This window comes from Anthonomus grandis, chromosome 9 (assembly GCF_022605725.1).
Source record: "Anthonomus grandis grandis chromosome 9, icAntGran1.3, whole genome shotgun sequence".
NCBI lineage: Eukaryota > Metazoa > Arthropoda > Insecta > Coleoptera > Curculionidae > Anthonomus > Anthonomus grandis.
In genome coordinates this window covers 6841681-7130038 of record NC_065554.1, presented here as the reverse complement: position 1 = coordinate 7130038, position 288358 = coordinate 6841681, and the positions used below count along the sequence as shown (strand labels likewise).

At 32.1% G+C, this 288358-nt stretch overlaps 3 long non-coding RNA genes across 6 annotated transcripts; 1 reads left to right on the top strand and 2 right to left on the bottom strand.

The window, feature by feature from the left end:
* Positions 1–96859: 96859 nt before the first annotated feature.
* On the top strand, positions 96860–241040 carry LOC126740365 (uncharacterized). 4 transcript variants are annotated; one of them, XR_007661884.1, is made up of 3 exons: positions 96860–96945; positions 133993–134225; positions 240766–241040. It is a non-coding gene; the product is annotated as an uncharacterized LOC126740365 (long non-coding RNA). The 4 variants fall into 4 exon arrangements; XR_007661881.1 differs by lacking the exon at positions 240766–241040 and adding an exon at positions 202785–202985; XR_007661882.1 differs by lacking the exon at positions 240766–241040 and adding an exon at positions 165941–166674.
* LOC126740366 (uncharacterized) lies at positions 131037–132440 on the bottom strand. The gene is made up of 2 exons (XR_007661885.1): positions 132068–132440; positions 131037–132010 (listed from the first exon to the last, which is right to left on the bottom strand). It is a non-coding gene; the product is annotated as an uncharacterized LOC126740366 (long non-coding RNA).
* Positions 213557–214324, bottom strand: LOC126740367 (uncharacterized). Its single transcript, XR_007661886.1, has 3 exons — positions 214197–214324; positions 213942–214062; positions 213557–213867 (listed from the first exon to the last, which is right to left on the bottom strand). It is a non-coding gene; the product is annotated as an uncharacterized LOC126740367 (long non-coding RNA).
* Positions 241041–288358: the final 47318 nt, after the last annotated feature.

Genomic DNA, 288358 nt, shown 5'->3' with positions numbered 1-288358 from the left:
ATAATTATAAAATTTTGATCAGTTTAGGAAATAACCAATTTATTGCAAATGTATTTAAATGGCAAATATATGCATAAATATATCAGAACAGAATGTAGACATTAATGGACAGATATATATTTTGTTTTATAGCAGTAACTACTTATTAGAAATCAAATTCATATTAAAGCATAGTCTTGACTAGGTTGATATTGTTGGTACCTTGATCTTGCATTGTGAGGTTGTACAGGTGTCTGATTTCTTTCGGTTGCCTTGGCCAATGTCGATCTGAAAATTAGAATGAGACTTTATTATGTGTGATGTCTGCAATAGTCAGTTGAGCAGAATTTGCTGCTCTTTCTTTTCACATAATTTATTGTAGGAAAAGTATAGTGAATCTTCATTTCAATAAAATAGTAAACAAAGTAACTGTCAAACCCAAATATTGATTTTCTTCTTAAGACCTCTTTAAGTTTTATTGTCGCTGGTACATACTTACAGTACTACTTATTTTATGCAGGAATTGTCTATATTTTCAGTAAGATTCCAAGGTTGACAGATGACTTAAACATGGTAAAATCTGGAGGGGATCCATTTCGACAGGTTTGGGTTAATGGGTCATTTTTCAGCTGAGAGTTAAAGACTTCAGCTGGTTTCAGTTTGAGCGGATTTACAAAGGAAATACCTTATCTAGGTGTGATTTTTTTTTGTGAGTTAAATTTAAGTTTTGCCAAGGGCAGTTTTAAAGAAACAGACTAGAGAGTTTTTTGTGTTATTTTGACATAAAAATTCCAAAGAAAGGCCACATTCTAACCTAGGTAATGGTCAACTTATTCTTATAATTTTTCTTATAACCCATTAAAAATTCGCATTTATTTTTATTTTAATTTAGAGTTTATAAAGACATCCAACTTTTTAAAGCAAAATTTTAATTAAAAAAAATAATTTTGCTCATCTCAGAATATCCTCAGTTCAGTTTCTCACATGTAGTTTTGTTTTCAGGCCTTTTTCTCTTCTTTCTTTTCTTTTCCTTTTTTTTCTCTTTCTTCTTCTTTTCCTATTTGTCCTCTTATGGCTACCACTTGGACTTCTACTTCCTCATCTATTTGTTCAACTCATCACTGATATTGTGAAGGATTTGATGGAATTTGATGGTCTGAGCCCCATCAAACACACCTGAGCTTCTTCTAGATATCCTGAAATCCATCACATAGTGTAGTACCGGCTGAATCACTTTGTCCAACTACCTCAGAAGACAATGTCCTTCCTGAGACACACCAGATGAGCCCCATGGCCGTCTTATTATCAACAAGGCGAGAATAAGGACCACAGGTATCATCGAATAATATAACCATTTAGAAGTGTAAAACAAAGGCTACACATATTACTTTTGCCATAGTTAGTACTATTTGAGTAATTTATCGCATATATATTTACTAGTTTACTTTAATTTTTGAGGCACCTTGTTGGGAACTGAGTATATACGTATATGCGAGGTATAGTATAAGTTGTATCATATTTATTTAACCATAAAGCGCCGGTTGTTATTGTTTGATTTGTCTTTTATAAATTGCTTTTATAAACTCTAGACCAAAGTCCTATCAACATTTATTAGCTTTACTGTAGTATATTATACTAAATACTAACCTAACTAAAGCTTTTCTTTTATGTTTATTTTGATTTTTGAAAGATAACCTAACTTTTTAAGTTAGATAAGGGACTCTTAGTGTGAGTCCATGAGTTTTAAGGTGCTTTCACACTAAAGCTGTAGTTTAATAGCATATAATTTAATAGCCAAAGTAAAGGGTTAATTATTATTTTATGGTTGATTTATTAAATACACCATAACACTTGTACATAATATTAAGGGTCAATATAATTAATTGTATTTATAAATCTCCCTGTCTGTTCTTCCTTGTGAGATTTTCTTTCAGGTTTATAGGTATAGTGCTTTTAGTAATTTTCTGTTTTCTTGGTCATCGGGCTTTTTTTTATCCATCTAGGATAAAACAGGTGGCGCTTATATTTTATTGAACTCTTGTGGAATCCACGCCACTCTACCAAAGTGGTTAGTGCTAGTCGGCTCCCCTTTGAGAAGATCCCCTGAGCTGTCTCTATAGTCTATAGTAAGTATCACTCCTTCCATTGGTTCCCTTGTACCCATTTTCTAACCCTCACTTCCCATACCTTTACTTTCCCTTTTTCCTTCCTGTTATTACCCATCCATCCATTCAAATTTCATTTAATCCAGGTAAATAAGATAAAGTATTAAATTGTTATTAATCATAATTATTAATTATTATTATTTTTTTTTCTATTTAACATCACTTTAATATGTCAAATGGAAACCCCCATCGTGTGATACATCATAGTAAGCAGCGTAAAATTCTCTATTCCCGGTACCAAAAAAAATTAAATTGGTAAATGTGTAAGCAAATAGTTAGCGAAAATGTCTAGATATATTGAATATTTTATTTACGCCAAACTTTTATATTTTAAATGAATACTTTTAGTGTGCTACCTACATCATTTTAAAATTCTTACATTTTTTATAATATATCATCAAAAAAAATATAAGCAATTAGATAATAAGCAAATATAGAAGTTAAAATGTGTGGTAACAAACAGTACATTTAGTTCAAGCAAATTATTTATTTTTTTAAGTAAAGAATGTGTACCGTTATTTGCGAGAAAAAAAGAGTGTTTTCAAATTTTTTGCAAAAATCTTTGCAGTTTTATAACTTTGTATGTGTATTTATTTCACTTATATTTTTGCGAAACCTACCTAATAGGTACAAAAAAACACTGCAATACCTTAAATTTTTAAGACATTTTTAGTTAAAACAGTGAGTTAATAAAATGGTTTATAAGCTAGCCGAAAGAATAGAAATAATTTTCCTTTATGGAGCTCAAGATCGGTGTGCTCGCAGAACCGCGAGAATTTAAAGTTACAAAACTAAATAAGTTTTGTAAATTTAAAATATAGGAAAATAATTTCGATACAAAAAAATTTGCCATAGGAATTGCTAATTTGCTTAGAATCGGTAGTCTTTAAAAAGCCATTACTTACATTACTTTAAAAAGCTACCAGTGGCAATCTCAAAGCATCAGATGATCAATATTTCAATAATTGTCTGTTGTATGAAAAAAAATGTTATACTCGATATAAACGTCAAGTTTAATCCTTAATAAAAAACAAATTTCCATCATTATTTCCTTTATTAATAGCTTCAATGTTAGTCTCTAAGTGTAACTAATCAATAAGCATCAATAGCTAATTTGCTAAAGACTAAAACTTTTATTTGAATGTTTAAGACACTAAAGCATTATTTACGATAAAAATTAAAATTCTATATAGAATCGAGTCCCTTATAGAAAAATTTAAATTTATAAAAAACTCCCAAAATGACTAATTTTTTTATGATTTAATAACGCAACTTTTTTTGCACGCTTTAAAATTTTACATAGTTTAATAATAGCCCTTTAAATCTAATTAAGTCATTAGATCTAATTTTTTAGGATTTACACGCTAATAAAACCAGCTAGGGGTATTCCTACACCCGATAGGTTGGAACTCTATCAATGAACTTCAGTAGTTCAACCCAACCCAATTTAAGTTCTAAGGACTTGTCAAACCAACGAATTTCAACCTTCTTCTTTCTGACTTCTCGCTACTTGCTACTATGAAAGTAAAGGTAGAGAACAAATGTTTATAACTATTAACACCAAAATAAGGCATTTATTAACACCAATCAGGCATAGACTGTCGTAGAAGTTTACCAAAATGATACCTACAGAAGCCACGTTCTCTTAATACCCTAGGCATTATGAGCATATATCCTTTTAACTTAATGAATTAACATGGACGAACTTAATGTAAACCTATTTAAATTGGTCTAATATTTCTGACAACTGTATCAAATAGTGACTGAAGCAATTTTCAATTGACATATATTTTGATATATCCTAATTGTAATCATAATCCTAATTAATATGAATTTATTAATAAATATTGGAGAAAACGACTACTGATCCCAACCATTTCCTAAGCTGCCAAGATCTACAAGTCGGTGATAAAAAAGAATCTAAATCAAATTGTCTTCTGATCTTCTCTATAACACTAAAAGCGTTTTTAGGATGTTTTTAATGTTTTGCTTTTTTTAAGCTTAAGTGTCCCGTAAAATATATTTTAAGTGAATAATTTGGTAGAATATTGGGTTTTACGATAAAAGTACGATAAAGAAATGCCAAATTTTATTAACAAACATTAAAATGAAAAAAATGAAAAATCAATTGCAAGAGGATGGAAAAGTGAATTTATGCTTCTACCTATAGGTCCTAAGGAAATACTTAGTTTAAGTATTTTTTGATGAACCAAAAATATACCGTATTCTGCTTTTATATAAAATTCTACTAATTGCAGAAAAGTGTTTTTTAAGGATGTTTTATTCAATAAATTATGTGAAGGTTTCCCCCATATAATCCGCCATCCAGTTAACTGGAGATATATTTTTTTACAAAAGAAAGACAGTAACAATTTGGTCAGGTGGTTTAATCAAAATTTAAAAACACACATGGTATTTTAATAAATGTAAATATAAGTTTAAGTAGATTTGCCCTCATGCCAATCTTTAAAGCAAGGATGCACACAAAGGCCTGGTTTTTCAGGACAGACGGGACAAAAATATCTTGTTTTTCTCGAAACTTTTACGACTGTACACTGGCGACATCTTCTCATTGTGTTTTTTTCTTTTTCAGTTGGAGGATTTGGCTCCAAAAAGTTAAATTTGCCTCTAATATCTGCCTCATTATCCATCACTTGCAAATTACTTCCTTTGATAAGGCGCATAATAATTGTTAGAATTATTAACTGGTTGGCTCTTATTTGGTGTAGAAATGAAAACACTTTTTACTAAACTACATTTGAATTGAATTAAATAAAATAAAACGTTAACAAAACGAAACAAATCGGCTACATTATTTTATCTAATCTCTGCCGCAATCAACCTTTCTTAACTTATACTCGTGATCTTCTGTCTATTATTTCACGATGATTTTTAGAAGTTAAACAAAACAAGCGGACTCCCCTTTTTTGTCAAACATGGGGTCCAGCGTCACTACGTCCATCTCTCTCGCTTCTCAATAGCCAGCATCTATCGGCACCGTCCACGTTGGAAGAAAAGAAGGCCATAAACGAATGCAAGCTAGAGCACTACAAACACTTTTAATATAGGCTTTCGCACTTATTTTTTTAACGGGCATATTTAAACGCAAACAATAATCTTTTCTCTAAGGTTTAAAAGTCTTATATTTTCCTTTTGGTGAAGATTGTATATATAACATGCATTCCATATACATAAATCGATTAAATGGAAAAATATTTTGCGATACCATCTAACTGTTTTACGAGGCGTAGAGTAGTACGCCATAATCTGGTCGGATCGGTCAATTCCCGACATATGTTTGTTATAGTCGATTACACATGCAAGTTTAATCTTTTTATTGTTAGCCCTTCTACCTTGAACTTCAACCATAACATGCTTGTGGATAGTACTTATCATTCTAACATAACATTTATCCTTCCAATTTGTAAGTAAAACTGGTCCTTTTCTTTTCCAAACTGCCTCACCCTTTTTTTGGCTTTGCTTTCATAGTGTCCTTATGGGTTCCCTTTCTGCCTTCACGAAGAGTTCCCACCATTTCCGTTTTTTTCTTAAATAAAAATTCATCCAAAGAAACACTTGTGTAAAAATTGTCAAGGTAAATTGTGTGGCCTCTATTTTAATAATCTTTTAATAGTTCTTTTACCACACTTTCTACGTGTGTAGAACCTTCCAAGAGTAACGCTCCCTTTCCCGTATAAATAATAACGTTTAGAACAAACCCAATGTTAGCTCATATAATTTTATACCATATTTGTGGTATACTCTTATTTGATATATATTGTCGAAATGACAATCTACCCTTCCAACCAATCATGGCTTTAACAATGGATAAATGCTTTCCAGGACTTAAAACTTTTTTTATATTTTCTAGTTTTTTTTCTAAAATAGGCCGAATCTTAAACAACTTGTCATTTTCATCAATCATAGCGTGATTTACAAATGTAAGATTTTTAAAATAGTTTGAAACCGATTTCTAGATATAGTCTTTCCAAATACAGGATGAAAGTATAAAATATCTCGACTCCACTGCTTAGCTAAAAGAGGAAACTTTACAGTTCCAGATAAACAGCATAATCCTATAATTTTTTTCATTTCATCGATAGAAATATTTTTCCACTTTGTATCTCTACTTGATCTCGTTTTCTTAGAAGCCAATACTAAATTTGCTCTTCTATTAGTCTCGGTGGTAATTATTTTAAAAAATATCTTCATCAAAAAAAAGACTAAAGTAATCTAATGGATCTGAATTGGGCGGAAGATCACTAACCCTAATTTTCTTTGCACCAGCAAAAGAAAACTCCGTTGGATCTTCTACAATATCCGTCCACTTTTCTTCAATGTTCTCTGCCTCTGTAGTGGTTGGCACTTCCGGTGTCCTCACGTTTCTAGATATATCATCTAGGCTACTATATTCTACATTTTCTTCAGACTCTGAACTACTTTGATCTCTATCCGGATTAAACGAACGGTCCTTATCATCATCGCTGGAAAACTCAAAATCACTTTCCTCTGAGTCATTCAAACACGCCTCCAATTCAGCACTGGTCAGCGGCCTTTTATTCTCATCAACATCCCTTTTTCGTTTTCGGAGACCACTGCAACTAAAGAAAAAATTAACTCAATTTTACGAAATCACAAACACTTGGCAACAGCGCATTTTAGATGGTAACCCGCTTTTAATATAACTAACCTAAACAGAACATTGCTAAAAAAACCACGCCATAAATAAAAAATAGTTGATACATAGTTGTGCACATATTTGTTGTAAACACATTTAAAATATCTTTTCTTCTACCGCGATGCTGCAATACCAAAAATATAGAATTCCGATACCCAAAATGTATCGGCGACAATAAAAAACAATGAGAGTTATAAACAACACCACTTATAAACCTCTTGACTAAACTATTACACTTGTATAAAACCCGCCAAAACCAAAATATTTTTTTCAAAAACACTTTCTTCAAAAAACCACAACAAACTAGGTTTAAAAACATGCCCGGCAGCGATACGCACGAAATAACTTCGTTCGTACTCGATGTTGCCATATTGTGCCTGATTATTGTAATATGAATATTATGATGTGCTATATTGTAATATGAATTTGACAAGTAAAATCGTAAAATATTTACGTAAATCATATACTATAGCCCACACTACTTGACAATTCTAATCCACCTCTACATAGCCCGAAAACAAATCGGTATACATTAGAGCGCGATTGTAAAATGTCCAGTAAACTGGACGGTGGCACTCAACGTGTTAAAAAGAAAACGTTAGATAGGATATTGAAACTATTCTATCAACAAAAAGTATCGTTAAAAGTTTTAGTGCATATTTTTTATAAATACGTGAACTCTTTATTTTCATTCTTTTTAATTAATTGAGTATGTGAGAAGAAATTCTAATTTAATATTTATTTAAATATTGAGGTAATACTCATCAAAATAAGTAACTAATGATATTTTTATGTTTAGATGGATATACAAATTATGTTTTTTTAATATTTAAATACCTCTATAGCAACTGATGTTGCTGATTTTTGAAGCAAGTGAATTAACGCGACTTTCTAAACTAGTCTAGCTTCTTTATTTCTAATATAGTCTATTTAAGTTTGGGTACAATTAATAATTACAAATAGTACTAGTAATGGGTCTAAGAAAGTGCCTTAGGAACGTCATAGATTTAGTCTACTTAAAGGATATTTTCTTTTATGTACAACGCCGGTCCTTGTATTAAGTAATACTAATAATATATTTATATTATAATACAATCCTGTAATCCCAATAAGTATCAATATAAAATTAATTTAAAATATATAAACATAAGTATACGTATACAGTCCATAAAATACAATATGCAGATAAATTATAATAAAACATAGTTATTATATTGCTATATAGAAATACCTTTAGTTTAAAAAAGGTTTATTTTCTTATTAGTTTAAATTGGCATACAGGGTCAAATGCTTTTGCCACAGCATAAGGAAGATTATTTAAGGAAGGATTATTAATTAATTATTAATTTTTAAGGAAGAATTATTTAAGCTGTGCTTTTGCCATACTAACGAAAACAATATATTATTGGTATTATTAGTTGATCTGCTGGTTTAATTATGATATAAAGCTGGTATAATAATTTCTTACTTATTAATATCTTTCTAGTTTTAAGAATCAATTATAGTTTTCTCTAGAAGTTTGTTTAAATGTAGTATTTAATTTAAACATATTCTCAGAGTTGAAAATAATGGGTATTAAAAGCATTTGAAATCTTATCTTACTTTATATAACTACAATTTTTAACGTAATTAACGATGAGTTTATGTTGCATTTATTTGCATTATGCATTTTACAATACTTCAGTAAGCTTTTATATTTCCAAAAAACTTCTTCGTTATATAGATTTTACAAGTTTGATATAATGATTTTTTTATTAGATCATGTGTCATTCAGCTTACATTAAACATTTTAATTAACTTAACTTTTAATCCTATATTTAACATATAAAAACCCAGCGATAAACTTACTACATCTAAAGATTAGATTTTTTATCAGCCTATTTAATAAACCCCGCCATTCAATTCCCTTTATTGACTCCCATTGCCTCATGACAACTTTCCCAACTCAAATCTGATTCAATCGACTTTAAGGCCATTTCACTGCCCTACTTTTTAGAAACTCAAAAATATGGGGCGATTGCCTTTTATGTTTTTTTCCCAATTTTCATACCAAAGAGGCTAGCAATATTTTTATGAAAAAACCCAATAAAAGATATACAAATAATATGTAATATATAATATTAAGAAATGTTGATTTTTAAAAAAAGATGACTGCTTAAAACAAGTTTGGCTTGTTTTTTTTTTGTTATTTATTAATATAAGACGATATCTTAAGTTCAGGTTTAATTTGTTTAAATAATATAAGAGTGGTAAATTACATCAATGAAAAAATTAATTTAAATGTTATAATTACAGACAGGATTTTAAAAAGTTTAAATGCAAATATTTTTAAAAAAGTTGAGTAATATTGAAGTTAACATAAGACATTGATATTCTTTGGATATCTCCATGAATTAAATTTTGTAAATGGAGCACTTCTTATAGTACCGCAACTTATATAAAAAAACATATACCGGATCTATCTACGATATTTTAAGATACTACTATTTATTAATGTTATTTTCTAGATGTTGACTTAAGTTACTCCTAAAATTTGCATATTTACGTTATTTAGCGTATTAGTTTCGACAACTGTTGGAGATACAGCTCGGATTAAATTAAAAAAAAATTGCCGAGAGTTTTAAATTGTCTACGAAGCGCATAAATACACCGTTAGTAAAACTGCGTTTAACCTCCCTTCCACAAATTAAAAAATTACTAAGGTACCCGTCCCACTATTGTAAGGAAGCTACCATATAAGAAAGGAAGTATTTATATTCAGATTTAAATTTAAAGATGATATATGAACTACTTAAATTAGGAAATCCCAGCTTTACAGTTTTTTTTATCACAGTATAAAAGAATATTTTATAATAAGTTTAACGTCCATTGCCTCTTAAGAAGGATATATTTGTAACTATACAAGGTAACTTTTGTAGACGAGAAAAATGCAAAATAAAAGAATGTAGTAGTAACGAAGATAAAATGTTGGACTTAAAGATGTAACGAAGATAAAAACTAGATTAAGATCTAATATGAAAGTGTCCAAAAAAGAGCAGAGTATTGAATGTCTTACAAAAGACCCTTCTATTGCCTAGACTTGCGATAAATATAATATATTATAGAGGTCAGCTCTGAGTCTACAATTTAGGTACCAAGAGAAAACAGGGATTTTGTATGATCTTGCTCATAGGAGAAATTGGAAGAGGGGCTCAGGAAGTTGGATCATGTTTGTATAAATACATTTTTAATAATGTTGGTGCAGAAGTCGAAGAATTACGCTTATGGTCAGGTTTATGTAGAAGACAAAAACGCAATATTAAACTGGTAAGAAAATAATTATCATGATTTAACTTGCTTTATATTATTCATGCGTAATTTTTTTTAGGTTCTTCTGCTTTAGGAGATTTTAAAAGTACATCCTTTTCTTAAAAGGATATTTTCATCTAATGACGCAGACTTTGCTAACATAGAGAAAGCTTTACCAAATACCAGTAGTGCATCTATACACCCGATTCAAATTCAAATTTATTTCAAAAATTAAGTAACAGAAAACTGTTTTTATATAGGAATTTATATAAACATACCATAAAAGAAACAGTTAATTTCTAGCAATATCCTAGTAAAAAAAATATAGAAGAGGAATCGGCCTAAGCTAAAATAGCTTATGCGCTCCAATAGATGGCACATACATTACTATGTATTATAAAAATAAAAATAATAATAATAATAATAATAATAATAATAATAATAATAATAATAATAATAATAAGAACTGGATCATGGTAGGTTATAAATCTCTGAGTAACGTTAACCCTGGAATGCTAATTGCGGTACAGCTGTACCTCCGTCAAGATTCGCAGTACGACCAATCGACAATAGATAGGGCTGCAGGCGTCGCCTTCCGAGTAGTTTCATTCCATACAGACTTAGTTTAAGTATGATATTGGTATCGTGCGAAGCTTTTGTAAATCTTGAGATATTGGGTAGCAGGGGTATACCAGTGTAGTAGAATAGAATAGTATTGTGCTTGCATGTAAGTATTAAATAATTAAACGATTACTACAATTATTAATTTAATTATGACTTAAGAGCGGATCCCGAAATAGACGAAACTTCAGAGAATATTAATGTCATAAAGACATGTCACAGAGGTCGAATCTGATGACGATGTACCATTAGTACAGTTACACCGTACATATCAAACCAATGCTAAAATTTTATTAGTTCCGATAAAACTAAAAGGCAAGAATATGGTCAGGAGTAAAAGGAGTTTCAATTCGTCGTACACCAAAGCGAAATATCGCTTTACATTTACCTCGAAACAAGAATAAGTGAAGATATCTACAGTGGAACCTATGTTTTACAATGGAGAACTTGGATCAAAATACAGAATATACCAACAAAGAAATACAAGTTGAATGCCTTAATTATGGAACAAAGAAAGGAAATAATATTGCCGAAGATACACCAACTAATCTAAATATGTTTCATACCATAAATTCACCGATAATATTGAAATCGAGGCACTCTTTGGCTTATTTCATTATGCTGGTGTGATGAAAATGATTAGAGTATATACCTGCGAACTTTTTAATAATGGTATACCAATATTTCGAGGAACAATGCCACAAGCTGGTTTTAGATTTTTAGTAAACTGCCTACGATTTGAAATTAAAGATAGCAGAGCCCAAGCAAAGAGCAAAGAAGAGAAACTGACAAAATAGCAAAATTCCGAGAGATATTTGAAAGATCCATAAACAAAATGAAGAACTTATATGTACCGAATATACCACAATTGATGTGCAATTAGTAGGATTCCGTGATCGATGCTCCTTCAAAATATACATTCCTTTAAAACCTGATAAATACAGCAACAAACTTGTGATGTGCTGTAATGCTAAAACGACTTTTGCGCTTAATTCTGAAGTTAATATTGGTAAGGACTCCATACCCAATGATGTTCCTGCTTCCCAGTATTATCGCGACAAACTTACCTCTTTCTTTCATGTAAGGAATAGAAATTTGACTACGTACAATTGGTTTACATCTATAAGCATGGCAAAAATGATTTTAGATAAACAAACTACGGTTGTAGGTACTTTAAGGCAGAATAACAAAGAATTTCTTTTATTATTTTTGGATGATAAGGGAAATAAAATACTGCTATGTTTTGCTATATTGGAGAACTAACACTTTTACCCTAATGCCCATCGAAAAATAGAAAAAAAAAGTGTTTTTTATCTCTCTAAAAAAAGTGGTTTTTCTCGATCTCTACAATACATGAAAAAGGCGACGAGTTATTCAATATCGTATATTTTTGGCACAATATAAAAAAACTTTTTTGATATTTTCCGAGATTTACATTTTGTGTTACTGCTTTTTTAATACGGTTTGCCTTAGTGTTCAGTGTTTTGAGTAGTTAATATTTTTTTAATAGTTGTGTTATAAGCACATCCCCATATGATAATGCAATATCTCAAGTCGGGTTTCATCAGGGAACTGTACTATATCTTACAACTTCCGATTTAAAATATCACGTACCTAGTTGATTTAATTTGTAAAATATATTCCTTATATTTTTATTTAACCAATATGTTTTTTTACTTTAAATATTGATCCAACATAACACTTTGATATTTTATTTATTCAACCTTCTTCATCTTTATATAATTACAAGTAACTTTATTTAAGCAGTTATTGCTATCAATATTGATTTTATTAATATCGGGTTGATCTGTCAGGATTGCAAAAAAGTCATAATTTTTTTTTTATAATTTAGTCATAAAAGGCAATTGTTAAGCTATTCATAGATCTTGGTGAGCCTACCTCAGCTTAATTAAAAACTTCAGCCCAGGAATCATCTAAATATAATAATGCAGTTTTATCTGCATAGAATATAAAACTGCAGTCTTCTAATATATCTCCTATGCCATTAATGTATATGAGAAAAAGGATGGAACCCAATACAGTACCTTGGGGGTCTTTGGCATTAGTGTATTAAAAGAAATTTATTGTGTTGTTATTGTGCCTATTTTCACAAATTGTTTTCTCCCTGACAAAAAAATTCTCAACAAATACAATGTCGAAGGCTTTTGAAAGATCTGATTGATGAATACCTACATGTAATGAAAAGTTGTGAAGGAAAGAAGTTGCAAACTCACAGGATGCAAAAAATCATTTCTTAGGTACTGTATATTTAGAGAAGAATATAATAAAGGAAATCGGATATGCAATCGGTTAACGCGCATAAAAAAATATATTTTAATTTATTTTTCTAATTTTTACCTTTCTTATTTTTAAGAAAAGGAAATAAACTGGCTAAAAATAAAATAAATAAAATTAGAGAAGGATGAACCATTTTTTTTATTTATATAAAAAAATTTATGAAGAGAATAGTGATTTTATGAAGGTGAACATTTCAAAAAAAAAACAGAAACAAACAAGGTTAACTACTGTTTTAATACTGGAATGTGTAAATACCTTTATGGCCGAATTAAAAGAACCAAAACTAGCAGACCTAAAGTCAATCTACCACTTTATTTCCAGTGATGCTTTACTTTTTTATCCAAGTCTTAAAGCAGATGCCAGTATTAAAGACGATTTGGAAAGCTTTAATGGTTCTCTAGATATTTAAATAGAAAAAGACTGGGTTAGGATTTTCAATTTTTTTTAATTAGTTTTTTAACTTCCAATGTTTTTCACTATTTTTTTATTAATTAAAAAAATGTTGACAAAAAAATATGTGTGTTTTTTTTTAAGGAACTAATTCATTTTTCTAGCCTAAACCACAAAATGTTTAATGAAAAAAAAATATTTTTTTTTTGAAATTACTAAATGTTATAAACTATATCATATTTATGAAAAAAAAACACAAAACATAAAAAAAGAATATTATTCATAACATAGTACTAGCGGAATCACTCATAATTTCTAGCCTATACAGTGCATCCCAAAAGTTATGTCTAAGTTCATTTAAAATTCAGAGGTGTGTTCGAAAAAAAAACGCTCGGACCCGTCGATTTTTATTTTAAGTTGCGCATTTTTGTACATGAAGTTTGTATATACAGGTTGCTCAAAAATAAATTACGACAATCAACTTAATTATTTCAAATAAAAGCACCTTTTTTTTATTGAATTTTTGAATTTTGCGTGAAATTCTACGTATGTTTCATGCATCATGTCCTATACCTAAAGTCAACAGTTATCGAAAAAAAAGACGACCAAACATTATTATTGAAGTTCACCTTACGAGTCACCTTATCTCTGAGAATTTTTATAGAGAGCAAAATTCCATTCATTCGAGTTTTTTTATTATTGGCTGGTGATCGTGTATTTTCATAGAAACTGTATGACAGTTCTACGCTAAACAGATATTGTCAAGTGTGAAGTGTACGAGCAAAGTTGCGGTTTTCACAATGGTAAAGTTAATGGAACGAGAAAAAATAGAAATTCTATGCATGGTTGGGTTTGGTGATAGAACACGTACGCAAAGAGAAGCTGCTCAATTATTCAATGAAATCCATCCTGATCATCCTCCAATATATCAAAAGGTGGTGAATAGAATAGAGGCTAAATTTAGAGAATTCGGTCATGTTAGAGATCTCCCGAAATCTGGTCGTCCTGCTCGAGATGAAAATAAACAACTTGACGTTTTGCTTTCTTTAGAAGAAAATTCATGCACTCCTCTGTCGCAGATTGGGGCAAATTTACACATGGCGAAATCTATAGTTCACCGAATAGTTAAAAAGCATAAATAATCACCCCTTCAAAGTTATTCTTGTGCATGAGTTATTTGATGACGATTTCGATAAGCGAAATAAGTTTTGTGAACGCTTACAAAACATGTGCAATCTAAATAAAAATTCAAAGATGAAATAAAAAAAAGGCGCTTTCATTTGATAAAATGAAGTTGATGGTCGTAATTTATTTTTGAGCAACCCTGTATATACAAACATCACGTACAAAAATGCGCAACTTGAAATAGAAATCGACGGGTCCGAGCGTTTTTTTTTTTCGAACACACAGCTGAATTTTAAATGAATTTAGACGTAACTTTTGGGATGCACTGTATATCTCAATTCCATGTCACTGATAGTTGATTCATTGTTGCATAACACCAGTCACCTTACCCAAATAGGTGTTTTTTCGATAAGATTAAGTAGGATATATAATTTAAAAAAAAAGTTATTTTCTATGTCTATTTGAAGATTTCGAGATTTTTGGTTAAAAACAGGAAATTATAAATTAACATTTAAATTTAAAATTTCCTGTTTTACACATTTCTGGGCATTTTTATGGATAATGTGTTTTTCAGCGTATTTTTTTGTTATAATACAGTATGTATGTTAACTTATGGCTAAAATATTTATACTATAATTTTATAAGACTATGGTACAAAATACTTAAAACTAAAGCCAAAAATAGAAAACCTATAAAAACAAACGTTTTTCATTGTATTCCATAAAATATGTACGACAGATATTAAATGGAACAGACGTCTTAAGACATCTTCATATTTAAAAGAAAGAGTCAAAGAATACATATCTGTTTTTCCTATTAAAATCCAACACCATTGGTCTTATACAACCAGACAAATTTAGTAAATATTTATATAAAATTTTTTTTTCATCCCTTAAAAATGTTAAAACAATAAATACACGATGCGATAATTTTCACAAGCTCAATAATAAATAAGAATATTCTAAATTCTAATTAGTTTATTGGATTTATTTTTATTGTTGTTTTAGATCATGCATTTTTACATTACAACATATTTTATTAGTTGCCTCAATTAAATTTAAAATTAAAAATAATTCTTTTAATTAGTAATTTTTTTCTTTCCCAAATATATTTTTTTTTGTATATTTAACCTATTTTTAATTTATTGTTTATATTTATTAATTATACATTTTTTAAGGAATAACCTTATAATTTAGAGCCATGAAAAAGTCAAAATATTTGGTAAACTATTGGTCCATTTAAATACATTTAATTTTTTTTAACAATTCGTATTCTTCAAAAATTAACCTCTTGTAATTTATTTATTAAATATTCTTATAAAAATGTAGTTTGTACCTCTCTTCAAACATTGATATCCTAAAACTATTTTTCGACGTCGAATAAGATCTTCAATGATAAGGGTCACTTCTTAAGTACATCAAGAAGGGTTCTCTAGAGTATTTGCTAATGTTTTTATGAAGACTCAATTCAATTACTAAATGAAGGGGATTTAATAGAAGCTAATCTATTTTAGTTGTAAGTTGATTAAGGATAGGAATACTACTTATAGTGTTACATGGGTCGCCTGTCTTTTAAGGTTCATTATGGATATCTGCATTATACGCTCAAGAATTCATTGCCTAAATAGAAGCTGAAGGAGAAAATTTTATACCTTCTGAATAGCTCCAAAGATATGTATTTAGCAAAAAAAAAATCTTTTTCCTAAAGTAGTTTTTATATTACCTCTATAATATATGATATGCCTTTTTCATTATTAAGCAAAATAAATATTTTATATTATTTTTTAGTTCAAAAGCATTGTATATGGCACATACACTAAAAAAATATTTTTTTACAATGAAATATTTTACTAATCTACAATATTAGTTTAACAGAGACCATAGAGTCACTTTAAAATCATAAGTTGGGCCTGTAAAATAAGTGAGAAATAAGAGATATATCTAGAATAATAATACAACATATGTATGTTACCCTAATATGGTAACATGCCCTGTTATGTTAATAATTTTTTTAATTTTTTGTATAACCAAGCCAATATTAATGTGACAAGTATGACATCCTGAAGAATTTTAGATAATACATAGGAAGGGACTATCTAATATGACAGTCTATTAATTATTAATCGCTAGTTTGGGATAATTTATTTTTCAGTGTTTTCAAAAAATGTAATTTAAATGCTTAATAAATATTGAATATCAACAAGGAAGGTGTGATACTAAACCTAACCTAAGGCAAGTACGATAGTAGTTTTAATTTACTCATATTATTACAAAAGAATGTTACACCAATAATAATTATGCGCATAATTATCAACAGAGCTAAAATTCTTTTTACTAGCAATGAGAATGAGTAATTTATTTTATTATATCTATTCAAATAGAGTCGTAAATAAAAATAAAAATTAAATCGCGGATATTCGTTTTTTTTTCAAATATCTTCGGAACCATTTGGAATTTTTAAAATTTCAAAAGGATGTTTTATTGAGCACTAAATTGCGCAACATTGCCTCAATTTAACCGACCTCGTATCTTTTCTAGTTTACGAGATCCCAATGGTGAGGCTCGAATTTGGGACACCCTGTACAAGCAGAGGGCCTCGCAAAATGTTTCTTGTCCACATACAATTATAATCTTGCGCCGCCACTGCTTATATATTATACATCTATTAATATTTTTAACATAAGTTCACACTTAATAAAATCAATAAAATATGTCATGCTGCCTCAGGATTAATGCAAATAATATCTAACAACTAATATTTAAGACTGACATAGCAATAAGTGTATATATATAAGTAATCGTAACCAATTAAACGGTAACATTAATATAGTGTAAAAGCCTAGTTGCTATTCATATTAATTGTTCTATAGATTTAAGTACGTTTTTGTAACAATAAAGTTTTTTAAAAGGAACTTCGTCCAGCTGTGCTCTTATTTGGCGCTGCGAACAGGATAGTGTGATTCTGCCCTTTATCGATCCTTCGTTGTGGAGAAGTGGTTTTTAAATCGTAGTACACTATCTGAATCTAAGGACCTTCGTGATCGATTGGAACCTCCGTCAAAATCTAGTAAGAGTCCCATTCAAAGAGTAAGAAGAAGCAAAAAGTGAGTAACAGTGCGTTTAGTAATCGTTAGTGATCCTGTGGTATTGGTGCCAGTGAGTGAATCGAGCGATCCCGTAGTATATCTACCACCAGCACATACGGCCACATCAAAGAAAACGACGTCATTTGCCGCCCTTCTTCCTCTAGCAGTTGGCGTTCCAGAAAACTATACAGCGATTCCAGCTTTCCAGTCACACTCTATAGGAAGCCCTTTATTCGTGAGCTATTCTTCAATTTAGCCTCTATGGATTCATCCTTGTCTATACTGTAAGTAGATTGATGAATTACCTTTTAATGTCCAGTCCCTCTAACCATTTCCAACAAATTTTGTTAAGGAATAGAGCCTTTTTAGGATTAAATTCAATTCCTAATTTAAATCTTAGCGAAAGTTCTTCAGATTCACAAGAACAATTAGCAAAACTTTTATAAAATTTAAGTTTAGATTCAGAAAATAATTCTTTAGTAGATAAGACCATTAGACCTGTAATGTATTCAGACATGGAAAACTTAAGATTTCATTCCTCACTTTTACCAACTTTTTCGAGAGAACAAACTCAGTTAGAGAGTTATCTTCGTAAACGAATTTTTTTCTCTATAAACTCTAAGTTTACTGATAGCGCAAGAGATTTTTTTACTCTCTAGACCCGACTTAACATCTTGGCCCTTAATTAAGGATTTATTAAGACTAAAATTCGGTGATCCAATAACTTAACAAATCTTAATGCAACAACTCCAATATATTAAAATTTATAGGAACGGAAGCATCTTACAATTTGTCGATAGGCTAAAAACTTTTGTACCAAGAATGATGGCAAAAATTAATTGTGAAATAGATAATAATAGTGCAAAATTAACCCTGTTAAGCCAAATTGAAAAAACATCTGTATTAATTTTAACTGCTAATTCACCACACACCCTTAAAACTTTGCTTATGTTACAGCAGCCCAACACACTTGACGATGCCTATACGCATGAACTTTATTACAATATGATTGAATCTTAAGTAAATTTCACTAATACCAATTCAACTTTGCGTCGCAACTTTAACCAATTTGCAACATATCCAAACTCTAATAATCAAGTTTTACAAAATCAAAACTATAGATCTACTTATCAGCCTTAACAATTAAACCCACATTTAAGACCAATATTATTCCCATCAGATCATAAATTCCCTAGCCAACCCGTTCCAATACAATCTAGACCCATTCAGAGACATTATCCCACTAATGCCCAAGTCTTTGGAAGACCAAAGAATGTATTTGCTCCTATACACAAGCCCGTCTCAGAATCCCAAACATTAATGTCGATCTCTACAGCAGGACCATCCAGAATGTCCTATCAAAGGCAACATCAACCTCAATGGCGAAACGATAATATTTTCCAACCCTCAGGCCCTAAAAACTTCATAGCCGAAGAACTAACCAATGTAGAAATATATCCCGACCACAACAATGCTGATCCATATATTCTCGAACAACTCCCTGATATTAATCAAGCCTCCAACCTCCAAAACTCCGATTATCATTACCATAATCAGGATTTCGACGACCAAAACTACACCCTCCAATCAATGTTCTACTGATTTTTCAGAAAATTTTTAGGACAAAGCCTATATCCAACCATTAACTTAAATAATATAGCTCAAAAAATAGAGCTGCCCTACTTTCATCTTCCAAAAAAACAAATTACCATCCTTATTTACTCTGGCGCTTCCGACTCCATCATTACCCAAAAATTGCAAATCTATATCCAAACAAAATACTCATCGAACCTTTTGGAGTTACAGCATGTAATAAAGTTTATAAGGGAACCCAAAACTTAAGAACAAAATTTATTAGAAGAATTAGGCATTCCCGAAACATTTAACATGCGCGTTTTAAACTGGCATAATGAATTTGACGCCCTAATAGGCACAAAAGACCTGAAACGACTTCAAGCTTTTATTAACTATGAAAACAAAACTCTAACCCTTCATAACATACAAATTTCATTCTCTCTAGCCTACAACAAGCTCTTACCACACGCTGTCCGGAATTTTAATGTGAATTCCCTAACCATTCCCGTTCTTCCCAATTCGACTTAGTCGATCCCTCTAGTACTCTAGTACAAATTCAAAAAAAGTATTGACCCCGAAAAGATGCTAAGATTCGATCACTTAACCCCACTTGAAAAATCCAAAAATCATTCCCCTTTGCCATGAATTTAAACAGATAATGTATTACGAAAATTGTAACCTCTCATTTACCAGTCAAACGAAACACTGTATCCGAATAAAAACTGAAAGACCCATCTACGTCAAATCTTTTAGACATCCTCCTGCTATGAACTCCGAAATTCAGTCTTACTATTGGATAATAAAATAATCCGACCGTCAATCTCTCTTTAATCAGCTCCCGTCTCGATAGTGCTAAAGAAGCCAGATTCCTCTGGAAAAAAGAGACCTTTTATTGATTATCGTCGTCTAAATGATGACACCCTAGAAGAAATTTGGCCTCTTCCTAGAATCGATGAAATCTTGGACAATTTAGGAAAATGCACGTATTTTACAATATTAGATCTTACTCAAGGGTTCCATCAGATCAAAATGGACCCAAAATCCATCGAAAAAACAGCTTTCACTGTAAATAACGGACACTATGAATATTTACGTATGCCGTTCGGCCTTAAAAACGCTCCAGCAACATTACAACGCCTGATGGACAAAATTTTTCGAGAATAGTAGCACAAGTTTTGTTTTATTTACATGGACGATATAGTTATCTTTTCAAAATCCTTTTCAGAACATATCGACCATATAAGAAAAATTTTTTAAAAATTAAAAGAAGTAAACCTTAAAGTCCAACCCAATAAGTCAGAATTTGTATGCAAAGAACTAGCATTTCTAGGCCACATTATCACTTCTGAAGGAATAAAATCTTACTCTTAAAAAATTGATGCCATTCAGCGTTACCCCATACCGCAGAACCAAAAGAAAATCAAAGCATTCCTTGAACTCGTTGGATATTACCGGTGATTTATCAAAATTTTTTTTTAAATAACGGTCCCTCTCACAAAATGCTTGCGTAAAGGTTCTACAAATAATCCCCACAATGACGAATACAAACACGCATTTCAGAAATGCAAAGAACTCATCTCCAACTCCTCAGTTTTATAGTTCCCCGATATTAGTAAACCCTTCAAGCTCACAACAGATGCCTCTAACATCGCTATTGGCAGTGTACTCTCTCCAAATGACCACCCTATAGGTTATTGCTCTCGTACCCTCAATTCAGCTGAGAGGAATTACTCCATAATTGAAAAAGAGTTAGTTGCAGTTACAGATTCTACAAAGCATTTTGGCCCTTACCTCTATGGTCAACACTTTCTTATAGAGACTGATCATATCCCTTTAGTATGGCTGTCAAAAATCAAAGAACCAAACTCTCGTTTAATCCGTTGCCGACTAAAACTTGAGGAATTCAATTTTGATATCAAATATAAACAAGGAAAAGAAAATCATGTTGCTGACGCTCTTTCAAGGATCGAGCTTAATACCCACGAAAACTAATGAAACCCGAGATACCGAATCAACTGCCTCTAATGCTATATATATTATTTGATAGCCTTGACCGATGCACGCATCTTGGGGTTATTTTTTTGAGTCTTTTTTTGCCTCGTCTGTCCTCTCTCCTTGCGCTCGTCCGTTTTCGCACTGCCGCTGCCTGTCTTAAAATCTTAGGTTAATTAATTGTATATCTTACTTTGCATTCGTATATAAAAACGTTATTATTGTTTTTGTAAAGGATGAAAAAGCATCCCTTCTTTGCTTGTGATTACTAGGGAAAACGGTTCTATAATCGAGAGAATAGTCCTATTTGTCAATGTATTTTTTTTCCTTATAATTTTTATTGACCTCTAAAACTGTAAATTTTGACAAATAAACCATTTTGATTTGATTTGATTTTGATAATGCTGATATATCAGTTGCAAACCTCTGCGATTTCGACCTCGCTGATTTTGTGCGTAATGAACGATACAATGGATCAACAAATAATAATAATGTAGATCAACTCAATCCCGACCCTCTCAACCCCACAGAACTTGATTTAAATGATGATAATTCTGACATTACGGTTCACTCTAATAATAACACAACAGGAAAGCATATCCCAATTTCCGAGTATCCCGAGATGTTCCTATATGAATGATGGATAATATGATATGATATGAATATCCCGAGAATTTCCTACCACTTAACTATACAAGTAATCGAGTTGTCATTGATTATGGAAACGAATACAAGCACGTATATACAAAACCATTTAAGAAAAACCACCATTTCATCAGAATCCCCAAAATAAATGCTGAAACATATATTTTAAAAATAATCAAACCAGACATATCGTATACCATATACATTCCCAATCAAGAATTAAAAGTGGAATTTCAAAAACTAGTAAATGCAAATTTAAATCCATCAGCAAAACTCTTGTTTTCGAATATCTATTTAAACGACGTCATCGACGTAAACCGATAAAAAAATATTATTAGCAACTATCACCGAAACAACCACAACGGAATAACTGTAACCTACAACCATATAAACAAAATATTACTGGCCCAAACTAAAAGAATCGGTAACATACATTAATAATAACTGCAAAATATGCCTGCAAAATAAGTACGAAAGACACCCTTATAAAATTGCTTATGAAGGCTCCTTATTAGCTAAAAAGCCATTTAAAACTATACATATGTGTTCCGTCAAATCGGAAGACTCATTTCTTTATTTATTTTTATTCTTTTTTTATTGTCAATATTCATATAATTATATTTAACATGAGCTTTGCTTCGTCGTGATACTGATTGTTGTTAATATCTAAAGTTGTATTCTACATTTTCTTTAGTTTTTTTTTGCTAAATCATTATTCGCGGCTTTTTATCGCGTCATATGTAAGACAACCTTAATTTTGACCGAGAAGAGTCGCACGCACCTCTAGTCCAGTACTGCATCGATCCTGATTGATGGGAACTGGCAGCATTAGCATTGGTATATAAACTACTGACCAAATAAGTCGTTCTCCATATATAAAGACACGCGAGTGAATTCCAAAAATTATAAGTGCCGGCACACCGTCAAACCCAGCAAATATTTGGAGGTGAACCTGGAGGAGCAGTCCTGAACAGAAGCGACAGCAAGGTGAGCCACAAATTATTTTGGGGTTGTCTTGGCCGTCGTCTTAATTTTTTATGCATTAATTAATTAAAGATACAGTCCACTATTTTTATATTTCTCCAACATTTTTGGTCACTTCGATCGCGGATTTGGATTTAGGATTTTGATTGCATACCTACATTTCAGCAAAAAATTACATCCAAAACGTGTAAGAGCATACAAAATTATTATTCGGTATTGCTATATTGGTAAACCTCATGTTAAAATTGTTTAAAATTTTGGTTAATTATAGAAATTCCATTCTCGAGTCAATCGGACAGTACCGTCTATCTCTCTCCTTACATTTAGCGTCTCAACGCGTCGATAATTGCGTCTCGCGTCAGTTGCAGCGCCGCTGGTCCCTGGTTCGTCTCTTATATTTTTACAGAGTGGAATAGTAAATCAACTCGGTTTCGGTGGCTTTACTTAATATTATTTCCTCTCTACGCCCGGACTTATAATTTGGTTTTCGTTGTTGGCTTGTCTAGTAATATTACTTTACAATAATATTGCTAATAAAATAATAAAATTTTTTATTGACTTTTTGGTAAAAGATTTGGTAATTAATCTTATTACCCCCAAATATTAAACCCCCTGGTTTGCCAAATCTTCTCTCTCTCTTTCTCTCTTTGTGATACTCATAGGCGATATTTGCCTCTCTCCTCTTATATATGTTATTATTTATAATATTACTCATAATATCTCGCATAACTCCCTCAATTGTTTTGATTATATATTGTGACAGTTTCTCTCTATTTGCTATACCTTTTCAGAAATTTGTTGCAATTTAGTGTATCAAAACAATTTCCTTTATATGGTCTCATCCATCTCTCCTTCTCTTTAATGCTCTTAATATCTCTTGATCTCACTATATCTCTGCTCTTGCGTGAACAATTTTATAACTAATTTAATCAACTATACCCTTCACGCTTAACGTATAAAATAAATATACAAGAATAAATCCATTTTTTTGAATCTCTGAGTTTATAGCTTTATATCAATAGGTATAAGTAGCTTGGTTAATTTCACCTTATTAAGCAATTTTTACTGTTTAATCAAAATAAGAAATATAATAAACCCCCTTTCTCATTTTGTCTAAAACTTTGTTTTTTGCTCAGTATTGCTTTATCTCGGATTAAAATATTTAAATCCAAATTTAATTTTTCTTCTTTCGCTCACGTTAATATGGCTGATAAAAAGCTAAGAGGCCTTATTGCTCAACGCGATAGTGCTGTTAGCCGCTTAGAAGAAATCAAAGTAGTTGCTGATAATGCCATTAATAATGTACGCCTTCATACACAGTTAAAAATTCGGGTTAAACACCTTGAAGGGATCGTTACTGAATTCAATAATCATCACGCCTCCATTTTAAATATTGTCGCTCAGGGTGATGATGATGATTTGGCGAATCAACAGGCTATTCGAAAACATTTTGATGAAAATTTTTATTCAATCCAAGCAACTTGCGCTGAATTATTTGATAATACTGAGCAAGGGGCAGAAAGGGCAACCCCCAGTCATGTTAAATTACCTAAGCTGGAACTTAAAAAATTTAATGGCACTATAAAAAATTGGAAGACGTTTATTGACCTCTATGATTCTATTATTCACAATAATTCAAGTCTTTCCAATGTAGAAAAATTTACATATCTTTTAAATTCCTTAGAAGGACCCCCACTAAGCATTGTTCAGTGTACTCCTTTAACTGATAATAATTATAACATAGCTTATAATACATTGAAGGGTAGATATGAAAATAATCGATTAATTTCGGTTAGTCACTGGCGTGAGATTGAAAAGACTGTGAAGCTTTCTGATGAGCATGATGCAAAATCTCTTCAAACTCTATTAGATACATTTACTGAACACTTAACTGCAATTGAAAATATGGGTCACCCTGTCTCACAATGGGATTTCGTTTTATTTTACATGCTATTTGATCGCCTTGATTCAAGCACAGCCACGAGGTTCGAACTTGAGTGTGGTAAATCTCTAGACGAAATTCAAAATAAACACAAGCATTTTGAAATTTTATTAGACTTTCTTAAGAAGCAGTGTATCGCATTAGATACCGTCTCAAGCTCTTTTAAAGATGTAAAGCCTAGTACTTCTAAATATATAAAACAAACAGCAATGCCAAAGAGAACTTTTGTTGTTAGTGCTGCGTCATGTTACTTTTGCCACAAAAATAATCACTCAATTTATAAATGTTCAGAGTTCTTAAATAAAAATTCCCACGAAAGATATAAAATTGCAAAAACTAATAAATGGTGCACCAATTGCTTAGGTTTAAAACATAACTCGTTTAATTGCTCATCTCGTCGCCGCTGCGAAAAATGCTCCAAGCCTCATCATACCCTTTTGCACCATGACTCCTTTGAAGCTTCTCAGCCACCTGCCGTTGAGCAGGAATCTTCTACAAACTGTGAAAACAGATCTCAACCTATTGCCTTGACCAATATCAAACCATACAAAAATACTGAAAGCTCTGTTTTATTGGCCACGGCACAGATTCGGGTTCTGGATTCCCAGGGTCAATTTATCAATGCGCGAATCTTATTGGACAGCGCAAGTCAAGTGAATTTTATTACAAACAAATTATGTAAACGTTTGGGCTTAGTCAAACGACCTCTTTCCCTGTTTGTTAAAGGTTTAGGTGACACTGTCTCAAATGTCTCTCATGAAGTCACATGCACCTTCACGCCTAAATGTTTTACAAATCCCAAATTTTCTCTAGATTTTGCCATAATTCCAAAAATATGCGAAAACCTTCCCTCTTCAGATTTACCCACAGATTGCTTCACTCAGTTTTCTCATCTCGAGCTGGCAGATGAAAGTTTTAATGTTTCGGGTCCTATTGACATGTTGGTTGGAGGTGATGTTTTTGGTTTTCTTGTTAAAGAAGGTCAAATATCGCAATCGATTAATAAACCTGTTGCTCTAAATACTCAACTAGGGTGGATAATTATGGGTCGTGTGTCTTACCAGGACTCTATTTCTCGTTCAACCCCTAATAGCCTTTGCGCTACTGTCAGCTCCACTCTTCTAGATATTGTTAAAAGGTTTTGGCAGCTGGAACAAGTCCCTAATTACCATGTTCATTCCCCTGATGAAGTTGCTGCAGAGGAGTTTTTTCAGAGGACTCATACTCGAAATTTCTCAGGGAGATATGTTCTTCAACTTCCTTTCAAACATTTAGAACTCCCAGTTTTTGAAAACACTCGAGATATCGCTTTGCGTAGGTTTTATTCTCTTGAACATCGTTTAGAATCCAATCCCGAGCTTCATGATGAATATCGCGCTTTTATGCAGGATTTTATTGACACTGGACATATGGAAATCCTACCCTCAAACATAGATATAAAAAACTGTTATTATATACCCCATCACTGTATTCTTCGTCCGGAAAGTTCAACCACAAAACTTCGTGTTGTTTTTGACGCCTCCGCGAAGGCCGCAAATAATATTTCTCTCAATGACACTTTGTTAGTCGGCCCCAAGCTTCAACAGGATATATTTCACTTGCTGTTAAAATTTCGCATCCATGCTGTTGCATTCACTGCTGATATTAAGCAGATGTTTCGACAAATTCTCATAGATCAACCCTGTAGAAATTTTCAAAGAATTTTATGGAGGTTTTCAAAGTCTGATCCTGTGAGAGACTATCAACTGAATACCGTAACCTACGGTGTAGCTTCTTCACCATACCAAGCTATTAGAACTCTCACTCAACTTGCTAGGGATTATAAGTTTAAATTTCCTAGGGCATCTGAAATCTTAGAGAATGAAATATTCGTGGATGACGTAGTTAGCGGTACTGATTCTATCGAATCAGCTCTTGCCCTTCAGAAAGAACTAATTTCGTTGCTTTCTCTTGGTGGCTTTGAATTGCGAAAATGGGCGAGTAATACGCCTTTATTAATATCTCATTTAGACACCTCTTTGACACAGTTGAACCCCCTTTCCTTTGATAAAGAGACTGATTCCATAGTCAAGATTTTAGGCTTGCAATGGAATCCTCTTAGTGATTCTTTTGTCTTTAAAATAGAATCTATAGTAAAACCATGTACAAAAAGAAATATCTTATCTGATTTGGCTCGTATTTTTGACCCTTTAGGATTTCTTTCCCCTGTTACTGTCTCTTTGAAAATAATTATTCAACAATTATGGTCATCTGGACTAGACTGGGACCAACCTGCTCCTAACTCTATTAAAGAATACTGGTCTTTATTTAAAGAAGGTATTTCTACCCTATCGAGCCTTTTATTACCTCGAAAGATTATCCCTTCCCAGATGAAATTGTGTGAGATGCACGGCTTCTGCGATAGCTCGGAAAAGGCGTATGCAGCTGTGGTCTATTTTCGCATAATTACTTATGATGATAACGTTCAGACGTATTTGCTATGTTCTAAGAGTAGAGTAGCTCCTCTTAAGACAATCTCGATTCCAAGGCTAGAGTTGTGCTCGGCTGTCTTATTGGCAGATTTAATGTCATCAGTTAAAGAAGCGCTTGCTGATTCTATAAATATTTCGTCATTGTTTGCATGGACTGATTCCACTGTAGCTTTAAGCTGGATAAAGTCTTCTCCCCATAAATGGACTACTTTTGTAAGTAACCGCGTATCGTATATTCAGGAAAAATTATCTGCGGATTGCTGGGCTCATGTTAAGTCGGAAAATAATCCCGCTGACTGTGCAACCAGAGGTCTTCTTCCCTCCGAGTTACTTCACCTCAAAAAATGGTGGGCTGGACCAGAATTCCTTACGTCTCATCTTACTGAATGGGTTAATGATCCCTGTATACTTGACGATAGTATAGACCTTGAAAAAAGAAGGATTGTTTTATTAACCTCGACTCCAGTAGTTAGCTTCTGGGATAATTTGATATCCAGATTCTCCTCTTTATCAAAGATTATTCGTATTGTTGCATATGTTTTACGTTTCTGTGCATATGTAACGGCTCCAAAACTCGTTGACAATAAAGGTCATGTAACATTGGCAGAATTGGATAGAGCTCTCTTACTTTTAATCCGAGAAGTTCAGAAAGTTTCATTTGCTCAAGAAATGGCAGAACTTTCGAAATCCAATCCTAATCTAACAATATTACCGAAATATATTCGGAAGCTCTCTCCTTTTTTAGACAAGGATGGTGTTCTCAGGGTGGGCGGACGATTGAAGCACGCTTCTCTTTCTTATAATCATAAACACCCCTGTCTATTACCCCGTGATCATCGAATTACCTTTCTAATTATTGAACAAACTCACATTAAATATATGCACCCTGGTTTACAAACTACCCAATTCCTACTCAGTCAACGCTTTTGGATTCCTTCTTCAAGAAGAATTATTAAAAAGGTTTTGTCTTCCTGCATGCGTTGCTTTAGGTGTAACCCTTCATCACAAATTCCTCTTATGGGTGATTTACCGTCCTTCAGAGTAAATCAAGTAAAATGTTTCACCAAAAGTGGTGTGGATTTTGGAGGGCCATACTTAATCACTATGGGCAAGCATCGTGGCAGCAAAACTTGTAAGGCTTATATTTGCCTTTTTGTCTGCTTGTGCACAAAGGCTCTTCACCTGGAACTGGTTACAGAGCTATCAAGCGATGCCTTTCTCGCCGCATTAAGGCGCTTTGTTTCTCGCCGAGGTCGTGTCACAGACATGTTTAGCGATTGTGGGACGAATTTTGTGGGTGCGTCAAAAGAGTTGATGCAAAATATGCGTAATGCATCGATCCACGAAGGCATAGTGTGGCATTTCAACCCCCCTTCAGCCCCAAATTTTGGTGGAATTTGGGAAGCTGGAATTAAGGCCGTAAAGGGCCATCTACATCGCGTAGTTGGTTCGCACATCCTCACCTATGAGGAGTTTAATACTGTCTTGACCTCAATAGAGGCAATCCTAAATTCTCGTCCTCTCTGTTCATTAAGTAGCGACCCTAATGACTTAAACCCTCTGACCCCAAGTCATTTTTTGAATTTGGAACCTTTAAATACCTTCGTTGAATCCGACCTAACAGAGATTAAATTGGGTCGTCTTTCGCGCTGGCAACTTATTCAACGTATCCACCAGGATTTTTGGAAGAGGTGGCATAATGAATATTTACACACCCTTAATCAGAGGTCGAAGTGGTATGATACAGGTAAAGCCATTGAAATTGATTCGTTGGTATTATTAAAGGAGGATAATGCTCCACCCCTTTCGTGGTTGTTGGGTCGTGTAATAGAATGTTTTCCAGGCAGGGATGGCATTACGCGTGTTGTAGCGGTAAAGACGCATAAGGGGATACTGCGCCGTCCTGTCTCGAAGTTATGTTCATTACCGAACAATTAGTCTTTCCTGCGGAAAATTTATATTTCGCGTTAGAATTCATGCTTTTTTTATTATTTTTGCTCTTTTTTTTTTTTTTTTCTTAAAATGTGGGACATTTTAGGTGGGCGGTATGTTCCGTCAAATCGGAAGACTCATTTCTTTATTTATTTTTATTCTTTTTTTATTGTCAATATTCATATAATTATATTTAACATGAGCTTTGCTTCGTCGTGATACTGATTGTTGTTAATATCTAAAGTTGTATTCTACATTTTCTTTAGTTTTTTTTTGCTAAATCATTATTCGCGGCTTTTTATCGCGTCATATGTAAGACAACCTTAATTTTGACCGAGAAGAGTCGCACGCACCTCTAGTCCAGTACTGCATCGATCCTGATTGATGGGAACTGGCAGCATTAGCATTGGTATATAAACTACTGACCAAATAAGTCGTTCTCCATATATAAAGACACGCGAGTGAATTCCAAAAATTATAAGTGCCGGCACACCGTCAAACCCAGCAAATATTTGGAGGTGAACCTGGGGGAGCAGTCCTGAACAGAAGCGACAGCAAGGTGAGCCACAAATTATTTTGGGGTTGTCTTGGCCGTCGTCTTAATTTTTTATGCATTAATTAATTAAAGATACAGTCCACTATTTTTATATTTCTCCAACAATATGGATATCTTTCAATTTTCAAATAGCCTTTTTCTAATTATTTTCAAAATACGCTCAAGCATATTTCATCCCGGACAAAAACTCTGTCACTATAATTGGCAAATTGAGACATTATTTTTCGCACCATAACACACCTCTAAAAATAGTTGCACACCAAGGCACAGAATTTAAAAATAACCTTTTCAAAGAGTTTTGTCAATTATTCTGTATAGAAGTGCATTATACCACCCCTGACAATTCCACATCAAACAGCCCCGTAGAACGACTATATTCGACTCTACTAGAAAAATTAAGAATCCTTAAAATGCAGAACCCAGAGGAAACACCCCAAGAATTAATGACTTCCACTGTGCTAATCTATAACAAAAGCATACATTCTACCACTGGCTACTCTCCATTCTCCATCTTATATGGCCCTTATCTTAATGAACCCAACCTTGACAATGATCTTACGGTATTCGAACAATACAGCGAAAAAAGGAAACAAGAACTCGCTCCCTTTCATGACGCAGTATACAAAAAGGCGTATCAAAAACAAACCAAAAATACTCAGCGTTTAAACAAAAGCGTAGAACAAATCCCCCGACTAACGCTAAATCAAACTGTATACATGAAAACCACCCATAGAAATAAGATAAATCCTCAATTCATACCTACAAAAGTCACTAAAATAACTGGAAACAAAACAACAGCTATTTCAAAGAAAAAACCAACAACGACGCATATCCGAAAGATAAAAAGAATAAGAAAAAATCCAATTACTTTCCAGCCTCCTGATCCTGATCCTTCGGAGCCAGATCAACCCTTGCCAGGCACTTCAAACCCAAAAACTCCGTAACAACGGATATTACCTAGAACATATCTCCCCCGCTCTAGTTGTAAGCTATTACCATACAACATATGAGCCGTTCAGCGGAAAAGTGGTCTAACTCCCTTAAAGTAGAAATTTAGAAAATTGATATTTTGCATCTGGATGAATTAAAAAATCACAGTAACATATTCTTTACTTTTTTGTACATATTTATAATCCTGTACTAAAATTTCATATGGTAAACATTTTTACTAATTGCGACTATTAATTACATTTTTGCCGCCCAATGTCATTCTTCCAGTAAGTTCTTTTCAAAAACATAGCGGAAAAGTGGTATAACTTGGAGAGTTATATCACTTTTCCTCGTAAAAGTTAACCAAATTTCACAAAACTGATGAACCAAAGAAAAATAATAGAGTAAAATGATGTAGTATGTTTACTATGATATCTATTACTGATAAAAGTGTTCAAAAAATATAGAGCTTGAAGAGCAAAACATTACTACTACTTATCTTACATACTAAACTTACAGTAAGGAGAGTAAGAATAAGTTATTAAACAAATTAATCTTCATCAGAATCGGATAATAGACCACTGTCAACAGCATCTTCTTTTGTCAGTAAGTCCAGGAAGAACTGACGCTGAATCGGGGGAATTCACTGAAGAAGTTCTATCATATCTTTTTTCTTAGCTACAGTACCTGATCTATACACTACGTACCATAACACTAAAAAAACCTGACTAAACAAGAAAAAGCGAGTTTAATAGGACCTGGCGCGACATCGGAACAACGTGGTGCCTTGACTTATACCACTATTCCAGCGAACGAATCCATTATGTTGAGAGGAATAATGTTAGGAAGCTCTTATCTTAGCTAAGTTAAAATTTTGACTTTTACCAGTTTTCGACTGAATATATTAGACCAGTAGAAACATTGTTAATGGTATAACTCAAAAATTAAAAAATACTGACATATACCACTTTTCCTCTGAACGGCTCATATGTCCCTTTTAACATAAGTAATATTAAGTCGACCCTGTATCAATTATCTAAAAACCTACGTAGCACATACTCTTTGATTAATGAGCATAGTAATATATCACATTCCCTACTGTATCATATATCAAAAGCTTTACAAGATACCTATGACACCTTGGCAAATTTAAATTTGTATAAAAACAACTCAATACCTAAAAATCGAAATAAACGCGGTTTAATGAACTTCCTGGGAAGCGGTATCAAATTCATAATCTAGACAATAATGTCCCTGGAGACTATTTCGCAAAATTTGCACATTTTAGAATAACATCAAATTGAAACTATGCAGAAAATCAATGTCCTTAGTTCTCTTGGAAACATAGTAAATCATTTCGAGAAATTTTTTTTAGTTATTAATGAAAACGCAGAAAAATTTAAAACCGAAATACAAAACCTTTATGGCGAAATTAATTTGCTATTATTAGTGCAAAACGAATAAACATAGATTGTAAGGGTTAAGCAATTCTTAGAAAAATTATTACGAATAATTTCTTTTGCTCATGTCGAAATATTGAGTTTTATAGAAGTTGAAGAAATTTGGCAATATCTTGAAAAATACTATCCCGAAAATGCTCTATGGCCCCTAAAACATTTATCTGAATTAATACTAGTATGTAAGACTTGCTTCCTAGTTTTAAGCGATTTGGCAATTCTAGCAATTAAAATACCTATTTTCCCCTATATACCCTATATACCCTATATACCCTATACCAAATAATGAAACAAAAATACTTGTTAGTCCTAGTAAATTTTACTGTAATAAATTGTGGTATAGCCAATGTTTAGAAATCAGTTCCAATTGGACGTGCTCTGATCCCATTGCTAATAGCTGTTCAACACCAACAAACTGCCGTTACGCTAAATCACAAAACAACTACTAAATACATACAGTGACTCATAACAAATCCTTACTTTTCGGTACAAAATCCCCAGAAATTGTATACGAGAATTGTTTTAACTTCCAAAAAGTAACCCTACAGGACTGTACTCTCATTTTTAGCCAATGTGATGATTATCATAAATCAACAAAAATACTTCTTATCCTCAAATAATATTTTCTTTACTATACCCAAAATTGAAAAACTCCAACCGACAAATCTGTCCGTCAACTTGCAAATTAGATATGAGGCAGCAACCCCAGACGTTTAATACCCTATGGAATACCGCCCACACTGTACTCGTAATTACTTGTATTATATTTGTATGCATCTTCGGTTTAGTAATTTACTTTTGGCAAAAGCAAAAACACCTTAAGGCCATTCCAACAAAGGTTTTAGAAAAATTGATCAACGAGGACGTTGAATGTTCTAAGGGTGGAGGAGTAATATCTAATAACTAATATTTAACGCTGACATAGCAATAAGTGTATATATAAGTAACCATAACCAATTAAACGGTAACATTATTATAGTGTAAAAGCCTAGTTACTGTTCATATTAATTGTTCAATAGATTTAAGTACGTTTTTGTAACAATAAAGTTTTTTAAAAGGAACTTTGCCCAGCTGTGTTCTTATTTTGCAAGTAAAATGTTTTAATGAATGTTTAAACTAAACAAAATTTTTACGTGAGACAAAAAATTCTATACCTACTATTTTATTATTTTAAGCAACTGCCTAAATACATGATCGTAATCGGTCTCCGATAATCCATTTGTTATTCCGAGAACAGCCCTGAATTTCCCCAAAAAGTCTATATTCGTTATTTTAGTATTCTCTTCCGTGCGATACGTGACAAAGATGGCAAATACACTACTTTTCAATTAAGTTGTCTTTTGAAGTACTTTTTTCCATCTCTTCGACGACCCATTTCGCCATGCTTCGTAATATAGAGCCTCTTCCTCTGTTATCGTATAAAATATTAATGAAATGTTTTTACAAAGGAAAAAAAATGGTTCCCCTTCTCGGTCGTTGGAATCGTTTCCTGCTACATCAATGCGCTTAAATCATTGATTGTATTCCGGGAGCTGGTTAGCATTCGTTCCGTTTTTTTATTGCCCCATTTTGTTAATTTAGGGAAAGGACAGTTTTATATTTATTGTCAAAGATTTATCCGGGGGTTTTTCGGGAAGAAGAGAAACCAGTAAAAGGTAAATACAAATCATTTATAAGCAGTAGGAACGGAAATGTTCAGGATATTTAATTCTTTACATGAATGGTAAATAAGGGTGTTTACTATTAAGTTTACATTAAAACTTTTGTATTATGATTTTATTTACTTTTTTAATAATTTATCTTCGCTTTGCCAGTAAACAACTTTTTTCTGACTGTGAAAGATCTCATGAGACTAAGCAACACGCAACTAATCATTTTTATTCTCCCTAGAGACACGCGTTGGAAGTAATTAAAAATAATGGATGCTACGGCAACAAACAAGATAAACAAAAATTACTCTGTAATATTGCTCCTAATTTTCTAACAGATCTAGATTTTGTTTTTTTTCTTATTTTTACAAATTATATGAAATATATTATTATAATTAAATATTGTATAAACAAAACACGGATGATCATATATTTAAAAAGTATTTAGTTAAAATGAGGATATTCTAAATTTATTATTAAAAAAAAAATCACCGAATAGAGCTAAGAAGCTTACGTGAGAACAATAAAATTTGTCAGCACCCTAGTGAAAATATATTTAAACTAGAGACGGTCTTACTTAATTAATAACTGAAAAAAAAAATGTTAAAGGTATATTGTATATACAGATCGTGTTATCGTGAGTTACCTACTACCCAAAATAATGGCAACACCGCTTGCGGCTTGCAGGCGGCGGAATTTTTCGTTTAATTTAAATTAAAAAATTATTGATTTTTTTAATTAAGGAAAAATTATTCAAATATTTGAGTTTTAGTATTTCTTGTAATTTCACCTTTTTTTTTTAATATACAGGGTTTAATACAAAAACAATATATACATAATTATAATACAATAAAAGTCTCAAAAGTACACTCAAGAATACATTCAGTCACTGTCACTTTCTGAATCTGTTTTTTCTTCCTTTCTTTCTTCTTCTACTTCCTTTATCGGCAAGTGGGGCTCTTTAAAAAATATAATTACCTCCTGGGGAAAAGTTGTGAGTTTCTTTGTTTTGTTTTTTCTAAAACTGCTAATGTACGGATCAGATAAAATAATTAAATTATGGAAAACATCTTCCTCGTTTTCGACTTTCAAAAAACCTTATCCAGTCATGAAGTGACGACAATCCGAAACGCAATTTAGATTTGTCAATATCTTTAGTTGAAGCCAGATCAATGTTATTAAAATTCTTAGAGGATCAACCACATAAATAACATTTTCGCGTGGAAGAATTTTCACTTACTGCATTACAAATTTTGCCGTCAATCATTGTAAAAAGCATTTTATGTTTGACACAAACTTCATTTTCATTTACTTCGATTTTACTTGCAGCTAGTGAAGCAATTTGATTTTCAATATGGGAAACTTCCTGCTTGGTAAGTTCAGTAGTCTCTTTAACAAATTTATTTATTAATATATCATTATAACTACTTTATCATCACTGTCTGGATTTCCTGATATTAGCTGAATGGGCACCAACGATAAAAGAAAAATACTTGCATCGGATACCGTAGGATCGGTAAATCTTTGCTTGTATTCACTTAGACCTGAGCTTTCATCACAACCCCATTGAAATGAAATAAAGATTATCCAAAAGGTTGCATGCTTGCAACACTTCTTTTCACTCAAACGAGTGATTTTGTAGTCAAGCAAATTCTGCAACGGAACTTCAGCCAAACTTTCAGTAATATTTAAATCCGAAGGATAACACCGCTTTATTGCTTGGGTTACTGCTTCATAATTTGGGTAGATATTAGCACTATGCTGTTTTGACGAGTTTCTAATTGTATTATACTGAAACCTAGTTAATTTTGCTTCAACCACAAGTGACAATGCCTCATCAAAAGAAAGCGGAATAGGTTTTTCTTTAAAAAAATAGGCTTTCTTTCTTATATTTTTTAGCATAAGCCGGTGTTTAAAAAACCACTTCTTTAATGACGTTTGAGACATCCAATTCTCCTTTTGCTCGATGTTGCATTTAAGCAGCAAAACTCAACTCTTGTGCCGTAAAGGTGCTTCGTAAAGTTTCGGTCTTTCTTCTTTTTGAGCGGTCACTTGAGGCTGCAAAGTCAACGTTTTTTCTTCCACTAGTACTAGGTGTCGCTGCTGTCGATATTTCTGCCTTGGAAGAAAAATTGATGCTTCCTGTTAGCCACTTTTCATTCTGTTTCTCAAATCTGGACATATATCGGTGCGCATTTTCCTATTTTACTTTATAGACTTTAATAAAATTATCTATCGTGTCTACATCCTCTGCTGATAATGACTCACATCCAATTGCCATTTTCACTTGCTGACGTAAAGAGTCATATCTTATCTTAATATCGCGCGAGGGACCACTTTGAATGAAGTCAACCAGTTGCCTCCTTGTTAAAGATTTAACTTTTTTCTGAGACCCTGCAACGAAAAAAATTGATAAATAAAAAAATATTGTTATTTTATTTATTCTATTTGCTTTTGCAATGTTTTAAAATTATTTTTTCATTTTTTTGTGACACTCTGTATACAATATACGTGAAAAAATCATTCCTAACAAATCTCTAATTATTCCCAGTTGTTTTTGTAAGTGTCTTTGTCCTCTATCTTACACAAAAATTAGAAATATTAATTAACAAAAGAGTAGTGTAAAAAATAGCACACCCGACAATATGTGGTTTTATTAATTTTTAAGAGTCTCATAAAATATAAAAAAAATATTTTTTCAAAAAGGGGCAAAAAGTGGCAATTGTTTGTTAACTGAGCAAGAATCTACACACTTTGATCTATAATAATTTACCATTGTTTTTAGGTGCGAAGACATTCCGTCCTAATTTTCCTCTTAGTGAAATAAATATTTATATTTATTTAGTAGTTTTTTGGGGTTCACCTGGAATAAAATTACCTACTTACCACTAGTAGTTGCCTCCATATTTCACTAAAAAAATTTAACACTTCAATTGTCTGTAAATAGGGCACAAAAATACTGGAATTTTAAATAGCACTATATAAAAATACCAACTGCTCACAACAAACATTAAATTCAAACTAATTTTTCCAGGTATTTGTCAAAACTACCTACACTAAAATTGGTATTAGGACTTCCGACATTCCTTAAAAGTTGATTAATGACAACATTTCTAAGAAAAACCCAACTTGGTATTTTTGTATTTTGGCCAGGATTTTCCTAGAATTCGCCTGTGTGCACCTGTTGAAGTGGTCCAGGATATAGAACGGCGAGAAGAAATGGTTTGCAGTACCCTAGAAGTTGATTCGACACGGTCTACTAGAAGTGTTGGAGAGGAACTGGGAATGAGCAATAAAATTGTTGCTCGTATCTGAAAAAAATATGGGTACAAATGTTTTAAGTATTCAAAAACTCAGGAAATATTTCCTGAAGACCACTGGGGAAGAATGGAATTTTGTGAAACCATGATGGAAAAGGTAAATGAAAACGAATATTTTTTAAAAAATATTTTGTTTTCTGATGAATCTTTGTTTCCATTACATGGCAAACACAATCCTTCCATTGTTCGTTATTGGTCTCAGGAAAACTAGCACAGAAGTTTTCAGTTTCGTACCCAGTATCCTTAGAAATTGAATGTTTGGGCAGGTATTTTGGGCGACAATGTTATAGGGCCATTTTTTATTGATGAAACTTGAAACGCCTAAAAGTACCTTGAGTTTCTGCAAAATCAAGTTCTTCTTGCCATTCAAATCCTACCTGATGTAGACATGGGATCGGTTTATTTTGAGCAAGATGGCTGTCCTGCTCATAACGCGGCTAGGGTAAAAGAATTTTTAACAAATACTTTTCCTAACCGCCTTATTAGTCGGACTGGCGATATTAAATGGCCTCCTAGATCTCAAGATTTGTCTCCAAATGACTTTTATCTGAGGGGCTACCTTAAGCAGACCATTTACAAGCATGAATTTAGTAGGCCAACAAATTTAGAGGAGTTGCGAAATAAAATTGTCGAAGGTGCCAATTCCATTTAGCTGAAACTCTTTTGGAGGTGCGAAATAGCTTTTACGATAGGTTAAGTTTTTGTTTAGCGAAAGAAGGCGGTTTATTTAAGCCTTTTATTTAAAAAATGATATGTTGTTAAGTTTGTTTATTAGAGTTTTATTTCTGATTTTTTATTTTATTTTTATCAGAGTTGATATTTTATTTTTTATTAGAATAACGCTTTAATTTTCATTATGCAAAACACAGCATATTAAACATTTTAAGATTACAATTCTATGCGGGTTTTACACATTGTTATGTCTGTAAAACCCGCATTAGAATAGATATTTAAAAAATGCCTGGATTTTCGTGTAGTATTTTGGGACATTTTGTCGCTGTGCAATCTCATGGAAAACACACTGAAGTTCAATTCGCTATTTCTCCTACTTACATCTTATTTTCATTTGAGGCCCAAATAAAACCCCAAATGCTAATTTTGTACATTTATTACACCACTTATTTGTACCTCCACTTATTCACATTTATTTTCATACTTAGAAACCCCATTTAAATGCAATTTTATTTGCTATTGAGCCCTAGAAAAGATGTGGAATCGACTAACATGTAGATTCCACCACCTTTAAAAAATGAACTGAAAAAACATCAGGGTTGCCGCTTATACAAAGACGATAGGTGGTCCGGTGGGGTGGGGGACAGTTCCTAAAATCTTAATTCGGCAGTTTTGTCTAAAGAGGTCGAATTATATTATCTGTTCGCCACAGACGAGCAGGGGCGTACCAAAATATATTATTATATTAATTTTTTTAAATAATTAAGTAAAATTACGGAACAGTCGCTAAACGACGCAACTCCCACGAAAGTCAAATGTTTACTAATCCTGTCCTCGAGCCGGCCGGGGCGGTGCTCTGTCGCAGGCACTCGTACACGCGCGACGTTGCAAAATTTCGCCTCTATGCGGTTTCCTATAAGTAACGACCGAAAACACAATCTCTATGTCGCAGTATTATTGTAACATTAGTGTTATTACGATACGCCTAATTTTTTTCAATACAACTAGACATATTGTAAAGCAAACAATAATCAAACAAGATAATTATGTTCGGGGTAAACTGTTATTATTGGCTTAGCAGAGCACTTTTGGCGTATGAGCCATCCATCAGTGCTAACTGAAAGCGAGTTGAATGTGATTTTTTTATTTTAAATACAGGGTTTCCATCTATAACCTGACACATTTTAACTGCTTATAAGTCGAGAACGAAAAATGCCAACAATGTGCGGTTTTCACAGAACTTCATCAATATTTTTAAGGTTTTTTTTGACAGTGTCACCAAGTTTCAAAATTTACCTGAAATAGAAGGAAAAAAATTGATGATTTTCAAAGGCCGATTTCTCAAAAAATTTAAATGTAACACCCTGTACTTTTTAATTTCACAGGAAAGCCTGTTAAATCCCCTTTCTGACAATTTATAAATTGTCTTAAATTTATTATTTTTTTTACAGAGCCAATTTTAGTAAATGACACCTTTTTGAAAATTTTCCTGCAATAAATACCGATTAAATAACATTCTCGGTATCAAGTGACAACAATAACAATTATAGCTTGTCAAGGAGGCTGTGAGTTGCACAATTTGTTTTGTGGGCTTCAACTACTGTCAAATATTTTTAACGTCATTCGTTGGGCAGTCTTGTTATTATTTAGTGAATGCAAATCAGTTACGCAGACGAGAAGAAGATTTAGGCTGATTTTTGAAAGGGCTCCACCTTCACGCAATTCTATACTTCATTGGGTACGCCAATTTTCCCAGGAAGGAACAGTTAAAAGAAAAGTTAGAACAAACCTAAATGCACAAGAGTTTATCTTGTTGGAAGATATTTTGCTGGTAAAAGAAGTGTTGTCCTTAAACAATAACCAAATATCTATTAGGAAGATAGCTCAAACGACAAATATGTCAAAAAGTAAAGTACATCAAATTCTAAAAATAATTAAGTTTAAACCCTACAAAATTCAAACTTTCCAAAAAATAGAAAATAGCGCCCTTGAAAAAAGATATTTAATGTGCGAAACACTACTAGATCTTGTTAGAACTAAGCCGGATACCAATTTAATAATGTCTGATGAGGCAACATTTCACATCAGTGGTCGAGTAAACAAGCATAACTGCCGAATTTGGGGAGATCGAAATCTAAAATTTATAAGCCATTTTTTTTTTCAAGAAGCAACAGTGAATGGAAACAATTACACCGATATGTTGGAAACATTTTTTTATCCTCAACTTCAGCGGAATGGAATTTTAGACACGGTCTACTTCCAGCAAGACTGTGCACTACCACACTTCTCCAGGGTCGCAAGGGATTCCTTAGATATTACTTTTGGAAACAGATGGATAGGGCGAGCAGGTCCAGTCGAGTGGGCACCTTATTCTCCCGATCTAACCATTCCAGATATTTGCATATGGGGATATGTAAAAGACCGTTGCTACAACCCAACCCCAAGAAATTTGGATAAACTGCGCAACAACATAGTAAACGTTTTCAACCAAATTTCACTGCGAATGCTACAAAACACCTTCGGCAACTTATTTCTTCGTCTACATTTGTGTTCCGAGCAAAATGGAGGTCATATTCAGCAGCTAATTTATTAGTTATAAATTAAAATTAATTTCTTTAATTGTTTGTTGTTAAAATTGTAAAATTTAATACATAGAATAACTACTTTTTATAGACATGGCAATAACGCAAATTATTTAATTATTATCATGCTAAAGCGATACATAGGTAATTACCAGAAAATGTTCATCAATAACCAAATATGTATTCTAGGAAAATTTTCAAAAAAGTGTCATTTTCTAAAATTGGCTTTGTAAAAAAAAATAACGATATTAAGACAATTTATACATTTTTGGAAAGGGGATTTAACAGGCTTTCATGTGAAATTAAAAAGTACAGGCTGTTACATTTAAAATTTTTGAGAAATCGGCCTTTGAAAATCATTAATTTTTTTTCTCCTATTTCAGGTAAATTTTGAAACTTGGCGACACTATCAAAAAAAAACTTTAAAAATATTGAGTTCTGTAAAAAACGCACATTGTTGTCATTTTTCGTTCTCGACTTATAAGCAGTTAAAATGTGCTAGTTTATAAATGGAAACCCTGTATAGTAAACATAAACTTAAAGGTAGAGGGATAACATGTACTCACTTGTCAGCTAAGCACAGGAGTTCCATGTAGAGAGAAAAACATTGTCACAAATTAAAATATTTTTAAAAACATTTAAGATTAGATATACCACATACCAAATACAGGAGAACATATAAGTAAACTGACAGTAATAATTCAAAATTACAACTTGGCTAATAATTTTAGGCGTATTTTGATACATCTGCCTCTTGTTGGACTTATTGTAAGAATCACTATGAACACTGTTATTTTTGCACCCTACTGTAAGAAATCTATTGTGTTACATATACAGAATGTTTCATAAATAATGGCAAAGAATTTATCAGCAGATCCCTTGTTAAAAAAAAGAGGTTAAGGTAAGTAAACGAAAATTAGACCATCAGTACGATTAATTCTAGAATAATAAATTGGAAACTCATTATTTTAATTTTTAACTTATCTTCTGTATTTTATTAATCATTCAAAGTGTAATAAAGCAATGTTATTTTCTTTGAGTTCATTAAAAACTTGAATCTAAATATCTCGAAAAGGGATCTTTTTTAAGCAAAACTATTTATATCAATGGATATTTTAAGTAAAAAATTTATTTTATGTTAAGCCTAAGAAAGTTACAGAGTTTGAAAAAAAAATTGCTAATTAATTTTAAGATTTGTTATAAAAAAATATCATTGTCCAAATTTTATTAAAAACCAAGAATAAATGCTAAATGTATGAGCAAAATTCAACAAAATTACATTAAGTAGTGTATATTGCTTCTCTAAACCTAATTTTTTGAAAGAAATTTGCTGTTACCATTATTAAATTGTTTACCATTATTAAAGTCATGTTAAATTTATAGAAATAAAATATTAGCAATGTAATTTTTCTTTTTGTTTTTACATTTTTCTCCTTCTTCCTTTTCCAATTTAAAATATTTTAATCTGTGTATCCCGTCTGGCCGTTATAATTCAAATGTAATAACGCTTCTGTCCAAACATTTTAATAGCGAAAAGCTTTGTATTTATAGATGTGCCATTCGACATGGTGAATGACGGGCACCTTTTACACTGTAAAAACTGCGATTAGGGGAATACTCTGAATCTGCTAAAGAGGTACTTTATTAGAACTTTATCATAATACCTTTAACTCACCTAATTATTAGTTCAGTGGCGAGATACCTCAGGGAACCTTTCTGGGTTAAATAGTGTTTTGTTGCAATAATTTTTTTAAAGAGGGGTCAAATTTAAATATACAAGTAGGTTTTTATTTCTATTGGTCACCAACACCAAAAAAAAGTAATAAGAAAAATAGCTTTACAAATAAAGTTCATCTATTAAAAACTTAAACAAAATAAATCATAAATCAATTATTTTGGCAAAAAAATATTAAGTAAAGAAAAATTTAAGTAGTATTGGTATTATAGCGTATAACTAGTGAATTTAATTAATTCGTAAGGCATTTACAATCATAAATGTTAGGGATGTTTGCGTAAATTTTAATCGGCAAAGAAAAGTTTTAAAAAGTCAGAATATTAATCAGGCTATTTATACATAATAGTAAAATTAAAGATCCTTAGTTAGAACCCCGGGGAACTTATATAACTCTAAATCCCAGACCAATCAACATTGTGAGCTTGAAGATTTTGATCAGTATGATAAACGTAGTACTAAAATTTGGGAAAAGTTCTGAGCTGTCCATATTAGCTTTTAAAGGTTTCCGTTAGGGCCAAAATAAGATAAAAACAATCAGCCATTTCAAATTTACAATTTTATAAATAGCATCAGTTTTTGTATTACAGCCTTTAACATTTTGATAATATCCTAAAAGTTTCTTTTTATAGCAAAAGAATATATTATAAACAATAATATCTACTATTTTACTATTTTCCAAATAGCTTGCATATTTAATTTTTAGATTCCCTTTCTTTCATCTTTCTTACTCCAAAAGTGTCACTTGCTGATAAAAGCTGCATTACTTAAATGGTTTATGAATTGCAATTGAATATTATTCCGCTTGTTCTAAGGTAAAAAATATGTTTAAACCCTTATTTTTTTTAAATTTGTTTGGGCTTTTAATTAATTTAAGATCATATTCTCATTCTGGAATATTAAGTGATTGGCCTGGTTATATCATCACTTGCATTAAATTTGCCTGTTCTAGGATCTAATAATTCTCATTTAAATTTAAACGTACATGTACAGAGTATCAATTTGAAAACTTCCCACCCTTAATATCTCGAAACGGGTTAGGTTTTCATCAAATCGCACGTCAATTTTATTATCGAGGAAGAATAATTTTTATAGTAAAATGACTTTGCCTCTTTTAACCCCTACCCCCAGAATCTCCCTCTCAAAATCTTAAAACGCATAAGGGGTTCAGTGTTACCTCATTTGAAAGAACTTTTTGATCTTTATATTTTGGCACCTTATTTTTTTAAATTTGAGTGCTGCATTGCCAAGTTTAGCTTATTTAAACGATGTAATTTACTTATTATTAGACATTATTCCCGTAGGTATTTTAATTACATTAAAGCTAATATTATTTATTTAAACATGTCTTTTTGGTTAATATTATTTTTATTAAAATTTTGCATGAACGTTACAATGATGACTGATTAAGTTGTTTTGATAATGGTCTTCTAAAAAGCACGCTTAAAATTTATTTTAACACGTTGTAGCGTTTCATTTTTCTAGTCCTTATGTTCACTAACGCTCCAGTGATATTTCATTAATTTCAATAATTACATTCATAATTTCAGTCAACTTCTTTTATTCATATTTATCTAAATTGACCCTGTCAATGACACATTACTACTGTAACGCATCACTTGCCTGGTTTAATTATCCATGCTTTCTGTTGACGGTCCGTCACTTTTCTGATTGGTCTTAATTATCGTTTTCTCTGATTGGTTGATATTGACAGCTTAGGCGAGAGGTGGGGTCGTTACTGATTTAGTCAGTACTGCGTCCATTTTTCGACGACTTGTTCCCGTGTTGCAGGTAGGAGCGCACGTAAAAGACAAGTTTTTTATTTCCGAAGTTTGTGAAGCAGGAAGTGGCCAATATGGTTTGTAATTTATAGTCCTTGTTCCTTTAGGGATCCGCTTAATTCATATTTGTGGTGCAGTATGCCCAAGATTTTGATAGATAGAGAATGAAATTTAGCAAGGTAGTGTGTCATATTTTGAACGCCATTCATTTTTTATGGACAGTGAATACAATGGCAACCGTTGTTTTAGGGTTTTACTTTTCCGTTTTCCTCTTTATCCTTCTTTACTTGTTGATGGCTGCAGGTTGTTGACTTCCCTGGGGAATTGCTGAAAGCGGTGGAGCTGGAACCATAGTTAGAGCCAATATTCGAGATTGCCAGTCCAGATAGCTGAGCTACAAATGGCATACATTCACAGCCTTGATTTTGAAGGCTAGCCGTTCATTTCTTGGAGGAATATACAGGCTAGTTTATTTCATTTATTTAAATATTACTAACTATAGATTTGTCTCACTTATTTGAATTTTTATTAATATACCTTTAATTTCAATTTATTGCTACAAATATTTAATCAATATCATGATTTAATACGTCAATTTCTTATCTATAATTTTAGTTATTTTTTGTTCAGTATTTTTTAGTACCTTTTTTGGTACAACTCGGTTAAGGCTGATATGCCTTAGGTAAAAAGATTCATAAACTTTCCCCTGCGTAATACAAATATATACTAAAAAATTTAATAATTGAAATTTATTTTTCAAGTGCTGAAATCTACCTAGTAGTAAAATCATAATGTAAATATTACTTTTGTCAAATTTATTTTAATCATATCAACATTATTCATATTTTAATTCGTAGCAAATTATTAACATTTATCAGATTAGAACATAAGGTGTATACATATCTTTGATATAAATATAATTTGGTTGTATTGTTATTGATTTTTTTGCCTCTTTAAATTTACCTTATTCAGGGTGATTTAATTGTTAATTAAAACCTATATACCAAGTCTTTTTCTTAGTTTTCTTTAATTTATTAAAAAAATAACTAAGTCAAGTTATTTAATAGTTATAATCAAGTTTAGATCCCTTAATAGCCGGTCATAAGTGAACCTTTGAACAATCCCAAGCCTCCAATAATTCTGAGCTACCGTCTGCAAACTCTTGGCAAAATAGTAACACTGTAAAGTTAACGCCACAACGTTTAGCTTATGAGGTGTTCAAAGAGTTCTCCATTGTTCCTCAAACAAAAATGAAGTCTATTTTCAAATTCTCGAACATTTTCAAATACCACTTTTGGAAGAGTCACTGTATGTCACTGTAATTCTTCTTTTTAAATCATCGCTATTATCAGGCAGGAGTTTTGTTACTGAGTCTGGTGATCTAGAAAAGCCATTCTATCGGTCCCCTTCTACCAATCCATTGGTTATAAAATTTGTTATGCAACCACTTTTGCACTGGAGGAAAATAATGCGGCGGCACTCCATTTTGCCAAAAATTTAGTTCCACCAACTTTTCCAATTTAGTGGTTATTAAAGGATCAATTACGTCTTCAAATAGGTGTAAGTAGAGCTCTATAGTAAAGTTTTCTTTAATCAAGAATTCCCAGAATAGCATTTCCGGTCAATGTGTAGCACCTTCTCTAAGAATGTGGGGATTGTCGTCACTCTATTATCAACAATTCTGTTTAGTGACATGACCATTAAAGAAAAAGGTACATTTATTATGGAAGCAAATATTGGTTATCAAAATTTCACGTATTCACGTGTTCAATCACAATTGCGAGTGTTTATTAAGTTGGACATGGTTTCGTAAAACTCTATTCTTCTATCAAAATCGTCCTTATCAAGTTCCTGTAAAATTTGCATCTTGTACGGATGAGCTATGTAACTTTAATGATTTTCGTTTTAAAATTGTATGTGATATTCCAGTCAGAAGTGATTTATGGAGTGAATTGATGAGTTAATGAATCTAAGATCTCTACTTAAGCCATTTACTGTACTGGAACCCATTACAGTAAATTTTGCTACTTAGTCCAAAATGTATCTGTGACTTACATAAAAATTAGGATCTTTGTTATTAAAAACTTCTGCCATTCTTCTTGCGCATCATTCTTGCTTGCGATTAACATTATTTTAATTCTTTGCCTAAGCGTATATAAAATAGTTACTAATAATAATACACAAATTATCGCAATAAATTTTAGCTGATTTAATTACGCAGTGACATGGACTGATAGAAAAGTTCACAAAATATTTTAAATTTCGGATAATATCATATAAATGATTATATATCATAATTTCTTTCAATAAAAAAATTAATTTTCCATACATACTGCTTAAAGTTTTGTATAATAATATTTTTTTGTTACCCTTCTTTTTACTCATAATTGGATTGTATTTACATATTACAATATCGAACCAGTACGTTAATTTAAAATTCGATTAACAAAAATTATGATCGCCAATTCACTGAAAGTACAGCTGTTGCCTGTGACACAAATTTATACGAAAAAGTTTTTAGGAATCGCATGAGTCGACAGTTACGTGGGATTTGTATCATTGGTACATACCATACGAATACGATTCACCCTTAATAATATCTAAAAAGCACTTAGATATAAAACTTTAAAATGTTTTAAGCTACCTTATTGCTTTACATTAGTTATAATTATTACTATTAAACATAACCAATAATAACACCGTCATAACACATAACAAATTATATAATAATTAAAATTGAACTTATCATTCAACTAATGTTGGTCAATTTGCAAACACTTACTAATGCGATTTTCAAAAATCGCAGTATTAAAAACTTTTATTCGATTTCAAAAGCACATAATTTTCTCTAACCTAAATGGCCTCTCGTTAGGATTCGCAAACATTCCACGTTCTACCAAAACTTTTAAATTGACAAAATCCTGTAGGAAAACTTCCTTAAAGATACACAAAGAGGGCTCCTTCTTTAATCCGAAGCTTGTCGATTTCGAAACGGTTAGGTTTAAGTTTTGAAAATTTAGTAGCTATACTTCTTTATTGATTTTACCTAATTCTTCTTTAGAGTCTATTGAATTTTTTAGTATTTTTTAGAGGTAACCGATGATGTTAGGCTGAAACTAACCTACTAATAAAGCTACCTTACTAAGTATGCTTTTAACATTGTTTACCGAGGGCATTAAAAATTTACCCCGATTAATGCCATTAAGATGTCGAACGGAAAGCACTTAAGTTGTGCGGAACTTAGATATTTTATAAATTACGATATATATTTTCAAAATATTATCTATACCGTATATGAAGAAAATTTTTCTCGATTCATTCCGTGCATCTGTGGAGTATAGTGTTTTGTACATGTGATTGTTGTGGTTTCGGCTAAGGTCTATATCTTTTATTGTTCATAGTTTTAAAGTATATACTTAATATTGTCTTTTTTTATCATCAAATTAAATAAACAGGGGTTGATATTTTGCTTGTTATATACATTGTATGATCAAGCAATGATTTCAACTGAAGTACAAAAATCAAAGCTCAGGTCCTTAACAAGCGACCTGATATATGAGATCAATAAAAGTACCGTATCTGATAAGGAATTTTTAAATACTCTAGTAGAAAAAAAATTCCTAGAACATCTCGCAGAAAACTAACGATACATTAAGCCAATTATCGTTAAAAACAAATGAGTTAAAGACTCGTGTCGTTGCATTTAAGAAAGAAAATGAGTCTTTGAAAACACGCATCGATGACTGGAATAACAAGGAAAAGAACATTGGCTTCGAATTAAACTTGAGACAACAATTAAATGATCTACAGCATAAAAATTACATCCTGGAGCTAGAAATTGTTTCAAAGTCTAAAATAATTTATGAAGTGTTTGATTTGTTTTAGATTAATTTTTCACTTGAGTTCGAAAAACAAAAAGGAAGGCAGCAATATGTGTACAAACTGCACAGCCAGTATAGACATTAAAGTTAAAAAAATTAACAGATTCACAAAAAGGAATGATCCTTTTTTAACCCTCCGGCGGTGACGTAAGAAATTAATACATTACTGGTGACGTCGGTCTCCTAGACCGATATAGAGATATGCTCTTATCCGCCCCTTTAAATAGTGAATTATTATTTCTTAAATGTTTTAATAATAAAACAAAATGAAAAACCAAAATAAGTGTTTATTCCAAAACTCTAAACAAAAAAAGAACGTAACAAAATAATCTTTTCTGGGCGTAAATATATATCTCCATTAATTATTAGTCTAATATTAATAATACATAATATTAACCTAATAATAATAATATATGTATATTTTCTTTTAACCCCTATCTTCCAAGCATTGATGACAAATAATTTTCGCATGTTCTAAACATAGGAACTTTTTGCACACTTTGCAATAATATTTTGTTTTTCTATTTTTTTTTATGTGCATATTTCACAACGTCCTGAACGTGTTGGTGAGGCATCTTTTATTTGATTTTCATTTGGAAGCTTATGGATTTGCTCTATTCTTTCTCGGATTTGACGAGGTATATGCTGATCATATTGTCTCTTTATCATTTGATTTTTTGTTAGCTCAAAGGAAAGTTGAGTGAGAAATGTTCTTCTAATAAACGTTTTATCCTATTTCTGGTTGCATTTTTAGATCACAAATGAATTAATTCCTGTTACATTGAGCAAAGCGTAGAACACAACCATAGGCCATTTTCTGGTATTACGTGCTACATTATAATTGGAAGATAATTGGTCGACCATATCAACTCCTATTTTCGTTTTATTATAATCTATGATCATCATGGGTTTTTAAGTTGTTTCATGAATTTCATCATCACCATGCATGGAAGACAACAATAAGACATTTTTCTTTGGTTTTGGCAGATGGGACACCAAAGTACAATTTTTTCTAAATGCAAACATGCTTGATGGAATAGGACGATCTTGACCTAACTGAAATTGAATTGGTAGTTGTCTCTTGTTTTTACGGATTGTCCCCAAAAAAGTTAATTTGTGTTTTTCCAGTAATTTTTCACATAGTTCAACACTGGTGAACCAGTTATTAGTTGTAAGGTTCCTACGAGTACCGCTATAATTAATTGTTTGACGAAAGAGTTCGGATCAGGGGATGACGGAGTGAGCGGGCTTAGCCTATAAAATTACATCCATCACGAAACAAATACCAAGTTACATACCTCTACCAAATTCTTATTTCAGTAATAACTCGAAAAATAAAAAAGTTATTCAACTGTGGTTTTTAATTTTTTTTAAGAAACATTAATCTATTTTTTAATTTTGCTAATAGACTGTACCACTTAAATTTTTGGTGGGCAAATCAAAGTAACAGTTTTTAGTTCAAATGACGCTTCCTATCAATTTTACAAAAAACTTTTTCGCGTTACTGGACATAATATGAGGCTATGAGTGCAATATCGAACTAACCCACAAAAATTCAAAATCGGCTTTATTGTAGAATATTATCCGTCAAGTTAAAATCTATTTACTGCACAGTGGATCAAACGACCTATTCCTTTTCGTTACGAGATAGAGGCAGCACTAAGAAGTTGAAAAGGAACTTCACCAAAGGAAGGCTCAATGTGCTAGAGACACCCTAAGAAAAGACACTGAACTGGTAAAAAGTGGAAACGCAGCAGTCATATGTATTGATCTAATGGAGACTCTTCCTACACCTGTACTTACTACAGGCATTTGTTACTATAAAAGGCAGTTATGGACCCACTGCTTTAATATATATGAAATGGGAACCAATAATTCGTTCGTGTTTGTATGGGATGAAAATATTGCTTCCAGAAGGCCGCAAGAGGTGGAATCTTGTATACAAAACAAATTGTAATATAAAAATGTCATTGATATGTAACTATATTACTGCATCTCCATTATTTATGTTATTCCTATTTACAATGCAACCAAGATTTCGGAATCATAGAAAAAGAAAAGAAATTTCATCCCCATATCTTTATACCTCAAGACTGGCATACAGTCATAAGATATGCTAGAAAAAAGAAATCCTTTACCATAATAGAAATGGATAAGTCAAGAGCTTTTTCTACTAAGGAACTTGAAAGTTGTTACTTTAATAAACAGAAAAGTATCTTAAACAAAAACAAAGGTGGAGTGGCTCAAAATCCAATGGTTAAGGTTTAGATTTTCCCAATACTATTCAGTATAAGTACTCGGAATAATGAAGAGGTTTATTTTAACACAGTAGAACTTAATAAAAGGAAATCTGTTTCCAAGGAAATTAAGGATCTGCCCCTTTTTTACCAAAATAGTAATGCCATAAATGAAGCTAAAAAGAAAGATCTCTTTAAGTTAATGAAATTCATCCCTCCTATATACCAAGATTTTTATGATAATCTGAGGTCATCCGCTCAAGCAGTGAAGGTGAAGTAATTGGCCCAATTGAGGAAGAAGAAACTTTACCTATTTAATAACTACCTACTTAATAAAAAAAATAAAGTTTCTATTTTTTTTAAATTTATTCTCGTGACAATACGAGTAATAGGTTAGATAAGTTATAGTAACCCATTAAAAAACCCAATCTATTTTAAATGCAGAGTGCACTAACCCACATAGAAAAATCTAATATAAGCCATATCCAATAATTTCCAAACAAACAAATTCCGCAAATTTAAGTAACACTCAAGAACATTCAATTAAGTCGAACTTCAAAAATGTCCTTTTAAAAGAGTTTTGCGCACTTACATTTTCGTATTTTTTTCAAATCTATTTTTTAGCACTTAATAATATTGGGGTTGGTCCGTTTTTGCACTCATAGCCTCATATATAAGAGCAAAATTACAATTTCACTACTTTTCCCTACTTTATGAAGGTCGGTATGCCAATGAGTCTTTAACCAAAATAATAGAAATTATTTAAAGGTTTCTAATTATGTTAAAAAAATCTACCTTAAACTGACCTTTTCTGGAGAAAATTAAAATTGAATTATTGCCCTTTAAATTATGCTGACTAATGGCCAAATTTTAAACTAAAAAATAATTTTCAGCATTTTCATCTTTGACCACTTTTGTATTGTCAAAAAAATCCAATAGTATTAAGTTGACAGTTCCCGAGATATGACCGTGATCCACGCTTACTGAAGCACCCTGTTTTTAAATGTATTTCAATATAGATGAAAGGTATTCTTAGTTAAATTATGATTAAAAATTCCCACAGATATTCTAGAGGTTTTCCTAAACTAACATCTGTTTTTATTTGCAAGTAACACGACAAAAGGACCACCTTTCCTTTTTCCGGCTATTCGTTAAATTATTAGCAAGACAAATGGCGCCATGAATCTTTAAAAAATAAATCGCGTCCCGTAAAAACAAGCTTACAAGAAGTCTTTCACGATTATTTCTTCCTTTTCGCTCATTCTTGTTACCTTTGTGTCGTCCCTACTAGGCACTTTTCTTTCAGCCCTAACTGCTATTTATTGCTACGGCGATGTTTATTTCTTCATAGGACAGACCTTTGTCTCCCTCCTGGGAATGAAGTAAGACAGGATTATTAGCATTTTAAGAGTCCTTCTATCTTGGCTTGTGAGGGGGGCAAATTTATTAAAACGGATAGTTTATATTACACGCTAAATGGATTTGATCAGATATTTTAGGATCGGTTATTTGATTTTGGGAAATTGACTTTTGTTTTTTAATGAATTTTAAATTAAGTTCACCTAATTATAATTTTATACGAACAGATCGTAATGCTCGGGGTGGCGGGGTACGCGTTTATGCAAAGAAAAACATTAAGTTTATCTTAGTAAAATGTACTCATATAACTTAAGAAGTTGGGTATATACGGAGTTTATTGCACAAAAAATATTTTGTTAGTAAACGTGTATAGGTCGCCAACTTTAAATTCATCCATATTTTTTGAGCTTGTAAAACAAATTCTCAGTATATCTGTTATGATAGAATTATTTTCATTGATTTAAAGACATATTTGCTAAGTACTACTATAGCCACATAACCTTTTAACTATCTTTAAGTTTTTGGTCTTCGGCAACTTATTAAACATCCTACTAGAATAAACAACTGGTCAAATATCTGGGAGCAAATTATATCCGAAAATATATTAAAATATCGGAATCAATATAATGAATAAATAATAAATCATTTTTATTTTAAGCTCTACGAAGCACAGGTAAGGCTGTTACCTTAATAGAGCATGTATAAATGATATCAGTACAAATAGAGCGCTAACGTAATACTAAAAAATTTAAAAAAGTACAATATTTTAAAAACCAAGATTGTCAATATACTATGTATATTGATAATCGTAAAAATAATCTATATAAATATGTAAAGAAAGAAAAGAATATGTGTATAAAAAAAGTAGAACTGACAGTAATAGAATCCCATAATTAAAACTATGAATATTGGCCAAGCAAAACAACCCTAAGCAATGCGAAAAACCCAAAGTGCCGTTGGTGCTAGGAAGAGGAAAATACTGAAAAGTACTCTCACGCCAGCTGAGTTTAAATACCTGGCAAGACTTTTAGTTTGCACAAATACATCGAAGCCGCTTAATAGATTATACAGGTCTACCGGACTTAGATAACCTTCCAAGCCGTATGATGGGTTCATCAGGAGGCCTAAGTACGCCCACTGCTTTAATTCAATACAATTTAAATCAAATTACCATTATATTCTTTATAGAAAAATATAGCATCGTTTAAAAATGTTACGATAAACGTCATTAAAAAATACATGGCCGCACATTTTTTAGGAGCTTATATTCTAGTCGTCTAAGACGAGTATACGGCGGACGTAGTCATTTAGATACTTTACCCTGAAAAGTCTAAGATAAAGTAAAAATATGAAGAGTGTATGACCTGTGTGCTTATACGTAATCTGAAAAAGAGATAAGTGGGTTGATCATTTATACTACTTTATGGAAAAGATTCTTACAGGAAATCGCAATGAGGGTGCCTCAAGAGGATTTTTATATTCTTTACTTTTAGCACTAGCAGCGCTTCCTTTTTCAAGATTAATACTGATTTTAAAAAATGCGAGCAAATATTGTGTAAAAAGTTAGCCTATCTATAGGACGTGAAAGAATTTTTTGTTACTATATATCTGATACAATTTATGAATAAGCACTTGACCTCAAGCTAATCCTTATTAAAAAGTCACATTTACGATAGACTATTGTAGCAGATGTTACTTAAGAAGATATAAAAACGAGGACAAAGCGTGCGTTATGTTAAAATAAAATCAACTTTAATGAATATAACACTAATAAAATAATAATTGCACTAATAATTCGACAAGATTCCCCAAAATATATTCGTTGCTTTTATAACCATTTGTTGAATACTAACTATTGTAAAACATTTTTTATGACTTTATACCCACTCTAGTGGTCTACCTAACTTCAATACACTTAGTTGTTCTAATTCTTTCCCAGAAATGAAAATAAGTTCATGCACAAAATTTAAATATTTGTAAATTTTTATTAATAAATCTTAAATGGTGTCGTGATATAGACGTACGTAAATGGAAAGCTTAGATCTTTATTACCCTTATAGCGGCCACTCAAAAATGGCTCGTAAAGATCATTTTAAGAAAGTTTACAAAATGATGTACTCCTCAGACTTGAGCAGCAATTAACATTGCTGAGATGGATGTTTTTGATGTAGGTTGTTATTTTTTACAACAAAAACTATACGAATTAAAAAAAAAATCTCTCTTATGAGATATAAGTCATCAATTACCAAAATACTAAATAAAGACAAAATGTAGTTTTAAACCCGAGTTAAAAAAACAATTGGACAAAACTACCTGGAATATAATTGCTAATGTTTATCAAAAAATTTCTCATACAATTAAAACTGCATTGTTAATTCTTACTTTTTAAAGACAAATTAATTCTTCCTAAAAAGTGAAATCACTAAGAATGAAGTATATTCTCTATAAGATGAAAAGAATACCTCAAAATATTCAGAACTATGAACTCCAAATGTATTCATCCTGGTTTTAATAAGTTTTTTGGGGTTGGTTGGGTTTATTTTTTAGAGTTAGTTTATTAGTGTTCTAGTATAGTGTGTTTAATAGTAGATACATGGTGTTTGTTTATCCTTCCACGCTCGAGTTTTCTCTTATGGCTATGCTTTTTGTTTATTGTAATATTAAAAAATATATTAAGAAAATTATTTGTATGTTTACCATATTGCAATAAATGCCAGATAGTAATAATTAAAAAAAATAACCCAAGATTTATAAAATACATTATAGATACTCAATCTATACGGCGTCTATGAAAGTTCTTTACGAAAATCTAACACGTATTTTGCAGAACAAAATTAGCCGACTTTATTACGACTAATTAGTTTAGTACAAATTTCCTTAGTTTAGAAACTATTCGGTGGTGGTGCTGAAATCTGCTTATACTATGAATAGTGCTTATACTATTTTGCCAAAATGTAATACACTAAAATAACTTTATGATTTAAAAAAAACCAATGTTACAATTATGGTTAATATCAGTCAATGGACGTAGAATCTGAATTGCTTCTTTCAAATTTCTACGACATTGAAACAAAACGAGCATGGGTATAAAATTTAAACAAAAAAGTTATTCTTGATTCGACTCGATTCTTCGAATGGTTTTAAAGAATGAATATAATAATAAAGTATTAATTTATATGTAGATAAATAGAAATAATTGTAATAAAAAATTTAAGAATTGTGATTTGCAGTTTTATCGGAAATTAAAGTAAAATGATATGTCTTAATAGTTTTTTAAAATATCTCATTAAATATTAATAGACCACAGTTGATATATTGGCAAAATTTTATCGGATATAAAATAAATATTAAAAACATTAATAAAATCAATATTAATTGGGCGTAGTTTTGAGGTTTTTTTAGTTTATCATTCCTATGCAAATAAAAGAGGAGTAAATCATTCCTATGCAATTATTATATTTTTTAAAATATAATTTATTCACTGCAAAGTATAGTTTTTTTCTGTCAATGATGATCTACTTTCTATGATTGCAAACCGCAATATCATTGCGCAATTAGGTGCCGTAATTCGAAAACATATGGTTTTTTATTGAAAAATATATGCCAAGGTTTTCTGTCTAACCCCGTCGAATATATTTAAAATAAATAAAATAAAACTAATATAAGTATATAAGTGAAAATAGAGCTTTTAAAATATTTAACAAGTAAAAATCAGCACATAAGCTCTGGAATAAATAAGAGGTAAATCCTGACCCTTTTTAGATACAGGCAGCAGGTTGCTTTGCATCTCTTTTATAAGCAACAGATTAAAAAATTGGTGTATTTTAATCCCATCCCCTACCTAAAATTATATATTCGTTATTTTTTTTTATTACCTATTTTATAACACTCGCAAACAGACCAATTAAATATTGTCAAAAATTAGCTACATCACCGGTGGCGTTTGGTTATTAACATTTTGAGGTTAAGTGAACTTAGTTTGTTAGTGTAGTTATTTGACCTAAACTTTATAACGTTCGACCGTGGATGGAAAAAAAGCTGGTAAGGTTTACAGTGATCTGGAAAGTGAGTCAAACGAATGTTCTTAGTCCAAAAGAATCAAATGAGAAATGAAAATTTAACGAACACAGGTACCTTTAAGTTACTTAGTACTATATTAAAGAAATACAAAGCTAATAAGGTTATAAATACATATTTAAAGAAACTTGAGTTAAACTTGAGTTTTGAAGCAAATTAAAAGACAGCTGTGATGGAAAAATGCAGATTGTCATGTAAATGACTACTTAGAATAAAATACAAAAATTTCCACCACTTATGGGCAGTTTGCTTATTACAATTTTGTATATAATATGTTCTCTTTAATATATAACTCTGAAGAAAATATATAAATATTTGAAAAAAAGGTAGTCTTGACTGGCTAAAAAAATAGTAAAAAACAGTATTTCACATTAGTAGGGATGCAGTTGAACGAACTTGCCCCTTCCGAATAATACTATCCAAATCACACTTAAATAAAATTTTAGAAAAACATAAAGAAGTGAGAAAAAGTATTCTCATGAGACTAATAATATACCTAACTTTCTAACCTATATCATTGATATATGCTACATAATTTCTAAATTGAAGGACCAATAGTGGTATATTTATTAAACTATATTTCAGATGTAAAAAACAGCTTTTATAAAAAAGCTTTTAATGAACCAATCAAACGTTAATTTACTACATATAATCAGTAAATAAAAATCATAATGCAATTTAAAATGATATGTCCTAAAATGTCTAAATAATATAAAGATATACTAACAAAAAGAAAAATAGAATTAATTTCACATTGGCAACGTTGTACTAGATTCGATAAGTTTGTTTATAAAGTGTTCTCGTTAAAATTTTGTAAATTAAGCCTTTAGTGTACTAAAAAACATCATTTTTCTGTTGAGAGCTGTCGAGTGCATCGAGTATTATGGATTTTGATGGTAAATAGTCCCTGAATACTATTTTTTTATTGTATTGTATTGCCGTTATTATAAGCCGTAATCCGCCAACCGGACTCTAAACGATTAAGCTCCGTGCAGTAGTACGTGGTACTTGCACACAGGCTCAAAGCGGGGTTGCCGTTGTCTGTTAATTTTCCCGCGACTGAATAAAGATGACGCTTCCAAGAAGTTGCCGCCATTGTGGGAAAGGAATAGGCAAGAAAATAAAATTGCAATGTGGCATATGTAAAGGTCTTTACCACTTAATATGTGGGAATGTATCGGAGGTTGAGGCACGAATTATGCAGGAGGATAGGACACCCTGGAACTGCAGTACTTGTGTTCGTAGATCATCGAGTCATTTTTCACAGCCAACTACTTCAATTCGAGACAAGGACGCGTCATTTATGGATCAAAACAGAAGGAGTTCGTCCCTCTTTGTTCCACAGTCTGAGACTCTTACATCGCGTGATACTGAATTAAAAGTTTTAATTCAGGAGCTACAGAGTGAGGTCAGAGAAATGAGAAAATCTATGGATTTTTTAAATGAGAAGTACGAGGATGAATTAAAACGCACCAAAGTTCTGTCGGAGATGGTTTCTGAGATCGCAAGAGATAACCAAGAATTAAAAAAGGAGGTACAAAAACTGAAATCAGCCATAAATATGAACGAGACTGCTAAAATAAAAAATAATGTTTGTGTTACTGGACTTCTAGCTTCTGTTAAAGTGGAAAATAAAGATACTTGTGTATTAAAATTGCTACATAGGGTGTGTCCAGACGTCAAAGAAAGTGATGTGGACAAGATGCAACACATACCGGTTAAAAATGGGGTTAAAACCATAATTACCTTGAAATCTGAGAATTTAAAGCAGCGCCTCCTACGATCCAGGGCCACCAAGGGGAAAATCACTGCAAGCAATTCAGGTATGGGAGATTCAGCAACACCGATTTATATAGAAGGGGAGCTCACAAAAGAAACTTATCTACTTCTTAAGAGGACCAAGCAGCATTTAAAGGACTCGTATAAATATATTTGGCACAGAAATGGCAACATTTTAGTTCGAAAAGCTGATGGTGAAAGGTACTTAGTAATTAGGAATGATATGGACTTAGATGAAATTACTGCTTAATACTTCTTGTTATCATATTTTGAGTATATACTTTTTTGTTTATTTATTTTTAATTTACCTATTATAAAATTATTTAAAGAATATGACGGACAAACTAAAAATAGGTCAAATTAATATTCGTTCCTTGTTGCCAATGTTTATTAATTTTAAATCTTATGTATTAGATAATAATGTAGATATAGTAGGGTTATCTGAAACCTGGTTAACTAATTACACGACGGATGAGTTTCTTCGAATTCCAGGCTTCATTTAGTTAGGCAAGATCGCTCTACTGGTCGAGGAGGGGGGGTAATGTTTTATGTAAAGAGTTTTATTAATTTTCAAATAATTAATTGTTTAACTGGGAATTATGCAGAACAATTATGGTTAAAAATCAAAATTGAAAACAAGATATTTATAGTAGGATGTTATTATAGGCCGCCCAATAGTAATATTAATAATTTTTATGATGAATTTGAGGTAAATGTTTCCACTTTACTAACAGAATATGACCTTTTCTTGTGTATGGGCGACTTTAATGTAAATATGTCTAATCTGCAATCTAATGTTGTTGAACTCTTCTTATCCATTCTAGAGTCTTTAAGTTTAAAGCAAATGGTGGATGAACCTACTCATCAAGGACTCTCAGGTGAAACACTTTTGGATTTATTTATTTGCTCGCATGAAGAATTTATTAGTTCGGTAAATATAGATTTAAATTCTAACTTTTCAGATCACTATTTTCTAACATGTGACTTAATCTTAAAAGTAGCAAAGCCGGAGGCTTTTTTTCATACTTATAGAGATTTTAAAAATTTTAACAAGGAGGATTTCACTAGGCAACTAGAGACCATTCCATTTGATGTAATTTTTTATTTGACAAATTTAAACGCTAAGATCGATGCATTTACCAACTGTTTAATAGAACTTTTTGATATTTACGCTCCAAAAAGAACTGTACGCATTACTAAAAAAAAAATTCCTTGGATAACACCTAATTTAAAATATTTAATGTCACTTAGAAATAAAGCTCTAACTAAGTATAAGAGGAGTAAGTTGCGTGATGACTGGGAATCTCATAAAGAGTTAAGAAATTATGTAAGTGCAACTTTTAAGAGGGAACAGAGGGGGTATTTTGAAAATCAAATCAGAATTAACGGATCTAGAGAAAATTGGAAATTGATGCGTGACTTAGATATTTATGGGTCATCAAAAAATAGTGCGATTCCGGAGCGTTGGTCTGCAGAGGATATTAACAACTATTTTGTTAATATACCACAAGTTAATCCTGATGCGGATTTGTTAAATTTTTACCTTAATAATACATTATCAAAGGCCAATGTTTTTCATTTCAGATTAGCTACGGATCAAGAAGTTAAAGATGCTCTTTTTCAAATTAAATCAAAAGCCATTGGAGATGATGATATTGGTATTGATATGTTGCTACTTTGCTGTCCTATAATTCTCCCTGTAATAACACATTTAGTAAACTATAGTATAGAAAGATCATCTTTTCCTGATAAATGGAAATGCTCTTTGGTAACACCTCTTCCTAAAGTAAATAATCCTGTAGAATTGAAGGACTTACGCCCGGTTAGTATACTTCCTACTCTTTCTAAGGTCTTAGAAAGAATTCTTAATATCCAGATATGGGAATATGTACAAAAATATAATTTACTACCGGAAGTACAGTCTGGATTTCGACCAGGATACAGTTGCTCGACGGCGCTTTTGAAGGTCACAGATGATATTATTCAAGCTATCGAAAATGACGAACTAACTGTCTTTATTCTTCTAGACTATTCAAAAGCGTTTGACAGGATAAATCACACTCTTCTTTTGGCAATTTTAAAATATCTGGGTTTTAATATACATTCATGCACCTTAATTGCTAGTTATTTGCAAGGTAGAAGTCAAAGGGTAAAATTGAATAGTAAATTGTCCAATGCAAAACAGCTTTTATTTGGTGTTCCACAGGGATCCATTTTGGGACCTCTTCTGTTTACATTGTATACTTCACAGATGGCCAAATACATTACATTTGCACTTCTTCATTTTTACGCAGATGATACACAAATGTATAAATCCTGTAAGTTACACCAATTGCTACAAACCATAAATCAATTAAATGAAGATTTAAGTACGCTTCTATCAATCTCACAGAAACATTGTTTAGAGCTCAATCCTTCTAAATCTCAAGTCTTACTTTTTGGTAGAAACAGGGCACAAAATTCACAATTACCTAATATTAAATTAACGTTAAATGACGAAAGTCTTATTGTCACCGATTTTGCTAAGAATTTGGGCCTAATTTTAGATAGCAGTTTAAGGTTCACTCAACACATTAATATGTGTATAAAGAAAGCCTTTATCAATTTAAAACTTATATTTAAGCAAAGACACTTATTAACAACTGCAATGAAAAGGATGCTCTGTGACTCTTTAGTGCTTTCTTATTTTAATTTTGCAGATGTAGTATATGGACCATGTTTGCTAGAAAGAGATAAATACCGTATCCAACTAATACAGAATCATTGCGTAAGGTTAATTGGGGGTCTGCGGGGCAGGGAACAGGGAGTATCGGCTAAATTAAGAGAGTTGAACTGGCTTAGAATGGATGAGAGGCGTATTTATCACTCAATAGTTTTAGTTTATAAAATAATAGCAAGGAAATGTCCAGAATATTTACACAAAAAAATTAAGTTTCGCACTGAAATACATAACTTAGATCTTCGCGACAAAGGCTCTATAACCATACCACGTCTATCTTTGAGAGATCTTTTATTTATAATATAGCGAAGCTTTACAACAGGATTCCAAATAATTTGAAACATTTGCCGGAAGTATCTTTTAAAAGAAAAATTAGGTCTTACATTAAATATTTGATGTAGTATATTATGATGTTTTATAGTGGCTAATCTGATTGCAATAATGTTTAGGGTGTAGTACTTATTGATATGAAATACTAAACTCACGAATTTACATATAACTTGCTTTTTTTTATATAAATTATAGTACCTATGTAAATTGTTACGTAGTTAGTTTTAGCTTAAGGTATAGGGTTCAGTAGAGTAGCTATAAGCTAGACTGCGCCGTAATAGACCTTAGCAATAAGTTTATATCTTTGTATTATATGGGAAAATAAAAGTCATTATTATTATTATTATTATTATTATTATATATATTTAATAAATTGTTATTAAAAATAATTATGATTTTAATCTGGTATAATGCATTTTTTTTGATTAGCAAATAAAGTTTAGCTTTTTTATTATCATAATAATGTGTATATGTATTTTATACGTAATTGTTCGGGATCTATTCAAACGGTTTAAAAAATTATATTTTAGGGTTAATTTTTTTAAATACTATTTTTTTAATACTGAACCTTAAAAGAGTTTATAAATTTTCAATAGAATTGTCAACTTATCTTCTTCCAGTCTTTTTCTGCACCAGTTTCTATTTCATCTCAAAGTTGTCACCTTTGGCGTTATCGAACGGTTTATAAAAATTTAAAACTAATAATAATATATGTATGCAATACCAATATTTACTTATATGTAGTCAATAGAGGTCAAAGTAAATCTGAAAAATAGCTACACAAAAAAAAATCTTATTTAAATAATCATAAAGTTTTTTAAAATCGCTATACATACCGGGTTATTTTCAACTTATGCGCATAAATTTGGGAAATGTCTAATGGATTAAGGTCAGGCGAGCGAGAGGGCCACCCAACTGGACCATCACGGCCTATCCATCGTCCGGGAAACACACGACCTAAATGTTGTCGTACTGATCGTGAAAAATATGGTGGAGCACCATCAGAAAGAAACCACATGTTCTACCTAACGTTGAGATTTACATTTTCAAGAAGCACTGGTAAATTGTTGCGCAAAAATTCTAAATACCGAGCCCCAGTTAAACAATTTTCCAGAATAAAAGGTCCGATGCGCATCCCGTTCAGAATTCCAGCCCACACATTTACAGAAAAACGTTGTTGAAAGTATGTTCTCCCTGTAATATGCGAATTTTCCAAAGCCCAGTAATGAGTGTTATGAAAGTTGAAAATTCCATTGCGTGTAAAATTTGCCTCATCTGTAACTAAAATGTTCATGGTAAAGTTTGGGCTTAACTGCTGGTGATGTAACAACCACTCACAAAAGTGTACTCGAAGTGGCAAATCTCTTGGAAGTAGGGCTTGTACCCTCTGCACATGAAACGGGTACAGCAACTTGTAGCCAACTTGTATATTGCGATATTCCAAATCGCGCTGCAATTGTCCTAGTGCTAATTCCAGGTTGTTTTTCGATAACTTCTAAAATATCCTCCTCCAGATTTAGAATGTGCCTAGATCTAATATCTCCTCCATCTTGTCCAGGCCGCGGCCGCAAATTGCCAGTTTCTCTACCCCGCTGAATAACACGTAAGAAAGCCCTACTAAATATGCACCCTATCTCGGGTGCATATTTTTCATCAATAGTGTATATTAATTAATGTCATTGTGTCAATTATTTTTTTACAAAAGACTTCTGTGGGAAACAGATGTGCGTTTGAACTACTGAAAAACTTCCTTAGACAATAATAAAATATATATACAATAATAAAACTGGTATTTTATTTAATTTGTTACATTAGAGGAAGAAAGTAACAACAATAGTTAGAAATCTAAATAAACAAAAGGATAATGAGTTTTGATATCTTTGAGAATGAGAAAAGATTCGACAAAACGTACATAAGCATGTATGTATATTTTTCCAGTACAAATTATAAAAAGATCATTACTTCTTAATAATTAAAATATCAGATATTTGTAAATATTGACTGCAACATTACCGAAAAAAGATTAGACGTAAAGTTGACAATTTCGACACAGGTTCAAGAGCTAATTCTAAGTCTCAAGCTAAGAGCTGCCGATCCAGTCAGTTTGATTTTAAAGCCCATCATTGATGGGCTTTTTAAATCTTCTTCTGTACGTCAGTAAATATACCTTAATATTTTTTTAGAAAATTAGTCTTTCTTTTCTTATTATAAGCTTAACCACGCGTTTATAAAAAAGCCTAATTATGAAATAAACATTAATAAAAACCTAGTTATGAAATAAACATCTTGAATTTGTCCAGAATATCGTTTATGTTAGGAATGGGTCATCTATAATTAATAGTTTTTCATTGATTTTTCTATAATCATTTACTAGTCTCCATTTTTGTTGATTATAGAAGCATCTAGTTTTTTAGGTACTATCTAGGGAATCTCCAAGGGCTGGATGATAAACATATAATTGCTTTTTCTAGCACCTCATTGATTTGTTTTTGTAACCATCTATTTATCAACCCATTTTTTAAATAAATAGTATAGCAAAAGTTAGTTGTTTACCTACCTTAAGAATACGACTTGATATCAAACAAAAAAAAATGATTTTTGTGAGGGCATTAGTACCCAAGACGCAATAGGCAATTTAACTAAAAAACTCTAAAAAAAGTTTCTCGATGGTTGTAATCTGGCTAAGGCATTCGATAGAGTTGACCACCAAAACCTATTAGAGGATTTGGATAATATTGGAATACGGGGAATACCGCATAAATTATTTAAAAATTATTTATCTAGTCGCACTCAAAGAAAATATCGTTAGAGAAACAAGTATTATAAAGTGCAGTATACCTCAGGGCACTTTACTAGGACCTTTTTTTTATAATTTACTAAAATCAATTATTGGAGATACATTTTGCAGCAGATATTATTCGACACAGTTTTATTTTTTACCGAAAAAAAAATGGGAAATTCTAGAAAGTATTCTGTAAGATGTTTTGAACAATTAGCACAGGAAACATAATTAGCTTACAATGGGTGATGTAGCACAAATTAGAGACAAGCTAGTTTTTGTGTATATGAATTCATACAAACGTGTACTATAACAAAAATATTACAAAATTGCCTTGTTCCAGTAAAAGACAAGATTTTGTTTTTGCATGTAGTTTAGGGATGCGACACAACATCTTTTATGTTTAACAAAAGCAAGAAAACATGCTTGTCTATTTTAAGGAAGAATCCTCAATTGTATGAAGAGCTTTCTTCGTTTTATACCAAAGGCACTTTAAAATCAGACCTTTTCAAAACAGGCTTCGAGTTTCTATTGAAATTATATAATGCCAAAAAAGCCAAAAGTTTAAACGAACTTCGGTACTACATGTACCATATCTTCAAGGCAGGGCCTGTCAGGTCATTTTAATCTAGCAGTGTTGCTTTTCCACTAAAAAATCTGCTAAACAACATTTACTAAGAATATATTATCAGGTAAATTAATTAAATCCATTTAAAAATTATTAAGATTAATAATTTTATTCTTGGATTTTTTAGGTTCAAGAATGGCTCAGTAATAACATGGGCCCTACCAATTGGGGTTGGATAAAAACGCATAATGGTGACCTCATTCCGGACAAAACAAAACGAGATGTTGCACCCTCAGATCTGCTCAAGCAAGTTTTTTGCAATTGCAAACAAAGTACTTGTGAACGGAATTGTTCTTGCAAAAAGTTAGGGATTAAGTGTTCCCCAAAATGTGGCCAATGTTGTGGAATAAATTGTACTAATGCTATTTTGAACTGGAGGATTAAGACATTACAGAGTTTTTATAATCAGCAAGTAAAATCTTTATATAGCTTACTTTTCATTCAAAATTTTCATTTTTTTGTTCGTACCATTATTTAGAAAATCTGTAACTTTTTAATTTTTTGAGCTAAAATATACTTTATTACATTAAAAGATGCGTCTCTTTAAGTACTAAAAATTAGGTATCTGCGTAACTTTCGATAATAACATAAATAAAAAAGTTATTCTATAAAAATGAAAAAAAAACAAGATGGCGGACGTTTTTATAACATTTGTCATAGTTGGATCGAATGGGACTTTTAGTATGTTATTCTAGAGGCTTTTACCTACACATTAAAAAAAAATTAGCGTGTCTCTAATTTGTTCTACCTCGACACCTATATTGCCTGTACTAAATGTTTTTAATTGGTTTTCGTACAAAAGATATAGTGTAAGTTATAAAACATCTAAATTTCTGCATTCTTCATTACATAGAGATGCTCTTCCAAATCATAATAGGTTAAAAATTCAATTAAATGATAAAATAACTTATATTTCAGCAGTACCTAGCATAAAATATTTAGGAATTTCAATAGATGAACAAATTAAGTGGTATATTTATGTACAAATATTGTAAATACCTTAAAATCTCTATTAGGTAGATTTAAGCTTTTAGCTGGAATTATAAGAATTTCATATGTAAAGATAATGTATTAGGGTAGGGTAGAATCTTCTTCACAATACGGAATTTTAGGATGGGGAGAGGCTAAAGACGTATTTTTAAAACCTAAAAAACGTTCAGAAAAGTATCTTAAAAATAATTTATAAAAAGCTTAGACTATATTCCACAGATCTATTGTACAGTGAAACAAACATTCTTGACATTCGTCAAATATTTTTTTATAATATTTTAACATATTTACACAAATATAAGTCAAGCATTTCATTAATTATATATCAGTATAATCTAAAAATCTCATCCATTATTCTCTAAGAGACCAACATACAAACTTGACAAAAAACAAAGAAAAACACAAAGTCACGGTCTCACAACATGTAATAAAACGGACTACACGTGTTTCAACAGTACACCCAATACTTCTTCTATCAGCTAATAAATCTATGTCAAGTTTGGGTTCACTAGCCTCAGAATAATATTCATGACGTCCCGAATAACGTGCCGTTAATTGTAACGTAAAAAAAATGGCATGCCGTTATCCCTGCCGTTTTTGGCATAAAATTAATAATTATGCGTCGACGTAGTCAATGAATATAAAAAAAGAAACAACGCTACCAAATGCATTGTGTAACAATTTCGCAGACAAAAGGGAACAGGACATCACGTTCCGCTCTAGTTACAGCATCATCAGACCTTTAGAAGCCATCCACACACTTCACAGTACATCATTATATATATCATTATGTACTGTGAAGTGTGTGGATGATGACTTCTAAAGGCCTGATGATGCTTAACTAGAGCGAAACACCTGTAGCCCATTTTATTTCATGTTGTGAGACCGTGACTTTGTGTTTTTCTTTGTTTTTCGTCAACATTAGTATAATACAACAAATCGTCAACAGAAATCCTCACAAACCGCTACAGCTAAGAAGACAATAGACCAACACTGTTTTACTTATCTTCTTACCAGGTGATTTGATTTCCTACTAGTAGAAATGAGACGTGTTATTATTCTAGGTAGCAACTCATTGAGATTGGTTAAAAGTAGGATCAAAACATTTATTGTTTTTCAAAAAAGACAGCTTATTAGCAATCAGCAAATGGTTTGGTAAATATTAAAAATTAACATGTCCACTTATATGGTCCATTAATCTTAATCTGGGCCTTGCTTTGGTGCAGTAAACAAAGAAAGATAAAAACTAAATTTTTTAAAAGAAATACAAAATACAGTAGGTCTTTAGTTTAGTAATTCCGTTATAAAACTGTTTTGTTAAATTGTTTATTGATTGCTTTTTTTTGGTTTAAATTAATTTTTGTGCATTTGCATAGAAAATAAAAATAGCTACATTTTCTTTTTTCCTAAATTATGCAATGAGTTCATAACTTATTTGTTTTATTTTGAATTCTATTAAGGCTGTAGTAAAAATACCAGCAAGACCTCGCACCTCTTATTTATTGCCAAACCAATGTTTATTAAATTTACTTTGTATTTTTTTGTTATATTGTATTTGAAAATAAACGTAGTCATTATTATTATTATCTCATCTGTTGTATTTATGTCATATTTATCATGAGATGTAAATGCTAATTTATCTCCTGATTATAGAAAATAACGGAAAATTCTTGACATAATTTCAAAATTTCTTTTTTTTCTTCCGAGTTCATATAATAAGTTCGAATAAGATCCTTTATATTACATTATTTATCTTTATTAATAAATTTAGAATTGCTGATGTTGTTAAATACATTGTTTAATGAAAACATGTCACAGTATTAGTCAAAGGTTTTACAGTCAATGAATTGGTAAACAAAATGCTTATTGTTTTATCTGTTGCGTCTTCCAGTTCAACTGGGGTAAAACCATTGTTAAAAAAAGACAATGTATATGAAATAAAGAGTCCATTTATTTTTATTGGTTGTATTAATTTTTCACCTTCAAAAATGCTAACAGAGATGTTCTTTATAAGCTGTTCGTGTGGGTTTATTGATAAGAAAATGTTAACATCTTCTGGCTGATGATAATAAAATGAAGTAATAGGATATAGGATAATAAAAGTCCAGTAATACTATCATAAAAATCGAATAGAATAAAATCTAATTAATTTTGAATACTATATTCTTTAAAAAGTGGTAACGTAGCTTGGAATTGGGTTTGTTGGCTACCTAAAGCTATTCTAATAGTATTTTTACTAATATATATACAATTAGAAAATAAAGTTTGAGCAATTGACGCTTTTAAAATTGATTTATTACTGCCTGTGTCAATGAGAGGCTTTAAACGATTAATTAAGATATTTAAACGATAAACTATTACATATGGCACGCGGTATTTGATGAAATATTAATTTCTATCAGCTGGGTTGATTTTGAGGAAACTCTTGTATAAAACTGAACTTTGAATAGTTGTTTTTTTTAATATTGTTGACATAGGTATAGATTTTGATCATTGATGAATTGGTATTTGATTAGGTCTGAATACATTTTTAGGCTTACCAAAAACTTGTTCATTGTCAGGTAGTCTTCGATGTAGTAGACTTCTAGGTCTTATATCAACAAATTAACCGGACCATTGTGGATTAGTTAAAAATTGTCTATTTTGATTAAAATGATTAATAGCAAATTTTTTTATTATTATTTGAATAATTATTCTGATTATTATAAAATGATTGATTATTATTATTATAATAAGATCTATCACTAATAAAATTTCTGGATTTCTTAGATTGATTATTAATAATATTTAAGTATATATTACCATATAATCTTTCAAAATTTTCATGACTTACGTTACGAATGCCATTGAATCTTCTAATGAATCTAGCTTTCTTAAATGCACGTTATTTCTTGATATTATAATAGGTTCTTTTTTTAAGCAGATATTGTTAATTCGTTACTAATTCTTTCAGCAACACTGCTTCTTAAAAGTTGTAAGCGATTTCCAAAATTTAAGAGATTTTTCCTTTAAAGGCTTTGGCTCTAGTTCCTGAATTAAACAATCAAGTTTTTAAATCTTCTGTTCTATTGCCTACTAAAATTTCTGCTTTTTCAATTAATTTTTCTCAAAAAGACTCGAATATATCTTTTAGTAAATCACAATCATTTAAAGGAGAATAACTATTATAAACACTATCACATCTGGAATAAAATTGTTTAGGGTATTAATATAACGATCATATGGTTTATTGTTATCTAGTCTTGACTTAAATAAATCTCAGTCTATTTTGGGTTTATTTATTTAAGGCTACTTAAGTTGTCAGATTACATTTTTTTTAATAAATTGACTATATCTTGTATTTCTAAATCTGAGCCAGTATCTGACATAAATAAATTAAAATATTATTCTAAGATTAATTGTGTTTAATTCACTTGATTTTTTTTGCTTAAAATTCATGCGATCTATTCGCAGTAAAATATTTATGATGATACAAATGATCCTTATTAAAACATTAATCAAAGGATAAAATAGGAGCAGAAAGGAAGTGGCATTCACCTTTCGCAACTCTATTGTTTTCTGCGTCTGTGTACCACGTTGTTTTTTTGGACTACGTCTGAAGGGGTTAAAACTCCCACGTTGAAAGGTCTACTCTACGATGGAAAGCACTATTCAATGGACACAATCCTACCGACTGCGCCAATGATATTTTAGAGTGAAATACTCGTTTATAAAAATTATATTTAATTTTAAAATACTGAATAATATGGTAACTAGATAACAGGTATACAAAGAATTAACTTAAATCTAGCTGGCGAAATATTTTTTTTTCTTATATGAGAATTTAACAAATAAGATAACCTCAGGATAGAACATTATTGCTTCGAGGGTTTTTAAAATGAGTATTTATATTATAAGGTAAGGATTTGCTGTTATGTTTTTAAATATTTAAAATGCAAATAATTCTTAAATTATTAATTTAAAATGCCTTATGTACGTGTCATTATAAAAACATCAATATTTCTCATTTTTAATTTCAGGAGTTGTTCATATCTTCGGAATCTGTCTACATCCATTCATATTATTTATTTCAGTTTAAAAAAAATCATTAATAAAAATGTATAAAACTCTGCGGAAAAAAATAGTGCTATACGAGTATTAATATGAATCCATCGAAGTTTAATGTATATACGCAGGTAAATATAAATAAAAGCTTTCCTTCTTTTAAAAGCGACCCTAATATTAAAGCAGAGTATAAAAGGAGACTAGTATATGGCAATCAAAGTTAAGTGCCTACTTTAATATAAAAGACAGAGATAAGCATTATAGCAACCTTTTGTTATAAGGGTATACTTAACCAAAACAAAAGCAGCTATAAATCAATGGGTGTGAGTAATTTACTAAGAAATAAAATTAAATTTTAAAGTTTAAACATGCATTCACAAAAAAAACATAATATATCTTGAAAGAATGTAAATTGTAAAAAAAAAATAAAAAAGCTGCTACGAACGGAAATGGACCAATTGAAAATCGATTGTAACTCTTCGGGCTGCTATCGTTCATTTATTTTACAGAAATAGCCAATTTAAAGGCCTCTTCGCACTCAAGATTTTATCTCTGAATATGTTAAATCGAGCGAGTATAAGCGTTAAATTTTTATCTGAATGGCTTAAAGTTACATAAGTGAGGGTTCAAATAAATCTTGTAGGGATTTATTTGTATACGATTTTTCTATAGATTACCCTTTTAGGTTTATTTTTATTGTTATATAAATTTTCCTACCTATTTATTTGATAGTCAATAATTATTGGCTTCTATAGACATACATTATTACCCATTAGGATTTATTCATGTTTTTTCTGCTTAAAGTAATTTAGTACCCTTATGATTTCTTTGTTGTTTTTATTTTATGTTTATGATTTTTTGTTGTTTATGATGTTTTTATCGTATATATATTACACTGTTGATAGTAAAACTTTATATTTCCCCTACTTCTTAAAGCTTTTATTGGAGCATAAGCATAAGCATTTATTGGACTTACCTCTTGAAAAATATAATCAGCCAATCTAGTGTTTGCAACTTATTTCCATTAGATAAGTTCTTTAAAAGATTTACTTTATAATTTTTTTGTAACTGAGCCCAATTTCCATGTTTATCCAGACTTTAAATTTGATAAAATCTCAAATGCTTAGATTGGTTGAAAAACCAGGGATCAATGCGTTCATGAGAATTTGTTTTTTTGTTATTACAATTTTTGATCTAATACAACTTTTGTTTATCACTTAATATGTTTTTCATCTCCGAACTTTTTATCTCTTAGGATTCATGTTAATAAAGGCACAAATCCGATTCAGTTCGGTCACTTTTAGTCATATAATAACCTGCAGATAGTTACAAAACACCAAAATAAAATGCTGTTACATACTCCTTATATCGTAGTCAAAACCTATCTACTATCACTCACTATCCAATGAAATAAAAATATTCAAAATATAATGAGATATAGATAGGCAGTGAAGACTGACGCTCTTAAATTTTTAGGATGATTTTTAAATTTATTAACTTTTGTTTTATTTTTGAAAATATATTATGTTAAAATACGTGGAAAGTATAATAATTTGTATATATTACACTCCCAGATATCATACATTCATCCCAGGATTTCAAGATATTAGAGGGATTAGGCACTGTGCGGACCAAACTTTGCAGACGATATCTGATCTGGATAGCAGTGTTAATGTTTAAATCAGTGTCTATATATATGTTCGTTTTCTGGGAACTAAGTTAGATCCCAAACTCTCCTGGTACGATCATGCAGACACCAGAATGAAGAAGGCCACCTGCGCGCTATGGGCCTGCAGGCGGGCTTTCGACAATACCTGGGGTCTATCTCCTAAGATTTTCTAAGATGTACTCCGTACATGTGAGATCCATGGGATGATCCATGAGATCCATCGAGTCCATGTACGGAGAAAGCGAAAATTCGTGCTCAACTGGACAGAGTCCAACGTCTTGCATGTCTCAACATAACGGTAGGTGAATTTGGTCACGGGCCATACAGGAATGTCCTCTCCTTCTGATGGGCAGTGACTGCATGGCTCCAGTGACTATGGACTGCGAAAGATTCGTGACGCACATTACAGGTAGAGAGGAGTGGCAGCATTCCAACAGACCTGCATTGCTAAATAGGGGGACTATCTGGTACACAGATGGCTCCAAATGAATAACAGAGCTGGATCAGGGCTTTGTGATGGGATCCCATATACCAGTAGGGCATACTCCACTGTCACGAGCACGCCACTGTCTTCCAGGCCGAAGTATTTGCTGTATTAAAATGCGGACAGAAAATCCTAAGCTGCGGACACCGCAATACAGTCGTATCAATATGCTCGGACAGCAGAGCTGCCATTAAGGCTATTACAGCCGCAAAGGTAAGCTCCAAGCTTGTACTAGAGTGCATAAACGTCCTGAAAAAACTGGTGCAGGTTGGCTGCAGGGTCCAGCTCGTCTGGATACCTGGCCACGCAGGCCATACAGGTAATGAGGAAGTGGACTCTCTTGCCAGACTGGGATCCGCGAATGTGCCGATGGGGCTGGAACCCATAGTTGGTATGGCCAAATGCGTTGCGGTCGCGTCAATGAAGGGTCTGCTGGATAAGTGGACCCACCTAAGATGGACTAAGTCGCCTGGTATGAGACAGGCCAAAGCGCACATAGTTGGGCCCTCTGCCTGTCTCACCAAAAATCTACTACGCCTAAAAAGAGGCAAAATTCGGCTAGTGGCAGGTCTTTTAACCGGTCACTGGCACTTAAGAAGCCATCTCCATACTATCGGTATTGCGGACAACCCGGAATGCCGATGGTGCTGTGAGGAGGATGAAACCGTTGACCATGTAGTCGGGGAGTGCCCAGCACTCACGCGCGCCAGGTTCAAATACTTTTGTAACACATTCAGTGTACCGAGTGACTTTAAGTCCTTAAGACCAAAGAGCCTTATCGGTTTATCTAAGGCCATTGGGCTCTGGTAACCCCCGGTGGGGCATGACGGGTCCATTAGAAGACCTATATGCATAACTGCCTCGGCAGCCCACTGTTTCGACAATTCAATTCAATTTAATTCAATTCAGTCTGTATATATTTTTTTTTTAATTGCAGTCGCTTATTGGTCTCGATCAAATTAATGGGAATAACTCCTGTTATTAATAAATATAATGATTGGAACAGTCTGCACTTTTTAATATATTTTGTTCTTAAGTTATTGTTAACTGAAGTTATTTTCTTAGAACCTTTATCTATTAGGATTAAGGCAGGTTTATCACGACTTTCCCCTTGATCTAAATACAGCCCCGTCCTAATACAACTTAGGTTTATCATTAAGTATCGCTACCGAGGCACACTTACACTATAATACCTTACCTGTAGCAAAAGAATTTTTCCTGCTGGCTTCTGATGGACCATTCTCGCTACTAGAGCATATCGCTCTTTATATTCTATTAAAGCAAGGGTCTGACAATCTCTCATAACATAATATGTTATATATACTTCAACGTTTTAGATCCGTACCTACATGTGTCAGACTGTATTGCTTCTCCACCTGTAACAAATTTCAGATAGTTCCTCGTTGAAATTACTTGACTTTGTATAGTCTTTCAGTGAAAAGCTAGCCCTCAAGTGACGTAGTCCTGTCAAATCTTATTAACGTGACTCTCATGTAGTGGTTTGACAGCTTAACTTATCCTGCTGAGTACTATGATATCTTTCGACCTATAGCGCTTGAAGTTTTAATCGTGTATGTGAGTCATTCGCCTCACATACTTGTTGACGTATTTCGGATTTTTCAGCATTTCTAAAGAAGAATAATTGCAAGCTTAAAATTTGGTGATCTTGTTATCTAGATCTGTTAATCTTCCTCCACCCAAATTTCCACGTTTGGTTCAGATCAGCCGTTAACAATTTAAAATCATTTATACAGATTGTCCGCAAAGTCAACGATAACACTGAAGGGGCTGATGGAGCAACTCAAAAGCACCCAGAAAAATATAAAATGGCCTTTGTAAAAAATCGATGGTTTCGAGATATTGGCAGTTAATGCAAGTCACTAAAATCTTATTCTTGGATCAGATTTTCGATTGTCACGCCTTAAAAATAGATATTTTTTACAATTTAGCTTGCAACGCTGAATAGTCATTTTACTAATCAAAGACAAACAATAAACTAATGAACCAAAACATTTAATAGGGCATTTATTCTAAAATGAAAGTATTATTTTGTAAAAAACGGTTTACTATTATTGTGATAGAGTGAAAGACAAACCTAAACATTTTTTTTTTTAATGTTTAAAAAGTTTTTATTTAAAATTTTAAGTTCATTTTTCTGTGGACTGTATTTTTTAACTGTTTTTTTTATTGGTTAATCATTTATTACATCCTTGCTGCATACCGCCTAAGAATATGCAAACATGCAACTAATTTTTGGTAAATGCAGAGAAAATGCTCTAGCAGCATCTAATCTATATCAAGAAAGATATTCAAATTTGGCTCGATATCCTGACTATCGTGAATTTATTAATGCTCATCGCTTTTATTCCAAAGGCACAATGCCTCATGCTCCTGTTCGAGAGGAAAGATCTTCTATTGATTATGTTGACCAAGTTTAAGAGGAAATTAAAAATGATCCGACTACATCAGCAAGAGCAATCAAACGAAGAACAGGGATACCGAAATCGATAGTAAACGACATCACGAGGTGATTTCAATATCATCCTTATCATGTTCAACGAGTGCAAAGCTTATGTTCATTCAAAAAGGATGGCTTTCAGAACATGCATAATTTACACACTTATGCGTTGAAAAACACACTCTATTCGAGAAAAAAGGTCGCAGTAACGATTTAAAGTAAACTTGTGGACCGGTATCTTGAATGGACGTTTAATTGGCCCATTCGAATTACTAGAAAATTTGAACTAGTAGGTTAATTTAGGTTTTTGTCAAAATTATCTAAAAGTTCTTTTAGTTGTTCCTTTGGCCTGTAATGTGGTTTCAAAATGATGGTTGTCCAGCACATTATGCCCATGAAGTTCGTCGATATTCAAACCACACGGGGTGTGTGTGCAGATGAATCGGCCGACTTGGTCCAATTTTATGGCCTTCCAGGTCTCCAGACCTTAACCTCCTCGATTTTTTTTAAATAATTTAATTATAAATTTGTTTTATTTTTTCATAAGGTAGATTAAATTAATCTTTCACTCTATCACAATAACAGTAAGATAAAATAAAAGTAGATTACATGAACCAACTTTATAAGGTATGTATTAGCCAGGTTGCCGTACAATTTTTTGGTCCTATATGAGGGGTCAAAATTGAGGTATTAACAATAAAAATCAAAAATACATTTTAAAATAGATTTCTTATTAAATGTTTTGGCTGTTTAGTTTAAGGGAGAGTGGGGTAATTGGGTGCAGCGGGCAATTGTGCGCATTGCAATCCTCGCTTAAATATTGAATATTACGGAATCTTACAAGTGCTGCCACCTAGCGATCGATGTATTAAGTACAGCATATACTCGTAGTTAGTACGAGACCGTCAAGGACAAACATGCATGGACAAAATATTGGAAACAAAAACAAATTCTCCATCCCGTTACATAAAACATTTATGTATAAAAGATCCTTTTCATATAATACAATCACCTTATATAATTACATACCTGATTATTTTTAAATATTTAATATTAATAAATTTTAATACAAAATGCGTTTGTTTTTATTTAATCAACAAACTCACCATGAATAGGAAATCATTTTTTTCTTATTGAAGACAAATGAGCATGTTGAGGTAATACTTAATGAAAAAAATGGGAAAATAACCAAGAAAAGCATATCTAACTTGTGTAATAAACCAACCTTAAAATATATTTGACGAATTTATAAATAGGTGTTGGCATTGTCGGAACTATCTACTTTTTAAAGAAAATCTTTACCTACTACTGGATAAAGTTATTATATCTCACGTTTATTCCGAAGATATATTTAACTAGGTAGTACGCCGCTGGTGTACTTCATGCCACACAAGTTTAAAGAAGCTAGAAAATTCCCCATCCCCACTACATCCCAGGGTCATCCGTCTATACCGCTCATTCGTTGTTTTGTGTGTGCGGTGTGCTACACGCGTTCTTAAAAGATCGCTGAAATTTGCGTTTTATTTTGCTGTTACCTTTATCCAAAGGTTTGTAAGCTTTAATAGCGCATGTAAGTATCATTTCCATCTACTTGTTTTAATAATTATTGCAGATGGGAAAGCACAAAGGGTCTTAAAGTAGATCTAGGGATCGTAAATCTCGTAAACATAAGAAAAACGATGACGCAACTGAACGTCGCTCGTCTCGCCACGAGGAAAGGCGAGCCGCGCATGTGCATTCTCGTCATCGTCGTCCCTCCCCCTCGCATAGCCACGTTTCTCGCTCCCACAATCGAAACTCTCACATCTACGATTCTCGGTCTCGCTCTTATTCTTCTTCCTCGTCCTCAGCTCGCTCCGATCCCGGGCGTTCGGCGGAACGGCGGGGAAAAGATGTGCGGTCATAAAATCCCTAAGAACTGTTCTATTCTATCCCCTCCAAAAATAAATCCTGAAATAAATCCTATTCTATCACAGCCGTATACAAAACGTGACGAATGTCACACTAACTATCAAAATTTAGCGAGCAAAGGAGCATCAGCGCTGGGAAAATGTTTAACTTACGTCTTGGATGAGATTAAGAAAAATCCTGAATCGCCATTAAGCTCTATTCTTTTCCCAGATCTAGTAGATGCCGGAAATTTTTTCACAGAGATATTTCACGAAGCTACTTCTACACGTCATAGCTATATTTTTCAAATTTTGTCAAAAACCGTTAAAGAGGCGGTAAAAGACACAGTTCCGGGCGAATATCTCTTTGGTCCGGATCTAGGCGAGAAAATTAAAGCGTTAAAAAATTTCGAAAAATCTGGGAATGAAATGAGAGAATTTGCCTCTCTAACAACAAATCAACTGCTTCAGGTATAAAAAGGGGAGGGGGGCAGTCAATGCGGCAACCAAACAGATTTCAACATTCTGCTGGGTATCAGCGTTCACAGAGTTTTCCGAACACTCGTAAGCCGGAAAACCGAGTACGCCCCTCTCATGTGACAAGAAGGGACATGAGATTGAAAAGGGGACAGCCTTCTGCTCGACGGGACTATCGCCCGAAATTTCAATAGAGGTAAGTAGAGAAAAATTGGCTGGGAGGCCCTCTTATTTTATTAGTTCTTGGTCAAAAATTACAAGGAATAAAACAATCCTATCCTGGATTAAAGGTTACCAGATTCCACTTGTAAGCGAGCCTTATCAAGGATCTGTCAATAACAAAATATATTCCAGGCAAATGTCACATAAAGTTCTTTTATTAATGAAGCATGCAGTCAAGGAGCTTTTAAATCTTGGGACTATCACACCTTGTTACAAGGACAATCAATAATTTCTTTCACCAATCTTCTTAGCAGAGAAATCCAATGGCAAGCAACGTTTTATCCTAAATTTAAAGAAACTAAACAATTTTGTAGTTTGTCCTCACTTTAAGATGGAGGATTTTAGAACAGCGCTTAAACTGGTGCAGAAAAATTTTTGGATTTCTACAGTTGACTTGAAAGATGCATACTTTTGTATTTCAATTGATAGTTCCTGTAAAAATTTTTTAAGATTTTATTTTTAAGAAAAATTATATGAGTTTACATGCTTGCCATTTGGACTCTCATCAGCACCACACTGTTTCTCTAAAATAATGAGAACTGTATTAGAATTCTTTCGATCTAGGAAATTTTGTGTGTTGGATATTTAGATGATTTTTTTATAACAAATGACTCATATGAAGGCTGCATGAAAGATATACAATTTGTTGTAACTACTTTACAAAACTTAGGCTTTGTTATAAATTTCGACAAGAGTTCACTAATACCTCAACATCGTAAGAAATATTTAGGTTTTATTTATAACACGAGTAATATGACAATTGAACTTCCTTTGGAGAAAAAGAAAATCATAAAAAAACTAGCCAAAAATGTTAAAAGTAAAGATTTTTGTACTATTTGCTATCTTGCCAAATTTATAGGAATTTTAACGTCGGCTTGCCCTGCAGTAAAATATGGCTGGCTGTATACTAAACGCCTAGAAAGATTTAAATGCTTAGCTTTATCAAGAAACAATTTCAACTATGATATTTCGATAAAATTAAGAAATTCTGATTTAACGGAAGACTTGTGTTGGTGGGAACAAAACATATTAGAGGCCAATAATGAAATTTCTCAAAGGTGTTTTGCCATGAAAATTTACACAGACGCTTCTCTCACAGGTTGGGGGGCATGCTGCGTGCATGAAAAAACTCATGGTTTTTGGAGTGACCTAGAAAAATTAAATCACATAAATTTTCTTGAGCTGAAAGCAATTTTTTATGGCTTAAGATGTTTTGCTCCCAACTTACATCATTGTCCGGTGGTAATTAGATCAGATAATACCACTGCAATTTCTTGTATAAATCGTATGGGTAGTATACAGTCAGAAAAATTGTGTAATTTAACAAGGGCCATATGGCAATGGTGCGAACAGCGCAATATCATTATTTTCGCATCATACATCAACTCTAAAGATAATCGGCAGGCTGATGCAGAGTCTAGAGTTATATCTACGGAAACAGAGTGGTCTTTATCTATATCAGCGTTTAAAACCTTGGCTAAATCTTTTGGCACCCCCGATATAGACTTGTTTGCCTCTAACATTAATAAAAAGTGCAAAAAATGTTGTTCCTATAAAAGAGATCCTGAGGCCATGGCGGTGGATGCTTTTACTATTAACTGGTCTACCTTTCATTTTTATGCCTTTCCGCCATTCTGCTTAATCCTTAAAGTACTTCAAAAAGTAATCCAAGATAGGGCTACAGGTATAGTGGTGGTCCCAGACTGGCCAGCACAGCCCTGGTTTCCATTATTACAAAAACTAAAGATCCTATTATTTTCAAACCAGACTTAAACCTGCTTTCTTTTCCTTTCAGCCTGGTTCACCCTCTAGCCAACAATCTTTCATTGGTAGCCATGAAACTATCAGAAGAGCATTTATTGCCAAAGGACTGTCAGAATCTGTAGCTGACACAATAATGTTTTCTCTCTCTGACGCCACTATAAAGCAATATGGCGGCACATACCAAAAATAGTGGAAGTATTGTCAGGAGAAGCACGTTTCTTTATACAATGCATCAGTTTTTCAAATAATGAATTTTTTACAAACTCTCATAGACAATTCAGACTGTAACTACAGTAGTTTTAACACCCATCGCTTGGCTATTTCCTTAATTTCCCTGGATAGTATAGGTTCAAACCCTTTACTTAAAAGATTTTTGAAAGGTATTTCCAGAAAACGACCCCAAGCCCCACGCTATAACTACACATGGGATCCACAACCAGTTTTGAAATACCTTGGGAATTTAGAAGAAAATAGACTTAGAAATGTAAGCAAAAAACTAGCGACGCTTTTAGCCCTTATAACGGGAGGACGCCTTCAAACTCTATCTGTAATTCGATTGTCAAATATACAAATTAAAGAAGAGAAGATTCAAATCTTCATTTCAGATTTTATAAAAACTTCTTTGTCTCTAAAAAATCAACCCCTATTAAACATACCGTTTTATAGAGATAATACTAAAATTTGTCCTGCAACAACTTTAATAAAATATATAGAAATGACAAAACCTTTACGAAACCCAGAGGATTTCCTCTTTATTACTAATAAAAAACCACATAAGAGGGCCACTAAGCAATCAATCTCTAGATAGGTAAAACAAGCCCTTACGGACTCAGGTATAGACACCAACATTTTTAAACCTCATTCAACAAGGCACTCTGCTACTTCGGCAGCCTTTAGGGCAGGTATTTCAATGGAATCGATTTGCAAAACAGCAGGATGGTCTACTGCAACTTCAACTTTTGCAAAATTATATAACAGGCCGATAATAAACTCGGAGGAATTCGCTGTTAAAGTGCTAGATAATTATTCTAAAGGGAAATAATCTTTCTTTGTTAAATTACCTATATACAAAACAAAAACTGTATTTTAGTTAATGAAACTATCTTTAATATTCATTTAATATATAGGACTGAAGTATATGTTTGGTTCTTTTCCTTAATTGGATTGTATCTGAAAACCGACATTCTTTAAACATCTACCTAGTTAAATATATCTTCGGAATGGACGTGAGATATAATTAAACGATTAAACGATATTACCTGAAGTTCGATCGTAATTATATCGATCGTCCATTCCGAAGATATACAAACCCACCCTACCCAAAAATCGACTTCCAGGAAACCTTATATACATACTAAAGAACTGTCCATCAATTTTTATGCCCTTCTTTTCAGATACAATATTTTATACTTTAAATAAATGAGCGGTATAGACGGATGACCCTGGGATGTAGTGGGGATGGGGAATTTTCTAGCTTCTTTAAACTTGTGTGGCATGAAGTACACCAGCGGCGTACTACCTAGTTAAATATATCTTCGGAATGGACGATCGATATAATTACGATCGAACTTCAGGTAAGTTCGTTTAATCGTTTAATTATATTACGATCTTTTGTATCGCACAGTTTGTCGTTGTGTATAATAATTATTCAAGTAACTTTCTTTTTCTACAATGTGTGCGTACATTTAAAGAGCTATTCGCTAATAAGTTGCATGATATTGTTTTATTTTCACTTTAAAGGGATTAGGTAGGTTAAGTAAGAGTAGCCACACGGCTAGACTTCGCCTCTCTTATATCCCTGTAGAAATGTATGTATGATACTCACAACTGTAAATAATTTATTTGTTAAATAAAATACGTAATAATATTATTATTTTTATTATTATATTTTGTAAATTTATTATTGAATATCCAAGAAACTTTTAAAAGTTACTTGGATGCTTGGTTTAACTTCCTGTAATTATAAAACAAACAAAAATTTAATGAAGATCTATAACTGGCATATGTAACTAAATATCTTATTGCTTGCTTTAAGTTATGGTTATTGTTCTATCACACTCTAGTATGCAATTTAAAATACAGTTTCCTCTAAGATTAAAAAAAAATTACAATTTTTCTGGATAAAACTTTGATGGATATAATAGTAACTTTTTTTTCTATCTTACTATCATTTTTAATGCGATTACTGATACTGATATTAGGAATGATTGATTTATGTTAGAATAATTTATTTCTTTTTACCTAATGATTTCATTAATTAACATCAAGTTTAGTGTACATCAAATCTACGATCTTTTTAAATTAATATTTGCCGATTAGTTAAGTAAAGAAAATACCTAATATAAGTTTAGTTGTTAAATATTCTAAAAGTTTAAGTTTATTTATTGACCATATATACAATTTATTTTTTACTTTATTTTAATATTTTGTCCTAACCAATAAAAGGGATCTATATTACTAATAAATCTTGAGGTAAATATAAAGCAAATTTCCAGTTTAGTCAATATTCCAGAGCTTAATGAACTTTGGCTCTGAGAGATTTCGAAGCAATCATGATTTTACTGCTGTCTTGGCTTACAAGGTAGTAGTAGATCAAATTATTCGCTTACTAAATTCGTAATTTGGAATGTCAAACAGTGTGTCGGGGAGCGGGTCCATTTGGTTATATTGCACAAAGGTGGTTTCGTCTCTGTTTCTATGCCTTACTTTGGCTTGTTTGTGGTTTATCTTAGATTTAGTTTATTAAGTAACTTTATTATAAGATTTTTAATAATCTTTTTTTGCAATATTTTATTTGTAATTTTTAAACTATAGGTAACTTCTGAAAATATTTTGCTTTTTTTAAAAAACATAACTTTATTGAATTGATAATATGAAATTTCAATAAATTAATACTGGTGTTTAAATAGCTAATATATGCCCTTTTCTTGACTTAAAAAAAAACAATACTGATTCTCTTTCGGTATAAAGTAAAAATTGGAAGATCGTAAAGGGACGATTTCAACTACGAATGAGTAAATTTCCAATATTTACATTTCACAAACAACCTTGTCTTTATTTTCCTTTACGAGTCAATAAAGGAGGTAGTTTAGAGTCTCTTTCAAAATACCCCTTTTTATTGGCCTATCTGGTGTGCTTTGCCTCAAATTGATGGCAAAAGATGCAGCTTAAGCAATGTAGAGTAAAGTAGTAATATTTTTATAGGGAGATAATAATATAAGTAGAAGTAGTTGTGATTGTCGATAAACTAGTCGGGAGTAGAAATTTATACTTTATTTAATTTATGCACATTTTCTATTTTTTGTTTACTGAAGTTTGAAATATCAATATCTTCTAGGGTACGTTACGTGTGAGGTTTTTCTTATGTTATTTGATCTACAGGCTCTGCAAGTAAAAATTATCAGCTTAGATTTTTCATGTTGTAGACTACTTCCATCTAGCTCTTTTAAATTTTCAAACAAAACCACAATTGGCATAAACATATTTATAAACAAATATAAAATTAATCATTGTATCATTAGATACCTCCAAACGAGTGAATTATTTACAAAGTGAAACTATATAATATATGAAATATCCTCATATAAATAAACGCTAATAATAATTTTAATTTTCCCTATATTTGCCATAGTCAGTATTGTCTATTACTTCTTCAGTGTCTACCGCCTCAGTATATGTCAATACCTATTTCTCATATCCTATGCAAGAATATTATTGGCTAATGCTAAATAAAAAAGTATAAAAATTCAATTTGTATTTTCTGTAATTAGGTGACTTCCCTGTTGAAAATATATGACTATTTATTATTAATACAAACTTTTGTTTATAAGAAGGATAGTATATTAGTTTAAAATTTATTTTCCTAGAAATATACTATTAGGGTATAACTATTCCGTCTTGTTTTTTGACATAATTATTTGAATATTAGTACTAACATTAAGACACCAGAACAACATAAAGTTTCTTTATTCAGAGATACTCTAAAAGATACAAAACTTATCTTATTTAAGACTAACTAAACTTACTTAAATAAAAATTCGCCTAGCAACTTTGGAAGTCCTATTTCCCTTTCTGTTCGGATATTTAATTTTATGATAAACCAGTCATTTAAAATTTTAATTTTTTGTCTGGCAGTCTGTATTTTCTCCTCAGATTTAGCCCCCTAATCCCTCCCTATAATATTAACCTCGTTCTTAATAAGCTCCTTACCTTACTGTCAAATTTTGAACTTTTGTTGCTTCTTCTTATATTTATTATCAGTCATCCCCTAGTCAATATAGTAGGGTTAATCCTATAATAACAACGGCCATTATCTTGCAACCGTATTATCATATAACTATATTTAGCAATTTTGTCTATCGTATAATGCTTTCTCTACAGTTTACTATGACTTCTATTAGACCTTTTCTGGTGTTCATGTTTTAATTTTTTCGTTATTAAATTTTGATAGGTAATTCCTAATTTGTTTTCCATACTAAGAAATTTATATATATAATCTATAACTCTAAATATAATGATAATAATACTTATAATAAATGTCTTGTATTTGATACAAATACAAGACACGGTAGATACTCTATTGAACCCTACATATCTGACTACTGGTAACAAAAAAAAAATAACAACAAAGTAACAAAGAAAATAAATATTCTACAATTCATATCACAGGTTTAATAGACTTAAACTTCAGTTTAATTTTTTTTAAGTGTTGTTAATTCAACAGGCAATGAATTGTATAGCTTAATGGCAGTGAAAGTTAATTTTTATCCTACTAAAGCATCTGATATGTTTGGATATGTCTGTTATAAATGTGGATTTAGAGGCTAGTAGAAATGATGGGTTTATTATAACAGACAGTTATTATTATTTGGAATTAATTTAAAGATAAACAATTATTAAAGTAGTATATTTTTGTCAAAAAAAAGATACTTAATATCGCTTAATAAATATTTAATCAGAAGGTTTTATTGTTTCCACTTAATTCATTTATCTTACAAGACGGCAAAATAATAATGTCTTCCGAATAATTTCTTTTCTAATAAGCGTCAAACACTAACAATGGAGCGCCTACCACTATCATCAATATGTTAGTGTTTTAAAGTTATAGAATTATAAATAAAATAGCTAAACTATATTTATTTGGAATCAAAAGACTTGGCTCTTATTAACTATGAGGTCATATATATAAAGGTATTCGATACGAAAAAACTAACCTTCTGTCAAAATTTGACATTTCTAAAAGAAGAAAAACAAATTTTGACATCGGATTCAAAAATTTAAAGTTAACCCCAAAAGTTTTGTATTTTGTTCTTTACTTTTTACCTAACTTCTGTAAAGGGAGGTCAATATGTGGGGAAAGACCATGTAAACTTTGTCAAAAGCTCTAAATGCCTTAATCTACTTCTCAAGCAACACACAATAGTTAAATAAACGTCTATTTTTGCTTCACACCAGATGTACATTTTTGGTTAAACTTTAACTATAAATATCGGATAAAATGGCCCCGTGATATACGTTGAGGAATTTAATATTATCTTTATGGTTTATTCACGTTTAAATAGAAGGTTTAATGTTATTTCCTAAAAGTTACACGTTTAATTGAATACTATTTAAAGACGTTTATAAAATGCATTTAATGGAATGAGATTTTTTTTCTAAATAACTTAATACGAACGTAGATATTTTTTTAAAATTTGCAGATGCGTTTTATGCATCATTTCCCGACGTATAAAGAAAAAACATTACTTTTAAAAATGGTGTCCCCAAGGGATTTATCGTAAATATTATTTAATAAAAAAAGTACACCACCGCATTTTTCTAAAATAAATTTTATTTTTTAAATCCTTGTTACGTTTTAAGAAAAAAAAAGTGAGTTTTTTTTATTTGTATATTTTATTGTGTATATTTATTATTTCATACACGTTAATGTATTTCCTATTTTCTCTAGATTTCTTTGTGCATAATATCTTATTATACCACTTTAAGATATATACGTGTATGAAAAGTATATCGTGTCCTACATCATGGCATATTTGTGATATTGGGGTCATTTTATCACATATTTGAGGTATAGTGATGAAGTATAAAGACCAGCTATATAAATCCTATATTATAACTATCTATATAAATCAATTGTCTTGAATGCCAAAATATTCTCCCTTATGTAAATAGAATCGTATATGATACAAGTATATTCTACAGTTTAATAAATATACTATGACCATATACGGTTATCAAACATAACAATAGTTTTAATTTAACTCTAAGTATTCATGGTCGAAAATTTAAACAACCCTGACTAATGGTTTAAGGCCTCGGTGGTTAAAAAAATAGTCCATATTTTGATGTTGCTTTGCAATGCACTGCCCAAGCACAAAATTTAAACAACCTATTGGAGCTCGCTCGGTGGACATTTTAACGTTTTTTTTTTTTTACTTTGGCAGTTAGATTTCTTATTCGGTGGATAGCAGCATTGATGAAACACCTGTTACGAATTGAATTTTAGGTTAAAATAAACAAAACTTAGTTATCTGTGTCTAAATTGATAAATACTATTAGATCCTGCAAAAAGTGATAGTTTACATCATTCCAGTAAATATAGATATTTAATTTACATATATTTATTAGTATGTTGTAAAAAAACATTGTTTTTATGTGGTCCTTTTTTACTACCACCGCTCTACTTAGAATATTGAGTTTCACTAATTATAAAATACCTATACAATATTTTCTTGCAGGTATGGAGCCATTGCTATTTAAGACAGAAGGAGGTTTGACTTACGATAAAGTCAACACACAAATCGACACATTTTATGTCGATACACTGCCTTCGGGGTCTGAGTCAGAAATTGATATGAACTCCTCCGATATAGAGGACGAAACTTTAGTTCCTATAGTTATTACATATATGGAAGAAGATCTGGCGGTTTCTGAAGATTTTGGAAGATCCAAGTGATAATATCCCTCTTTCCGAACTACAACAACAGTGGTCAAAAGGTAAAATTCCTGTTTGATCTAATGTTCATAGACCTGATCCTCTTCCTCAATTTACCGAACCTTCTGGAATTCCTCAGTTTATCAAAGGCATCAATGATCCAACACCGTATATGATTTTTGAACTGTTTATTACTAAGGAACTTATTGATACTTTAGTGTTTCAAACAAATCTTTATACCAAGCAGGAAAAACTTTCAACTAAGAAAAGCTATGTCCCTACAAATCAGTGTGAAATTAATGCTTTTCTGGGCATAAATTTGTTAATGGGTATCAAACGTAGTCCCAGCTATAAGGATTATTGGTCAACTGCTCCCGAATTGCATGATGCTTTTATCAGCTTAGTAATGACCCAAAAAAAAATGTGTGCAATTTGTGCAACCTATGGATCTCCTAAGTTATTAATTACTGATCGAGGAAGTTATTTTACTGCTTATCATTTCAAAAATTTCTGCTTATAAAATAATATAAAACTTGTACTCAATGCTGTTGCAACTCCACGTGCCAACGGACAAGTGGAAAGGCTAAATAGAACCATATTAGGGGCTCTTCTTTCTTCCACCTTAGAAGAAAATACTTGGAATGATAACGTTAAGAAAATTCAATTTGCAATAAAAAATGTAGTAAATAAATTAACAGGAAAAACAGCCAGTCAACTTTTATTTGGATATTCACCAAAAGGATCTAGTGACAGTATTTTACTTGATGAAGTTCAACAAATTCCGGATGTTATTAATAATTTGTTAGAAATAAGAAGAGAAGCTGCTGAAAAGATAGCCTCATCTCAAGAACAACGAAAGAAATATTTTGATAAGAAAAGAAAGCGTCCGAAGAGATTTAGAGTTGGTGACTTAGTCCTGATTATGAAAAATCAACCTGCCACAGGGACGAGCAAGAAACTATCTGCACCATATGACGGTCCAATGGTCATAAAAAAAGTACTACCAAATGATCGCTACATAGTAGTTGATATGATGGGGTCACGTCGTCTCACTCGAAAAGCGACATATGAAAATGTTATTGCGGTTGATCGTATGCGACCCTGGGTACCAGCTGGTGGAGTTTCATCTGGTGAGTCGGATCTGAGCAGTGATGAAGAAGGGGAGGTGTAGTTCTGTCCGATCCTGATGCTAAGGATGCTGATCAACTCGAGACGAGTTGATAGCAGGATGGCCGAATGTAAGACCCTGTTTATTTTCTAAAGAATTGAAATATTTTTCTTAGTCATTAAGATAAAATTTATCGGTCTGATCGAAAAGAGGTCCAGGATATTTACAAAACTAAAGCTAGCTCAGCGGTACCGTACGTAACCAAATACGGTTTACACTTAGCGTTTCCCCGCGGGAATTATTTTTATGGGTTTCGATAAAAGAGTCTGAGATAAATATTTGGTTTATAAAATTCATTGGAGTTTTGGTCACTAAAGAGTGAAGTTATTTAATAAATACAATAAAGGGTGTTGCGACGTGAAATAAGCTGTGTTGGTTTGGTGTAGTGTTTTACTACAAGAAAGGGTGAGTGTTATCACAGAGTATGCTTATTTCTATCTTATTGATTACACCGATATTTTACCTTTTTAATTAAAAATGTGATTAATGAAATATTTTAATGACCGATTGTTGTTTGTCTTGCTTGTGTTGTTGTGACGATTGTTTATTATTTCTTGTTAAGATACTGAGCTGGTCTGGGACCATTGCACAGCTCGTTGTATTTAATAAGGCTTTGTATTTGGAGAGGACCCTCGCGTTTTGGTGTCCATTGCACCCCTCAGTACAAAGTGTGTTATCGTCAAGTGGTCTAGATCGGAGATTGCTGTCTCAATCTCATGTTTTATGACTAATGTTTTTGGTAGCATTTTGGCTACGGTTTGTGAGTAATGTAGTGCTCACGTTTTGGCATATTGAACGATTGTATATCATTCAATATCAGTACGTTGTCGTTACTGGAACATTTAACAATCGGATAAAAGTAATAAATTATTCATCGCATCTTCGTCCTTCTATGATAGTGTTGGTAGGTCCCATTTTATGGCCTATCGACGCACAGATATTTCGAAGAATTCCTAAATTAATAAACCCGCGACCGGGTCTCTCTACCTGCTTAGCCTCAGTTCATTTTATTGTGCCGGCGCGTGCAGATATTCGATTGTAAAAAGTTTGTGTTTGGTTTTTTGCGTTTTTAGTATCATAAGCAATGCCTAAGGTTCATAAGAAAAGGAAATTATCAGAATTAACCAGAGATGTGGACGATATCAAAATGACTTTAGCCCGTTTAGAGAAGAGGCTTTTACCGCAAACAAGTTCATCTTATTCTGGTAGGTTAATGTTTTTAATTTATCATTTTAGATTACATAAATCGTTTGGACGGTATTCTTCAGTAATAATATAAGGTTGGGGTTGTTTTGACCCCATACCTTCTTATACAAAAATCTTCTGTTATCGTCTTGATTAACAGGAGATAAACAGGTCGTATTGACCGTTAGGTAGAGGTCCTTTTTTTTGTTATTACTATATTATAGGACATTTTACAGATAATTTGCCGTTAGTTGTATTGACTAAAAATATTCAGCAAATTTGTGCATGTACACCTACCTACCTATAAGAGCAAGAATTGTTTTTTGACTTGCTTTGCCACCCAACAACATAATTTTATTGTTGTTTTGATTTACTTTTAATTGCACATTTATGAGTTTTTCATTATTTTGTGTAAAAGAGGGCAAATGCCTGGTTTCTTATTTAGACCTTTTCTATTGTTGCCAGATTCCGAAAGCAGTAGTTCTACCAGTGATATGGATACTGGTAGACACGCTAATGGGACTCCTCCTGTTGACAACAGTAACTTACCTAATAGAGAAGCTCCTTTAGAAGTTGAGGTGCCAGAAGATTCTACCAAAAATGTAAAATTCTTTAAGGACCACCCTATGGACCAGAAAATATTTGGCTCTAATATTCATGAGGAATTGGCTGTAAGATGGAGTTGCTACGTACGGGAAGGTTTACCTGTAGATTTAAGGAAAGAGTTGCTTCAAAAGCATTTAATTCCCGAAAATTGCAAGACTTTAAGTGCCCCTATTTTAAACGAAGAACTTAAACCCATACTTTCATCTCAGACCTTGAAAAATGATAATTTTCTATCAGGCATACAGTCTCAAGTAGGCATTGGGCTGTCGATACTGGGTACAGTAATTTCAAAGAAAATAGAAAAACCTGATCAAGAGTGTGCCACAAATATGATTGAACAGTTAATAGAGGTCGGTCAGTTATTCGCAAATGTACATCATGCCATGTCCTTAAAAAGAAGGTTCGAAATCAACCCCTTCATCAATGAAGAGGGAAGATTAGCAGCCAGCCAAATGGCGATAGATGAATATCTTTTCGGAAAAGAATATATTTCTAAGGTAAAATCTTGCCAGGAAATGAAAAAAACTGGTAAAGATCTTTCAATCTCCAAGAAAGTGGATTTATCAAGACCTGGAACTTCGAAGGCATCATCAACTAATTTAAACTACCAGCGCACCTATCCCAAGACCAAGATGAGAGAAGAGAGGAGGGGGAAGAGAAGGATAGACCGTCAATGGAGGGGATACCAAGGACCGAGCCAGGGACAAAGGAGGGAATACAGGAAAGCGGAAAAGAACACACGCCCATACACCAGCAAAGCAGATCGCGATCGTTAGAGGTAAAAACAAATTTAAAACGTACACGGGGTATTAAAGATAGGTTAGATGAATGGACAAAAATAACAATCAATAATCAAATTTTAGAGTGGGTTAAGGGAATCAGAATAACTTTTAATTCTAAACCAAAACAGTCTAAAATACCAGTTCCTTTTATCTCCAGAAAGAACTTAAAAATATATAAAGAAGTAATTCAACAATTATTAAAAATGAACGTTATATCTAAATGTCACGCAAAAAAGGGGCAATTCTTATCATCATATTTTTTTATAAGAAAACCAAATGGTTCTCATAGATTTATTCTCAATCTGAAAAAATTAAATTCTTTTGTTTTTAATCGCCATTTTAAAATGGAGGATTACCGTAATGCTTTAAGAATCATTTCGAAAGGATGTTACATGGCTAGGATAGATCTCAAAGATGCCTATTACCTCCTATCTATCGACAAGAGAGATAGGAAATACCTACGTTTTTGTTTTGAAAACGAGTTGTATCAATTCAACAGCTTACCTTTTGGATTAAGTATAGCTCCTCTTGTGTTTACGAAGTTATTAAAAACAGTGACTAAACATTTAAGAGAGAGTGGTTGTAAGATAATAAATTTTTTGGATGATATTCTCATTCTTGGCAATGATTTTTTGCTATGTTATGAGGCGGTAGTCAAACTAAAAAGGAAAATAAATTACAGATTCGAAATTTTGCTTCATTAACAGGAAAACTAGTCGCAGTTTCACCTACTTTAGATTATAGTTGGTTGCACTTAAAACCACTCGAGATTGCGAAGCAGAAAGCTCTTAAGTTAAATCATTACAACTTTAATAAATTTATGTACATTCCAGAAAACATAATCCCGGAAATCGATTGGTGGCTGGCAAAAATTTCTAGAGCTATAAAACCAATAAAACCACCAGCTTTTCGTTTTGAAATTTATTCTGATGCATCAGAAACAGGTTGGGGCGCATGGTGTGGTGATATAGAAGCAAAAGGTTTTTGGGGAAAGGACGAAGTAGGGAGACATATAAACTGGCTGGAATTATGCGCTGCATATTACGGTCTTAAATCTTTGGCAAGAGAATACTTAAATTGCAGAATTTTGCTTCGAATTGACAACATTACGGCAATTGCATGTATAAATCGGATGGGTAGTATTCGACATCCTCATTTAAACAAAATAACACGCCTTATCTGGGAATGGTTTGAATCAAAGAATATTATTATATCGGCTTCATATATTAATACTTCTCGAAATACTAAAGCGGATATTTTATCTCGAAATAAAACCTACAATACCGAATTTGAGTTAAATGATGTTGTATTTTCAAAAATTATAAAAACATTCGGGCAACCAGAAGTTGATTTATTTGCATCAAAGCAAAATGCAAAATGTGAGAATTATATTTCTTGGGGCCCCGATCCAGACTGCCTTTATGTGGATGCATTTACTATAAGTTGGCATCCATATTATTTTTATGCATTTCCCCCTTTTTTATTAATTGACAGAGTTATACAAAAAATTATTTATGAAAAAGCCACTGGTATTTTAATTGTTCCAAATTGGCCTACGCAACCATGGTATCCCGTATTTTTAGAACTTCTAATTAAAGAACCTATACATATTGCTTCCGATAAATATTTAGTATTTTCTCCTTTCAGAGGAACTCACCCCCTTCATCAGAACCTTTCCCTGGTAGCAGGGAAGTTGTCAGGGAATCGTTAAAAAGAAAAGGGATTACGGATACTGCTCTTCCAATTATGTTAGCTTCAGTAGCAGACAATACCTTAAAACAATACAACATTTGTTACAAAAGATGGTGGAACTTTTGCGCAGAAAAACAATTCGATCCTTATAACTTTAATATTAATTTGATTTTGGATTATCTCCTTGAGAATTTCAATAAAGGGCTCTCTTATTCATCATTAAATACTTATAGAGCTGCTTTTTCTTTAATATTTCCATTAAAAAGTGAGGAGGAAAGTGTTTTAAAACGGTTTTTTAAAGGAATTTACAATAAAAAGCCCAGTTCTCCTCGTTATTCGACTACATGGGATTCTAGCCCCGTTTTAGGATACTTGGCCTCGTTAATTCCTTTACAAGAATTAACAATAAAAGATTTAACATTAAAACTGGTTACACTACTATTATTAACATCTGGTCAAAGAGTGCAAACAATATCAAAAATTGAAATAGGTAATATTTTCCAGAGTTCTGAAAAAATTGAGATCAGAATACCCGCTAAATTAAAAACTTCAGGTATTGGCAAAAAACAACCATATTTGGTTTACTCATTCTTTAACGATAAACCAGAACTTTGTGTAGCTACCACCTTAAAACATTATTTAGAAATTACTTCTCAGTATCGCCTTCAAGAGGAGGCACTTATATTGACTTTTAAAAAACCTTTTCATCCTGCCTCTACACAATCTATAAGTAGGTGGGTAAAAGAAGTTCTTGGGAAGAGTAATATTGACACCAAAATATTTAAAGGGTATAGCATAAGGCATGCCTCGACTTCTGCAGCCGCAAGAGCAGGCTTAGATATTGATCTAATTCGAAATACAGCAGGATGGACTGAGAAGTCGATGGTATTTAATAGGTTTTATAACCTACCTTTAGTAAAAGACCCCAGCAGTTTTACAAATTGTATTATAAATAGCTTAAAATAAAATGTTTATAGACATATATGCATATATATATATATTTCTAAATATATATATATATATATATATATATATATATTTAGAAAAGAATACTTAATGTATTTCAAATATTTTGTTGTTTTGTATAGTACTAGTTAAGGTTTGTAGTTAAAATTGTTGAAGTTACAATTTGACAGAGTTATTTAGTATTTAATAATTTGATGTTTTCTCTGTTTAGATTTCAGTGCGAGTAGGATTAGTAGATATTATTATTTTGTTAATGCGTTTACGAAAATTTTTAGTAATATATGATTATTAATTTCTGCACAAAAATCGCAGTAATTTCATTACCTACAAACATCTACCAACACTATCATAGAAGGACGAAGATGCGATGAATAATTATAAGATTGGTTGACTTACCTGTAAGGAAGATCAATCTTAATTATTCGAGCATCGAAGTCCTTCTATGATAGGGCCCACCCTCCCAAAAATATTTAAATAGGCGCCCTAGGATGATGCGATTTTTCGCGTCACAATAATGAACTGAGGCTAAGCAGGTAGAGAGACCCGGTCGCGGGTTTATTAATTTAGGAATTCTTCGAAATATCTGTGCGTCGATAGGCCATAAAATGGGACCTACCAACACTATCATAGAAGGACTTCGATGCTCGAATAATTAAGATTGATCTTCCTTACAGGTAAGTCAACCAATCTTATAATTGGTGAATAATGAATTTTGGTATATTAAAGTAAAGTGGTTAAATATTGGTGAACATGAATTAAATGGTTATCGTAAAAGTAAAATCACTGAGCAAGTTTAAAACATATTAATTCAAATTTTTCATATTAATGAGTTTTGATTAATTTTTTTATTTAATTAATTTTACGGGAATAAGTTTGCTTAGGTTACTTTTATTATTTCAGATCTACACGTCACCATCTCTACTTTGGAGTCGCCCAAGCGCCCAGTTGTTTTACAAGGTGTTTATTCTATTTTTATGATTTATTTTGATTATTTTGGACTATTTTGAATTTATTTAACGTATTAAAAATTATAAAATTATTTAAATGATGCTCACAGGTTTTAATTAATATATATATGTTGATAATTTTTTTACTAGCGTCGATCTATTTCAACAATTGAAAGAAAGAAAAATCCATGCTGTTTGAATCGTAAATATTAATCGTCGTCATATGCCAAAATTTAAACCAGACAAGAATTTGAAACGCGGTGATGTGCAATGGTTTACGAGAAGTACCGGATTGTTAGCTGCAAAATGAAAAGACCGTCGATGTGTTCACATGTTATCAAATTTTCATCAGCCAAAAGATGTAGGAACAGTAAAAAGAAAAGAAAGAAGTGGACAAATTACTGAAATTCCATGTGTTCAATCTATAATCGATTACAATTGTAATATGAATGGAGTCGACATATTTGACCAAAGACTTTCTAACTACAAGATTGACCGTCGCAGTAAAAAGTGGTGGCATCGAATATTTTTTTACTTATTAGATGCATCAATTGTAAATTCCAATATTATTTATAATAAGTTGGAGTTACCAAAAATGTCTGCTAAAGATTTTAGACGAAGTGTCATAAACGCTTGTAAATCGAAAGAGAAAGTTGGTTGCATCATCCGATGTTAAAATAAAAAAAATACAAACCTTACGTACCCTTAGAGATAAGATAGCAGTCATCTGCTTATCAACCTCCAAGATGCGCGCTTTGTAGCACTAAGGTTAACCCAGTAAGGACGGATTGGGTATGTTCCATATGTAAAGTCCCTTTGTGCTTAGAAAAACGTAAAGAGTATTTCCAAAGTTATCATGCAACGTAATTTTTAGTACCTAAGTTTGTATGAGTTTTTAAATAAATTTGTTATCTTACTCTTAGTTTTTTTATTTTGTGTCGCGGTGGTCCACAATATGATCCACCGAATTATGAACGAATTATAAACACCGAAAAGACTGATTGGCAGATTTTAATTTTTTAATTTTTTTATTATTACTATGTATTAAATTACTACAATTTTACAAAAAATCATAAAAAAAAATATTTTGGCTCTACTAGGTATTTTTTTACTAACTAAATTAGGCCCGCTAAGAGTTAAAAATCGTATTTTTGAACCTAGATAATGAAAAGTTCTCTAGAACCAAAAAAAAACTTTTTCAAAATGACTTATCTGTTTATTAGGATAAAGGTTTTGTTACGTTTTACTCAAAAACCTTAAGGTTGTGTTAGAAAAGTATAGATACAAGAATTATTTCTTTTGATCACCTATAATTTTCTTAAAAAGTAATTTTTTTCCCGCGCAATTATTTTTTGCGAAAAAAAACATTTTTCATTGTTTTCCAAAATAATATGTATGAATAACAGCTGCTTTCGTCATTAATATGTAATCTAATAATACAGTTTGTTAATTTAAATTTAATATAATTATATAAAATATGTATATTAATAAATATTTAATACAAAAACAGTGCTATTAGATTGGATATTATGAACAAAAAAAGGTCATTTTTTAAAAGAATTTCTTACTAGGCAAATGTTTGAAGTGAGTGGGGGGGGGGGGGTTAAGGGTTGTGTTGATAAAAACTATATTTTTGCAGAAAATATATATTCAATATTTAATTTAGTAACACTTTATTTAAATTTGATATAATTTTATATATAAATATTTAGTATAAAAACAACGTTATTAGATTGGATAATATGAATGAAAAGCAGTGATTTTTCAGAATAGAAATCCCGTGTCAGTTTTTTTAAATGTTGAAGTTTTCTCCCTTTTGTAAATTTTGTCAACAGGATCGTTTATAATATACGTATATTTTACAGTTTATTGAATACACCTTAACCTTATACGGTTGATAAATATACCAAAACCAATAATTAACTAAAAAATATTGAATAAATATATATTTAACGATATTAATTTATGGTGAAGAAACACTTGGGTATAAACTTTTGAAAAGGATACTGTTTTATATAATACTATCTATTGTAAATTTTTAAAATTTTATAATTAGTAATTATTATAGTGAAAAGTATTTTTTCAATTTTATCCCGTTAAAGTAAGTTCTTCTTAGCTTGATTCAGACAAACATATAGTTTTTTTATATATTTAATAATATACTTAAAAGATCGTAAGAATGACTTACTTTACTTACTATAATTTTTTATTACAATTTAATTTATTTGATAACTACAATATTCTGCTTACTTCATTTACATATTGCTCTTTTTAACTGTTGAAACTCTATTAGTTCTGATTGCATCCTAAAGCTTCGATTAAAGTGTACGAGTAAAGCAACATGTCATTTTGTTATTATATCACATTCTACAGGTGCCTAAAGCTCAACTGCCTTTAGGTGTATAAACAGATTTTCCGACGGAAAATTCGCGTCGACATTGTACCGGCGACTTACTAATGATGTAAATATTGTGCGGAGAACAAGCATTTGTGACGGGTATTTATTGTGTTTGGATAAGCAGATTTAGGTGATGTTTACCAAGAGATTTATAGCTATATACATGAGAATTCCCGGTGTCTCATCAGCGGCGTATTAATGAGTCTATGTATTATATTGAGGCAATGATTAATTTGTAAGAGATTAAACGTAGTAATAAGAAAAAAATTTAAGTAGTTTGTTTTTAAAATAATTGCAATTTTATCTATTTTTTTTCTAGCGTAAATGCGTAAGCTTTTTGCAACAAAGAAATTATTGCAATGCAAATATTTAACTACACCGTTCACAAATATTATTGGACACATACGAAAATCAATCTCGGATGCCTATCTTGGAGGCACTATCTTGACATATGGTATTAAGTCGTTGGAAAGTCATAAGAAAAATTTTTATTTAGTTCTTTTATAACGATTATTAAAAATGCAATACTGTATCACACTCCTACTGTCTGGAAAATTTACATGTAAACGGTTATCCTTATGTTTTGCTTAATAAATCAACCTTTAGCATCTTAGGATATTCTTTAAACTATTTGTCCAACTCTTCTTTGTTTAAATACGCTCGTAGTTTTAATAAATTTCAACAAAAACAATGTCATTTAAATGCCATTTAAGAGATTCTACGTAATTTTACAAGGAAAGGTACTGTCCTCATTTTCCTATTTGTTGGTATATTCATTAGGTTTAGTATAATAATTGGCAAAATACTTACGTTTGATGATGTTAAAGCATCTAAAACAAAATATAAAAAATATATGTATATATATATATATGTATTATCGTTTTCTCGACCGTAGTGCGACACAAATATTTTGGGCATTCCTTCTGGGTATTCCTTTTTGGGTTTTTGATATCAATTTAATAAAATTCTGTTATCGTTAGAACGAATAACAAACGTATCTAAAAATGGAACTCCGTGTTTGTTATTTTTTGTTTCCATCGTAAATTGTATATGTTTATCTATGAAGTTAAATATATTTAAGGTATTTATAAGTTCATTCTTTGGCACTGCCGTTATTAAATTATCAACACACTTATAAAAAATGGCAATTGAAAACAGAGCTTTTTGCAAATTTCACTTAAAATGTAATCCATTACAATTTGAGCTGAAATAGGGCTCATTGGCGATCCCATTGGAGTTCCAAATATCTGTTTACTCATCAATATTTGCTTTTCAAGAGAATATAACTTTTGTTTCTTATATCCCGAAAAAAATGTTCTTCTATTCTCTAGCATGCACCATGATTCAGCCATTGATGTTACAACTGGTAAAAATAAAAAACCTGATATCGTAACTTTCTACAATGAGACAAAATCTGGTATTGAGGTTGTAGATAAACTTTGTGCCACTTATTCGGTGTCTAGAAACACTAACCGCTGGCCGATGACAGTTTTTTATTCAATTTTAAATGTAGGGGCCATAAATGCATATGTAATTTACAAAGGTAATCGAAATCCTATAATAGCTCACAGAAGACATTTTATAAAAACACTAGCTTTAGAACTGACAAAAGATCATATAAAAAACAGATCACAAATTGCAAGTTTACCAGATCTAAAGAAAAGAATTTGTGAAATTGCTACCGAGGCGGAACCGGTTGGAGGGGAAGGGACGAGTAAGAAGTCCAGAATGGAGGCTTCTGGTACCCGGAAAAGGTGTTACATTTGCGGTCGGCAAAAAATCATATGACTAAATATACCTGTATAAAGTGTGAAAATTTAATTTGCCTAGAACATGCAAACTACACCTGCCACTCCTGCAATTAAAAAAATTATTGATTAAATTTTTTTAAATTTTATATTATTTTATTATGTTACTCATCGATTACTTTGCAATTTTAATTATTATCTTGAGTTAAAAACGGTTTATTTTTAACTCAAGATAATCAATTTTATGTCTCTGTTAGCTTGACATTTTATATTATTTGATTTTGTGTTCAATATTGAAATACATTTATATAAATTAAACCCGGTTTAGTTCGTGAATATTTCATTATATATCTTTAATATCATATAATATGTATCATAATATTTCATATTTAATATCTTTGTTTAATGTAAAATAAATATTTACAGTAATTTTGGACTTTTTTTTCGATAATAGAAGAGGCAATAACATGTTAGTTACACAACACACACGCAAAAAGAAGTAAGTGAACTGTTTAATGCCAAATACCCAAACCATTCTATTTCTCAGTCAACAATTAGTAGAATAGAGCACAAATTCATAACTTCAGGTCATGCTAGGTATTTGCCAAGATCTCTGATTGATTTCAAGATTTCTGAAACAGTATACCTTTTATAACTAACCTCGTATCTAATATTCTTATTGTGAAATTTATTATCAGCGAAAAAAATACAGTCCTATTGTTTAGGAAATGTTATGATAAGAAGTAATATCTTGTACAGGCTAGGAACTGTGTAGTTTCATTTTATCTTATTATAATTGTAACCGTTAAGATGTAACGTTAACTACTAATAGTCCTTTTTTTAAATGTATATGTCTCTTAATGTAAAATTTTAATTTCCACATTGTAAGTACTTTATGACTTTAATTTATTTTCGTTTTAATAATGATGTTATTTTAATTCTTAGACCATTTGGACATTTTTAAAGCGTGTATTATTTTCCTTTGTCTTTTAGTTAGTCGGTCAAGGTATATCGGTCTATTTAAATTTATAAATAATTTTTTTCTATTTTAATTAAGGAAGCTCTACCTATATATTATATATTTAATATATATATTAAAGTAATCAATTGTATTGAAAAAATTGCATGTATTTTTCAATCAGGTATTCATTATATACCGTTATGACAAATCCTGCATATTAAACACTGATAATACTGGAGGTATGTAGTTTAAAGTACAATGAAGTACAAAATATAATTTTATACCTACCATACTTTTGTAACTTATTTTTTTCAATTTTTGTAGATAAGAACGAACATATTTATGTTTTTGTAGTCATTGTTATTTTAAGAAGAAAACCAAAAATTGTAGTTTTTTAAATCTTAGAGGTATTTTATAAATGTAAATACCATTGGTAAAATATTCATAACAAATGTGTCAAAGAGAAATCTATTCTTCTAAATTCCAGCTGTATAAAAAAGATAAACGCCTCTTCTGCAATAAATTACCAATCCCATATAACAGATTTACACACAGACCCTTTCACACCAATAGGATCAAAATCAATAATCAGACTTTAGCGGCTATTGTGTATCATTCTATCATACTTAGGGGCAGCATGTTTCCACAGTGGCCTAACGTAGCCCTGCTGAGTCTAGACATCTCCGAAGCTATCTCCAACGGCTTAAATAAATAGCTCGTGTTGAGATGAATCTCTTCCGCCTTGTCGGGCGTTAGCTGCTTTTAACGTACAGCTATTGTTTGCTCTGCTGCTCTCGTTCGTTCGACTGCATCTAGAGATACTACTTCTGGACAGCAGAGCTTAACTGGACATTTATATGTTACGCTTTTAAATTTTCTTTTTTAATCTTATAAGGTAATTTTTTTGCTTTTTTTAACTTTTAGAATATAGTATGGAATATTTATACATAGAAAAATTAAATGATCACGTTAGTTTATATACATGTAAGTAAATTAAAAAAAAAATAGTTTGTAATTTTTTTTTGTGGCAGAAGGTCAATTTAATCATATAGCCAGTTGCATTCTTGTATGTTATATTAAAAATATTAATAATATCCTATTTTATTACTTCAGTTTAATCCAAAAACCTTTATTCATCTTTTAAATAGTTGTCTCATAAAACATTTTAATTTGCTTCAATCTACAATCACCGTGCAATTAAATATTGATACAGTTTTATCTATTTTAAATATTTTAACATAAATGAGACAAGGGCACACTCTTCACGCCACTAGGGTCTATCAAGGCAACTTTTTAATAACAAGACAACAAGACAAGGAAGTAGGCCACGGATAGATATACAATGAGGACGCGCAAGTTCGAACATATTCATTTAAAGTTCAGGGGTGTCTTTGAAAAAAAAAACACTCGGATAGGTCGATGCGATTTTTTTGATAATGAAATCATGTATACAGGGTGAACCAACAATAAGAAACGACCAACAACTTTTTTAAATGGAAACGCCTATTTTTTATTCGATTTTTGAATTTTGCATAGAATTTTAGGTTTATTTTGTATGCCATGTCTTATACCTAATACAGTGAAAGTTAGTTATAGCGACGGTGAAGGGACCACGAAAATTACGTCGCTATATCCGACCTTTGTTATATACGACCTGCGTTTTTTTCTAGCAAATTAATAAAAGATAGACTTTATGATAGCCATAAGAAATAAAATTCGCTATCCAATTTGTTTAAAACAATTTATTAACCACTAATTTACAAATTCACAACATTTAACAGATACATATGTATGTATGTAGTACCTACACCTTCTTCAGTTTTAAGACTTGAAATAATCTGTGATTTTACTCTGTTTCTTTGTTCGAGTATCATAATAGATGAATTCAGTTTTTTTTCTCTAAATTATTAAAATGGTTTACCAATATTTTTTCCGATGAATAGTTATGCAAAACAAACTTTTTAATAGTATTAGTGGCTTGAAGAGCTTCTGCTGCAAATGGAGGATGAAATTCTGCTCCTTCTGAACCCTTATCTTCGCTTTCCTCTTTGTTCTGAGAAAAGGATAAGATCGAAGTCGTCTACAATTTGTTCTTCACGTAGATTGTCGCATACTTCCAAACTATTTTCTGCATGTAAGAACTCGGTCCATTAATCATCTGACAATGCAGCAGACTTTTCTATTACAGCCAGCGGAACCTCATCTTCCTCTTCAAAATTAACATTAATTAATTTAGCCAGTAGAATGTCATCTTCTTCATCAAAGCTATCATTTCAAACATCCTCACTTTCTATGAAGCCTCCATGTCTAAAACAGTTGGTAATTGTTTTTGATGAAACTCTATCCCATGCTTTAGCGATCATTGATACTGCATCTAAAAGACTAATACAACACTCTTTGCCTTGTTCAGCATTTTCTATGATTTTCATTAAGTGAAACTTTTTAAAATGCACTTTTAATAAGCGAATAATCCCTTGGTCGATTGGCTGCAGAACAGAGGTAGTGTTTGCTGGCAAAAACTCGAGTTTTATGTTTTTTAAATTATCAATTTTCGGATGAGCGGAACAGTTGTCTACTAAAAGTAAAATTTTTTTCTTGGTCTTCACCAACTTTGCATGCCATTCACGAACAATACTGACAAATAAATTAGAAGTCATCCAGGCCTTTTTGTTGGACTTGTACACGACAGGTAATGTCTTGATATGTTTGAAACATCGTAGATTTCTCGACGTGCCGTTCACAATATGTTTAGGTTTATCCGATCCTGTCATATTGGTAGCAACTAAGACTGTAATTCGTTCCTTTGATAATTTTCCGCTGGTACAAGTTTCACCCTTGACTTTTAATATCTTATCTGGGGTCAGTTTATAAAAATGTCTTGTCTCGTCGGCATTATATATTTTGTCATCCTTATATCCTTTTCGTATTTCAGGCCAGACAGTTGTTAACTAGTTTTCACGTACTCCTTGAGGCACACTGGCAGCTTCGCCACTTATTTTCCCAAACACTATTTTATGTCTTTGACGAAAACGCTTAATCCAATTTTCAGAACATTTAAAGTCCACTTTACCCATAATTCTTCCAAAATCATTTGCTTTTGCCTGTAATATTGGACCGCTTATAAGAGTTCCACGACTTCGCTGACTTTTAAACCACTTTAGTAAGGCTTGATCGATATTTGGGTGTTGAGATAATTTGCGTTTTTTCTTGCCCAATAAATTTTTGTTGAACGCTTCTTTAATTTTATCCTTGTTCTTCAAAATTGTGGATACACTTGAGTGAGATAAATCAAATTCAGTAGCTACAGTAGCATTACTTTCACCAGATTCAAGTCTTGCGATAATAAGACCTTTTTCTTCAATTGAAAGAACTTTTCTTTTCTTTGACACCGAAGCCATTGTACAATGTTTGTAATTACAAAAACACAATCAAAACAAGGTAAAACAACAATAAAAAGCAACATCAACCCTTTGTAGGAACTGTTAATCCACGCTGGACTGGAATAAACTACGCACAATACGCTTACGTCTATCATGCAGATGTTCAGAAATAGGGTATTCCCCGAAAACAACTCCTGTATTTTACCGCGGCGAGTCGTTGCTCGTCGGTTGTCGCAGTAACTGGACTAAAAAATCCAAATTCAGCGAAATGAAGTCGTTAAAAGCGACTTCGTCACTATAACCGACGACGCTATAGCCGGACTTCTTTACTATTGAAAATATAGAAATCCAACCAAGATACGGGCGTTTGGTCGTTATATGCGACATTTCGTTATAAGCGACGTCGTTATTGGCGACTTTCACTGTACTAACATTATTAATAAATTTGCAACTGTTTGGGTCATTTGAGCATATTCAAACATGTTTTTTTATAGTTTTTTAACAGGTATATTTGATTGTTGACACCTTGTCACTATTTAATCTCCTGAACCGTCCCACGCTTCCAGAAAACAAACAATTAGACATTTTGCTCGATTTGCAAAAAAATCCACATAAATCCCACAGATCAGTCGGTTAGTAAATTATGTGTTCTAAAATATTTGCATAGGAATAAATGGCATCCATATAAAATTTAATTAATTCTTATTGAAAATGATCATATCCGCAGAATAGAGTTTTGCAAAATAATAATGATGAGATTTTTATGATGATGGTGAGAGACATTTTTAGGTAAGATTGTTTTTTCCGACAAGGCAAGTGTTTTTTTAAATGGTTTTGTAAATAGGCAAAATTTTCGTTATTGGGCACCAGAAAATCCACACTGGAGTATGGAAAGTCACACACAATTTCCCAAGAACTTAAACGTATGGGCAGGAATTGTGGACATGTCGTTTATGGGTCCCTTTTTTATTGAGGGCGTACTAACCTCTGAAAAATATTAAGAGTTCCTTCAAAATCAGATAGTACCTAGTTTATTTACACTTTATCCAAATGGTGAAAACCCATTTATACCGGCAGATTCGATATGGTTCCAACAGGATGGCGCCTCCTCCCACACTATTCGCGAACAGTACGAGATGATACCTTTCCAAAATTTTTCCAAATAGATGGATTGGAAGGGGGGGTTTTATGGAATAGCCAGCAAGCTTGCCAGACTTAATCCCATTGGATTTTTAAAAGAAAAAGTTTGTTTTGATAAACCTGAAAATTTAGAAGAATTAAAAAATAGAATTAGAGCCGAAATACAACAAATCCGACCTCAAACAATAAGTAAAGTATTACAAGAATTTGAATATCGCCTTGGTTACTGTCAGGGAGTTAATGTTCAACAATTTGAACATTTATTTTAGTTTTTTGGTTTTGTTTTTTTTTCATAACCTGTTCCAAAAATTCATGGTTATTTATAAAAAATTTTTATCGCAAATTTCTTTATAAATATTGAGATTAGGTATAGGATATGGTATGCAAAATATACTTAAAATTTTATACGGAAAATAAATAAAGTCGTGACAAAATATAAAAATTAACGTATCCGAGCATTTTTTTTCGAACAGACCCCTAAATTTTAAAAGAATATGTTCCAAATTGCGCGTTGTCACTGTATACAATAACATATATGAATAAAAAGGAAGGTTATTAGAGTTCAAAATATAATTTAACCTAAAACTAAATACTAAGATTTATACTTTTTAAATCATTATATAAACACGTACATTTTCTTGCATTATTAAAAAAGTAAATGTATGATATCAAAAGGACATTTTATACCTTTGCGATAATTTGTACGATTCATAAATAATACCTGGATTGCTTGTATATATTTTTTATATTTAAAAAATATTTAATTCAGGTTAAGCATTAATTCATTATTAACTGAGAGATAAGCTGAATAACCGGCATGTCTAAATTTCATTCTAATTATAGTAGTTATAAATCGCCTGGACACATTTGGGTATTTATACGAACCGACCGACAAGTACCAACCGACAATAATTTATAAAAGATTGCCTACGAACAGTTTTCTAAATATCATTCCATTTAGTAAATAATATATGTTTTATTATTGCTGTCACATCACTAGATCCAAGTGAGTTTAATATAAGGACTTCACAACTAATACTATCTTTTACTAGGTGATCAGCAACTTTATTTTCTGTGATGCCGGTATGAACCTTCACCCAAAAAAATGTAATGCTTTATTCCACCATATTAATACGACGAGTAAGTTTTAAAAATGTTTTATATGATTGGATCAACTCAACGATTATGAGCACTATCTTTTCTTAATAGATTGTAGCACAGACTTTAAATCTGACAAAATAACAAAACTCTTTTTGTCATTATATCACAGTATAAAATTAAGTGCTTCTCTAATCGTGAAGCCATTGTCACCTGAAATAATACTGAAATTTGTATATAATTTATATTGACATTTTATGTTTAAAGAAGAAATGTCAAATGCCGCTCCATTGCCTTCTGCCTTTATAAGTAATGATTTGTGAGTTAAGATTGTTTGTTTTATTGTATGTTTAGTTTTCTATGAAGTCAGGATATTTGAGTGAAATTTTTTGTAGAGATGCAAAATAGTCAAAAGATGAAAAATCAAATGGAGTTAGAGTATCTAATATAGGATAAATGTCTCGATAGACCGCGCTTAATGTAGGAGAGTTTTTTTTTTAAATTCAAAAATACCTAGCATATTAAAGTAGAAGAAAAGTTATTCAGATACAAATTTCTTTATTAACTTCAATAATTTTATAAATTTACAATAGTAAAAATCCTTAAATAGTTTGGAATAAATTCAGTAGTTAATATACCTTTTTTTTTCAAAACAATCCTTTGTATATTATATAGTATTATATATATATTATATAGTAATATATTATGTTATATAGTATATCCGAAAAATAAGATATGACGCCATCGACGATTTTTTTAAATAGTAACCCTAATTTTTTATTGCGTATTTTAAAAGGGTATCAAATTATACAAAGCTGCAGTTTTTCAAGTTTATACAGTTAACTATTTTCAGGATAATTAAAATAAAAAAAAATATATTTAATATAAATTATAAAATCTGTTTTACTCAATTTTTTTTTTAACAAATGGTTTAAAGGTATTTGAAAATCGTTTTAACTGTTTTTAACGATTCATGTAGAAATAGATATACAGTGTCTCTTAGAATTAAAATACATAGTATATATAGGGTTAACAATGTTTTTTTTAATGGCTCTCATTACTTACTGCTAAAGAGTATATCGAGTTATATAAAACTGCCAAATGTTAGGTTTTTTATGATCTCTATGATAATTGAAACACCTTATTTTTAAGAAAAACATAAATTTACTTAACTTTTTTTCCTTTAATAAGTGTTTACAATGTAGTTCATTTATTATTTGGCAATTCCCTAAACGTACTTGAAATTCGTTTTGAACCTTTTTTATAACTTTTGAAGAAATTATTCTACACTCATGCCTTATTCTGTTTTTCAATTAGGCAAGATTTGCGGGATTGGACACAAACTTTGGATTTCAAATATCCCCATAGGAAAAAAACTAAAGATCATGAAGTCATGGTGGCCATTCAAAAACTCTTTTTCTACCAATCCATCTGCCTGGAAATATTGTATCAAGATGATATTCGAACAGGACGTGTATTAGATTTTATTAGTCACTTTAAACATATATTGACTCCGTTTAATTATAAGTAATTTTTTCAGCATTAAGACATTTAACCTCCTTTATAGCTTCATAGTGCGTGTACGCCAATGACTTTTAAATAATACTTTTAAAATCCTATTTTGCAATATCTGCTTTTATTTAAATCAATCTAAACCCTACAAAGGGAAAAGATATCTGAAATTTGACGGGAAAAATGAATTATAAATATACTTCTTGCTCTTAAATGCTAAATAGTCTCGAACTCTCTATATTGCACCTAGCATTGGAAGAATTTTTCAAGTTTCCATCTATAATAAGTTCCAAATATTTAGTGTGTATTTTTATGGACCTTAAGAAAATTTATTTTTTTGTTTAAAAAATAAAAAAAAAATTATCGACCTCGATTAGTTATTTATTGTGAAATTTGGATCAAGCAGTATTTTCTGAATTTCTTAAGATTCATGAAATAATTTCTTGTATTTTGTCAATGGCTTTTGTAAGCATTTTCAATATAGTCTACTTAAAAAAATTAATACGTCAATGGTTGACTTTAAAAAAATATTTTTGAAAACTTCATTACTTTCAAAGTGAGTTGTGCAACGTCAATAATGGCAGGAAGTAATAACAAAAAATGTCGGTCCTATAAAAGAATACAATCCAACAATCAGTTGGATTATTTAAAAAAAAAGAATTGAAAATTAGTTTGACCCAAATTGGGAGATCTTGCAGACCATTTAATATTGCCAGTATTACAATTAAGGCGGTTAGGAAAAGTATTTGTTATATTTTTTTTAATCTAATCGCATTATGAGCAGAACAGCCATCTTGTTGACTGAATAGACTGATCCCAGGTCAATATCAGGGAGGAGTTGAACGGTGAGAAGAACTTGATGTTGTAGCAACTCAAGGTATTTTTCGGCGTTTAAAGTACTATCAATGAAAATGGCTCAATAATATGCTCGCCCAAAATCCGAGCCCAAACATTCAATTTTTGAAGTTACTGAGGTCGGATCAGACAATCGGAATCCGCCGTGCCGCTTATCCACCAGAAAGTAAGCGAGAAGCGGTATTGCCATTTATGATATCTCTGTGTAGTCTCTAATCGCCAATCTGTATATAAGTAATTTTTTATTTATGTCATCCTCTTTTTCTTCTTTTCGTTTTTTTTTTTTTTTTTAATATAAAAATATTACTGGCTGCTTATATAAATTGATAAGATTTTTTCAACAGAGCAATAGAAACTAGCAACATTTGTTACAAATATTATTTCTAAAATTTAACCAATATTACTTAACTTTACTAAAAAATAGATCTTATTTTTTTTTTAAAACCGTGCCCCATAGAAAAAAAGCGAAAGCAAATTTTCTAGATAAAGAACTAGGAGAAAGCCTGTTACTTTTTTGTGTAATAATATCCAATTTAAATAGCTTACGTAACCCACTGACAGGATTTTAAAAATTTGATATACAAGAGAACTTGCTCAGGATATAATACCATAAGATATTTTTTCTTATTTTAATTTAAAGTACATGCTTCTTAATTTTTCTGCAAAATTAAAAAAGATACCCTGTGTATATAGTAAATGCTATTTGTATAAATTATTAGTCTTTCTATTGAGATATTTTCCATAATAATAAAATACAGTTATCCCTTTAAGGATGTGGGCTACTTGAAGTAAACATACAGCGTCGTTTACGTCATTTCGCTAATTTTCCTGGATACACCCCGCATACAAACTTGTTACAAACATGTCTGCGTTTGCGAATAACGATGTACAAAATTACAACGTCAAGCATTATAAATTGCAATCAGAAGTGTCTACGCTTACGAACGTTATTTACATACATCGTTAGTATGTTACTGAAACTCCTAACTACGATTCCTTTGAAATATTTGTGTACGGCTGGGATTTAACTGAATTTAGTCGTAAATTTTAAAAGTTTGGGGTTATATTATTGTTATTTTAAACTTTAATTAAAGCTTTTTTAATACTTTAAAAAGCTAGCTTTTTTAGATATATAGAATATCGTAATTAAAAATATAGCATTTACTTAAAATAAGGAAAATCTATGGGTATCGATTGTATATTCGCAAAAAGTCTTATTTTTTTCATATGTTGTTATTGTCATCTAAAGTGTTATGTATTATATTACGTTTATGTTGACTACTAGGAATTGCCAACGAAGTACTGGATATACAATGCGATGTAACTGATATTGAGTGCGTATATCATATTTGAAAATAATCCGATTCCAAAGACCGTGCAGTAATGGTTCGCTTTTTTTAAACATCAAAGTCCTTGGCTATAAAAAAATGCAGGAACTCATTCATACATAACCTATGAAGACTTAACTAGCAATAGGTTCCAGTTTTTAGTAACAGGAAAGCAAAAAATATGAGCCAATAAGGTCTGGTTCTCAAGTAGAAAGATCTATTTGCAGGAGCAAAATAGTAAGCGAGAGCTGAAATCTCTGGCGGGTGTTTAATTTAATGTAGTATACTAGTCTGTACATTTATCGACTCGGTAAATACCTCATGGAAACATCTGTCTTGTCGAGATAAGAAATACCAATTTATTGTTCGCCTTTTTTTGTTTTATTTCACATGTCTGTTAATTATTTAGGAAAAATGTTGGTATTAATTTGGTTTAGTTTTTAGACTTTGTATACATTAACTTTTTTTCACTTTGATGATTATTTTCAACTTGTATGTACATACTACTCAACCATATCCAAGTGGCTGATGAAATTTCGATGCGCAGTGGCAAAACCCTTTGATGAACACCGTAGCTCATTTAAAGAAATCTAGTTGTGGAGGCCTGTTGGTTTACATCGTAGTGTTATAACCGAGTGCTATAATCGAGATCAGTGAGGTGACTACTCATAGTGATTTTCATACTATTATGCTTAAAACAACCGCTGAGTTTCCCCATGAAATACTTGATTAGTTTTATTTAACTTAAGTTATTTGTTTAATGGTGCGACACTGTATAATAGCTAAATTTGATTTATTATTTCTGCTTTACTCAATCTTTTATTGCCTAATGCGAGAAACAAGGAAACGAGACAATCTATACTCTACTTTTGCGTCACGTGACCGGGCAGGCCAATCGAAGCTCTCCGTTTTAACCTGCGCGATCGCGACGAGTCGTAGAGAAGAGGCTGTGAAGAAGTATTTTTTAGTTCGTTCAATTTAAGAATATAACAAACATGTAACTCAAACCATTAAAGGCAAGCTGTAAAATTGAGTAGCCTTTTTTATTAAACCGATATTGGGAATATCTTAGCCCAACCAGGGACAACACGAGAATCCCGAAACATACATTGGTACTTTGTAGACGGCTATAACCAAGAAATAACGCCGGAAGCCGCCATGTAAACCAGTGATCTAGTTGCAAACGGGAAACATGGCCGCCATAAAAACCCGAAAATGCAAAGCAATGCATTGTGAAATATGTTGTAACAATTGAAGCTGACGAATTCAGAGCCAGGAAAAATAAGGTGAGTCCATTTTCCATCATCCCACTTATCCTTAATGCAATATTAATGCCATTTGAACCACCTCTTTTAATTTATACATATTTATTTTATTTTTATCCAGTACTTAATAATAAATCTACCGAGTGAGGTATGTTACTAGTTTAGTTTTTAGGTATGTGTTATGTTATTTAATTCAAACAATTATAAAGCATACCTGCCTATAACCCGCCTTAAACAGGCCTTTAGTGTATCCAATTAACTGATTTACTAATTTAATTTAATACTTACATTTTTCTTCTTTGGTTTATTAGCCTTTATCTTTCTGATTAACTTTATTAAGCCTACCATAAATAATAAAAATGACAAATAAAACGCAAAGAAGTAATGTCGGTCTAAATGACTCATCCCAGGAGCGGTGTAAAGCTCAGGTAAAGGAATATAATATTCTTGTAGCTCAACGCGATGCACTAACAAATGAAATAAATAGATTTTTCAAACATTTTTAGAAAATAAATGTATAGATTTAGACAATCCTCGAGACAACCCTATATTAAAAGTAGATTTGAGCACCCGTTTAACGGTATATATATATAGTAATATTGAGCCCATTCTTAGTGAATTTAAAATTATTCAGCTAAAAATTGACCAATTCTGCTTGGCTAATGATTTCGAAGAATCAGATAGCCAAGAGCAAGAGCGTACTGAATTTGAAAATTTATTTTATTAAACTGTATCCAATGCCAAAGCAACTCTAGAAAGAATTCATTAACTTGTTAATGCAAGTGTGCAGCCAGACTTAAGCTCAATTCCACATTTACCCACCTTTCAATCAATATATTCATATGGTCCTTGTTTGCCCTCTATACTCCTACCTAAATGTAATGGCTCTTATGAGGCATCGACCAACTTAAAAGATATATTTCTATCTTTAATAGATAAAAGGACACAAATTAACAATGTGGAAAATTTTTATTATTTACAATCTACCCTGCAGAGAGAGGCAGCTCAAATCATTAGCTCATTGGCAACTACCGAGCATAGTTATGCTACAGCATGGTCTTTGTTGCAAGAGAGATATAAAAATAAAAAGGCAATTATACATTCCCACATTAAATGCATTTTTGAATTGCCTGTTATCAAAGACGAATCCCACATTCGGCTACGAAAATTCTTAGACCTATTCCAAACCCACTTTAAATCTTTTCAAAACCTCGGGGAACCAGTAAAACAATGGTGCACGCCTGTCATATATCTGTTGAACTCAAAACTAGATTTTTCAACCCGAAAGAAATGGAAAACTTTCACTAAAGATATTGAAATGCCAACAATCCAGGATTTTTTAACATTCTTATCTCAGCGCTATTGCTTTTTAGAATCTTTGGATGTTAAACTAAATAATAAAAAGTTTCCTAGTAAGTTTGAAAAATCCTATGAACGTAAAACTTTAATAACCCAAAATGCTCCACGCTCATGCCCTAATGTAATGTGTCCCATGTGTAAAGATACACATTTTATCTATTCATGCAGAAGGTTTTTAGAGTTGTCTGTATTAAGTAGGTTTTTTGAGGCAAGGAAAGCAAATCTTAAGCCCAAACTGCTTGCGTGCAGGCCAAAGACATGGAGAATGTCATTCAACAGCTGTAGAAGATGTCAAGCGAGGCATCATACCCTCCTACATAGAGAACCTAATCTGGATTCTAATATCCACTCAACTGGTAAACCTCATCAATCCCAATCAAGATATATGCAACCTAACTTTTTACAGCCTAAACGAGAAACAAACTCAAATTATACAAGTATTTTCAATTCTGGACATCCTATGATGCAAGGCAATAACGCCAACCATCAATCTCATTTAACCGCATCGAAGCATGCACCCTTTAGTCCTGGTAGCCAACAACAAAATACAATCTATCATAGTCTTATGTGTGAAACCCCAAATGCACCCCTATCCCATAATTCGGGGTATTCAGATTTACCCAGTACAAGCCAAGCAAATAAGGTCCATGATCAATAATTTTTCAGCCAAAAACCCAGCCTTGGTGATTAATAAAATCACAGAGCTCACACCTCAAATTCCCATTGACATTTCTTGCATAAAACTACACGGTGACATCATTCTTGCTGATCCAAGCTTTCACACCCCTTAGGAAGTTGATCTTCTGATAGAAGCTGGTTTATTTTATAATATACTTTGCTCGAGGCAAATAAAAACTGGCAATGACAATTCCATTCTACAGGAGACCCAGCTTGGATGGGTAGTAAGCGGACCAGTTTTTTTACTGGCAAATGTTTCCTATGCTTCATCGTATAAAACCCATAGCCAATCGTTGTTTTGCACCAATGACCTCCAAGGCTGTCTTGAAAAGTTTTAGTTGACAGAAGAAACCACTCAGCAAGTACACCAAGTCCTCTCTAAGGAAGAGTCGAATGTGAAGATCATTTTCAAGAAACCACTCATCAGGATTTAACAGGCCGCTTCATAGTGAAACTACCTACTAAACCCAATGTTTTTAATCTAGGTGACTCTCTGCAGCCTGCTTTAAAGAGATTCTATTCTCTGGAGCAGAAATTTAACAAGCACCCAGAAATTAAAAAAATTATACATAGATTTTATTAAAAAATATATCTTGTTCAGCCACATGCCTGAAATACAAGCTAATCAATCAATTGATTCTAAGTATCCATGCTATTATCTTCCCGACCACTGTGTCGAAAAAGTTGATAGCACCACAACCCGTTTAAGAGTAGTCTTTGGTGCCTCTTGCGTCTCAAGTACGGGCCTATCCCTGAACGACACCCTTAAAATAGGTCCTAATATTCAAAATAATTTGTTCTCCATCATTGTGAAATTCCGTAAACACAATTATGTTCTTATCGGTGACATCGACAATATGTATCGCCAGGTTTTACTAGAGCCATGTCAATGCAGCCTTCAGCGAATAATATGGCGGGACAACCCCAACGAAAATATTTGATATTTTACCTTAAATACTGTCACTTATGGTATGGCAAGTTCCTTCTATTTAGCTACTCGCTGTCTCAAGGAAATTGCTGATTGTTCTAAAAACAACTACCCCCATGAAAGTCAAGTGTTACATATGAACTGCTACGTTGACGATATCGCGTAACCATCAAAAATGCAATTTTCTTAGAGGTCCATGGATTTTGTGACATAAATGCCTTTGAAGCATCTATCTATGTACGTTCAATCAACCCACTTGGCAACATTGCAGTCAACCACTTATGTGCTAAAAGTCGAATAGCGCCCCTAAAGGCTGCAACCTTGCCCCATGTCGAGCTTTGCGGAGCTCTAGTTTTATCACGATTGATGAAGAAGGCCCTAAATGCCCTAGATTGCAACCCAGACAAAAGAGATTTTTATACCAACTTTACCATAGTTCTCTATTGGATTTCTTTGGAACCTCGCTAGTTAAAGACTTATGTGTGCAATCGAGTTTCTCAAAAATCCAGCAACTTACTATTATAAACAGTTGGCACCACATATCTTCAACAGAAAATCTAGCAGACATAATATCTAGGAGCACCAATCCTCAAGATCTGAAATCTTGCTCCTTATGGTGGTATGGACCTTCATTTATTTCAAAGCCTACAGAATTTTGGCCAAAGAATACCAATATTTCGAATTTTAAACGTAAACCACCCGATCCTGGCATCCTAGAATTGAACCCAAAATCCATAATCTTTACTTCAGCTCATATTGAAAGAAATTCTTTGTTTGACAAATTTTCAGACTACAACAAGCAAGTCAACGTAACCGCCTATTGCCTTAGATTTGTTCAGAATATAAAATCACCCAAGACCATTCGTCAAATTGGACATTTGGAGCCCACAGAGCGTCGGAATTCATTAAATACTCTAGTCGTCATGGCCCAAGTTAAATGTTTTTCTGACGACATTCGAAACCTTAAAGTTAAGGGAAATGTAAAACCTCAAAGTAAACTAAAATCCTTGAACCCATTTATAGATAGTCAAAGTATTCTGCGTGTCGGTGGACTATGAAAAAATTCTTTCCTCGATTACCAAACCAAACATCCTATGTTGTTACCACAATATCACCCTTTGACCCGTTTGATTATCACTCATGAGCATAAAAGAAACCTTCACTCAGGAGTACAATCAACTCTATTGTTTATCAGGCAATCCTTTTGGCCTCTCCATGAAAAATCAGCCGTAAAATCTATTTTTTGAAAATGCGTAGTTTCCTGCAAAATAAATCTCAAGCCCTTAGCTACCCTCATGGGAGACTTACCTGAACTCAGAGTTACCGCTTATAGACCATTCCTCCACACCGGCGTAGATTATGCTGGATTTTTTCTTATGAAGGAATCGAAGTTAAGAAACCGCAGAATTATAAAGGCCTACTTATGCGACTTTGTCTGTCTAGCTACCAAGGCTGTACACTTAGAGGTAGTCAGCGATCTAACCTCTCAAGGATTTAAAGCTATGCTTAAACGGTTTGCGTCAAGACGAGGATTGTGTAAATATTTGTACTCTGACAAGGGAACGAATTTCATTGGAGCACGGAGCGAATTACATGAAATATTCAAATTCTATGATACACTGAGCTTCAGGCTTATCTTAAAAACAATATGATTAATTTTCACTTTAACCCTGCTAAATCACCACATTTTGGGGGTTTATGGGAGAGTGTAGTGAAATCATTCAAACACCATTTGCGGCGTATTTTATCTGAGGATAACCCTTTAACCTATGAAGAGTTTTATACCCTTGTGGTTCAGGTAGAGGCAATATTGAACTCTCGTTCTATTCTCCTATTTCCTCAGCAACGATCCTTTAGAACTTGAATCCTTAACTCCCGGGCATTTCCTTTTTGGACATGCGCTCAATATGGTTCCCGATGCTGATTTCAAGCAGACCCCAATAAATCGGCTTACCAGATATCAAATGCTCCAGTCTATGGTTCAACATTTCCGGCGGAGATGGTCAGAGCAGTACCTCTACACCCTTCATGAGAGACACAAGTGGCGCTTCAAAAGGGAAAGTCCCAACCTTTTTGGCGCATTGGTTTTGCTCAAGGATGACAGCAACCCCAAGTGGACCGCTGGTCGAATCACTGATGTTCACCCCGGAAAGGATGGAGTGATGCGTGTGGTGAGTGTGCGGATTTCTAATGGAAACATTTTAAAACGAAGTATCGTTAAGGTATGCTCTCTTCCAATTTCCGATTAAAATCTTTGTCAGTATTAGCTTAGCTTGCTTCTAACTGAACTTGTGAATCTAATAACTTTAAGTCTTATATTTTAGTTTAATTTGTTAAATTTAACTTATAATTATTCATTTTTTCAATTACTTAATTTTAGAGCTTTAGCTTATTGAAAGATAGTCCGGGTACTTTCAAGGGTGGCGGTATGATTAGTTTTATTTAACTTAAGTTATTTGTTTAATAGTGCGACACTGTATAATAGCTTAATTTGATTTATCATTCCTGCGTTACTCGATCCTTTATTGCCTAATGTGAGAAACAAGGAAACGAGACAATCTGTACTCTACTTTTGCGTCACGTGACCCGGCAGGCCAATCGACGGCTCTCCGCTTTAACCTGCGCGATCCCGACGAGTCGACGGGGGAGAATCGTGTAGAGAAGAGGCTGTGAAGAAGTATTTTTTAGTTCGTTCAGTTTAAGAATATACCAAACATGTAACTCAAACCATTAAAGGCAAGCTGTAAAATTGAGTAGCCTGTTTTATTAAACCGATATTGAGAATATCTTAGCCCAGCCAGGGGAAACACAAGAATCCCGAAACATACAATACTTTTAAAGTTAAGCAACCTTAAGATAAAAGAAAATTAATACAACAATAAAATGACAACAACTGCATTTCAGCAAATAGAAAGTACAAATTAAAACACAATATTGACATCATACAGCCTTATATACCAATTGTCCATTAACAAAACATTTTCTTGAAACCACGAAAAAAAAGATTGACTACGGGGAGTAATGGTTGTAATTATTCATTATCTTTTTGAGTCCAATTAGCTATAATGAGCTAATAAAACACAACAATCTTAAAAAACAAAAGTTTTCTAGGTTTTGATAGTATATCGGCTAATCTGATTAAAAAGGCACATGCGGAAATCCTAGAGCCATTTCTTCACATAATAAATCAAATTTATAAAACTGCAATTTATAAATCAGGATCCAAAAATTTCATAAGTAATTAAAAAAAGTCTTAAAGACAGATTAATTAACTTCTTTGTCACTAATAACATTTTGACGGAAAATCAAAACGGGTTCTTGCCGGGTTGTAGTACTTCAGATGCCCTCCACAAATATACTTAAGAGGTTACAAATCATCTTAACCATAGCAGAAAGTGCCTTTCATGGATCGCGCTGGAAGGATGGAAGGCATTCGACACAGTCCCACATCATAAAATTTTTGAAGTTTTGAAACATATAGAGTGAGAGGAACTGCGATTACACTGGTGATAAATTACTAAAAAAACAGATGCCAAGTTGTTACAATAAATAATATTTTAAGCAAAGAATGAAAAATACAAATAGGAGTTCCAAAAGGCACAGTACTGGGCCCTGTTCTGTTTATAATTTATTCATGTACTTTACCTAAAACAGAAATAAATAATGGGTCATTATTTCCAATGCCTGGAAACATTTAAATTGAGCCTAAATGTTACAAAGACGAACTACATTGCGTTTTCGCTAACCACAACAAATAGACCCTACTTTTCGCAATTTCCTATGGATAAATATCATCAGATCGAGGAAACAGCATATACAAAGTTTTTGGACCAAAATCTTAAATCGCATGTACATACCGAATATCTGGGGCAAACAGACTTAAAAAAATTATTTATAAATTTTATATACAGAGAACTTTCCTAAATTTAAAGGAACTCATGATAATCTATAACTCATTAACTGCGTCAATCTTAAGATACGGTATTTTAATACAAGGAGGATTGTATAACAATGCTTTACACAAACTAAATATTGTACATAAATATATCTTAAAGACCATTTATAACCAACCAAGAGTTTTCCCAACTGATCAACTATTTAAAGAGCAAACAACGAATTTAAGGGAACTTTACATTACAACAATCTGTTCATTTATTCATTTCAAACCTCATATAAAAATCAGTATAAATCATATCCATAATGCAAGATCAAGCATTATTAAGGCCAGAGGTGACTTAAGCATTATTAATAGTTTAAAAAATATAAATTTGAATTTTCTATATACTTAGCACCAAAAACTTACAATCTTCTGCCTTTTACAGTAAAGGCAATAAAGAATGAATCTAAATTTAGCAAAGAATGTAATAAGTATGTTCACAATCATTACCAAAATTTTTCCACAGTTTTCTGATAACAAACTTATATCTTGTATGCAGATACAAATTTTAAAAAAATACATGTTGCACAGCTGTTAGAGGACAGGTTTTTGTTTTTTTTCTTTTTCTTTTTTTATTGTTATGCAGTCTGGGTCTTTAACATGGTTTTTCGGTAAAGGACAAAGGTGAGGTCATAATTCCATCTGGTTTGGAATTATACAGTTTTATACCATTATATAAAAAGCTCTTTTTAAAGAATGCAGTTTTATGATTGGGGATAACAGTTTTTAGTATTTTTAAAGTAAACAGCAAAATTAGTTTTGATTTTTCTTTTGAATGTAGAGGAGATATTTTTTTCTGAATTTATTATTTTATAAAAAAAGGCCAGCATGGTCTATTTGACATGTTTAACCCGTCAATTTCATTTATTTTATGTCATATATTATCAAATTTTCTTAAATTAAAAATTAATCGATAACACATATTTTGAATTTTTTGTATTCTATAGCTGTCACTCTATCTAAGACAAGGTGCGTAGATAAAGCCTGCATAATAATGGGACAGAACATGAGTCTCACATATTTTTTTTTAAGTCGACATGTAGAATATGGCGGCTATTATATAATTGTATTAAAGAAATGTAAGCTTTCTGTATAAGATTTTTTACATGCGATTCTAAGTTATGATCAGTGTCAACTAAAATACCGAAATTACGAGCAGAATTGAAAATTGAAAGTGCCTCTTGCAGAGGTACTTTTAAGAAACGGTTTTTATAATCGAGATGCATTCCTATTTGCTAACTTCACTTACATCATAAGTACAACTGTTTTGTAATTTTTGATATTGGCAAATAAACGTTTTGAATTTGAAAATCTCAAGTCCGGCACCGTATATGTTTGTATTGCCAAAAAACATAAGCTTAGATTCTGCAGAATTTATTTTTAAAGAATGCTGATCATAAATTTTTGTTACTAATTCTTATTAAGTCCCTATTTATATTATTTAATGTACCAATACAATTATTTATATTAAAATGGCAATATAGCTGTTTGTCATCAGCGAAGGCTTGTACTTTGCAAAATTGTGTTTTTAATACATCAGCTGTATACACTATAAAAGAAGAGGGCCCAAAATTAACCCCTGCGGAACCCCAGAGAGCACCCCACACTCTTTACCCGAAAATTCTTAACCCAATTTATTTCTTTGTGTTCTATTCTCTATATAAGTTTTTAAGTGTGTCAACGAATTTAAATTAAATCCATAAAATTTTAATTTTGCTATTAACATCTCGTGATTGATCGTATCAGAGGCTTTCGAATAATCCAGGATTATAAGGACACTCTCCAGGCCCTCATCATATGCTTCGATATCACTTGTGACCACTGATAAAGCACTTGTTGTTGACTGCGTCCTCTGGAAGCCATTTTGAACATCAGGAATTATTTTATTCAGATTTAAATAGTTGTACATTTGCATATATAAAATGTTCTCTAGTACTTTTAACATTGCAGGCAATATAGATATTATTCGTAGGTCGCTGAATGAGGTGAGTTTGCTATGTGTTTATAATGTTTGTTAGATAGGCATCAACAAAGGGACTACACTGTTTAATCATTGTCGCTGTAATACCGTTCACACCGCAGCATTCGTTTTTATGCTATGGAGAGCTTTGTCCACCTCTTTAATTGTGCACAACTCAAAAGAAAATCCATTAGCATTAAATGTATTATTATTAATATAAAAATTTATTTTTGTACTGCAATCTGAGACATTTTGAATAAATTGTGAAAAATATTGATTTATTAATTCAGGTTGAGAAAGATTTTGCGACAAATCTATACTTTTGAACTTACTTGTGCATACATTTAAACTATTTAATGTATTCCACAGCTGTTTAGGTGATTATCTTGCAAATATAAAACTAATATAGGTTTCTTTTTTCGATCTAACCATAGATAGCGTAAAATTGCGCAGTTCCTTGTACCCTGTCCAGTCTTGAATCATTTTTGATTTTTTAAATTCTTGTAGGGCCTTGGCTTTGTAACCCTTACAGTTCTGATTGGTGCATGAAAGTTAAATACAAAAAGAAGATCGTTATTGAAAATTTCAATTTTTTTTCAATTTTATTTTCGTATGAAATGTTATTCCAGGGCAATGACTGTAGGTCTCTTAGGAATGAGTTGTGTTCAAAATTCTTATAGCATCGGTAAGTTACAAATTTTGGTTGCATTTTTTTTTCACAAAGATGTTTAGATCTACAGTCTGGCTATTCTTTATGCGGCTGCGAAAGGAATGCAGTGTGGCACGTTGCAATTGGTTAACGTTTCGTTGCTATGGAGACGTTCCGATTAGGATTGAGCAAAGAGTCGCGCGCTGCCACGTGCTTTTTTGTCTGTCTCGATTTTTATGGATTTATTCAGTGGCAAAGCTTCTTTCTTTTCTTGCCTTTAGTGATAGCTTAGCAGTGTGTTGAATTACGTTTCGTTTAAGTTGTATTATTCGTTGTTTTGTTATTTGTGATCTTAATATTTGTTGTATGGTACTTTTGTTAATAGTTTTGTGCTTATTTTATCGTTGACATTGAGATTTTTGTTAAAATGAACAAATTTACACGTGGAAAGACACTAAATAGCCAAGCAAGAGAGGTTGTGGCAAATGTTTATAGGTAAGAAATTTTCATTTAAGCTATGTATCTGTTTCATTTTAATAAAATATGCATTCAACCATCATTCCAGTCGCGAAAAAATTAAATTACTGTTATAGGTCGCGAAAACGTTTTTTTTTTATTAATTTTACTTAAAAATAATAATAATAATAATTAGTTTTTTTAAATAGCTAACCCTTTTTTGGGTTTATAGGATTTGCGATGAAAAAGCAACAAATAACTGTTATAAATTGCCAGTAAAGCGAAAATTGGAAAGAGTGTCGCTATACACTGGTGTCGGCATTTCCAGTGTCAAAAAAATTCACAAAGAAGATGTTGAAAGGATGGAAAAGGACCCCAATAAAATGCTTTTGACTCCAGGAAAAAAAGATTCAGCTAGACCTTAGTGGAAAAGGACAAAAATTTCGACTTAATAATAAGACATCTTATTAATAGGTTTTATTTAGAGTTTAAGGTTGTGCCAAGAACAAGAAAATTACTTCAAAAATTGCAGGAAGATGGCAACTTTCCTTATTGCCAAGAAACACTAAGGAGATTACTAAAATCCAATGGATTTTATTGGCGTAAATGCCAAAATAAAAGAAAAATTTTGATGCAGCGGCTTAATATCTTAACTCTGAGATATAAGTACCTTCGGGAAATTCGAAAACATCGGCAAGAGAGACAAAATATTATTTATTTGGACGAAACATGGATAGACAATGACCTGACTTTTAAGAAATGTTGGAAGAGGCATACCGTTTCCGGAGTCATTAGTAATAAATCATCTACAGGTAAGGAATAATCTAATTAATTAAAGTAAATATTTTGCTATATTATGTGGTCGTGGAATATAATTTGTAATATTTATAATAATGTTTTATATCACTGAATTTGAAACAAAATTTTAGGTCGACTCATAGTTGTACTTGAAGGTTCTGAAAATGGCTTTATTAAAAATGCCTGTCTAATATTCAAAGCTGGACTTGCTACGGGTGATATCGTGGACAGATGAATTGGGAAAATTTTACTCGATGGCTTACTGAAAAACTTCTTCCTAACATTCCTGCCAATTCGGTTATTGTCTTGGATAATTGGATCCATATCATTCTGTTCAGGGAGATAAGACTCCAACCAAATCAGCTCTAAAACAAGATATAGTGAATTGGCTTACAAAGAAAGGTTATTAATTAAATTGATATTTTGATATATGCAGCATGTTTTCTACAAAATATAATCAAATAAGTCTTAATTTGTAGTCAAAATAGTCTAACTTTAATTTAAATATTGAAGTATGGGTCCTGAGAAAAAAATACTATATTTTAGACATTTTAAGTAACAACTTTACGATTTAAATATTTCTTACAGGCATAAATCATGACCCAAAAGCCAGGAAAGTCGATCTCTTTGATCTTGTTGTCTTCCATAGACCCCCCACTGATCAAAAAAATTATGTGATTGATAGGATTATCAAGTCACATGGACATACCCCACTTAGGACACCACCTTATATGTGTGAACTAAGTCCTATAAAATTGGCATGGACAAAGATTAAATATATCATAAGAAGCAGAAATATCACGGGAAATTTATCCATAACAACCTTAAAACAAATTACTGAGGAAGCAATTTTATTAATTTCCAGGGAAGATTGGCAAAAATTTTCTCAATACGTTAGAGGTGTTGAAGATAAATTTTGGGAAACAGATGAGATCATGGAGGAAATTGAACCCATTATAATTACTTTATCCGCTAGTGATGGCGATACCGACGACAGTGCCGATGATTTTGATTTTAATGATTAAAATTGAATACATAAACAGTGTATTTTTTCTTAGTTTTTTTTTTCATGAGTTGAAACGAAAAAAAAACTTAAGAAAAAAAAGTTGAGGGGTTGATAATATCAAATTAATTTGCTCCCTAGACAGCATTAGCGAAAAAAACGGGGGTGACTATTTCGCATTGGATCACCCTGTATATCATGATCTCAAAATACCTATATGTATTCTAAAATGCATACATAAACTACAAAAAAAATATTAAAATTTTACGAAATAATTTTTTTAACTTTCAATACTTTATAAAATTTCGCACGCCACTGGGCATTTGATGAATGAAATCAGCCATGTTTTATTTACGGCGGCGTTCCCCTTACCAATGCCCCGTAGCCGCAGAAAAAATAGCCAGACAATACGTAGACTAGTCTATGATCAGAGATTTCATCAGTTGACTGCGTGCCAGAAGTAGCAACAAAATCTGTATACGAAACGAATATTGGGTCTCTATAATTTATTGCTATGACTAGTAATATGTGTAGGCTCACTCAAAATTTGGTAGAGATTATATGACTCAAAGCAATGTTGAACTGGATTATCTAAATTTTAAAAATCCAAATTGAAATCACCGACAAAAACTACGCTTTCATACTTCATTGTTAATTCTGACAAAATATTATCAAAATCCTGTAGATGCAAATTTACATTTAGATATCGAGGTCTATAAAAATTGGCAATGGCAACTGTTTTAGATCCTAAATTTATTTTAAAATATTTGAAACATTAAAATTAAAATTGCTTTGATCAACATTTAAATTATTCTTGAAGTAAGCTCCTACTCCCCCTCCTCTACCATGTTCTATATTACATTTAAAAAGTGTATATCTCGGTATCTCAAAAATCGAAGTATCTTGAAAATTATTAATCCATGTTTCAGTTAATAAAACTGCATCAAATTTTTCAGTATCAATAACTAGAGTTTTAAATTTGTTAAATCCTGTATTTATAGAACGTAGGTTCATATACGCAATTTTCATAATAAAGGAATAAAAATTAACAGATAATTAATTTAGAATAAAACTTAACAGAGTAATCACGTTCACGCCAATCAATCGCCATATTCAATTAATTTAACAGGTTTATCTATATATATATAAAAGCTATGATGAAAAAGATAAATGGTATGTATATGTAGAATATTCTATTTAAGACCAAGATGACCCAAGGGTAAAAGACCATGAATCAGAGAAATATACACAGATACGACTCTAATCTTAAAAGACAAATCTCAATCACAGCTTATAACTTTAGTTCAGTAGCTGCATTTAACTTATTATTTTATTAAATTTAATAAAAAACAAAATATATATAAACAAATTTTTTTTTAGTTACCTAACCATTATATCAGTACTAAAAATAATACATGTAAACAAAAAAAGTAATAGGCAAAAATAAACAATAAAAATTAAGTTCGTTAGTTACAGTCTGATTGCATACAAATAAGTAGAATAAATGAAATTAAGAGTCACCTGTAAGAAGCCAATCTGGAAAGCCTTATAATTTATTCAGTTCCTTCATGGTTTTTATGTAATTAATATTATTTCCCTTTTTAATACACACCACACTGTTTTGTACGAATACTTTTGTACCGCAGCCGCTAAAAGTGCACGACGAGACTGTATTAGGTCCTCCTTAATTTGAATGTTTTTTGATTTCAGCCTTTTTTTATGTTTTAACACAGATAATCGTACCGCGTCGCTTGTAAATTTTATGAGGATAGCGGGCGGCCTATCGTTGATAATTTTGGAGGCAACTCTGTGACAACTTATAATTTATTGATTTGCTACCGGAACCTCGATTTTTCTAAATAAATCCATAATTTTGGAGCGCAGATTCTCTTTTTCGATTTTAGACATACTAAACACTCTGATGTTAAGGCTTCTGGACGATTGTTCATAATCTTCTAGCGTTTGTTTACATTTTTGATTTTGCACTTTTAAGTCGTTTATTTCTATACGCAAAGTATTAATGATTTCCTGTTGTTTATTCAGTTTGTCAGTAAATTTATTTTCGAGCAGAGCAGCTAACTTTTGAGCGAGTGAATTCAAAAATGACTCCTCTACAAACATTGATTTTATGCTATCTTGACAAAACCATTTTTCGCGCACTTATTATAACCTCACTTACAGTAAAATTAAAATTTTCACGGCACAGGATGTTTTTCTCCAAGAAATTTTATCATGCACTTTTTTTGAGGTAGTAAATAATTAAATAAAGTCAAATTTAACTAGCAGCTACTGAATAAGCGTGCTCACGCTACCAGCGCGATCTCTCAATCAGTCGTAAAATTTTTGTAATAAAAACAAAAACATTTTTGATTCTTTAATATACAATATAATATTTGGATATGTAACTTTAAACAATTAAATTCACTTACCAAACTTTAAAATCAAAAAAAGTTTAATAGATAAGTCTTCCTAACTCGCTTGACTCGATTGATTTTTCCACCAATCTTTTTAAGCCGTCAGCAAAAAAATTCTGGCAAAAATCTTCCCAGGAGAATTGACGCGACGCGGAGATTTATGGTTTTTGGCCCAGCAGGATGCGAGATTGATAAGTGCCAGAAAGTAAAGACCAGAAGTTTGCTCCCCTTTTAACTTTTCAAAGCTTTTGTCATCGCGTTTAACATTTTCCTTTGCCCGGGGCCAATATTACCACCACCTTCGATCCCCACAAGGGTTTCATATTATAACGTTTTCTATTTACACAGATTCCCAGGGCGTTGTGTGAGATACAGAGACGTCATTCCTTATACATTGGCCTTACTTTTAATGTCTTAGTTTTAAGTATTTGTGTTTAGAGTTTCCTGCTGGTGGAGTGGCTAAAAATATTTCATTGAATTTCTTTTGATTACCGTGGTATAGGAGATATACAAAGTGTCTCATAAATAATGGTTAATAGTAACAGATGATTACAACAAAAAAATATTTTATGTTAAATTCTTTTACTTTGAATGTCAGAGGCAACCCAGATATAGCGTAATAAACTTTTTTTTGAATTTTGACTATAAATTTAGTATTTGTTCTTTGTTTTTATTCAAATTTGGAGTATGGTTTTTATTTATAAAGCAAATCTTTAATTAGCCTTTTTTAAGTTATACAGCGCCAACAACAACATGTGTATTTTTTTTAATTCCGTAACCTATTTAGGTTTGACGCAATTTAATTCTTTATTTAAAATACCCATTGTGCAAACAGTTTTGCTCAAAAAAGCCATACTTTAATCTTGCTATAATTAATCCTTTTCGAGTTATTTACATTTAATAAAATACATATTTTTATTAAATAAAACTATGTACTTATTGTTTACAACAAGAATTTGTAATAGCTATTTTACTGAACCACTGATGCACAACGTAAATAAATTAATATCAATTCTGGCATGTATAAACAAGAAATGTAAATAGGCTAATTTCCATAACTTTACAAAAAAAATCAAAATTAATAGCAATTATTACTTTTCAAAACCAAATTTGTAATAATATTAGTTAAACAAAAACAAAAAGTTAAGTAGCAAAAATGTATAGTACTGGTAGAACGTAAAAGGTACAAGTAGCATTATTAATTTAAAATAAACCACTTCAAATCTTTTTTAAATTGGCTTAAGGCTAAAGACTTAAAGCTATCAGATAATCCGTTGTATAATTTTAAAGGCATTATAAACAAAACTTTTTTTAAATAAAGCTATCTGGTGATGTGGTATAGTAAATGAATTCACAATACGAAAGCTTCGTGTATGTCTCATGTCTAAGTCGGGTCCATATATAAATTCACAGTAGTTGAAATGAGATAATAGCCTTAATAAGATTCATAGAGATTTTTTCGAAGTTAAATGCTCAAAATATCTTTATTAGCGTATAAAAGTTTTAATAAACGGTACGCTTTCTGAGTAATTTTCGTTACATGTTTCAAATCTGAAATCAGAGTCTTACCAAAAACCCAATTTTTTTACAATCTCAATGACAGGAATGATAATACCATTAATATGTATATTTAAATAAATAAAAAAATCAATTTGGCCTTTATTAAGTAAAACTAAAGAAAAAATTAATATGGCGTCTAAAGGTCTAGCAAATTTTGCTATTCTACTTAACCATGACATTACATGAGAAAATTGATTTCGTTTAACAAAACACTATTATAGTACAATAAAAGCCTTAGCAATTATAATAATTCACGAGACAAACAAACTAACTTTTAAAATTCCAACACCAAATTTAGCCTTAAGATTGACAAAGAGATACATATTAAGAGTTACAGTGCGGTGATAACAGAATGGCACACATTAAATTACAAATATTTAAGTATATAAAAAAAAATACTTTAATTGCTCCCTTATTATGTTCACCCTGGCCTTCGACCAATTATTAGCACAAAAGATTTTGCCGTAATTAGGTTTTAAATCATGTTGGATAGATAACTCACTCACAATACCAAGATTTTTATTTATCAAATTATTGAGATGTAACAAAATTGTCCGATCTATAACTCAAATATAATTGAGTGTAGTCAGCATAAGCCTGAATTTTACAATGTTTAACTGAGTGCAAAATACTTGAGGTTTAAATTAATAATAAAACACGGCCCAGTACACTAACCTGAGGAGCACTAGATAAAATGGATATTGAATAGATATTTTATTATTGCACGAGACACATTGCGATTTGTCTTTTAGGTAGGAATCTATGAAATTAACTAATTTAGAGATCATAAATCTATGATCAATAGTATCAAATACTGTTGAAAAATTTAGAAGAGTTATTATTGCATTTTCGCTTCTATCGCATGCCTCAATTAAATCTCCAGTAACTATAGCCAAAGCCATTGCTGTTGAATAGGTTTTTTTAAATCCGCAGTTCGTATTGGGTGTTATATTTTTGTCACATACATACTGATAGATCTGTTTTTATAAAAACTCCTCGAAAATTTTTGAAAGCGTTGATAGGATACTTACTATTCTTAGATCAGACAAATCTTTAAGATTAGATATTTTTGGGAGAGGCTTACCAACTACAATTTACCAAAGACTCGGAATTTTCTTTTCGATACAAACATTTGTAAGTTAAGTAACATATTTATCAATAAACGGACGTGTTGATATGTTTTGTTAGTGTTTGATAATTTTTGCAGAAATAAGATCCACCCTAAATACATTTAAACGTAATTCTGTACTAATTATTATATTACTTATTTGATCTATAGTTGCAAGTTCACATTTTAGAGATTTATTACCACTATAAATATTATTATTAAAAAATTCTTTGATCCTGACATTCAAGGGCTACAGTTTGCAAAAATTTACAAAAGTAGTCATTAATTTTTTGTGGATCAGAAAGTTCTACAAGTAAGATTTTTGAGATTAAACATTTAAGTTACTTAGTGAACGCCAAAGCAATTCAGGCTTTTTCATTATTTTTAACTAGATTATCGAGATAGGATTTTTCTCTCTTCGAACACACGTTAAGGCAAAATTGGTCTATTTATACTCATTTCAATTAGTCTGTAATCGACTTTGTTTAAATTTTTGCAATGCAATATCCCTCTGCTTCATAATCAGTTTTATATTTTCTGTGAGCCATGGCGGTTTACACTTAGATACTTTGATGATTTTAATGGCCGCATGCTGATCAAAAGTGGTAAGAATATATTGGTTTAACAAAGCTACCTTCCTATCAATATCATTTTTCCTTAAAAACCCATGCCAATCATTTAAGTCTTTTTTAAATTTTAATATTTCAAAATGTTTAAAATCTCCAATTTTTAATTTGGATTTTACTTTCGGTTTGCGATATTTAAAACACAGTACGTTTGATAATGATCTGAAATACGGGTAAAAGGCCAAAATACCACAGGAGGTACCTAGATCCAAATAGCTTATAAAAAAAGTCTAAATTAAAATAAATTACCTAGACACATAACCTCATCAAAACATAGACAAATGTAGGAAAACACATTATCGCAATCTGCTATAAAACTATTCATATTTCTATCTCTAGGTCTATACATTAGCAGCAACTACCAGACTTTTTTGAGCCTATAATAGCTTTTAAAAACAGATATTCTAGTTCCCCTTCTAATTCAAAAGGAAAAGACATTGTCGGATATTGAAAATTCCTCTTAACATACCACCAGTCTAAATACTCTATGACGAATAAAAATATTACCCTTAATTTTAGGCGCTTCAGAACTATTACCTTCAGACAGTCTTAAAGTTCAATAAAAGCATAATATCAAAAACAGATCTAATATTTAAGGGGACAATTGTTATGTTATACATATCTAACGTAATTCCTATAGATTTTTGACACAGCAAAAAAGCGTATTTCTACTACCTACAGAAAACTTACAAAAATGCCATAAATAATAAATAAATAATACTTAATACATATTTAAGAAGACTAATTTATATTAGTCAGTTACCTACAGTACCTAAACAAACAAGAAGATAAACAAAATTAGCTTAAACACTTTTGTACGGAAACACTTAACCGCACTTTCGAATAGTCGAAGTCGATCTTTTGTAATATGTTCTTTTATTTAAAGACTAGTCGATTTCAGGACTTTTAAAACTTCCTCGGTTGAGAATTACACTAGTATTGCCGATGGTTTATCAAGGATTTGTAGTTTCGCGATGATCCTAAAGCATTTTTTATGGAGGTATTTGAAATATTTGCGTTCATCTTGTTATTAAACACACGAAAAATCTTATTTTATATGTTTTCGGTTTCGTCGGATTTCATGCCAAAAAAAAACATTTTCATTACGCAGTGACTGTTCTTGGTTATCCAATCGTCAGCGCAATAGTGCATTTTCCTTCTGCAGCACAGAGATTTCCACTTTAATGTCACCGTCCTGCTGCTGAGTTTGACTTCCTTTGCTTAAAGGCGAAATTAATCTTCAAACTTTTCTCCATCCACTATTGCAACCTTTGTAGCTACATCCTCAAAAAATTTATCGTTAAATACGTCTAAAATAACAGATTGTATTTCTTTGACGTTAGCAGTTGTTAAAACCACTATGGCTGCAGATGTTGGCGAATCACTAAATAAAACTGCAAAAACATATACCTACAGTAGATAAGAAGTTCCTACTTCCTTCAAAGTACAACAACAATAGTAAAACTCAATTATTTATGAAAATACAATAAATACAAAAAAGCAAATATTAGCAAAAATATTAATTGCTGCTGAGTCATTTTGAAAGGAGCCATTATTTTTTGGAGATTCGGCGATATTTTAGTAAAAGGATTTTAAAAAGTATTGATACAAATGTAGGTCAAGTATGTAATTTTTATTTTTAATATATCTTTCGTATTTTAACATTTATTCGAAGTGTAATAAAGCAATTTGAATAGTTCGAGAATGTCGTTTTTTTAAAGTGCAAAACATGAAATGTAAATATCTAAAAAAGGGTTAATCGTACGGAAATTTTTGAATTACCGGACACGCGACTGGTTTTTCGTGTTTTTTGGCAGCCTCGAATTTAAGGACCCGTATTAATGCATTTACTAGCTTAGGTGGAGTCTATCCATCTGTGCCATTGCGAAGTCTACTCAAGAATATTTGGACTGTCAAAGGTTTCATAGTCCTCTTCGGGATATCTGGATATGCCAGTCAAACCAAACGTGCAATATCGATGCCCCGACTTTAAGCATCGATTTTTCATTTTTGATTGGCCATAATGCATCTTAAAATGCCTCACTAGGTAGTCGTTGACTTCTACGAAGGACATTTTTTGTAGGATGGCAGCAGCATCCTTGCTCAAGGCTAATGACCTTCTCCCTGGATGACCGACCATTTGCTTTTGCAGCCACTTCAAACTGACGCTAATAAATATTTCATGATGTACAATTATTAAATTAAGGCATTTTGAAGCACATCAGCCCAGCAGATTCTGTATTGCCATAAGCTTTGTTCCTATTGTTCACCGCTGAAGGACTACAGGGCAGCTCATCGATATTGTTGATGTTCAATGTTTTAATTTTATTTTAAACTTCCTGGATGCTGTTTTTCTGCAATAAAAGAATCCGCTTTTCCAGTCAAAAATATATTTCAGAATTTCTTCTTTTATTCATTCTTAGTTTTCAACCTGGCAGAATTCTCTCTTAGCTTTTCCCTAAGCTCAGTTATTAAATTGGTGAGTGTGGCACGATTTTTTCCTCTTTTTCATCATTTTCGAGCCATTTAGCTTCTAAGTTAGCAGAATTTTCTTGTAACTATTTTTTAAGGTTAGCGGACTTTTCAAGTAATTTTTTTTTAAGCCTGTTTTAATGTTTGCAAAATTTTTCATCAATTTAAAAATTAACTGAGGTCTATTCACATCCCACACCTGACACCAATGTAGCGTTTTTACCGTCGATACATGAAAATACTCAACTGATTTATTTATACATTTACATTACTTAACACGATCACTTACGACTACTAGAAATATTTATTTTCACTTTATTTATTTACTATTATTTATGCTTTATTTTAATAATGCGCCAATAATCCGAACTGAACTATCAACTGAGCCCCAGCGACGACGCGGCTTTATATACAGTGACTGCCTAAAGTTCCGCATAAATTCGATAAAAATTAGAGACTTTTTTTGAAATTTTTAATTTAAGTTGTGCATTATTTCACATAAATTTTTGTATACAGGATAGAACAAAAAAAAGATATGACGTCATCGGTCATTTTTTTAAATGGAATGCTATATTTTTATTGCATTTATGAAATATAGGCGAAATTCCAAGCAAGTTTTGTATAACACACCCTATCTCAAAAGTCAACTGTTTCCGAAATATTTACATTTAAATAACAAGAAAACAAATAAGTACGTCTATTTACAAATTAAGGTAAAATCGAGGATAAAAACAATGTTATAAACACTGCCAATTGGTTCTATTTCCATGGTTGCACTTGTAAAGAATCTCCATTTTCGAATGTTATTGTCAGTTTAAAAATTAATAGTTTTTATCAGAATAAATTATGGCTAATTTAACGGAAACCTAACGAATTGAAATTTTGATGATGCTAGGGTACAAAGATCGAGTGCGCACGCAAAAAGAAGTAAGTGAACTGTTTAATGCCAAATACCCAAACCATCCTATTTCAGAATCAACAGTTAGTAGAATAAATCACAAATTCATAACTTCAGGTCATGTTAGGGATTTGCCAAGATCAGGTCGTCCAAAAGTTTCTGAAGAAACTAAATTAAACATTCTGCTCTCCATCGAAGAAAATTCAAACAATACAACTTTTAAATTTCAGTTGATAATAATATAGCCGGAACGTCAGTAAGACACATCTTAAAAACAAATGAATACCACTCTTATAAAATTAGACTAATACACGAATTAAATGAGGACGATCCTGATTTTGTCAGTTTGTCAGTTGTGTTACGAGTTTCGGATGAAGCAACTTTTTGTTTAAACGGTGTCGTAAATTGGCAAAATTGTCGGTACTGTTCAGTATCAAATCCACACTGAGCAACTAAGGCTCATACACAGTACCGTAAATCTATTAATGTTTGGGCTGGTATCATGGAAAATAAAGTAATGAACAAGACCCTGCTGTCCCGACAGATAATTTCTGGTGTCAACAAGATGGCGCATCGCCACATTTCTTTCGAGATGTCCGTAATTACTTGGATACAGTGTTCCCAGGAAGATGGATAGGATGAAGAGGGCCAATAGAGTGGCCGGCCAGGTCACCAGACCTAAATCCCTGAGACTATTTTCTATGGAGGTACCTGAAAAGTAAAATTTATATTGAGAAGCCAAACAACGTAGAAGATTTGAAAAATAGAATTAGATATGAAATTAGACGTATATCACCCGAAATAGTTAATAGTGTTTTACATGGGTTTGTAAACCGTCTTACTTTCTGCCAAGAAGTAAATGGGGATCAGTGTGAACACTCGATACATTAATAAGAGTTTTCACAGTTTATAATATTTTATCCTCCATTTTATCTTAATTTGTAAATAGACGTACTTACTTGCTTTCTTGTTAGTTAAATGTAAATATTTCTGAAAGAGTTGAGTTTTGAAGTAAGTCATGTTATACGAAACTTGCTTGGAATTTTGCCTTTATTTCATAAATGCAATAAAAAATATAGCATTCCATTTAAAAAAATGACCGATGACGTTATTTTTTTTTGTTCCACCCTGTATACAAAAATGTATGTGAAATAATGCGCAACTTAAAATAAAAATCGACGGGTCCGAGCGTTTTCTCAAAAAATCATGTCTCTAATTTTTATCGAATTTATGCGGAACTAGGCGGTCACTGTATACTCGGCTAATCATGAGTTCGGAAGATTCGCTGATCTTCCAGCATACGTCAAAATACAAATATTACTAAAACTAAAAACTAGACTTGTTGGAGACAATGGAGATTAGTAAAGCTTTTAAAAGCCCAGATCTGTCCTGTGTTAATGAAAGGTTTGATTTTGATGGCCACCTAGTTTTTAATAACCTCAAGTAGTTCCAGACTCCTAAATGATGCTTAGATTTCTGAAATGTATAAAGGATTTGATTGTTTAGTTGAGTTCTTTGTACATAGATAGTGCCACTTTATTGTAATTTTTGTTTACTTAAATATTAGGTGTTTTGTGTATATTATGGTAAGTTTTTGTTGAATTCTCCTTTTTTCGGGTTACATAATTTTAATTATTGTTTAGGTCTGATGATGCTCTAGTCGAGCGAAACATGTAACCTTCGTTATTTTATTAAATGTATTTGTGATGCTGTAGATTTCGTGTTTTTTACCTTTTATAAAAGTGTATGACCAGCATCTTTGGGATAATGGATGAGTTTTTCAAGTTAAAATACAAATATGCCTAGCCAATGAGAGCGCTTCGGCATCCGCGAGGGCCTGGTATGCGAACCGCCAAATTCAAAATAGGAAATTTTCAATGTATGTAGAGTTTTTCTATTCATATTTATATTTAATTAGGTTTTTATGATGCGTATATATTTTAGATGAAGAAAACTGCAATATGCATTAAAAACATTTAATAAGAAGATATTTTAGCTATTATTAGTAAATGGATTATTGATTTTTTTAAATATTTACAGCGTGTGATCAATTATCATTTTTAAAATATTTTATAAATACTTGGTTTTTATAGCAAATTATCTCTTTTATTGATTAAATTTGTTAATCATTTGGTATAGCGGTACGTGTAAGCACAATGTATGAATTATTTAATTATTATTGTTAGTTAAATATTAAAAAAGGGGTGATACGAAATTGAATTGGTGTGTAGAGCTGATAAATTAATAGGTGGATGAGTGGATAAATAAAAAAGTTAGAAAATAAAAATAAATGGCAATTAAATTTTTTAACAATATATGGTGAACATTTAAATGTTCGCATTTTTACATACCTCTATGTCATAATTCTAATATGCACCTTAGTAATATAATAATTGTCAATAGTTATTTGAAAGTCTAATATTATTTTAATTATTTTAAATTGTCCATTACCCTACCACTATACATATTCTATACATTATACTTTAGTGGTTGATATAAAGTATATATATGGTTGGAAAAGCTGGATAACGGGGTAAATATGACTAAAAAGTCAAAGTATAAGAACAGAAAACAAAAAAAAACCTTGAAATTATATTTTAACTTTGTTTATTTCAAATAATAAAAAATCTATAAATTTATTTGTTATTTAAATATAATAATTTATGGTATTTTTAATATCACAATTAATATTTTAATAAAACAACCATAAAATTAAATGCAAAGAGGCTAAATGTATTAATCTGGTATATAGTATGTAGACTCGCAGTTCTTTAGCTTATTTGTCATCTCTGCTGCTCATGTATATACAGCTTAAACCATTCAAACTTCCATTCAATAGTAACATGAAAAAAAATTACTGCTCTGTATACATTTTAATTAATAAATATATACTCACACAGGATCTTCCCCCTCGTTCCATGTCAATTTCAAGTTAATCCAATTAGCTTTTCTGCACCCTAAAAAATATTAAAAACATAGCAAACAAAATGTAATAGAAAATGATTAGTTGAATATTAACATACTATAAGCTAATATTTTAGTCTTAAAATAAAAGATATAAAAAAAGTTATACAGAAACCAACACCATTATTTAAACCATTATGACGTCTTAAAATTTGTTTTTACAATTTCAAACCTACACCAAATTAAGCCTTACAAAAACTATACCTAGTTATGTATATGACCTCTTACATAAAATTTGTATTTACAATTTGAAACCTGCACCAAAACCTTACAAAAAATATACTTAGTTATATTATACTGATTATAACACAAAATACCATATAAAATACCACATCCTATTTTTGTTAACTTCACAGCTATACAAACATAAAAAAATAGCTACAATTCAAATATTATCTAGCCATTAAATACACAAAGAAATCTAACTTATTTTTTATTTGGATAGTACATTTGTTTTTCAATTTTTCTTTTCTTTTCAATGCCCTGAGTATTTTCTTCCTCCACTTCTTTATTTTTAAATTTGTTGATTACAGCCATACATCTGGCAAATGCATTTTTATCTAAACTTCTACCATAACTACAAATTTCTTGCAATGCAATCTTCAAATAAGTATAAACGAGGTAATAAAAATGTAACTTATATTTTACTCAAACTACTTCTCGATTTTCTTCAAAGTCCATTGCAGAACTATTGACTTTCATTTTTGAACTCTCGTAAATAAAATGGTTTACATCCTCTTGATAATTGATTTGTCTAGTTGTGGGTTGATCAACAAACAAAACTTTATCCTCTTCCTCTTCACTCACAGTTGGGGAACCTACAACAAACTCGCTCCTCTGCTCAAAAATGGCTATAGCCTACAGCATGTATATGTTTACAAAGTACTGTTTTGACAGAATTTTCTGGATACTCACATCTGTATTTATGAAAACATATTTTACAGATGTTACAGTATCCAGTGCGACATTGCTCACCACATAGTTCATGACTAGACACAACATAGAACTTACCACTTACCAAAACACTTTGAATTTTCCAAATTCTAAAAATTCTACCTTACCATTCATTTTTTCGGCTTTGTTATGGGCTTCTGTTACAATTTTATGCTGATAGCTATTTGAGTTTGGTCTTGTTGACATGTTCCTTGAATGCGAATGCTTCCCCCAGACTTCTCACTTTGCACTCGCTATTAACTCCTAAAAGTAAACACAACAAAACACACTTATGTATGTTTGATAATGATAACTAAGATTTTGTACAACCTCTGATCACTCCTGTTGCAATTGTAAAATATATGTTCTTCGCAATTCTTAAACTTGTTTCGGGTCTGACAAGCATAATCTACTTCCCTATTTTCTTGTGCCCTCCAAGATGTGAATTCTTCAAAATTCCTAAAATTTAAAATTGATTCTTTGACAGTTATATGGTGAATATCAAGCAAATGTTTGTTCAGTTAAAATATGAAAATGTCTGGATATCATTAGTACACGTTGGACATATAATGTGTTTTAATTATTCCTTTCCAACAAATTCAGGGTGAAACTTTTTCCAATGTTTGTTTCTGGTAGATATGCTGGAAAATTCCTTATCACAAACTTCACAGATTGCATTTTGTTGACTGCAAAATAAATAATTATTCAAATTAGAACTAAAAAAATTATATGTATCTTACCTTAGTGATGCCATAATTGTCTAACAGACAGAAACAGATAAGTGCAAATATTGGTTTAAGTGGAAGGAAATTATGCACTAAGAAACACTGGCAAGTTTATTGAAAGGTAATGAAACTCAAACACTAAATTGTTTGTTTTTGAGCCCAAAACCAACACAGATATAGATTGTATAGATAATGGAGTAAAAACTCAACACTCTACACTATGAATTTTCACTCAAATAGTTGCAAAGTTGATATAATTGTTGATAATTAAATCAATTATTAGGAAGCAAGTAAAGCAAATAAAATCTGCAATATAGGTTAAGTTAAACAAAACCAATGCCTTGATTTTCAATTTCCGTAGCTAATCGGCAACGAAATTTGACGTACGAACTTTCACCAAAGGATCAGCAGTGCTGCTCCACTCTCAATTTCTCTGATTGGCTGGGCATATTTGTATTTTAACGTATGCTTGATCTTCCACGCGTCTCCAGAGACATCGTGCAATGTGCCACTTGTGTCACTCCGGAATGACTGAAAATTAGCTGGTATTCTCGGCGTTGCCAATATCGATACAGTAAAATGTTATTAACTTGTTAAATTATTTTCTAAAAATAAAAATTTTCAATTGTTATTATACACATAATATGTTTTCTAAATTAATTCATATTTTACCAATAAATTTAATTTGTACTACATATAATTTATGTATTTTGTTAGGAAACAATAATTATAATATATTCTATTAGTGCAGTCGTTAAATACAACTTCTTAAAAATTAATTTATTTTTTTTATATTATTTATACGTCAGACTCAGAAAACACTGTGTATAATTTATTTTAACAGAATTAATATGACTTAGTATTATGCAATATTTTTAAAACTTTTTTAAGAAATTTGTGTGTAAATAAGAGTCCTTATTTTAGTCAAAACAAAATGAAAAACTAGGCCACCCTCCATACACCCTAATTCACGAACACAAAGATGTAAAGTTCACCGGGCCGTATCCATATTATCTCGCTCAGCTATGGATCACTACAGAAATTTATATACTATAGTTGCGTTGGATGCCTTATTCCTTATCGTATACCTATGCGCCCTCCATACTAATCGCTTAATGGATTTTCTGCTTCCATGGAAGTTATTATCAATCAAACAGGTAATAATAATTAAATTATTTAATTTTCGGGTCTTGATTGGTTCACAGGAACAATGACGATACTATGCAGAGCGTAAATTAGATATTGAGTAATTGAATTTACATCGACCTACTGAACCATATATAATATTATACCTACAATACATACTTAATATACAAGATTCTTAGTTAATAAAATAAGGTTTGTATGATAATGAAATATTAGTAAAAACAAGTTGTTTTCCTAGTAATTGCTAAATATTAGTATTATATCTTCTTTTTAAATGTGAATATTATTTTATAGATTCTTTGGTATCATCCCTTTAAATTGAATTAATATTTTTCTTCTAAGTATAACAAAAAAATTACTAAAAAATTAAGTTTAAAGTCAATATAGAAGAAAAAAAAAACAATCATTAGGGGACAAAAGAATAAATGACAATATCACTATTAAATAGTTAACAAATATACAAAAGTATCCGATTAAGGAAGTGGAGGTGTGAAGCCGCAATTCATATATTCTGCTATATTATAAAAGAAATTCCATAATAGAATTTTTATAAATAAAGCTTTAAAAGCATAAACACTTTTAATTCTTTTTAATTCAGTTTAGTTCAGAATTAATAAAATAAATAGGCTGTTTACAATTGGCTGAGAGTGAGTGTCTCTAGATACGGAATAATCCGGCAAGTTAGATCTTACAGATATAATTAACTTAGAAATGAACAAAGAAACAAAAATGCATAATTTGCAAATCTTGAAACCGTATTCTACAATAAATACCATAAGGTTTCAACATTACTCCTTATTATTTTCTTCTGAGCTCTGAAAAACTAAAAATCCTCTAGAGCAATTATCTCAACACATAATAAATACCATATAATAAACATGACTACATATAACTGTAATAGTAAAGAAGTAATAGAACAGTACCTATTATAAACTGATATCTTCAAGACTGTATATAAACGGTAAGACTAACTAATATGCTTATCGATTATTATACCCAGATACTTAACAAATTTTTTTTTGTTTTGTTATCGTTTAAACAAGTGAACTCTTATCTATTTCAGTGAGGCTAAAAAAATCATCTCGGTTTTTGACTTATTAAGGACTAGGCTGTTTTTGTTACAAAGACTGATCATCTGATAATAACCGCGCAGATTGATAATATTTTTCAGACTTCTCACTTTAAAAATTCTACATCAAACGCCTCTTTTTAAATAAAAAATATGCTGACAGATTTATTAATTAGTTTAAAATTTGATAAAATATATGAATATGGGGACAAAACTGCATCCTGTGTGGAGCGTTCCGTCCTGAATCCAAATTGGTATATATTAAAAAAATGTTCTTTGTGGAAAAAAAAGACTCCAAAAGCTGTTTAAATAAATACTTTTTAAAAATTTGTGATAATACGGATAAAAGTGATATTTCTCGATAATTGGATATTAAAGGCTTATCACCCCTTTTATGTAGGGAAACCACAAGCGAGCTATTCAACGCAGTTGGAAATGATCCCTCCTAAAACGACAAATTAACAAGATCTGTAATTGGAGTTATTAATAATTTAACAATATGGGATCTCTAAGGGATTTTTACAAAATTTTCTTACATAGTTATACTATTACATACTATTACTACAAAGTTAATGGTATAAGTAAAATAGCACTAGTAAGATAAAAATAAAAGCACCATAGACTACTGAGAGTAAACTTACATATTTGTTTGAAACGTTTTGTCTTACACGACGACAGCATCTAAAAAAAAAATTTCAATTTCAGCTGTACATACAGCTCTGATTAAAAACCTTCCCATACCGGGTTCTATGCCAAAATCTGAAATGCTTTTTTAGAAGAATTTAAGATTTCCCAACCATTTGCAAACACTCTGTATAAAAATGGAAAAAGGGTATGTGTTTGTATTTAACTTATTAAAGAACTATTTATTTAATTACCAGTAATTATTCTAGTTAATAATTTATCGATAAAATTATAACTAATAATTAATATGCCACGATAGTGTGAACGAGAAACGACGCCCGAGGATATTATAATAATATATTCAAATGTCTTTTAATTAAACATTAATACCTGTATAGTTAAGGGCTTCATTTTTATATTTTTTATTGTGTTTGCTAATATCTTTAGTTTTAACAAATTTATTAGGATGCGGTATTTGTTTACTTTTTGCTAAAGTTACACATAGTCATACTTAGTAAAACACCCGGTATATCACCTGCTTGATTACTGCTAAAATATTGTTATGAAAATGTAAATATATTAATTATTCTTAGTTTAATATTTCTTACTTACATGGTCTAATTTTGTATAGTTTATCTTATTTAAGGGCTTCAATTCAAGTTATTCATTATTCTCAGGCATTTTTGGTCACTATTCGCTCGTACGTCAACTGATTAAATTTTTTTTTGGCTGAGAAGGTGATTAAGAGAATTTTGTCAAATATGAAATTAAGCCCCCTCTGTATCCAGATTGACAGATTGGCGTGTTTTTTTTTTAATTTATAAGGGTGCTTTGTTTTAAAATGAAAGCACAGTGTAATAATATGCACTTTTCCTCATAAACATGCAAATAAATGACAATTTTCTTAAATAAGATGTATAATTTAATAGGTCATGATTAGTTAGCCATCAATTATAAAATTATATATATTATATTTATATAATTATGTATTATTACATATTACCTACGCAGAACTGAATATCTTGTAAATAGGTATCTCTTTATGAAATCATAACATTTTCAAAATACTCAAAAAGCTTTTTTATAACTTTAATTTTCTAACAGTTTTGTAGTATAAATTAACAATATAAGAAATACAAGAAAATAATTTTAATAAGAAAAAAAATTAACTTTTAAAGGTGATGCACAAAATAACAACTGATGCTAAATCGGCACTTTTTTGTAATTTTTTAAAAAGCATTAAAGATGAACCATAGGCCTTCTTCGCAGATTTTGTAAAATTTCATGATTCTCCTTTAAAAGTGCTCCTAAGCCTGAAAAGTTCTTACCAAGAAATGCCCCTCGGAAGTCCTGATTTGGAGCACCATCTTGCTGTAGTAGGTAAACTAAGCATTGTATTGAGCTAATGGAATATTTTAGAGCAGTTCTGGAATAATTTCCTTCATGAATTTTCATCAAGGTACTTACATCTGTAAGAGCTCTTTTACAAATCCTATAAACTATTTGCTTGTCCTAAATAAAACATAAAACCCTAGCTCCAAAGCGTCTTTATTGTGTCAAACATTAAATGCTGATTTTCTGTATGCAGTTCAGTGCATGCATTCAGTTTTTGGTTCTATGATAATTAAAAATCGCCGAATTTAAAAAAAAAAAACATTCTTCTAATCAGATAACCAGTTTGCCAAATGAATCCTTAGCATCTATTTGCTGCAAATACTACGAGCAAATTATTGTCTGGCGCTCAACGTCGTCAGGATGCAAATATTACACTATACGAAATATGTCGTATGTAGTACCATTATACTTATATTTCTTCAAAGTCCTTTAAGCATCAGTTTTTAGCGTACCAATTTCTTTCTTAATCTCGCTACATAAGGACAAAGGTTTTATTTCTAAATATCCGAAATTTATCTCTTTTCGTTCTATGTTCTCATTGATGCATGTTTTACAATGCGGCTGAACAAAGGATTTATGCTTAAGTAACATGGTTGCTTTTTTTTCTGGATATCTAACGAGCACACACTATAATGATAAAAGATTTTCATAGCCATATTAGCTTACTCACCTTTAGAAATATAGTACCAAAGCTTGTTCAGAAATTTCTTTGTAAAAGATACCATCACATTTTTTGTAATTTTTATCTGCTACCGTTGAAAAACTTAATAAATAACAATTAAATAAAAGCACTAAAAGAAGGATAATAAACTGGTTCTGGAAAATATTATTATTATGAAAACAATGAATAAAGTATTATTGTATGTTATTTATACTGCAGATATGTTTTCTATCGTATCAACGCACTTGCAAACATATGCGGATGATACACAATTATTATTTCAGTCTAATCTAGACTATCCTGATCAGGTTGCTGAGATTTTAAATACAGATTTATCTAATATTTTACAATAATCGACAGAACATAATCTGACAATTAATCCTGCAAAAACAAACAATACAATGTTACTGTTTTGTTTTGAAAAGAAACGGGGCATATTTATGAATTAACTAAATATTCTGATTGAAAATACTCGGTTAACTTTTGCTAACTGCGGTAGAAATTTAGGTCGGTGTATAGATGTACAGCCTAATTTTGAACAACATTTAAAATCTTTACTAAAAAGAAGTTATGCGAGAATGAAGCTTTTATATGCAAGCACACACCTTATAAAATTAAAAACCAGAAAAAAATTGTGTAAGTCACTTATAATGTCTGTTTATTCGCATTGTTTCATAGTATATTATCCATTCTTACATGTTGTAAATAAAAAACGGATACAAAACGTTGAGAATGCATGCTGTAGGTTTATTTATAAATTAAGAAAATTTGATAGTGTTTTAGAAAATATAAAAAAGTTGAGTTTTCTTAAGTATCATAAATGGTATAATTTTAACTTTACCCTAGAAAACTAAAAATTATGTCAACAACCAGTACCTATATTTGTTTAAAAAACTAATCTATATGGAGGCTGTGCATAATTGCTTTTTATGAGATAAAATTTTTTCAACAATGCCACAACATAGAACTTCTTTTTTTTAAAAAGAGCTTCAGTTATAATTATGTTAACTTATATAATTATTAAACAAATAGTGAAAATAAGAGACACTTTCAGTGGGCCAATAAGCATAAAAATTGGTGTTCCTCAAGGAACAGTTCTTGGTCCCATATTATTTATCTTTTATCTAAATTCCTTGACAGATCTGGATGTTGTTGCTGTTACAATATCCTATTCTGATGATACTGTTGTGCTTTTCTCAGGAGAGACTTGGGAGAATGTGAAAGAAAAGGATCAGCTGGATTATTTTAATTAACACTTAATTTAAACAAATCTAATTACATAGCTTTCTCTGCCTCTGCAGCAAATCGCCCTAGATATTCGTGTATTTCGGTACCAAATTTTGAAACAGATAATAAGAAGGTAAATAAGACAGAATATTTGGGTATAATAATTAATAAAAACTTGAGGTGGGAAAGTCATAAAATCAAACTACAAAATAACATCAGGAAATTAATATATAAATTTTACATTTTAAGAGAAATATTATCTAAAAAGGTATTGATAGTAATATATAGGGCATTAATTGAGTCACTTATACGGTACGTCATGTTGGTATGGGGAGGTCTCTATAACACCACTTTAAACCAACTGAACGTCATACAGAAATATATCTTAAAAATAATTTATAAAAAAAACAAACGTTATCCAACCCATTTATTATTTACAGCGGATGTTCTAAGTGTGAGATCAATATATATTCTAACTTCATGTTGCTATACCTATAAACAAAATAATAAAAACTATATTGACCATCAGCAAAATACCAGATCAAAATCTCATAAAAATCTGAAGATTCCACAAAATCACAAAAATGTCAATAAACCATTTTTAACATATGTTGGACCTAAAATATATAACTTGTTACCAGTAGATATTAAAAGAATACAGAAATTACAATTTATTTAAAAAAATTTAAATCTTATATAGTCACCAACTACACAATTTTTAAAAATCTCTGTTGAAGGGAAAAAGAATAAGAAATTTGATGTATAGGTATAGAATACGTGTAGGTTTAGTTTTAGTTCATAATGATACAATTAAAAATTTAATAAAATTGGTATTATTTAAATACACTCTGATAAGTTTTAATAGATTTATGTAAATTTATATCGGCACATACAGCTGTTTATTCAGCTAGGCGCTTTAGAAAAAATATAGATTTATAGATATATGTTACTATGATTGTAATGCCATTTATTGCTAATAAATTTATTATTATTATTATTACATAATTTAGTACATAATTTAAGTTATGCAATAATGGTTATTTAAGGTCTGTCTTCGCCAGTTGCGCTATTTCTGTGCATATGATGTGAGTGTACATTTTATATGTTTTTGCATTGTATGTACAAAGAAATACTTGAATAAAGGCGCTATTTATTTATTTATTGTTTATTTAATTAGAATAAACCAAAAGTCAATCAAAAAACCAATAAATTACACTAATATTTGACATTAATTCTTGTTTCTTTTCATAAGCAATAAGCATCGTCTACTGTTAAATTATGCATTAATTAAAAAAAAAATTTCATTTATTTTCGTATTTATAAGAAAAAGTACATAATATTATATATTTTTACAACAATAAAAAAAGACAAATTTTATAGTCCCTAAATATACAAGTTATTTTAATAAAAAAAACATAAATTAAGTATGTTTATAATTAAAAAATACTAACTACGTAACATATATATAAGAATATAATTTTACCCCGATAGGTTGAAGGATAACGGAGATACAAAAAGGGTCCCAAAATACAGTATTTTCAATAATGCCCTGTATCTTAATATTAACCTGTATGTTAAACTAAAAGGGCTATCAAAATCTTATTTTTAGCTTTAGCTTTAACAAAAAGTAGCACACTATGGCGAAAATCACAGATCTTTGATGTTAAAATTAACGGAAACACTCCGCAGAAGTACCCAAAATGGAACATTCTATACATGCACACACTTAACTATTTTCTTTTAGGAGTATTAAAAACTTACGCTTGATTACCTGTTAAGCTAAATTTCACATGAAATGAAAAAGTTACTTTTAAAAGAACAGCTTTTAATTGAAACTTGCCTAAGCTTTTAAAAATAAGAATAACAAAAATATATTTTTTTTAAGTTGCATTTCTTTAAATGTAGACAAGCATATTAACCTAAAAAGTATCCATACTTTATTCTGCAAAACATTTTTCTTGTATCATCTTGCCAGCAAACTTAATTTTTAAATAAGAAATATTGTGTAACGATATCTAAGCCTAATTATGTATTTATAAATATTAACATCACAGAGAAGAATGTGAGTTAATAAAAAAAACTATTAAAAGAGGACTAGTACAAAAATAAGAAGAACAAAGAAGAGTCCCTTAAGATAAAATTTCACCAAAAAGAAAAAAGTTTCTTCGTTGCTCGTTCTGTATTGCCAACTTACCCTTTAAGGAAGATCTCATCAACCAGAGTTTCAACCATAATTAATAATGTTAATACCTTATGATTTGCAGAAATTCCTATCTTATATATTCGCCTACAAAAGTATATTTTTATATAAATTGTAAAAGAACTCAAAAACTTAAACTCAGACATACGATTTTACACATAAAATATATAAACTAATGTAGAATGTAATTAATGTAAAATATCATACACACGGTGTTCGATTTAAAATGACAAAAATTTGTTAGCCGTTTAATATAGAGGCACTAACATCATATTACTGAACATTTCTTAGAGATATTTTGTTACTCCTAATATACCTTATCAAATTATAAAAAAATCTAAAGCCTACTATTTGAGAAATTGATTGCCATCACTACATAAGAAATAAATATATTAATAGTTATATTAAGATTCGTCTATTCATTAATTTTCAAAAATGAGCTCAATCGATTTTCCATCTTGTTAGAAAAAATTAGTCATAAATTTATTTTGGGGGAGTGGCGAAAAACGTCTGGCCCGAAAAAGATTTTAGCAAGTCAGTCAACTCACCTACGTATAAAATTAAACTTTCCATCAAAACCTATCTGAAGATTTATAATCATGATAAATTATGGACCATAGTCATCAATCAATGCTTTTAATAATTTTCGGAAACCTTCTAACTTTAAATAGAGTTTGTTGGGATTTATAGTTGGATAGTAGAGATTCATTTGATAACGATGTTTATACTTACTCTCGCTATATAGCCAATGCATTATTGTGCTTGAAATATTTAATAGTAATACACCTGTTTATCTTTAAAAATTATAAAATATTTTCCACCTCGCATCAGCCGGAAATTAAACCTTATATCTCCTTTTTTAAATTTGAATTGAACGTATTCAAATATTTTGCAATTTAAACTTAGATTCCACAATGCATGCAGAAATGGAGAAAATGCAATGTTGCCTACCATAAAATCCTAACTTGCTTAGCGTAGCTTACGTATTTACATATTACAACGTTATTTGCATTTCTATATCCTACGCTGATATTTTATGCATTATTACGCAGCAGTATTCGGATACAAGAAAACGGAATCGATATAATTGTTGTTTTCTGTTATGTGTTTCTCTTTAGTTTGAATTTCCTTAAATACGTTTGTTGTTTATATGAGTTGTAAGAATATAATATTTCCTGCTTTTAAATTGATACTTTTAAATATCCGTTTTAAGATGGATATGATAGATCCGTAAAAATTTTTAGTCTCAAAGTCATTCAATAATAAGTCATCACAAACTAGTTCAAATTACTTCTGGGCACTAAAACTCAAATTTAATACTTTTAAGCGACTTAAAATTTTTAGAACCAAGGGGGCCAAGGGAGTTTAAGAAGTTTTTACTTTTGGACATGATTGATTTATAGAATGGGTTATTATAAGCAAACAAAAGTTAGAGCCAAACGGCATTTTGAAGAAGAAAAGTCCCTTGATATAAACACCATTTTACTAAAAAACTCATATATTTGCATTTAAGAAAAAACTAGCGAGTTCATTTTTGAAAATTCATTTAGGCTTTTTATACTTATACGATAAATGGCACTTATTAAAAAAAAATGAGAAAAATTATTTACAAAATATTAACCAAAAAAGTAAATGTAAATTCCCATAGATTAATTATGCAAATTAAACTTGTCTTACAGAAGTAATTTATGGTTTACTAAAACAACTATATCGTTTACTGTATTTACACACGATGCAAGAGCTGAGTCATTGATTTGAATAATCTAGGATTTCTAATTTTTCATGCTTGTCTGGGCCTTAAACTTCTTAAAACAAATTTTTATTTTAATTTCTTTGATGGCAAAGATAAAGCTAGGCAACACTAAAGTGTGTCTCTGTTGCTTCCTATACAGTAAGTAAGAGAGCAACTTAGAATAGAGTACGTAGGATTAAGTAAGATTCAGAGTCATGAAATTTGTGTCTCTCTCGGTATACTGAGTAAAATAGATGTAGAGAACTGCCGGTTTCATGTTGTAGGGTGGCAGAATTATAAAGTATATCATATTTTATCTAACTGATTTTCTGTGGATAAAATTAACAATAAAAGACATGAAATCGAAATATTATTCAAGTATAACTTTTAATTTTATAATGCAAGCCTTGTTACTTGTTCTGCCAAGAAAAAAAATATATGGTTTTATGGGATTTGTCTCAGAGCTTGTTTCTTTACATTTCTATTTTTAAGTAATTTAGGAAAGATATCGTGGTGTAGAGTTTGGTAAATTTATTGTATTTATGTAATATATATTCTTCAGTTTCTTCAAAGTCATCTGCAGCATTTTCTTCTGTAGACCTATCATTTTCATTATATGTAAAATCTTTTCTTTGGATCGTATCCTTGCACATTCTTCAAAATTAATTAATTTTTATTCTTCAGCAATCTTATTTATTTTTCCGGGTTTGTGCTCGATACAGTATGTGTATTTTTTAAGTTTTCAATGCTACCTAGCTAATCTGCTACCTAATCTTTATCATTAAAATACATTTTCGACCGAAGAGATAGGGGAGGAAGTATTTGATAGTTCACACCCTAGTAAATAATTCTCTCTTGATGACAAATTTTACAAATGCACTTGCCTCTGTAGTAAATAAGAAAGGTTCTTCGAAATTAGGGTTATATTAAGTTGGGGTCCGAAATTAAGGCTTTTAGTTCGTTAAAGGTTTCGATATCTTTGCAAAGTTGAGTATAAAGTAAAAATCATAGCATGCAAGACCTAAGGAAGACTTTATATCTTTTTGTGTTTTAAGATCCAGGAAATTTTGAATACAGTCGATTTTAGAACAGTTTAATGCTTTATTTAGTGACTAGGTATCATAAATATTCCCAGAAGGAATTCTAGGTTTGCTCATCAAAAACGTACTTCTTCAAGATGTTCATGAATCATAAGGAAAAAGATAATAATATCGTTCATGTAGACTAGGCAACGTTCAGTTTGGATGTCTAAAAGAATGTTTTCGATGACACGCTGGAATGTGCACATGGCATTTATTAAGCTAAATGGCATGCGAATGAATTTTTGTTCATCATTGTCTACTAAGAAAGACAATTGTCTATTAAAATATATCCGATCTTCTGAATCTATTTCGATCTGATCGAAAGTAGAAGCAAGATCAACGGTAAAAAAATATTGGCGTTTTCCTGGTTGATGCAATAGGTCAGATATGTTACTTGAAGAAAATTTGTCATTTTCGGTTAATTCATTTAATTTCCTGTTATGGATGACGATACTCAATTTTTGTGTTCCTGACGATCCGATTTCTTAGGTACAACCCAAACAGGTGAAAGCTAGGATGATGTAGAAGGTCGAATGATGACTTGGTCTAACATTTTTCCTAATTGTGGTTTACTTCTTTTTGGTAGATTATATGTCTTCTTCGAGGTAGCAAATATTTTCAAATTACAAGGAGACTTCTAATATATTTTTTTCTTTTTCTTCTTCTCCTCCTTTTAATTGATCTATTATAATATGCTTTTTTGTCTATTGGTTCGGCTATAACTTCGTCCTGTGCAATAAGCTTTATTATTAGGTTTGACAAATCTAATTATTTAGAAATAAGAGAGGTACTGAAAAGATGACATTTTAATTCAAAAATTTGCTCGGGGCGTGCGTCAATTAAAATTGTGTTTGAAGGAGGCTTAGTTTCAGGTAGAAATGTATTGTCAATCCCTTTATGCAACCATATTATTTTAAATTTTATTAGTTGCTATTTTTTGATAAAATCAATTATGCATAAGTAAAACTCTAGAAAATGAAGACCTAAAATGCCATCGAATTCTGTCTAGATAAAAAATTAATATTTTATGTGGGCCTTTTATATTAAAAGAACCTAGTGTAGACGCAGATATTTGCAATTTTTGGTTAGTTATGCTTCTAGCGGTAACATCATCTATCGAGGATCTTCCTTATATACTTTTTATTTTTCGTAGAAATTGATATTCCTACTTGCATGTCTACTAAAAGTTTAAACGCATTAAAAGCAGCTTTAATATAATATAAATTTTTTGAATTGACGGTAAGAAGTGTATCTTGGGAAAGTTTTATTTGGGAAACTTTAGGTGTGGGTTTAGGTCTAGGTTTAAAGTTTTATATAATGGGTTGACATGAGGGGGGCGGTTTTCTGCCAGAAAATATTGGTCTTGACGGCAAGATACTTATTATTGTATTTCTGATCCTCTTCTAAGTAGGATTCTTGGATATTAATATCATACTGCTCGGAGTCTGGTGTATTAGAATTATTAAAACTAATATGATGGACACTATTTGATTGATTGCTGATGATTTGATTGATTTGTTGATTGTTGTTTACATAGTTCGGAAAGCGTTCAGCTTGTGGTTGATGTATATTTGGTCTTATATTTGGTGCTGAATATACTTCTTACGATACTTATTATTGTAATTTGAATAACCAGGTCGTTGTGCTTGTAAAAATCGACAATCATTAATATAGTGTCGAGTACGGCATACAATTTAAACATTTAGGTGATTAAAGTAAAACTTTTCTTATAGGTGGCTTTTGAGGCTTTGGAGGTACCACCGTCCTAGAGGGTTCCTGTATTTCAAAATGAGAGTGTTGCAGTTTCCTACGAATTTTCGGATAAGCATCTAAAATTTTGGCCTAACCGGGATTTCAAATCAGTAAGAAAGGCATTAAGGGTCTTAGTATCTCTTAAATTACATTGAGCAAGCTTTGGTCGACATTTAAAAAAGTTTTTGTATAGAAGCATACATTTTTGAGTTTAAAATCTCCAAGCAATTGATAAATGTAAAAAACGACTAGGCCATTGTACGTCTTGTATAAGAGATGATAAATCCCTTAAATCTCCAAAGTAAAGATTAAGAAAATGCTTGTATATGGCTGTAGATTTCCTAAATTCCAAATTTACAGATGATGGTAATTTTTCTATTAATCTTGAATGGTAGCTGGCATTATCCATAACAATAATTGAATTTTCGGGAATTGACTTGATCATTTCGGAAAAATAATCTTCAAAAACATCAGCGTTCATTTCTTCGTGGTAATCCTTAGTTGACTTCGATTCGAATTCAAACAGACCGGCATTTAAAAATCCTTTATAGCTCCCAATATGTGTAATTATGAATCTGTGGCCCTTACCAGAAGGAGACTTCAAGCCAGTCGATAAACCTTCTAAAAAAGCCTGACGGGAGCTTCCAAGATTTTTATCCTGCCACCACTTGCTCACGGTGTGTATTTCGTTAAGCCAGGTTGCATCCAAATAATAAATGTTTCTTCCTTCCTTTCGATACTGCTTAATTTGCCTTAAATACTTTGTTCTCTAACAGGCTATTTCTTCTTTATCTATTAAAATAGATTTTCTATTTTGCTTTTGCCAAGAAAAATGTAATTCGTGTAAAATTTTCCATAATTTTTTTCTTCCCATTTCTGGTACATTTTCGTCTTCTTTTATAAGTGTCAAAATTTTGTCGATAGTTGGGATTTCATTCTTAAAATAAAATGAATGTACTGTCCTCTTGATGATATGCTTTGCTGTCTCATCAACTGCTATCGGCTTCCTACCGGCAGTTTTCTTTACACTGTTTTTAGGCAAGTTCTCACGGTTTTCACTTTTTCTTTCACTAAAAAGTTTGTAAATTGTTGCTTTACTTATGCCTGTCATATTGGCACATGTAGAAACTACATTTCTAATAGTACTTAGAGGCATTTGATGCACAAGTGCATCATGTACGTTTAGTACTATAGTCCTTGCTTTAAAATCTAAAACACCATTACACACTACGGGGCTAAACTTTGACATTCTTACAACAAATGCGCAACAATACTGAAAAATAAATTAAGTTTTTAGGATATATTTACATTATATACCATAAAATATAACTACCTGTTTGCATTTAAGATTGCACAATTTAGGTACCTATAATACTTATACCTCCATATTTACCTACCTAGACAATATCTACTTATAAGGGTTAAAAAGAACTTGTTCATTAGGTACTTAAGTAATTCAAAGAATTATATGGCTAAAATTATCCTATTTTTTGCACTATTAAATAAACCCAACAAATGAAAACATTCAGGTCTTAATGTACTTGAAAAGTGGGACGCCAATGGTTTACGACCGTTTTATGGCTATCGACCCTTTCGTGTGCTCCTACGGATCAAGAAATGGACTATAGTCCGATTTGGTTGTAATTTAACATTTAAAGTTTATTTAGAATATAATATATGAATTTTAACAAACTTTTGAAGTATTGTGTTTTATGGTTAATATAATCAAGTTACTATCATTACTTTTTGCTTTTGGCCGAAACTGATTGAAGTATTGCATATTGTTTTGAAGGGTATTACTGCAAATCTCTTTTGCTACCTAACATACTTCAGGCAACTATTTAACACATTGTGGTTCTTTAAGTCATTAACCATTAATCTTTGGTTCTCTTACTGGATCTAACCTCTTTTGATAATCATTAGGTTTATTTTCTTAGCACATTGAAAAAACATCATAAAAATTTGTCACCTTTTTTGGCAAGCACAAAACAATACTACTGTTCCTCTTTAATAAAATATGAAGCATTTTTTTAAATAAAATATAATAAGATTCTCTATAAAGAAGTCAATATTTAAAGTTTAATTGAATGCTGTTAATGTATATTAGAGAAAAAGGCAACAACATCGCAACGCCGATCGCATTCTTGATTCCACCGACCAAGAAATCTCAACCAGTGACGTCGTCAAAAAATATTTACATGACTACTATTTAATAATAAATTATGCTTTAAATTATAACCAATATAACCTGTCTTATAAAAAGCATTTTTAGGAAAATTAAATATTTTATAAATATTGTAGATTTCTTAATAAGTTTTTATTATTCTACGTTTATGATGATAGTTTTCCCTTAACATGATTTTATGATAGTATTGGTATGTACTTGGGAAAAGATTGGCTTGAGTCGCGTTTTTTCCATACTTTAGTACAAACGGCAGAAGTTTTTACAAATGTAACAGTTCACAAAACCACGTAAATGAGACCGTTTTCGTTTTTTAATAAAAAACTAAAAAAAAAAATACAGAAATTCACAAATGCCAAATGTAAACATAAAGCCGTTTAACAAAATGAAATTTTGCAAGATGACATCAGGTTTTGCGTGCGGTGTTGCGTGCCATTACAAATTTGTTAGAAGCGGTTTTAGGTATAAAAATGTTAATAATTTTTTTTTGCTTTAAGGACATTATTTTTGCGCTTTAAATAAAGATATAGCTATTTCTACTTTTTATCTTTTATCCAAAATTTAATACCAATAAGTTACATTAACATTAATATATAGGTTGGTATTTAGCTGAAAACTTCCTTTTCTTGAAGATGTGTGTAAACTTGACAACAAATCGATGAATATATTTACAAAAAATCGATGAATATATTTACAAAACACCCCCTTTGCTATCTTGCTACAAAACAACCCTGTGTGCATGTTGAACTTAAGCAGAGTTGTTGTTTACTACTTCTTCAATGTTTTATGTTTCCTTATTTATTTATTTAACTTTTTTAACTGACAAGACTTATCTCCACGGACTAGAAGTATAGTAGGAAAGCGACTATACTTGTTTCTTGACTAGTATAATTATGTTTTATTTAAAAATATAAGAGTATATAATACTATAGTATTAATGCATAGGTATATGATATATATTTCTTTGTAGAGAAATATACATACAGATCATGTTATCGTGAGCTACGTATTACCCAAAATATGGCAATGGCAACACCGCTTGGTTGCGGCTTGCAGGCGGCGGAATTTTTCGTTTTTATTTTTTGAACCGGGAGTTAGCAGACCTCACTTTGCTGTGTTACCCCACGTTGCATTAATAATTTTTGAGCGTTATTTTAGTGTTTTTTTTACTATGGCTGCTTATGCCCCTTCCGAAAGAGTTCAACTAATTAAATGTTTTTATGAAGGCAATTCGGCAGTACAATGTAGAGATTTGTTTTCAGTGAGATTTGAGAATAGACCGATTCCTTATGTAAAAACGGTTTTAAATGTGGCTACAAATTTTGAGACATCCTTTTGTCTTCAAGATTGTAAAAAATGCCACACAAAACGCCAAGAACCACCTGTTGAAGTGGTCCAGGATATAGAACGGCGGGAAGAAATGGTTTGCAGTACCCTAGAACTTGATTCGACACGGTCCACTTGAAGTGTTGGAGAGGAACTGGGAATGAGCAATAAAACTGTTGCTCGTATCTTGCTCGTAAATATGGGTACAATTAATGTTTCAAGTATTCAAAAACTCAAGAAATATTTCCTGAAGACCAGTGGCGAACAATGGAATTTTGTGAAACCATGATGGAAAAAGCAAATGAAAATGAATATTTTTTAAAAAATATTTTGTTTTCTGATGAATCTTCTTTTTCATTACATGGCAAACACAATCCTTCCATTGTTCGTTATTGGTCTTAGGAAAACGAGCACAGAAGTTTTCAGTTTCGTACCCAGTATCCTCAAAAATTGAATGTTTGGGCAGGTATTTTGGGCGACAATGTTATAGGGCCATTTTTTATTAATGGCACTTTAAACGCTTAAAAATACCTTGAGTTGCTGCAAAACCAAATTCTTCCTGCCATTTAAATCCTACCTAATGTAGACCTGGGATCGGTTTATTTTCAGCAAGATGGCTGTCCTGCTCATAACGCGGCTAGGGTAAAAGAATTTTTAACAAATACTTTTGCTAACCGCCTTATTAGTGAGACTGGCGATATTAAATGGCCTCCTAGATCTCCAGATTTGTCTCCAAATGAATTTAATTTGTGGGGTTACCTTAAGCAGACCATTTACAAGCATGAATTTAGTAGACCAACAAATTTAGAGGAGTTGCGAAATAAAATTGTCGAAGGTGCCAATTCCATTTTACCTGAAACTCTTTTGGAGGTGCAAAATAGCTTTTACGATAGGTTAAGTTTTTGTTTAGCGAAAGAAGGCGGTTTATCTGAACCTTTTATTTAAAAAATGATATGTTGGTAAATTTGTTTATTAGAGTTTTATTTCTGATTTTTTATTATATTTTTATCAGATTTGATATTTTATTTTTTATTAGAATAACACTTTAATTTTCATTATGCAAAACACAGCATATTAATCATTTTAAGATTACAATTATATGCGGGTTTTACACATTGTCATGTCTGTAAAACCCGCATTAGAATAAATATTTAAAAAATGCCTGGATTTTTGCGTAACATTTTGGGACATTTTGTCGCCAAACGACGCAATTCCCACGAAAATCATATGTTTACTAATCCCGTCCTCGGGCCGGCAAGGGCAGTGCTCTGTCGCAGGCACTCGTACACGCGCGATGTTGCAAAATTTCGCCTCTATGCGGTTTCCTATAAGTAACGAACAAAAACACGATCTGTATATTAATCTAGTAAAGAACGATGTTTCAGCTCTTTAAATTGGCACCCTGTATCGGTATCGAAAGTAGATATGTGAACTGAATTAAGTAAACAAACTCGTAATGTTACTAAGAAAGTTGAAAGGAATGTTACTGGATTATCTAAGACCAAATTGTGTAAGAATATTTGAGGTGTTAAAGTGGTGAAATCAAGTCAATAGTTGAAATTGGTCTATTAGACGTCATTGTAAGCAATTGTAACCTACTTATAGATAAACTTATACAATTTTAAAAAAGTATTTACTCTTTTATTCATAGAAAATTGAACTATATATATTATAGCCCAAAAACTAAAACCCAATGATCATCGTTCCTGACATGTGTAATGGTGCTGCCTGTCATGCCGCTAAGAAAACTGTCATGTAAGAGTAGTCTGGCGATAAATAAAGTTATTTAAAAAATTATTCTGTAAATTATTTAGCAGGTCTGGTAATTTAATTTTGTCCTTCGGGCTTATATAAAATCGAAGATCTTTATTAACTCTCTAGAAGAAATTAAAGATTTAAAACTCAACATGATAAACTAAATTAAGTACGAGTACTGTTGTCGGTGTAAAAGCTTTAGCGCGAACATAGGAATTTAAAATACCGGCATTGTTGTATACGTAGAAGGTGTAATAATATATCGTATTATTGGTGCATTTGTTAGTATTCGTATTTTTTGTTATAAAATTTGATCAAGTTTTGGTTTTTATTTTATAGATGTTTCAGTCATGCTTTAAATTTGATACGGAAAAAACCTTAATATTTTCAAAACATATTCTGTTTAAATGGTAAATATATAATTATCACGAGAAAAATTCTTTGATGAAAGTTCGATGAATCCTAATACTTACGAGAGCTTTGACAAGAAGGTGAACACCCCAGTGCTGCTATCGCGTGCTCGGTATAGCTTTCAAGACTCATTTTCAAACTATACCACATACTTAACCCAACAAAATATACCACATCTATTTCTACCTAACATCCCTTATTCATATTAGTTATTGTACCTTTCAGACCAGAATCAATAATAAGCTCTTTATAACTAAAGTTCTAAGAGCAGGCGTTCCTCAAACATACACAGGTATCATTTACCAAACTAGCCCTGTTTGCTGACTACACTGCTCCTTATAATTGTATTAGGATAGGATAATTTAGAAATTTTAAAAGCAGTGATTTTATAAATAATCTTGCATAATTAAAAGTACCCTGTTTTGCTAATAAATTTTCAAAAGCTTAACCAAATGTCTTTCACTTTTGTATCCGTGCTATGCCCAAAACCGTAAATCTTTAAACACAGTCAATTCTCCATGCGATATTTTCACATCGAGTTTTCTCCGAGCTTTAGCGCTTTCGGTCTCTTGATAAATTTGCGTTTTTTATGCAAATATTTTTTTTAAACGGATGTTTTAACTCTAAAGGTTTGATACAAGGCGCAAGTTTTAAAGTCAGTAAAAAAAAATTTCTTTGTGTTTTTCATTTTTAATGATTCTACTGTAAACTTAAATACTGACTTTTGAACAGTCATAAACTATTTTAATATCACACTTATAACAACTTTATGCCGCCACTTTAGTTTGTAATTAACTTCTTGTTTATCACACTTGAGTTCATAACCTGTTTGAAGTATATTAATAATTACACCTTGCTCCTGACAGCAAAAAATAATCTACCAGACAAAGAACCAATAATTAAAGTTAGTTACATGAAATAAAGTGGGAAGGTAATGAAATTCAATAATAAGCATTTTATATTACCAATTTAGTTATATTTTTAAATACGCGTATGTTGGGCCAATTTGCGCGTTTGCAATACAAACATGTAAAATATTTTAAATATGCCAGATGTGAACATCAAAACAATAAATCTCTAAATTCAACTGAATTCGTGCATAATTCTACCGGTGAATAAATTTTCATTTAGTTTAAAATATTATCCTATTAGCCCTGATAATATCGTATATTAAAATTTGACAACTGATTCTGGTTTATCAAATATCGGAAAATCCAATTATGATTTTAGGGATTAATTGAACCAATTACGTATTTATATGTTAATTAAAATATATATGGGACAGCTATATAATATAAAATATGAAAAAAAAATAAAATGTTGTAAAGTCAATTACGCAAATTAAACTAGAAATTCATTTTTAAGATTACTAGGAAAAAACTGGCTTTAGAGCACTCTTAAGAATTGCAAAGCCACTGATCTGTATTAAAATTTTAGCTGAAATTATGAAGGTGCTGAATGGAGGCGCTAATTAAACTATGCAATGCCATCTACAGTTCGGTCACTTTCCAAACGAACGACTAGTATCAACGTATGTAGCGCTACGGAGAACCCACCTGCGAGGACTGCCGGACTATCCGCCTTATGAGTCAGACACTTTTTAAAAATTATACTAGTGATGAACAAATCGACACTTTTGTATGTATCGATTCATTCGACACCATACATCTTAATGTATCGAAACGAGTGTATCGACAGAAAGACACAGGAGATGGGTACTATAAAAAGATACTCTACCTTTGTACGCTTCTGTGTCGGAAAATTTTATGATTTGCCTCTTGGTTTACCTATACATACTCAAATAAAAATCACAATAATAATAATGATATTAAGCTGCATCGTTTACGGTATGTTTTTTGTTCTTTGTGGTGTCTTTTTATAGAATTTACAATATATTATTTCATAGATTTGGATTTAATTAAATTCCAAAATTTTCAAACACCAAAACATCGTTTAATAATGCAAAATGTTATATAAATAAAAATGGGCAACTTTTAAAAACCAAATTTAAAAAACGACAAAATAAAAAAAATATTTTTAAAAGTAACAAATATGAACCCTAAAAAAAACTAATGAAAAAGAAATATAAGAAATAAGGCAGATAAGAAATTAAAATATTAAAATCTTTGAGAATTGAGGCGATTTCTTCTATCAGTTATTATTTGCCCTGTTTTTCGAAAATGTTCTTTCGCACGGGACAAATGTCGCTGGGATAAAAAATTTATCTTTTCATTAGCCCAGAAAGGCTAGTAAACAATTTTTTATTTTTTTCCACCATGAAAGAGGGTCGATATTTCTGGGTAACAGTGCCATTTGAAAATACTTGTCAAGTTCAATGATACTGGCTTTAGAATTTTCACTCTTCTCAACTAGTTTGTCGACTGTTAAATGAAAGTCAGACCAGATGCTGCTTGACTTTTGTATCTGCGTCTGCGTGGATGTTGATGCCACAGATCATTTCGATTTTCGGGATCAATGCTTTTGTTGTTGTCATTATTATTAGCATTTCAAATTATTATGCATTTTTTTAATTATACTTTCCTTGGTTTGTCTCATAACATGGTCATCGTGAAAACCATATTCCCTGAATCTGGAGTCTAAAAATCTCGCTTCCCAAATAATATTTAAATTTCGATATCGTTTTTTGAACCTATTTATAATTTCTTCGTTTAGTTTCCCAACAAAATTCTCTACCTGTAAGCTTTCGAAAGTAGCTTTCCTGTTATGTTTACTTCAACTGTTATTCCATTAAAAATTGCAATAATATTGCAACACAACAACTTCACCGGTGAGGAGCGGCAGGCTTGTATTATTTAATATGCCCAACGCACTTTGTAGGGATTCTTTTGTTCTATTGAACCTATTGAGCATGTCGAATGTCAAATTATACCGAGTGGGGCAATCCTGCTTTAATTTCTCAATTAATCCCATTCTCTTCTGGACATTTTTTAATTTTTCTGTTGCTGAAGAACTTCATTTGAAAAACTCTACAATTGTCTTTACTTTTTGTAAAGTTGTACTAATTTAGCTTAAACTTGCTTGCACCACCAAGTTGAGGGAATGAGCAAAAAATGGAAAATTCCACCACTTTCCTAACTGTACAGCAATTACCATATTGGCTGCATTGTCTGTAATGCATGCTACCAATTAATTTTCCACAATCCACCTTGACAATATTAATGTTAATTGCTGAATAATATTTTCGGATGTATGCTGTCCCAAAAACTTAAAAGTTGATAGAAGTCGAGATTTTATGATACAGTTACCATCAGTAGTACTGGCTATATATTCAGCTTTCTCAGTTTCTATCTTAACTTGCGTGAGGCACTTTTCATAGGCATCTATATAGCAAACTATTTAAGAGATCTGCTGGGTAAATGATAATTGGGATTTAACCGACCAACAAATTCTTGAAAGATATTTTGTTGCTTTGAAATACCAAGAGTTTTCTAAAAAATGTAGTAATATTTATCTGATCCTGTATTGTTTTAAAAACTTGGGGTGGAGCAGCATCACAAGAACTTTTTCTATTATTATCAGTTTTATTATTAGTAGGCGAAAATTTACCTTTATTGCTATATTCTTCCTCATTTTCCTATTGAAAACCACATTTACGACTCTCTTTCTACCAGGTTTATTTTAGGATATTTTAGTTTGAGATGTCGTGCTAAACAAGACGTTGAGGAGTGTGTTTATTAATTTTTAAAACAGATGAGCACAATTTGCATTTAGCTTTACTTCCATCTTTAACATCTTGTGTAAAATAATCCCAAACAACACTTCTTTTTATCGACATTATTTAGCATTGAAACTGAGAAAATCAAAGTTGTATTTTTATAACTAATAGAGCTCAGATTTAAAATTATATTTACTAATCTTAATGTTCGGGAAAATACTTATATTTTTTATAAAAATACGACTTACACTTTACACTAAACTTGCACTACTTTACACAAACCAGCAATAGGCGACGCACAACACAAAACAAAGAATCACTATCAAAATTACCTTGAGCAAACCCGCCAAACAGTCAAAAGCAATAACCACCGATACCGACAAAAAATAATAAAACAAAAACAAAACAAAACATAACCTCTAATTTAATCTTCCGGAGCTCGCGCTAAGTATTTTGGAAAGGACGCTCGCATGCGGACTCAGAGTCCGCAGCCTTTAAATGTTCATATTTCTAAAAATTATTGGCAATAAAAGTTAATTTTTATTTATTTTAAGATTTTATTCATCCAACATTTCACACAAAACTTATAGCTACAAGAAAATTAAAATAAACATTTAACAACACATAAAAACTTTCTAGAAATTAAAAATAAAAATGTTTTTCATTCTGAGCAGCATTCATGAAAAATAACAAGTGAATGCTCTAAACAAACACATTTGCGGCATTCAACACAAAAAAAACGAGGTCATTTTTTTTTTCTATAGCAGTATGAGCAACGTCCACGTTGTCCTGCTGGTAGGGGCTCAGATGTAGGTGTTTCCAGTCCGAAAAGTTCTTTTATTCTCAACTGCGTAGCCTTAGGAATAGTTTGCGTTATTCGATGGTGAATATAGCCCTCCACTAATTGAAATGACAAAGATCGCAAAAACTTTCTTCGTCGTATACTTTCATTATTATTCATTGAATGAACAACAAAAGAGTTTATTCCCGATACATTGAGTAACGAATAGAACACAACCATGGGCCATCTTCTTGTATTACGTGCACAGTTATAAGACGCACATAACTTGTCCACGCAGTCAACCCCTCCTTTAGATGAGTTGTAATCCAATATCATATCTGGTTTTCCAGTAGAAGCATCTATTTTATCGTCAAAATGCATACTTGATAAAAGCAGCACGTTTTTTTTCTTTTTTGGTGTATATGATACTAAAGTACAGTTATGACGAAAGGCGAACATGGACGATAAAAGTGGACGACTCAAAGGATTCGAAAATTCAGGTGGCAATTCCCTTTTGTTTTTTCTAACTGTACCTAATAAAGTTAGCTTGAAATCGGACTGAAGGGAATTGAGTAGCTCCATACTGGTAAACCAGTTGTCAACTGTAATATTACGACAGGTTCCTTTTATTGATTGGCACAATCTCTGCACCACTGCAGTGGGAGAATTACTCGCATGGAATGGACCCTCAGGCTGATTTCCTACGTAAACCTCCATGTTCCAGGTGTAGAAAGTCTTAGCGTCTACCATAGCAAATATTTTTAGCCCATATTTATTGGGTTTGCTAGGTATAAACTGCCTAAAGTTGCAACGCCCCCGAAATGCTTCTAGCTTCTCTTCTATTGTTAGCCATTCAAAAGGTGTATAGGCTGAATCAAAGTTACCAACAACTGTATCAAACACTGCCCGGATGGCAGCTAGCTTGTCAGTCTGTTTTCGTTCGTCTCTAGTTGCCAAATCATCAAAACGTAAATGATCTAGCAGAAATCGAAATCGACATTGGGACATCGTTAGTCGAAAAACCTCGACTCCAGTACCATTCTGTGTCCATATTTCCTCAATATTAAGTCGATTAGATTTCAATAGCCCAGATAAATAAAGCAATCCAATCAGTGCTTGTATTTCTAATATATCCGTGTCTTTTGCATCTCTTTCACGTTGGTAATTGCCTCTACTCATGGCAATATGTCTGTTTGTATTTTCGACTATCGAATTCAGTACTTCGTCTGTAAAAAAAAGCTTCCAAATGTCAATTTCTCTTTTTAGGTCTTTCGCAGGTCTTTTTACCCCTAGAAGATGCTTTATCAAGTTCTCCGCCCTGGTTTTCACATTTCTTTTCATCATATGTTTGGCCCACTCAGTTCCATCTTTGCCAATAAACACAAGGTAATTTCCCCTAGCCACTTCATCAGTGGCTTCCGTCTCCGAAGTTTCTTGTTCGGTATCACTATCCAAATCTTGCCTTTCTAAATTGTCTTCTTCTCCATCATCTTTTTGGTCCTCAAAATCACTCTTTGGCTCCTCATCATCTTCCAAACATTCTTGCATGAGCTTTTGCAAACGAGCCTCCTCTCGACTCCAGGAGCACGCCATCTATAAAAGTGTACAAATAATAATAATCTATCTTAAATTTTAATAATAAAAGCTAACACTCACCATTGCAGAACAAGTTTAACAAAAAAAAACGCATAAAAATATTTAAATTAAACGCTCGCGCGCGGACTCACAGTCCGCAGTGGCTATAATTTGGCAATAAACGCACACACCAACGCACAAATGAGCACTGACTGTAGGAGAACCCGGGATAGACAGATACTAATTATTACAGCGCTGCGGGTTGTCGATTGTCTAAATTAACGACAAAATAAAATAGTTGCAGAGTGAGAGTCCGCGCGCGAGCTCCGGAAAGTTAAACGCACGTATCGGCTAGCAGAACACTTCAAAACTAGGTTCAGACAGATGTCTAAATCAAGCTTTATTGGCCAATTCAGTTTGGCTATGGAAATCCCAAACGGTAGACTAATGGACAAATGTTGTATTTATAAAGAGTTACATTTTCCTTCTGTGCTTGCTGCTAGAATTTATGTCTAAAATGTACCATTAACACTAACGGTTTTTTGTATTAAGTTTTGTTTATGTCATTTAAAATCACTGCGTCGGAGTGTCACTGTGTTGAAATTATCGATAAGACGTGTATCGATACCGTGACATAGTATTAATGTGTCGACACACTGCGTCGAAACACCGACTGAGAAGCCATCACTAAATTATACATCGGAAAAATGAAGTTTGGATTCCGCAATGCCCTATGTACACCTGCAGCCTTTTTCACTCTGCAAGTTCTGATGTAGAGATGCCGTGATGTCACTTGTCACGTCTACATGTATTTCCTTCCTTCCGCCCTGCAAAGAATAGATATAGACGATTAAGATGAGAATTTATGACGATCAGCACCAATTTGGACCCAGGGAAGCTACAAGCAGAAAGTAAGGAGATCTCGAGAGTCGCTAGATTTGTGTACTTTAGAACCATCCTAAACTCGCTGAGGAGATCAGTTCCCGAATCGAAATTGCATAGTCCATATTTACCAGGATGAGACTCTTACTGTACTGCGATGAGCTGAGTTTAGACACCAAGATGTGAATAGTGAGATGCTGTGTTCTCAGGGAGGTGCGATACGGGGTCGAGGCCTAGACCTTGACATAGACTACTAAAAAAAAGATCAAAGCTTTTGATATGTGGATTTACATGAGATGGAATTACGAGAGAATATTACGGATATCTTGAGTGGAACATGCCGCCAATGGCAAAGTCCTGCGGCGCATGAAAAAAAAAACAAAAAGGCTTAATATAGTGAAGCGGCTTAAGCTTGAGTACCTCGGTTATGTAATTCGTAATTAAGAAAAATATTGAGTTCTTTAACTCGCTATTCAAGGCAAAATATTTGACAGAAGAGGACCTCGAAAACGCAATAATTAATTTTTTTTTAAAGTTTTAATCGGCAGAAAGAAGCCTACTAATTTGCTACTTTACCCAAATCTGCATCTTAAATATTAACAAATACCAATAGTGTCGACTTAATCGGAGGTACCCTGTATAGTTAAAACTAAAACAAACAATGTTATGGCTTCACTCTAACTAAAAAACAATACAATAAAAACTGGTATTTCTGATAATCTGGCTACGCAGTTTATCCAGTCCATTTAATTCGCTATCGTTAGTGTGTGCGCTAAGTGTAGGTATGGACAGGGTAGTCTTCTTTTAAATCAGGGAATATAATCGGCTAATAATTAAGTACAATTGATTGTCGATTGGAAAAAACGACTTTTTGTTTATGTGTGATTTGACAATTGATAGATACCATAAAAATTAAAGAACCAATAAACTTACTCTTGATTTTGATATTCTAAAAGCAGAGTTTTTTTATTGGGTATGATGACTGCATATCTGCTTGCAGATTCCAGCTGATTAAATATTAGTTTAGAGATGCTCTACTTCTTGGCAGACACTTTGATTTGTATTTTCTAGTAGTTGGATGGAACAAGGGCTGTCTAGTGATATTTATTGCAGGTTTATTTTAAAGCAGAAGAAGACCTTTCTATAAATCTCTTGGCACTCATTTTCGCGATAAGATAAGTGTAATAACTAATTTTTAATTAAAAATTTGTTTTTCCGTATTATGACCTTAAACATGCTCTGCTATTGGATAAAAATTAAAATAGTTAAATTCTTTTCCACATTTCAACCTGGCATTGCTGCTGTCAATGAAAACGTTATCTTGGTATTTAATATAAAACTCTCTTATTTAATTATTTGCTCATGGAGCAAAGTGTTTTCTAAAGTAAACTTTAAAGTAGTAATATTTTTTCAATGGGTTTCGCTGGTTAATGCTTAACACTCTGTATAAATTCAATTAATATTATTTATTGCTGATTCTTTAATTGGTACGTAGTTTACTGCTGATTTTATAATTGGTATCTAAACCTACTGCAAGATTTTGTTCAATATTTGTATGAACTGTTACATCATCTTGAATTATGTCACGTTTATTACCTGATTCAACAATAAGTTAAATTTTATTCAGATTAGTTTCATTGGGTCGTTCCAAGTTTGATTCTCCAACGTTAGAGTTTAGATAAAGGATCTTTTAATAAAAATAGCCATTAAAGGCGCTTGGGATCAGTTATTATATTCAATATTTAAACGAAAAGGCCCATTTTAGGAAGATTTTTTTATATTCTTCTAAAATACTTGGTTGATCAAACTAGGCATAAACAATATTTTTCTGTAATGGAATAATTTTGTTCAAAGCCATTGAGAGTATTGAGAGGTCTTGCTTAATTGATCCTTAAGATAAAATGGCACCAATAGCTATATTGGATAGCTTGAATCTGTAGTTTTTGAAAAAAAAATCGAAATATTGTAAGATCGGTTCCTTAATGAAAGGGTTCTGCAAATTTCAAAGGAATTTTTAAATTCCTCATTGTGTTTTATTTTCGCACCTTTTTTGAGATATTTAGTTGACGGTTTGAATAATTTGGCATAATTTCTGAACAAAATGACAAAATTATTTAGGAAGTCCTAAGAATCCTCTAATTTGTGCAGTTTTTTTACTCACGATAATCTTATCATGATTCTTAGGTTTTAGTTCACTAGGTGTTTTATTATTACAAATTTTATTTAACTTCAACTGTCAAATAATTCTGGCTATTAAGAATTCATTTGTTTATCAGTGCATACTAGTTTTCATGTAACAACAATTAAATTTGCATTGTTATTGTATTTAAAAAAGAAAAAAAAATCATATAGGGTAAACTACCCAATGATTGGCACTTTAAGGTAGTGTTATTAATAAATGCGTTCCTAAAATTATAAATTTAATTTTAAGCCAATAATAGTCATTTTTATTAAATATCTAATAATTTAATACCTGTAATTTATTCATTTTGTTATTCGTTTATATTCTTTGACCCAAATTTTGTTTAATTCGTTTCAATTGAGAAAATTTCCAATTATTGGCACCCATACGCCATTTATTGGCATCCCATATCTTCCAATTATTGGCACCAAATATTTTTAGCAAAATAGCAAGGTACCTAGGTATTACTCAATGGATATTCCCAACAAAAAGATCATTTTAGGTATAGTAACAATTATATTTCTTTTGTTTTCATTCAATAAAGCAAAAATGTTGATTTTTTTTAGTCCATTTATTTTATTTAAAACAAAAAATCCAACACTTTTTAATAAAATAAAACAGAAGTTCTTTTGATGACATTTTAAAGTAAAACAAAAATTATGAAAATACAACAAAAATGTTGAAACTTAGTACAATACATAAAAAAAAATTCTAGTCATCATTGGGATTTTGTTTGCTTACCTATGCAGGTTTTACAAATAAAACTTTCTGTATAAATTTAATTTTTAGTTAAGCAACTAACATGATAAGTTCTGGTGCAGTTCTTGCATCTTATTCCTATGTTAGTCCTATATATATATTATTTGTGCAAATAAAACATATTCCGCGGGGAACAACAATGTTGTTTTCTGGTAAAAATGTAATTGACGAACGATCGGGACTTTCAGGGAAAAGATTTTTTATGTGAGAGAGATTGGTTTTTAAACTCTATAACTTATTATTATCATCAGTCTTATTTATGTCAGTCTTTTCATTATTGGAACTTGTCATTTTGTGATACTGCTTACCTAAACATTTGCCATAGTCGATTGAATCTGGATTCCAGGGATATAAGCCACAAGCTTTAAATCCGCTACGGGCAACTTCAGGTTTTAAAAAAAGTACAGCTTCTTTCAGGATTTTCGCAAAGTGATCCTTACCAAACTTACAAAAAGGACTTTTTCGACGCCAATCCAAAAGCGACTTCTTCCACATTGCCTTAAGTGGTCTAAAGTTGGAGACATCTGCTGGCTGTAATATTCTTGTCGAGTTTGGGTAAAGGGCTATTAGAACAATACCAAGTTCGGTGCAAAGCGTACTAAGCTGATAGCTAAGGTGAGTTGCATGTCCGTCTAAGAATAAAATAACTGGGAATTCTATGTTTTTGGTTTTTGAATATGGATGGAGTATATTTTTGATATAATCTATAAAAAGTTCGGTTTTCATCCAGCCGTTATCGCTTAATCCAATTCCCCATGAGTCTGGAACACTATTAACGACTGCTTTTGATAAACGCTTATTGGAGTAGATTATTAAGGGTAGAGTGGTAACGCCTTGTGCCGAAAAGGTAAACATAACTATTAGATTCTTCTTGGCCTCCCTTTGATCAACCTTGTACACATTACGGGAACCTTTTGGTGCTAGTATTTTTCCCATTTTGGAACAGAACTGAAAACAAATTTCATCCCCGTTATAGATCCTGCTTGGGTCACTTAAAACGGAAAAAAGGTCTTTTTCTTTAAGGTAAGTTTCTATTTCAGAAAACCAGTAACCTCGTATGTTTTGCTCAGACATATTTGCTGAAGCCGCAGTTACTCCTTCGGGTGTTCGCTCTGTCAGAATTAGATGCCTCTTTAAAAATAGATTATACCAATGGTCACCAGGAATATTATTTTTAAATGGGGTGGTTCTGTTATCTGCATCCAAGAAGTTCTTTACAGATGCCTCAACATCTACTTTTTTTCGTGGAGAACCTTTTCTATGGCTATCTAGAATCCATTGAACCAGTTTATTTTCTTCGTCTTTTGTTAGATATGTATTTCGTCCAAGTTCTAGTTTTGAAAATTTGGGGCCTAAATGGTATTGTAGCATTTGCCTTGGTATGCCGTATTTTACAGCAACGGTTTTTTTTTGCTACACCATCCCTTACTTCAGCCAATGACTTCTGAAGCAGTTCTTCGGTGTATGATTTTGAATATTTTGTGTGTTTCTTTACTTTTGGCATCTGCGAGTAGAAATAAAAAACAAGTTACATTAAACAGAATATAATTTTGAAGATACTTAAAAATATACAGATATTATAACATACTTCTGATAATAAATTTTAAATATGTGAATATTTAATTACCCCTTAGTGCAAAAGGATCATATTAATTTAAATTTGTCTTTTATTTACTTAAATTTAACATAGTACAATTTAAAAACGTATACCTACCTACCTAACTTATTTATTAAGCAAAAAGTCTTAAAAATACACTTGGGTAGGAATTATTTTTAACGGGTACCAATATTAGGAACAATAAAATTACCGCCAAATCTATATTTTGGCACCCATGCCAATAATTAGATTTTGTCAAGTTATGGTTTCCAAATGTTGGCACCCTATAAACCGGTGTAAAATAATAGTTTTCATAGCTGAAAACATGGTAACAACAAACGTACAGGTTCTATAAAAGTGTATAACAATTTGTACAATATATATGAAGAGCCGAAATAGCTTACAGAGGATTAAAAAAAGTAATTTTCTTACGAAAAAGCTGAAAACCTAACTTGTTTGGTAACAGCGTCACTTCTAACACACAAAACATCCGCTATACTAGTTTTAAGATGCACGCGCAGTTATCTAGTAGTAAGAGAAACGTTGCCAAATGTAAAAAGAAAAACGAGAATTTAGATATTTTGCATCGATTTCTTATTATTATAACTTTAATTTTAGAGGGCCAATCGATGGTCTGGTGCCAACATTTGGGTGGTTTACCCTATTTCGATCTAATTGCATATTTGAACGTATTTTTTAGTTTTTATCAACTTGTTTTAATAACAATTTTCGACATTTTCACAAATAAAGGTCCTTTATTCCTAAGCAAAATTCATATTTTCTAATATACCTCGTATACGACTCGTATGCATTTTAGATTGTAGACCAAGTTCAACTTTACATAAAAAAGAACTTTTTGTCATAAACACAAAAAAGTTTTCCATACAATGCGAAGTTAAGTGGACACACTGTATAAGTGGTAGATAACTCATGTTTTTTTTTGTTGGTGTTTTGCTTTATAATTATAATTTTTACAGAATTACATTTATATACTGAATCAAATACACACGAACAATCATGCCACATGTGAAATTCGAGTACGATAAAATACCACCTGAGCCCTAGAAATCTCCCCTTCCTAATCCATCCAATCCATGGAATAGCAAATTCAGTTCTTTTAGATTTCTTTAAACGCCTTAGTTAAAGAGCCAAAAACCAAAAACAACTTTTTATTCATAAAACTTACTTCTTATTATTATTCCAACATAGAAAAATAATGTTTATGTCTAGTTAAATCAACCAAGTAATAATAATCTAGTTAAATTATTCATAAAAAGTAGTTTTTACTTGTTACAAACTTTCCAAGATACATAGTTTTATTAAAAAAGTACTGTATGAATCAGCATTACCCCATTATATTTATACCATGTGGGGCTTGTGCAACCGGATTATGTATATAATTTACCTTTTAAATAAGGTTATTTTTACCACCTACATAGAAAGCAAAAACCTTTTTCGCAAAAGGTCTGTTTCGATTTGCAATACATAAAACTAAAGCTATAGATTTTTGAATATGCCACCTAAAAATAAATATGGAGTTTGGCTATTTATGAGGGTTTGAGAGCTTAATAAGGGGGCTTTGGTTATTTATTTATTGAAAAAAAAATTATTAAACTCGATAAGTCCTGGGATGTCTCGAGACTTGAGTTAATTTTTGAGTTCTATATCCATAAATATATTTGTATCAGATGCCGTCTCATATTAAAAATTCAGCCAATTTAACTGATTCCTTGTTTCCTTAGGGTTAATACGGTGTTCTTTATTTACATTTCCTTTATTCATATTCATTTAATATATTATGTTTTTTTTTCATATTTTCAAATTTTAATATAAATATTTCCTTTCATGCTTAGATAAATAATTAAAGACTTAAAATCGTTATCTTCTTATAATAAGTAAAATTTAAGTAATTAAAAGGCTTCACGTTTGGGAACTTAATAAATAAATAAATATGTCTTTATTTCGTATCAAATGCAAATTACATTACATTTGCCCAAAAAGGCGAAGATTAGCGAAAGGTACTTTTATCTCTTAACCCTAATAATAATAATTACAAATGTTTTGACAAGCAAGCAGTAATAGTAATATAAAAATTAACCAAAGAACAAATTCAGAGAAAAAAATTAATTAAATACATTTGTAAATCCACAGAGAAGAAAAAGCTAATTGTGCAATTGTTCCTCCAAGAACAAAGTTTTATAATAATTTTTAAAGCGAGATATTGAAATTGAAAAAATAGGTCTATATCGATTATAAATTGTTACGGCAACGTATAACTATCATGAATCGCATTTCTTGGAATTAATTTCTCTAACAGGTATTTTAGCTTTTGGTTTTTATAGAGCCGTTACATAAATGTAAGAAAATGAAACTTAAAAAGAAATGACATTTTTAGCTACTGCAATCGATAGATATATATATGGACACATGATCAAATTTTCTTAAATTACACACGAATCGACAACACGTATTTTGTACACGTTGCGGTTTCTGCTGGGTTATTTTATCAGGACAAGGATAGTAAACGATAAAACAGTTATTTAAAATAGATAACACTAACGATACTGAGGGTTTGTTTTTGTTAGCATAGAGCAAACGCATACGCAAATAGCACCTCTGCAAGACAGCACTATGTCCTTGGAATCTTAAAGAAGAATCAATAGTTAAACCTAGAATCTTGACGCTCTTAGCAAAAGCCAAGAGGTTGTTATCATATTGAATGTATATATTTTTTTCAACCTTAGCACGACGATTTTTATTGTCAAAAAGTAAAACGTTAGTCTTATTGGCATTAATATTAACATTGTGTTCTTTCGAGTAGCGTAAGATTAAGCTTAAGTCTCTATTTGTACTTTCAGAAGCCCGTTCTATGTCATCTAGATCGAAATAATGAATTAACTGAGTATCGTCACCGTACTGGTACACCTCAGAGCTCTTTACGACTAAAGGAAGATCCGAAGTATATAGCAAGAATAAAAGAGGTTCTAGAATTGATCCTTGAGTAACTCCAGAAATTATGTGTTTCGAATTGGAGTAATTGTTATTGACACGTACCCGTTGAGTACGATTCTAGAGATAGGACTTAAAAAAAGAAAGAACAACTTTATTGCAACCATAAAACTTTAACTTGGCGACTAACAAGTCATGATCGATTACATCGAAAGCCTTCGAATAATCTAAGGCAACTAAATTTACGGCCAGTTTTTTATCGAGAGCCCTTATTATCTTGTCTATCATGTTCAAGAGAGTAGTAGCTGTACTGAATCCTTCTCTAAAGCCAGACTGTTTAGTTGGAAGTATGTTATTATAAGATAAAGTTAATTAATTATTTAAGATAATTGTAAGATAAAATGACAACTATGCATAGACAACTCTTTCTAAAATTTGGTACGGCATTTTGATACGTAATGGCATTTGTAACGAAATGCCATCGCAACCTGAGGTCTTTGACCGAATATTTCGAATTATTTCATAGACGGTATCTTGATTAGCTAAGACAAAACTAAATGTTTAATTGGAAAATTTGTTGCTAGAGTATTAATTAATTCTATTTTGACAGTTGTTAGACTCATTAAAAATATTTATAAAGTGATTATTTATTGCATTGGCATCACATAAGGTGGAAGGAAGCTTCTATAAACTTCTATAAATATTTTTTATACAATACAGTTTTCGATACATCAAATTATATTGGTAAGGGTCTTTTTATCTAAAGGCACAACGAGAATGATAAGACATAAGTTTTTCTGTTTGTCCTTGATTATGTTGTTCGTTTTATTGACTTTTATGCCATCTACCTTATTTTAGTATAGATCAGCTGCTAATATATTATCTCTCTTTAAGTGTTGTTTCTATCTAACTTGTAAGGATAAGGGATTCTTTAACTATGTGATGCATTAGTTTATTATAGATTTGTTAAAGTCTAGACTTTAATTTAATACTAACATGCATTTTTATCCATTTTATTTATGGCTATTCCTTGTTCTTGGCATGTTGTTTTAAGGGCTGCAGTTTTAGATGTTTTCTTAGATGTATAATAAAGATACCTATCAGCCTATTCAGATAGTTATAAGGTCTTTATAATAATAAATATACTTCGTTATATAAAAGAGCAAAAGATTAAGAAATTTAGAGGTGGTATTTTTACTATACATCATGAAAAGACCAATATATTTTCCTCCGCTAATTTGTTGATACTGTCAGTCGGTAAACATCATATAAAATTAATTATTGTTAATGGCTATTTTTATTAACTTCGCCCTTTGCAATTGTCTTTTTTAAAATAAAAATAATAAATACCCGAAAGTTATATTTACTCATATCATCAAATGAGATTTCAATATATTGGTGAACTTAAATTTAATTTAAAGCAGAAATACAGCTAACGAAATAATAAGCATAAATGAATACTAGCTTAGATACCGATTGTTTAAACAGCACTAAACAAACTAAAATATTCATGTACACATTACAAATCCACTAAAGCAAATTCTTATCATCAGTATTCACGGCAGCATAACTGACACAAATGTGAACCTCAACCGCATCGTATTGAATTTAAAAGCATTGACATTTATCCAATGCGTCTGAAATTATTCAGTGCATTGTCACCTCTGCGACATTAATTTCCAAATCCGAGTCTAAAGTTGCAAGTCCAGTTTAAACCGTTGAACCATGGCTCGTCCGATTGCACTTTGTCAGTTTATTGAATGCTATAAATTTCTAATTGACAGTGTTAATTTAAAGGATATTAATTGAATCTGGTCAGTGCGGTAGTTCGGACCTGGTTGAGCTTTATTGCTGTTAGATTTTGGTCTTTGTCTGGAATTTCAATAAATTATTCACTTAGTTATATTTAAGCATTTTCTAAATAGAAACAATATTAACTATAAATACAAAAAAATTAATAAAATTAGCATAATAAATAATAATCATTAAATTATTACTATAGTAAGATTCAGCGCAACAAGATAGAATCTTGCTGTCTGTTCTGCCATCTAACATACTTAACCGCAACAATATTAAATTAAAGATATTGTATGAAAATGATTTCATAAAAAGTTAATATAGATACTTAAGTCTACCAAACAAGTACCTATTTTACTCCTTCATATATCCAACTACCTATTAACAAAACTACATTTACATTCAAAGTTATATAAAAGTCATTTGAACGAAAAAACCACTCACTTCCTTTCAGATATTAACCTTGTAATAATTTTTTTATACAGTGCGGCTGGTATTTTCCCCTCCCCCTCTTATCTTATGAATTCGTTTTTATAAAAATTTGAAATCTGGCACACATCATTATAAAACTAAATACTACTTTTTGGTTCCTAGCTCACTTTGCAAAACTTCATTAAAAAAAATTAATAGAATGTGGGAGTCATGCGATACATAGTTTAAAAGCTCCTACTAAATATAACAAAATCGCAGCCTTTCAAAATATTATTTTATGCATTTTTATTTTCATTTAAAATAATTAAAATACAGAAATGTAACTATTTCACTACAAAAGATGTTAAAAATGTACACCATTAGATCGAAGATAGATTCTGGCTGGGTGACGTCGACTTTTTGTTTCAAGTAGCCCCATAAAAAAAGTCCAGAGGTATAAGATCGGGCGACCTGGCTGGCCACTCGGTAGGCCCCTGGACGACCAATCCACCGATCAGGGCAAGTATTAGTCAAATATTCTCTAACATTTCTAATTAAGTGAGGCGGTGCTCGATCTCGTTAAAAAACTTTTTCCAACTCAAATTCATAAGGATTGTCTTCAATAATCTCAGGGATCAGTGGTTCTACTGCATTTTCCAACATGTTTAAGTAAAGGTCCCTTGTCAAAGTTTGGTCTAAAAAGAGATACCCAACAATGTGATTTACTAATATGCCAGCGCACACATTAATTTTTCCGGGTGTTGTATGTGTTTCACGAAATATGTGGGGATTTACGTCGCTCCAATAACGGACATTTTGTCTATGAACATTACCATTCAAAAAAAAATTACATTAATCACTGAAACAAATGTTCTTCACATAAGTTAAGCAGGCAGCGTATTCTTTCGGTCATTACTCCGCAGATTTCCATACGTCGATCAGGATCATTTTCTGTCAATTGATGAACAATTTGAATTTTATACAGATAAAATTTATGTTTTTTAAGTATTCTTTTGAAGGGTGGTTGAGTAATTTAAGATTCACCGATTTTTAGTTTTTTATGTTTAAGAAGCTTACCTTAAATCTATTAAACTAAAATAAAAAAATTTGTGAATAAATCATTTTTTAACAAAAAAAACAGAAACTTATGTTGTTTATGGACCACGATTTGCCTATTTTTTTATTTACTTATTAACACAAATATTAAAAGTATACTAGAGTAGTCTCGCGGAAAAATCACTTTTATATTGATCTAAAATATTTTTACTTTAGTCTTATATTAAATAAAAAAATATAACGATTAAAAACACAATACTTTTTTTAAAGTTGTTTATCAAATTGCCGCCCTTAAAATACAAATGCTGACGTTTATAAATAACTGTCAAATTATTAACATTTGTCACACAACCTATTCAGGAGAATCAAACTAATTACTTCACCGTTTCTGGATTTTGAAGCTAATTTCTTAACTTTCAATCCTTATATATTATTTTATTACATAAAGGTGTCAGGCCAATTTCGTTTACTTGGTTTAAAGTTTTATTTCCATGTCGATTTTTTATACAAGGACTTTATAATTACTTGTGTCACCGTCTTACACGTTGTTGTATGAGCCGCAGGTGAATGCGACAAATGAATTGAAATTATTTTATAATGAGATTGGTTGGGATGGGATTGGATGGGAATATGACATTGACAAAAAATACGAACAACAATACACCTACAAGTAAATTACACTTGAATAGGTGTAGTAAAGAAACCAAAAATAAATAGATATGCGAAAAATAAGATTTTAAACGGCTAGAATTATTTTGCCATGGGTAAAAGTAATGACTTATTATTTTGGTACCATTAAGTATTTAGTGGGAGGTTTCAAACGCTGTATCGCATGACATCTCTTTCTATTTAATTTTATTTTTCAAAAAGAAGTTAAAAGTTTTGCAAATTCAGCTAGAAAACAAAGAGTAGTATATAGGTTGCTAATGACGTTTGCCAGATTTCAAATTTTTATAAAAACGCATTCAAAAGATAAAAGGGGGTGGGACAACTAAGAGCCGCATTGTATATATACGCTTTAAATGAATTTATGATACTAGTTCTAAGTTCTTTGTTTTACCATAAAGGCTATTTCTAATTTCAGCTATTTGGTATAAATAAGAACGTATAAATAGTTCAGTAACTTAGGTTCGGTAGTAATAGTTCATTTGCATAAAAGAGTTTATAGGAGAGGCGCTGATGTTATCAATATCTGAATGGTATCATCTTTTATTGCATAAATAGGGTGGAGATATAGACTGACTTATAATAGAAAATAAGAAAGAAATACGATAGAGTTTTCTTCTGCAGGAAGTAGGTTAGTTAAATATATAAAATAGCTAACCTACTTCGTTGAGTTTGTGCATTATAGGGTTGCGTTTTCGTATACCATTAGTCTAAAGCATGCGTTTTGAAGTTTTTATATCCTATTGGCCTCAAGCATAGGCCATACACTACATCTCAGTGATTTAACTGGGAAAGAACCAGCGAATTACAAAACAACATTTGATAAATAAAATTTAGTGATTTATAAAGCCTTTTTGGATGGTAGCATATGTAAGTACATGCTGTGTAATACGCAGGTCCTGATCTATCAGTAGTACCAAATTGTTTTGTTTATCGCTAAACATTTTTCTTGATTGCAAAGACCATAAATGTAGATTTCTTAGCATTAAGATGTAAGCAATATTCTTAGAAAACCTATACATTAGGAGGATCATAATTAATAACTGCTTAAGAACTTTTAGAGATTTCAAATGAAAAAGATATTTGTGTATCGTCGACATAATAGTGTTGTTTAGATAATAAGAACATTAAGAAGTTTGCTAAATACTAGCTCTATATGTAAACCTTTAGTGTACATTTGGGCTGTTTGTTAAGGAGCCGTTTTTTAGTAAAGTAGTAGTATAATCTTTTAATAGAAACATATAAAATGTTACAAAAAGTGTATTAAGTTTTATTATTTGTGTGAGCCGTAAAAATTAACAAAAATAGTAAAAAGTGACATTTGAGCTTTTCTTGGGCCGAAATGAAATATTATGTAAATGCGAGAAATAATAATAATATATAATAATAATATTCTTGATTTACCACTTGGCTAATACATTCAATTTGCTAAATTTAGTAGTATAAAAAATAAGTAAAACCTATAGTAATACATAAACTGTACATCACATAACGCTATTTCTAAATAAATGTTTTTTAACATTCTTATTAAATAACCTTAAATTACTTGAGTTCTTGATTTCTAATGGAAGAGAGTTAAAAGCTTGCAACCCTTCAAAAAACAATGATTTTTGCAATAAAGTTGATCTAACTCTTGATATATGATAATCATTTCTTGACCTTATATTATATTGTTGAAAGTTGGATCTTTTTTCTAAAAAATGTTGTAGATATGATGGCATAAATCCATGCTCTATTTTATAAATTAAAATTAAATTTGCCTTAAGAATATTTTGCTTCACAGGAAGCCATTTTAATATTTGAAGCATCTGATTGATAGGTGTATATTTATTACCGTTAAGAATAATTCGCATTACTTTATTTTGTTGAAGTTGTAACTGATCTATATATTCCTGAGAGCATGATATAAGTAACGAGGAACAGTAATTAAAGTGCGGCAAAATAATTGTATTGTATACTAACATTTTAGTCCATTGAGACAAGCAATTAGAAATTCTCCTAAAAAACCCAACTTTCTTGGCAATCTTTTTAGAAATATAATTTACATGACCATGAAAATTTAATTGTTGATCTAAGAGTACTCCTAAATATTTTATTTCACTGACAAATTGAATTTTTGACTTATTCATTTCAATATTTAAACCTTGATCTAAAAATTTTTTACAATTTGCTTTGGTACCTATTAGCATACACTTTGTTTTTGATTCGTTTAGTTTTAATTTATTTTTACAAAGCCATTGATACAAAATATTCAATTCTGAATTTAAAATATTTGTAGCTTCCTTGTAATTTTTACCTGACACACAAATTACTGTATCATCTGCAAATAAATTTACGAAAGAGTTTTGTAAAACAGTATAGATATCGTTTATATATATAACGAACAACAGCGGTCCAAGGACACTACCCTGTGGTACACCTACGATACTTTCTATTTTATTTGAAAACTTTTGTCCTATAGATACTCTATTATACCTCTTATCCAAGTAATTTTTAATCCAGTCCAAAGCTCTATTACATACACCATAATATAACAGTTTTTTAAGAAGAATATTACGGTCTAATGTCTCAAAAGCACGTTGAAGATCCACAAATACACTAATAACTAATTTGTCTTCGTTAATGTCTTTTCGCCATGTCCCACACACATACTGAAGAGCAGATTCACAAGAGTGATTATTCCTAAACCCTGACTGTCCAATATATAACAGTTTATGTTGTTCAAAGTATTGTCTCAACTGCTGGCATACAATTGTCTCTATAATTTTATCAATGACAGGCAATAAATTTATTGGTCGAAAATCTGCAGGAATCTTTGGAGTGGTTACCTTTGGTATTGGAATCATTACACTAGTTTTTAAATCACTTGGAATTATGCTAGTTGATAGGCATGAATTAACTAAATGCAATAAAGGGTATCCAATGACACTAAATAAATCTTTTACCAATTTCACACTAAGCACATTATCACTAGTTTTTTTATTTTTTATTCCAAAAACTGTCTTTTTCAATTGTGACAGATTGACATTTTTAAAATGTGAAATTTGTATATTCGGAGAATTAGTTGTATTACAAGTCCATTCTATTGTTTCAATACTTGCAGCAATATCTTGTAAGCTATCTGAATAAAATTGATTAAAGTTTTCCTCTATACTACCTGTATATGTCCCAAAATCAACATCCATATAATCAACAGATTGTTTGTTATTTCCCAGTAAACCTTTTAAGGTCCTCCACATATTGCGACTATCACCTTTACATTGATCAATTTTATTATCATAATATTTGGTTTTTTCAGTACGCATTACCGTGTAATAGCAATTGATAAAAGTGCAGTTTTGATTAAATCTTGCCCACAGTCTGATATCCATCCTTCAGATAATTCTAGACCAATGCGCATGCTCCACGCAGAATTTACAGCTGATATAATATAACCAACAAATTCAATAATCACGTGAATAGCACGCGACAATTTAAATGAAATTCGTGTTCGAATGCAGGTGGATCTGGAAAGACGGAACTTTTCTTTTTATTGGTTTCAGTCGTTATTTATTTTTTGTAAAATTTGGTTAACGCACCTGTCATTAATATTTAAAATAAAACATCCAGATTAAAATAAGACATAAAAAGTAGCTTTTACAGCTGATGCAGTAGGTATAAATTATGATACATACATTTCAGTTCAAAATATAAATATTTTTATTTAACAAAAAAAAAACTTTTTAATTAGAATTTTTTTAAATTGACAAGATAAAGGACAAGACCGAATGTTACTTTTTTTTCTAAATTTACTTTTAATATAAAATCTTACCTAAGGGCTTACCATTTTTCAACAAAATTTCAACCAGTTCAAAAAATATAATAATTTAAACATATTTAAAGTAAATATAAAACGTCGTATATTTTCCATCCCAACAAGTGATTCAGAAATTAAAGTTTTATTGTTAATATTTAAGTTTGTCCTTTATATTGCATAATATGTTCCATACGGGTAGCACCATAGTAAATTTATATATTATTACTAATAGTTTTTAATTGGTTGTAATTTAAAAAGGTGGTAAGGACACATTTTTGGTCTTGCTGTGTTATTGATTTTAGCTTAGGCCTCTGCGGCCCAGTTTTTCTTAGACTGAGGCATTGCAGTGGACCAAAACACTGTAGTATCTAGAGATGTCTTACTTAGTAAATAGATCAGCTATCATAATTTAACCTGGAAATACAGGTGTCATAATTATTATGTACCGTTTATGTAAAATTTTGTAGTTTTAGATATATCAATAATTATTTTGTTTTAATATGTTACATGTATTGCAAAGTAAGCGGTATTCTTGCTAACGTAAATGTGTCATCGGAAAGTAATGGAGTAAAAATTGTTATACAGGGTATTATAATTATTTATTCTGTAATTTTTTTTTAGTTTTTGGGTCATGTATTAATATTATTATATAATATATATTATTATACAAAGTTCATACAAGTGTTTACTAAATATAGGTCAAAACGGAAAGACCGCAAGATCAGTGCTACACTGGGAGACTGTCGTATCGAGGCCAAGGTGAAAGGCGGCTTGTCAAAGACCTTTAGTGCCTCGTGATAGACAGTCTCCTCAGAAAGCTAGAACTTGAAGGATTCTATGCACCGGCATACGCGGACGACGGACTAGTGATGGTCACGGGTAGATTCGTGATCACAGTCTGAGAGCGAATGCAAGTCGTGTGCGGGATAGTGGAACAGTGGTGTCGGGAGACAGGGAGTCAACCCCGAAAAGACCGAGCTCTTTACTAAGAGGCGGAATTTGACAGGCTTTCAACCTCACATTATGTATCAGACTCGCCTAACTTTGAGGTAGCAGGTCAAATACTTGAGAGTCATTTTAGACAGCAAGCTCACGTTTAAAACTCACGTAGAGCAGGCAGTAAATAAGGCAACGGCCCTAAAATGGCAATTACGGCGAACAATAGGTACAAGATGGGGTCTTAAACCCCACGTTCTCCAATGGCTTTATACCGCCATACGATCGAGGATCTCGTACGGATCCGTGGTATGGTGGCCAGCCGTATTAATGGTCACCAACGCCCAAAAGCTGGTCTGCTTGGGAATTACTGGAGCTATGAAAACAACACCTGCGGCACAACTAAATATTTTTCTTGGGCTACCGGACCTCCCACTCTGGATTGAGAGGGAGGTTATGGCGGCGTATAAGAGGATGAGAGATAGCGGAGGGTGGCGCATTGTTTACTTAGGACAAGGCCATATGACGACTGTTCTCAGGATGTGTAAGAACATACCAATTCTGACATCCAGATGCACTACAGAAAGTGGCAAACTAAGGTTAAAGAAGGGGTTTCAACTCGAAATCCCGACAAGAGAAGAATGGTCGGCGAATCAAATTAAAGAGCCAAGTGGTTTCCAGGCCTGGTACACAGACGGATCATAGATGAAAAGCACCAATTCAGCCGGAGCCGGAGTGTACAGGATGGAAACGAACACAGGGGAATCCTTCCCGCTAGGGAAACACACATTGGAAGGTAACGGGGGGGATTTGCATCTACTCCCATATTCAAGCTGCCCTTAAGGCGATTCAGAAACCCAGGGCCAGCTCAGCGCTAGTTCAGGAATGCAGAGACGCATTTGAAAGGCTTGCAGCACACAAGAAAGTGAGACTGAGGTGGGTCCCAAGACACCAAGGTGTTGAGGGCAATGAGCGGGCCGACGAACTGGCAAGACAAGGTTTCGGTAACCCCTTCGTAGGCCCCGAACCTTGTCTCGGTCTTAACAAAAAACAAATCTTGCAGGCACTTAATAATTGGGCCTGGGACAAAACAAGGAAAAAATTGGGAAGGACAGAAGGATGTAGACAGGCCATGAAAATGATACCAGACATGGCTCTAAAGCAAGCCGACTGCTAACAAAGACCCGACAAAGTATTAATGACTTGGTGGGAATCCTGACCGGGCACAACAGTCTAAACAGGCATCTACACCTTCTTAGTATAAGAGAAAGCCCACTCTGTCCGAATTGCGGTACAGATAAGGAAACTTCATACCACATACTAGGTATCTGTGATAGGTGGAGTCGCCTGAGAAGAAAAATTTTCGGAGCAACGACACTTCAGCGGGAAGATGTTAAATTCTGGACTGGGACAACGTGCAAGCCTTTATTAAAAAGACGGGCCGACTCAGTGGAGACCGCGCATTGGGAGTGGAGGCGTAGGGATGGGTGATTCTGGGGTTGGTGAAAAGGGAATGTTCAAGCCTACTTGCCGAGCTCTAGCTCCACCACCCTTACTACTACTACTACTAGGTCAAAAATTTAAAGGATTGTTTCTTGGAATATTATTTTTGACAATAACATTAATTTATTACCAAAAATTACATGTGTAATGATGTGTAATGGATGTCTTTTAATCTATAAGAACTGCTTAAAAATGATTACCCTCGCTCGGATGCAAGAATCCAATCTTTTTTTCGTCGACTCCCCACCTCTTTCAAAAACACCGGGATCGTTTCTGATTGTATTACAGCCAGCAATTATCCGATTTTTAAAATCTTTTACATCTTCCACTGTAGAAGTTTAAACTAATCACTTTAGGTATCCCCATAGGAATTAATCCAGGGGGTTTAAATACGGGGATCGAGCAGACCATACATGAGGACCACCTCGACCAATTCAGAGATCTCCGTATGTTACTTTCAAAGACTGTCAGGCCAAAGTGCTAAAATGCGCTGGTACATTATCGTGCATAAATCACATTGCATTTCTTGTAGCCAGTATTACATCCTCTAGAAACTGAGGTAGCGTTTATTCCAAAAAGTTGCGGTATATCTGGCCGGTAAGTCTTTCTGGCAGAAATACCGGTCTAATAAGGATGCCACTTATAATTACCAAACAAACGTTTAACGAGATCTTTGTTGGATAACGATGTTGGAAGCAATTTGTAAGCACTCATGTGGATTTTCTTTTACCTAAGCATGATTATTGTGAACATTTCTTATTGCATTTCCTGAGAAACTGGCTTCATCGGTAAAGACAATAAGAGTCAGTAGTTGAGGGATTTAAACCAATGTATGCAAAATCAATATGAAACAAGGTGTATGTGGTATGGGTACAACAAATATACTCTAAGAATCTTCCAAATTGCCCCGTTACTTACATTTAAAGTATTTGCAATTTTTTGTTTTTTTTTTCTACCATGGCCAGTACATTCTCTTTAAGTTCCACCGTTTTTACTGGCATTGGCCTTCCTGGTCCTGCAGTATTTAACACAGGAAGTACACGTCTACATTTTTCTAAAATTTTGACATTGATAACTGTGGGAAATATTAATTAAAAGACGAGAAATAAAATATATATTTACCGCCCTCCCTGTCCTAAAATTTCCTGGAATCAATCACCCGATCGACCGATCTGTTGCCGCCGCCAGGAGAAAAGAAAACCACCGGCAGCAGTGCGAGAATAATTACAAAAGACGACAAACTCAAATTTTTTCAGCTACGTTACTTGAAATGTTTTTAAAATATACCAACTGAATTAAAAACTAAAAATGTACTACTTGGCAGATCCAGTTTTGTAGGCTATTCTTTTAATTCGTATACGTTAATAATTTTAAAACTATCAAAACTGGATGATTGAAATTCTTTATCGCCCCGTATTTTCAAAACTATATCTTCCAAACTATAAAAGGATAAAATATTTTTACAATCGCCCAGGGTATAATTCTTATTATACCTATACTATATAATTCTAATTTTATTATTCTTATTTGTATGTAGCTAATATGCTAATAATAAAAGGGTTAATAATATTACTAAAAGCAAATATAATTTAAGGAGATTCAATAACTGAGCTTTTTAAAACAAAAGAGTGGTCGAGTGTCTGGTCCTTTTTTTGTAAATAATTATAAAAAAATATCTTTGTATAAAATTGAGAATATTTAGTGTATTATATGCTCCTTCTCATATCGATATACCATAACTCAAAATAAAGTCTGCAAATAAAATTTACAGGAGTTTCAGAACATTAATAGGCATGCAGTTTCTAATTGCAAAAGTTTAACCTTTGTGCTTTCTATATGCTTATCCCTTTTAATATTCTGATCGATTCCGATCGACATCAAACCATTTATGTTTAACTTTTTTCTAACTTCAATATACCGACATGGTGTCTTTCTGTTTAAACAATTAAGAGTATAAATGTTTATATTATTACTTTAATAATTATGTGAGTCAAATACGCTGAAATACATAAACATTGTTTTTTTCTATGTTAGTCGTTAAACGATTTGCACTCAACAATTTACAAACCTTTGCAAACTTAATTTTAGCTAGCTCTACTGTTACATCCCAGGTATCTTCCCATAGGAGAAAAACTGTGTCATCAGCATCAAGTTGCTTGATCTATTTTTATTTTTATGTTTATATTTTTATAGTGAAAACAGAAGCGGCTCAATAATAGTTTCTTGAGGAACACCACGTTATTAATATTTATTTTTTACTTATTTTTTAATTTTCACGCACTATTGCCGATCATAAAAACCTATTTTCAAGATTATTTATTAAATTTTGGCAAACCAACCTTATTCCTTAGAGGCTTAACTAGGCTTTTTATTTTTAATCATAGTACTAAAAAAAGCTTTGTTACTTCATAAAGTACATCATTTGTCGATCTTCTTAATGTCAACAACTAAACTACTTGGGTCAAAGAGTCTTACATTTTTCTACGTGACTTGTAACTTTGTCTTTTATGCAAGTTTGCAGCAATTTAGCTATGTTGTTAATTAGAAACATGTGATAATAACTTCCAGGCAAATATGTTTCTTTTTAGTCGATTTTTCAAATTCTTATCAACTTTTTAATTCGCATAAAACATTTTCAGTTATAATGGAGCAATTAAAAATATGAGTTAGAGGTTTTGCAATTGAGTATTTTATATATTTTAGGGTATTGCTAGATATCTCATCCCGCAGATGAATTATTTTTTAATCCACTCATCTTTTTGATAAATTCTGCCTCTTTTACAGGTGTCTTAAATAAAGAAACAAATTTTTTTAGTTTATTTTTTGGTTCATGTTAGTTTGTCCGCCATTGATTTGCCAATATTTATAAAATAATAATTAGATATATCTGCAATTTTAATTTTATCTGGTTCTAAAATATTATTTTTGTCCTTCAGTAGAATATTGTTTATGCGTTTATTATTTTTGTGACATTGAAGTTCCTCCTGTAAAACTCTTCACAAATTCTTTATTTTTTTTTATTTTACTAAATTTTGTTTTAAAATACTGTTATGTTTTAAAATTTCAAAAACTAAAGGTTATATGTATTATAAAAATAATTGCATACTATTAGACGTTAAAATGTAAAGATTCAATAAAAATTACTATTACTACTAGTAACGCCCTCTCGAGTAACCGAGATAGTTAAGATGAAATCCAGTTCTTGTCTGTTCCTTGTTAAGTTTTCTTCTTCTGGTGTCAAATTCTGAATATTGTACTACATCTTTCCTTGTTTTAGTATAACCACCATGCTTTGGCCATGCGGTTTATTGACAGTTCTGAAGTAGTATTGATTGTGGAATTTTTAATTACCAACCTGGTTAAGATTATAGTTTTTTATATACAATTTTGTTGCTATTGAGAAAAACTAGAGTGTAATTTTGGATTGATAGTTCGTCTTTTGGTGTGAAGCCATAAATATGAGTCGCACTTCTAAATCTTCCCTTTTAGTGCTAGAACCATACAGTGAACAAGTGCATTAGTCAAACAGTTTTCTTTTCAAATTATCCCGTATAGGGGCTCTATCTGACTAAATGAGGGTAAAGTAAAATCAATTAAAGCTTAGTGCTAGTTATTTAGTATTTGATTTTACTGGATTTATGATGGCTATTTAAAACCCTAAAAACTTTTTACATGCCCTTATTACATTGGCAAAAATTATGGCATTACTAATTGGCAACGTGGTTTTTAAGGAAAACTATTTAATATAGGGAGTTTTTCTGGTATGGGACAATTTTGGAGAAACTAATTTGTATGTGAAACTTGGTTCTATGGGGTCTCACTTAAATTTTGCATTATAATGTGGATTTGGCTGTAGCAGACATCTACTCTGGCTTGCTACTAGAGAGTGGGTCTACTGAGGTCGAAGAGGTGAAGCTCGGAAACCTGCAGTTATTTCCTTGTTAGTGTTTTAGTATCTTTGGAGTCTGGAACTTTGGCTGCTGTGTGCTGAGCGCTAAGTACCTTGATATGAACACCTGTTTTTCTTACAATTTGAAAAACATATAGGGGAGAGTGGTACACATTGACACATAGTACACAATGAAACACTTCTATTAACTCGTTTAAATTTGCTGCCACAATGTCACTAGTGCTGTCGCGAACGACCCACGATACAATAAATAAATGATAGGATGTTGCGCATGGTGGGTGGGGCGCTATCCGCGGCGGTGACGTCACTCGTTGAGTGATTCGTTTATCTATCGTATACCGGGATTCTTCTGTATTTATTGTATCGTGGGGTTTTAGGTTATTACTGTTATTGTTATTTATTTTATTACAAAACTTCTGGCAATTGCCGAGTAGCAGTTAGCAGTGCCATCAAACCAGCAAGCAAGCAGCAGTATTACAAAACTTGAACTTTTAATTAATAATTTTTCTGTGTTTGGTGGATATTTTTATAATGCGGTGTGCTGTAGGGGGATGTAATTCAGACAAGCAGTCTAAGAAAACACCTTTAGATAAAAATGTCAAATTTCATCGCTTCCAAAAAACTCTGATTTGTGCAAACAATGGTTACATGCTACAAAAAGAAAAGACAAATTTAATGTTAAGTCGGCTGCTGTGTGCTCCAAATATTTTTTACTACAAGATTAATTTAAAACACAAGCTCTTAAACTACACTCCAAAATGCTACCGTGGCCTAAAAGATAATGCTGTGCCAACCCAAAATTTATGTCAATTTAAAATAGCTTCAGTGCCTTTAAAAAGTCAGTTTAATCGTCAAATTTTAAATGAAAAAAGGCTAAAAGCTCAGTTTATTAACAATATCCTTGCAGAACCAGGAAATATGTAAGTCTTTTGTAGGTTTGTAGATTTTTTTTCTAAAGTAAATTTAATATAATCAGGGTCGAAACACCAACTGAAATTGCTGGTGGATTTAATGGTGATGGTTCAGGTGATGGAGGTACTAATAATGAAAATAAATTGGTGAAAGCTAATAGTTTGTCTCACAAAGGGTAATATTTTAAATGTTTATATCGAGTATAATATAGTATGTCAGACCAAAAGAAAAATTAATATGGCTATTTAAATAAACTGCTCGTCAGAATGGGGAGACCTACTTTTTTGGAGTGTTCCCCTCATTTCCACCAGCAGTTTATATACATAACTTGTATTTTAGAGTTTAAACCGAGGTTCAAACTGACCAGGAAAGAAATTTCATAGAACAATTGCAAAAAGAAATTGAAAGCCAGAGAAAGGAAATTCGAAAGCTGGAGAGTCAATTAGCTCAGACCTCTAGAGCAAATCAGATAAATAAACTCAGTCAGGAAAAAAGGATAAAATGGTCAGTTAGTGAAATTTCAAATGCCATTGCAGTGTATTCTGCAGGTGCTTGAGCATATCGACTCAGCCTAAAGAATAGCTACCCATATCCGGCTGTCTCTACTCTAAAAGAATGGGTACGAAAGATAAAGTTGGAGCCTGGTATTTTAAAAAATATTTTTAAAATTGCTGCATAAGCTGATATGTCTGAACGTGATCGCATATGCATTCTAATCTTTGATGAAATGAAAATTCGTACGGAATATGTTTATGACCAATCCAGAGATTATCTAATGCCTGCATTTAGTTACGTCCAAGTTGTCATGATCTCTGATCTGTTTAAGGTATGGAAGCAGCCTATTTTCTTTGATTTGTATTGCAGAATGGTGCCATCTCTATTGATCGAAATCATCAAATTTGTCGAAGACTATGGTAAATACTGAATAATTATTTGCTTAAAAACAGATTAATTATTAAATGTGTTTTAGGATTTCTTGTCGTTGCAATGGTATCAGATTTAGGTGGCGCAAATAGGGAATTACATAGAGATCTACATATATCAGCATCAAAGCCCTATTTTGAAAATCCTTCAACTAAAGAAAAATTTTTTGTTTTGGCAGATGTTCCACATCTGCTAAAACTAATCCGGAATAATTTTGTGGACTCGGGATTTTTAGTTAATGGAAAGTTCATTAACAAAGATATTGTGGAAAAAGTCATAAATGTTACAAACCTGTCAGATTTGAAAATCACACATAAAATTACACTAGAAAATTTAAACTGTGTGGGACCTAAAAGAGAAAAAGTGAAGCATGCCGCAAAACTATTTTCTCATACCATATCCTGTGCTATTTCAAGATGTGGGACACTAGGATATTTGTCAGAGAAAAATTGTGTAGAATGTTCCGAGTTTTTAAACTGGTAAGATGTTCTTTAAGTCATTGCTGATGTGTATGATTTTTATAAATATTTATTGTTTACCAGGTTAATGACTGGTTTAATATTTTTAATACGAGCATGATAGTCAGTGAACGTGAGTCAGTACTCACGTTCAAGAAATAAAGCATTTGGGTTAGCTCTGGACGTTCAAATGCCCATTTTAACAAAGATGAACAAAGTGATTTCCGAGATGAAGGTAGTTAACAGTAAATGCCAACTGCCATTTCAAAAAGGTAAAGTACATTTTTCAACCCTGTATAATTTATATTAATTTGTTTTTAAAAATTCAGGTATTCTCATCAGTAATTCAGCATTGCCACAGTTGCACGCTGACATACACCGTCGTTTTGGCATTAATTACCTGTTAACTAGGCGACTAAATCAAGATGTTTTGGAAAATTTCTTTGGGGTCATAAGATTAAAATATATACGACCATCCTACCTCATTAGAATTTAAATATAGGTTAAGGTCGTATATTTTGAGTAGGAATGAGGGGGCACATTCGGACTATTTAAATGTTGAAGTTGACGATACCCCGGATATTCCTCTCAATGGATCACTTACTTAGAAACTGAAGCCTTCACTTGATCGTCCACCAAGCAATGTAGAGGATAATCTTGAAGAATTAAATGAATTGGCCTACGATGAGTTAGAGAATTTAGCAGGATTTATATGCCATAGATTAAAGGATCCATCTCTGCAAAGCACTTCAACGCAGTCATTTTCATGGGTCAACCATTTGGATGAAGGTTATTTATCGAAACCTTCTTCCCTATTTATGAATTCTATTGAGGAACTAAACAGAGTATTTACTGAAATAAATAGCGATGGAGATATAAAGACTGGCCCCAATTTTATTAAAACCCTTATAACGAGGAGCCAGTCAATTGAATGTCCTGAGAAAGCCAAACGTCTTTTTTTTAGAGGTCGGATGTTTTTTCGCATCAGATAACTTATGTTATATCTATATTAGACACCCTGTATAAAAATAAATCACTCAGGTTATACAGAGAAGTATTGTCAGAAATCAATAATTATATTATCTTTTTAATAGCAAAATATTTTTTGACTACTAGAATTCCAACCATTGATTCCTATTTAAATAATATTAATTAATTCTGCATCCATCAGGACTAACATCAACTTTAAATATCCCAATATTTATTTATTAAATTTCAACGGCAAAGCCAATTTTACGATATAAATCAAAAGCAACATGACTAAATTACCAATTTCACTACTCAACGAGTGACGTAATGCGCAGTGCTAAAGCAAACTTGTTCACGGGAGCATATGGCCCTGCGAACGACCCATACAGTATTGCGTCAGCCACCATTAGTTAGTTTTCGTATGCCGACCAACAAAGATTTTACGGAGCGTTTTCTGTTTTCTTGTGGATAAATTTTGAAAAGAGGATCGAACGTAGAAAGGTATGTTACCCTCAAATAAATAGATTTAGTTTTTATTAATATGTCATTTTACTTCTTGTGATGTGTAAGTTTTAACCTATAAATATTGGGGCCAAAATTTTTCAGGCTTCGCATTTACATTGAATTGAAATTTAAAACATCCGGTAGTACACATTGAAACATATGCAGGTAGTACACAATGATACGTGTTTCATTGTGTACCATTATAATCATGCTATTCTGTCGTTTTTTTTTTTTATTGCAGGTATGCCATGGTAAGAAAGAAGAAAGAACGAACAAGAGCCAAATTTACAAGCGAACAAATGACGGCAGCCGTCCAATAGGTGTAAAGAAATGGAACTTCACTTCGCGTTGCTGCAGAGATGTTTGACATAAACTTTAGCACATTAAGGCGATATGTGATGAAAGAGAAAAATGACCCTAAAGCCAAGATAGAGCCAAATTATGCTGTTCGATTAGTATTTTCCTCAGAGCAGGAAAAGATTATGTGTGATTACATTAAGACCTGCAGCAAAATGATATACGGATTAAATACCCTAAAAGTTAGACAATTGGCGCACGAAATGGCTGCTATGCCAGAATCAATTACTATGCCAGAATCTTGGAAAACTAATAAGTGCGCAAGCAAAGATTGGTTACGGGCTTTTATAAGGAGAAATTAGAGCATTAGAAGGCCCGAAGCTTGCTCTCTATCGAGGCTTAGTTCTTTTACGAAACCTAATGTTGAACGATTTTTTTCACATTTAGAGCAAATATATAAAAAACACCAATCAGTTGTTCAAGATATCCGAATATATAATTTGGATGAAACGGCTACAACAACTGTCCAGCGGCCTCATAAAATAGTAGCACAAAATGGGGTTAAGCAGTTAAACCCGTGCACAAGTGCCAAAAGAGGATTACTAGCTACTACTTGTGCAATAATTCAAGCAGATGGAACATATTTACCGCCAGCAATTATTATCCCACGTAAGAAATTTAATAATCTCATGTTAAATGGAGCACAGCCAGGAACGTTGGGACTAACCAATCCAAGTGGCTGGATGACTGCAGACATTTTCACCCAAGTAATAGATCATTTTATTAACTATACTTCTCCTATGAAAGAAATTCCATGTCTATTAATATATGACAATCACGAAACACATATGTCTTTGGAGATAGCAGAAAAAGCAAAATCGAATGGCATAATAATTTTAACCCTGCCTCCACACACAAGCAACAAGATGCAGCCTCTAGATAAGTCAGTATTTTTTTCTTTCAAAAATTTTTACAACAGTGCAATTGATTCGTGGCTTCTTAACCATCCTGAAGTTCCTATGACATTATACCAAATTGCAGAATGTATCGGTATAGCTTACTCAAAATCTATGAGTCCTGAAAATATTATAAACGGTTTCAAATCTACAGGAATCTAGCCGTTTAACAAAAATTTTTTTATGGAAGCTGATTTTCTTTCATCCTTAATTACTGACAGACAAAAAGATGATTAAGAAAATGACGACACACAAAAAGAAATGGTGGTAATACAAGCTACCATTATTAATTATATATCGTCAATAAGCATTGCAGCTACATCCAGCGCTGATTTATCTAGTGCAACGAAAAATAGGGAATGTGGACTAGATGAGGAAAACTAATCGTTTGAAATAGCGTCGACATCAGAGAGTTCCTTTACTACGCCATTTGAGTTTCGAGGATTCCCAAAGGCTGCGCCCAGGAAAAATTCAAATCGAACACGAAAATAGAAAAGTGTTATTTTAACCAGCACGCCGGAACTGAAAGAGCTTTCTTACAAAACAGAAAAAAATAAAATCCCAAATATTAAGACAGTGAAAAAAGTAAAGCGAAATATATCAAAAGTTTTAGACAAGAAACAGTATAAAAAGGACGAACAAAGTAAAAAGAAAAAGACAAGTGAGAGTGAATCAGAAACGGAATCTGAAAGTTCAGAGTTACAGTTAGCGGACTCGTCGGATGATGAATTAACCTTAGCTGATCTCCAATATCATATGATGAAGGAACAGAAATATGATATGATTACTGCAATTTTAGAAGACTCATTTTATTAGTGAAATTTGAAAATAACATCCACTATGTCGCTACAATTTTGGAAGTCATAAATTCTAATGAGTTTAAAATTTCATATTTAAGAAGAAGTGCTAAGGTGTCCAATTCATTTTACTTTCTGGATGTTCCTGATATTCATACGGGACTGAAATCAGATTTCGTTATGTTATTGCCGAAACCTATAAATACAAAGAACAAAATGCTTTCTTCTTATTATAAATTTGGATTAGAGTTTAACAATATGATTGTACGTTGATATAAACGTAAAAACATAAAGATTTTTTGTATTAATATATTTATCCCAATGTGTTTCATTGTAAACTACCTAATGTTTCAAACTGTACCATTAGCGGTACACATTGATACAAATGCAGAAATAAATATTTTCAAATATTTCTATGTAATTAATTGTGTTTTTTTATTCAGTAACTGTTAAATTTTATAGGAATATATATACGCATAACGACATCTTAAATGCAGATTTTTGAAACGCTAAAATCGCACACTAGAGTGGATTTACTAAAAATTGTGTCAATGGGTACCACTCTCCCCTATTTAACGAGTCATTGGCGAGTTAAACTTTGTAGCGTATTGTATTGCTTTTATTTCCTTTTTTTTAGTATCACACTACTTTAATAGTTTTCATATTAAGCACAGTTTCCTTATTTTTTTTTTTAATTTTCCTTTTTTAAGTATTGTTTAAGGTTGATAAGTATTTTTTAAGTATTTAAGTTAAGTAAGTATTGTAAAGTAGGTTATTAAAACACACCGTTTAGTTTGGTTGTCATCTATTAATTAATTCGTGTTTGATTATAATAATCGTTATATGTATTCAATAGTAGCAATGTTCCACTTAAGCTATTGTCTAAACATTCAACAAATATTAGAATAACTAATAATGTACAGTGTGTTCCCTACACCTACCCTTTCTTAGAGAATGGACTTCAGTATGGCCACTAGTGAAGGAAATTCTGATTATAAAATCTAAAAACTGATAAGTAAAAGGTGAGAATACAACATATTTATACAATCTTAAATAATTACACAATTAAAATAAAACCAAACCATTTTTAAAGTAAATAAATCCCCATATTTTAAAACGAATGGAACGTTCCCAATTGTAAAATAAATAAAATATTTATTGACCTACATTTCTATGGTATGCTAAATTAATTACCCAAATATAAAATTATAAACAATAGAAATAGCTAAACATAATTGTTTACATTAACCATTAACCAATAAGTATAACAATATTTTGTTGAGTTGCACTTTGGTGTCTATTGCACTTTGTGTCCCTAATTCTACACTGAAACTTAAACTAAACAAAATTTACACCTACAATAAGCTGAAATAAACATTTTTACAGCGTGTTATTATATAGTTTTAGATAATTTTTATGTACCGTCATTTGCTTGTTTTTATAATTTTTAATATCGCAATTAACACCATTTATCTTGACAATAGTATAAGGTCCTTTGAACCACGGATCTAATTTTTGTCGTCCTTCGTTCGAAAGTAATACAAGATCACCTGATTTAAGAAATAATTCTTTTGAATTTTTAGTGTGGCAAATAGCTTTGCGATTTTCCTTTGCCTTTTCCAAATACTCTTTAGCTTTTTTATGCGCAACTTACAACCTATACCTAACTTCTTGAAAGGTGTATAGTAATGAGAAAAATTGCGTCCATATATCCCAGTCTGTACACGCATCATTAACATACATCCTCACGAACTGATTAAGAACACGATGATTTCTTTCACATCCGCCTATAGATTGACTATGATAAGCGGTGGACATGTTATGCGTAATGTTGAGTAGTTTAGAAAGGCTTTGAAATAGTTTATTCTTATATTCTGTCCCCAGATCTGTCCTGATGATTTTCATGGGTCCATATACAAGAATAAACTTTTCAAAAATTGCTTTGGCAACTGTGGACGCTTCTTTATTGGGTATTGGTTGTATAATGACGTATTTAGTTAGTTATAGCATAAGCATTTCCTAAATTCGACTTTTGGAATGGACCTATAGTATCAACACAAACTATGTCAAATGCTTTTTGAGGCGTTGGTGTTAATACTAGAGGCTCCATATGTCTCGCGGTTGCTTTATTTATTTGACATTTGTGACAATTTTTACAAAAATTCGCGATTTCATGAGACATTTTTCTCCATTTAAAAGAAGACTAACTTTTTAAGTAAACGTTTTTGTCCACAGTGACCTCCGAACAATGGGTCGTCATGAATTTTTTTAATTTCTTTGCTTGTGACCAATTCCTAAGAAGCACAATTGTAATATTTTGTATTATTTTATTAACTTTTTCTTTAAAATCATTTATAGTGCACTTTGTAAATATATTATTATTCATATATAATTTAATTTTTGAAAACTTGCAATCACCAGCCATTTTTTCTAGCTGAGACAATATTTGCTCTAATGCAAAATTGTCGTTAATGATTTTCAGTTTACCTTGAGCGCTCATTTTTCCTTTATAACTTATTAATATCTTTATACAGGGTGGTCCGGTTTCGATGGCGGAAAATTAAATGGCCGACGGAGAACGAAAAAATAATAAGTTTGCTATTATAAATAATATTCGAAAAATGATTCGTTAAAAAATTACAGGGTGTCAAAATTCTATTTAAAAAAATCATTTTTTTTTATTTTTCTTAAACCACTTTAGATATTTTAATGAAATTTGGCACGTTTAGACAGTTAATCAAGACGCATCTTTTTGTGCAAAAATTATTAATATTATTTACCAGTGGCGTGTGTGCGAGCCGATCTTCATCCAATTTTAATTAAAAAAATTATGCGCCGCTGTTTTTTTTTTAAATTTCTTTTTTTTATGAAATCCTTGTTTAATTTAAAATAAAAAACATCTCTTTACTTTTTGTCGTACGACACACCGTTTACGAGTAAAAATGCTGATTTATAAAAACACATAAAAGGATAACACATTTAATTCGTTTAAAAACAATAACAAAATAAAATCGATTAATAATTAAAGAAGTTGTTCAAAATGCAGCCCACCGACCTCAATACATTTTCTATACCGAGTTATTAAGGAGTTTATTGCAGCCAGTACCACAAAATTTTGATTTTCATGTCATTACATGCTTCCTGAATTCTTAAGATTAATTCCTCTCTGTTAAATACGGGATTAGCGTAAACTTTATCCTTAATGTCTCCCCAAACGTAAAAATCTAGTGGATTAAGATCCGGTGACCTGGGTGGTCGGGGTATTGGTCCAATACCATTTTGATCATTAATATCATTCCTCCCTAGCCGGCCAATCCACCATCGAGGGTAATTATTATTAAGTAAATATGGGGGGGGCTCCATCCAGTTGTATCCAACTTTCATGTCTTAAATTAATGGGTAAATCCTCAATGTAGTCCGGCAGACTATTATTTAAAAACTCCAGAAATAGTTGTCAGTTTAGCCTTGGAGGTAGGAAATGCGGACCACAAACATTATCACGAATAACGCCCAACCAAACATTAACGGAAACATTTTGAAACGATCTTGGCCGAATTGCATGAGGATTTTGTTGTGCCCAAACATGAATTTTATGAAAATTTATCACTCCGCGTCTTGTTAAACAAGACTCAAAGTATCTTGTGTAAAAAGTCGGGATTTTCCTCTGTTGAGTTTAAAAGCCACTGACAAAATCTTACTCTCTTTTCAGCATCACCAGGGTGTAAACCCTGAACAGGCTGTAGGTGATATGCATGCCTGTGGTCAGCGTGTAAGGTTCGCAATATTTGAGATTTAGGAATTTGTAGTTGTTGAGCTGCCTTGCGAGAGCTCAGCCTTGGATTATTATCAAAAGTACGCAGTACACGATTTTCATTATTATTTCTCTGGTTTCGGTATTGTTCATTATTACCACGTAGACCAAAGTTCCTAAAATTTTGATGTGTTCTAATGAACACGCGAGCATCTGGAATTCTTCTATTTGGATACCGTCTTCGATATTCACAAACTGCCGCTTCCGCATTTCCATCACAAAATCCATAACAAAAATGAATATCAGCGTATTCATTACTTGAAAAATGGATTTTTTACAATATTTTTAACAACACTGTTAACAATAGTAAAATTAATAAGTTAACCAACGCAATAATTTGACTTACTTAAATAATTAACTGTCATAACCGGCATATTATATTCATTATTTATTTGAATTTCTATTATGCACTTGCCGGCATTATTATATTCATTATTTATTTGAATTTCGAAATCAGATTCTTGTGTCTTTTTAAAAACCCAACAGAATAATTTAGTCTTTAATTAAATTTAGTATTTTCATATTTTTTGTTTAATAAAAAAAATCAGCATTTATAAAAAATTATTTTTTTACTCGCAAACAGTGTGTCGTACGACTAAAAGTAAAGAGATGTTTTTTATTTTAAATTAAACAAGGATTTCATAAAAAAAGAAATTTAAAAAAAAACATCATTTTTTTAATTAAAATTAATTAAAATTGTATGAAGATCGGCCCGCACACACGCCACTGGTAAATAAAATTAATAATTTTTGCCCAAGAAGATGCGTCTTGATTAACTGTCTAAACGTACCAAATTTCATTAAAATATCTAAAATGGTTTAAGAAAAATAAAAAAAATTGATTGTCTTAATTAGAATTTTGACACCCTGTAATTTTTTAACGAATCATTTTTCGAATATTATTTATAATAGCAAACTTATTATTTTTTCGTTCTCCGTCGGCCATTTAATTTTCCGCCATCGAAATCGGACCACCCTGTATAATTTTCATAAATTTTAAATTTCAGTAATGGTAATTTAATGACGTCAACGTTATTTAAGGTCTCAAAAATTTTAGGTTTAAAAATATTCTCATTGCATGGTTGCTTTTTTGTATTATTGTCCTCATTAAGTTTTTTATTCATTGACCTTGTTATAGCAAAAACAGAACTCTTACAATAAATTTCTTTAAGACTATTGATGCTTATTCTTGACAATGCGTCCGCACTGACATTATCCGTACCTTTAATATATTCAATATCGAAATTAAACTCTTTTAAATCTAAATACATTCGTGTTAATTTAAAGTTAGGATCCTTCATAGAGAACAAATAAACTAATGGTCTGTGGTCAGATTTGACTATGAATTTTTGACCATATAAATAGCACCTGAAATACTTAATAGCCCAATGAATTGCTGTTAATTCTTTTAAAATGGTTGGTTTATGGGATTCTCCTTTCGTGAACTTTCGGAAGCATATGCAACAGGGAGCTCAATTTCATTATTATTTTGAAATAGCACGGCACCGTATGCAATGTTTGATGCATCGGTCACCAATATGAATTCTTTAAAAAAATCTGGGTATTGAAGTACTGGATGACTAATTAAGGAATTTTTTAGAAGATTGAATGAATTGTCGCATTCATCTGACCATTCGAACTCAGCATTTTTCTTTGTCAGCTTGTTTAGTGGATATGTAATAGTTGCAAAATTAGGAATAAAGCGGCGATAATAGTTGCAAAATGCGACGAATCGTTTAACCTCGTCCGATGAAAGTGGAGTTGGGTATTTGCTGACTATATCATATTTTGATTCGTCGGGCAAAATACCTTTGTCTGTTATTTTATGTCCCAAAAAAGTTACTTCCTTTCTGAAAAAATTACATTTTTGTGGATTTAGTTTTAAATAATATTTCCTGCAAGTGCTAAAAACATCCCTTAAATTTTCTTAATGATGATCCTCAGAACAGCCAATTACAATTAGATCATCCATGTACAAAAAAGCCTTTTCTGGAGTGATACCTGCAAAAGCTAAAGACATCATTCTGTGAAAACTGCTTGGACTAACGGATAATCCAAACGGAAGTCTTGTGAATCTAAAAGAACCTGCATCGCTGCTAAAGGAAGTAACGTCCCTTGATGTTTTATTAAGAGGAATTTGATGAAATCCAGACATAAGATCTACAACCGAAAACCACTTAGCTCTGCCAAGCTGATCCAAAATATCGCCAATACAAGGAAAAGGAAATTTATCTGCCACAAGGGCCTTATTAACACAACAAAAGTCTATACATAATCTCCAAGCTTTTTTACCGTCTGCGCTTTTTTTAGGTACTAATCATACCGGACTATTATATTCCGACACCGATGGCTCGATAATGTCATTACGTAGCATTTTCTGAACTTGCATATTTATTTAATCTTTTAAAACTTGTGGTTGTCTATAATTTTTTATATACACGGGTTTATTACTACATACTTTTAAATCTTGCTTATAAAAATTATTTACCGTTAACTTATCCGTTTTTAAATCAGATATATCTGAATATTCCTTGCACAACTCGAATAGATCAGTCCTAACAAAATTTGGTACATCCTAATTAATTTCAGACATAAGTTGACTATGTCGGTTTTTAGTTTCCAATTCAATTTTATAAATATTAAATTCGTGTAAGCTAATTATTTCCAGCTGTGGTAATTCAATATGTAAACTACTTCGATACAATTGTTCTTGCGATAAACACACCTGACACAATTTCCTTATTAATCACCACGGCATCCGATTTCAAACTTATTAATTGATCAACATGTCTAATTACTTCGCACCTTGGTGGAATATAAAGAATATTATTTTCTAAACTATCAAAAATAGAAATAATTTTTATTGTACCATTTTTTAATTTTAAAGTCGTGGTCCACTGCGAATAATCTATGACAGCATGATATTTAACCAAAAAATCTCTCCCCAATAATCCATCACTGGGTATTGGAAAGTCATCATTAACTATGTGAAATTGATGATTAAGTGCAAATTGTTCATTAAAAATATTTGTCTTGGTAGTTCCTAAAGCATTTGTTATTCCATTAGTTACCCCTTTTATTTTACTTGGATTGGAACAATTTAACCGTTGATCAAGTCGTACCTTTGTTTTCTTAAAGATCGATATATCTGCGCCTGTATCTACTAAATGAGAATTTTTTATTCCTGTCATTTCAATATCCAAAAAAACAAAATTTGACAAGGACAAGTTAAAGGAATATACGTTTTTTACTGATTCATCATGTCCCCCAACACACGGTTCTGCTAGGGGTCCATTTGGTTTCCCGAATCGTTTTTCTTGGTCATAACGCGCACGTTATTTCTGGACGAGTTATTGTTATCATTGGAATAGTTATTTCTGTTATAGTTATTATTTCCCCGATTATTATTGAAATTATTACCTCCACGGGTATGGTTATTAAAATATCCACGATTATTATGGTCGTTGTTACCATTTCCACAATTGCTATTGTTGTTAAAATTTCCACGATCGTTATAATAATTATTGTAAAAATATCCACGGTTATTACCCCTATATCTTCCCCGATTTTGATAATAGTTATTATTATCCTGTTGGTTTTCAAAATAATTTCTCGGGCTGTAATTTCTTGGTTGGTTAAAACGCGTAGAATATCTGTCCGTCCTGAGATGAAAGATACCATTGCTATTGCTTGCGGCCGTTGAGGAATTAACAAATTTGATCATGACCTCCTGAGTTATCGAAAAAGTCCCGGCTTCCATGATGAGTTTAGCTCTTTTATTATTTGCATTTTGAGTAAGTGCACGAATTATAGTTTCAACCGTGTAATTTTCAGCCACTTCAGAAGGTACTCCTTCATTTATATATGCTTGCTTTAATTTACCTGCCAACTCCTCAATTTCCGAAGCGTAGGTTACTCCATCTTTATTGTTTTGTTTACAATTTGATAGTTTTGCTGCTAATAAACGAGTACTTTCTTTCTTTATTCCCGTCCTAAGTTTAAGTATTATTTTGTCTAGAGTTCCCTCATTAGTTATTAAATCTCTAGCTTTACCTGTCAGACGTGTTTTTACTAACGCTACCGCATTATCACGAAAGTCATTTGAGTTTTGTTTTAGCAACTCTACCGCATCTAAAAATGATCTAAGGTTATCAGGTGAACCATCAAATTAGCTCGGAAGAAGCTTGCTAGCAAAGTTTTAAAATTCAATTGGCGTTAAAGGCATTGTTTCCGTTTCAGTGTTTACCTCAAGATTTACTTTTTCTTCTTCGTCTGTATCGTTTGATTGTTCCTCCTCAACAAATTCCTCAACTAAGACCGATGGATCTGTTTTTCCAGATATATTGACGGGTACTTTATAATTTACTTTTAAAACCGTAAACGCTCTAATTACCTTATTCCTAACTTTATTAAATTGTTTTTTGCAAAGGCTCTGCTCTAAGAGATCGAAAGAGTCCCAATGGTTGGTAAGAAAAACGCTGAATTCATTAAATAACTTAACTAACTGATCGCGAACATCATCAAGTATAACTTTATTTTTAGGTGTATCTTTTTTTAAAACTCGCTTCGCTTGATTTACGATCTGACTCCAAGTCTGATTAATTTTTGTTAATTCTAAAGTTATCCAAGGTATTAACTTTTTAGATTTAGCTGTTATATTAATTTTTTCATTTGCAAATTTAATAGCATTTTTAGGGTTATTCCTGAAACATCTTTAATAAATAGATTCATCTTTAATTAAATGGATGTTTAATTATAAACATCATTCCATTGAATTAATTTTAAGTTTGTATTTAATTTATTATAGTAAATATAAAAAGTAAGCTGGTTATTAGTGAACATTTTAATGTAAGGTTTAAAAAAAATTATTTATAATTTTATGCGAAATATAAAGAAATAAGTAATGAATTCGAAGTAAGTAAAGATTAAGAGTTTAGTATACTGTTGGTCCCTTAATACAGCTTATAAGCGCATGTTTTGACAAAATATTTTGTTACATAGATAAACTAATAGTTAATAAATCTATTCATGTGTGTGACTTTCTAAAGATATTTCATCATCTACCTTATATCTAATATTGAATTAATTTTTAAATCAGAAATATTCAATTAATTTGTAATTTTATAAGTACTTATTATTTTGAGATTAACGAGTTTGTTATCTTTTAAAAGAAATCTTATGTAAGGTCTACTGAGTCTCATAAGAGGTTAGTTAAAAATATATTTTCTACTAAATACATTTTCTACTCTTGAAAATTACATCGTGTACTCTAAACAATTTTTAAGGAATCCAGTATATTCAAATCAAATATCTAAAAAACAGTACTCATAGGCATAAAATTTACCTTTAGCTTTATATAATATATTACTTTCTCCAATCTCTATAGATTCCTATTATCCGTTTCCGCTATCCAGCGCTCAACTGAAATCCAATCAAACTTTTACTTTTAATTTGCTACACGTGAAATCGAGTCCAAGCATGTCGTACTTTTGAGAGGAAAGTTAAGGCGGGTCCAAAAGTTTGTTTCTGGCACCGAAATTACTTCTATCAGGCTTACCAGTTCGTTGTTACCTGAACCATGTTAAACTTTATCCCGCACATCCAACTTTTCTGCTATTAGGCACGAATTAATTTTCATCCGACCACGATGCAATATAAAACAAGCTTATTTTAATTAGAATGTTTTGGTTTTGTAGCAAAATTATAACTATTAGAAAAATAAAAAATATATAAATTAGTTATTAAATATTTCTAGGTTAGAAGCATTAAATAAGTCAAATAAATTAAGTGGGATTAGACTTGACAAGTTAAAAATATCTTATATTTTTTCACAAAGTTTGTTGTTTTAAGATTTATTGAATTTTATATATTTGTATACATATAATACTATTGCAATAAATAGATGGCTAAATCTGGTCCTAAGTAATATAGCATTTTTGGTTCTTTAAACATGATGTGATATTATATTATATAGGGTATTAATCTGAAAAGTTTTAATGCAAACATACATATCTGAAACTAAAAAAGTTTGCAATTTGATACAATTGTTATACAGGTAGATGGAACTACAACTACCATATTTTGGTTATAGGATGAGACACAATGCACCCAACCCAACTCTAAAATTTTAAATGGCATAACCCCTTTTAAAATACCTTAAAATAAAGGTCCTTTGGAATGGTATTCATCTGCATAAAACATTTTTCTATATTTTATGCAGAATCAAAGAAAGGTATAAGTTAAATAAAATAAACTCTCTTTTTATTTAACTGGATATTTGAAATGCGTTTTATTTTAGGCTAAACAAAAGTATAATATCTAATACTTTATTTATAAAGTATTAGATCCACTACGACATGAAAATATGGTATGTCTTATATTAATGATATTTAAGTTCCCTCTATTTCGATTAAAGAAGGTCTGACAAGACTTGAAAACCTTCTAAAACTCCTGAGACAATAAAAAATGACTCTACCATTAAGTAAATATCATTTCCTGCAATGCCAAATTTCTAGCGAAGGAATTAACCCAGGAAAAATTAGAGCTGTAGCTGAATTTCCTATTCCTAAAAGTGTCCATGCAGTTAGGCAATTTTTAAGACTAATTAGGTACTTTCGAAAATTTAAACTCATATCAAAAAATAAAAAATAAAAAATTTAAACTCATATCTCTTCTTACTCGAAAAGATTCAATATTGACATGTGGTGCAGAGCAAAATGAAGCATTTAAAACCCTAAAAAAAAGCTTGTTGAAAAACCGGTGTTAGCAATATATGATCGAAAGGCTAGAATTAAAGTACACTGTGATGCAAGCAAAGTACGTTTAGGAGGTATTCTTTTAGAGCAAAATGATGGTATTATTAAACCAGTACAATATTTTAGCAGAGCTACGACAAACGAGAAACAAAAATATCATTCCTTCGAACTTGAAACCTTAGCTTTTATGAAAACTTTGAGGAAATTCCGAACTTACCTTTTAGAAAAGTAAATCAAAATAACTTGGTAAATTTTAAAGCTGCGACAGATTGTAACTCCTTACGATACACATTACTAAAAAGAGATCTTGTTCCCAGAATTGTAAGATGGTGACTTACTATTCAAGATTTTGATATCAATATTAAGTATACAGGTGGAACAAAAATGAGCCATGTGGATGCTTTAAGAAGAGATCCAGTGCAAATTGCTCAGGATCTGCTTAATGTCCAAATTGTAAATATTGAAGAAAGTGACTGAATCCTTTCCGCCTCAAGGATCAAAAATGTAAAAAATTGATTGAAATTCTATTTAAAGATGTAAAAGAAAGATAGAGACATAAATATTTTTACCTTAAAAATAACCGTCTACCGGAAAAATTCATCAAGGTGATCACTGGGTTATTCTAAAAACAGCGCGTCGAAGAATATTGCTTTATTATCATGACGATGCGGGGCATTTTTCAGTTGATAAGACACTGGAATCCAAAAAGTCAAACTATAAGCCTCCCCAATCTCTCAAAATATAGAATATAGCCTCAAAAAAATACCCATTTATTAATGGCTGTTAATAGTATCACTAAGATTTCATCTTTTAAGGCAACACAAAAACTGCTCCTGTGATAAAATTTCTTAATGAAATATTCGACATGTTTGGAGTATGTCGTAGAATAATTTGTGATCGTGGCACCGCATTGACAAGTAAAGCGTTTAAAGATTTTTGTCATGAGTTAGGTATCAAGCAAGCTTTATGTGCTACTTTCACACCACGAGCGATAGACAGGTGGAAATAATGAATCGTACCGTTCTTTCTGCTCTCATGTCATTCGTGGCTGACGAAACACGATGGGATGAATCCATTAACAAAGTTAAATTAGGAACAAATTCCACCATAAATACTACTACTGGAAAAATTCCCTATAAAAGTTACCATTCAAGAGGTGTTACGGATGCTTTCTTGATGGCAGAAGTATGCATGGACGAGCTTACTAATGTGAATCAGTTAGGAAATGAGGTCTCAGAAAAGATGGCGGTTAGGCAGCGCTATCAGAAAACGTATTATGATCAAAAGCATGCTTTCTCAAAAACGTTGGAAGTTGGACAAAACGTATTGGTTAAAAAAGCAAAAGGATTGTATGATGGCGAAAGTCGAAAGTTGGAACCGAAATATAAAGGTCCTTTTGTAGTTACGAAAGTTTTTGATAATGACTGTTACATGGTTGAAGAACTGTCTGGTTTTAAGGGTTCTAGAACGGCTTATACCGGATTATGCCCTTTAAAAGGAATAAAATTATTCATTGCGAGAGTTTCTTCTGATCAGAATGACTTTTGTAGTGAATAGTCGGTTTAATCTTAGACCAGTGATTTAACGATTTTATTTTTATTTATTTTAGATAAGCCCTTCACGAGGGCGTAAAAATCTGTAGGTTGGCCGACTGTAATAACCAAGGGTACAGGGGGTATAGAAAAGGCACAGGTAGTCTGATGACCGTCATAAGGTTTGGTTCTGGTGGAAGCGGCGGCGGAAAACGGATGACGAAACGGTGATACGGAGCGTTTAAATGTTTCATCCTGATGTTTTTAGTAAACGTATTGCGATTACAAATTTATTTAGTTCTCTGCTAGATTTTAAATAGTAAAGATGACAAAACGTATTGCATTAATTTTGTTAGTAGACAATGAAGAATATGATTATGTGCATAATGTGCTAAGAAAAAGGAAAAAAAAAGAAAACCTATACCAAAGAAGGCAAAATGAAAGATATAAAAATATTTTACTTGACAGCCATTTAAAATTAATCGACAAAATGTTTAGACAAATCTTTAGAGTAAACTGCAGGCAGTTTGAATTAATTTTAAGTCTTATTGCTAATGATCTTAAAACATCTGCAACGAACTTCTAAAAAAGTCCTATCTCAACAGAGAAGAAATTAGCTCTTTATTTGAGGTAAGTAACCACCTTTTCGCTTTTTATACATAGTGTATTTAAATGCTTTTACTTTTAATGAAACAAAACAATGTCTCTAACAAAAAATCACATCAAATATTTACGTAATTTACAGGTTGGTGAATGTATTTCCTATTGTAAATTGTGGCCTATTATCATCGGGGCAATTAACATGATGCTTAAATTGAGTTTTGTAATAAAGGTGCTATATTGGTATAATGATTCAGATCTGACTGAATTTCTTTCCTTTTAAAAAATAGCGCAATATTTTAAGGTTGAGATTCTTGTTGTATAAAAAGTAAATTTTGAAGTACTGTTCGGTTGCTCTCCCAGACTACTTTCAATAAAGTTTTTATTTTAGCTTGTGCTCTCATGTCTTTACTGTTAAGGCAATACTCTGGTAAAAAATCAACGTCATCTTCTTTGTTGCATTTATCTGAAGGTATCTTTATTCTGTCATTTTATCTTCCTTTATATGCATCTATCTTTTGCTTAGGCCTCTTTACAGTGGTCTGCTCTGGAGTTTCAGATCTAGACGTGCTCGCAAATGCTTGAGAATTTCTTGAACAGAGTAAGCTTGGAGCTGGTGCTTGCACTGGAGACTGATCTATTGTTAAGTCCCAGACTGTTCTCCTCAATATCTTCTGACAGTAGTTAAAGAACTAAAAGCAATATTAAATTAATATACCTTATATTTAAATTTAGTAAAATATATTTACCGCCGCTCATTTTCTACCGTACTTAAAAACTGTATGGAAAAAAATAATGGAAAAGAGGCCTCTTTACTTTGGCAGAAGCTGAACTGCTAGTGTTCAATTTTGACTTCCATTTTATCTTTTTTTCCGTAGTTGTCCCGGATGCTTTTCCATCGATTTTTTTATTTCTCTTCTAAAAACAATATACATTATACAAGTTGAATAAATGTTTTAAGTATACTATATTGTTTTATATTATACACTGTGTTTAAATTAAATAGAACGATTTACGCATCTGGAAATGGGATCTAAAAAAATTATGTCTTCAAAGTTTTATTATAAGCTTTAATTTTTATAAAGAATGACTTTTTTTAAAAAATGAAATTTTTGATCTATTTGTCCTCTTACCTACCACATCACTGGACATACTGTATATTTATATCATATTTTCATATTTTAGATTTATGGCTACTGGGGAGTCCCTAAGGTCGCTAGAATTTGCTTTCAGAATTTCACACAGCTACATCTCTCAGATTATTCAACAAACTTTAGAAGCATTATGTAATAGACTGATTCCAATATTCCTTAAACCGCTTACCAAAGAGAAGTTAAAAGAATGTGCTATTCAATTTTAGAAAAAAAATGAATTTTCCTAACTATTTAGCTGCAGTTGATGTCAAACACATTAGAAAAGTTTGCCCAAAAAATGCAGGGTCTTTATTCTTCAATTATAAAGACTTCTTTTCAATTTTTCTCCTTGCTTTGGTAGATGCCAATTACAAATTTTTATTTGTCGATGTTGGGGCTTACGGAAAAAAAGGCAATAACACCTATATTTTTACGTTCATTTGTTGGAAAGCAAATATATTCTGGAAAACTATTTTCACCAGATGCCGTTCTACCTAATTCAAATAAAATTTTGCCTCATATTTTAGTTGGCGACGAAGCATTTAGACTTCACAGACACTTATTGAAACCATACAGTAGACCAACTGCAAGATGCGACCAACGAAAAATATTATTTAATTCCCGATTATCAAGAGCAAGGCGAGTGTCTAAGAACAAATGCATTCTCTGACATTCTCATGACTACTCGCCCAAATTTTTAGGATTTTTTTTTTACACCAATTGCAGAAAAATTTGTAATAAACTAGTTATGGTCATATGTTGCTAGCACAATATACTCTGAGATGCTTATTTAGAAAACACAACACGCTCTTACTATGAGTATGATGAGAAGGCCGAAGAGTCTACATCTTTTTGTACTTTACCCAGAACAGGCGGCTTTGCGAATGCTGATGGTCCTAATGTACGAGAGCAGTTTATGATGTTTTATAATGAACAGGGAAAGGTTGATTGGCAAGTAAACCATATTTCGAGAACAAAATCCACATGAAGAAAAAAATTACTTTAGACATAATGCACCTATTGTAGTATGATAGATTATTTTAATAAACATATGCTTATTTCGTTATTACTAGACTTACTTTAGAATTTTACCTATAAAAATTAAATATTAATAGGTGAAATTTAAATTTTATATTTTAGCACAAACTTTTATATGAATTGTAACTCTCAAATACATATTTATTTTACTTACCCGGTTTTCCTAGATTTTTCGCTATTTCTTTCCATATGGCATCTCTAATATTTATATCTTTTAATGCAGCATTATACAAAGCTGTATAGTCTCTTACATTTTCAATGAGCTTTTCATCGTCTTCTGGCGAAAACTTTGAGAAAACCATGACAGATATTGTCACGCGTGCAGCGGCTATACTGCTATCAAAGCAGACAGTCCACATATGCCGACTGACGAACGTCGCCGAAAACGAACGCTCCGCCTTTACTGGAATCGGTCGTAGTACATTGTATTGAAGAAGTGCAAACGGACAAACGTAAGGCCTCTTTCAGACGCGGAATAAACTCCCCGACACGCATTTTTGGCGGGTTTGCCCGTGCCCACTGTAGCTTGCAGACAGCCCACATTTTTGTAAGAGTGACCCGCGGACTTTGCCGCGTCACCAGTGTTGTATATTCATTTATCCAGTATGGATCGAGACAGAATTCGTCTCCTTTATCTCTTGTATCTACGCAAAAAGAAGAGAAATAGTAGACGTGTACTCTGTATTCATCCATTGATTGCTGACAAAACTAAGTTTGGAGCATTTTACACCCTATTGAATGAGCTCAGGAGGATAGCTTAAAATTTTTTAACTACTTTCGTATGTCAGGAATAACCTTTGACGAACTACTTTACGAATTGCATGATAACTTACTTCGAGAGGACACTAAGATGAGGGATTCCATTAAACCAGTGGAGCGGCTTGCTGTGGCCATAATGTAAAGTAAAACAATTCTTTATTTAGTAGTAATTGCTTTATTGTTTCATTATTTCGTTTCAATGCTTACTTTGAGGGGTATCAGATTAGATATGATTAACAGAGGAATGTGAAAAACTTATATCGAGGATGGAACTTTATTTTGATATATCGGAATATACTGAAGGATCTGGTGACTGAGCATTTAGTGATAGTAATGTATGTTGTATTGCTGGCTGCGACGTATTTATGACATTATTGTAGGTTAATGCCAACCGAACATTTTATAACATATTTGGTGCCTGAGACGTTAATGTGTGCGGCCTACTTGATAGGTGACTCCAGTTTGAAAAATTGGTTTGACATGGAACAGGTGCTTGCTCGAAAATGGGCATCACTTGTTTACGAGAGCAAAATGGAAGATTTTCCCGCACGGTTCCTTTCAATATGCTGGATAACATTCAGTACAAAAGACTGAAACTGCAAGATCTCATCTTCACTGAAGTCTTTTAGTGACGGAAGGACTGCTTTCAAAAATGATAAATGGCGGTCTTCTTTTTTGGATAATTCATCGAGGATTTCTCTTTTCTGATCTATTTTTTTTCCTTTTAGGTGCCACTTTAGGTGCCATATTTAGGATTGTTGTTTTGTAGTAGTTTCTGCAGTACCATTTGGATTTTTTTGTCACTCGCAGCGCTTGTCGATGGACCTTCAGTAATCCAGCTGTCGTCATTTTCTCTTGTCTCGTTATCCAGGCTCTCAGGCTTGTTATTAACATCAAAGCTAGACTCAGTTTCCCTTGTGACTAAAGTAGACTTTAAAAAAGAGAGCTGCTCGGAGAAAATGTACTTTTGGCATGTCTTGGCTGCTAAACTGCTCTTTCCTTTCAATTTTTTCAGTGATTTTATGTACTGATCTTTATTATTTTTCCACTTTTTAATAAGCAGTTTTCCTGAAACAAAAGAAAAAATGTTTGTTATAACTAATATGATATACATACATAAAATTACTGTTTCTGTTTATTTCGAATTTTGCAGCTTAAAAAATGCAATACCAATAAAAAAGTAATAAATCATAAATTTTAATCAAAATTAGAGTTTATATATTTTTTATTGCAGGTATCTAGCTAGTGGAAACACTTTCACAGATTTATCCTACAGCTACAGAATTGATATCTCTACTATTTCGGGAATTGTTAAAAGCGTCTGTACCAGCATGTGGACTGTAATGAAAAATGAATGCATTCCACAGCCAACAACCGAAAAACTGAAAGAGATCGCCAATGAGTTTGAAAAGAGGGCCAACTTCCCGCACTGTGTCGATTGCGTTGATGGGAAACACATTCGAGTGATCAAACCTTAGCACACTGGATCACTGTGCTTTAACTACAAGGAATATTTTCCTATTGTCTTGATGGTGATAGGTGACAGTCAATATCGATTTGTCTATGTAGATATTGGCTCCTATGGAAAAGAAAGTGATCCTACTGTATTCAGTAACTCATCTTTTTGGAGGGCAATTACGAGCAGAAAGCTAAATCTACCGAATCCCGAACCTCTACCAAATGAGCAACAAGATATAATTCCATATGTTTTAGTAGGCGAAGAGGCTTTTGGTTTGCATTATCATCTAATGCGCCCCTTTCGAGGAAATATGTTAAGTGTCAAAAAACCTATATACAATCACCGTTTGTGCAGAGAAAGAAGGTTCGTAGAGTGTACCTTCGGTATTCTTTCAAATAAATGGAGAATTTTTCATCGACCACTTAATGTCGTTTATTTTTGGAGATGGCAACATTAATCACTCAGGCATGCTGTGTGCTTCATAATTTCATTAGAGACATAGATGGCTACGTATTCCAAGATACTTTCACTATTACAGGATTCCAAGATAGCCCTAAACAACCGCAAATGCAGCGTGGGAACTTGCAGGCGAAAAATGTACGTGAAAAATTTGCTGAATACTTCATGAGTAGCGAAGGATCAGTACCATGGCAAACGAACAAGATATAAATACCTATCTACATATAAATGTTTAATTACTTCACGCTGTTATTAGACCGAAATAAACATACTAAAAAAGTTTACCTGTATAATATTACTATAATATACCTACTACATACCTAATCATTTGACTTTAATTTGATTTGAAACTAGGACACCATTGAAAACCTTTAAACAAGATATGGAATGTTAAAGTATACAACTTTCTTAAACGGATATTTAAAGTTCAAATAATTTTTAAAACTTGCATGCCCCTTAGAATATTTTGATGTCTTTAATGCTAATAATAATATGAAATATTATAACTTACCATATTTGTTTTTATCTAAATCTGAAAAGATTTCCAATTCTGAATTTAAAGCCACGCATATTTCACTCCACGCTTCTGTTGTGCACGTTCTTGATTTATATTCTATTGACTTATCCCACAGTATCGGTCGTTCTTGAACTAAGGATATTAACAATTCCGGGTCAATCTCTCCATTCATGTTTATCAAAGGACGGCCCAGCGTCTAAATGAAACTAAAACCTACAAATAAATAGATAGGCGCGGACCGATCTTCGCGACGTGTGAAGATACGCTTTTATTCGTATGTATCATACATACAAACGCGGGTGCGCGGACTGAAGGGAACCCGCGTGCATTTTGTCCGCGTACGGGTGTCACCCGCTACTCGTTTCGTGTGAAACATTACATTAAGTAATAGTTGCTAGTTGTTAGTTGAGCGGACCCGCGCAAAGATGCGGGCGCGGGATTGACCCGCTTCGTCTGAAAGAGGCCTAACGTCTGTCCGTCGCGGGCTTACGCTTCAACAGGAACCAGACCATTAAGGCTGAAACAGACTGTTATCACGTCACGTGAGCTCACGTGCTATTACGTTGGCATGATTCAACCGTGATAGCATGCTTAGAAATACACTGCTATCATGCACGTACAAAATTAATCGGAGAACTGGGACAGTTTTTCTTTGATTCCAGTTTTTGTTTATGTTGTGTGCTTCTACTGCTTCTTAATTTTTAATTATGGAAAGCGCTAGCTCAGTCAGTTCTTCGGACTGGGAAGAGGAAATAGAAACTGTGGCTGCTTTTATCGTTGTCGAGGAAGAAAATTAAAAAAGGAAGAAAGCATGGGTTCATGATATAAACACTAAAAGAAAACAACTAAGCGAATTTCATCGATTGGTTCAGGAATTAGAAAATGATCTAAAACGTTTTCACATGTATTTTCGAATGACCAAGCAAGAATTTGATTTTTTACATGGACTAATTAAAACTGATATACAAAAACAAAATAATTATAAAAATATTTATATTTATATCATTGATATTCTGTAATGGTATTAACGTATTGTGTAATATAGGGGAAGGAAACCATTTGAAACAATAATTTTCCGCATTCTCTGCTGAATTTGAATAATCGCTTACTTGGCTTAAATTGTCTGAAGGTAGATTAAACGGTTCTAAGCTAGGCGATAGAGATGACAAATATGACTGCTGTGGTATATGTTTGTGTTGGATGGGCGTTGGTCGATGTGAAGTTTAAACAAATGATTGTTCATTGCACTTTATTTCAGCCAATAGCACCGAATTGCTCAATGCAAGCTTAATCCGCGCCTGTTCGCACTTTTGGCAATTGTTTAGTGATTTTAGACATGCTCAGAAAAACATGTCGGTGTCGTCCATAGTTTCTAAAACACTAATCACTTTAGGTACTTTATTTGTTTCCTTGGTCTTTTCCTCATATTGGCGTTTTCTTAAAGAAGCACTTTTCTTTAAAATTCGAACCATTTCTTGTGTAGGAGTATCAGTTCGTTGTTTTTTATTGTTGTTTTGTGAGAGTTTTACTTCTTTGGAACGTTTTTTAACGGATTCTCCTTCAGCTGCTTTTTCATCACCAGCTAGGTTGTCCTGATCGCCTCTTTCCTTCTCTGCATCTAAATCGATATGACGGTCCGACTGACCAGATATACTTCCCTCTGCTCCTGACCCTTTGAACAGATCTTCTGGCTCAGTTATTAAACTGACAGATGCCTGAGATTCGTTTAAATTGCTGTATGTCCTGAAATAGAAGCATATCGTGTAAAATCGAAACGTGTGGTTTCTATCTAATGATTTTATACTTACTTTCGAGTTTCTAAAAAAGGTGTAATGAAGGACATTTGTTGCTCATATTTCCAGAGTGGTTTCTTTTTGAAAGCCATGCCAGTTTTCGTTTCATCCCGCCGTCTATTTCTTGCATTACAAAAAGATCTTCTTAGATTGTCCCACCGTTCTTTAGCTTTATTCCCTGAAAAACAAAAAATGTAAACACTACAAATAATATTTATACAGTTCTTTTTGTTTCAGATTTTTGGCGACAGGATATTTTTTTAGAAGTATTGGCTTCAATTATAGACTGCGATTTAGTACTGTACGAGAAATTGTGAATGAAGTTTGTACTGCTATATGGAAAAGGCTGGGACCAATTGTAATGCCGCCACCCACAGAAGAAACGTGGAAAAGTGTTGCAGCGAAATACAAAATAAATGTGGAATTTTCCAAATTGCATTGGATTCATCGATGGCAAGCACATTAATATCCAGTGCCCTATTAATGCCGGATCTACATATTACAACTATAAGGGAAGGCATTTTATTGTATTATTAGCATTAGTTGATGCCGATTATAAGTTTATAGCCATCGATATTGGCCCCTATGGCAGGAACAGTGACAGTGGGATTTTTTCTAATTCAGCAATTGGTATAAAATTACAGAATAAAACGTTCAATGTGCCAGAATCGACACCTCTAGTAGAAAATGGGCAACCACAACTATATGTTCATTTGGCACTCTAGCTGCATGATGGAGATGTTTCCGGAGGTACTTAGAAGTGCAACCAGAATTTGTAGATAAAATCGTCCTTGCATCGTGTTGCCTGCATAACATGTTATGCGCAGACAATGAATTTGAAGCAGATATTGAATCACTTCGACTTTCCGATTCAGCTTTATTGAATTTGGATCCTCTAAGAAGAAATAGCACTCGCGAGGCTTTTCAAGTTCGAGACAATTTTAAAGAATATTTCAATTCTGGTAGTGTTGTTTGGCAAATTAATAGTATTCGTAAAGGAACAATTCATACATAATAACTGTAAATTTTACAAATTTTGTTTGACACATTTTAGATATTTAATAAATAACCCAAATGTTTTACAGTAATTTTAATTTAGATATTTTCTTTAAACCTTTTAAGTTAATATAAAGAATGAATCATACATTATTGGTATTTTAATTTTTTTTTTAAATCATTAAAATTACAGCAAAAACCGGTAAAATAATGTGCTTACCTGGTATTTCTAACTCCCTTCCAATTTCCTTCCAAGCTGCTTGGCGAATATATTGATCGCGATATTCAGACAATCCATGATTGTATAACACAGCATATTCTCTCACTTTTTCTATCAAAATCTTATCCATTTTTATATAAAAACAACAATTTGGAGCAAAACCGGCTAAGCGTGTGAGCTGACACGAGACGAAAATGTGTGGATTTGCAGAAAATAAGCGCATGCTAGCACGCGTGCTGTCGGCGATGTAACGTGATACGCATGAGGTGACTTCAGTGTGATTCTGATGCATTAAAATACTATGTAAAACGGCGCTCGAATCACGTCGCCGAATCACGTGAGCTCGCACCCAGCTCATCTTGGTTTTCCCGGTGAACTACCGCGAGAGTATGAAAAATATCTTCCCGGCTAAAAATAAAATTGTCTTGACAAATCGGCCTATGAATTATTATATGCCTCTTTATTTTTGTTCTCGGTTTATAATATAGTTATTTTTTACGAAAAAAAATGTGTTTAATTTAGAAAATGCTTTATACTTCTAATAGCAAAAACCTAACGTAAAATTATTTTTCTTTAGTATTAGTTATGACCTAACGGAAACCCACCTTAAGAAAAAGTAATTTTTGCACTAAGCTAGCTAGTCTTATTAGACGATATGAAGCTGTCATCTTGCAAAGCCTCGGGGTATTATCACCGCTACATCCACCGCAAAAGCTCGCTTACCGTTGAGAGGAAACGGCGCTGCGCCAAAGACAAATTAGAAAACTTTATGAATAATAGATTTGTCTTATTAACAGAGGGTGAAGTTTACGACAGATTAATAGTGCCGGGGTGACTACGAAATTGTGTATGTTTTATTCAGGAAGGTGTATCGCGAAGAAATTGGAAACGTAAAGTGACAAAAGGTAAAAGAAATTTTCATTTTGCTTGTTTTAGGGGAGCAGATCTTACGTCAAATTGAATTTTTAAAGAAAATAATGTTTATAAAGTAGATCGATAAAAGTAGCTGGCTGATAATTATAATAATATGCTAGGGATTTAAGATCAATACACACAATTATATTTAATTAAAAATTTAGCAATGAAAATCATAAAAATAGCTTCGAAATTTTAAAAATTAAGAAGCGCCTACAATATGCTCTAGTTTAATACGAAAATAAATGTATTCTATTTATTTTACTATATTGTAAGTGTGGAATATGCAAGATTCTACACAAACTAATAATTTGTATTAAATACAATTGGCACAATAGGCATATATTCTTCACCCTTATCTGATATACCGACACCTGCGGTGTAGTTTTCTTCTATCAATTTCTTATTTTGGAAGTCCAACTTGGTCTTAACAGGTAAAATAAGTTATACGAACTACGTTATAAGTTCATAGCAATATATAAATATACATAGTTCATAACTCGTTGTTACAAATGCAATAAATTGGATCACTCTAGTAGGTACTATAAAAATAGTATTAGTTCTCCATTATGTGCAGGGTCATGTGACCTTAGAACTGCAAATCTGCTTCTGATATCTAAATTTAAGTTGGGCATCAATACTAATAATGCTAAGAGGGTTTACAACGAGAATCGATAAGTATGTTTATAAACAAAACCCCCCTTTACGCTGTGACATGTTGAACTCAAACAAAGTTGTTATTTACTTATTCTAGCCTTTCAATGTTCTAAGGTCATATTAATTTAATATCACCTTTTCTAAATGTTTCGAACGAGTGCTGCATTCTGTTTTACATCACTTACTGAAAAATTTTATTCATACTAAACACCAAAGCTTTGGTGTTTGGAAGTAGATCTACAATAACAAACCTGTACTCTAATGGAATTTATTTCGGAATCAATAAACGCTTTCAAATTTCAAAAGTTGACGTAAGCTATACCGACTTTCCTAAAGCCTTTGATAGACTTGATCATGGTATTCTCTATACGTTTGATTTAAAGTTTCATCCTTTTTATCAACGCTCTTAACATTTAGAATGCTTTGATTGGAGTTCTGCAAAGATTGTTGCCATGCCATGCCATGCTGTTGCATTGCCATGCCATTTCATGTATCAATAAAATATCTAATAAGCTTACTGTAAAAAGTGTAAAAATTATATGAGGATGATACAAAACTCTATTATAAAATTGACAATCTTGAGGATTGCAGTCTCCTTCAAAATGACCTAGACATACTCAATACTTTGTGCAAAAACAACAGCTTGAATATAAACGCACCCAAGTGTAATGTTGTCTCTTAAAGTTAGCTTAAAGAAGAACTTACATCTTTGCGATTATACCATTAATAATGTCAATGTTCCACATCAACAGTTTTTAAAGACGTCGGTCGTAATTTTTGACAATTCTCTTTCAATCACAATATCGTCGGCCTCATATGAATTTTGCGTCCAAAAATGAATGTTTGAATGAAATGTTTGAAGTCCAAAAATGTAAATTTTACAGTAGGCGAAAAAAATAGTTATTGACTAACAGTAATGTAACTTCAAAGACTTTTTTTAAATTATGTTTTGTTTTATGAAAAATAATTTTCTTTTTTATTTAAACAAGTTAAAGGACTTAGGCAGGAATCAAATGAAAACTCATCGCATTTTAGACCTACGCATATTTCATATTAAAAATACAACTATTATAATTGTTAATAATTATTTTATTGTTTATTAGATGCTTGTAAAAAACATTAAAAATAAAAAATATTAAGTACTTACATTCTTAGAAAAACATTACATGTTATACAAACCCTTAGGATTCATGTTCAAGATTATCATAGAAAAATTGGTAATCTGGTTCCATAGTACTTTTTAGTGATTGAAGGTGTTCAAACTTTTCCCTTTTAATTTTTGATTTACCTTGATAGAGTTTTGGTAGCTTTTCCATGGGTATACTCAAGCATTTTTTATTAAATCTGATTGGAAGGATTTGAAACTCACCAGAATGCCTAATCTTATATTCAATGGATCCGTTTGAATTATATTTAAGAGCTCTAATATCTTGTATAGTAGGGTCACCAGTTTAACGTCCAGGTCGAATTGAATTAAAAAAGTTAATTATAGAAAAATCTTCAAAATAATCACGATTCAAATATTGAACATAATAAGGTCTTGGGTTTTTTTCTCGCAACTTTTATCAAATTTACGTAATCGGCAGGTACGTTTATTACCCTGCCTGTAATCTTTCTTTCAATTGTGGAAAGCACAGAATCGCATTCCATTTGTGTATGACCCTTCTCTAAGTATTTTTGAATAACACATACTTTTTTTTCCATTGAAAAATTTAATAGGACGTTAGACAAAGTGGAATTGCGATTCTGTGCACCACAACCGTCACTGTAAAGAATAATATTTTTGGTATTTGGATCAATAGTTGGTAAAACCATGGTATCTAAGAAGGTACAAATCATCGAGACAAAACAGTTTGCCTTTAACTCCCCTTCCCCTTCGTGCCACAGAAAACAGTAACCATCCTTTGTATGTGGATTAAAAATAGTAAAATTGTGCAGAGTCAATTTAGTTTTGTAGGGCAGAAACGTTTGACTGTGGACACAGTAAAACAGATTGGAGATCCATGGTAAACACTTCATGGGGTGACTGCTTGTCCTTTTCTTTTTCATTTCTTGCCGCCTCCTTTTTTTTATATGTGCTTCATGAAGTAGATCGGAAACATTTTGTGTTCGGTGTCCTACACAAATATCACATTCGTCCTTTTTGGTCCTGAAGAGAGATAAATTTAGTTCTTCAAAAATATATTTAAATAGGGTTAATCTATTTTTTTATTAGTTAACCAAACATTTTTATAAAAATCATAGTGTTCAGTTTTGTTTTTCCAGCGGGGTTCTAGGTATAGATTTGAAGACGATTTGCGGCAGTAATGAAATTCTAGCTTTGGTAAATTTTTAAGAAAATCTTAATTTTTAATCTTAATATTCAAGAAAATGTTTTTGGTCCCAGTCTTTAGTTTCAGTTTCTACATTATTACATTTTTTATTTTTTGGTCAATTAAAGCTTTTATTTAACCAGTGAGTAATAGTTCTCATGGATACACCAAGTGTGTTGCAAAACATCATTTTGCATACTCTAACTCTCTCTTTTTTTATGTCAAGAAAGAAAGAATAAGAGCATTTTCTTCTACTTTCTCCTTCGGTTTTTCGTTTCTTTGCCCTTTTGATATTTGAAGAGACCGCTCTTCCTTTGACAAAATTTTTTTTCTCCTCCCATGTATACTTTTAGAATTTCTGAAATATTTTTGTCTTTGTTCGTCATTTAAGAGATAACATTTAAAAATAATTTTCTTCGACCCCTCTTTACATGAACATCTCATTTTTAATTTTCTTTCAGTTCTCTGAACAGAAAATTTGTTATCCTTTCTGCCCATATACGAATCCCCTTCTTGTCTCTTCTTTTTGTTAATGTTGAACTCCCATCCTTGACTATCGCTCAACCTGTTTTTCTTCCTCTTACGCTTTTTGTCTCCATTTTCTGGAATACTCTCCCTTTTACTTAGGTCTTCATCTTTATTTAATCTTGACTCCTCTTTGTTCTCATCATCGACTGTGTCAAAATGGATAGTTAAACTCTAAGAAGTCGTATCCCCAGGTTAGCTAATATTACAGGAGACGTAAAAAATGACATTCCTCAGGAATTTCGTAAAAAATATCGAAATTGTATGAATAGAAATTATCCTTAATCTGTTCGGATATATACAGATCATTTTACTATTTTTTGAGCAACTTGGTATTTTACAGGGTGGGATGCGATAGATTAGAACTTTCGATTTGTGGGTTACGACTTTTTGTGTTTTATTTGGAGTGGTTTACGACTTTTTCACTTTTGTGGTTTTCATGATTGTGTGGATTAGGATATAAATCAAACTATAAATAATTATTATTGCAGGTATCTTTTAAGCTTTATTAATGAGCCGTGTATGGCAAGTTGTCGTAAAAACTATGGACATTTAAATTTAACACAGTTTTTAGTTCTTGTAAATGCTTCCATTTGGTGTGTTAGATTTGGGAGACGTTCAGGAAACAAGGGTTTAAATGTATGATCTTTGGGTAGTGTAGGAAATTTAGCACGTTGAGGCAAAATTTTGTATTCGTCTTCGTAGTTTATTTTATAGTGAATACTTCCGTCCGGTAAATATTTAAGACACCTTAAATCTGATACAGTTGGGTCGCTTTTGATTTTTCCTGGGCGTATAGAGTCAAATCGAATGAGATTCTTATTGTCATATTTAAAAAAAATCATGCAAAAGATACTTTTCGTTAAGTGGAAAAGGGTTTTTTCGAGCCTCTTTTATAATTTATGCATACTGCGATGGCAGGGTAATATCACGACCTTTTAACTTCCTTTCCATAACTGCATGGGTGAAATCGCACTCCATTTGTGTATGTCCCTTTTCAAGGTACTTTTGCTCTATAGAAATTTCATGTTTGGTTGAAAAGAAGCTCAAAGCATTTGATAATACAGTGTTGCGGTTTTGATAACCACAGCTATTGGAAAATATTATTATGTTCTTTTTTTCGGCCAAACAATGTTCTTCAAGATGGTGTATACTGCAGGAAGTGAATACATATGCTTGTAAGTCAAATCTTGTAAATATTTTTGTGTATAGTCAAAAATTGTTAATATGTGTACTTGTAATCTAGTCTTGTAATACACTTTGCTGCCCTGAATAACAGGGCATAACTTAACAGACTGTACATTCATGGTAAAAACATAATGCATCCCATTGACAGCTTCTTTTTTATCATTAGTTTTTTCCTCCTGAGCAAGGGTCTTCTTTTTCAAATGATTTTGGTATTCCTCTTCAGTTAGTTGCTTAGATTTGTATTGTAGACAAGTGTCGCACTGATCTTTTTTTGGTTTGTGTAGTGCTAAATTTTTACTCTCAAAAACTGTGTTAAAAGTCGTAATGGAAACTGTTTTTTTTTCGTCATCTTTACATTTCTGTTTATAAACTTCATAGACTTCCATTTTTGTCATAAAGGGATGTTCAAAATACAGCTTTTTAGAATCCTTGCGGCAATAGTGTGATTCTAATTTTGGTAGAAGGTCAAAGAATGATTTTAGATGATTTACTTGATCACCAGTTTTCTCAAAAAAATCAGAGCGACTTCGTTTAACACTTTTTCTTTGATTCCCAATATCTTCTCTTTCTACTAAGCCATGATTTTCACTTGTAAGTACCCAGTTCTGTACCATTTTTCGTTTAAGCCTAGAGTTTCCAAAAACATTTTTTTACATACCTGAAGGTTTGTATTCTGTAGTCTTAAGTGGTAACTATAGGTTCCTTGCCTTCTAGAGGGCCCCTGAACATAACATCTCTTTTTTGGCTGATATAAAACCAAATTAATTACGTACACTTTTTTCTGTTCCCAGGTCATTTCCCAGAATAACTTAAGTATTTCTTTACATTTTGCAGAAGTAGACTTTTCGCAGTTTTTTTTTGAGGAGTTTTTACAGAAAACCTCATTTCCACAGCCATCTTTTCTTTTTCGCGATGTGCTTAAAATGTTTTGATGTACAGTCCCATTGTTACGGGAGTACCCCAAGTATTCTTTTCCCAACAATCTTTGTTTTTTGCTTTTATTCTTTGCCCATTCCTCAGGTGCTGCTTTAATTTCGTCTAACTCTTTTTTTTGTCCCTTTCTTGTTACTGCAATTACTGGCTTGGCTGTATCCACTGGCTCAGCTAAAGATGGTGCATTGTCAGATTGGCAATCTGAGTTTTCAACTTCGTAGTCTGGGTCATCTTTATTCAACGAATCATTAATTTTTGAATGGTCTTCAGGATGCTCGTTGTGCTGATTCATTTGATTCAGTTGATTGACTATTTGATTCAGAGTTTTCTTCAGGAGCAGGAACTAAAAATAATATTTTGTGTTATTTTGCGTACATAATTACTGTCTTTGCATTGCAAAATATTTAAAAATTATACCTGTATAATCATTTTCAGAACCAATCATTGCCATCACCAACCATTTCGTTATTGTTTTTAGGGCAACTACCATAAATGGTATTTTCCGTCATTGTCTCATTTAGTTCGGCAAATAATAGTTCTGAAAAATATAGGTAATTTAATTTAAAATGTAGACGCTCACTTTTTATACGTTCATAAAGCAAGTAATAATATCAAGTTAAATGGTATTAAAATTTCATGCAGGTAAAAATTTGTTACAAATTAAAGACGTACCTGAATCATTCTGGCTGCCAATCGTCGCCATTGCATCTTTCATGCAATCAAGACCGAGATCCAGACTCACCAGTCCATTGTCTACCACTACTTTGCATTCGTATTCTACGTTGTTTTGTAGGTTTTGCAGAAATACTGCTTCTAACATCTTTCTACCTTGACTACCCATCTAATAAGAAGTTGACTATAGTTTATCTTATAATTTTGATTGATAATTACCCAAATTATCAATCAATGGTTCTAAATTATATTACGTTACTTCTTAAATTAAGTTATTTTGGCTATATAAACCCAACATAAAAAGAAAAAAAGAAAATTACCCTAGTTCAAAATAGTCGGATAATCAAGTTTTTCGTTTTAGATGAATAATTCTAATATGTCGTGTAAACAAAGCTGCAAACATTACCTTTATTTCATAAGTTTTTTGTATTAAATCATTTATATTTAATTATTTTCAAGATAACTAATTATTTTTAGACATAATTGCACAGTTTTGAGGCAAAAAACTTACATTTTAAGAGTTTTTCAACCAAAAAATCATAGAAACATCACTACACGACGTTCATGCACCGGCTCTCCCACGAGGATATTGCAGGATACGACAAGTTGCTTTTACCTATTCAACCAATGGTGATACGACAATATTTAAAATTTGAATTCCTCAATTCCTATTGGTTAGTGGTTTACGAGTTTTTAGAATTAGGTGGTAAACGTTGTATTGGTTTAAACCCGCGCAAAACACCAAAACCTAAAAAAGTGTGGTTTATGACCTGTTAAAATTTAGCCATCGATTTGTTCAAAATCACTTAAATTTCTCATTTCATTTGCATAGATCTTTTTTTAGAAATATTTTTAAAACTTGTGGTACTTGTGTTTTCTAGATTTTTTTGGTCGCTAGTCCGAACATTTTTATTATTGGTTAGATTTGTGCCCGTATAACTAGCCTCTTCGAAAGTTATATCGGCGTTGTTTATGGTATCCAAGTCAATAAAGGCATCTAAAGTATCAGTATTATCCAGTGATATCATTTTCTTGACAAAATCCTCATTGCCGGTCAAGTTGGAGTCAGTATTTTCTTTTCTACTAAATGCGGATCAAACAACAAGCAATGGTTCAACCTGAATTGCAAAAAGGCAGTAAACACTAAAAACGCAGCATATCGCAAATGGCGTTAACATCCTTCCATCGAAAATCGGAGGAACTTTTTAGCCTCCAGAAATAGCTGCGAGCGAATTATTGATGAATGCAAAGAGAGTCACAACAACAGGATCAAAAACAAACTGCTAAACTGCCCAAATGGAACAAGATCTTTCTGGTCGGTATCGAAAGCCGTTAGTCAAGGATTTGCTCGGCCTTGCCACCCCTAATAGCAGATGATGGTTCTATCGCGGTAACAGCAAGGGAAAAAGCCAACTTACTGGGTAAACTCTTCGCGTCTAATTCTACTCTGCACTCGCAAGGCAAAACATCGCCATATTTGCCAAGGGTGAATTCATCGATGGGAGAAATTTCGTTTCCCCAACGAATTAGAAATAAAATTCTTAAAAGCGTAGATACCAACAAAGCTTCTGGACCCGATGGAATTCCAGCCCTAATACTAAAACGTTGTGCAGACGAATTGACTCCTCCCTTATGTAGACTATTCACGGCATCGTATAAGCAGGGCCAATTTCCAACAAACTGGAAAACTGCTCGAGTGCAAGCTGTACCCAAAAAGGGTAAGAAGACGATGCCCTCCAATTACCGCCCGATTGCACTAGTTTCAGTGATATCGAAGATTATGGAGAATGCAATATTTACGATGAAGACTAGCCTTGGTGGCCCGGAGCTGGTTATGACAGGGAAAACATTGCCAATGAAATCATCTTTACATCTTCTAGGAGTCGAGGTCACCAACAGTGTGTCCTGGCATGACCACGTTGCCGAGGTCGCCAGGGCGGCTTCCAAAAAACTCGGAGTGCTTTTCAAAATGAAAAAACTGTATACACCAGAACAGCTGCTGACTCTTTATAAGGCTCAAATAAGCCCTTCCCTCGAGTATTGCTCGCATGTCTGGAGCTCTGCACCCAAGCATAGTTTAAACCTGCTGGATTCTATACAGAAGAAAGATATTCGTCTTATCAACAAACCAGAACTGACAAAGAGTCCGGATAGCCTGGAGCACAGGAGAAAGGTGGTTGATCTCTGTTTATTCTACCGTTATTATCACGGTAAGTGCTCCTCTCAGCTGGCAGGCCTGATTCCACCCAGGGCTGTTCCGGCAAGAAGGACGCGTCTAGCAGTTGCGGCTCATCAACATCGAGTCCACCTGCCTACCCCAAGGACGTCGCTGTATCGGGACTCATTCATCTGGAGAACATCTTCTTTGTGGAACGGGCTTCCACCTCACATATTTCCCGACGCATAAAACCTACAGCGATTCAAGATAAATGCCCACAAATATCTTCGCGCAAGCACCACTCCAAGAGTGACATAGGACTTTCCTCTTGTGCTTGTGTTTACCATAAAAAAAAAAAAAAAAAAAAAAAAAAATTAAAACATTCATATATATCAGATGTATACTCGAATAGGCTTCTTAAATATGGTCCCCCATTATCAAAAGCATATTAATGATATTGAAAATATTTAAAAAAGGTTTCTGAAATTTCTATGGTTCAAGTGCGACGAAGTGTACCCGGAAATTGGTTTTCAATACACATAACTATTGGAAAGATTTTCGTTTCGTAACCTAGAGAAAAGGCCGACATTTTCTGATTTACAGTTTTTACATAAATTGATTCTACTTTTTAAAATAACTTAATTGATTTGCCGGGAATGTTAGAATAACTTAATTTTCATTTGCTTTGCATATCAGTTCTATAAACGTTTTACTTACGTAAAACTCTCTTTTTATCGTAAAATATTGGATATTTTTTTTTAATTTATTAAAACGGCATGGCACAAAACATTAAGGATACTATACCAGAAATTAGGGCTTATTTTTTAATAGTATCAGACATCTGACAAACATATTTTATAAGAATATGGCACACTCTTATAAAAAAAGCAAATTAACACTTGATCAGTAGATCACTAAATGATTTAGTACAATATAGTTTTTATAAAATAACTGCTTTTTTCGTTACCTAAATTAATTGGTCTGTAAACGCCTCAGTGACAAGTAGTGTCTGTGGTTAAAGTCTGTATTGTTGTAATAGGCGGTTTATGCACTAGTGTCACCGTTAGCTGGTTTGTTTGTTTATTTGTTGAAGACTGGGTACCTGGCCGATACCTAGTCAGTTGTTGTGGAGTGTCGACATCAACAAGACATCAGTAGTTAATTATTGTGCATTCTCTAATACATGATTAAGGTCGGCTGACGTCATAAAACTGAAGGCTGTTAGTCTTAGTGTGGGAATAATGTATGTGTAGTGCATTATTCTGATAAATCGCCTTAATAAATACATCTTATCTTTTCATTACATATTTACGTTCAAAAAGTTAAGTCGCGTCATTAGATATGTCTCGTAGTTAAGATATGTCGCGTCATCTCTGATCTTCATTCTCTATTGTGAAATGTATAACTTAGTTATTATAGTTTATAATCTCAGTTTCTGTATGTATCTTGTTTTGATATAGATAAGCAAATTTATCTTGATTTGATGTTCTATGGTTTTCTTTAATGTTTTATTGATATCCTAACCGACTAACAAGATTAGATTACCTAGTTATAGAAAATAGTACTAGACAATCAGTACAAATCACGTCAATGAAAACTTATACTTTTATTAAAACCTAGAACAAACATGAATAATTTTTTTCCACTGTGTAGACCGTACGACACATATAATTCTGTTCAGGGTTAATGTGACATTTTTAACTATAGTATCGCAGCTATAAAAAAAAACTTTTCCTAATTACAAATGTTGTTGTATTTTAGATAACTGTACTTTTATCTTATTCAAATCTTTTTTTTATTTAGAGCCCTTTTTGGAACCGAGTTTTACCATTATTATTTTCATTGTCTTTTTCCTTCACACTCAATAACTGGATGTACCTAAATCTGTAGAGTGCTGTAAATAAACATATAAATAACTGATAAATTATCCCAAAAACTTTTGCTCTTAAGTTAATAACCAAGCAGCAGACTGTCAATTTAGTACTCATCGGATTCACAAAGCGCCAACAATAAAACGTATTTAATGGCACCGACTGAAAATAGAAACACACCAGAGTAAGTTATATTTACGGCACCGATAGGAGCCAATCTCATAAGACTTTCATTGCCAAACCTAAGGCCTTGTTTACACTAAAATCAATCGTCACTTTATTTGAAACCAGATAAAGATTTTTATGAGCCTCGAATAGAAAGTTTGCCTCTTAAGTATGGGTTTTTTTTTGAAATTCTCTTCTTTATGTCGAATATAAAAGAAAACTTTTCTGGATACGTTTTATGCGTCATTAAAAATGGGTTCACATGTTTGCGAATATATAGAACTACAGAGTGTAATATATATACAGTGCTTTTCTTTGAAGTCCCCCCCCCCCCCCATTTATTTTTTGAACGGGTCAAAAAAATTTTTTGAAACTTGGCATAAGTAAATTGGTCTATAGATACTATTTTTCACTGTAAACTAGGTAGTTGTAAATTCCAAGATGGCGGCTGGGCGACATCTTGAGAAAAAATTTTAAATAGAAAGGGGGGTCGTGTGGTACCTCATTTTAAAGGTCTCAATGAGTACTTTATAACCCTGAAATATTAGACCCATATCTTAACTCGTTTCAAAATGGCGGCCTAATAAAAAAGTATTTTTTTTTATTTTAACGTTTCACATTTTTATGATTTTTGAATAGGTAAAAATCAGTGTACGAAAATAAATGCATCACTATTTTATTTTGACATAAAAACGACAGTTCCAAATGTCAAAATAACACATAAGCGCCATCTTGACGATCAGGAAAACGTTCGTTGAAAACCCTTTCAATCTCATGAAAATTACGCGTTGCTCCATAAATAAAAATTGCTTCTACTTTTTCCTCCAATGGACGAGAATTAACCATTTTGAAAAAAACAATAAATTCAAACTGCCAAACACACTAAACAATATCTAACAATGACCGATACAAGAGTAATTTACCGGTTAAGGAAAAATATCTTAAAATTTTTTTCGAGTTTTTTTAATAGCTATTTGGTTTTTGGAATGTCTAAATAATGTTCAATAACCTTTAACGTGAAATGTGACATACGAGAGCGGTTCAGTAAGTCTTTAGAAACCAAAAAGTTAATCTTTAAATCCAAAATTCAAAAATTATAAATTATTTGTATATTATTATTAAAAACGTTAATAAAATCGCAACAGTGTATTTTTTTGGCTGTTACTTTTAGACAGGTCAAAACGGAGTCCACCGAGTCCATGTAATAAATATTAAAAGTACTCAATAAAACCTTTTAAATGAGGTAACACAAGATTTCTATTTAATGCATTAATTCAAGATGGCGCTTATGTGTTATTTTGACATTAAACTGTCGTTTTTATGTCAAAATAAAATAGTGACGCATTTATTTTCGTACACTGATTTTTACCTATTCAAAAATCATAAAAATGTAAAACGTTAAAATAAAAAAAAATACTTTTTTATTAGGCCGCCATTTTGAAACGAGTTAAGATATGGGTCTAATATTTCAGGGTTATAAAGTACTCATTGAGACCTTTAAAATGAGGTACCACACGACCCCCCTTTCTATTTAAATTTTTTTCTCAAGATGTCGCCCAGCCGCCATCTTGGAATTTACAACTACCTAGTTTACAGTGAAAAATAGTATCTATAGACCAATTTACTTATGCCAAGTTTCAAACATTTTTTTTGACCCGTTCAAAAAATAAATGGGGGGGGGGGGGGACTTCAAAGAAAAGCACTGTATCTTCCAAACGTAGGGTTCATTTATGTATACAATATTATGTTGAAGGATTAAGAGATGATGTACTAGAAATAAATACTTGTTTAAAAGAACTAAAAGAACACTCTTTTATTGCTAATCGAATTTAAAAAAAATGTTTAATTGGAAAAAGTTTTTTTCCAGTAGTAGAAGGTCGAACAATCAATCAAAATTAATTACATCAAATAAAAATCATAATAAAATTTAAATTATTAACAGAATAAATCAAATCAGAGTAAAAAGCGTGGGGTTCATTTTACTTTATTTTCATAACTCTTATAGATAGTTGCCAATAGAATAATTGTCATATTTAATATTTCGAGCACCTTACGTTTTTTACTATAATTTGAATTATTCTTTTATTAACTTAAATTTTATTATAATTTTTATTTGAGAAAATTAATTAGGAAGTGTACAGTCTGCCGACCTTTCGGCTGTTTAGTGTATTCCGCTAGTCTACCGACCGCTTTTTTTATTATTGATTCATTCGTTTCATTCATTGACACTCAGTCGCCATAAGTGCACGTCAGTCAGTAAAGCTCATCTATTGAAATACACAGCGTGGAACACTCAATTAGCACAACAACAAGAGAAGACTCAAAAGCAGGAACAGCGGAGAAAAACGTCGACTCGCCCCCCATCGTCAGTGGGGGTACAACCATCGCCGGAAAAAAGAGGAAAAGCAAATGATAGACATGTCCAATGGATACTCTACAGATAGATACACCAAAAGTGAAGACTGAAAGAGAATGACAAGCAAACAAGAGAAAGAGAGGGGCAAGACTTTGGGCGACTCCTCTAAGTTCCTTAAACCTCAATATAAATCCCGTGATCCTAGACTATCCTCCAAAACAACCAAAACCACACCAAACCCCGATCAGAGAGCTGGCAAAGCGCCACCTCAGAGTGCGAAAGACAGGCAAAGCGAGGAGAGAGTACGCAAACTCGAGGAGAAAATTCGGGAACGAGATTTGCAAATTGAGAGAAGTGCTAACGAGATGAATGAGATTAAGCTTAAAAACTCTCAGATCATTGAGAAAATACAACTATTCGAACAGAAGATTAATAAGTTAATCTCAGAGAATCAATCTCTCAATGGGCAGATCTCGGACCTGAAAGGTAAACTCGGGGAGGTGCTGATCCAAAATGAAACCCTTTCCATCCAAACTGAAAGAGAAACTGTCAGATTAGGGGGGTCTGGCTAGTGATAAAAATCAAAAAATACAACACAAAAATAAAAGAACCAGGAAAGACGCGGGCCTGTCTCCGCCTTCACAAGAAGGAGACGAGCCGGCCTCGGAACCGGTTTACCCTGAGATAACCATAAGCAGGAAGTCAGGCCCCTCAACGTCAGCTTCAGATCCTACCAAAAACTCTACTGAAAATCCTTTTCCAAAGTTAAAAAAAAAAATTCACTCTACATGCCCTTAAACAACATCTCCTTGGCGGGAAAGGGGAAGATCACTGATCCCATCACAAATATAAATAAAGTCCCAAAAGTAGTGTTAAGAGACACAAAAAACTGGGCCGCAAAATACAAGCTATTTTGTGAAAAAAAAATTAATATTGTAAAAGTGCAAAAAGACAGACTGGGATTAGCACTCTTCCCCAAAACCCCAAATGACCACCGAGCATTAACAGGTCTTCTCAAGGAGGAGGGAATGGAATTCCATTCCTTTTCTGAGGAGGATAGGAAGCTAAACGTGATATTGAGAGGACTTGATTAAAACTTCAAGTTAGAAGAGGTCGAGGAGGAACTGAGGGCGAAGGGATTTGAGCCGGAGGAACTGGGCTGATTTAAAACTGGCCCAGGCCGAAGAAGATCCACGGATCTCATCAGATTCCTCGTCCCCACAGAACAGGAGAGTGTGTTCGAAATCGACAACATTTTAAAGATTAGGGTCCGCGTTGAGCGCTTAAGGACTCAGACCATTGAAAACAGAAAGCAAATTGGGCAGTGTCATCGCTGCCAGGAATATGGTCATGTCCTGAGTAATTGCAACGCAAAGCCGCGTTGCCACAAGTGCAAGGGCGAACATTTCTATTCAGAATGTCAAAAGAACAGAGCAACCCCGGCTGAGTGTTGCAATTGCGGCGGTGACCATCCGGCGAGCTATTGGCGCTGCCCAAAAAACCCAAACATAATAAAAAACACAAACAATCAAAAAAAAAGTTTCGCTGAGACCTTGAGAACCAACTTGGACTCTAATAACAGAAGGGCGGAGCCAAAGGATGGCAATATATCATCGCACATGAAACGGCCCGATTTGTCGATTAAAAACACAAATCTCCTAAACCTTCTCTTAAGCTTGCCGGACTAGATCTTAGAAAAGAAAATAGATAACCTAATGGCAAAACTTGAGAGGTTAAATTCTAACCCGGCTATCAAGCTATTGCTTGGAGTCGAGGTCTAGTCTCTCGCAGTGTCCGCTTGTTTCCTTCCTAACGTGTTCAAATCCCAATTCCTATCCTTAATAACCATACAAAAATAAACCTATACAAAATCCAATCCGACCGTCAAAAACCTGATCCATCACCAAAAACACCGTAAATGACCGGTTACGTTCACACCTCCGCCCGACCTTTTCTTGCTAGCTAAAAGTTTCGCAATCTGAGGGAGCATGGTCTGTTCTACAGGCTCACGTCCAATACCATCACACCCAGGCCTTATAAATACATGCAGCAATATCCATCCCGACCAGTCGGTTCCTATCTTCCGAGCAAGTCAAAAGTCCAAGCACATTACACATTTTTTTCCCTTGTATAATAAATAACGTTTTTTTGTGTTTCACATTTCAGTACTTTCAAAGAAGGGTGTCCAATGAAACTCCGATTTGCATTATCGGAATGTGGCCAATATCTTGTTGCAGCAGAGGTTTTCCTGCAGCATTCTCATGATGTAACAGAGGCTTTATTTAAGTCTTTTCCAAAACAAAGAAAACTTCAAAGTGATGACGTTGAAGAGGTCCAGAAATTGTTGCAAATGAAATGTAACAAAAAACTGTTAAAAGAATATGTTACCAATAAAACTGGAAAAATTGTTACTTTAAGAGATTTAACAAATGTAAATGGCACAAGGTTAAAAAACACAAAAAAATGATGATTTAGCAGGATTTGCTGATGAGTTAAACAAGAATAAAGACTCCACTGTAGAAATTGTAGTGAATGAAAATAATGAGTTAGTAGGGTTATATTATGCTGACAGAGATATGAGAAGATACTTTGAATTTTACCCTGAATTTCTTCTTTGTGATGCAACGTATAAGTTGAACAATCTAAGAATGCCTCTATATTTACTAATTATTATTGACTGAAATGGACATTGTGAAATAGCGGCCACTTTTTTGATGGCTTCTGAAACAGCTGAAGCAATTAGAAAAATGCTAGAAATTTTTAAGGCATCAAATCCAAATTGGCATATGACCCAAACAATCATGACGGATATAGACATGGCTGAAAGAAAGGCATATTCCGAAGAATTTCCTAATGCCAAACTACTGCTCTGTCTTTTTCATACTCTGAATGCATTTAGAGCTAATATCACAACAGAGGCAATGAGCATATCTGATGCACAAAGACAAGAATGTTTAAATTTTAAAGTTATTTCGCTCCGTTTATAGAATAGCGTCATAGCTCAAAAAACTGCGTTTTGTAGATAAATTATAAAAACAATTTATAATCTAACCTATTATTTATGTGAAAGACCGTCATAACTTGCACTTCATAACATTACCGATAGATGGCACAAGTGTCGTTTTGCACTTCATCAGATTAACTGATCGGTTATGCGGAGTAACGACAGTTCTTACTTAATTCGCAAGAGAGACTGTTCGTTTGATCCTAATTGTGTCCTAATTTTTACGAAAACAATATCATAGAAAAGGATTTATCGCGATTAGAAAAATATAATGACAAAACAAGAATTAGCGACAACTAGGTAGTCGCATTAAATGTCTCAAATTTTACCATCAATGAAATGAAAGAAATAGCAAATTTATATGAATGTTTCTGTTATGTCTGGGATGACACGAATGGCAATCGAGGAGCAAATGAAATAGGATCTTGCTTGCTGAGCTATATAGAACATACATCACAGGCTAGATCCGAATGTGACGATATTGAATTTCTATATATATGTATGCTCTAAGAAAGTATCCTAATATTAGATCCATATGCCATAAATTCCTTGTAACGCGACATACGCAAAATGAGGGGGATTGTGCACATTCCGTAATAGAACGGCAAGTAAAGCGCTACTTAAAATCAAGCCCAATAATTTACCTATCAAGTACATAATTTTAATTCGAACTGCAAAAAAAAGTGGTAAGCCTTTTCAAGTAAAGGAGCTAAGTTTTAAGAATTTTTTTGATTTAAAACATTTAAATGGATGGATTGGAAATTCCATTGGACAGAATAAATTAAGCGACATCAGAATTCTTAAAATTGAAAAAAATTATCGACTTACAATTTTTTATAAACGTCGTATTCTTAGGAAGAATATTCGGAAATGACGATCAAAGCAGTTCGAGGTAAGAGTAACGTAATTCACAGACTCTTAAACCTGCATATAAGTCTAAAATAAAAATTAGTGAACGTAAGCGGTCAGATCTTCAAGATTTAGTAAATGATACAGTCATTCCATCATGTTATGCAGATTTTTACAATAACCTAATACAAAAAAAGACAAAGATTGTTTTTTATTTTAAATTTATTTAAGCGCCACAATATTAAAAAAGTTTAAATATTTTTTTTAAGCAGTCACAATATGACTGAAAAAAATTAAATAATGCATTTTTTTTTGGAGAAGAAAGACACAAATGTTCATAAATTATAAATTTCTCAATTCAAGTGTAAATCTCATGTCACTTGTTAACCACTATACTTTGAGGTCTAAAATTACAATAAAAGTATTTAATTTGCCTGCAAGGTTAAATTGTTACAAAAGAGTAAAAAATCATTAATATGTAAACCGCTATTTTGACAAATATTAATTTTTGGGTTATGACGTTCTTCTATAAACGGAGCGATTTGTCAAAAAATGGCCTATTCATATACCGAAGAGGAATATTTTAAAAACTATGATCTCCTAATAGCATTAAACGTACCAAAGGTTTTAAACTACTATAATGAAAATTGGCATAACATACGGACAGAATGGGTTGAGGGGTTTAAGAAAAGTACTGTTACCTTTAACAATAGTACAACTAATCACTTAGAGTCTTTGAATCAAAAAATCAAACAAGTTTGCTCGAAATTTAACAATATAAATGCATTTTATGAAGATTTTTTAACGTACATTAAAATTCTTCTCAGTGAAAAGGATCACGTTGTTCAAATAGTTCTAGCCAAAATTCCCGTGACGGATTTTCAAGCAAACTCTGTAGGGGGAAGGTATCTAAAACTGGTAACACCCTATGCCTTCCATTTTATACAAAGGCAACTTGAGTTAAGCATGAAAGTGGATGTTCTAATTTAAATGAACTTAATAATCTAGAATATACAGTGAAAACACGTACATATGGAGAACTCAAAGTGACTGTCCATGTGGATTTCGAAAGGATATGAGTATGCCTTGCAAACATATTTTTGCAGCAAGGCGAAAAATGAAGTTAAGTCTATATTGTGAGAACTTAGTTGCCAAGCGATCAAAAAAGTCTCATTACATTAAGAGTCACGCTAATGACTTTAGAGGTGAAAAGGAAAATATGGAAGAAGACCATTCTATTGGGACTATAAAAATTAAAAATCATGTTAAGGTTTTATTTCAGCAAAAAAAAATACAAAATAGCCATGAATGCATGTCATAAATTAGCCAATGTTGTTTCAGAATATGGTGCTAAGAAATTTGAGCACTACATTACAGTTATAAATAATCTATGTGACATGGCGAATCATTACAAAGACGTAATAGTAAGACAACATATTGAAAATATGGGTTAGTTATTGTTTGGTTTCTTTCTATTCTACAATAATTCACTTATTTTCTATTTATATTTTAGATATTTTATCTCCACAATCAAATGCTGGCGAAATCGAGGGCGAAACGATCCTATGTGATAGTTGTCCTTTAGACCTAACCGACGGCGATGTCCTGGTGAATCAACAGAAAAACGTAGTGGTAGAAGTTAGTTATGTACACAATTATGCCACCCTATATATAATATTTGCTTATGTATATGCTTACTCAGTTATATTGTATTTCATGCTTTATTTGCATTATTTAGTCTATATAATCACTTGTAATATTAAGTTAAGGTAATCTTCGTTCTTGCTTAGAGTACACTGTATCGCGGCTTGTCAAAATAAAAGTTTTTTAAAACGTTATTAACGTGACAGAAAACATAACTGGCGCAGTCGGGTAGGATCAGGGCAGTTTTCGATTGAGATTTGCACGTCATCGAGACGATCAATCGTAAAAACGTGAGTTTTAACTCTTTAGTCCTGATACGAACGTGGAAGCTGAGATCAAACCTTATCAGAATCGCTCTGAGACGAGAGATCAGTGGAAACAGCATTTGGCAGCATGACCACAGCACCTTAGCAACGCGGGGATTCATCTGATTGGAAAAGGTAAGTGCCAATTTCCTTTCAAACCCTTTCCCTTACTTTGGATTGAGCGAGTGGAAAGTTAGTTTTAAGATTATTGTTATTTTAAAATTTTTTATTGAAACACATATTTGAAAAACTTATTTTGAATTTATCTTTATCAATTGAATATTATTGAAATTACCATTGAACTTTCTTTTGAGCAAATCCTATTGGAATATACTCTCTCTTTATCGTAAAGGAAGAAAGATTCAAATAATTTAGTAGTAAAATTAATTTTAGAATTGAGTTTATGTTATTTAATTAATAACATTATTTTTATTTTACTCTATGAGTGAACCAAACGTTGACGCATTAGCTGAAGAATTTTTCAGAACTCTCAAATTACAACAACAAAATTCGCATTTAGAAACAATCACTGAACAATCCGAGTTATCTAACACAATGACTACTACAAGATCAAATTCTATAAATTACACTCTTTTAAAAATGTACGTTGATACAATTCACCCTTACAATGGTGATTCTAATACCCTTAACAATTTCATTTCTGCCGCAGATTTTCTATTCGAAACATATGATAACCAAGAAGATCCTATTTTAAAAAATTACCTTATTAGAACTATTAGAATGAAATTAATTGACCGTGCACTAATATTAGTAGGTTGCCGCATGGAATTATTATCCTGGGCACATATTAGAACTGCTTTATTAGATTGTTTTGGCGATAAGCGTAGTATAGAATGCCTTGAACAAGATTTGTTTGTAGCTATCCCAAATAAGAATGAACAACCGTTAGATTTTGCAAAAAGACTACAAGTATTGCGTAGTGCTTTAGCTCAAAAAATTAATAGTTTTGATGATAATTTTATGACAGCTGAAACAAAACTTATTCATCTTAGACAATATGATACTATATGTTTAAGAACATTTATAAGAGGATTAAACAACCCCTTACAAAGTATTATCCGATTAAAAAACCCCGATTGCATAGAAACCGCAATGACAATGATATCAGAGGAAGAAAACTTCCATTATACACAAAATTTATACAAACCATTTATACCAATAAACCATAACAAACAACCAACATTATTGCACAAACCACCAGCATATTCACAGAATAACTCGCAACACAAAAATCATAATAATAATATACAATATTCAAATCAAAATAATTTTAAAACCCCAAATAATAATTTTTATCAACAACATAACTATAGACAGAATTTTATTCCACCTAGTTATCAGAATTTCAATCAAAATTCAAATTTCCCACGAGGTCCAGTTCCAATACAACCTAGGCCAATGCCTCAGAGATCTCTTCCAACCAATCGACAAGTTTTCGGTACCCCAAAGAATGTTTTCAAACCCACAGGTCGAACACCCCTTGATAAACCTGAGCCAATGTCAACCAGAACATCTTATACCATGCCAATAAATTCTAACATTCACCCCAATAATCATTTTAAGCCATCTGGCCCAAGAAATTTCATTTCGCAAGAACTTTTCCAAATGGAAAATAAAAATCTAGAAGAAAATGTCACAACCAATTACCACCCCAGTGAAGATAATGATGATTATTATGGAAATAATACTGAAAATCCTTATCAGTTAAATTCTTACCAAACAAATAGAAATGACCCCTGTACATCAACAGATTACAACGATTTTGAATATGTACCAGAATATTCTTACGATGAGAATGCATTCCCTATTCCAGACCAACAAATAGAAAATGAAAATTTTCCTATTACCAACCCTTCGAAAACCCTAACATAACATATGAAGTAAATACACAAGTCACTAATAGCCTCCCTTATATCGAAATTCAAAACCCACCAATTAAACTGTTAATAGATACTGGCTGTTATCCATCAATATTACGACCCTCCATAGCTGAAAAATATTTTCCTGGCAAAATCTATCAATTTTCATCGATATTAAAAACCGGAGTTGGAGAAAAAGAAGTTCTCTATAAAGCCAATATTCCAGCTTTTGCAGAATTGCAAACAAACGATTCGATCGATTTTATACTCTATGATTTTCATAACTATTATGACGGTATTTTAGGCCTTCGAGAATTAACTAAATTTATGTTTAACATTGACCTATATCATAAAAGGCTGATAAAGTCAGACGGTATTACGACCTTGTCATTCAGATATCGCGAGCCTGACTCAACATTTAAAATCACGGTCAACGCCCACGAAATTCTAAGCACAAAGGTACCCGTGACAACATATGATACTATTGACATCACTATACCTGAAGGAACAATAAATGACTCTTTATATATACCAGAAACGCTCTGCACAGCAGAAAATGGTTTTGCACGTGTTGATATTCAGAATAACACAGATGAAAATATTACTGTTGAATTAACGAGTCCAATTGACTGTAAGATTTTACCAGATTATCATAAAGATAATTTCGAATTTTTTCATCTAGACAATTTAATTAATTCAAACCCAGAAATATCCCATAATAATTACACTACATCTAATAAGAATCTCGATATTACCCAATTTATAAGACATGACCATCTTAATAAAGAGGAAAAATCAAAAGTTTTTAAATTAATCAGAGAATTCTCAGACATTTTTCATAAAGAAACTGAAAAACTATCATTTACAAACAAAATCAAACACGAAATTAAAACACATGATGAAATCCCAATACACTCAAAATCATACAGATACCCTTTCATACACAAGGAAGAAGTCCAAAAGCAAATCAACAAAATGCTGAAAGATGGAATTATAAGACCTAGCCAAAGTCCATGGAGTAGTCCAATATGGATAGTAAGTAAAAAACCTGACGCAAGTGGAAAACAAAAATGGCGAATTGTCAATGACTACAGAGGAGTCAACTCTAAAACAATTGATGACAGATACCCTCTGCCAAACATCAATGATATACTAGACAAACTAGGAAGGTGTACATACTTTTCCACAATTGATTTATCATCAGGATTCCACCAAATAGAAATGGCACCAAACTCTATTGAGAAAACAGCGTTCACAGTGGAAAATGGCCATTATGAATACGTAAGAATGCCATTCGGATTAAAAAACGCACCAGCCACCTTTCAGAGAATTATGGACAATGTACTGAAAGATATTCAAGGAAAAACCTGTTTAGTCTACATGGATGACATTATTGTCTTTTCAGCAAGCCTAGAAGAGCACATAAAAAACTTGCACCATGTTTTCCAAAGATTACGAACAGCAAGATTGAAAATTCAACTTGATAAATCTGAATTCCTAAGAACAGAAGTTGAATTCCTGGGACATGTGATAACAAAAGACGGAGTTAAGCCGAACCCTAGAAAAATAGAAGCGATCCAGAAATTCCCGATCCCGAGAACACCAAAGGAAATAAAATCATTCCTAGGACTCTTAGGTTACTACAGACGCTTTATAAACGGATTTGCGAAATTAACAAAACCATTTACAAAATGCCTAAAGAAAGGAGCAGTGATAAAACACACCCCTGAATACATACAAGCCTTTGAAACATGTAAGAATTTGCTATGTAACGATCCTATACTACAATACCCAGACTTTAGAAAACCCTTCGTTTTAACCACAGATGCCTCAAATATAGCAATAGGAGCCATATTAAGTCAAGGAAAAATAGGACAAGATCTTCCAATTGCATACGCATCTAGAACGTTAAATCAAGCCGAATGTAATTATTCGACCATAGAAAAGGAACTTTTAGCCATAGTATGGGCTACAAAACATTTCAGACCTTATCTATTTGGCAGAAAATTTATAATCGTCACAGACCATAAACCCCTGCAATACCTCTTCAACCTAAAAGAGCCAAACTCTAGATTGGTACGATCGAGACTAAAATTGGAAGAATTCGACTATGAAGTCCAATACAAAAAAGGAACACAGAATACAAATGCTGATGCTCTATCCAGAATAGAGATTAACATGATAGAAAATGATTCTATACTTGGAAGCCCTGGAGACATCACTGAAGAAATTGATCAATACATTGCAAATGAAAACGCTACTTTAGATGATTTAGACCAATTACCAGATCTATTCAACCCTGCTTTAGATCTAGAACCAAAATCGAATAAAATCAAAATTCTTTCTGATATACAAATATTACCCCCTCGTGACCAACGTCCACAAAATGGAGATACAATTCACTCAGCAATAGATGACCCAATATTAAATATACCTATAACAGAAAATTGTTTAAATACTTACAATCATCAAGTTCTAATTACCCACAATACAAATAAACAATATTGTGCCTTTAAAACAAAACATTTTGAGAACAAAATTAGATATCACTTAACTTTGACTAGCAACTATGTAAACGAAATCGTATACTTTTTCCGAGAATATATCGATCCTAAAGTTGTACACTGCATGTATATTCAACAATCTGAAATTGACAATTTAGGAAATAAAATAGGAGTAATCTTATCCAAAACATTTAAACATAACTCTTACAAATTAGTAATCTCTAATACATTCTTAAACGATATAGTAAATGTAGAAATGCAAATGAATTTAATAAAGAACCATCACGAGAAAACTTGCCACCGAGGTATTAATGAATGTATGATGTCACTGAAAAAATTATATTACTGGCCGAATATGAAATTAGACCTCACACAGTATATAAACAATTGTGACATATGTCAACAAGCCAAGTATGACCGCCATCCTCCAAAAATAGAATTTTCATTAACACCCACACCTCGAGAACCTCTAGAATCCATCCACATGGACACTTTCCAAATTTCTAACGTAAAATTCCTAACTATAATAGATGTTTTTTCACGTTACGCCCAAGCTTACCCCTTAGAACCTAGTTGCAACGCAATTACAGTTCTAGATAATTTAGCAATTTTTATAAGTCATCATGGACTACCTCATCAGATTACCTGTGATAATGGCACAGAATTTAAAACTTCCCTATTAATTGATTTTTGTAAACTTCACAAAATAAAAATTCATTTCACTACTACCGGAAATTCAAATAGCAATAGTCCTATTGAAAGAGTCCATTCAACCTTAATTGATCACATTAGAGTTTTAAAACTTAAATTCCCAAATGCGACAATGAAACAACTAATGATTTACGCGATTACAGGTTACAACCTCTCTGTACATAGTGTTACTAAACAAAAACCCTTTGATGTCTTAAATGGACGTCCAAACGCTTTAGACCCTTTTGACCTTACAGATGAGATCATATTAAATAAATATGTTAATGATCGTAAAGACCGATTAAAAATTATCTATGACGAAATCTATAATCAATCTCTTAATACTAAATTACGTTTAAATGAAAAACAGAATAAAAATAGAGAAGCCCCTATAGATATCCCATCAGGATCAAAAATCTATGTAACAGATAAATCCGCTTCGAGAACTAAAGATAAAGCGCGTAAGAAAATAGAATACGTTCAAGAAGATATCGGTAATAAAATCATTACTAAAAACAAGAAAGTTGTACATAAATCTATGATACAAAAACCTAAAAAACACTTTCTTTTCCCTAGAAATAATGAACCTCCTGACACTTCGGAAGAGCTTCGCAGTTCTCCTACAAGTATTATCGACAACAGTGATAGCGACTAATCCTATCATAACCCCAATTATTATTAACGCTTTGCTTTTACATCATATTAACACATTAGATATGCTTAAACATGCTAGCTACTTTATTAATGAAATTGAAACTAAACTTAATAATATTAAACCACATAGCCGTGAAAAACGAGGCTTAGTAAATATATTAGGTAAAACGTCAAAATGGCTTTTTGGTACATTAGACTCCGATGATGGAGAAAGATATGACAAAGCAATTGAAGAATTACGCTATAGTCAAAATACATATAAAAAAGAAATAAATATGCAAATGTCATTAACAAAAGATTTAATTAACAGTTACAATAACACCATACATACTTTAAGTAAAAATCAAAACTCTTTAAAAAATCATGTTGACCTTTTCAAAAAGCAAATGAATAAAACAATTAATGATCTTTCCATATATTTAAAACTTCAAAATACTATAAGTCAATTAATTATAAATTGCCAGAGTTTTATTACTTTTCTAGATAATTTAGAAGATGCGATAATGTTTGCTAAACTCAATACCTTACATAGTACCGTAGTTTCAGCTATCCAATTAGAACAAATAATTTTGAATCTAACCACCCTTTATGGTGAGGAAAGACTAATATCATTTAGCGACTTAAATTATTATTATCAATTAACAGGACTTCAAGTAAGTTTTTCAAATGATAAAATAATTTTTGCTATTCATTTTCCTATATTTATAAAAGAAACCTTCGAACTTTTCCACTTGTTTGCTATTCCAACAAACCAAACCATTATAATTCCCAAACTTCCTTACCTTATAATTGGCACTGATCTACACCAATATCAAGAAGAGGCCTGCCCATTGATTGAAGACCTATACGTCTGTCAAAATGCCCTAGGACCCCAAGTGGATGACTGTACTACGTCTCTCATAAGAAAAGCAGAAAATCTAAACTGCAAGCTGCTTAAAGTTAACGTCACTACCCCTATTATCCATCCCATAAATCAGCAATATGTTCTAGCTATTCCTGCTAGCACCAAAATAAAAGCACAACAAACGTGCCAAAACAAGCAAATATTCTTTATTGATACACCTAGTTTAATAGAAATACCATATAAATGCGGTATAAGCTTACTAGGATCACAATTCTGGAATCAAGAGGATATCCTGAGATCCAACCCTTTTCATCTACCGGATGTAACATTTACTGACTTGGAAATGCAGCTGCCAGAGGAAACAATCCAACTAGATTCAATCGACTTCAACTACATCAGATCGTTAGCAGAACGCTCCAATATCTTGAAACCCCTTCCAGAGGAAGAAGAAAGAATTCACCCTGCAGCCTGGAGCTTTAGTATAACTCTTGGAACCATACTAGCCATATGCTGTATAGTCTTCGCTATCTACACACTTATCCAGAAGAAAAGGTCTACCGAAGAGGAACTAGAACTTCAAGACAAAGAAGAAGCTGAAGAAAAAGATGCTACCCCTGGTACCTCGAAAAACAACACACCATCCCTGTTGTTTTCGACTTAGGCGGGAGGAGTTATGTACACAATTATGCCACCCTATATATAATATTTGCTTATGTATATGCTTACTCAGTTATATTGTATTTCATGCTTTATTTGCATTATTTAGTCTATATAATCACTTGTAATATTAAGTTAAGGTAATCTTCGTTCTTGCTTAGAGTACACTGTATCGCGGCTTGTCAAAATAAAAGTTTTTTAAAACGTTATTAACGTGACAGAAAACATAACTAGTTATTGAAAATATTGGTAATGTTACTATTTTATTTCCGTAATTCGTTTTAGTATCTATTGTTTTTTCAGAAACTTCAGATCCACAATCAAATATTAAGGAAACAGTCATATATGATTGTTGTCTATTAGATTTAACCGTACAGAATAACGTGGTAGAAATTATTAAAAATATAGGTATATGTTATTACTATTTTATTCCAGCAAGTCGTTTGACGGTCTATTGATTTTTTATAAAAACATAATGAAATAAACTCATCAGAACTATCAGAAGGTAATAATCTTGAAAAGTGCAATCAATTGTGCAACGTAAAATTGCCTCTCAAAATGAAAAGAAAAGGCCGTCCTAGGGGCATTAGTACCACCGTTGTGGGTCTGAGGAAGAAACGTGGAAAGTGACAAAAAACTATTAAGTTTGTGATTATTGTTTTTATTACTTTCATGTTAAATAAATAATAATTTTTACATTATTACGTATTAATCATTTTTTAATAGTTCTTGACTCAATAAAAATTGACATTTCTTATAAACTTTTTATAAGCAAGCATCTTTCGTTCTGTTTATTTTTTTTTTTGTTATGTTTCGAGTGCGGTCGGCAGAATAATAGTTTTGTATATTCTGCCGACCAAGCGGTCGGTAGACTAGCGGAATACACTAAACAGCCGAACGGTCGGCAGACTATACACTTCCAATTAATTATGATCGATTGTCCGACCTTCTACTACTGTAATAAAAACTCTTTGTAATTAAAAATTATTTTCTACTTTTTAGTTCGATAAGCAATATAAGCGTGTTTTTTTAGTTTTTTTAATTTATTATTTATTATCTTGTTGAAAGCATCTCATATTACCTGGATACTTTCAGGAGCGGCGGCATGTTCAACCCTTTCATACTCTTATTATTAAAATCGATAAAACGAATGTTATCTAAAAAAGTATACTAATTTGATAAATAAAAAACACAATGAATTTAACGTACCATTAAGCAAAATTCTGCTGGTCGCCCGTGTAACTATAGACAGACCCATTTAAATGTCACTGATTGCATAATATTTCTAAACGTTAACTAAACTTGTGTCTCAGTGTAAATAAAAAAGAATTTAATTATCCTTGCAGTTCTAATTAGGATAATGGGAAACTGTTAGTAAATTGTTGCATTATCATCGATCTTTGCTGCAAAGTTTCAAGTTGATTAGACTTTTAGAAGCCACTGAAAGTTAGGCTCAAAGATTCCGTTACATACATACATACAGTAGTGGCAGAAAGTAGAGCAACTTTAAAAAAAATAAAATTTCTTGACAACTAACAAAGGAATAACAATGATATTTATCCACAATACTTTTGGTCAAGTAGGTAGTCTTAAATCAGATAAGAATTGACCTTCTAAATATTTCTGTTTATTTTTAAACTGATAAGAATTTGTGTACCTGGCAAAAAGTAGAGCAACATTTTTCTTAGAACTTACAAATCGAATAATATTAGTTTAATTCCAGCTGTTTACCGGTTGCATTAAAAGCAAAGTTAGTTTACAATGCCTAGAGGACGGCCTTTATCCGTTGATTTAAAAACACGAATTATAGACTGTCACAAAAACGGTGAAAAACGAATCAATATTGCAAGAAGGTTTAGTTTGAATAAATCTATAGTATCGCGAATAATTTCACGTTATGTGAAGCATGGACATGTTTTACCTAGAAAAAAAACAGGAAGACCAAGAAAAATCGATAAATATCAAGATAAACAAATTTTGAAAATATCTCAGAGTGATCCATTTTTGGGTTCAAGTAAAATAAAGCAGCGTTTATCAGAAGAATTAGGCGTTTAGGTATCTTCAAGGACAATAAGAAGTAGATTATGCGAGGCCAAATTATTTGCAAGATGTCCAGCAAAAAAGCCCTTATTATCTGCAAAAAACAGACGATCCCGTCTTCTTTTTGCTCGATCTCATTTGCACTGGACAATTAATGACTGAAAAAAGATAATATTCAGCGACGAATCAAAGTTTAATTTGTTTCAAAGTGATGGAATAGCATATGTTCGACGTCCTGCAAACCAAAGGTTAAATCCCAGATACACTTGTCCAACAGTAAAACATGGTGGTGGATCAGTTATGGTGTGGAGCTGCTTTTCCGGTTTCGGAATGGGGCCACTTCATAAAATTGATGGGATAATGGATAGATTTATGTACAAAGATATTCTGGAAAATGAAATGGTTCCATATGCAGACGAGAAAATGCCCCTTAGGCACATTTTTCAGCAGGACAATGATCCAAAGCATTCTTCTAAATATGTAAAGGCTTGGTTTAGACAGCAATATATTCAAGTAATGGACTGGCCAAGTCAATCCCCAGATTTAGACCCCATCGAGAACCTATGGGAAATTTTGGATAGGAAAATAAGGGGGAAAACTTACAAAAATAAGGACGAATTGTTCAATATGGACCCAGTAATAATTTCTAGGTTACTGCAATCTATGCGCCACCGTTGTGAGGAAGTTATCAAAAATGATGGATATTTTACAAAATACTAAAATTGTAATTGTATTTCAGTTTTTACTAAAAGAAAAACATCAATTCTTAAAAAGTTGCTCTACTTTTTTCCGCCCCAGAATTAATTTTTGTACATAAAAATATAAACAAAGAATATTAAGTTAAGTTGTTGATAGATTTATAATGCTTAGATCTTATTTGTATTATATTTCCAATATGATTGTATTTTCTTACTAAATAAAATAGATGTGTTTAAAATAAAGAAGTTGCTCTACTTCTACTTTCTGCCACTACTGTAGATAAAACCCGAGCTAATAAAAGCGTATTAATCCTCCATTAGTCGCGTGGATATTTGTTACGCTAAGAGTCGCGCGGATGACAGTTGTCATCCAGTTATTATTTTTCAAAAAATGATTTACAAACGAAAAGTTTAGTGGAAAAATGTTTTATTTTATAATAATATTGGATAATATAAACTAATGAATCAACCTGATACACTGATTTTGATTTTAATAGAACTAAAATTAATTCTAAATAAGTAACCAAAAGTACTGTACAAAATATGAGTATTTACTGATTCTCAACACAACTGGTACAAATATTTTTAAGGTGGTCTAGACAGGCCCAATTATTACATTTGTAACACCATTTTCTGCTCATTTTGTTACGTTGCCTCCCACACTGATAGCACCGTCCTCGTGAACCGGTTATATCAAGTTGTTGCACTGCCTCCTCCTGGATCCCAACAAGTACCTTAGCTCTTCTGCGAAGCTCCCTTGGGAGGGTTTTGATGCTCGCCCTCCGTTCTATTTGTGGTTTTATTAGAGCCCAACATAGATTTTCTAGAAATTCAGCTCTTTTGGTATTTGTTGTTGAAGCTGCACAACGGTGCCTATAGATACAGAACGAATTTATTGCCGCTATGTTCAGAAAATCATAAAACAGTGCCATGGGCCATCGTCTTGTACTGCGTTGCACGTTATTTTTTTGGCACAATTGATCCAAAAGGTAAACCCCAACTTTTGTCATATTACAAAAAGTGACCATTTCTGGCTTTTGTGCTTCGCCTGTTAAAGCATCTATGGCTCCATCAAAATGCATTGTAGATAATATTAGAACTGCTTTACCTTTTTTGGGGCAGTAGGATACCAGACTACAATCTTTCTGAAATCCAAAGATTGACGAATTTATTTGTCGGCTCTTGTTTGGTAAAAGGTCTTTAGGTATTTTCCTCTTGTTTTGACGCATAGTACCAACATACGTGAGGTTTACACTTTGTAGCTTTTTTGCTAAGGAAAGGCTAGAAAACCAGTTATCACCAGTAATGTTCCTATTTGTTCCTCTTACTGGTTCCACTAAACGAAGGACGATATCTTCAGGCGTATTGCTAATATTAAATGGCTCATCTGGCTGCTTGCCAACATATGGTTTTAAGTTTAGCGTGTAAGCTGTTTTCGAGTCGACAAGCGCAAAAACCTTCAAACCATATTTGGCTTACTTGGAATATATTGTCGAAATGAACATCTTCCTCGAAATGACAATAGCTGCCCGTCGACAGTAAGATATTCACTTGGACAAAAATACTTCCGAAAATTTTTATTAAACAGTTCCATTATTTTTCGAACTGGTGCTAGTTTATCAAGGGCCTTTCTTTGTTCCCTATCCCGAATGTCATCAAACCTTGACATCTCAAAAGAAATCCAAAACGTCTTTTCGACATACTCGTACATAAATAACATGATTCGAGACCGTTGCCTTTTGAATTGTCCCATAATTTACTGACATTTTTTTAGAACAGCGTAAAGATCCCATAAGGTATAACAAACCGATAAAAGCTCGAGCCTCTAAAGCATCAGTCTCCCTAGCATCACTTTTCCTTCCAAATTTAGCACAAACTTTCTGGATATAAATATTAATTGATTCTACAATGGTCCCAATAATGTCCTCGTCCAAAAATAAATTGTAAATATCAATTTCTATTTCAACTCGCGAGCTTCTTTTCTTGGACCTGGCAAGTGCGTTTAATATTGCAAGCCCGTGTTCTAACATTAAGAGGAAAATTACCTTTTCTCCACCTCGTCATTCCATCCTTCGCAAGATATGTATCATTATCCAGCATCCCTTCATCTTCATCCAAATAACAATGGCAAAACGTGTATATAACCCTACATTTTATCACTGAAAATAATATACATATTTTACATAAAAAAGTATCAATTTCAAAAGAAATTAGACAATGCAAACTGCGATAATAGTAAAAACAAATAATACTTACCAAAATCCAATTTGATAGCACTATTTGTCGCGCGGATGACCAATATCATCCATTGTCAAATATGTGTGAAAACCCAAACAACTGTAACGAGGCGACATCAACTAATAACTGATACACGTACCTAAATCACTTGTAGGAAGGTACATAGAAGCTCGCGTGATAAATTCTAACCAATTAAATGCAGTATTAGACTAATGAGGCGTGGATGACCAGTGTCATCTGCGCGACTAATGAAGGGTTAAAAAAAGTTGCAATATTTGAAATAACAACATAACATAAACTACTAACTTAAAAAACTCAATGTTGAAAACAGTATGTGTATGGCTATCAAATCACTAATTTAGATAAAACTCTTCATAACCATTAAAATACCGAATTATATAGATATAATTTGTTTACTATGAATATAAAATAATCAGTAAATGTCCTGTAGCAATCAGTAAATGTCCTACAGCATTCATATTATTCGATTTGGCCCCGAGATAGCCTATTTCAATAAGTTAATCTAAAATTAACTTACCCCGAACAAAATTTATTGGTGCAATAATGGAACCCATATGGATTTAATTTCATTAATGACTTAAGGGTTAAACTTGAATGAATTTTTGGCATTTTTTAGATTACTTACAGAAATAATCTTATAAGTTGCAATTAAATTATACTTTTCAACTATAGTTTTTATGATTTTTATAAAAATTGCGTTTTAAGAAAAAGATCTTATCGACTAAAATATGGATACGCGCAATTAGATGGTCGCAAAAGGGAGAACACAACAATAGGCCATTCTAGCCCAGACAAATGCCTTAAATGGGCAAGGATTCTCTCCAAAATGTAATAATTAAATAATTATGCCGCCCTTTTCAAGTTTGTCCGTTAAGTTTTTGCTCCTTTGTTACCCGTGAACCGAAGGGGGAGCTGTAAAGAGCTTTTACTTTGGCTTTGTTACCTATGACAAGGTATCTCGTTTAGTCTTTAAATGTAAATGTTGAGATTATTACTGGAATTTTTTTAAAAGTTACTTTTTTAAAGAAAAAGTTAGCATTTCGAATTAGAGAATAAAATAGAGATAGGTTTGTCGGAGTACTCCGTAGGATAGGAAATAAAAGGGATAATAATGGAAAATAAAAGAGCTGAGACACGTATCTGCTTATTGGCTGCTTGAGGCGGGAAGAACCTGAAAAATCAATGGAAAGAGATAAGGAATTATAAATAGGCGCGAAAAATTAATTTGTGTTATCAAGTTCGATTTTGGAAGAGAACAGCTTTTATATTAAGAAGGCAAAAGCTACCTATGTGATCAATCTTAACCCAAGTGAATATAGTTTTAAAGAACAAATCTTACTACGACAGGTTAATGGCAGTTTTCTGTGCCGTGAGTATAATCTGTGCAATTACAGAGATATTAAGTTCTTCCAATTCTTTTAATAGTAGAGCTTCTACAAGACCACTGGCAGGGGTAACTTTGAGATGCAGCGTAACACACCGAAACAATTTTTTTTTCGTGTGCTACTTCTTCATCATGTGTAACCATTTATTTATTTTTTGACCATGGGTTTCTCTTTGTTGTTGTCTTTTAATATTGTCATATCAATTCTGTTTGCTGTTTTTTTCTTTTTTGTTGAAAAAAAAACGGTATCTAGTCTATTGTAAATTATTTCCCGATCAGTTATAACAGTTTTGTCCTAGTGGATTTTTGCATTTTTGTTTTCGACACATTCTTTGGGATTATATTTATACTACAAAATTACAATTTCTTTTTCTTTACCTAATAATTGGTGTATAACTTTTGGGACGTCGTCGTTTCGTATTTTGTGATCTCTGGCAACTAAGTACTAACAGTTTGATGTTAAATGTTGTACGATTTCAGATTTCCTCCTATAGAGTCTGCATTTGTCATTAAGTACTACTTAGTGCAATATGTAGTTTTTGCAGTTTCTAGTGCAAGAAACCTTATCCTTTATGGCTGCAGTAATAATTTTTATTTTCTTTTCCAGGTTCTTTGCCTTCAGCGAGATTCAGAGAGGAAAGTCTGTTGTCCATTACAATACTTGCTTTATAGGCTGGGTAAAAATTTGTTTTCAAGGCAAGATTTTCCAGCATACCACTACGTATTCTAAGCAATACATTAGGCTCTGGTTTACTTTATAAATATTAAGCACCTCGGTAACCATGAATGGGGTACGGAGTCAAACGTCTTTCGGTATTCTATCCAGTCTATTAAAAGGTTTAATTTTTTATTCTAAAAAAAGTAGAAAATAAATCAATAAGCCATTAAAAATAAATAAGTCATTATGTTACTATGCGAAACTTGTTAGTTGTAATGCTATTACTGGCGCTTACTAATTTTTTTTTCTTCCCTCTTGATCTTTTAGATTGTTCATAAAGTTTGTAGTTGGTTATCCAAATATTATATCGGGCGCCACTCTCAAGATTAATGTGGATGTGCCTATCGGGTAGACTTAGGCATATCGACAGATCCATAGGTAGAATAGGTAACACTGTAACAAAATTACATTTATTTGTCCTCAAACCTAATATGTCATCTCTCTGCTAACAATTCTTAATAAACCTTACATACGGCCAAATTCAATATGGTGCGGTACGGGAAGAGAAGAGGAGGGGTGAGATGAAGAGAACCCATGTCGGTTAGCAAAATGTAAAAGCGGTACGGTTAATTATGACATTGAACAAACCGATCAGATACAGCCCCAGAAAAAAAAAGCATGAAACGGTCGGTATTAATCGGAATGGTAAGCGGTAAATCACCCACAGGATATGTAAGTGGTCTAATATAAATGCAGTCGCTCGTAACCTTGGCCAACTCTGTTCATAATGACGGTAGACTCGGTCTTAATTATGTAGGTAGAAGATAGCAATGTTTGTTGTCAGGTCGGGAATAATGGGATAATATCCAATGCAAGGCGCTACCTCGTAACGGTCCGATACGCCCTCTGCACTTTATTAAGGAATACACAGCGTTACTCCGTAACTATCCGGCACGCAATACTACGTGTCCTGTGCACATCAGGAATAGGAAAAAGGATTTGAAAACCAGAGTTAAAAAGTGCAATAGCAGAGTATGAATGCACAAACCCCTCAACAAGATCAGCTTTTTCTAGAGTTTACGCTTCCCGTAAATTGGCCATTCTTCTTAATGCTGCTTAATTACGATACTTGAATAGCTTCATCAAATAATCTACTATGATACACCGAATTAAAACCATTGGATTAAAAATAATAATAAGTAACCAGCAAAGTGTTTACACGTAATGAAAGACCGACACCGCCTTGAGAAAGGTGACTCCTAAGAAAGATTCACATACATTCACATAAATGGCTTATCAATGTACCTAAATTGTAATAAATAGACAAAAACACATAATTTGCTTTTTAGAACTCAATATGTCATCTTGGCGAAGATCGATAAAACTCTAGGTGTTTACGGGTAACTGCATTAGAACTAATATGATATTAACTTTTTCGTAGAGGTATATCCCAGGGATATTCATTCTGAAGTTCACTTTGGTTCTGACTTGCCACAAACCCAACCATAAACCCTACAACCAGGTGACTTTCAGATAGAAAACGGTCAGATAACTAATGGTATGGATGAAGAAGAATCCTATGAATATGTAGGAATGAAGCAGGCGCAAAGAATAGACCCCATAACTATAAAGAATGAGGTGACTACTAAGTTTACTATAAGAATGCAATAACTTCTTTAAAAAAACTTAAAAAGTCTTAATAGTAGAAACTTTTATAAGCTATTTTTACATATTGAGTCAGTATACTAACTTACTCTTTTGGTATTAAAGGATGGACTAAAACGGATATCGATAACTTGCAAAGAAAGGCTAAAACACTCCTAACAAAAGCCGATAAGCATCTTCCTCGCAGTACCGTAAAACGATCTGCGCTACCTCGACATGTAGGAGGAAGAGAAATGGCCATCATAGGAATGCCGCTGACTCAGCAAATTAGTAACTTTCAAGCCTTTTTCTTAAGAACGGCTAAAACATCAGACATCCATCGTGCCGTATGAGAAGCAGACGACTCAACACCACTTAAAGTCTAGGAGCTTGAGATATCCATACACCATAGCACTAAGCAAGAAAAAATGCAAGTTTGTACAGGAAAACCACGGCATGTTCACAGAGTCCAACAAGAATATGTCAACATAGCGCCGTCAAACAAAGTGACAGGTGTAGGTATGGATATGAGCATGTCTATTCAGCATGTCATCGGTGGATGTCAAACTTTTGCACCAACGGAATATAAAAAACGGTATGAGTGGCAAAGATAGTACATCAAAAGTCCGCAGAAAGACTAAACCTCCTATCAGCATCCAAGGTACCATATTATAACTATAAGCCGGAACCAGTTCTTGAAAATGAGCAAAAAAAAATGTATTGGGATTGCACTGTACTTATAGACCACTCGGTGGGCCCTTGACCAATCCACCGATTAGGGTAAGTATTAGTCAAATATTCTCTAATATTTCTGCTTAAGTGAGGCGGTGCCCCATCTTATTGAAAAACTCTTTCCAACTCAAATTTATGAGGGTTGTCTTTAATAATCTCAAAGTTTACTGGTTGTAATACATTTTCTAACATGTTTAGGTAACGACCCCCGTCAAATTTTGGTAAAAAAAAAAGGTTTCCGAATATGCCAGACCACACATTTATTTTTCTGGGTATTGTGTGTGTGTTTCACATAATATATGGAGATTTACGTCGCTCCAATAATGGACATTTTGTCTATGAACATTAGCCTTAAAAAAAGTACATTCATCTCTTACCACCTGTTTTTCTTCTGGATCGCTGGTACGCCCTGGATTCTTTATACTGGTAACACTATTCGCCTCGGTAAATTTCTGATTTAGGTACATTGGCAAAAAATACAAACTCAACAAACAAATTACACCCGAATAAGTAGAGTAAAGAAAATAAAAATAACTAAAAATACAAAAAAAAATGTAAGGCTGCCATTTTGGTATGGGTAGAACTAATGACCTAATATTCTAGGACCATAAAGCATTCAGAGCAAGCTTTCTAAATGATGTAAAAAGTAGTGTTTAGGTTACTAACGATGTGTGCAAAATTTCAAATTTTTATATAAACGCATTTGAAAGATAAGAGGGGAGGGGATAATTAAGAGCCGCACTGTATAAGTAAGTACCTATTAATAATGTATACAGATCTAAAGTAAATTCTGATAATAAAATGCACATATTTATAAACAACGCTTTTTTTTCAGCAAAAAAACCATAGCAAATAAACCAATACAAAATACGTGCCAGTATATTTATAGCCATCGTTTTGAATATTTAATTAAATAATAATTGAAAAATTTATTATTGTTTTCCTTGTTAAAGGTAAAGAATTTTCTAAAGTGTAGCTTTCTCTAGTATTATTAGAAAAAATTTTTTAAGAGTTTTAAGATGATGTGACACTCAACCCTTCTTTTTATTTAAAATTATATATATTAAGCCCTGTCCAAGGGATTGGGTGAGATAATATCTGATTTCACTTCGCTATTTCAAGTTTTTAAAATGACACTCTGTATGTACTGCCCAAACAGGGACAATTTAATAGGTTGAGTTAATTCATATGAAGTTAGAGGTGCTATTGAGTAATTTCTAAATTACAGAAGTTAAAAAAAAAAGGTGTAGCAATGCTTTAAGAAAGGTCTGTGAGAGATAAAGAGTATATAAGAACCAATTTTAAAATGATTAATAATCGATATATTTTCGTGAAATAAGACCTGTTTATTTACATTGTCACTTTAAAACGTCAGTAGGCTTGAATATGATTAAACCCGATTTTACCTTGACAATGCTAAAATCTAGCTAGAAAATTTTAGAAGACTTAACAGAAAACCAATTTGAATTATATAAGACATATTATATAATGAGGCGAATACGTTAGCAGAAGAAAAAAACGTGAAAAAACAGTAGTGAAATTGCGAAAAAAGGTGCAAGTACTGCAAGAAAACCAACAAAAACTTTATCTAGTGGTAAATGTGATCAATGTTATAAAATTATATAGTAAACACACCCAACAGCAAAATCAAAACAAATCAGAAATTGTTGAAACTGTTGTTAATAAATACTTCGTCGCAAAAACTTGGTGAAAAAAAACGTGATGCTGGTTTATATTCGACAGAAATTAAATCAAGGACAATGAGGCAACGAGGCAAATATTCGACCATAGCCAATAATTTTTAAATTTTTCTCAGAAAATGCCAGCTTTTTGTCACACACAGTACTGTTCGATTATTCGTCTTTTTATAACGAAATCCCAAATTCTTTAGAACTTTTGTCAAACTAGTTAAACTAATGTCGCAAAGTTCTTTGTCGTTTATTATTTGTAGTACAGCAGCCATAATCACGTGTTGTACATGTTATAAATAATGGTTCTAATTATGTTCTTGATTGTTTGGGTTAGGTCCAGACTTTTTGGATGCCTACGGATTCTTTTATTTGGTTTGTCCAGTTCTTCTTTGTACATACTGCAAATATTATGTAAAGTGCTTCTGGAGATCTGGCATGCATCGCATGTCCGCTTCTTTAGTGCGAAAACATATCGTCGGCCCAATGCCAAAACCATGAATGTAAAAAATCGTGATTTGGAGATATTTGGGTTTGAAGGTTTTGATACTCTGTGAAAATTCAGATTTTTGTCGGAATAATTTCATTTCTTGGGAGACATAGGATCTACTTTGACAGTTTATAAACTGCTTATTATTTTTTCTGTTTATTAGCCCCCACCTACCAAAACGTCACATTCGTGGATTTGGCATTGCAAAATTTTCTTTCAAATCACTTACAGTACAATAAGAAAACCTAAAGACACAATTATTTTCAATATTTTTATTGATTTGAAATATCAATAAACATGTGTATTTTCATTGGAAAACTAGGATAAACTCAGGATCTATAAATCTACTACTAAATAAACTACTAACTACTTAAACTTCTAAATCATTGGCAAAATAAACTATAAAAACGAAAAAGGTTTTCTCAAAAAATACTGAAAATACAAAAGGAACTAAGTTTATATGCTTAAATGAGCTTGAGTATAAAGTGAAATGGTTTAATTTTCATCTGAGTCAGTATTTTCACCGTCATCTGATTCTGGCAATCTATCACTAATATTATTATTAATTTTTAGCGACTTGTAAAAACTGTGATGAACTTTTGGGATTGTTAAATCAGAACACATTTTTTGTAAATCCTGATATTTTGGCTTCGCAATGGGTAACTCACATTCATACGATTTTTTTAACTCCGCGGTTTTTGGTCGACCTCGAAATTTTTTCATGCAGTTTATGTCATGAAATTCTTGTTCAAAATCCATTTTGTAAAACACCTTCGTCATGTCCGATTTAAGATAACGAATCCAGCAAACCTTACGCCATGGTATTTTGTTTCATTATCTCAAATTTTTGCGCTGCAAATTCTTTAAAATCATAAACATCATCAAAGCTTCTGCTCCTCACTTCAAATGGGCGTGATTTCATACGAGCATCTCGTATTACTTGCGCCCAACCTTCAGGAATGTATACAGTAACATGCTTAGCTTTCTGCTCAATTTTGGAATGTATGGAATCGCATTCCATTTCAGCGTGTCCGCTTTCGAAAAATTTATGATTTATGATTTTCAAGCTAGGATGAACAGAAATGAGCTGCATACACATAGCAGCAAAATTTGAATTCTTTTGCTGGCCACCACAGCCATCTGACATCACTCTAACTTCTGTTATTTCTGGATTAGATAATACGTATTCATAGATACAAGAAGCGATTTCATTTGAACCCCTTTTACCCTGGGTCTCATAGATAGATAGCAAATGCCATCTTGATTTCCAATATTATAAACAGTCAAGTTATAAACAGCTAACTTGCGCATGTAAAATATCTGTCCTGCAGATCCTTTTGGAGTTGTGAGTACAGCTTCAAGGTCAAAATTGAATGCTAATATAGTAGAATTGTTTATTGCTTCCAGTTTATCAGCATTGCGAGCCTTGCGTGCCAATTCCTTTCTTCTCAAGTGTTGCTGGAACGTTTGTTCTTGCGCTTCTTTTTATTCTCCAGTCATATTTTTCTGTGCCAAACATATCTTGCACTGGTCTTTCTTTGGTTTAAAAAAACCCACGTTATATTCTTTAAAAACTTGTCTGTATCTTTCGATTGAAACAGAGCGAATATTTTTTTCTTTGCATTGTGATTTGTACATATTGTGCATTATGGACAAGTTCAGGGTAAGGTCCAAATATTTTTTTTTACTTGAAGCCCTGCAGTAGTGGGACTCAACTGCAGGAAATGATAAAATGTGATCACGTACCATTTGCAAACAATCCTCAGTTAACTTATTAGCAGGAGTATGTTTGCCACGGCGGTCTTTTTCTATTGTCCCAGTAGAAGATCGTTTTTATAAAGATATTGTTATGAATGAATCTGTTACATCAAGTGTAGATATGAAAAATTCGCGGCACACTTTATTTTTTTGTCCATCAACGGTAAGAAAATAATTACAGGTGTTGACTCTTCTGGAAGTTTCTAGATTTCTGGTGCTTCTTTTTTTTGGTATTTGTTCAACATGATGAATAATGAAATTCTGCTGATCATCTAATGATGAGAGTTGCCGAAATTCTTCATAAATGTTTGACCTATTCTCTTCTGAAACAGATTCGAGGCATTTATGTTTCGCTTTGCCACCACAAGGGCACGGTAGTAACGACCTTGCTGGTTTTTCTATATTTTTAACACTTAAGTATGCCTTTCATTTAAGTCTTTTTTGTTCTCTGATATTTTTTTTCCAAGTTCTAATGTTTTTCTTCTTCCTCTTTAGTGGAAGTTTTTAGAAATAAAAAGCAATGAGTATTTGTATTTTTAAATATTTTTTTTAACGTACTTGTTTCTTCGCTTGTGTCCTTAGAAGAACTGGAAGAGCTTGAGGATGTGGAGCAACTAGAAAAACTGCTTGTACTATCAGATTCATTTTCAGGATTATAATTATCTGACGACGATGCTCTGTTGTCATAATCATTATCAAATTCAGTTATCACAACATTTTGTTTTTTGGTTTTACATGGGATAGTGTTTCTTTTTCATCATCTGGATATTCATCTAAGATAATAAAATTAACTTGGTCAAAAAAATACACCTATAACAATAATAAAAAAAACTACCTGCTATATTATTGATTGTATGATTTTCATTGCTAGCAAGTATTGATTTGGTAGTTGAAACATTTTGAATTGCAGCCAGAGGTAGTATGTCTTCTTGAGTATCGGTGCCAGAAATTGAATCTAAAACAATATCTTGGCTTTCAAAATAATTCACTTATATCAAAAAATATTATCTCTACCTGTTATATTATTCTGTATTAGTAGGAGAGTGTCATAAATTTTAATGTCTCCTGCATCGCAGGCCATCTAAGAAAAATAAATAAAATTATATTTTCTATTTTGATGCAAAGTCAACCATAATTATTATTACCTTAGTTTCATTTTGGTCCATACATTGCTTATCTCTTTCACGTTTAGACTTAACGCTATCCATTATTTTTTGTGTTCTAGATGTCACGTTTATCATTTTATAATTGATTTTTTACTACTCAAAATCTATACACGAATGTTACAAAGTATACCATACACTTACAATGTCAAAACAACGAATGTACCACATTCACTGACTTGAAATTTTTAATGCAAAGCCAAAACCACGAAAGTGTCACATTCACGATACGCGCATTGCGACAGTCGAATACAAACTAAGATACGTCAAAGGCAGTACAGCTACCTCCACCAAAATCATTATGCTTGTAGATTCGTTGGTTTGGCATTGTCAAGAACTGGTTTAGAGGTGCTTGAAAATGTAGATAGGTAAAAATTTTGCACATTCATGGTTTTGCCTTGGGACCGACGATTATGTCAATGGCTCCATGTTATTTTTTTCTTGTTTAAAATAATTTTGTACTTTTAAAAATAAACGACGTTCTCGCGAAGATAGAAACCGATATTTAGCAATATGTTTGTCTTCTTGCGTATCCATAATTCAAAAATTAGAATGTTAAAAAGTAAATTTAATTAATAGCCTGATGATATGACTTCAAAATACCAAAAGGAATAGAATGTAAGTATAGACCACCAAAGTATTTATTTGTCCAATCAGGCAAATTATCACCTTTTAGGTACATAATCCTCTTAACCTATTTTCTTGGCACTATATTTGGGTTTTGTACATTTCTCAGAATTTATAATCCTTTTTTAACCCAATTTTACCTCTTTTTTACCTTATTAAATCATAATAAATGTTAGGTTACACTAATAAATAATTATATTAAACAAATTATTTGCTTGCAGTATAAAAAAGCATTTCCTTTAAAAAAATATTAGTACCCTTTAAAATATAAGCCAATATTACAGTAAAAACAAAAAATGTTTTTAAACCGCTGGTAACAGTCGTCCAAACTGGTACTCAATATAAATGGTGAATAATACGGCTTGATAAGGAATTCATTGTTTAACCGGTCCACTTATACCCCGTGTTAATTCGTTTTAGGGTAAAACGAGCCGACTTTAATAGGTATTTCACTGATGGTTTATTTCTAAATATAAAAAATAAAAAATCTGTTAACGGGCAATGTGACCATATAGATACAAGTCCAAATAGGTAGTCTATTAGTAAATATTTAGTAAACAAACATCAACAATTAATACCTGATATATCCACTAAACTAATCGCCAAATTACACAGAAAACAAACTTACTAACACCATTTACCAATAGGTTTTACACCGGCACATTACGTAACCTCTAAAATTGCCGGGAATAGGTATAAACATGTAAAAGGATAAATTCCAGAATGCGATGTGTCGTTTACTTTCATATTTTCTATTTTATCCACATGAACTGTATTTTAGTGTTTCTTTTCTGTGACATGTATAAATAATTTACTGTACTGATACCAATTAATAAATAAAAATTCAAAATAAATCAATATAAAATTGACAAGACCTTGTCTTATAGTATTTAAATAGTTATTTAAGTAAATCGAATAAACTCCTATATCATTCATACTCTATCTAATAAAACTAGAAAAAAAAAATATTGTAAACGTAAAAAGTTATCAAAGAAATATATAACAATCAAAAAGCACCAAGTAAAAAAGTAATCTAATAACTTTGAAATGCCATAGTGCATAATGAAATATTAACAATGTATTATAACGCAACACTTCTAGAACTAGAACATCAGGGATTGATAAGCCCAAAGTACTAAATCAAAATGCGGAGTCATCTTTTTTAAACGAAGTAACAATTACCCGCAAATAAAGAGCTTGGTAATCTCTTGGACAGTTGCAATGTGATAAAAAGCAGACGAGCTTAAACAAAAGAGCCGAAGATTTTCATTTAACCGGATTTAAGAAAGGGCCAGCGATTTGGTAGGGTTTTACAGTTTTTTTGAGTGTCAATTTGTGGATAAGCTCATTTCGACCTGGCGGCTAAGGCGTCTTTCGCTAGTGTCTAGACAACTACTTTTATCAAATCGGAGAAAATTAGGAGAGAAACAGGGCAATTTTGGGGTAAATTCTTTCTGTATTTTTTAAAATATATTGCAACTGTCCTTCAACTTAGTATAACAATTACTAATTTTATTTAAATGAGTTAATTTTTATAAACAATACTGATAAGGTTTTTTTAGTTTATTTTCCTTTTTTTGATTATTTTATATAAATTATGTGTAAAATCATAATTTTTACAGTATGCTTTTTGATAAGTATATATAAAATATATTTTCTTAAAAAATGCTTTACCCTATTAAAATAATAATTTTATGAATAAAAACCTTTTGTCTTTTTGGAAAAGCTATTAAAAAAAATTGTAATTGGCTTTTTGCCGCTAAAATACCTTAATCTCTTTTTATTGATGCTGACCGGTACTTAAACAGTAAAACACTAGGAAATCCCTTTATGTTCGAGCAAATCCTAGTAAATTAAATTGGCGGTTTCCTTTATGCAGGTCGAAGTCTATTATTTAACCCTCCAAACCACCAACTAGGTTCAGTAACAAGTTTTGAAGAGAGTATGGCTTAGAAAGTGAACGTGTTTTTTTTGCATTTAGTGTTAAATAATAATAAAATATTAATTTAAATAATAATAAAATATTAAAAACGACGCGAATAGAGGATCAAGCACCCTCTAAAAAATGGACGTTAGCAAGCTTAATATATTCCTCATTAACATTCAGTCCTTTGACATAAAACAGACGAATTACATCTTTTATTGGAAAAGCTAAACTTTCCACATATTGTTACCATAACAGAACATTGGTTAAAGACTGATAAGCCTATATTTATAAAAAACTATACCACTTTAGCTAGATATAACAGAAGTAATTTATCTCATGGAGGTACTATGATAATGTCCACTAACAACGATTTTTCCGCGGTCACAAAATTTGATAATTTATTATCTGAAAAAGTATTCAAATTTTCCATCGTCTATCATAATACCTTTGACCTTTATATAGTTTGTATTTATAAAACACCTGACGCGGACGTGCAAATTTTCTGCCAAAAATTATTAAGCTTGCTAGAATCCCTGCCCTTAATAAGCAAATTAATTTTGTATGGCGATCTTAATAATGAGTTCTCCAGTGTGTGTGCTGCTAAGGAATCCCCTCAGTCCATATTTGATTAATTTGGGATGGTTATGCATATTAACTTCCCAACCAGAATAACCAAAACTAGCTCTAGTGTCATTGACTACGTCGTATCAAGCTTTGATCCGGAACTCGTTAATTCAACTGTCTTTAACTCAGGTTTCTGCGATCATGAAGCAGTGTTAACTAAATTTTCTCTAAATCACAAAAATAAAAGCCGCGCAAAATGTGCCGTATCTTTGAGGAAAAAAATTCCTAAATTTCAAAAATCTATGTCTAAGAACGGACTGGGACTTCCTATCTGATGATGTTAACACTGAGTTTTCTCGATTTATAAAGTCACTGTTTGATTTGGCATCCAACTCATTTCCTCTTAGACCCATCAAAATGAAACAAAAACAACCATGGTCTACTAAAGGCTTACGCTTGTCTTCTAAAAATATACGCTCCTTATCACACTTAAAAAAATTCTCAGACAGTGTGTTCTTCCACGATTACGTAAGGTTGTACAAAAAAATGTACCATAAAACAATAAAGGCAGCCAAGGACCTCTATTACAATAAAAGGATTTCTAATTCTGGAAATGTTGATAAGGAGACTTGGTCTATTGTTAATGAATTAAGGGATAAGGTTTCTCCATCTATTACAATCCCAACTTCACCGGATAACTTAAACAACTACTTTATAAAGGTAGTCAAAAATCTCATGAATACCGTAACTCCTTCCCACGATCCTCTCTCATATCTCGCTAATGAGAATTTACATAATTTCTTTATTACACCTATAGCATTAGAAGAACTACGCAGCACAATAAAAGACATTAAAAATAAATCTTCATCTGGGGCTGATGGTCTAACGCTCAAAATGTTTTCAAATCTCCCGGATATCACTTTAAACCATCTTATCAACTTGGTTAATATGTCTCTTCAAATTGAAATCTTTCCAAGCTGCCTTAAGACGGCAATTATTATTCCTTTACATAAAGGGGGCGAGAAGGATCAATGTTCGAACTACCGCCCAATTGCACTTCTCCCAACATTATCGAAGATTATTGAAAGACTGGTAAAGAAACGACTTTTATCCTTTTTGCTTAATAATATATACTCCAGCCTAAACAGCCATCTCTCTACAGCAACAATTTTCTGTGATTTCTCTAAAGCTTTTGACTGTATAAACCATAATATCCTAATTAATAAATTGCAGCACTATGGAATTAGAGAAACACCTCTCAAGTGGTTCATGTCATACCTGAACAACAGGAATCAGTTTGTTAGGGTTGATTCGATGACGTCTTCGTGCAAGCCAATAGAATGCGGGGTACCTCAGGGCTCAGTTCCAGGCCCTATTTTGTTTCTTCTATTTATAAATGATATTGCTAATCTGGACATAAATGATAAAATTTGTCTCTTTGCGGACGATACTAGTTTTTCTTGGAGCAACTTAAATATGGTAGCTCTTAGTAGAGCCATATCTCGTGACCTAGTCACCATTAAATCGTGGTGCGATTTAAATCTCTTGTGCCTTAACGTCTCAAAAACTAAAGTATTATCATTTAGCGGTGCGTTGCAACCTTTTGTAATTAATAACAACAGAATGGAGGTCGTTGATTCCGTAAAGTTCTTGGGACTGATGGTAGACAACTCTTTAAAATGGGATATCCACATCGATTCCTTATCCAAAAAATTAAGTTCTGCATGTTTTGCTCTGAGCTCAGTATCCAGGGAGCTAAGTTTGGCAATGGCTATAACAGTTTATTATGCCCTGTTTGAGTCGCACCTCCGGTATGCCCTTCCGTTTTGGGGTAGGTGTGGTGCGACTCAATTTGAACGCATATTTAAGTTACAAAAGAGAGCTATACGCTATTCATTAAGACTAAATTACAGAACTCACTGCCAGGAATATTTAAAAAAATTTAAAATACTAACTCTTCCTTCCTTATTTATATTTGAATCCGTCTGCCTAATCCGCAAGCACTTATCAGATATGTCAGAAAGGCCATCTCACAATTATCCTCTTAGAAATGCAGAGTACGATCTTTATCTACGAACCCCACGATCAGAACTAGTTAAACGATCCATTCTTTACAATGCAAAAAAATGCACAATCATCTCCCATTTGAAATCAAATCAATAACAACTTTTTCCAAATTTCGGAAAGCTCTGTGTCTGGTTGTCTGGTCGACACTTATTTTTGTAAACGCTTGGCAATACCGCATCCCTTCCATATCACGACGTCACCATGCGCGAGGAGAGCGCCGCGCGAGGTGTAGAAGTGGGAACGACGGACTCTCTCGTCTTGACTTTCTGACGACGCAAGCAATGGCGTCATACTATTTAATGTAATAATTTATACTGTACTTATTACTGTGTTTGGCAAATAAATGATGTTTTTTAATTAACGTGAAATGCAAATAGTCTGAACGCCACACACTACATTTTATGGTCCTTCGTCGCTGGATTTGACTCCTGAACGGAATTTTACTGCATTTTAACATCCGTACGGGACTTTCAACGAGGCTTTTACCGCATTTATTTGTGGCTTGAACTAGAAGAAACGCCGACCGCCGACCCAATGGACACAAGTTTGGATATTTTGCCTCTTTGACGGCGGGAACAACAAGACCGTCTTCTCAGGGAACACCGATTGGTTTTGCTTATTTCACTACAGGTTAGTGCGTTCCTTTCTCACTTTCTTTCCTTTACTTTTACAGGCCTCTGTTTGATTTATTTGTTTATTTTTTTAATAAACTTAAACTGCTTTGTATTTGTGTTACTTTATGGTGGTTACTTTGATGGTACTTTACATTGATTTCGTGATATTTGATGCAACTTTGGTGACAAAATTAATACCTTTAACTGACATTTGTTTACGTTGCAATATATTACACATTTTGCTGGTATACTATACTATACCTATTTACACTCATTTCTATTGGTATTTCATACTCCCTTTGATGGTGATTTCTACTATTTACATTTTATTAAATTTTGACATTTAATATACCTACTTTATTAGATATTTTACACATTTTTGGTGTTACTTACGTAGGTTTGATAACTTTACATGCATTTTAATTAAGTGTTCTGAGAAACCTATTTAATTGCATTGTTTTATTACTTTGCCTCTATTTTGACCAATTTCTTTGAAACTACTTGTATATTTGTATTATTAACTATTCGAGATGGCTGACGCAAGAAATAAAAGAAAGGCTACTAAAGCTGCTCTTACACGGTTTGAAAACTATTTTCAAGCTATTAAGTCAAACAGAAATCTTTCTCAAACTGATTTGGTGGAACTCAAAATGCGTGCGCAAAAGGCTGATCAATTGTTGGAAGATTTTAACGCTGCTCAGTTAAAGATTGCTGCTACGGAGACTGATATTGATTTTGATGAACATGATAGTGAGTCTGAACAATTTGAAAATAAATTCTACCGCATAACATCTGAAGCGAGCAAATTTTTAATTGACCAGATGCAGCCGCAGGTTTTAACTCCAAACGTGGAAACTAATTTAGCATCTAATTCTAATGATGATTTAGCCAACATTAGACTGCCTCCAATAAACCTTCCAACGTTTGACGGTTCATATGACCAATGGTTGTTTTTTAGAGACACTTTCAATTCTTTAATACATAGCAATTTCAAACTGACACCAGTCAAAAAATTTCATTACTTGCGCCTCTCTCTAAAGGGTGTGGCAGCTGAAACTATCTCATCACTTGAAATCTCTGACGCCAATTATGATGTAGCCTGGAACATCTTAAATGAGAGATTCGAAAACAAACAGATTTTAGTCAGCAACCATGTAACGGCTATTTTTAATTTGCCATCTTTATCACGTGAATCTGGACGTGGCCTTAGAGTCATACTTGACGGCTTACAGAAGCACATGGGCGCCTTGACGGTTTTAAAGATGCCCACAGAACATTGGGATGCCTTAATCTGTCATATTGTGACAGGTAAATTTGACAATGTGACTAGAAGAGCTTGGGATTCCAAAACCTTTATTGAAGAACTCCCTACTTACAAGGAACTTATAGATTTTTTAAAAGACAGATGCCGAATTTTAGAGTCTTTCGAATATAAAAGCTCTTTAAGAAACGCTTCAAACAAAATCGAAAGGCCTCGCCAATCACACCCCAACTTTCATAAAAATACTTCTCAATCCTTTGTCGCTACTAACAGTAATAAAAAATGCACGTTTTGTCAAAAAGAACATCTCATCTACACATGTCCTCAGTTTTTACAAATTTCTGCTATTGAAAAATTAAATAATGCTAAACAAATGAAGTTATGTATTAACTGCCTTTCTATAGGCCACGCAACTAAAAACTGTAGGTCGTCTGGATGTAGAAAATGTGGAAAATTCCACCATACCCTTCTACATTTCAACAGAACCGATTCTGGGACTGTACAAACCAATAATAATAACACATCTACCTCTTCTTATTCCAACAGCACTGAGACTGACTTGAAAGACGTAGCCACAACCTCTTTGTCTACACATGTGATGCACACTCCTCTTATATACTCACCGTGTAGTTTAGTGGTAAATGAAAAACTTAATTTAAAAACTGTATTATTATCCACTGCTATCATCAAAGTTTTTGACACTACAGACAAGTCACACTTGTGTAGAGTACTTCTAGACAGTGGAAGCCAATCCAATTTCATTTCAGAAAGACTTTGCAACTTGTTACAACTTCCTATTGAAAATATTAAACATTCTATCACTGGTATCAGTCAGAAAATTGAAACCATAAATTCTAGAGTTTTTGCTAAAGTCCAATCCAATTTTTCTAACTTTGAGGCGAACATATCGTGTCTTGTACTTAAATCTATAACTGGAAATATTCCAGCTATATCCTTTGACTCCAGTTTATTGCATATTCCCAAAAATATTGCATTGGCTGACCCCGATTTCACCTTTGCAAAACCTATTGACTTACTGATCGGAGCAGACATTTTCTGGGAACTGATCCATATTGGTCAAATAAAATTGGGTCGAGGACTTCCAATTTTGCAAAAGACACATTTTGGATGGATTATTTCTGGTCCTTTACAAACTAATCTTAGTTCAAGCCTTTGCTCAAAGACACAGTGCTTTTTTACAACCTCAATTAACAATCAGCTAACTAAATTTTGGGAGGTAGAGGAATTTCCTAAAACTAAATACTTATCACCAGAGGAAACCTTTTGCGAGGAACATTTCTCTCAGCACACTTCTAGAGCCCCTGATGGTAAATTTGTAGTACATCTTCCACTTAAGGACTCCATTGATCGTCTTGGGGACTCGAAGTTGACAGCTACAAGTCGTTTTTTAAATCTTGAAGGGAAACTGAATAAAAGCCCTGATTTAAAACGTACTTATCAAGATTTTATAACAGAATGTGAAAAACTCGGTCACATGACCCTATCTGAGAATCAAAATGATACTACTGGGTATTTTTTACCGCACCACTGTGTGCTTAAATTAAGCTCCACTACAACTAAACTACGGGTCGTTTTCGATACTTCCTGTAAATCTGACTCAGGTTTTTCTTTAAACGATTTACTTATGGTCGGACCTAATGTCCAAAACAGTCTTTTTTCAATTCTCTTACGGTATCGTATACATCCTGTAGTTCTCAGTGGTGACATTGAAAAAATGTATCGACAGGTCTATGTAGCCCCTGAATATCGTAAACTTCAGAAAATTCTTTGGCGTGCTAATATTAATGAGCCGTTTTTAACTTACGATTTGTCCACCGTTACATACGGTACAGCCTCTGCTGCATTTCTGGCTACTAGATCTTTGCAGGAAGTAGGTAAAATACATGCTAAAGACTGTCCAAAGATTTCTAACATAATACAGCGTGATTTTTACGTTGATGACCTTTTAACCGGCGCACAAACAGTCGATGAACTTAGACAAATTAAAGAAAACATCCATGATCTTCTTATGAAGTATGGATTTCCACTTAGAAAATAAGCTTCAAATGAGCCAACCTTAACTTCTGATTCCTCAATACATTCGATTTCTTTTGATACAGATATTCCTTCTAAAACCTTGGGCCTTTTATGGAATCACATTTCTGACACGCTAGAATATAAAATAGGTCCTATTGAATCTAGCACTCGCGTAACAAAACGTACAATTTTATCATCAATTTCCCAGATTTTTGACCCTCTTGGTCTACTTTCTCCTGTCACAATCTCGGCAAAAATCATCTTGCAACAGCTGTGGAAGCTTAAAATATCATGGGATGAATCGATTCCAATGGATCTTTTCACAATCTGGTCATCTTACAGGACACAACTTGTGGAATTGAATAATCTTAAAATACCAAGACTAACTCTTTGCGGTAATCCTATTGAGCTGCAATTACATGGCTTCTCTGATGCTGCGGAGCCAGGTTATGGTGCCTGCGTGTACCTTTGTTCAAAGGATTCGTTAGGCAATTTTTCGTCTAAACTACTCTATGCAAAAACTAGAGTCTCTCCACTTAAAGAATTGACTATTCCTAGGCTCGAGCTTTGTGCAGCATTACTCTTAGCAGAACTAGCTAAAACTGTGTTAGCTTCAATACCCTCTACTTTGGACTCTAAACACTACTGGTGTGACTCTACAATAGTACTTGCCTGGATTAGATCATCTCCTCATCGTCTAAAGATATTTATTTCTAATCAAATAGCTCAAATTCAATCCATAACTAATATTGATGAATGGAGATATATTAGAACTGCAGACAATCCAGCTGATCTTCCTACTAGAGGAATTCCACCTTTAAGCTTGTTAAATTCGACTTTATGGTTTCATGGACCTCCTTGGCTAACTGAAGATGAGTGGCTAACCGACATAGTAGATTTATCAAATATTGATACTCCTGAATTACGAAATGTCACTTCTTTTCATGTGTCCATCGAAAAACATACCAATAATGACTTACTTACTTTAATTGACAAATTTTCTAATCTAACTAAACTGGTTCGTACTTTTGCATTTGTGGTACGCTTTAAAACATCCTTAAATTAAAATCTAAATCTGACTTTTTTAATAGAGAGCTTTCAACTCTGGAAATTGAGAATTCTTTGAATACACTTGTCAGCTTGGTACAAGCTTCGACATTTTCTGAAGAATTTAAAGCACTAAAGAATAATAATAAGGTCTCTAATAAATCCAAACTCCTTACCTTTAATCCCTTCTTTGACCACACTCTTAATCTTATTCGAGTTGGGGGTCGTTTGCAACAATCTGATTATGAATATCAAAAGAAACACCCTATAGTTTTACCCCCTAAACATAGACTTTCACTTTTGATCGCACATTCTGAACATATTAAGCTACTTCATGCTGGTCCACAACTTACATTGGCATCACTTCGTGAAAGCTTCTGGCCAATCAATGGCAGGAACTTAATTAAAAAGGTTTACCATGACTGCTTAACTTGTTTTCGCTTTGTTACAAAATCGACAAAGTACCTTATGGGTAATTTACCCAAGACACGAATTACACCCTCTAGACCCTTTTCTGTGTCCGGTGTTGACTACGCAAGGCCCTTCTCCCTTAGGGATCGCAAAGGACGTAATTTTAGAACTAACAAGGCATACATAGCATTGTTTGTGTGTTTTGCTACCAAGGCTATTCACCTAGAGCTAGTAAGTGATCTTACTAGCGAATGTTTCTTAGCCGCTTTGTACAGATTCATGTCACGAAGAGGCAAGTGCATACAAATTTATTCTGATCAAGGGACGACATTCGTGGGTGCATTAAATGAATTAAATTCGTTTCTCAAAGAACACTCTTCTACTATTTCGGATAAATTAGCAAATCAAGGTATACAATGGAATTTTATACCGCCTCGCGCTCCACACTTTGGTGGGCTTTGGGAGTCCAGCGTTAAATCGGTAAAGTTTCATCTTAAGCGTGTAGTTGGTAGTTTATCATTAACTTTTGAAGATTTTTCTACAATAATTACTCAAATAGAAGCCTGTTTAAACTCCAGACCCTTATGTCCTCTTTCTGATAATCCGAATGATCCAAATCCTCTCACTCCTGCGCACTTTCTTATTGGTGAACCATTGACGACGTGCCCACAAGTTGATCTACTGGGAGTAGCAGAGAACAGACTATCAAAATACCAACATAGGCAACAAATGGTGCAACATTTTTGGTCTCGTTGGGTCAAGGAATGCATTGCAGAACTCCAGATACGTACGAAATGGAAGCAGAATTACCCGCAGCTCCTGAAACTAGGCGTTCTTGTGCTCATCATGGAGGATGGATTACCACCATTAAAATGGCGAACTGGCCGAGTGGTACAAATATTTCCTGGAGGAGATGGTATTGTCCGAACAGTATTAGTGAGGACTGCTGCTGGCGAGTATAAGCGTCCAGTTACGAAGATTGCTGTCCTGCCTATTTATGATTTTTAAAGCCTGGAGGCTTTCAAGGGGGGCGATATGTCTGGTTGTCTGGTCGACACTTATTTTTGTAAACGCTTGGCAATACCGCATCCCTTCCATATCACGATGTCACCATGCGCGAGGAGAGCGCCGCGCGAGGTGTAGAAGTGGGAACGACGGACTCTCTCGTCTTGACTTTCTGACGACGCAAGCCATGGCGTCATACTATTTAATTTAATAATTTATACTGTACTTATTACTGTGTTTGGCAAATAAATGTTGTTTTTTAATTAACATGAAATGCAAATAATCTGAACGCCACACACTACACTCTGAAATCATACTCGCTGGAGAGAGCCTTATACACAGTAAACGACTTTTTTTAATAATTAATGTTATGTAATTTTAAGCACGCGCTTCCTAAACACTGGTTAATTTATTTATGTTGTTATGATAATGTACATAAATAATATTCGTATATTATGTAAACAAATTAATAGTTTGCTAATAATGTTTTTGTAAACAACTGCTTTTTTTGCCGACTTTGTATACAAGTGAATGTATATATATTTTATAGATTTTAAGGAAATGTGACCTCAAACAATTTATAAAATTGTTAAGTTTTTTGTATGTTTTGTTGTATTTTTTATTTAAATAATAGCTTTGTCGACAAAATTTTAAATTTTATGATAATAAAGCATTGATTAATTGGTTGAATAAAAGACTTATTGATAGCTATCAGTCAATATTGCAAATAAATTAAATATTCATTATTAGATTACTAGTTAAACTCGTTTTATATTTAAGTTATTTTAAAATTAAAGTCGTTTACCACTAAGCCGATATTTGTTTTTAAATTCGCTGGCAAAAGTTTCACGAGTGTTTCCAGCTAACCGATTTACAAACTCTCGCTCTCTGCCCGGCTAAAAGTACGAATTCAATTTTTACATGGCTTTGTTTAAAAGTTTCTGCTCCAATTAGTTGTGTAGATTTTGCGTTGAGCTTTATTTTTGACAAGAACGTGGCGTTGAAAGTTTAGACGAAAATAAAATTTGCAATATTTGCATAATTTTTGTATTGTTTTTGCAGCTCGGTAAATCTGTTTGGTTAAAGTTAAAATGATATAAAAAGAAAACGGAGGGATATTTATTACCATTGCTACATTATTTTTTATTCCATTTAAATGTTTTTTAATTTTTTTTTAATAAATACAGATCTGTTTAAATAATGACTTTGGGGTTTTAAGCTTATATCAGAAGGAAAAATAAATTGTTATTTATATTAAAACTTGCAGCTTTTTAGTCTTTACGTTCGCATATATTTTATTGCTTGCATTATTAAATTAAAAAAATACTATTAACAAACAAGCAATAGCAATATAATACAAATATCCATGCTACAAAGATTTGCTTATCAGTTACCATTCTGATTTTTTATGCTTAATGGGTGATAAAGTTTTCAACTTTTTTTTACCTTGGTTGAGTTAAAAAGAATATGATGTCGGTTACTAAATTGTCGTGGTAAATTCCACGAAATTCATTTTAGAAAGTGGGTTGAATATTGGTCATATTTGTCACACATCGCTTTACAATTATAACCTTAAAACATGGAAAGGCTAGAAGTAGCATGCCGTGGAACTATGGGCAGATATGTTTGCTTGCAAAATCTCTGATGCAATGATGCCAAATGTTTATATAGAAATGGCAAAAATCACTTTATAATACCATAAAAATTTTCAGTTGTTTCCGAAGGCACAAAATAATATTACTGCTCCCCTTTAAAAAAATATCAAGCATTTTGTTAAATAAAATATGATAAGATACCTTATATCGAAGTCAATATACAACGTTAAATAAATGCAAATAAAGTATATTAGAGAAAACGGTAATGGCATCCAACGCCGCTCGATCGCATTGTTGATGCCACGGATGCAAGCACTCTCTACCAGTGACGTCGTCAACAAATATTGAATAAATAAATATTTATTAATTATTATAGAGTTTAAGTATAACTAACATTAACATTTAAAAGCTATTTATGTCTTTTTTTAACAGATTTCATTAAAGGAAGGTCCTAATGAAAAGTATTTTAATGGAAATTACATATTTTATTAATATTATAGATATATAAGTCATATTTTAATTTTACATTTACAAAATTTAATAAGTCATGTTTTAAGAACCAAATTTTTAACATTTTGCAAAATTTTATTATATTGAATAAAACTCAATTTTACATCACTTATTTTATATCACATAATATTTACTTCTATGGTGCTGACTTTTTTAAAGGGACCGTATTGCTACAGCGGAAAGAGTTAAAACTACAAAAATATTCAAATTGTGAAGTAGTTGCAGGTTTTTTACAGGTTATAAGATTTGTATTATGGTCATTTAGCCTGTATGTACAATGGTTTTGAGATATTTAATATTGACCTATATAATACCTAATACCAATTATATCATATTAATTTATATTAAAAAACAAAGCTTACCTAGGAATAAAGACTATGTACATTACATTAGATTAGATAGTTCACTAGTAGTAATATAGTAGTAATATACAAACAAGTAGTTTTACAAGTCACATAGAATATGTAATAAAATTTATAAATTAGGAATTAAATTTAAAAAAAATTAAATTGCTACATGTTTTGTACATATACATATTAAAAACATAGAAATAAGAAAAATAGAAATATCAAAAGTTTAGAGTTCAAATTGGTCATCATTAGAGGTAAAATTCAATTAAAATATACTTTCAAAACACATTAAAAGAACAAAGACCAATTAAAATTTGATTCAAAGTACTCCCCAAATGAAAAAAAAGCTTCTTCTAAAAGAAAACACTTAATTGCTTTTTTATATTGGTTCAAATTTAAAACTTTTACTCTAGCTGGTAGACAGGTATAGAACTTTACACATAAGTATCTGGAGCCGCTGCTGGATCTCTCAAGTCTTTAGAAATCAGGCACAAAATTGGTGTTCTTCCTTGTAGGATAATTATGGATGTTTTAATGAGAATTACATAGGTTCAAATTTTGCTTGATGTGCAACAGACACTGTATAATGTACACACAGTGTAGACATTATTATTAAAGATTTAAAACAATTTCGACATTCGTCCCTATAGCCACGACCAGACAAGTTGCGTATTCATTTTCCTTGTTGTCCAAAAGCTTGTTCCATATGGCAGAAATGACCTATACCACCTTGCTGTGATAATTTTTTTGACAGATTAATTAGATGTTCTTTTTAGGTTAACAAACAAAGTTAATTTTAATATAAGACACACTTATAAAAGTTTAAAATTGGTAGAAGTTACACCCACTAGGATTATATAAAAAAATGTATGTAAAAAAACCTTTTATTAATTTATTTTTTATTTACATTCTGTTATTGAAAAAGATAAACAGAGATGTCAATAATTAGACCGAATAGTGTGTTAAAGAAAATACTAAATTCAAACTAAGGTTACATATATGTCAAGAAGTCCTAAAAACACCAGAATGTGTTACAAACATTTTTGGTGGAAGCAATACGAAAGTAAAAGCTTCATGAAGAATATAATAATTTGCGGTTAACATAATGATGAGCGCGTTGTGAAGGTAAGCAATGGATCAGTACCATAAAAAAAGAAATTATAAAGGGCATTTTCCTTTTAGTATCCTTTGATAATGGACACCGCAGTGTCATGAATTATAAACCAAAAATATGTTTAATAAACAAATGGAGGGAGACTGTAGAATTTTTATTATACCTATATTTATTTATTAGAATACCCGAAAATCAAAACATAACCAAAGTAGAAATTGATCAAGCATTTACTTCTAAAGTATGTTGGGCTTGTTCAGAAATTATGTTATTATTTCTTAAGTATTTTAATAATGAGTTGAGACATGTAATTCGATTTCTTTGGCGTAAATTCGTGAATTAGTCTTTTTCGTGAATTCTATTTTCTATAATTTGGCAACTAAATTTGGCTTTTGAGACTGTGGAATCATCAGTAACCATTATGGAATTCCTTACTTTATATGAATAGTACCCCGTTATTTGGGATTCATAACATGTTATTCATAAAAATAGAAATTTAATTTGCATGCATGGGCTGCGATTGTTAATAAAATGCCCGTTACATGTACAGTTGAAACATTTATAAAGGAAAAGGAATCTTTAATGGCAACTTACAGAGGCTTGAAAAAAAAGGTTATTGATTCAGAGAGAAAATAGGGTGCAGATCTACAATTAATTCTGATGTAAGTATCTTATAATCATTTTATTTTATTTTCTTATGATATATTTATTTTTATTATCATATATGTATTGGCAAAATAGTCATTTGATATTGTTTGTTTTTCTATATTTCAAAAATTGTTATAGTTAAATAAGTGAACTTATAACAAATGATAAAAGAAATGGTATATTTTTTTTAATTCTACAAAAAAGTTTAGTTATAATATAGCCATAATTATTATGTATATAGACGTTGCCAAGATACTTTCCATTAGTTGAAAAGTATTTGGCAAATTCCTGTCGAATTTGTTGCGCTTTAACCGTAGCTTGTTGTAGTAGGACACTCTTGAAAAGGGTTTGTGATAGTTGTTACTTATGCCTTCGTTTCTCCACGTGCCTTCTATGAATTGCCCTTCTCATTCACTATCACAAGTTCCTAGTGGAGCATACAAATCTGATGAGCTATCACTTTTTTGCAAAAAGTTATGTAATAATACACAAGTCATAATGATTGTAGCTACATTATTCGGTTGTAGCATCATAGGGCTTCTAAATACACGAAAGACCGATACCATAATGCCAAAAGCATTTTCAACTATCCGCCTCGCTCGAAATAGACGGTAATTGAAAATTCGTTGTATGGTTCCTTTTAAATGGCATCCTGCAAAGGTTTCAATAGGCGGTTAGTCAATGGAAAAGCGTCGTCTGCCACGATTGTCCGACGTCGTCTCCATTGGAAGTCGTTTCTCATGTAAGGGTGCATCTGGTGGTAAAGGTAATTCATTTGAGCTAATTTTGTGATACAGTGATGTGTTTTTGTAAACCCCTCCATCGCTTATCCTGCCCTGGCATCCGACACCTGCATATAGAAAGCAATAGTGAGCATCTACGAGGGCCATCAGAACAATACTGAACTGGTGCTTGTAATTTATAAATTCGGAGTCAGTATTAAAGGGCGACTGAATTAAGATGCGTTTATCATCTAATGCTCTCAATCAATGGGGAAAATTCCATAGCGCATCAAAGTCCCTCGCCACGTTTAGCCATATCTTAGCCGTTTGTTTTAATTTGAAATAAAGAAATAATAATGTATCTAATATTCATCAAGATAATAATAAAAGACATACAGTGGGTCTACTTAAGTTGGAATCATATGGGAAACTTTTTTATTATTTTCTTTCGTTAAATATTATTCGTTTTACGAAAAAAAGTTATGCTAATATCACCAATACAATCATCAGATATTACATTTTTTCAGAGATATTGCATTTTTTCTGTGTTTTTAAGTAAATAAGAGTAAATATTGACCAAAATTCATATTTTTTGACTAGCCGCCTATACTACTGAAAAAAAATGTAATATCTGATAATTTTATTTTAGGTTTCAGAACTGCAAAAAGAAACATGCAGAACTTTTTATAAAGAATAACTTTTTTTCGTAAAATCAATAATAAAAAAGTTTTCCATATAATTCCAACTTAAGTAGACACACTGTTTAAGTTCACTTTCTTTTTATTCAGGTAAATGCTACCGAGTCAAAACGTTCTTGTTTTTTCTTTACAGAATGACACAAATAATGTCAGTAACTCCGAAATATAATGAAAATGAAAGCGATGCATCAGTGACCAAAGATGGCACAGACCATGGTAATAAACCTTATTACGGATATTGTGTTCAGAAATATAATATTATGATTTTTCAATTGCAGATGATGCAGCAAGTACGACTACAGTTAGCTCTAATCGAAAACGAAAAATCAACAACAGCCTGAACTTTGTATATAGCAATATGGCAAAAGCCAGTGAAGCTTTGGACGCTAGGTTAAGCCAAAATGACAACCAGCGTGAATGCACTGTATGGCCAATTAGTTGGGATTAAACTACATAAATTTTCGCAACAATCTAGAATAATATTAATCTACAATATAGATAACCTAATATTTCGGTCTGAACTTGAATATATTAACAATAATGAACGTTCATCGAGCCAAAATATCTTTACAGATCAGCCCTCTCCGTTTTGCTCTGTCCTTTCACCTGATTCAGCAAACGACTCAAGGTCGTTAGCAGATTATTATCGCAAATGACAAAGATCTATTTAACTTTATGCAAAGGATTAAAAAGCAAAACGAGGTCATTCAAAAGGAATATCAACAAAGTAGGGAGGAAACAAAGGAGTAAAACAGAAAAAGGAGAAAACGTAGCGTAGTCTTCTTAACATACAGCGTAGAAGTAAAAAATACAAGGTAATAATATATGGATCAACAGAAGCGCTCACTGTAACATTCCAAAAAGTGCTAGAAGTCGATTGTCATTTGGCAAATATTCGAGATAACTACCGATTTAATTCTGGAATTCAAAAAGTCCATGCCACGCCACGCCCAGATTGCATGAAATTCGTGAATTTTGCACAAAAAGTTAAAGTTTTAAAGAACATGAAAGAATTAAAGGGAACAAATTTTACACCTAGTCAAGACTACATCAAGAAAAAACTGCCAGATCCAAAAGATCCTAAGGCAGAATTTAAAATGTACCAAGAAGAACTTGCTTAACTTATAAAACCACTAATGGATGATATGCGGTTTTATTTTTATATTTTGAATAGCATTAGTCAAAGGTTTATTTTTCTGAAAAAGTATTCATTTCAAGACAACTACTGTAGGACTAGGGAGTCGCGATAACGTGAACACCCATTGATATGAACCACTCAGTTAACGCAGCTACTATATCACAAAAAAATCTTTCTTACCATTGCTAAATGCTGTAGCACTTCAATTATAGCCTTGGAAACTTCTGGTACAATAGATGAGATTATCTGAGCGGAAAATTTAAACAAATATGACAGACTTTAATAACTGTCTTCTGTGGGAAGAAATCTTAAAGACCGCTAAGCTATTGTTTAGCTATTTTTGGTCCTATTTTATTTAGAAAATATTCAAAATCACTCGTAGACATTCTACAGAAATTAGTGAATTTCAGGGAGGCCTCCTTTCTCCAAACAAATCACTTCCATTGTACCTAAAAACATATGGATAACGAATGAACATTTTTTAAATAATATAATATAGGTAATAATATGTACCTTGCCCTACATGAATTAAGCGAATTAATTTACCACCTTCATTTATTTCTTTGTTTAATAGTTTTTGATAGAAATAATGCAGTTGAACTTAAAAGTAGAGCAGCCGATGTTATTATTTATTCATTGGAATCAGCCATTTTGTATGTAACTTGTATGCTTGTATCCGTGTTTGCTTTCACTTGCCTCCAAAATAGTGGCAAAAATAAAATATTTCGTGCGTGTGACTTCAGCTTTTTATTAATAAAGATAAGACTCAGCTGGATTCAAAGCGTCTTAATTAATTTAAGAGTAGATTAAATAGATTTTGTTAGTTAGCTAGCTATATTTGTGACGATCCGAACTGTAAAAATCCGCATTTGTCCCTATAAACGATTGTATTGGTAACTTAAAAAACTCAATTATACCGAACTATTCTACCGACTATTTTCTGCTTGCTTAGTCTTAAAAACGCCAATAAGAAGAAACACGTATCGGCAAGAATCCTTCTTATTCAGTCAACTGCTAATAAACGTACGAAAAATACCCATCCCTATTCTTTGTTAATTTTTAAAGTAAATTTAAAAAAAAAATCTGATTTTATCAAATGACGTACAATATATATCAGTTAATATATTACTAAAATTGAGTTTACAGTTAGAGCTGAGCTCTATTTAAAAGTTTCCTTTTTGAAAACCATTAAAGCTTTTAGAAGTCACTCAGTCGAAAATATTCTGTTGTTCAGCCGTTAGCGATATTTTCGTTTGCAATACTGACAGCGTTTTTATGTGGTAATGGCTTAAAATTGAACAGAAAATGCTTTTGTGACCATTTAATTTGCATTTAACACGTAGCTATTTAATGACAATCGCAATTACGGCATGGACACGTAGATGTAATAAAAATAAAAAATAAATATAATAAATTAATAACTTTTAAAATAATAGGTCGTCGAAATAGCAATTATTAAAATAAACTAGGGTCTATTTAACAGACCGTTACCGGATACTCTCTGTTAAGCAATTAACAAAAATTAAGGTGGATCTGTATCCTGTTAAAATTGGGGTTAAAATTAATTAAACTGAGGCTCAAGGCGAGGCCCTCAAGTATTTGGGCCAATGAGAAACTTGCTGCAGACAAATGGATCTACTTACAAAACTGGGTGGAAGACATTAAGCCATGAGTTCTGCATAAGGATAATGATGATGCCAAAGCGTTTGTGCTAAATTAATCAATGTATTAAAAGTTCAGTCGCTTCTGCCTCATGCTAAGAAACTGGGGATTTGGGACAATGCACTTTAGAACTTGCTCGGTGTTTTTGCGAAAGATGCACGACTTCACGCTAAGATTTACTTAAATAAACCGCCGTGACAAGTTTGGTGGAAATATACTTAAATTTTTTATGCTTTTGTATGAAGCCACGTAAAAATGTATTTATTTTCGTTTTCATGTTGGTGAAGCCGACTCAAATATGGACCCGAATAAAAAAGATATATTTCTAACGTGGTCTCTAAAGGGCCATAGGCACATCAGCGAAATGTGACCCAAGGGAATGAAGTTTTTAGTTCTACGGTGGATTACGAAAACCTGCTTTGGTGGAATTCATATTTAGATAAAAAGTTTGCAACGTAGGAAAAAGTACTTAAATGCGGATGTGTCGTCTCATCCGCATTTAAGTAGAGACATCACAAAAAGTTTGCATTTGTTTTTTCCTTTTTAAACAATGAAAGTATTCGCTAAAACATATTATTTGCTAATTACTAGGTTTAAGTTTATATGTCTAGTAAAGTAAATTTTAACAGTTAACATAATTAAAACATTTTAAGTAGATAATATCCATTTTTCAAATTAATTAGTTTCTAGTTAATATTTTTTTAGTTGGATTTAAGTAAAAAAACTATTTTAGACGATCGATTTATATATTTTGGTTGATGTTTCGATCTTTATGAGATCACTATTAGGTCTCTTAAATATAAATATATAAACAAATAAAATCGTACATTCTGGTAAAGTTACAAAAGTTAAACATTTGCACACAGTAAAAGTAATAAATAAATAAATAAATAAATAAATAAATAAATAAAAAGGACTTTATTTTTGACTCGGCGAATTTCAGCAATGCTGCTTTTAACCGACTACATAAATGATCAGTATACATAATAGATAATTTTTGGAATACAAAAATATAAAAGATTACCATTGTATCTAAATCAATCACAATCTTAATAATTATAAAGAAAAACAGAAAAAAATATATAGGTAAATCCAAAATAATGAAATCATAAAAAATTAAATTATGAATTTAACGAACTAAACCTCAAATTATAACAAATAACAATAATCCATGCATAAAAAACAGTAATGGGCAAGAAGTTTAATGTAATATCTAATTAAAAGACACAAGAAATAAGCAATAGGATGGAAAAAAAAATCATGTAAAAAAAAGCATTGTTATTAATCTAATAAAGTCTGTCTGTACTTTTTTTTAAAAGCTTGTCTTTGCAAACCTATCAAGCTGGATGGTATTTCATTTAAAAGTTTGCTGGCCTGGTAGCCAAAACAACCTCTGAAAAGGCTTGTTTGGTATATTGGTATTTCCAGTCAATTTCTGTACCGTGTATTTAAGTTGTGTACAGAAGTTCTATATTATAGTTTGTCTAATTAATACTGAGGTTTTTGTGTTGTTATGAGATTATTTAGAAAGGAAATAAAATGCAACTTTTGTCGTTTTTCGATATTAAGCCACTGTAGTTCTTTTATTTTGTGACTTATGTGATCCCTGATTCTTAAATTGAAAATTAATCGTGCACAAGAATTCTGTATCTTCTGCAATTTAAACTTCAGTGAAAGGTCCGTAAACATAGTTGCCATAACTGGTATGAGAGAGCACCAGTGATTCACAAGGTATTTTTTTAAATGTAAAATTGATGCTTGTGATGTTTTTAAGTGTAAAATTGATGAAAATGTACCCCCTCGCCCATCATTTTTACGTTTACGTTGGATAATACATAATCCCTCTTGTTACCAAAAAACAGCACCACTGACTTCTTTGGATTCAATTTTAGACCATTTTTATCTGAATAAGCATGAATTTGATCTAAGCATTGGTTAATTTATCTTTCAGCTTCAAAATAGCCTTCCTTCCCAAAAAAAAACTGAATCTGACTATCATCAGCAAATTGCTTTAATTTACACTTGTTGGTTATACATCGGTGCATGTCCATCATATAGATTACAAAGAGCAGCAATTTCTAATTTCACGCTTTGGGTTTGGCATCTAAATTTTTTGGCTTAATTTGCTAAATACATTTAAGTTTATTTTTCGCAAATGAAACATGATTTTTAAATAAAATAAGATAGTCTAGGCGAATTTTAAAGGTATTTGATTAAAACTCAAGAGTCAAATAAGATATTTAATAAATAAATTAATAGTATGAATCCCTGACCAAGAAAATTTAAATCCTTTATTCTATTCAATACCTAAAACATTTCAAAGTTTAAAAATATAAAAACAGTTTTATGCGTAGTAATGTTAATTTTTTTTTCTGTCTTAAAACATATAACCTATATGTTAGAGTTCTTATCTCAGTTTTTTATTTTCAGTCAATATTAATCATTTGGAAATGCGCCAACTGAATCTTACTTAGGCTCACTTCCTGTAATCAGATATTGTTTTGTTATTTTCTCGATAGATAGATGTTACATTTTGCAATATTTTGACAATTGTTAAGCAATCACATACTACAATTATTCCCTTTATCCTACGATCATACCCTTTTTACAACTTTATATTTTGAAATTCACTTAACTAACGAATTATATGTAGAATAAATAATAAATAATTTTTCTATTTTACCCGAATATACTCGTAAATATTTTCTTTAACTTTAAAGCTAAAACCAAAGAGCTTGTTCACTCTATTTTAAATAGAGTGAACCAGGGGTCGATACTGTCACCCCTGCTTTTTTCAACATATGTGTCAGATATGCAGGAAACAATAAAGCACTCGAGATTACAACAATATGCTGATGACTCCCAAATATACATACCTGTGAGTTGTAAAAATTTAAATACAGTGCAAGAAAAACTTAATTTAGACTTATTAAACCTAAATTCTTGGGCAGAGAATCATAACCTTAAGTTGAATGCCACTAAATCAAAAACTCTAATAATGTCGGAAAATAATATATTAGGGGAAAATATAAAAAATACAATTTCTATTCGAATAAATGATACACAAATCTCAATAGTATCAGAAGCAAAAAACTTAAGTATAATTTTCGAACAATCCATGGGTTTTGAATCTCATGCTAAAAGCAAAATTAAAGCTGCATATCTAAAGCCGGGCTCAAACGACTCGTATACTTGACGAATATGCAAATAATTGAATATTTGGCAAGTATACGAGTAATCAGGTAATTATAATTCACACGACTTGGTAATTGATGAAATATCAGAGCCAAGGTTACTCGTCAATTTTTAGTTAAAAGTACAAAACGAGCGGGTTTAATTCGTCTGCAATCATCATGGAAAGTGATACTGACAAAGTTGTTGCTTGTGCTGCGTATATGGTATTAAGTGGTGCTTATTTAAAATTACAATAAAAAATAAAATAAAAAAATTAGAGGCGATGGTGGATGGTGTCTTTAAATAAAAGTAGAAACAGGTACAAAAATAACTTACTTCTTTATACTTTAAAATAATGAAACTCTACTGTGTGTTTTTTTTAGAAACAACGCTTCTGACATGTTGCAAGATTTAATCCGCGAACCTTCTGGACAGTTTGAGAATTTTTGTAGGATGTCCGCAGATAACTTCAACTTTTTTTTAAATAAAATTGGTCCACTGATAGTAAAAAAAGATACGAATATGAGGAAAGCAATCCCCGTCCAAGAAAGATTTGTTGTTGCTCTTAGGTTCCTAGCTTGTGGTGTTCCGTGCTACTGGAGATGGCTGAGGATCATAAGACATTGCCGGTGAAGTTGGTTGTGAGAATGAAGTTGCTGAGAATAGGTGGTTGGTGAAGGTGATTGTGAAGTATAACTTAGATGGCATGATTATGGAGGGGATATCATGTAATGTGACTGTTGACGTAACTGGTTAATCTTGGCCCGAAATAAAATATGGCCAATATCATGCATAATAGTGATGCATGTAAATTCATCGAAGCCTTCCAACTTCTCAGCTACTAGTTGTCCAAACAGCAGACACTGATTTGGTTTTGACTTCTTAGCATTACTGACATTTTTCATAATTTTGTATGCCTCATCCATACGTTGCTCTACTATATCCAAGGGCCTCTTCTTTGAATTTTTGCCTTTAAATGGTTCCTTGAAGGTTTCCTTCTGCAAACACTCCTCATTTTCTTGAGTTTCTGAATGAACTTGACTTTGTTTATTAGAAGATTCAGCTTTCTCATAATCATTCGTTTAGTTTTCTCCATCTTCAGTAGTAATAAAAATCGCCTCTATTTCCTGAAAAAAAATATATTTAAAATTGATTTGTTTTTTTTTTAAAGTTTTACTATTAATGTAATTTTTTTTAGTTTCAATTAATTCACTCTCGAGTTTAATAAAAAATGGAACTTTCCCCACTGTTTGGGCGCCTTGGATGAGAAACATATAGTTATCCAGTCTCCTATGAATAGTGCATCTGAATTTTATAATTATAAACACAATTTTAGTATAGTTTTATTGGCCTTAGTAGATGCTAATTACTGCTTTACATTTGCTGAAATCGGGTGCCAAGGACGAATTAGTGACAGCGGTGTTTTCAGAAATACGATTTTATTTAAGAAATTAGATGCAGGAAACCTAATGATTCCCGAAGATGAGCCACTGCCACTGCCACAGATATACCCATTCCATTTGTATTTGTTGCAGATGATGCGTTTGCATTAGGACCTCATTTAATGAAACCATTTGCAGGAATTTATGAAAAAGGCACCAAAGAAAGAATTTTCAATTATCGTTTGTCGCGAGCTAGGCGAATAGTTGAAAACGTTTTTGGGATAATGGTAGCGATATTTAGAGTTTTTAGAAAACCAATGCGACTCGAACCCGAAAAAGCTTCAAAAATAGTTTTGACTTGTGTTTGGTTACATACTTTTTTAAGAAGAAGCAGATCTTCCACACACGTATATACTCCACCAGGCACTTTTGATACGGAAAAGGATGGACATACTGTTCCAGGGTCATGGAGACAAGACCAAAGGCTGGATTCATCTTTTTTGTCACTTAAAAAAATACCAAGAAAAGCTGGCCGCCAAGCGCAAGACATACGATATTCATTTTCTGATTATTTTATAAGTGTTGAAAAAATATAATGGCAAGACAATTACTCATAAATATAAATAAAAAAATCTACTTACCTCTATGTTTTCTGTAGTCCTAGGCCTATAAATTCCATGTAAAAAACTTTCCATTTTTTCATAGGCAAACCATACTGGCTTAAAACCTTGAGAAGCTCCACTGCTCGTTCTTGAAGTAGCTCTTACTTTACTCAATAAGGGCCGAAACGTGGCCATTAGTGAATCTTTCTTTTTTTTTTAATCTGTTACTGAACACTTAATACTAGTTTTTTCCTTAATTCTTTTCTATGCGTCCTGTACTTCGTTGCGATTTGTATGTTGTGGGTGTTTGGAAGATCATATAACTGGTTCTTGCTCATAAAGATCAAGAAATTCCATTATTACTTCGTTTGGCCACTCCATTACTGAATTCGTATTTATTCGTATCCGCAAAAAGACTAAATAATAAATAATATCAAAACTAACGTAGCCACTTGTCAAAGCGTGTGAGTGCTTAATTAGTCCTGGACTCGTCAAATAAGCAATTAATCGCGTTTCTTTTGACTCGTAGTATTTTTACCGATAGGCAGTGAGAAAAACAGTGCCGAATAATTGTCCACGTAAACTACTCACACGACTTGGTAAGTATTCGCAAGTGACAAATAATTGCCAAATACGCGAGTCGTTTGAGTCCGGTTTAAGATTAAGGCAGCTTTTTAAAAAAAATTAAAAATTTCTAACCCCAAAACAGAAATATTTACTTTTCGAAAGTCTGGTTTTGTCTTTGTTCGATAATGAGGACTTAATTAATGGAGATTCCTTATCTGTAAGTACCAAAAAGGTTATTCAAAAAGTTTAAAATTCCTGCATGAGATTAGCATATGACATTTCATATAAACGTCACATAACACCGTATCCTAACGCTAATCAAATTCTTAATAGAAATAGTAGAAGACTACTGCACATGCACATGTTTGTATACAGAATCATAAAAAGAGGACAACTGGCATATTTAAGACACCAGCTTCAAGAATTTTTCCATTCTCATGCAACTCGAAATAACGATTTTATTAAACCTATCCACAGATCAGCAGCTGTTAGGCGTTCTTTTAAATTTGTTGCTGTTCAGATATGAAACAGTCTTTCCCAAGAACTAAAGAAATTACCTCTCCAAAGCTTTTTTAATCCAAAGTTAACCTTTCAGCGGTCGCGCCCATTTTCAAAAAAATAGTGGTTGCTGCGGACTCAGAGTCCGCAGTAAGGGACACTTAAAATAAAAACTAAAAATATTTTTGGTTTAAATAAAAAATACATTTTAACGTTAGTCACATTTATTTCAACTGTTTGTTTTTTATTTTAACATAATTGGCGAGTAATTATACAAGAGAAAAAAAAACGAGATTAAAAAAACCTAAAACAAAAAGGTCAATTTTCCCACTCAGCTTTTTCAAAGTAATCTAGACATGTGGTGATAGCATGCTCTAAGCATACAGCTGCATTGCATTTTTTGCAAAAATATCGGGTAGGACGATTTTTTTTTTCTGTCGCATAAAATACAACGTCTGCGTCGATTTGGTACATTTTCAACTGGATTTTCTGAAGTCTCTGTTCCAAGGATCTCGTGGATTCTAAGTTTGGTAAATTTTGATATATTTGGAATCTCTACACGAGATTTAAGTTGAGCTTCAATAAGCTTGAGTAAAAGTTGACGTAAAAATTCTTTACGCTTTATTTTTGCATCTGGATCATTAGCTTTGTACACAACTAATGAATTTATTCCAGCAACATTTAACATACTATAAAATATGACCATTGGCCATCTTCGTATCGACCCCTCCTTTAGTTTGATTGTACATTCTAATGATCTCCGGTTTTCAATTTTCAGAATCCAAAGCATCATCCTTGTGTAAACTGGACATTAGCAAAACATTTTTACTCCTCTTGGGTATATAGGATACAAGTATACAGGTTTCATTAAATCCAAATATTGATGATTTTTCTCGACGATTTATGGCTTGTGAAAATTCGATCGGAAGTTCTCTTCTATTTTTTCTTACTGTTCCTATTAAAGTTAGTCTAAAATTCTGCTTTAAATTCTCTTTATTGGAGAAAACTGCACCGACCGCAAAAGGCTTCTAGTTTTTCATCCACAATAACATAGTGAAATGGAGTGAATCCAGATTTATATTTTTGCACGAAGTTATCAAAAACAGCCCTTATTGGCGCCAACTTGTCTATGGCTCTACGAGTTTTACGTGTCTCCATATTGTCAAAACGTAAATGTCTTAATAAAAAGCGAAATCTTTGTAAGGACATTGTAAGCCTAAAAATTTCAACACCAGCGCCATCGGTTTTCCATAAATCTTCAGAATTTAATTGACTGCTTTTTAACAATCCACCTAAATAAAGGAGACCTATCAAAGCAAGCAATGCAACAGAATCTGTGGGTTTAGCATCTCTTTCGCGTGAATAATTGCCACGGATGGATTCAATATGCTGGTTTGTATACTGGACAATGGTATTTACTATCTCTTCAGAAAAAAAGTACTGCCATATTTTTATTGGAGATTTTTGATTTTTTAAATCTTCTTTGGGACCAGGCAAATGCGTAACCAAATTTTCGGCCGGTGTTCAGATAGCTTTTGAAGGACAATGCTTTTGCCACTTTGTGGTCTTGTCTTTGCCTATAAAAAAGGGACCTAAATTTTTTTTTTTTTTAATAACTTTATTTATGACCCAAAAACAGTTTACAAACTGGCACTAGGGCCTAAAACTTAACAAAAAAAAAGAAAAAAATACAACAAAATTGGGAACATAATTCTAAATAAATTTAGTACAATATTACTTGATTAATATAGAGATTATGGCTTACAGCCTTACATATTTAATATATTTATTTAGTTTACCTTAAGGTATTGTTTTAGTCTTTTACACATATTTTTGTAGCTTTTTAGATTCCCAATAGTTTTTGGAATTTTATTGAAGACACTTATTGCACTATGTAATGGAGAGTCCTGACATTTTTTTGTTCGCACCAATGCATTTCTCAACATGTTTTTATTTCTTAGCTGATACTTTTGACAGTCTTTAATTTGTAATAATTTTCCCTTTAAACTAGTCTTAATATTATTTAACTGTATACATTTTATAAATTTAATTTGTTCATAGGTTCTTAATTGATTAATGTTTAAGATACCAGTATTTTTATAAATTATATCACTTGGTGTGTAATAATCTAAAGAATAAACTAATTTAACTGCTTTATTTTGCACTCGTTGTATTTTATTTAATAAATAATTTGGAACATTTCCCCAACATACTATAAGGTACCTCAAATGTGGTTCAATAAAGCTGTTATAGAGTAATTTCTTTGTTTTAATATTTAACATGTGAGAGCACCTTCTCAAAGCACCAAGCATAGGAAATATTTTTTCACTAATTTTTTGTATATGATTATTCCATGAAAGTTTATTATTTATATTTAAACCTAAATATTTGTAGTCTGTTACTTCTTTAAGTTTATTGCCGCTTACATGTACAGTAATATCACATTTTGTTTTATTTTTATTACTTACAATCATGTAGACAGTTTTGGTAGGATTTATACTAAGCCTATTATAACACAGCCACTTATAGTATATATCTAAAGAGTCATTTATTTCCTTTTCAAGGGTTTTAATGTCTTTGGTTGAGAACACTAGAACTGTGTCATCAGCAAACATAAAACACTTAGCCATAAGACCAGCATATTTTAGGCTATGCACATACAATAGGTAAAGCAACGGTCCAGGCACTGACCCCTGTGCTACCCCCACATTTTAAGTCTCTGCCTCACTGTTTTGGTCGTTTACTGTTGTGTAGTGTCTCCTACCTACTGAATATGTCCTTAGCACAGCATAAAGAAACCAGCAGTCTCACTCCGCTCGAAAATGTAAGCGAACTAATAGCATCCTTAGCCATGCCGCAGCCATGTTCTCCGGATGCCGAGCTCACTGTTTATCGAACTGTGTTCATAGGTGTATCGCCTAGTTCAGCGCCGTACTTAGTGACTATTTTGATAGCGTTTTTTATAAAAACTTTTCTATTAAAAGAGGGGTATGTCAAAAATTATTAATGAAGCAAAATAATTGACTTTGCCAAAGTTTTTAATAGCTGCAAATTTGGCTGTATGGCTTAAATAACATAATTAAGCATCAGTTAAAGTTGCAGCAATGTAATATTTTTTTTTTTGGATTTTTAAGGACATTATTTATATTTCTGCCATTTTAACAGTGTTGCCATATTTAAAAGAGTTGCAAAATTGTATACTTTTACTTTAGTTGGTACTTAATAATATAACAAAAATTCGCAGATGTTAGAATTGTTTTGAATTGTTGCCAACTATTTGTCTTTATTTATTGGCCTAAGAGTTTCTATTTGTTTTGAAATATTACTTTATTTGTATAATTAGTTATCCTTAAACTACAATGTAGTCAGATGTTAATCTAAAAGCGTTACTATACAGGGTGTTAATTTAGTATGTACCATAAATTATTTAACAGGCGATTGTTTGAGTAATTTTAAGACAAAAAGTTCATATGAACATAGGTCCGCAAGTTCTCTGGCGGTGTTATTTATAACATTAAAGAGCTAATTTACCCCTAACATGATTAAATTTATTAGGTTCAGTGTAATCTCGAACGGGACCTGAAGAAATATTTGTGGCAAAAAAATTGGGGCACCTGAATTTTGTGCCATTTTTAATATCTTATTTGATTTACTCAAATACAAATACAACTTTTTCGTATCTCGCTTATTTTTCGAGAAAAAAAGTCCACTTAATTGCATATTCCTGGATCACACAAGGAATTTGGGGAAAAGTTTCATTTGGAATTTATTATTAACTAAGCAAGATACGAAAAAAATTCAAGAGACAGAAAAGTTTTATTTGTATAATCCATAGCACATAATAAAAATTGCACAAAAATCAGTGGCATATATTTTAGTTGTTGTTAAATTTTAACACCCTGTATATTGAGAACGAAGAATTTCTGGACATATGTTTATATGAACTTTTTGTTTTAAAATTACTCAAAGAATGGTCTCTTAAAGTTATGGTTCATACCTAATTAACTTCCTGCAGGTATTCTTCTATATCGTCGTTGTTAGATGTAGAAATGCGATGTTTATTTTTGTTTGAATATTTTGTTAATGTATGAACTTTATTTATATTAAAAAATCAATATTTGTACTATATAGGTATTTTTATTTTACAAGATAATAACATCTAAAAAAATGTTTAAGTCCGGCTCTAGCCAAGGCAAAAGCCGCGTGGACCGTAGCGAGTGTCAGCGGCATCCCTACTATAAGCAAAAATGCCTCGCCTGCGTTAGTACACATGCACCAAACTCGCTTATTCAAGCCAATGTATTTTTATTGAAGTGCGACTGCTGGTTTCTTTATGCTGTGTCCTTAGTAAGCTCCCACATATGCCTCGAAATCCCATTTTACTAGTTTTACTTAGCAGCAATTCAATATCAACAGTGTCGAAGGCTTTTTGCAGGTCGACAAAGACAGCTACAACATATTTTTGTTGATCAATTTCATTTGACACATACTCTAATAGGTCCGAGACAGCTCCCAAGGTGTTACTCTTTGTTTGAAATCGATATTGTTGGTCATCGAATTGAAAATTCGGTTCTATAAACCTAGTCATACGTTTCTTAATTATTTTTTCTATTAGTTTGGAGAATGTACTCAGTAGCGAAATAGGCCTATAGTTGTTTAGATCCTCACATTTTCCATTCTTGTGCACTGGTATTATATTTGCTGTTTTTAAGTCTTCTGGAAAAATGCCTGTCTCTAATATTCCATTAACCATTGTCACTACAATATCTCCTATTACATGGGTTAATTTTTCTAAGTCTTTGGTGGTAACTTTGTCCAGGCCTGGAGAGCTGTTTTGTTTCAATTCAGAAATTGTATTTATTATTTCATTTTTGTCTGTAGGTTCTAAGAAAATGATATTTATTGTTTCCTCCTCTATAAATGTTGTAGTTTGAGTTTTTTCCATTTTAGGGGCAAGTTTTTTTCTTTAAAATTTCCTTTATATCGTCCATTTTGTTTCTTTAGCTACGTATATTTATATACAATATATTTAAGCTATTATTTTGTAGTTCTTTAAACATAAGAGTATTAAATGTTTATTGTTTGTTTTAATCTTCAAGATCTTACTATTTTAAGTCTTCAAGACGTTTAATTCTTACCGGTGGATCAGTCTCATTGTATCTCAGGTATATTTTTCCATTTACACAGTATGAACTCTTGAGATTATGATTTTTTCTGTATTCTCGTGCCTTTTTAAACAATGTCTGGTTATAGTGAGTTAAGTCCTCATTAAAGTATATGTTGTTTCTACCAACCAGTCCACATTCATTTGTTTTTATGCCCTTTTTTTCCCTGACAAACTTTAGAATATTATGTTTACATTCTTCGCTCCCAAGTTTCAGGACAATCGGACCATCCACCTTTTTTCCCACTCTGTAAGCATCCAATATATCCTGATCAGCCCCAACGTTCATACTTTTCACTACCTTCCTCATAGTGGTGACATCATCAACCCCTTGTTTTGGTATACCCACAACGACTAAGTTTTTTCTTTTTTCTATCTGCTCCTGGGCATTAAGCTTTGATTCCATATCATCCACACATTTTTTTAATTCGTCATTTTCATCTTTAAGCTTTTTCATATCACACAGGACTTCTTTAAGTTGAACTTTGTACCCATCAAATGAGTCTGATATAAATTGCATTGATTTTTTGATTTCATGCATTTCCTGCTGCATAGTTTTTTTGAAAGGGTCAAGATACTCTTTAAATAAGGCAGCTTCTCTTCACTTCTAACCCCACTTTTAGTACACACTTTACAATTTTCAATTTTATTTAAACTATTAATTAATTTTGCTTGATGCCCACAACTGGGGTGGTAACTGGACCCACAAGCCTCACACATTACCTCATTGTATTCGTTTACTTCAATTTCAGTATCCGAAATATCCTGTTCACTATCAGGATCATAAACCTCTGTTTCAACGACGCGTTCTTCTTCATCATCAGATTCATCCAGAGGCAATTCTTCTTGAAAGTCATTTTCCAAACATTCCTGCCTTAATTTTTCTAGTCTGTCTTGCTCCTTTTCATACAAATCCATTCTAAAGGATAAACAAAAGTGAACTATTAGTAAATAGATGAAAAATAGGCAATATTTACATATCTTTTAGCAATAAAATAATTATTTACTAAAAACGATTTTCGACAAGCTGCTAGTCGCTGTGGACTGTAACTCCGCAAATATAAATATCTCTCTAACGCACTACAACTGAACGCTCCCGAGTTCAGCGGTACACTAATAATGCTATTTCATTCAGGTACTGAGAACCGCAGCCCGAGGTGTGCAGTAACTTTTAGTTAATAAAAAAAGAGTCCGCGCGCGACCACTGAAAGGTTAAAGTCATATTAAAAATACTTTTGGGTCAGAATAATAATTGATTTTGTTTTTTCCTATATGTACTTGCAAAAAAAAACAGTTTTACGTGTCTCCGACTAGTTTCGCCCGTTCATCTGCATTTCTCTGAATGTCGGTCCCCCTTCTCGCTTTCTCGCATCAGCGCTGCCTCCCTATATAAGCTGGTATCCCCATTCCCCATTGAGGATATATAACTTCATGTGTGTGCATGTCTTTTTTTTAATTAATATTTTTCTTAGTGGTTTTTCTTGACTTTTCTTATGTTTTTACATTCCTATTCAAATATATGTTTATTTAATTTTGGCTCATACATATTTAAAATGTATTGCAACAGAAATGTAAACAGTTGTTTAAGGTCTTTAAAAAGGTTGTCTTACTTGTACTACAGTTTACTGATGGTGCAGGCAAATGGCTGTTTTAATCGAGAGACTCTCTTATTTGTCATAATAAAATAAGTGAACACAAAATTGTAACGTAATTATAAAACTGACAAATAAAATCTTTTTGTATTTTTATTTGTATTATTTCCAAATATATAATTTTATTAACTCAATCTAGATATCAAATAGTGAAATTTAGTCATTTTAAATACCAAGGCATTTATTTTACTAATGAACTTAGTAATTGCTTTAGTATAAGTTGCATTTAAATCTGAAGTGTATTCTTTTATAACCTAAAGATCATACAGAAGAGGCAAATCTATAAAAATTCAATTTGGGTAAGCCGAAATGCTGTAAACTAAAACTGTAAGTTTATGTCACGAAAAGTAATATCACACGTCAGCAACCGGTAAGAGTTTTTCGATTAATCGTAGTTCAACTGTCTTCCCTCGCTTTAGATAACGTTTTATTGTTTTACGTCCAGTGACGACGACGCAGACCAATTATTCTTTTCAGTCTTCTCCGAGTACAGTAATGGGATGCTTGTCAGCGTTTCAGTGTTTTATTGGCCGATTTAAAGACTTATGTAACTACAAGGTAATGTTTCGAGAAATATATTTTTGGGTTAAAAAATGTTCTAAAGTTAAAGAAACTAATGCCGTCACAAAACAGAATAATTAAAAGTTAGATTTTATAGTCTAGTCGCTCCTTATTTTATGGGATCTGAGCTGTTGTCTGCGCAGGTGACCTCTTGGTATCTTGGCCTATAGTTGCACTATATTCAGTTCAAGAATCTCCAGAACACAAATTTTGAATTTTCTGTGTACATATGCACTATATCTTATTCACATTTTTTTTTTCGTTTATTTTTAGTAAGAATTGCCGAGCTTTCATTTTTTTTTAGTTCTAAATAATTGGATCATTTAAAAAAAAATTACAATTAAAAGAGTTCAATTATTTTAAAACAATTTCACATATAAACGTCTTTTGTGCCAAAAAAACTTTTTCAGTTGAAGACGGTTTTGCCATTCACGGATAATCATCAAATTTAAAGATTTTAAAATTAAATTTTAATTTTAGAAATTTCATTACTTGATCGAGAATTTAAGAATAAACACGTCATTCTGAATTAAATATTTGGATAGTTAAAGCATTTTTGGTTAAGCCACTTATTTTACTATTTTTCACTATTAATGAAAATATTTTTATTATATTGACTATTATTAAAAAAAACATACAAAAAGTCTAATTATTTTTAAACAATTTAATATATAAATATTTTTGTAGCTATTTATATTAACTTATTAAAGTAAAGGCAATTTTGTCATCTAAGGTACAAAAGCCACAACATTTTAGTCATAACTTGAACACTGGAAATATTTTCGTAAATATTTCACGACTAAATGGTAAAATGCCTAAAGGTGAATTTGATTGTAAAAATGTCATTCTAAGTTTAAGATTTGAATAGAAAACATATTTTACTAATTGCTCAATTTAAATGCAAATATTTTTATGAATTAACTAAAATCTTTTTAAGGTATTTGCACATAAAAAAGTCAAAATTTTCAAACATTTTTATATATAAATCTTTTTTGTGCCTCTTAAACTTTTTAAGTACGAGACGATTTGGCATCCAAGGTTCAAGAGCCATCAAATTTAAAACCAAATTGTAATTTTATGATTTCTATTTTGTAACCAACATTTGTGGTCATAAATTGAGAACCACTGGAAATATTTTCATATTTTTTTACGACAAAATCGTGGGATTTCTAAGGATCAATTTAAGGGTAAACACGATTTTAAGTTAAGTACCTTGGTAGTTAGTTCTATGGTAGCTAAGTCTCAAGGTACTTATCCAATAATTCATGAGATATTTAAAGATGAGAGCTTAATTAAGCACCGAACTGCACTTCTTCTTTACAAATACGTAATACAAACTAAAGTTGTAGCGCGTAACTCGGTTCAAACCAATTTATTTCCAACCCGTGTGAGTCATACCTACTATCCAACCACAAAAAAAAAATTACGTCCAGACAAGAAAATTTTGTTTTAAAAGATTCAGAGATTTGGTGACCGCCAGCTTTTAGATAGTGAAGAAGGTAGTGGGAGAAATTTTAATAAGAGCGCCACTTGATTTAAATATTTTACACCAAACCCTGATATATTATGATGGTAATATAAGCCCTCCTTAATCAAGAAAATGATGACCTATATTTATGCTTGTACCTAGAACCTAAAAGCTGAAAATAATTTGGGAAAAACTCAAATAACAATCCATAGGTCCACCAGATTGATATAATCATCCAAGAATTTACATAGTCACTTCCATTTATATAAAAAAATTAAATTCCACTGAGATATTTAAATTTAGATAATTATTCAAAATGTAATACTGTAGTAATTTTAAATAAATAAAAAATTGATAAAAGAATTACTTGAAAAGAGTTACTTGAGGTATGCTAAAGGCGAGGAATTAGTAAAAAAAAAAACAAATCCGCACTGATATACGGTTCAAGGGGAAAATCCAAAACGTGATCACGTGTTGTTTACAAGAAGTATATGTTTGGAGCCTAATTCACAATACCTCACTGGCCCTAAAATACAAACAAACTCTAGTCAAGTTACATTATCCTAAATAAAACTTTTAAATGGTAAGGTTCGAATTTGAAAACCTTTTAATGGTATGTTGGTGCAATAAAACCTATTAACCAAGAACCAACATTATGACTAAATATGTTATTTGTAGCAAATAGCCGATCCCTTACAAGGTGATCCAGGCTCAATGTCAAAATCAATTATGTCGATGCTCGACTCAAATGAAAACCCTTAGGTTAATATTAATAGACTTAGCAAGAACTCCTTAACGTTTTTGTTTTACATTAAAGAAAATAAACCCATAAAATTCAAATTAATAAATCAACCCCCAACCGTTCAATCAAACCGTTTAATAAGAGAAAAATAAAATAAAATGTGCAAAAACTTGCATATCATTTAATATCTTGTGTATTTTGGCTAAGGTAGCTTAACTCGACAGCTCTGGAACCAGTCAGCTACAACCAGGGTAACGACCACATGGGCAAGTCGATTTCAGGCAAGTTCCAATCCAAAATCGCAGAGCCACAGTACAATGCTCAGTCCAGGCTGTGTTGAGGCTCACTTCAGCCGCTTGCCAACAGTGTTGGGATGACCAGAAGAAACCAGAGAATAGAAAGAGACTAGAGAATAGAGGAGAGAATGAGAAAAAGGAGAGGCCTCTAAAATAGAGGACAAAAAAATCAGTAAAATAAACACGCAATCAATTTTATGGCAATTACCAACATGTTGCTACATATCTAAGGTGGTGAGCGAGGCCTAGAGTCTCGTTTTGTGGTTAAAAAATTTCAAAATCCCATAAATGCTGTGGGAGCAGCCGACCAAATCCAAAAATATCAGGTCAATCCGAAATCCTCTCGGCTACAACTTCCCACTAGACGTTCATCAAATTAAACCCCAAAACTTGGCAGGAATATTTTTCCATGCAACCGAATTACCGGCAAGATGAACTTAAATTTTCCTTAAAACCACAAAATGTCGACTGTTCTTTCTGATAACGGGATGGCTACCGGCTGGACAAGGAACTAACAACCGACCAGACAAATGACAGGTGATACTGGCAGTGAACTTGTCACTCTCTCTCCTCGACACAGTCTGACCCTGCCTCTTGGTGCAAACTACGCGGAGCCTCACTCTATCAAAATAGAAATTCCGCAATTCCACAGCAAAATGATACTGCTCGGATACTAAAACATGGAAAACTAACAAAATTTTCCCAACGGGGCTACGAAATTCCTATTTTCCTCTTACGTCGCTCTGCCTGATTTATGACGCTACGTCATCCGCCAAATGGAAACCAAACTTTAATGGGAAACAGCAACGCTGCCAAACCTCCACAACAAGTGTGTCAATAGTCATTACTGTCAATCACAGTCACTGTCAATCGGCTAGTAGAGTTAGAAACCAGATGACAAAGCACGATAATCTACTAAAACTTAACTTAAAGAATTGAAGGGAAATACCGTAAGCAAAACTGGGGAGGCCAATTTCAAATCAATTAGGATACCTTGCCCAACATGATTCCGCTATAGAAGAATGTATTTGTAAGTTTTCCTACACTAACAGATCAGCATCTAAAAGGTCTTATTTACTTCACACATAGCGCAATCTGTGGCACAACAGCACCCTCTAGAAGTCCCTCCATACCCCAGATATATACCGGCCTCATAGAAACTCTTGACAAGCAAATCAAAGGTCAGAAAGTTGTCAACACCAGGTACATGAATAGGGACTAAGGAAACATAATACGACTAACTCCACAGAGGTGTGCTGACAGGATAGGGTAGGTAAATACATTCCTAAAAATAGTCAAACCCCAAAAGCCAAAAAAAAAATGCATTACTATCAAACCCCAACTTCCATTTATAAAACTGTAAATCACACAACCCTTTTAAGCCGATACCAAAACCCATAAACTTTTGCCCGAATTTATATGAAATCCCATGTTACATGCTTAGGGCAAAATCTGCATGTAACAAAGTGCATCTTGTGCCATCAAAAAAATTAAAATCTCAAGATTCCTCTTTACGGGTGCAAAATTAAAGAGCGATTTACGTTATCCTTTACTTAAAAAAAAAGCGCTTTTAAGTTTAGTGCCCTTCCAGTTGTGGACAGAAGTTTGGGTCCAGCACGATGGTTATCCAGCGCATTTTGCTTGAGCTCTAAGGGCTTTCCTAGATCAGACCTACAATAATAAATTGATTGTTAGAAGTGGTCCAGTCCCTTGGCTAACAAGATAAACTGATTTGACACCTCTAGACTTTCTTGTCTGGGGGCGCCATGGGACAACTCATATACGCTACTCCTGTGCCCAGCAGAGTTGCTACCCACTCAGCGTAAGTCAGTTAGTTCCTTGGATGTCCCAGCGACATAAAAATGGGATATAGAATTAATTTCAGGGACGTCCTGTGAAATCTTATGAAATCTTTGGAACGTCTCAGGGATCGGCTTTTGGAAAAGTACAGTTTGGACCTTCTTTTGGATTGTGCTATAAACGTACGGGGGACTTTATGGCTGTCCAGTGAATATATATTGGACAATAATATTTACGTTTTTCAAATATTTATAGGAAATAAAAGTGCTGGTAAAAAAACTGTGCATTTAAAAAAATCACTTTTATTTTATCATTATACAGTGATGATTTTTATTTTTTACGTTTAAGCCTTTTAGGAAATGCATTTTAAATATAATTCAGATACTAACCCTCTTGCAGCACTGTAGTGTGGTACCTTAGAATAAAGCTAAATTTGAGAGAGTCCAGTCCAAGGCCTTTAATTTAAAATCACTTTTAATTACCGTCGTGACCACAAAACGCCGATATAGCGACGAAATCAAAAGTCGCCAAACAAAAGTCAGTTTCTTATTTTTAAAAATTAGTTGCCGCTAGGGATCAAACTTTTCAAATCTAAAAAGAAATGGAGGGTGCAGAACACATCAGTCACAACAGCGCATTGAAATAGCAGAGAATCCACGGCAATACCGACCTCTTCAGAATAAAAGAAGAACCTCCTAGAACTAAACGGAAACGGCTAATAAGGCGCCAAATTTGAATTTTATTCTATAGTAACGTGTGTTTAAAATTATTGAGCGGAAATTAAATAAGAACAGGTACTATTCTTAGGGAAACTACAGTCGATAACAAAAATGTTACATGAAGCCTATTTGATGAATGTTTGTTGTTCCATTTTTGTATATATTTATGTATGCGTTACACCAAAGGTTCTATTCATAGGACTATCAAGAGTATTTCAAAAAAAAATTTTGAAAAAACTAGTAAACTATTTCCGCTTAAGATGCGTTCGACCAATTTGTTGACGATGATTATCGAATACGTATTTGTATTATTTTATAATGTCTTGTATGGTGAAAACAGTAACTCGGATTGCTCTTATCTTTGCTTTATATTTAGGCATTAACAAGTTTTTTATTATTCATTAGTATATGTAATTCTTATAGCAATATTAAAATCTATGATAGAGAAGCTGCAGTCCCTAGTCTATTTTTCGAAATATGTGTAAACCGTCATGTATGACTGATATAGTCAGGCGTTCCTATATTTTAAACTTATTAGTTATTACCTTGAGTAAGTTTTTTTTAGTGACTCTGAGTTAAAGACGATGTCTTTTATTGGTATCGTCCTTTTTAGTTTTGAGTTTCTCTTAGCCTACAATGACATATTGCCGCAAGATTGTTTTTTTTCCATAACGCGCAGAACAAGTCTGCTAGTTATGAGGCTGGATTTTTGGTATTTTTTGAGTAAAGTATTGTTTTGGAGTACTTGGTGGTCTTCCGTTTTGTCTATATTTTTTGTCACCTCTTGCTTTTTTCCTACTCTGGTGTATTCTAGATCCTATCCTGTTGCTTGCTTAGCCTTTTTCAGTGGTAGGACACCTCAAGGTAGCCTATTCGCGCAGTGTGTTAGTGGCTCTTTTTGGATTTACTTAAGGTAATGATTCTTTTAATCAAAATCTCCGTTAGAGTCTTGTCGTATACTCTCTTGTTACTTTCTTTCTATTGGAGGGACTTTTTGTTGTGGCGGTCTATATCGGCGTATTGGCAGCATGTTGCTCGCTTCTCGTTAAGAGTAGTTCTGCCTTGATGTTCGTTCATTATAGATATCTAGTTGGGGTCCTACCGGAGTTGAAGGAAGAAATCTTAGGGTTCTAGAAGAGCGCGCAGCCTCTATCTTTATTACCAACTATTTTTGTTGGTCCAGAGCTCTTGATTTGGTCGATGCTGCTATCATCCAATAGTACTGAAAACAGGTTCACTCGCCTAATTATAATAATTTTTTAAAGCACTTCAAGAATTCTTAGAAATCTATTGGGTTTTTATATTTGTCGTATAATACCCTAGGGTCACAAATAAACTGTTTCTTCTATGACCTGTTTTTTAGTTTTGGCTTTCTATCTCAATGCATACGTTTTACTACTACGTTTTAGAAATAAGAATATTAATAATTTTGTTTTCTTTTGCTTAAG